The sequence below is a fragment of the Polistes fuscatus genome, unplaced genomic scaffold (assembly GCF_010416935.1).
Source record: "Polistes fuscatus isolate 324 unplaced genomic scaffold, CU_Pfus_HIC Scaffold7, whole genome shotgun sequence".
Lineage (NCBI taxonomy): Eukaryota > Metazoa > Arthropoda > Insecta > Hymenoptera > Vespidae > Polistes > Polistes fuscatus.
In genome coordinates this window covers 9,183,385-9,427,177 of record NW_025113151.1, presented here as the reverse complement: position 1 = coordinate 9,427,177, position 243,793 = coordinate 9,183,385, and the positions used below count along the sequence as shown (strand labels likewise).

At 30.3% G+C, this 243,793-nt stretch overlaps 35 protein-coding genes, 2 long non-coding RNA genes and 1 other non-coding gene across 55 annotated transcripts; 22 read left to right on the top strand and 16 right to left on the bottom strand.

Annotated features, from left to right (window-relative positions):
• Window positions 1-816: 816 nt before the first annotated feature.
• Window positions 817-4,210, top strand: LOC122523973 (folliculin). The gene is made up of 8 exons (XM_043645974.1): window positions 817-1,284; window positions 1,497-1,902; window positions 1,980-2,085; window positions 2,391-2,665; window positions 2,724-2,836; window positions 2,913-3,239; window positions 3,332-3,566; window positions 4,022-4,210. The coding sequence occupies exons 2-8, from the start codon at window positions 1,598-1,600 to the stop codon at window positions 4,161-4,163; spliced, it is 1,503 nt and encodes a 500-aa protein (XP_043501909.1). The 5' UTR covers window positions 817-1,284; window positions 1,497-1,597; the 3' UTR covers window positions 4,164-4,210.
• A 1,357-nt stretch (window positions 4,211-5,567) lies between these two features.
• LOC122523971 (eukaryotic translation initiation factor 3 subunit C) lies at window positions 5,568-10,305 on the top strand. Its single transcript, XM_043645972.1, has 15 exons — window positions 5,568-5,678; window positions 6,048-6,150; window positions 6,471-6,603; window positions 6,799-7,083; window positions 7,172-7,269; window positions 7,355-7,482; window positions 7,555-7,965; window positions 8,054-8,263; window positions 8,344-8,497; window positions 8,618-8,833; window positions 8,907-9,186; window positions 9,253-9,446; window positions 9,511-9,714; window positions 9,792-9,930; window positions 10,043-10,305. The coding sequence occupies exons 2-15, from the start codon at window positions 6,058-6,060 to the stop codon at window positions 10,174-10,176; spliced, it is 2,679 nt and encodes an 892-aa protein (XP_043501907.1). The 5' UTR covers window positions 5,568-5,678; window positions 6,048-6,057; the 3' UTR covers window positions 10,177-10,305.
• Window positions 10,306-10,371: 66 nt separating this feature from the next.
• Window positions 10,372-12,528, bottom strand: LOC122523972 (vacuolar protein sorting-associated protein 33B). The gene is given in 7 exon segments (XM_043645973.1): window positions 10,372-10,653; window positions 10,735-11,060; window positions 11,127-11,357; window positions 11,435-11,792; window positions 11,827-11,900; window positions 11,959-12,179; window positions 12,265-12,528. Coding segments are annotated over 7 exon segments (1,632 nt in total). The 5' UTR covers window positions 12,423-12,528; the 3' UTR covers window positions 10,372-10,389.
• Window positions 12,529-13,617: 1,089 nt separating this feature from the next.
• Window positions 13,618-18,040, top strand: LOC122524160. Of its 3 annotated transcripts, XM_043646258.1 has the most exons (11): window positions 13,703-13,791; window positions 14,094-14,163; window positions 14,284-14,402; window positions 14,493-14,738; window positions 14,821-14,942; window positions 15,006-16,406; window positions 16,486-16,692; window positions 16,754-16,863; window positions 16,937-17,151; window positions 17,226-17,455; window positions 17,524-18,040. In XM_043646258.1, exons 2-11 carry the CDS (start codon window positions 14,149-14,151, stop codon window positions 17,607-17,609), a joined length of 2,751 nt encoding a protein of 916 aa, XP_043502193.1. In that variant the 5' UTR covers window positions 13,703-13,791; window positions 14,094-14,148; the 3' UTR covers window positions 17,610-18,040. The 3 variants fall into 3 exon arrangements, with proteins under 3 accessions (XP_043502192.1, XP_043502194.1, XP_043502193.1); XM_043646257.1 differs by lacking the exon at window positions 14,094-14,163 and having other exon boundaries at window positions 13,618-13,791; XM_043646259.1 differs by lacking the exons at window positions 14,094-14,163; window positions 17,226-17,455; window positions 17,524-18,040 and having other exon boundaries at window positions 13,618-13,791; window positions 17,004-17,145.
• An 874-nt stretch (window positions 18,041-18,914) lies between these two features.
• On the bottom strand, window positions 18,915-21,562 carry LOC122523969 (sorting nexin-30-like). The gene is made up of 8 exons (XM_043645969.1): window positions 21,522-21,562; window positions 21,135-21,425; window positions 20,712-20,867; window positions 20,494-20,604; window positions 20,234-20,398; window positions 19,952-20,147; window positions 19,573-19,847; window positions 18,915-19,465 (listed from the first exon to the last, which is right to left on the bottom strand). The coding sequence occupies exons 2-8, from the start codon at window positions 21,297-21,299 to the stop codon at window positions 19,106-19,108; spliced, it is 1,428 nt and encodes a 475-aa protein (XP_043501904.1). The 5' UTR covers window positions 21,300-21,425; window positions 21,522-21,562; the 3' UTR covers window positions 18,915-19,105.
• A 161-nt stretch (window positions 21,563-21,723) lies between these two features.
• LOC122523967 (DNA-binding protein RFX2) lies at window positions 21,724-30,141 on the top strand. 4 transcript variants are annotated; one of them, XM_043645966.1, is made up of 17 exons: window positions 21,724-21,796; window positions 22,242-22,392; window positions 22,654-22,883; window positions 24,524-24,834; window positions 25,126-25,306; window positions 26,152-26,257; window positions 26,332-26,431; window positions 26,503-26,664; window positions 27,152-27,283; window positions 27,954-28,135; window positions 28,226-28,696; window positions 28,824-28,945; window positions 29,031-29,128; window positions 29,241-29,396; window positions 29,479-29,835; window positions 29,940-29,991; window positions 30,063-30,141. In XM_043645966.1, the coding sequence occupies exons 4-17, from the start codon at window positions 24,601-24,603 to the stop codon at window positions 30,104-30,106; spliced, it is 2,397 nt and encodes a 798-aa protein (XP_043501901.1). In that variant the 5' UTR covers window positions 21,724-21,796; window positions 22,242-22,392; window positions 22,654-22,883; window positions 24,524-24,600; the 3' UTR covers window positions 30,107-30,141. The 4 variants fall into 4 exon arrangements, with proteins under 4 accessions (XP_043501901.1, XP_043501900.1, XP_043501902.1 ...); XM_043645965.1 differs by having other exon boundaries at window positions 22,654-22,997; XM_043645967.1 differs by lacking the exon at window positions 22,242-22,392 and having other exon boundaries at window positions 22,654-22,997.
• Window positions 30,142-31,083: 942 nt separating this feature from the next.
• On the bottom strand, window positions 31,084-31,600 carry LOC122523966. The gene is made up of 2 exons (XR_006305420.1): window positions 31,337-31,600; window positions 31,084-31,256 (listed from the first exon to the last, which is right to left on the bottom strand). It is a non-coding gene; the product is annotated as an uncharacterized LOC122523966 (long non-coding RNA).
• A 3,281-nt stretch (window positions 31,601-34,881) lies between these two features.
• LOC122523963 (traB domain-containing protein) lies at window positions 34,882-37,995 on the top strand. 5 transcript variants are annotated; one of them, XM_043645959.1, is made up of 8 exons: window positions 34,882-34,984; window positions 35,618-35,966; window positions 36,426-36,631; window positions 36,702-36,816; window positions 36,895-37,031; window positions 37,114-37,523; window positions 37,622-37,757; window positions 37,906-37,995. In XM_043645959.1, exons 2-8 carry the CDS (start codon window positions 35,642-35,644, stop codon window positions 37,951-37,953), a joined length of 1,377 nt encoding a protein of 458 aa, XP_043501894.1. In that variant the 5' UTR covers window positions 34,882-34,984; window positions 35,618-35,641; the 3' UTR covers window positions 37,954-37,995. The 5 variants fall into 5 exon arrangements, with proteins under 5 accessions (XP_043501894.1, XP_043501897.1, XP_043501895.1 ...); XM_043645960.1 differs by lacking the exon at window positions 34,882-34,984 and adding an exon at window positions 35,084-35,164; XM_043645961.1 differs by lacking the exon at window positions 34,882-34,984 and adding an exon at window positions 35,505-35,539.
• LOC122523965 (histone-lysine N-methyltransferase SETMAR) lies at window positions 37,947-39,051 on the top strand. The gene has a single exon (XM_043645964.1). It carries the CDS (start codon window positions 37,947-37,949, stop codon window positions 38,715-38,717), a length of 771 nt encoding a protein of 256 aa, XP_043501899.1. The 3' UTR covers window positions 38,718-39,051.
• Window positions 39,052-40,432: 1,381 nt separating this feature from the next.
• On the bottom strand, window positions 40,433-42,325 carry LOC122523887 (holocytochrome c-type synthase). The gene is made up of 4 exons (XM_043645835.1): window positions 42,091-42,325; window positions 41,470-41,779; window positions 41,007-41,362; window positions 40,433-40,930 (listed from the first exon to the last, which is right to left on the bottom strand). The coding sequence occupies exons 2-4, from the start codon at window positions 41,704-41,706 to the stop codon at window positions 40,690-40,692; spliced, it is 834 nt and encodes a 277-aa protein (XP_043501770.1). The 5' UTR covers window positions 41,707-41,779; window positions 42,091-42,325; the 3' UTR covers window positions 40,433-40,689.
• Window positions 42,326-42,747: 422 nt separating this feature from the next.
• On the top strand, window positions 42,748-44,658 carry LOC122524466 (leucine-rich repeat-containing protein 34-like). The gene is made up of 8 exons (XM_043646763.1): window positions 42,748-42,838; window positions 42,942-43,060; window positions 43,151-43,283; window positions 43,343-43,477; window positions 43,557-43,790; window positions 43,870-44,099; window positions 44,221-44,386; window positions 44,452-44,658. The coding sequence occupies exons 1-8, from the start codon at window positions 42,815-42,817 to the stop codon at window positions 44,608-44,610; spliced, it is 1,200 nt and encodes a 399-aa protein (XP_043502698.1). The 5' UTR covers window positions 42,748-42,814; the 3' UTR covers window positions 44,611-44,658.
• A 58-nt stretch (window positions 44,659-44,716) lies between these two features.
• Window positions 44,717-49,737, bottom strand: LOC122524298 (uncharacterized protein PF11_0213). Its single transcript, XM_043646460.1, has 11 exons — window positions 49,239-49,737; window positions 48,892-49,174; window positions 48,548-48,689; window positions 47,472-48,439; window positions 46,854-47,391; window positions 46,292-46,703; window positions 46,035-46,208; window positions 45,667-45,934; window positions 45,393-45,545; window positions 45,148-45,290; window positions 44,717-45,039 (listed from the first exon to the last, which is right to left on the bottom strand). The coding sequence occupies exons 1-11, from the start codon at window positions 49,454-49,456 to the stop codon at window positions 44,817-44,819; spliced, it is 3,522 nt and encodes a 1,173-aa protein (XP_043502395.1). The 5' UTR covers window positions 49,457-49,737; the 3' UTR covers window positions 44,717-44,816.
• Window positions 49,738-49,815: 78 nt separating this feature from the next.
• Window positions 49,816-51,483, top strand: LOC122524465 (PCI domain-containing protein 2). 2 transcript variants are annotated; one of them, XM_043646760.1, is made up of 5 exons: window positions 49,816-49,955; window positions 50,034-50,075; window positions 50,151-50,272; window positions 50,349-50,830; window positions 50,908-51,483. In XM_043646760.1, the coding sequence occupies exons 1-5, from the start codon at window positions 49,935-49,937 to the stop codon at window positions 51,420-51,422; spliced, it is 1,182 nt and encodes a 393-aa protein (XP_043502695.1). In that variant the 5' UTR covers window positions 49,816-49,934; the 3' UTR covers window positions 51,423-51,483. The 2 variants fall into 2 exon arrangements, with proteins under 2 accessions (XP_043502695.1, XP_043502696.1); XM_043646761.1 differs by lacking the exons at window positions 49,816-49,955; window positions 50,034-50,075 and having other exon boundaries at window positions 50,151-50,219.
• An 809-nt stretch (window positions 51,484-52,292) lies between these two features.
• LOC122524464 (epidermal growth factor receptor substrate 15-like 1) lies at window positions 52,293-61,801 on the top strand. Of its 5 annotated transcripts, XM_043646758.1 has the most exons (16): window positions 52,293-52,383; window positions 52,450-52,610; window positions 53,135-53,179; window positions 53,291-53,524; window positions 53,601-53,873; window positions 54,141-54,356; window positions 54,440-54,603; window positions 54,714-54,873; window positions 57,363-57,608; window positions 57,988-58,050; window positions 58,755-59,098; window positions 59,221-59,410; window positions 59,526-59,648; window positions 59,904-60,230; window positions 61,055-61,309; window positions 61,396-61,451. In XM_043646758.1, the coding sequence occupies exons 2-16, from the start codon at window positions 52,584-52,586 to the stop codon at window positions 61,414-61,416; spliced, it is 2,688 nt and encodes an 895-aa protein (XP_043502693.1). In that variant the 5' UTR covers window positions 52,293-52,383; window positions 52,450-52,583; the 3' UTR covers window positions 61,417-61,451. The 5 variants fall into 5 exon arrangements, with proteins under 5 accessions (XP_043502693.1, XP_043502690.1, XP_043502691.1 ...); XM_043646755.1 differs by having other exon boundaries at window positions 61,055-61,801; XM_043646756.1 differs by lacking the exon at window positions 57,988-58,050 and having other exon boundaries at window positions 61,055-61,801.
• A 3,428-nt stretch (window positions 61,802-65,229) lies between these two features.
• On the top strand, window positions 65,230-66,035 carry LOC122524463 (glutamyl-tRNA(Gln) amidotransferase subunit C, mitochondrial). Its single transcript, XM_043646754.1, has one exon. It carries the CDS (start codon window positions 65,467-65,469, stop codon window positions 65,845-65,847), a length of 381 nt encoding a protein of 126 aa, XP_043502689.1. The 5' UTR covers window positions 65,230-65,466; the 3' UTR covers window positions 65,848-66,035.
• On the top strand, window positions 65,838-66,940 carry LOC122524460 (DNA polymerase subunit gamma-2, mitochondrial). Its single transcript, XM_043646750.1, has 2 exons — window positions 65,838-66,386; window positions 66,466-66,940. The coding sequence occupies exons 1-2, from the start codon at window positions 65,838-65,840 to the stop codon at window positions 66,907-66,909; spliced, it is 993 nt and encodes a 330-aa protein (XP_043502685.1). The 3' UTR covers window positions 66,910-66,940.
• Window positions 66,941-68,962, bottom strand: LOC122524462 (ER lumen protein-retaining receptor). Its single transcript, XM_043646753.1, has 3 exons — window positions 68,719-68,962; window positions 68,339-68,528; window positions 66,941-68,212 (listed from the first exon to the last, which is right to left on the bottom strand). Exons 1-3 carry the CDS (start codon window positions 68,807-68,809, stop codon window positions 67,855-67,857), a joined length of 639 nt encoding a protein of 212 aa, XP_043502688.1. The 5' UTR covers window positions 68,810-68,962; the 3' UTR covers window positions 66,941-67,854.
• A 560-nt stretch (window positions 68,963-69,522) lies between these two features.
• Window positions 69,523-70,719, top strand: LOC122524461. The gene is made up of 5 exons (XM_043646751.1): window positions 69,523-69,638; window positions 69,735-69,942; window positions 70,028-70,157; window positions 70,227-70,460; window positions 70,561-70,719. Exons 1-5 carry the CDS (start codon window positions 69,523-69,525, stop codon window positions 70,692-70,694), a joined length of 822 nt encoding a protein of 273 aa, XP_043502686.1. The 3' UTR covers window positions 70,695-70,719.
• Window positions 70,720-71,325: 606 nt separating this feature from the next.
• Window positions 71,326-71,419, top strand: Trnai-uau. The gene is made up of 2 exons: window positions 71,326-71,363; window positions 71,384-71,419. It is a non-coding gene; the product is annotated as a tRNA-Ile (tRNA).
• Window positions 71,420-71,865: 446 nt separating this feature from the next.
• LOC122524055 (probable 28S ribosomal protein S16, mitochondrial) lies at window positions 71,866-72,476 on the bottom strand. Its single transcript, XM_043646097.1, has 2 exons — window positions 72,321-72,476; window positions 71,866-72,146 (listed from the first exon to the last, which is right to left on the bottom strand). Exons 1-2 carry the CDS (start codon window positions 72,441-72,443, stop codon window positions 71,868-71,870), a joined length of 402 nt encoding a protein of 133 aa, XP_043502032.1. The 5' UTR covers window positions 72,444-72,476; the 3' UTR covers window positions 71,866-71,867.
• Window positions 72,477-72,632: 156 nt separating this feature from the next.
• Window positions 72,633-78,088, top strand: LOC122524054 (tetratricopeptide repeat protein 37). The gene is made up of 13 exons (XM_043646096.1): window positions 72,633-73,172; window positions 73,258-73,625; window positions 73,697-74,106; window positions 74,275-74,742; window positions 74,831-74,985; window positions 75,063-75,198; window positions 75,320-75,687; window positions 75,753-76,069; window positions 76,143-76,439; window positions 76,531-76,788; window positions 76,866-77,246; window positions 77,417-77,687; window positions 77,774-78,088. The coding sequence occupies exons 1-13, from the start codon at window positions 72,844-72,846 to the stop codon at window positions 77,910-77,912; spliced, it is 3,897 nt and encodes a 1,298-aa protein (XP_043502031.1). The 5' UTR covers window positions 72,633-72,843; the 3' UTR covers window positions 77,913-78,088.
• Window positions 78,089-78,909: 821 nt separating this feature from the next.
• On the top strand, window positions 78,910-84,548 carry LOC122524053 (tyrosine-protein kinase hopscotch-like). Of its 2 annotated transcripts, XM_043646093.1 has the most exons (13): window positions 78,910-79,497; window positions 79,580-79,878; window positions 80,371-80,730; window positions 80,850-81,053; window positions 81,156-81,430; window positions 81,517-81,862; window positions 81,956-82,115; window positions 82,203-82,324; window positions 82,417-82,570; window positions 82,660-82,987; window positions 83,061-83,509; window positions 83,617-83,954; window positions 84,083-84,548. In XM_043646093.1, the coding sequence occupies exons 1-13, from the start codon at window positions 79,402-79,404 to the stop codon at window positions 84,429-84,431; spliced, it is 3,480 nt and encodes a 1,159-aa protein (XP_043502028.1). In that variant the 5' UTR covers window positions 78,910-79,401; the 3' UTR covers window positions 84,432-84,548. The 2 variants fall into 2 exon arrangements, with proteins under 2 accessions (XP_043502028.1, XP_043502030.1); XM_043646095.1 differs by lacking the exon at window positions 78,910-79,497 and having other exon boundaries at window positions 79,773-79,861.
• Window positions 84,549-84,852: 304 nt separating this feature from the next.
• LOC122523890 (peptide-N(4)-(N-acetyl-beta-glucosaminyl)asparagine amidase) lies at window positions 84,853-87,617 on the bottom strand. Its single transcript, XM_043645839.1, has 7 exons — window positions 87,460-87,617; window positions 87,117-87,392; window positions 86,715-87,022; window positions 86,412-86,639; window positions 86,161-86,335; window positions 85,657-86,076; window positions 84,853-85,563 (listed from the first exon to the last, which is right to left on the bottom strand). The coding sequence occupies exons 2-7, from the start codon at window positions 87,336-87,338 to the stop codon at window positions 84,982-84,984; spliced, it is 1,935 nt and encodes a 644-aa protein (XP_043501774.1). The 5' UTR covers window positions 87,339-87,392; window positions 87,460-87,617; the 3' UTR covers window positions 84,853-84,981.
• Window positions 87,618-87,894: 277 nt separating this feature from the next.
• Window positions 87,895-89,020, top strand: LOC122523970 (nuclear nucleic acid-binding protein C1D-like). Its single transcript, XM_043645970.1, has 2 exons — window positions 87,895-88,293; window positions 88,665-89,020. The coding sequence occupies exons 1-2, from the start codon at window positions 88,080-88,082 to the stop codon at window positions 88,883-88,885; spliced, it is 435 nt and encodes a 144-aa protein (XP_043501905.1). The 5' UTR covers window positions 87,895-88,079; the 3' UTR covers window positions 88,886-89,020.
• Window positions 89,021-89,686: 666 nt separating this feature from the next.
• On the top strand, window positions 89,687-92,065 carry LOC122524459 (probable actin-related protein 2/3 complex subunit 2). The gene is made up of 7 exons (XM_043646749.1): window positions 89,687-89,908; window positions 90,375-90,468; window positions 90,669-90,768; window positions 90,884-91,085; window positions 91,203-91,423; window positions 91,506-91,707; window positions 91,795-92,065. The coding sequence occupies exons 1-7, from the start codon at window positions 89,835-89,837 to the stop codon at window positions 91,820-91,822; spliced, it is 921 nt and encodes a 306-aa protein (XP_043502684.1). The 5' UTR covers window positions 89,687-89,834; the 3' UTR covers window positions 91,823-92,065.
• A 1,159-nt stretch (window positions 92,066-93,224) lies between these two features.
• LOC122524457 lies at window positions 93,225-94,607 on the top strand. 2 transcript variants are annotated; one of them, XM_043646748.1, is made up of 3 exons: window positions 93,225-93,666; window positions 93,762-94,124; window positions 94,252-94,607. In XM_043646748.1, exons 1-3 carry the CDS (start codon window positions 93,510-93,512, stop codon window positions 94,401-94,403), a joined length of 672 nt encoding a protein of 223 aa, XP_043502683.1. In that variant the 5' UTR covers window positions 93,225-93,509; the 3' UTR covers window positions 94,404-94,607. The 2 variants fall into 2 exon arrangements, with proteins under 2 accessions (XP_043502683.1, XP_043502682.1); XM_043646747.1 differs by having other exon boundaries at window positions 94,249-94,607.
• A 2,041-nt stretch (window positions 94,608-96,648) lies between these two features.
• Window positions 96,649-98,325, bottom strand: LOC122524452. Its single transcript, XM_043646743.1, has one exon. The coding sequence runs from the start codon at window positions 98,323-98,325 to the stop codon at window positions 97,375-97,377; it is 951 nt and encodes a 316-aa protein (XP_043502678.1). The 3' UTR covers window positions 96,649-97,374.
• Window positions 98,161-111,343, bottom strand: LOC122524450 (S-adenosylmethionine decarboxylase proenzyme). The gene is made up of 6 exons (XM_043646741.1): window positions 110,911-111,343; window positions 103,827-103,913; window positions 99,826-99,952; window positions 99,255-99,357; window positions 98,875-99,158; window positions 98,161-98,634 (listed from the first exon to the last, which is right to left on the bottom strand). Exons 1-6 carry the CDS (start codon window positions 111,039-111,041, stop codon window positions 98,332-98,334), a joined length of 1,035 nt encoding a protein of 344 aa, XP_043502676.1. The 5' UTR covers window positions 111,042-111,343; the 3' UTR covers window positions 98,161-98,331.
• LOC122524456 lies at window positions 106,360-108,520 on the bottom strand. The gene is made up of 2 exons (XR_006305544.1): window positions 107,316-108,520; window positions 106,360-106,528 (listed from the first exon to the last, which is right to left on the bottom strand). It is a non-coding gene; the product is annotated as an uncharacterized LOC122524456 (long non-coding RNA).
• A 738-nt stretch (window positions 111,344-112,081) lies between the features above and the next one.
• On the bottom strand, window positions 112,082-113,923 carry LOC122524449 (DNA/RNA-binding protein KIN17). The gene has a single exon (XM_043646740.1). It carries the CDS (start codon window positions 113,623-113,625, stop codon window positions 112,471-112,473), a length of 1,155 nt encoding a protein of 384 aa, XP_043502675.1. The 5' UTR covers window positions 113,626-113,923; the 3' UTR covers window positions 112,082-112,470.
• Window positions 113,924-114,086: 163 nt separating this feature from the next.
• LOC122524455 lies at window positions 114,087-117,049 on the bottom strand. Its single transcript, XM_043646746.1, has 7 exons — window positions 116,961-117,049; window positions 116,505-116,794; window positions 115,193-115,918; window positions 114,990-115,093; window positions 114,618-114,716; window positions 114,404-114,523; window positions 114,087-114,336 (listed from the first exon to the last, which is right to left on the bottom strand). The coding sequence occupies exons 3-7, from the start codon at window positions 115,511-115,513 to the stop codon at window positions 114,222-114,224; spliced, it is 759 nt and encodes a 252-aa protein (XP_043502681.1). The 5' UTR covers window positions 115,514-115,918; window positions 116,505-116,794; window positions 116,961-117,049; the 3' UTR covers window positions 114,087-114,221.
• LOC122524297 (spermatogenesis-associated protein 17-like) lies at window positions 115,821-116,776 on the bottom strand. The gene is made up of 4 exons (XM_043646459.1): window positions 116,505-116,776; window positions 116,365-116,446; window positions 115,995-116,253; window positions 115,821-115,918 (listed from the first exon to the last, which is right to left on the bottom strand). Exons 1-4 carry the CDS (start codon window positions 116,774-116,776, stop codon window positions 115,821-115,823), a joined length of 711 nt encoding a protein of 236 aa, XP_043502394.1.
• Window positions 117,050-117,135: 86 nt separating the features above from the next.
• LOC122524453 (chromosome transmission fidelity protein 8 homolog) lies at window positions 117,136-117,786 on the top strand. The gene is made up of 3 exons (XM_043646744.1): window positions 117,136-117,224; window positions 117,338-117,366; window positions 117,443-117,786. Exons 2-3 carry the CDS (start codon window positions 117,347-117,349, stop codon window positions 117,768-117,770), a joined length of 348 nt encoding a protein of 115 aa, XP_043502679.1. The 5' UTR covers window positions 117,136-117,224; window positions 117,338-117,346; the 3' UTR covers window positions 117,771-117,786.
• Window positions 117,787-117,961: 175 nt separating this feature from the next.
• LOC122524454 (small nuclear ribonucleoprotein F) lies at window positions 117,962-118,584 on the bottom strand. Its single transcript, XM_043646745.1, has 2 exons — window positions 118,476-118,584; window positions 117,962-118,263 (listed from the first exon to the last, which is right to left on the bottom strand). Exon 2 carries the CDS (start codon window positions 118,242-118,244, stop codon window positions 117,978-117,980), a length of 267 nt encoding a protein of 88 aa, XP_043502680.1. The 5' UTR covers window positions 118,245-118,263; window positions 118,476-118,584; the 3' UTR covers window positions 117,962-117,977.
• Window positions 118,585-118,865: 281 nt separating this feature from the next.
• On the top strand, window positions 118,866-120,275 carry LOC122523832 (leukocyte receptor cluster member 1). Its single transcript, XM_043645735.1, has 3 exons — window positions 118,866-118,901; window positions 119,002-119,101; window positions 119,298-120,275. Exons 1-3 carry the CDS (start codon window positions 118,879-118,881, stop codon window positions 120,093-120,095), a joined length of 921 nt encoding a protein of 306 aa, XP_043501670.1. The 5' UTR covers window positions 118,866-118,878; the 3' UTR covers window positions 120,096-120,275.
• Window positions 120,276-120,582: 307 nt separating this feature from the next.
• On the top strand, window positions 120,583-124,419 carry LOC122524072 (zinc finger protein 510-like). 2 transcript variants are annotated; one of them, XM_043646141.1, is made up of 9 exons: window positions 120,583-120,910; window positions 121,450-121,624; window positions 121,694-122,064; window positions 122,184-122,291; window positions 122,361-122,560; window positions 122,662-122,837; window positions 122,937-123,389; window positions 123,483-123,689; window positions 123,836-124,419. In XM_043646141.1, exons 2-9 carry the CDS (start codon window positions 121,495-121,497, stop codon window positions 124,189-124,191), a joined length of 2,001 nt encoding a protein of 666 aa, XP_043502076.1. In that variant the 5' UTR covers window positions 120,583-120,910; window positions 121,450-121,494; the 3' UTR covers window positions 124,192-124,419. The 2 variants fall into 2 exon arrangements, with proteins under 2 accessions (XP_043502076.1, XP_043502075.1); XM_043646140.1 differs by having other exon boundaries at window positions 121,450-122,064.
• A 999-nt stretch (window positions 124,420-125,418) lies between these two features.
• On the bottom strand, window positions 125,419-130,927 carry LOC122524071 (trimethylguanosine synthase). The gene is made up of 8 exons (XM_043646139.1): window positions 130,673-130,927; window positions 129,978-130,113; window positions 127,992-129,814; window positions 127,667-127,913; window positions 126,916-127,489; window positions 126,665-126,796; window positions 126,299-126,597; window positions 125,419-126,218 (listed from the first exon to the last, which is right to left on the bottom strand). Exons 1-8 carry the CDS (start codon window positions 130,780-130,782, stop codon window positions 126,108-126,110), a joined length of 3,432 nt encoding a protein of 1,143 aa, XP_043502074.1. The 5' UTR covers window positions 130,783-130,927; the 3' UTR covers window positions 125,419-126,107.
• A 5,738-nt stretch (window positions 130,928-136,665) lies between these two features.
• On the top strand, window positions 136,666-141,584 carry LOC122523961 (zygotic gap protein knirps-like). The gene is given in 4 exon segments (XM_043645957.1): window positions 136,666-136,935; window positions 139,260-139,337; window positions 139,524-139,784; window positions 139,787-141,584. Coding segments are annotated over 4 exon segments (1,473 nt in total). The 5' UTR covers window positions 136,666-136,767; the 3' UTR covers window positions 140,753-141,584.
• Window positions 141,585-243,793: the final 102,209 nt, after the last annotated feature.

Here is a 243,793-nt window from a genome sequence, read left to right as displayed (position 1 = left end):
ACATAACGTAGTTTAAAAGTTTTTTTTCAGTAGCTTAATATTTTTACTTTTCCTGTTTCTTAATTAATTATATTTTTTAATGTAAAATCACGCGTTTTAATTTAATTTTATTTTACAAACGGTAAATAGAGATTTGATAAAAATAAATAAGGAATTCAAATAAAAAGTGCATCTGTAAATTGGACTACTTATATGTTAGGCTATTCTATCACTTGATTGTATGATTAATATAGTTTTCTTCTTGTTACAGGTGATCATCGTTGGATTTAACAACAAATCTTTGAGATTTATTTCTATTTGAACGCCTTAAATGACTACTTTTTAAAATAAATGCATTTCTGAAGGCACACACATATTTATACACTAAAAATTAATAAATAGAATTATTTAAAATTCTATTTAAATATAACTATATACTATCATATACTATCAAAGAATACCGTATTCTTTGTACCGTCATCGCGCTAAGTACATACTCTCGCCCACTGGTAGTCAGGGTACTATCTAAGATGATCTTGGTTACGCGAAAAGTGGACTTGTGAACTTCTTTGTACTTCTTTATTCTTTGTGGGTTCATATACATGATAATTATGCTTATCTACCATTTTAAATGAAAAATTAACTTATGGTTCCAAAGATAAATTTCATAAAAATTGTACAATTAAAACTTTGATATCATATTTATTACATATTAAACATTTAATTTATATAAAACAAAATTAATTATAAATAAAATACTCTTAACTTAAATCATTTGATACTGTATCGTATATTATTAAGTATTATGATACAAAAAACGTACAACGTTACTGCGCCATCTAAAATTTTACTAATATTAAATTAAGAAATTCATAACATTTTTTTATATATTTTTTTAAATCTGGCAACCAAACTAGTATTTGTGGACATAAATTGTTATGATTAAATCAATTTGCACAGTGCTATGTCTTATCCGTTGAGTTTGATAGATAATGTTTTTACATTTTTATAATATTAAAGTTATAGATGAATGAAATAGTTCGCTTAAAAACTTTTGTAATGTTTCTGAACTTGAATTTAATGATTTCAATTTTCATTGTTATGTAAAATAATGATATTAAAATTAAAAGTACGTTAAATTTATTCGCAATTTGAATAGAAAAATTCCAATTAAAAAAGGTACGAATGTAGTTGTGTTTAATATAATCACGTGTTCTGCTTTGGTATCAGTTTCGTTGTATCACGTGAAAGAGGTCAAAAAATAAATTTCATTTTAATCTTCTCTTATCAATGACAAAGAAATAGGTGTGTATGTTTATCAGTATATTTTCCTTACTTTCAGTATACCGCAATGGCTTTTTACTCTAAATAATATTATTGATAGTTATAAGTATTATGAATGATTTGTTTAATAAAATATAATATATTTCTATAATTTATCAAGTCTCAGTTAATTTGAAAACATTTTGGAGTTATTATCACATATATGCACCTACACTTTTGCATATCATTTATAGGTAATGCTAAACATTCAAAAGTCTCATAAAGAAATTATATTTATAACCTTGGTTATACTAAGTTATTTTGTAAATTCAATTATTTAAATTTTAATAAAGCAATGAATGCCGCTATTGCTTTATGTACATTTTGTGAAATACATGGACCTAAAGTAATCTTTACCACTCAAACTTATCGTAATTATGACAATCAAAGTACAGAGAAGTTAAAATTTTACGGACCAAAAGAAATACTAAAACAAGCACAGACTACGGTAGATGAAGGGCAACAAGAATGCGAAGGCTGTCAAAGTATTAACAATTTAAAATACTTGAGTAATGAGCACGATACTAAAACATCCTTTTTATCTGCTCAACAACCATTAACGCAAGACATTGAAATCTTATTAAAACATGCATGCATCAGGTAATTTATATTTTAAGTATTTTTATTATTATTTAAAAAGTATATGTATATTATATAAATATTATCCTCTATCTAAGGAGTCTCAGTTGTGAAGTACATCCAGGCAAAGAAGGTGTTTGCTATTTTGGAGATGAATACAGAGGGCATGTTTTAAGTCGTACTTTTACATTAAAAGATGCCCAGGTGAATTATACAACGAAAAAGCATGTTTGGTAGCTATTACAACAAATTATTCAAATCATCTTAATAATAGAGTTTCTTGTATTGTAATATTCTAAAAATCAAATTACATATATACATGCATACTTTAAAAATCATATTTTGTGTAAAGATTTTATAATCTTTATACTCTTATACCTTTATAATCTTTATCATCAATCTTAGATACTATAATTCTAAAATGTAAATAGAATGTGATATTGATATGAATATATTAATCTATTATATAAATATCCTTTAATTATATTCAGACTTAATTTTTTTTATAGGCAAGAGGCTTTCGCAGATGGTGCAGCTTCATTGTTTTCATGAGGGACAAACAATTTTTATTGAACATGTGGCCATTTTTAATTGATAATCTAAGAGAGGTCATTAGAGAATTGCAGGATTGTGCAGAAAGAAAATACAATATCGAAGAAGCTGAATGCCCACAGAGGACTATGCGCTTGACTACAGCAAATAGCGGCTCAGGCTCCTGTCATAATGCAACAAAACAAGTTAGAGCACTTAGCAGTATAACAAATGAGAAGCATGTTTATGTCAGGTATAAGCAATACTTTACATTGCACAAAGTACAGATATGTATTATTAGGTTTTTGCAGAATTCACATGTGGCTTGTATGGATCCTCAGTGCGGGCGCTAGACATTTTATAGAAATTCTACCAATGAGTTTATTAGATAAGGAACTTGATTACAATTTGGAACATCGTATAGGTCAATATGATGAATGGAAAAAAAATTTAAAAATATACATATATATTATAAAATTAAATAACATCATATTTTTTAGAAACTGAAGAAGGATTCACTTTGGTTAATACAAAATTACCTGTTAATTTGAACTTAAATACAGAAGAATCTCAAACATCAGAATTTTCTGAGATTTCAAATAATACTGCTATTCTTATTCTAAGAAATTTAAAAGAAATACTTGGCAAAGATCAATTTCGACAATTGTTATACTCCAGTTTAACTGGCATTCAAATTTTAGTGAGAGGTCCAAAAACTCAAAGAATTGAATCGTTACATGGGCTAAGTTCACTGATACCAAAAGCATGCAGAAGAGTACATACACAAGCAGTAGAATATTTGGATCTAAATAAATATAACTTCATTGGTAAATAAAACTTTGTAATTTAATTGTAATTTAAAACATTGTGGATTTCTTAATAGATAGTAAAATCAAATAAATATAACATAAATGTTCAGGAGTGGATACATCAGTAGCAGTACCTTTACCATCTGCAAATGTATGTAGATTGGATATTATAAGTGATGAACATAAAGCTGAAAATACTCCATCGCATATCGTCAAATGGACTGGTTTACTTCCATTAAAACTTCCTACATTGTTGTTAAAACTTGAAAAATCGCTGGAAGATAAAAAACTTGGAAATTCTGTTCTTAAGGCACATTTTATTGCTTTACAAAAAGAATGGGCAAAGTAAGAAAATATATAAATTATTAAATATATATACAGTATATATATATCCCTCTATTTAGACAGTCTCCTTTTAAGTAGGTTCACTTTAACACGTTTGAGCTACCAAAACCTAGATACGGTATATAACTACGGTATATTATATGAAAATACAAATTCAGTGATTCTCTAGCGTAAGCGTATTTTTTTATCTCAGTAAAAGCTAAATACATATTTGAGAATGTGAAATTTATCCTTATTTTAAATGGCTTTTTATGGTTCTATTTGCATGGTTTCGATTTACGTGCACTTTTTGTGGAATCAGTTATCCATGTTAATAGAGGGATTACTGTAAATATATTATCATTCTATTGTATACTTAAGTTAAATCGTGAAAATCCTAAGTCTTACACAAAATAACTAAGCGTTTTAAAGATAAGCTTAGCTCTTTCATATAAAGAAATGTGAATTTGTTACAGTATAGCAAGGGTTGTTCATGCGATGCGAGGCAGAGGTCATAGAGCAGATCTTTCTGGTCTCATGCTTAGCTTAGGAGCTGGTCCTCATGATAAAAAACTATTAGATGCATGGTCTATGGGTTTGCCATCAAATCCTGCATAATTTATTTTTTAAAATTGTATGGATTGTAGTATACCATTGGGTACAAACACATTGTGTCGTTTCTTACACAAATCCTTTCCTAATTTTTCATATTTTCATGGCGAATTAGAATATTAAATATTATCTTCCTTTGATTTTATATGATTTTAAAATATTGTTCAAGTAAAAATTTCATTGTCTTTCAAAATAAGAATCTTAAGAGCCACACTTTTCGTACAAAAAAGATAGTGATGTTGAGAAAAAAATGAGAAAGCCGTCATAAAACCATGCTGTTTGTTTTAAATATTATCATTGAAAAATAACATATACTATTGTATCGATATTTTATTCATTATATAATATTTACGTAATAACAAAAATAAATTTTTTATATGAAATAAAATCACTTTTTATTAACAAGTTGAGATTTAAATTGTTTGATGAATTACTCAGCGTACAAAACATTACGCTCTTGTACTCGTTTTTTGGAACAAATTTCAAGTCATGCATACATATTCACATTTTTTTACACATGATTTTTGTCCCTTTCCATTTTTTGAAGTGAAATTTCTTAGACGATTGTAACGATAAAATTTTGTGTGATGAGATTGTGTGTGAATGAGATATATGGATTAATAGCTATTGCGAGATACGTTTGTTTATGAAAGAATGAGCGGGGATGTGACGTACCTTGAGAGTGTTTGACATACTGTAAATGATTGTTAATTAATTAAAATAAATGTTTATTAGTCTTAATTTTAACTCGTCGGAATTTAGAGAAGACGATCGTGATAACTATCAAAGACAATCGAATTTCGTTTTTATTTATATCACTGGGCAACTCCAAATTCAAGGTTTACAATATTCTTTACGTTATTAAAACTACTTGTTTCATTTATAAAATATGCTTCAAATGATTTACGTTTGAAAATTTTCATGTAAGACATTTAATATATCCAATGAAAATTACTTTAAAAATAAGCATTTAAATGAATCTCCGATTATTGCTTTTTAATTATTGAAAACTTACACATAACAATATTATTTTTAAATAATTATTAGTAAACAATCGAGAAAAGAAATCAATTGGACATTCTATAGAATGAGGGAGTTGGACAAATGAATGCTCCGCGAATAGCATGGTAGCAAGTTAGTAATTACTTCCTGTGGCTGTCGTTACATGGCAATCGACTTAGTGCCGGGGTCTTCATACGCGTAACATTGATTAGTAAGTGAAACGGATTATATAATTTAATATATTCTATAACCGTATACAGATATATTTATTTTATAATACTAGGTTATTATAGTTGGCATATTTTATATTTTGTGTTAATAACTATATACTTACATCAAACACGAAATATATTTAAATTTCGCGGTTATATAGTTCATTTTGAAAGATTTGATGGCGCTGAAAATCTTACATGTAGTTAATACAGTCCTTATGGCTCCATACTCTTTGCACGCATATGTGTTGCGAGAAATTGTTCTTATTCTTGTATGATTTATATGAACGTTAATACATCACTATAGGTAAATTTAACAATTGAAACTAAATATAAATATATATATTATGCTTATATATTAATATTACAAATATCTTTTATATTCATTTTTACAAGCAACTTTTTAATAATTTTTCATAACCAGCATGGAACCATGCTTTTGTACTACAAGTAGGATTTATATTAGTTTTGACTTTTGTACCACATATATTTAAAATTATATTTAAACTTAAGTTTTTCTTTTTTATAGAAATTATTGATGTAAGTATTAAGAATATATTATAAATATATGCAATGTTATCAATAAAAAGTAAAAGTAAGATAATTCCAATGACAGAAAGAATGTTAGCATTTAATTTTATATTTAAAATACTTTGTATATTATTATTGATTATAGATCTTCCAAAATGAGTCGATTTTTTGCTAATGGCTCAGATTCTGATTCGGGTAGTACTTCTGAAGAAGAGCAAGTTCAGCGAGTACCAACTACAGCATTTACTGTACGTATAGATTTTTCTTTAATATTTTGCTATGCAAGCCAACTGTACACGTGTCAAACAACTAACATAACTTTTAGGCTTTTTTTTTAAATCTTCTTGTTAAAAAAAAACTTAATTAATATTTAATTTTTTATATTTAAAATAAACTTCCTTAATAATTAAGTTTAATACCGCTAAGTGACAACAATTGTTATGACTGTTAAATAACAAATAATATGACAATATATGTAACTTCATCAGTTTTCTTTACTTTTTGTTTTGTGAAGTTAATCAATTTGGCAAATGAAGAACTCGTATAATAATTATTTTCTAATACACAGTTCAGTGATGAAGAAGAAGAAACTAAACGTGTTGTACGCTCTACCAAGGAGAAAAGATATGAAGAAATTGCTAATCTTATTAAACTTATAAGAAACAATAAAAAAATTAAAGATATGAGCAGTATGCTCTCCAGTAAGTACTTCTTATTCTTATTGACTCTGTAAATGTAAGGAGTCTAAATTATTAATCCCTTCTGTTATGATTTAATTCGTGCTTCACAAAGTCTCAAACCTTATTATAATGCAAGATGCTATAGATATTATATTTATTTTATGTAGAACATAAAATACAATTTATATCATCTATATAATCATACTTTTTCTTTAGGTTTTGAAGATTTAATGCGAGCTTATCAAAAAGCTTTGCCGGTAATAGCGAAAGAAGAAAGTGGCCAGACACCACGCTTTTATATTAGATGTTTGGTAGAAATGGAAGATTTTATCAATGAAGTATGGGAAGATCGTGAAGGACGTAAAAATATGTCTAAAAACAATTCTAAGTCTTTAACTTCTTTACGTCAAAAGCTTCGGAAATACAATAAGGATTTTGAAGAAGACCTTTGCAAATTTAGAGAAAATCCAGACCAAGATGATGATGAAGATGATGATAAAGGTTCTTATTTTGTAATTTTTTTATAAGTTTATTAAGTTAAGTGTTCTTATAAATTTATTCAAAATATAATTATTATTTAAAATTATAGGTGAAGAAGCTTTGGAATCAGAAGAAGAAGAAGATAGTGCTCTTTTGTTCAAAAAAGGTAGTTCAGAAGCCAGTGAACCTGACATATCCAAATTTAAGGTAATTAATAATTTATACAACAAAGATATAAAATAACTTATTTAAAAATTTAATTAAGATACGACTTGTGTTTATAATATTATAGAAGAGTATGCCTGATACTGAAGATGGTAGCGAGAGTGAAACCGATTGGGGCAGTGATTCCGAGAGTGAAAGTACTAGTAGTGACGATGAGGGTCAATATCAGAATTATCGAGAACGCTTTATTAAAAAGTGAGCAGTAACAATTATATGCTCTTTAAATCAATAATTACGATAAAATCTAACGTTTTATTTCATTTTTAGAGCTGCAGATAAAGAAGAAGATGAAGATAAAGTTAAGCGAAAAGAACAGAGGAAAGAACGTAAAGAAAAAGAACGAAAGAAGAAGAAAGATGAAGATGATGGTGAAGGAGAATGGGAGACAGTCAAGGGTGGTGTAGCTATTCCTTCAGAAAAACCCAAGATGTTTGCTAAAGATGCAGAAATTAATATTTCTGCCGTTTTAAAGAAACTTTCTGAAGTAATTGCAGCTCGTGGAAAAAAGCGTACTGATCGACGTGAACAAATAGAATTATTACATGAGTTACAGTCTATTGCTGATGCGCATAATCTTGGGCCAGCTGTAGCAGTAAAAATTAAATTTTCCATTGTTTCATCTATCTTTGATTATAATCCTAAAGTATCTGATGCAATGAAACCAGAGTATTGGTCTAAGTAAGTACATTATTTATAAAAACATTTTGGAAGCATTTTTTATTATTTTATTAATATATTATTAATCTCTAAATTATTCTACATGTAGAATATTAGAACGTATAACAGAAATGCTGGACATGTTGTTGGGTACATCAGATATGATGATTTCTGAAACTGTCTCAGAAGATGCAGAGGAGTATGAAAATCCTCCATATAAATTACATGGTTGTGTTTTGACATTGGTAGAAAGACTTGATGAAGAATTTACTAAATTATTGAAAGAATGCGATCCACATAGCAATGAATATGTAGAGAGGTAAGTAATTGGTGTTGAGCTTAGTACGATAATAAACACTAATTTTTAGCTACCAATCGGTTCTAATTGTATTATTATAGATTAAAGGATGAAAAACAAGTTGCATCTATCATAGACAAAGTTCAAGAATATCTTGAAAGACAAGGAACCGTGTCGGAACTTTGCCGAGTTTATCTACGTAAAATTGAACATCTCTACTATAAATTTGATCCCAATGTTCTTAAGCAAATGGAAGTATGTTTTGAGCATTGTTAAAAAATCTTATTAAGAAACTTATGTCGATTCGTCATATAAATTCGAAGTGTTTCATATCTCATTGCTAAACATAAATATTTAATGAATCAATTTCACTAGGGAGAACTTGGACCGGAAGTAGTTACATCTGTACAAATGATGGAGAAACTTTGCAGATATATATACTCTCACGATAACACTGATAGGCTGAGGACACGAGCTATTCTTTCCCATATTTATCATCATGCGCATCATGATAATTGGTTCCGCGCTAGAGACCTTATGTTGATGTCACATTTACAAGAAACAATTCAACATTCCGATCCTGCTACTCAAGTAATTATAAATAGTTTCATATGAAATTTATTAATTAAAAATTATTCTTGCGATTAACAATTATTATTCACAGATATTACATAATCGTACAATGGCACACTTGGGATTGTGTGCTTTCCGTCACGCAAATATTAAAGATGCACATAATTGTCTTGTTGATCTTATGGTGACTGGAAAAGTAAAAGAGCTTTTAGCACAAGGTTTGCTTCCACAACGACAACATGAACGAAGCAGAGAACAAGAAAAAATAGAAAAGCAAAGACAAATGCCATTTCACATGCATATTAACTTAGAACTTTTAGAATGTGTTTATCTCGTCTCAGCTATGCTTATTGAAATCCCATACATGGCTGGTATGTTTAGACATATTATAAATATAAATATACAAATTTAATTAATGACTCATTTTATATATTTAGCACATGAATTTGATGCAAGAAGAAGAATGATATCAAAAACTTTTTATCAACAATTAAGATCAAGTGAACGTCAATCATTGGTTGGACCCCCAGAATCCATGAGAGAGCATGTTGTTGCAGCAGCTAAAGCAATGCGTAATGGAAATTGGTCAGCCTGTAATAACTTTATTATTAATGAAAAAATGAATGCAAAGGTAATTTTATTGCTATATATTTGACTATTATAGATTATGAATTATCTCATTCCTTTTTTTCTAGGTTTGGGATTTATTTTATCAAGCTGATAAAGTGCGCTCAATGCTTACAAGATTAATAAAGGAAGAATCATTGAGAACTTATTTATTTACATATTCACATGTTTATGATTCTATTTCAATGCCTAAACTCGCAGAAATGTTCAAATTAAAACGATCAGTTGTCCATTCCATCATTAGTAAGATGATTATAAATGAAGAATTAATGGTACATTACAAATGTTAATCTTTCATGTTTTATTAAATAATATGAAATATATATAACATTATAATTCATACTTTTAGGCTTCTTTAGATGATCCAACAGAAACTGTTGTGATGCATCGAAGTGAACCTAGTCGTTTACAATCACTCGCATTGCAACTAAGTGATAAAGTAAACAATTTTGTAGATTCCAATGAACGTATATTTGAAATGAAACAAGGTAATGTATTTTTGCATGGAATGTATATTTTCTATATGTAAACATATATAATAGTGTATTTGTTATCAATGTAAAATTTAATGTTATAACGTGTAAATATTTATTACTTTAGGAAACTTCTTTTCGAGAGGAAATCAAGGAAACTTCCGTGATCGTCAAAATTATAATCGACAAGGACAAGATTGGGGAAGACAGAGACGCGATCGTGATCGTGATCGTAATCGAGAAGAAAATCGAAATTATTGAAATAATTATAAAATTATTTACTTGAATGTTTGATGTGTAATATTATTATTACATTATCAGCATTCAATTATACATTGGTATGATACGTGAAATACGTCGTATATACGTAAAATAAAATTTTTAAAATCATTCATTCTCTACTTTAAAAAAATTCTCTCTTTGCATAAAATTAATAAATAATATTCAAAAAATATATAATTGTTCATTACCATCTCATATTTCTTGTATCATTTCAATAAGTTTATTACCAGTTATTATACTATCACTTACGAGGACAAGTTTAATACCCATTGATTTTTCTATGAGTCTACACGCAGCTATTTCTGCATTAGAGATGCCTCCAATAATACAAATTACAACTATTTTTGGCGAAAGTTTACCACGCTGACCATTGATAGCAGAGTCTGGCAACTTCAATATGTTATCAAAATTTTTACTTTCTTTATCCTGATTCACGATAACATTTAAAATTTGTGCCTGAACAAGAGAAATTAATCACTATCATTTGTTAAGTCTAATAACGAATTAAAATATTTTAGAAACAGACATGATACTAACGATAAGTGGTATATAAGCATTATGAAAAACGTAGCTGGGACATGTAGAATCTATTGATTCAGTATATTTTGAATTATTTGGTAAAAGTTTCAAACGTTGTACATTATTAATCCATTCATTATTTTGATCTGTTAATATATTAATACCACTTTCTGTTTTAATTTTTAACAAACCTATGGTCTGCAATTTATGAAATAATGGAATATGTTTGTAACCATGTGCATGAAGATGTAACTTCTGAATTGATTGTAAATCTGAAGGAGCAATACCATCATTAAAAATGGATAACAAACATAAAAGACGTAAACATTTTAATGGATTTTCATCTGGAAAAGAAAATATAGTATAATCATAATCTTTTAATAGAAAATTAAAATTCTTGTAATTATTACCTATATTTCTCTCTATATAATTTAAACACTCCTTTTTTCCTTTACGTTCAAGTATCAATTTTTCAATGCTTTGAAACGTTTGAAACTCAGATCCCAATGTGTCTGCAATTGTTTGACAAGCTGATATATGAAAAATTAATTGTTGTTTCATATCACTCGATTTTCGTAATTTTGTTGCTATATATTGCCCCATTTCAGCAAGTTTCATTGTTTCTATTGCTTCTTGTTCAGCTACCATCAAACAGACAATAAATGTTATTATTGATATTAAAATAATAGAATTAATAAATGTTAAGTGAAAAAAGTACATTTAAGCAATTTAGTCTTTTCATGTAATATCGGGAAAACATTACTGCAAGGTATGTCACGAACTTCTCCGTATATTTGGTCTTTATCAGGATCTAACTTTGTTCGTGTTTTACCAGAGGATATCACGCCCATATTTATGTCAAAAATTTCATTTAATAAGCCTGGAGATGTTACTGGCGTCAACAGTGTAGTAACTTTATCATAACTTCTATCCATTAAAATAAAAGCGCCAATTTCATTTTCTATTTTACAAGATTTTACAGACTGTTGTAACGATTCAATAAATTTTAAAATTTGTTGACTATATAAACTTAATGGATGTTATGTAATTAATCCGCTAAGTCCTGTGTACAAATACTAAATAAAATTATATAGATACTGATTTTTTAACTATAAAATACAATATAAATAAAACATTTCCTCTAATGTATTAATATAACTAATGGATACTAATAATGCTAAGTCCTGGTACAAATATTTTTATTGAATGATTTTTAACTATAAAATACAATATAAAACTGACCTTCTTCTTCTATTAATGTATGTAATACAGTAGAGATAAATGGTATAACTAATAAATGATGATGGACCTGTACATGGGACGTAACATGAGATAATTCTGATTGAATTTGGTCCAGTGCCCTTTTACATGAGATTAAATTATTAGACACCAGAAATATACGCTGACTATCTGATGGTTTTAATCCTTGTTCCAACTTATATATTTTGTCAACTTTATATCGTCTGTACACACATATATATAAAGTAATATAAGAATAATTTATTATTAATAAACAAATATGATAAGATTAATGTGTATAACACTTACTTAAATGTGGTGACTCCTATAAAGCTATCGAGTATTTTCATAAGTTTATGTTCAATTATTAAATCTTTAGTACCAGGAATCATATTTAATATTTCGATAAGCTTCCGTTGACTAATTTGGTGCAACACATTTAGTCTATCATGTATTGTTACATCCATGATGAAGAATACTTGTTTTAAGATATTATAAACACTTATTTCAATATATTTCAGAACTATTTTTTTTTTTAATTATTTATTTAAGTCCTCATATAAATGTATGGAGCTAAATATTTATAGATTTTTATATTTTAATCTAAAAATTATACCAACAACACACAGAAATATATATAGATATTCTAATATAAATATGTTATTTAGATAAATATTAAAGTGACATTATCTACTGACCATATTATATATGTATATATGTATGCATGTAAACATGTAGCAAATTCCAACAAACATTATGCATGTTGAACATATATAAACATAACTTTTAATCATATAAACTGTATATTAACATTGTCATACATACAAGTATATAACTACAAATAATATTATTAGTCCTATAATTAATATACATTAGTTTTGGACAATACGTAATTTCATTTATAATTGGAGATTATAATAGGAATACTTAATTATCAATTAAAACGAAATGAAAATAATTTAGATAGATTAATCGATTAGTTGGTCAACAATTCGCGAAATACTATGACATTATTCGGCAATGGCAAATTTTAATCATTGACTATTTTTTTCGTAGATACACCATGAATCATAGATTAACTACTTTACAGATACACTGTAATTATTGAATCATTTGATTTTATTTCTAATTATAAAACAGAATCATTGTTTAACCATCTCGTAGAATTATTTTCATCTCGCTTATCATCTTGGTCAATTTTTGAATAGTGATAAGGAAACAATTAAAAAAGAAAAAAAAATATATATATATATATATATATATATATATATATATATATATGTATATACTATGTATATAAAAGAACATTAATTTCACGATACTAGAACTTTAATAGTTAATCATTCATTTAATTGTACTATATGACTAACAGTAATGTGTAAGTAAAAATTTATAATTGCAATTGATAATTGAATATTTTAATTGTAATTCTTCATTGAATATTGGATTAAACATTCCCAATGCAGATATACGTTCCCTTATGTAAAATATAAATCATAGAAGTTAAATAATTCTATTAGTTATGCAATAAATCATAAAAGTTAAGTAATAATTTAAAAAAAGCATTCTCTTCCTCAGGACACAAGAAAGAATACAAATATTCAGACGGTGCATCGATACAAGCAAATTTATTTTTCGAAACTTGCGCACAACGTTGATAAAGGTTATTTAAAAATGGCGGACGCATGGTCTTCCGACACTACCTCAGATTGTTGTATTGAAAGTTTCTCTGATATTATGTCCGAAAAATCAGAATGCGTTATCGTTGGTCAAAAACCTCGTTTGTCTCATCGTCGAAGTAAAATACATTTCTTGCAAAAATTATTTATGAGAGAAGTAGGTATCTTAACCTTTAAATTTTTTGTGCATTGCTATGATTGACAGATATGAAAATTTTGTGATGCATTTTTACTTATAAAAATCTAACATCAAATAATGAGATATTGTTAAGCTGAAACATTAATGAGATATTAATTAATTTTAATTTGTACAATTTTTTGAATGACATTAAATATTGTATGTTTTTATTTGAAATTTCTTTTTCCAAACTATAAAATATTATATATATGATCTGTGTTATATTTCATTTCTTCTTGAAAAATATAGAAAAATAAATATCTCAATACATTTCTTTATAGATCAGAAGTTGTTTGCCATCGCATAACTATGCTCCTGAAGAAAAACTTTTTTTGAATGATATTAGACTTTGTATGTTTGTATTTGAATTTTCTTTTTCCAAATTATAAAGTATTATATACATGATCTGTGTGTAATATTTCTTTTTGAAGAATATATAAAAAACGAATGATTCAATACATTTTTTTACAGATCAGAGGTAGTTTGTCATTACACAGCTATGCTTCTGAAGAAAGACTGTTTGCAACTGTACCCTCTTGGAGACACTTGCCACTTTTGCATGTCATCCCAAAATCAGCTCTCGAGGCAGGGTATATATTCAATACAATGTTAATATAAGTTATGTTGTATAATTAAAATATAATATAAAGTATAAGTAATTAAGATTGATTTGATTAAAGGCACATCGTTATGGGATTGACACAATGTGGTCAATTTTTGCTAACATATACATATATGTTAGATGTTAGTGATAATACATCTTTGTATAAGTACTTGTTGCATTGGTGGGCATTCACACCAAATCGTTTGGCTCGTAAAGTGTCAGAAGTTACACTTTTTGGAAATTATTCTATCCATAGAGAACTTAACATAGTAATTTCGCAATGGCCAATGGAACGAAATAAATTAGTAATACATGGTCTTTGGTAAGTTTTAATTTATATTTTTTTGTTTATATTATTTTTCCTTTTTCTATGCAATTTATTGAGATTAATAATATATTTATAGTCATCATTGGTTACATCTACAACCAACGGACAGAGCATATTTAACAATAACTACAGTACCTTCTCTTGATAACTGTAGAGATTGTTTGAAAGTTGCTGCATCATACGAAGAAGAAGGAGAAGGTAAAAAATTATCTTTCATATTTTGTTGAATGTATGTAAAAAATGTGCTTTTATATTCTATAGACTTAGCTGAAAATTGGGATGGATGTGTACGCTGCAACTGTTTGCAACATGGACTTACTGTGCACACATCATATGAAGTTATGTCACCATACCCAAAATTTCGAGCTTCTGTGTGTTTAAATTATTGGAATTATGTAGTGGTTAATACAGGAAATTTTTTACATGTGCTTAGGGTAGATTTGGATATTCCAAAGCACAAAAATCAGAAGACATTCGATAAACAAGATACTGTAGTTCCAGATACTGTGCCACTAGAGATGAGTGATATTGAAGAGATAGATTATTCAAAGACAGAATCTTATGGAAATTCCCATGACAAAGTAGGTACATTAGAGTGTTCGATTAATAAGTCTCCTCGATTGGAGCCTCCTATTGATCATGACTTTATAGATGAGTTGAATAAGTTAGATGGTAGATTAGGACGTGAATTACCATTAAATACCTCAAGCAGTAATCAAAGCAACTGTGTCTGTGATATAAGTAAATCTACTGATGCTTTAAGTATTAAATTATGTGAGTGTTCAGATACCATTGAATGTAAGTGTCAAAGTCAAAGTCCTGTTTCTCGCATCGAACAACAAGCTATATCGGTTAGAGATAAAATCCTACAGGACTTCTGTGAAGACATGTCTCAAGAACTTAATATTGGTAGTGATCTAATAACTTTAGTGAAGCATCCATCGTGTTCGCCAAGATCAACACCCCAAAGGCTTCCTCCTGATCTCAGAGCTATGGCGTGGTCATCGCCTATTTTTACACCACCTTCAGATATTTTAAGGACGCGTAATTCGGAATCTAGTCATAAAAGTACAGGAGTATCAAAGAATATACGTAATCAGCGAGCTAATTCTCCACAACCTGGTGCTTCACAAGATAACAATGTAACTTCTATAAGTTCTCCGCTTCATTCCATTTCTATAAGTCCATCTTCATCACATTCTTCCCGTTTGATGTCACCTCCCACAACAAGATTTCTTCATCATCCTACTCCACGTAAACAAACAAACATGCACTCTCCTCCTCCAATTATTAACTCAACACAATCTAAGACTAGAGCTACGCATAAACTTATTCTTGAAGCAGAAAAAGCATATGAATTTACTGATGAAGCACAAGAAACTTGTGAAAAGTTAAGCTCATTCAGAAAACGCAGGCTCGCAGATAAAAAATATGAATTTTGTGATGAAATAGAAGACGCAGAAAATATAGTTCCTTTTAAACACATACGTGACCAATTCAAACATCGTGCCTGTTCCATTCATCAAATATCTTCCTCTCCAACAATGTCACCTGTATTGTCTAACGGTAAACGGCATTGGGTAGATTCTGATCAAAGTGAGACTGATGAATTCAATGCACCTCAAGATATTCTAACCAATGATCAATCACCTGTTGAAACAAGTAAATTGATGTATTATTACTTAATCGTTTTTAACTATCAATGTAATGTATTAATTATCCTTTACGTTTTGTACAATAGATGAAAAAAATGTATTACGTCCTCTGAATCAAAATCAATTATCAAATGGAAGTGTACAGCGAGATCGATTTGGGAAATTTGGTTCAAATTCACCATTGGTTCCTAAAATTAATTTACAATATCCTTATATAAAGTGTACCGCACATTTTAGAAGAAGTTATATAGAATTGGACGATGAAATGATATCTGTTATTACTGATGTTGAAGGTATGCTAAAATGAGCGATTGTATTGTATAAAGTAATTGTTTAATAATTTAATTTTTGTAGATGAAGAAACTGGAGGATACGTCAGTTATCAATGTGTGCTTCCAATGCATGTTCATGGCTCTGGATATGTACAAATGCAAATGATCAGCAACAGTAAAGCAGAAAAATTGGTAAAATTATATTTAAATAAAAAGTATTAAAGCATTACAACTGTCTACAATTATGAAAATAATAAATTTTCAGGCAGTACCTTACGTGTCTATAAACCAGTTAAGTTTTGATATTGAGACATTTTCTCATCACATTGCAGATTGGATTTGTACAAGATTCAATAAGAAATATTGGCATTGTAGTGATTATGACATTGAAATAATTGATATATGTGCTCTTAGTGGTGATATTATTTGTTTACTTATTATGAAAATTCAAGCTAGTGAATTATGTAATCAAACACAATGGTAGGTCTATTTATTTTTTATACCAATTTCTTTTTTCCATTTGTATTATTTTACTAAGATATAAACATTTCTAGCACTCAAGAAAGAAAACAATACGAAGTTGGATGTAAGTTTACATGGAATATAGATTCAAGTGAATATAGAATAACTGATGTATTGCCAATGGAAGAAGTGAAATTGGATTCCTTGAAAAACGGTTCATTGTGGAATCCGACGAGACGATTAGCACCACAATTGAGAGAGAAAATTCAGCAGCCATATGCTCATACTGTTCGCTTCCTCCATAATGAAATGACTTTAGCTGGTTAGTAATTTTATAGAAGTTAATGATTTATATGACTCATGAAAAAAAATGTATTAAATAAATTACAGGTGAATCTATATTAAGACTCAATGATTTAGATAATCTGGTGGAATTTTATCTTACTCCAATAACGAATTATCCATTAACAGAATGAGAAAATATCAAGTAACGACATGCTGCAAACAATAATTTATTTATTAACGTAAACTTGTGATTTCTATATTGATTAAGGGAACGTACATAATATTATGATTGTATGTAAACTTACAACATATAAATTACTATAAATATTCTTTCGAAAGAGGAATTATTTGTTATATAAACACGATTAATAATAGCAAGTATATTATTATAAATTGTATAGATATCTATTTACTTTGTGAGATTAGTACATAAATTTATGCTGTTGTGTGATTTATCCACAACTTAATTAGTATAAAGTAAGAATTTATGTAATAAGACAACGAAGTTTACAAACATTTGCACCAATTTGTAAATTGTATTTAAAATCCATGCTATAAATGACCTATGTTTCAGGTACACAATTTATTTCATTCTTAATAAATACATTGTATGTTATTTAAATTAACAGAGCAATGAAAAAGTAATTTTTAGATAATATTTGGTCCCAAAGTAATATTGCAATCAGAATTACTAGAATTGTATATTTTTATTACTAATAGTATGCAAACATTTGTCTTTCAGAATATTTTATGTTTTTTATTGTTTATAAGTTTACTCATAACAAAATTATTTCAATTCAGTTTATTTCAGTAACTTAATTTTGAAAGGTACAGCTTACTTGCAGCTTTTATTTTGTTATTTTTACTTTTTTTCGTTTCTCTTTCATTTTTTGTATATATGTTTATTGAAGTGAACTACACGTATGTACAAAAAAAGGTAATATGTACTAGCAATAAATACAATTATCACAATTAACAAGAAAACATTTCAAATGACTAACAAGATTTTTTATAATTTAAACATATATATATTAAGTATGTATTTTTTTGAAATATTTAAAAAGTGAAAATATAAAATATGTGCTTCCTTTTACTTTTTTAATTAAAGAAAATAAAAAATGAGTAAAGCCCGCCATTAAACATTATTTATTATTATACAAATATAATGTGATATATTTCATTTTACTTATATATAATTCAATAACATATTCAATATTACAATAAAATAATTAAAGAGTTATTCTCGAGGTTCGATTTTAATTACAATTAAGCAATTGTAAAAATACCGTTATGTAAAATTATTTTTTTAGAATTTCGTTTATATTATTAAGTCATATTTCTAGGTAGTATTCGAATCAATAATCTTTAAAGGCGGATTTCACAATTTTTCGTGTTCTTTTAAGACAGATATATAAGAAAATATATCTGCGCTCTGTAATTATACTTTTTTTATAATATACTTAAATTTAGTAAAGTCAATTAACGCATAAATATCATTTAGATTGCTATAAAAACTTGGACAATTAATTATTCCAGAACAATAACACTGATACTAATAAATATGGAAATGTAACTACAATAACATTATTTTTTTTTCCTTTCTTTTAAATTATGATAAATTCTTATTTTAATATTTATATAGACATTTTTTAATACTTCAAATGACAATATATGATTTATCATGAATCTATACAGGTATTTTAATAGGTACTCCTAAAGTAATATCAGAACCTATACCATCGAGCTTAAGAGCAACAAGAACTTCCTCCCATGCATTCATGCATTGTTGATAATGTTGTATTTGTTGATCTGCCATTGTGATTAACATACTTTTTAAATCTGCTTGTTTTTCGGTATTCCACCTTTGAATATCGCTACGTAAATTCTCATTAGCGCAACCAACACGATCTTGAAGCAACTCCACCTGTTTTTCTAAACGTGGTATCACTTGTCCTAATTTTTCTAATTTCTCATCGCGAGTTTCTGCTTTCCAAAGTGACCCACTCCAACTTTGTGTTGAGGATATGCCACTTGTAATATTCAGTAACTACGTCAATACAAAAAATAATAATAATGAAATTATTATAATATTGGAATTAACATGATTTCATGTTATTAGTTACATGAGTTAATATTTATAGTATTGATGCGTACCTGATCTTTTTCAATTCTTCTTTTTGCTAATTCGTCAATAATCATTTCATATTCAATTTGCATTGAATCTCTTCTGCTTAGGGCATTTTTTACTGCATCTATATATGTTACATATTCACGTTCTGCGTTCGGTACATTCTCTACAAGTTTTCTTTGAGCCATAGCAATGCATTCTATTGCTTTAGCAATTGCCAACAAAATAGGAGCTAATTCTGGTTCGGAAGTAGCCCACAAAGTAAATATTGGATGTAATTGACGCAATTCAAGCAGATAATCTGGAATATTAGTAACAATAAAAATTAATACGACATATATATATGAAATAAAAATCTATAATATTTAAAATGACGATATTACTAATCTACATTCTAGTTCATACCTTGCCTTTCCTTGTGTATACGATGATGAATTCTATCTATAGTAGATAATTTTTGACTTAGAGATGTACAGTAATCACGAACTTGTTCAAACTCAGGTAAATGTTGTTTCATGGTATTTATGGTAGTAATATTTTGTAAAGAATCTGTCATTTTAACAAGCATATTTCCTCGATTTTTACGATGAATAAGAAATTCCTGTATAAATATAGATAAAGCATGAAGCATTAGTATTGTATTAAAAAAATTTTTAGTAGATTAATATACTATATATGTCTACGTACAGCTGGTTTAGTAGTCAAAAAAATGTGTAAGTTCTTATCATAACTGAGAATAGGATGATTAATAACCCTATTAAGAAATATTTGTAGAAGTTTCATACGTGCTATAATAAATTCTTTAGAATATCGATCTAATTGAGCCAATAATGTATGTTTTCCTGGTAAAGGCTACAAAAAAGAAAAGGTAAATATATTAAGCTTTTTTTAGAATATAATTCAATAATTAAAAATATATTAATGTTATTCGTTTTATAAAAACTTACAGGAATAATATGCGTTGGATAAGAATCTACTAATTTTTGACGTAACCAAATAAAGTCATTATAACGTCTACAGACTACATATTCTCCATTTTCATATTCCGGACGTGTGACCTATAATATATAATAATATTATAATATATTTTACTGTATTATTCACTAAATTATAGAAAATTAAAATCGAATAAGAAACATACTTTTTTAAATACTATTTAACTTACTCTAGTTGTTATACGAAATGTAATGTAAGTTTCCAATGTTTCAACATGTTTTTGTGGATTATCTACTTTAACTTTTAAATCCTTTAAATCCATTTGAAAATCAGATATATCTTGTTCTGGTATCGTTGAAAAACTGTCAATAGATGGAGATGCAATCTGAAAAATCAAAATTCTAAATGAATTTTGACTTTTTTATTAAGATATCATGCAATTATTAGATACAATCCAAAAAGTTGTATTCATCGATATTATTATATTTATATGATTAAATATTATTCTTATTATATAAGTTATATTTTGAATTCTTTATGGTATAAAGAAAAATCAATGAGAAACTATTAATTCTTTTTTTAAAATAGTCTCTCTCTCTCTCTTTCTTTAAATTATAAGTTTCTTTTAATATTTACAATACTACGTATTTACCACAGAGTCATCCATCGAAGTACTGCAATTAGAGAAAAAATCGGCATCGCGACTTTCTTGCTTAACAATTCCACCCATTTTTACTGTACTTATTTCCAAGATAGCTGTATCTTCCTTAGCTTTTTCTTCTAACAGATTGTCCGTTTTTTCTTCTGATGTCATCATTGTGGATAATTGGAAAATAACAATGTTCGATATTAAACTTATTTTCTGTCTCACAAGATTTCTTTTCTTACTCTTACTAACTGTATCCTCTTGATGCTTCCCTCACTATCATAAGAATAACGCCATCTGTAAAATTTTCGTTATTGACATTTTATTCTACATTATTGTACATACATGCATAGTACGTCAATATATTTATTGTTGGTGCTAAAATTTACAAACCTTATTTAAATACATATATACATATATATGTACATATGCATAACGTGAGAGAGCTTATTAAATATGTTTTTAATTTATTGATTTCCCCTAGATTGCAAGTTTTCTTTGCATATTCGATGCAGCGCCTGAAAGTATGCAACACTGCAACCATTCAAGTATGACGTACACACACAACACATACACAGAATTACTAGTTATTATTCAAATACTTGGCGGCACCACTAGATAGCGCTCATAGTCTCGATAATGATCGATTACATCGAGTGTTAAGAATTGTACGTATATACTACGAAGATCTACAATAAAATCATTTATATTATTTGATATAATTCACAAATATTTATACTATTTTAAATAAAAATACATAAATTCATTATATTATTATATTGTAATGAAGAGATTTGAAAAGTTACTATACCTCCTTTTTATTGGAACAACATAATATTTAAAGAAATAAGCTAATATTAAATTTATCGTTAATATTTTTGTAGTTCCTCTACATGAAAAATCAATTATTGTTAAATGTATATATATATATATATATATATACATTGCTTCATACAAAAAAAGATTATTTTTGCAATGTGTAAGCATGTACGCATATATAGTTCGAAGTATTAAAAATTCGTAATGAAAGTTATCTTAATATCAAATTTCATTAATTGAAATAATAATGTGTGATATATATAAAAAATAATAGTGCACAAAGGCAGATTTTAGGTTGTAGGTTTGACGGGTTCAAGTAAAATCGAGCAACTCCTCGATCGACTAGCGCGATAAGAACTGAGCATGCGTGCAGTTATCTCACTATCGGCTTAAGAAAAATTAAGAACCCGATTTAAATGTTATCAAAATGAAGATTAAATACATGGTGAATAAAATAGTCGTTTATCTTTAAAAATTGAATACTAATATAATTATAATAGAAATGGAAAAAAACATATGTATTAAGATAAGTCGTATATTAGTCAATTAATTAATACGTTAATCGTTAGTTTATTTGTTGAATAATCAATTGATATAGTATCATACATAATAAAAAATTTGAAGATCGATCTATACTATATAATATAATAAGATTAATTAACTAAAAAATTGTTAACTTTCCTGATTATAATCTCTTTTGGATTAGGATGGTATTTAAAAAATATAAAAAAGATAAAGATGAAGGGATAAAAAAATGACAGTTACGCTCCTGGTCATGACGCGGTCAGTGATGCCGTAGCCAAGGCGACCGCAGCAGCAGACAACCGAAACTCCAACCATCAGACAACAAATATACAAATTTCGTCGGAGTGTAACACTCCGATTTTTTCACCTCTTTGGTGCCTTCACCGTCTGTGCAGTTCTGTGGAGCGACAGGTACAGTTCTCTTCCTCAAAAAAAAAGTCATCTCGAGCACGCAATAGAATACGTTCGGTCGCGCAAGTGCGTCCGGGCGTTGTGATTGAAAGTTTACGCCATTCATGAAGACAGGTGAGCTAAATGAGAGATAAAGTCGGTCCTCTATGCTTCCTGTTCTTCTAAGCACAATATTTTCAACTTGTCATTTAATATTTCGCGGTTACTCTAATTGCCGGCTAAACATGCTTTTACGGATTTACGTTCACGCTCGTTTTGTCAACTTTGCAAGACTTCAGTCTTAATATTATATGAAATTTTATTTATAATTCTACACAAATTTATTTACGGATAACAGTATAATTATTAAAAAGATTCAATATTAATAGTTTTTTATTTTTTATTTTCATGAATTGTACCTATAAAATTTATTTTAATTTTAAATGTCATTACCATATACAAAACTATTAATTTAAATATAAAACTAATATTTATCTATCTTCTTTTCGCTATTAATTTTAAAAATTATGATATTAATGTAGATAAACTCAAAGATAAATTATATTCCATTGCGTTCTCTTATTACTTGTATGTTAGCAAATTAATGGTATAATTCTGATTAATTTATAATAAATATAACAATCTTATACTTCTTTATGTAACATTGGTTAATAAAAAAATCCATGTTTCAATATTACTTAGTCAATAGAAACATTCATAATGTTTCATTGAAAAACTTATTGTATATATAAAAAGTACTTTTAATCTATTACTTTTAATCTATGTTGAAATAAGTGAAGAGTGAAATCTATCAGGATAATGCTCTCTAATTACTTCCATGATACAAACCTTTCCTCTGATAGATTCAATACTTTTAACGTAGATCGTCTGTTCAGTCACGCGTACAGTGCATTTTATTTCTACTCCCCCTATTTTCTTCCCCTTGATACTTTGTGTTTGGTACCTGCTCCCCCAACAGGTACGCGTTACCGATATATTTTACCGTGTGTACGTTATAATAGAAATGACGTGTCCTGTTCATATTGCAAGCTTTTCAGGGCTTCCTTTTGATGTTAGGATTATCTGGGATACACCTGTAAAAAAACGAAAGATATTAAGAATTATTGTTGTACCGCATAGGTTAGAATGACGAGTTCGTGTACAATTGTCTCTATTAAAGATCCTCTCTTTATATAAAAGGTATCTTTAATTATATATACATATAAGAATTACTTTATTATATTAATAATAAACAAGTATATAAGTTTTATATTTATATTTAATATATCATTTTACCATTTTCACCATTTCTGTACTCTTAATGAATTGATTAATTATAAATTCTTTTACAATTCATGTGAAACAAGTTTTCAAATGCAATAGTATACTTAAATATTTTGTTAATTATTCATGTAATCTATTTATTTCCTAATTTTGCATTAATCTTTAAATAATTTATATTATATTACACCATGAATGTGTGTAAACTAAAGTTTCAAATGGAATATTGCAAGTATATATATATATATATGTGTATATTGTTACCATATGATTAGAATTGCTGCAAAGGAGTAATAGATTATCTTAAGTGTCTTTATATCGAGTAAGTTAGATATTATTGATATTTAAAAGGAAGAATGTCATGTACATTGATGTCGTAGGCTCATCTCTTCGGAAATAGGGAAGCTGTGGTGGTGGTGATACGGTGGGTGCAGAGGGAGGTGTAGTATCAATTGCCATGACTACGACGGGAGCCCAGTATGCCCTCACAGCATCCACCGGAGCTAATGGCAGTGGGGGTAGCTCTACTACGGTGGGGGTGGAGCCTAAACCAAGTGTTGTTGTCGTGACTACTTCCAGTTCCAGTGGTGGTGCTAACGTAGCTCAAACTCAGTCTACCAGAGGACAACAGCTAATCACTGTTGTTACCAGTCCTGATCCGTCAAGCCCAAGTAATTTGCAACCCATTCAGGTACATAACATTACGCTCATTATTCTATATATATCAAATTTAAAATTTTTTTAAATTATAATTTTCTACTTTTAAAGAGTGAAAATTATTATGTTTGATAGAGAACATATTAGCAGAGTTAAATGTTGGTAATAATTATTTTAACATTAATTAATAACACTTTCTATGCTTAAATTGTATCATATATTAATGCTAATGTGCTATTTTCAATACTTTGATTTTTATATTTAAAAATACCAGTTGGTCTTGAGAACATGCATACTATAAATAATACTTTAGTTGTTGGTTCAGGATCCTCTCGAAACAGCTGCAGATTCTTCCAATGGCTCAACAGGTACCCCAGCACATGTTACAGCACAAGTAGTGGTAAATACTACTCATTCTGGTCAGCATACATTTGTTGATAGTGACGCTGCATCCACATCTACTGGCGCTATTGTTAGTGGTTCTCCTCACTACATAACTGTTACAGGTACTTATAGAATACGATATTTCTTATTTAGCATGTATTATTATGTAAAAGCACATTGACATTCCTTTTTTATATCCTTGATATATGATTTTATAAATTGATTTGGTATATTACTATAATTTAGTATTATCACGGAAAAATCCACAATGTGGATATAATTTAATTGTATCAAAGAGATTTAATGAATTTAAATGTATAACAAAGGATTGATCACAATAATGCATGCTATAAAGTAGATGGATTAATTTGAAAAGGTATAGAACTTGAGTAGATATTTGACCCTTTCCATGCTGCTGAAAAATATGCCTTCTGTTCTACTCTGACCACATTAGACACCAGTGATTCACCATCCTACGCATCCCTCACAGCAACAGTAGGTGAGGGCAGTTACGATCACCATGCCTTTTACCCTGGTTCAAAATATTTTTATACTAATAAATAATATATTATTAGATGTAGAAATTAATTTAGTGCCTTTTTTTCTTAACTTTGAGATTTTGTTACAAGTACTAGGCACAGGATTATATTTTCACCGTTATTTTCTAGTTTTGTACGATTTACTGAAGAATGCTCTTTTAGATGGCATCAAGGACAGTAAGAAATTTGAATTCAAACAAAAATAATTCGTTTTTAAAAAGGCACCGAATTAATTTTTATACTTAATATTTTATATGTTTGTGAAGTTATTGATCAATCATTTGTTTATTTCTTGTATTATAACAATTAGTATAAGTATAATTAGTGAATAATTCAAAATTATAATTAATAAAATATCTTACAAATCTATACAGAGACATTATTTTTAATAGATTGTTCTTAAAATATCAACATGTCGTTTGTTTCAGTATCTGGAGAAGCAGAAGCGGTGGGGTCCGAATCAGTGTCCCATCCAACCTATGTTCAATATGTTGAGGGGGATGGTTCTACGTACATACCGGCAAATAGTCAGATGTAATAATTGAGACATATTCTTATATTTGCTTTGTGTATGCACAAGTTTTGTTTTATATCTTATATTTTTATAGGACATATCCAGTATATGCTGTAGGAGAGGCTGGTGCAATGTATACGCCTGCCTCAAGTCAATATTATACTCCAGCCTCAACACCAGTAACATATGCACAGGTTTATACTTTATTATATTTATTTTTTTATAAATTTATTTATTAAGTATTAAGAATATAAAATGTACTTAGGTCACAGCACAAGGATCAAATACTACTACTGGACAATTATTATCTCAGGGCAATGGCACTTACCTAATCCAGCAAAGCGTTGTAGATGGTGATCCAACAACACATACACTCATATCTGCTGCAGCTGCTGCTGCTCGAGCTAGTCCACAAACTGAAAATGCGGTAAGGTTTTAATTAATGCATGTCAATATTACCTTTTCTGACTGCTTTTATTTTTTCTTGTAAATTAAGTAAAATTTTATGATATACTGAATGATTATTGCTACTTAACAAATTTCTGTATTATATTTCTAAAAGCATGCGGAGGGTATCATACATACTCTGCATGGTTGCAGGGTTTGAACAATATTTTTCAAAAATCAACAAGTATTTATTGATTAGACACACACACACACACACACAGTTCATATAAAATATATCTTCTTATAATTGAAATAAGTAATTTTTTTTATTTTGTAATCAAAATATTATATAACATTACAATATAAATATTATACTGTAAGCGATGTATAAAAAAAAACAAAATTCTTTTAAATATTATGTTTATGTATTTGATTTATGAAGTATAAGATTTTAGATAAAATTAATATTTCTGATGCCCTTAATTTGGGCATTTATCAAATAGTCAGAATATTGGGTTGTTTGATAGGAGGCTGTGGTTAGCGGGGGTGGCGGGGCATACTTGATCACTGGTAATTCAGGAAGTGCTGCTGTTACCGTGGAAGAAGCAGCAGCTGCAGCAGCAAATATGACGCATGCCACTAGGGTCTCCCAAGCCACAGTAAGCTCTATTGACTCCTTAAGTCTTAGCTTTCTTATGTATAATTATATTATATTAAGCATGTATTTGCTATTGCCATATAAAGGGTGCTTTTGCTTTATACTAATAATTTTATATTCTTTATTATATTATTGTAGTATTAAATGTAGCATAGGATATTATAATTATAATTAAGTATTACTCTTATTAAAGCAAAAAGGTAAATGTAACACTTGATCGACATTATGATTTGAAATAGATAAAAATGTAGAATGATAACAGTATTAAGAATCCCCAAACTACAAAAGCATATACAGTTTACTAAAGTACCAATGCATCAGACTGTGGTAGTTGAAAGTAACTGCACGTTAGTGTATTTTCTTATAATATAGCAGAGCACTATAACGCTGTTGTAACATTTTTCGATACGGAATGAAACAAGCGTTATCGTGCCACTTGATATTTTTTGATCGAATTTTCGCAAAGACCCTCTGCGACACTCAGACAGTTACAAAATCAAACAAATTTTAATATTTATATTATTTTCTTTTTTCTATTTGTATATAATGTATCATTTATTTCTATTATCTTATATATATATATATATATAGATTATCTAAATGTTTATCCTCAAATGTACTATAAATATATTCCTTATGCTTTGTATATACTAATAATTTACAAATAACAGGTACATTGGCTGGTGGGAAATTATGAAACTGCAGATGGTGTCTCTCTTCCAAGATCTACACTTTATAATCATTACTTACGCCATTGTTCAGAAAACAAACTAGATCCAGTAAATGCTGCGAGTTTTGGAAAACTAATAAGGTCTGTGTTCTTGGGCTTAAGAACAAGGCGGTTAGGTACTCGGTGAGATATCTTTTAAAAATATCTTTGTTTTATAAATAACATAAATATATGTATTGTAATATATGATATTTTTTTAATGAATATTCTTAGAGGGAATTCTAAATATCATTACTACGGAATCCGGGTTAAACCTAGTTCTCCTTTGGTTATGTTGAATGAAGATGGTACATCACGTCAGCAGCAAACTACAAATTCTCAAACTAAACGATTTAAATTTGTCAATCAGAAGCCAGATCAAGCATATGAAAGCAATACACATTCAAATACAAATATTTCTTCTAATACCTCTCCACCACAATATCATCAATATCTTGGCGAAGCAAGTGGTGCAATACCTGAATTTCCAGAAATACTTGTTGGACATGGTTCCTCTTTACCCGAAGACTGTACATTGGAAGATATAGATACCTTTCGTAGCATATATAGAGAACATTGTGAAGCATTTTTAGATGCTGTCCTAAATTTTGAATTTCCAACTGTTGAAAGTCTTTGGAGAGAATTTTGGCGTAGTCAAGATAATAATAATGGAGATGAATGCGAAGAAGAAAAATATTTATCAAAGTAAGTAGTTAACATTTGAAAGATAACACGAATTGATGGAAAATAATAGTAAAAAAAAAAGTAGTGTACAATATATCCATATAATTTGTTGAAATGATTTAATAATATACTCTTTCTTTACCTACAGGACCAAATTATATCAAATGTGTAAGTGCTCTGAAGTCCAAGATTTTATCAGGAAAGTAGATTATACATTTTATCAAAACTTAGTGGAAGTACTAATGCCAAATGTACTAAGACCAATACCAAGTATGTTATTAGAAACCTTTATCTTTTCATTCTATATTTAATTATATGTTATATATTGCATTAACAATTATTTCGTTTTGTTAAGGTGCTCTAACACAGTCTATTCGAAATTTTGCAAAAGGATTAGAATCATGGTTAATTTCTGCCATGGCTGATTGTCCCGAAGAAATGACTCAAATTAAGGTATTAAAAGAGATACTAATATTTATCTTTGATTTCTTTTTAAAATTCAAAATGATTCAATAAATAAAATTAATATATTAATTATAAATTATAAAAATAAATTATTTTTCAGTTAACAGCCGTTTCTGCTTTTGCTCAGACATTAAGGCGATATACATCATTAAACCATCTCGCTCAAGCTGCACGAGCAGTACTTCAAAATTCTAATCAAATAAATCAAATGTTAGCAGATCTTAATCGAGTTGATTTTCATAATGTACAAGAACAGGTAAATATTATATATTACGTAATATTTTAAAATATTTTTTATATCTTTATTGTATTAAGAATTGTTAATATCGTTTTATTAGGCATCTTGGGTATGTCAATGTGATTATGGTATGGTGCAACGTTTGGAGGCAGATTTTAAAGTAACATTACAGCAACAAAATTCATTAGAAGATTGGGCAATATGGTTAAAAAGTGTTGTAACGCAAGTACTCAAACCTTTTGAAGAAAAACCTACTTTTGCCAAAGCTGCGCGCCAATTTCTACTCAAATGGTCTTTCTATAGCTCAATGGTTATTCGTGATCTTACTCTTAGAAGTGCTGCCAGCTTTGGTTCTTTTCATCTTATTAGATTGTTATATGATGAATATATGTTTTATTTAATTGAACATCAAGTTGCTATAGCTACTGGAACAACACCTATTGCGGTAATGGGTGATGTAAGTGCTAAAAATAATTTAAAAAAAACAAATATATATATATATAAATGTATAAATATTAAAGATTATTTTTCTTGAAATAAATGCTATTAAATTTATTACAGAAAAGTCAAAATTGTCCAATAATTAATAATTTTGGTGCAACCTCTAATGGCGGTAAGTCTTTACTTAGAATTGTATAAATTTGTAATTATATAAACTTTTGGGTAATAAATGATTTCTTTCAGATACATCTAATACAGGTCAACCTAAACGTATTAAGTTGAGCTAACTGCGTGCCTACGCTCTTAAATTCGTGAGTAAAAAGATAGACGATAAAAAGAGATTATACTTTAAATTATGGCGTGCAATTTAATTTAGAATAGACGCCATAATCTCATAATCTCATTAAAGATGAAGATTTTGAAATATTTAGCACGAAAGCATGCAGGCCTATTAAGACATACTAGTCCCGCGAATTATTTTATATAAGAATAAATCATAATTTAACAGAATGTCAGAAAACTAAGATTTTTGCATAATATTCATATTGTATACAATTCAAGTAAATTTATTAACGATAAGTGATATAGAAATATGTAAAGAAATAAGAAACAAAATCTTGTCTTATATGATTATAGTGACAAGTTTAACTTATTATTTAAAAAAAATGTTTAGTTTGTTAATTTACAAAATCTAGTCGAAACACTAAATGAATGGGACCATGAATTTATCATGTCCTTTTAGCATATGTCAAACTTGCTCGATCCAGTTTTCTATAAAGAATATAAACTTACAATGAAGTATAAAAATACCTTATGATAGAAGCTATATAATATGTCGCTATTCATGAATATTTTAAGGCAAAAAGAATTAATCTTATTTATTAATAATATATAAAATTTTGTAAAAATGAATAATTTTTAAATAGCCGATATGATCTGCTATATTGAAACAAATATATCGAATATATTGAATGCATATTAAATAATTAATTAAAACAAGTTACTTTCAATTTATTTTTATTCAAAGAAAACTGAATCAATCAAGTTCAATCGAGTAACTTCAAGCTATGAAAAGAAAGTGCATGGAAATAAAAGATTATGGGAAGTAGATTATTATATGGATGAAAGTCCACTATGCACAGTTTTTTGAGTAATCATCTACGATTCACGAAATCCGCCCTATCGATGGTGTTGTCAAAATATTCCTACAGGAAGAGGAGTAAATTAGATAATTAAGATAGTATAAACATACATACATGTTTTAGATATGTCCTAATATGCATATTTTTTAATGCGATTTATTAATTGTACATCGAGCATCAAGATTTTGTTGAAAGATATCTATTAAAACCCATTCACATTCTCTTGGTATATTTAAACGAATAGTACAAAATGCCGATAAGTGTAGATGAAACAGAGCAACGTCGTTTTAATTTACTGAAAGAATAGAATGTGGTATCAAATGTATGTGTATATATATTTATATATACATATATATGTATATGTATATCAATTACTTGGCTTGTAAGAAAGTACGTGTCTGTTGGACTTGGTTTAACTACAAAACGCAATGAAAGGACACTGTTAGTGTCTACAAACATTTTATGCATTTAAATTATTTGAAATTATAGTTAAGATAAATGTCAGTAAATATATGTTTTGTATTTGTCGACACACAAGTGTCTTTTTGCTGTATGATAGAATAATAGCTATAAGCGAGTACAGTAATCTCTCCATTTACACGAATTGATTTGAACGCTCTTGAGCTATTAGAGCCCAGATTTCACTACAATACCTTATGTGAAAACACAAATTTGAAGATTTTTCAATCCAATTTATTTCATAATTGCGTAAACTTATTTGCAATTGTATAGTGAACATTTGTAATGTGATAAAAAAATCGTGAGATCAATAAATAATGGCATTAACAAGGAATACTATAAAATGATTAAGAAACGAGCAAAAATACTAATAATTTTAGAAGTCAAATTTAATATTGTCGAGACAATATTCTATAGTATATAGTTCTATTTATGTGGTTTTCATTTACACGCTGTTTTCGTGCAATCAATTACCCGCATAAATGGAGGGATTATAGTATTTTGAAATTGATGTTATATTTTGCTTGTTTACGTATTATTTTGAAGAGATAAATTAAGATAAACGAACAATTCCAAATATTTTCTCTATGTAGTATGATTTTTATTTTTATCAAATAACAGGTTTAATCTATACTGCTTTCATATATTGGAAAATAGATCATATTTGTTATTATAAATGATATATTGACTTAGCATACACATACAAGAGGGTATATAAGTACAAAAATAATGCTTACTATTTATTAAGTAATCAACATTATTATTGGTAAAGTGCTTGAAAATTTTTAATGTAATTTTTTTGTTAAACCAATGGGTCTTTGTTTTTATACAGCTTTGCATTAATAACTTTTCTTTTAATTTTCTTTTTATTATGGTATAATAAGAAATTATATGATTTTTCAATACTATGTTAATTATCTTGAAAAATTTCAAAATATAATATTAGTTAGTTAGAAACATTATTTTAAAATATAATGAACTTTTGTATATGCATTTTTGTTCTAAATTATTTCATGAGCATCGAAAATTATATAAAAGGAAAAAAAAATCATTATATATTATGTACATATAGGTATAATTGGTACTATTTAATGTTATAACAAAAAGTTAAAAGACTATTATTTTAATGATTTGTTTTATTGCATTCCTTTTTATTACGGTATTTTCTTATTTGGTTTCGCACAAAGTTCATAAAATTTTTTTAAAAATCCAGTGAAAATCATTGTCTGCAAATATTGTGCGACATATTAATGATAAAACTTTATATCCATCCATCTTTAGAATTATTTAATACATATATAGCTGGATGAGATAGACAATAATATTTCTATTAATTTAATTAACAATTCTTATGAAATTTTTATTACTTTTATTTAATTACTTAAAGAAAACATTTCAGTTACATATTTTCAGAAATTAATTTATGTAAATTACCTTTTTTTCATTGATTATTCTTTATTATCTTTTAGAGAAAAGAGATAAATAATTAAATTAAGTTTCCTGATTATTTATTTTCAACTATTCTAAGTCATTTCTTCTTTTTTTGTTTTTTTACTACACGAATATTAAAAAGGGCTGAAATTTTGAAAAATATTCTCTTACTGCAACATTCATGAAGAACATTACTATACACACTAAGTGCATTATAATGTATCCTGTATAATATTATGTATAAAATAATGGTGTTAATACTTGCCAAGTTTTATGAACATTTTCTTATAAGTATTGGTAGTTACTATTTTATATGTAAAGCGACTTTTTTCACCTATAATCAAATAATATGGGTTTATGCGTGGCTTATCATGCAATGAATGATACTTAGAAAATTTAATTTAATATGAGAGAAAACAAACTTTATTTTGATTAACTTTCAAGCACTGTTAACACGCAAAGATACATACTTTTAAAAACAAACTAGATGTTTGGCTGAACATGGTGCCTTTATTTTATAAAAGAAGAAACATATTTAAGCATTTTTTTACCATATCATAATTATATAAATAATTCTGCAATTTATGAAACCGATTAATCCAAAAACATAAAGGCATTTTTCTTTGAAATTTGTTTAAATTGCATGATAATCTTTTATTATAAATTAAAGTTAGAAAAACATGATTAAGCTTTTTTTTCTAATAATCATGGGAAAAATAATTGTTTCAATGAAAGCAGAAAATTATATTATTATAATGAACTAATATAAATAATTGCAGACTTTTCATACAAATATATCTTCCAAGTTCTAATTTATCATACTTATGTTGATAACTAAAAGGTACTAAATATGGAGTTTAACATTATATTGCAGTATTTGGATAGTAGTATAAATAAAAATAAGGTATATCTATTTATTGTATAGAATCAATACATAACTAGTCAAACTTCCTAGATATAAGCTATGAAACAGGGATTGAGTATTACATGCAGTACATCGATGATAGATTGTGCATAAAATATTTATGCAAGTGGAAAGAACAAATATTTCTATAATTATGAGCTTATAAATATAAAACTTATAGATACTTATACCATAGATACTTATATGTAACTATTGTGAGAACTGCTTTATCAAAAATTTCTATTTCCATTATTATAAACATGAAAGATGTAACATGTCTATGGAGATATAAAAAAGTGCATCAGTAAATATAATCTATTATACAAAATGGAAAAAGAATATATATCAATATACTATTTCATTTCACAGTATTCTGTTAAAAATATATCAAAGTATAAAATAGAAATACTAACATCTTATGCACTGTCATATATCTCTCTTAGGCTGTTTCAATATTGAAATGATTTTGCATTTTTATGTTTGAAGTTAAAAGATATTATTAAATATAGCCTTTTTGCGATTAAGCTAATACATGATCAAAATCAATACTGTTTCCTTCGTTGCGAAATAAGTAAAATGGCCTTAAAAACTTTTCCAATTTAAAAACGTGAAGGAATTTGCTGTATTGTTAAAAGAGGGCATTGAAAAGAAAGAAAATTACGGAATAAAAACTGAAAACAAGAAAAACAAGGAAACTGTTTTTCTCTTATGACATATAGAAAATATTTTGATACCTTCAAAGTTGCACAAAACAAGAATCATTCATTACTGCTTAAATAAGATTATTTTTACTGAATGTTGCTTGAAATGACAACTTATTATGTGTGAGATATAAAGAACTCTAAGAATTGTGTGAATGTGTGGATCACAAAAATTAAATAATAAATACATATATGTTTAAAACTTATATACAAATTAAATCCTGTTGAAGAATCTAATCCCTGTCGCTATAATTTCATATTTACTCCTATTTATTTAAAATTTAATTCATTGCATTATATGAATTTAACATATATTTTATATTTCATTTTTCCCTTTAATTGGATATAATTTGTTTGTTTAAACATCATTCTTTGTAATTATTTTATTTAATAAAAGTGATTTGCACTTAGTTAGGTATATAGATATAGCAAATGCATCTAAAATTTCGATGCGGTGGTTTTCTTTATTTATTGAAAGATTAAGGTTATGTATTGTCCTCATATACATATGTAGTGTACATTGAACAGGTATTTAGCTTTAGTCAAATTTGTCTAAGACAATAGAAAAAATTAATTATTTACGATTTAGTGGTATTAAATACATTTATTTATACGAGGACGTTTAATTATACATTTTGTAGTTATAAAATAATGAATACGTTCTTTCATTTATGAAAAATAATTAAACAGATGTCAGAAGATTTTTAGGTTAACATATTTTATAGCAGTATTGCAATATTTACATAGGACATTTAATGCTATAACTTTAACAATAGATTTTCAAAGATTATTTAAGAATGTTGCTTTTATGATTTTTTAAACATTTTAATTAGCTTCGTGTTCTTGCATTGTTTAATGAAGAAAAATTGTTAACATTCAACATAACAAAATATTGTGTTATATTACGTATACATTTAAAGCTCACTAAATATTTTACACTGTAAAATATTTGTGCATTAATAAACAATTTGATAAATTATACGTATCTATTTTGATTATTTTATATAATAAATAATAATATATATTTATTGATTTAATGACACAAATATTTTGTACAATTATATTCTACTTTATCCTTTTTACGTATGTATAAAAGAAAATTTATTTTAATGAAATCTTGTCAATAATAAGATTCAACAATTAGAACTATTTTTTAATTAGATTAACTTCAATTACCAGTACAAGATGACATCAGAAATTGGTAAGTTTGTTGAAACTCTGGCAAAAGATGAACAAAAAGATTTAGTATCATCTGTAGAAGATAAACATGTTGATATAAATAAAAAAGAAGAAATTGGAGTTCAGCCTTTGCCTAATGTTAAGAGTATTACCAAGGAGTTACTCTTAATTGAATCAGAAAAAGCTGATAAAACAAGCCAAGAATCTGCGATGAAATCTTCTACTTTGACAGACACTAGTGAACCAATGAATATTAATTCTATTCATAACAATAATAGAACAAATATTGAATGTTCAGATAGTGATGTAGTTGTTAACAGTGTTTCAAATGGTTAGTATGATTATTTTAATTAAAACTATATTGTAACATTGCATGAATAACATTATAAAAAATAACAATATTATATTATCTTTGGTTTTTAAATTTAATTTTATTATTTGTATACATTAAATATAGTAAAATATATTTAATGGTTATGTTGGCAAATTCTTTAAACAGTTATTTGAGATAAGTAGTATTTTAAGGTTTCAAAGGAACAAGGCTTCTTTAATTCAATTAATCATTCACATTCAAACTATTACTACTTTAGTTGATAGATGGAACCGTAATCATTAATATAATTGTAAATTAGTGAATTCAAGATGCCATCATATTATAGAAATAAGCGAAAAATAAAAAAGTATCAAGGTAATTTTGTTAGAGTATAATGGAGATTCATCTTCGGAAAAATTTAAAAATATGTAACAATTAGTTTTAATATTTTCTACATTCAATGTCAAACTATTTCAGAATGTAATACGTCCAATATAGATCCAGCTATTGAAAATAGCGACAATCAAAGAGGATCTGTCAATCCATCCGTAAAAGAGTATAACGAAGATATTGATAATGAATTACCAGAAACTGTAACATTACTTAGAACACCGAATGGTGGAAAACTATATTTAATAGGAACAGCACATTTTAGTATCGAAAGTCAAAATGATGTATCAAAGGTACAGAAACTCTATATATTTTATTTTATTTTCTAGAAATAGATATGTAAGATTTTATTTATAATTGCAGATAATACAAGCTGTACAGCCTCATATAGTTGTTGTTGAACTGTGTAGAGCCAGAATTGGTATGTTACAGCTCGATGAACAAGTTATGTACCGTTATACTAAATATCTGAGTTTTAGTAAGTCTTTTTTATGCTATTACACAATGAGACCTACTAGTATTTTATAAATTATCAATTATTTAAATATATTTATAGGAAGTATTCGGGGTACTCTTAAAGAGTATGGTTTATATAATGGATTACTAAATATCCTCCTACTAAAGATGGTTGCTCATATCACTAAAGAACTTGGAATGGCACCTGGTGGTGAGTTTCGCAGAGCTTTTGAGGAGGTATGTTGTCGAATACTTATATATTATTATATAGATAAAATCTCTAAGGTTAAATCTTAAATAAATACAATACTGGCTTTAGGCAAAAAAAGTTCCATATTGTATGTTTCACATGGGAGATCGTCCAATCAATATAACTATTCATCGTGCAGTCAGATTTTTATCTTGGTGGCAAACAATAAAATTAGTATGGCATTTAATAAAGATGAAGGATCCAATTACTAAAGAAGATGTAGAACTTTGTAAACAAAAAGCTTATTTGGATGAAATGGTTGCTAAAATGAGTGGAGAGTTTCCAGTAATAGGAGAAGTATTTGTTAAAGAACGGGATATCTACTTAACATATTCTCTTCAATTAGCTTGCATGCCTCAATGTATTCCCAAGGAAATCGGGCCAGCAAGAGTTGTAGGTGTTGTTGGCATGGGCCATATACCAGGCATCGTTGAAAATTGGTGTAAAGTTCAACCTTCTGATATACCACCTCTTATGAGGTATACATAATTATATAATAATTTAAAATCTTAACTTTATTTTATGGATGTAATATAAAGCTATAAGTTTAATTTATATTAAATCTCTTATTTTTCAGTATACCACCACTATCGTTATCAAGTAAAGTGCTAAAATTTACATTTAAAGCGTCTTTAGTAGGTGCTATCATTTATGTAGGATATAAAATTATACCATTAGCTTCTATCAAGTCATCGGTTCAGGGACTTTTAAAGGTTAGTGTAGAATAGTAAAATAATAATATATCATTTCTATATTTCTATACAGTAAAAAAAGATTTTTATTCAAAAATAATTTTCTTTTCTATTTTATGCTGCTTCTCTATCTCTCTCTTTCTCTTTCTTTTTTTTATCACTCTCGAAGAATTTATCGTCTTTCTTTGGATTTTATATTGATATAAACATATGGTAAGCATGGACCTTGATTTTTGTATAGATAAATATACTCATGATATATCTGGTGTCATGTATGTAACTAATAACATACCTGGTCCAGGTATAAATGTGGATGATTTTGAATCTGTATTTACGTCAGGTTGTTCATGTACATTAGAATGCTCAGAGTGTACTTGCACTCGTGGTTCAGCTAATTATATAAATGATTGTATTATTGAAGAAAAATTATCAGTACCAATTCTAGAATGTAATCCTTATTGTACATGCAGTCAGAATTGTGGTAACCGATTGGTACAGCGTGGTCCATTAAATAGTCTTCAAGTAATTAACGTTGATAAAAAAGGTTTAGGTCTTATAACAACGAAATTCATAAAAAAAGGACAATTCATTTGCGAATATGCTGGTGAAATAATAGGCATAGATGAAGCACGGCGCAGGATCGAAGCTAATAAAAATGACAATAGTATGAATTATGTTCTTGTAGTTTCTGAACATATAGGAGAACAAGTAATTGTAACGTGTGTAGATCCAAAATATTTTGGCAATATTGGAAGATATAGTAATCATAGCTGCCAGCCAAATGCTAATCTTGTACCTGTCAGAGTTGAAAGTGTTACGCCACGATTATGCTTATTTGCATGTAGAGATATAGAAAGTGGAGAAGAAATTACTTTTAACTATGCCAGTGGAGTGACAAATTCTATCCATGATTTAAGTGATACACCTTGCTTTTGTGGTTTCAGCAATTGTTTGGGTTTTTTACCACATAATCCTATTTAAAATATGCAAAACACTTTTAAAATATTAGGTATAACAGTTAATTCGGCGCCTTTTTGCTATTATTTTTCGAAATAGTCTCCATTATTTTCTATGACTTTGGTCTATCTTTTAGGCCTGTCAAATTCTTTGACGAGAAAAAGAAGACGATTTTGATGCAAAGAATTTAATGTTAAGGTACAGAATTAATTGTTATAGCTAATAATATATTACAAGTATCATTAAAAATACTTGTCACACAGATTTAATGATACTTTGTAGATCAACCATAATTAAACGAATACATAAAATCTGTTAACTAATTTCATGAAACTATTAAAATTTTTATTACAAGTTTCATATTTCTAAGTAAAAATTGTGTAGACCCTTTTTTCTATGCTATTTAAAAGATTTCTTATTTAAACGAAAAAACTTATTTAAAATATTTCAATAGAATTATTTTATATAATTGTAATTTTATATTATATTAATAATTTATAATTATTTAAAATTACAATTTTATATTTAGTACATAAATTAATTACAAACAATATTTCACTTTCCGAATTTTCTATTATAACAAGGTTATAAAATATTTATTTATGCATACCTTTCTATTAATATATATACGTTATTATAATATATATTAATTATTTTTGTTATAATTTATTAATATATATACATAGACATCATATGAGCTGTTTACATGCCAAACTACTACCACTACTTTTAAAGTGTTTTTAAATTTTAATATCAAAGTTCTTTATTGATTCTTAACTTTTTATATTTGAAATAAATGTCCTTAATAATTATGCTTAACACTATAAAATAACAAAATTTTGTATAGCTGTAAATAATGAATGATACAACAATGCATATTATTTTATCCATTTTTTCTATTTTTTGTTTTGTGAAGTTAATCGATTGACATATGAATGGCTCATATCCGAGATAAATTTTTTCCAAAATTCATTGTTATATGAAATTTTATATTTAAGTAACTATATAAGATAATTTGTATAAGTGGTTGTTATCAAAATATATTTTAATAGTAATGAGAACAATTTTATACAATAATGCAATATTACCAAAATTGACATCACAGTTTATTTTTATGATTGGTAATATGATAAAATATAATTTCTTTATAAAATTATATGATTATTTATGAAATAGAATTGCCATTAATTATTGAATATTCCTTAATAGTTATATTATTTAAAATTGATATATATAGTAAATTAATTATCTTTTTATTTTAATACTTTCACTTAATCATTTCTTGAATATGGAGGTTATTTTAATTTTACAAAAATCAATACATCTATTGATTTTTATTAATATTAATTAAAATTTAATATGTAATTATATACAAAACAGATTATTCCATGTCATTCACAGTGTTGCATTGGGGAAAACGTTTTTAAATATAATTTAAATTAAATTATTAATACATATTACTGTAAAATCTTTAAGATTGAACATTTGATTTTGCATATATGTTTCTAACTTTTAATATTGTTTTACATTTGGTAGTTTGATAGACGTTTCTTCATTTCTTCTATATTGTTAGCATAGTATATGCGTGCACATGCATTTTATAGGTGCTACTTACTGGTAAGTTAATGTCTAATTGATGGCAGTATATATCTGATAACTTTTTAAACATAATTAAAAGGATTCGTAAATTATATCTCATATTCATTAATTTTTTATGGTATCAATAAATAAATATAAAATTAAAAATATTACTATTTGCACTATATTATCATAATATGAACGCAATACATATTCATCACGCATTATCTTAAGTGTTATCTAAAAGCGTAGCCTTTGTTTAGGAATTTTCATACAATCAACAAAATAAAAGTAAACTTTCTATGGTTTAGCTGATTTTTTGCTTAACAATTGTTAAAGTTGGGAAATGCATTACAATCTTCTTTTAACTTCTCTAATGTAATTCATTTAAAACCTCTATCTAATTTTCAATGTCATTTTAATGGATTTGAATTGGAGATGAGTGTTCTTGTGCCTCATTACTAAATCTCCATCTCCACCAAGTAACTTTCATACGGTCCCAAATATTTTCCCACGAGTCCATGGCTGGTCTTACGTCAAGAAGAGCAAATTTATATTTTTCATCCACTGCTCCACCATCATAATAGTCAATGACATAACGTACATCTTTACCACATCTATCAACGATCCAATCATGACGATCAAATGGCAATTCATATCTGCAAAAATATGTCTGTGTTAAGTAAAATTATAATTTCTAAGATTTCTATTAATTCAAATAAGTGATATTCATACCCTAGCCAATATCGAATGCGTGCACGTGGTGAATACTGTTTAGCTTTTCCACCAAAACTACGTAACTTAGGACAATTGCATTCTCGAGCATGAAGTGCTTCCCATTTAAGAACTTCTTGCCATGCTTGCTCATTATTAGTGTTATGAATTTTAATAATATCGTCCATATCTTTAGGTTTTATGTCGTCATTTTTCCAACGCCATCCTTTTCTTAACATAGCATTCCAAAACATTTGTTGTGATGGATAAACCCAAAATTCACCATCACCAGTTGCTTTTGGTATCGATGACATTTGTCTGTCAGTTGGCAAAGGAAATGGTTGATCTGGTGCTGGATTTTGATTTTCAGCTGGCATCTGTAATATTAATTTCTTTTATTAATAATAATACAGGAAAATTTTAACTAATTTCTTTCAACTATTACTTAGATTAAATTTTATTATATACCAGACGTTAAACGTACCATGTTAAGAGGATTTATTTCATTTTCACTCATATGATCTATTGGGCATTCCGACTTAGATGTTTTAGGTGGCTGTTGATCTACTTTTGTATGCATGGGACATTCCGGTGGAGGTACATTTTGAAGTTTTTCTGATTCTTTTATTATAGACTTAGTCAGTTGTTCATTGTTACTATGCTGTATTGGCATAATTACATCAGCTGCTGATACAGATGCAGTAGTCAATGTATTGCCCATTATTTCAATTATATTTGTATCTTTATATATATATATATATATAATATACGTATAAATCTATATACGTATACAGCTATAATTAGTAAAATATATAAGTAACATTAGAATTAAGAAATAAAAGTAATATTTATATCTACTATATATGATTTTAATAATATAAAATATTTTCATGGAGATTAATATGTAAAAATGTATTTAGTTTTTATAGTAATATCAATTTTCGTAAATTAATTATGCAATTCTAACCTTAAATAATATTATATTCGTTTTAGTTTAAAAATTTACAGTAAACTCATATTTTAAATCAAGATATTACATATCAAATATCTTATTATTCTATATATTTTGAAATTTATAAATTTAAACTTGTAATTTCATATTTACCTGTAAAATTAAATTTTATTATTAACTTCGCGTTCAGATAACTTGAAATATCTCAAGTGCTGCATTCGTTATGACGAATAACGATGATCGATAGATGAATGAAAATTAATCGTACATATAATTGACAAAAACATTTGACATTTTGAAATTTTATATTTAAAAGTGTATTAATGGTTGAACACATTCATATCAAATCTAACGAATAGCTATTATCAAACTAAGTTATATGTAGTATATGGTTACATAATCACAGATGTTACCAAATTTTAGAAAGTTTTTATTTATCCTTTTAATTTATTGAATAATAATAGTTTTTTAATTAGTATGAATGACGTTGTTATAATTTTTGTAATTATATTTCAAATAAACATTATAATATGTGCACAAAAAATAATTACATAAATTAATATACGAGTCAAAGAGTAAATAAATGACCCGCGTAATTTAAATCGATATTTTGTTTGTAACTCGTTTTGGTCAACTAATTTCATATTTATTATATGCTATATAAAAACTTTATTATAATTCTTTATATATTCTTTGATTTTTCCTCTAATTCTATTTGTAACATTAATATTTAATTTACGTCTTGTCAAGGATGTTGCATATTTAACGATTTATAAAGTACAAGTAACACTTCAGAGTTTTTATATAATTTAAAATATTACATTATTTTTCAACGCAATAATAATTAATATGATTTATAATTAAACAAAAATTTTCAATGGTTGTACAAATTAACAACATGGTAATATTATTGTATTAATTTCTTACTTATGTGTATCATTTACAATTAACATATACTTGCAGTGAAATGTTTTCTTACATCAACAATTTTTATAATTTTTCAGTCTAAAATAAAGCAAAACTTAATAAACGACGAACAATATTTTACATGTTTTTGCAAAAAATATACAAATAACACAAGAAATTTGGTATTAAAAGGAAAAGATTTGATTACTAAAATAGGGTGAATCTATTTTTAAAAAGAGTACTCGTTAATATTTCTTAAAGAGATAATGTTTGATCATTTATGAATTTTATATATTTTGAATGATAGGAAACAACTAGAAGATTCGGATATAAAGATTTTGTTGATATTTCTCAAACAAAATCAAGACATTGTATCCCTTAACTTAGCGTACAATCAAATCACCTGTGTCGGCTTTAAAATGTTGATTACTTATTTTCTTGTAGGATAGAATAAAATTGGAGTATAATAATTTTTAATATTATAAGAATATTATTTTAGGTATATAAACATATATACAAGTTGAATATTCAAAATAACAATATAATGGAAGCAGGAATTAATTATATGTGTGAAATGGGAGAAAATTTACACATAAAGAGTCTTCAATTAAACGGGAATAAGTTTGGTGTTGAAGTGATTTTTACTATTGTTTCTATTTCTTTATAATTGTATTAAATGAATCTTAAATATAAGATAAATATACTTGTTGCAGTCTTCCAAACAAATAGCATTACTGTTACTGAAAAATCCATATCTAAAATATTTGGACGTAGCAGAAGTTGATCAAACTATTTCAAGTTTAATATATTTTACAACAGTTATGAGATTGGATCAGCCTATACATAATGAAACTTTAAACATTTTGGATATCAGTCGTCCAAATCCAGGATGTATGTATTATTTTAATGCAGAACAATTTGCAACTCTTATTGGACATATGTTAAGAGTAACTTTGTATATTTTATAACATTTATTTCTTCATATATTTTTCGCACTTTACTATGGTTATATTTTTTTGTGTACAGAATAATACTTGTTTGTTTGCATTGCATTTACAAAAATGTAGTTTTTATTGCCATGACATTGAATATATGATGCTAGATGCACAATATAATCATACATTACGTTTTCTTGATCTTGGTTGTAACAATATAGGAGATCATGGAATGCATCATCTTGCTAATTGGCTTACAAAAACTTCTGCTTTGCATGGACTTATTTTAAGTAAAAACATTATAACTGATCATGGTGCAAGGTAATATGATGATTTGCTAAAGTCTACAAGATTACGTTTACAAATTTTATAGTCTTATTATTTATTATTAATATTTATTATTGTATAAAATATTATTTACCACATTATTTCTTTCTTTAAGGATAATAAGTCATGCTATGCCATTTTCTAAGCTAAAATTTTTAGATATTTCATTTAATAAAATTACTGATGACGGTATGGTAAATATTCTTAACACTTTAAAAGAGATTGATCTTATAAGAAGCTTGCGAATATTTGGAAATTTTCTTGGTCATATGACTGCTAAGGTATATAACGTAATTTTACTCCTCTTATTTGATTATTTCATTATATATTTATCTTGAATTCGCAGACTCTAAAGAAAATATTATTATCAAAAGTCTTATATCAGATAAATCTTGATGTCAAACCTTGTAGAGTAGAAGATAAATGGTATTGTACTCGATATCCAATAGACTGTTCTAAAGAACATTTTTATGAAATAATAGAACCCTTTAAACCCTGTATGTAGTAAATTCAATGAAACAAATAAAATAAAAAAAGATTATAGAATAAAAAATTTATTATTAACTTTTTTTTTATAAAATATGTATTGGATACATTTATATACACACTTCTGTTAATAAAATCTTTATTTTTTTACAATGGACGTGATTGGTATATTTTACATTAATGTACGATAACTAAGCTTTTCAATAAGGCGAAACCATCGATTGTTTATCGTTCTATTAATAAATTTGATATTTTTTCACAATTTTTTACAAGATCAAAAGCACTTGAATAGGATAATATTATCTGTTTTAGATCTTTAAGTTGAATTATAGAATTTTTATGCTTTTTTAGATTTTTCTTTTTATATCTTACCATTGTTATCATTTTATCTAGGGTGTAATGCAACCATAAAACATTTGTGTGTGGCTCAAATTCTTGCCAATTATTTCTGGAAATAATAACATTATCATTATTTTTATCATCATCCTTATTATTATTATTATTATTATTATTATTTTTATATTATTACATAAGATGTTAATTTATATATACTTACAGTACTTTATCTTTCATAAGACGATAAATCTCAAATTGATATTCACCTTGAGCGGTAAATAATGTAGGATCTAATGCTAAATCATTGAATATGCAACATCCTTGATATGACATTCTTGAAAGAGTAAAATCTATAATGCATACCTTTAGGAAAATAAAAATACAATTTTTTTTTTGTATTCAATATAAATAAGTATAGAAATTATTGTAAATATATGATAAATTTATTCTAAAAAGAAAACATACTTTTATACCATTACTTGGAACTAAAATGTCTTTATTATCGAGTTTATAGTATATGTATTGTTCATCCGTTCGAGAAATTAGCATATTCCCCCAATGCAAGTCTCTATGTTCAAATTTAAGTGATCTTTCAGCAACCGCTAATGCTAATGTAGCCTATAAAAAAAAGATAAAAATATTTAATTAATAATAAAGATTAATGTATTACTAGTTATTATATTATATTCCATATAAAGTATCAGACTTTTCTTTATTTGTTTAAAGTTATTGATAATACCTGTATAAACAATGTATGTGCTTCTGCAGCTGTTTCAAATACGAAAGATTCAAGATCCTGACCACCATGACCAAGTTCAAGAGAAATATAAAGTTGCTTTTCACCAAATATTGATGGGCAATCATTATCAGATTTTTTTTCTTCATCATATTTCTTCCACAAGTCTATCATTTCTTCAGGATACTTTCCTTCAATGCATTTAATATTTTTCACTTCGACAAATCCATTTGTATTGTGAGTTTTATTGAATCTTAAATTATGTAACTCTCTGAAAATTATGAAATTAATATAAAATTGTCAGCGTGAACTTAAAATAAAGTATACTAATATAATGGTATAAAAATAATCAGTAAAGATTTGAACCATACTTTGCAATAACGATTTCTGAGAGTATTTCATTAAATTTTTTTTGCGGTTCACCATTAATTAATTGATCACCTTCTATAGGTATAATCTTTAAAACAGATTTTTGTCCGTCCTTTTCATAAAGAAATACTTCTCCGTATACACCTTCTCCTATTTTTTGACAATATTTCAAATACCTATTACCAAAAATATAAAAAATATTTTATTCATTAGTAAAATATTAATTTAAGTATAATAATATAATTTGAAATTTACTAACGACGCTGAACAAATTTTTCTAAATGGTAGATAATCTTTTTGAGAACATTTCTGTAAAATAACATCTTTTGCTGTTTTTGATAAACGAATTTCTACAAAATTACTTTCCATATCATTATATTGAGTACTGTATTCAGTGTCACGATTAATTTCTGATAATGTAAATCTATCTTGGATATTAGTTTTAATTCCATATACTTCAAGAAATGAAGTATCGCAAGCATTTTTGATAATTCTACTATCACGCACGACACGAATAGAAGTTCTTCTAATAATTCTTTTTGAATTGTCAGACTGATTTGTATCACATACATCAGTGGCTGCTAATTTTTTAGAAAATTTGATTTCTGTTTTATCAGATAATTGAGATTTATCCAAATATTCATCTATTTCTGTAAAGCTTGAATAAAAGTCTGTAAATAAATACATTACATTAATTGTAAATATTAAGCTAACAATATCTTATTTTTATGACTTTTCTTTAAAAAGTAATATTTTCTTGAAAAAGTATGTATACGTGTATACATATATATATATATATAAACATTTTAAACTAAAGTTACCTTTTTTCTGCATATCTAATATGTCCTTAACACTATCTCTCCATTTTTTACCTTTTTCAATAGATATTCTATTTAAATTTAATCCATTTTGAAAGTTATATAAAATGGATAAAGAACGTGCCCAAGATTTTCCTGGTTTTAAAAATATTTCTTTGTTGATTAATGAATTTCGTTCATCACGACATGTAATAATATTTACAGAAGTATTAGCCGAGTTCTTTATAGTATTTTCACTTAAAATGTCTTCATTTAATTTCTCATTAGATTGTGATTTTTCGCTTAATACTGTTTTCATTTCACATTGTGAGTATCGATTAATATTACTTTCATTTTCATAAATATTACTTAGATTGTATTTTTTTTTTCTTTCATGTCGTTGTCTTCTTTCAGTAATTTGTACGGAATTTTTCAATTGAGTGAATACATGATTTTCATCCATTAATTTGTTAGAACTTATTTCTTCAATATCTTCATCTTCATTTTTAATATATTCCTTAATGGATGTTTCTTTTGTAATCGTTATAGGTGGTTCTTCTTCCTAAAATTAAAATATAAAAACTATGTAATATAAACTATCTAATATTCATTACTAAAAATTAAATAACTTTCTCTTTCTACCTTTAATACTTCTGGTTTTATTATTTTTTCGATATTATCCTTATCTAAAGTAATAGGTTTATACTCTAGTTCAGTATTGGCATTACTTTCACATACATTCGTATTTATAAATGATTTTTTTGTTATAGCACTCATTCTGTTGTCATTTTCCGAAGTATGTAATTTACTTTCATAATCATCAAATAAAGAAAGTGACCTACTATGTGTTTCCGTGGAAAAATTTATATGATTTAGTAATGGTTTATTTTCCTGGTTTGTTTTATTATTCTTTTGTTTTAATGCAATATCAATGCTATCATCTATAAATGTTGTAGCATATGCTTCTCTATTATTGATAAAATTTGAACATTGTTTAGAATCTCCTAAATGTAATATTTCTTGTTTTTGTTCATCAATCTTAATACCATCACTACTTGAGAAATTATCATTCGATGTTGATTTCCATGTTTTTTTATCTTTCATATATGAAATCTTATCCTTTGTATCTGATTTAACATTGATGAAAGCATTTGTATTTGTCTGATCTAATACATGCAAACTGTTTGGCTGTGATGGATCAAGCGATGCAGGAATATGAGAAATAGAAACTGTTTTATCTTCGTCGCTATGACTAATATTTTTTGTTAAAGACTCAATTTTAATTGGTGAATAACAAAGAGAATATGCAGTTTCTCTTTTATGTATATTAATAGGTGTGCTACTTATTGGGTTTATTTCAGAATTAAAATACTTATTTAACTTGTTCAAATTTTCACAGTGATTTTTTAAGTCATTCATAGATGATTTGTATTCTCTATCTAAAGAAGTATTGCTGGATATTTTGTTTAAACTTACATAACATTCCTTTACTTTGTAATTGTGTTTATTAATAATAAACTTATATTTTTCTATATCATCTTTGTGCAGTACTACGGAACTAGGTTTAATTTTAAACTTGCTCTTCATTGAATCAGGGATATCATGCGATCCTGATAATGTTAAAGAAAGGTTTTCATTGTTTTCATGGCTTATCTTTTGCTTTTTTTTAATAGACTTTAAATGATATATTTCCTTTCTATTATTAATTTTTGTATTACCAGTAATCTCTCTTAAAGGACTAAGTGGTTTATTGCATAAATCAATATCATTTTTTTGACTACTGTTGTAAGAGACAACACTATTGTTAATAATATTCTCATTATTAGTCTGGTTATTAACGTCAGTATTAAGAATATCCGACTTACATAGTTGAGGATTAGAATTTTTAAATACAAAATACGAATTTCCTGTATTGTTGGATTCGTTTTGTTTTTTATTCTTTGTTTCTTGAATATTTTTTACTTTTTTACTTTTGTAAGCCTAAAAAGAAATAAGAGTAAACATTCAACAATTTTGTAAATGATTATCAACCATATTAATCAATATAATTGTTTAAAAGTACCTTAGTCTGATTTTTTTTCTTAATTTTTCTTATACTTCTGCTATGCTGTGATTTATTTAAAGTTCCTGTTACAGATGTTTTTTTATTTTTGGATTGGACTTTTTTTTGATACGTGTGCACTTTTAAAGATCTTTTACGTTTCACATTTAAACTAATATCAATATTAGGATTACCAAATGAAATATGAAATAAAGATTGACGATTTTCCTCGTCGCTATTCATATCAGAACTACTACCACTCCACGAGTCATTGTTAATACAATCAGGTGGTATTGCTGGTACTCTATATTAAGAAACAATATATGTAAAATTCCATATAAAAAACAAATAGTGATTTAAGAACTTACACTGCATCCTTAGCAATTCTATCAAATGTTGTTTCAAAAGGATCATAATCCAATGAGTCTTCACTTTTTCTATTTTCCTTAAAATGATCAATTTCATGTTGTTCTTTAATAATATTGTCAGTTTTTGATGTTAAATCCGATTTAACAATGGCATTAATTTTTATTAACGAATTTGTAGTATTTTTCTTTTGATATGTACGTATAGGTTTTCGTATCATTATGATTTATATTTAAGAAGTATCGTATTAACTATTATTTACTATCGTATTAATATATAAATACAAGTCACAAATTACATACATGTACAACATAAGTCCACATGATACTTTTCTTTATCCTAATTCAAATTTTGAAATGTATTTATATCATAGATTATAGTAAAGCAAGATTTATTCAACATCTACTTAAATAATTGAGGTTATATTAAGATATTTTCGGAAATACATATGCTACAATCAGAGGGCGCATCAGTACAACTGACCAATCACATTTCTGTAAAATTACCAATAGAAATGCGTAGCAAAAAACATATCGACGTTGTGTACATGCTTAATAAATCAAGGTAGTATTCAATAACAAATGACAAGTGTTATATCGTGCGTTTAATAATCTCAATATGCATTGTGATCTATTATATCTTTTTAAATATTGATTATAAAAATAAATATATAAATAACTGTATCATAAATAATAACGATGGATTCATATATTATGCAGGTAATTTAACACGCAAATATTAAAAAATATTAAACATAAAAATCATAACACATTAAGGTTATATTTATATTATTTTAGTTACGCCGAATGTGGCTAAATCAGGATGGAGATGTATTAGCAGTGAGTAATTTCTCATTCGTTTTGAAAAAAATATAATAGTATATCTCATAATTAATAATAATAATTTTTTTAAAGGATCTACTTTCTCTCAGACATAATCATATTTTAATACCTAATATCGGATCAGAAGCAGCTATGACAAAGGCAATGGAAAATTTATCTGCTCCTTTCGATGATCTAGTACTTTACCATTTAAAGTATTAACAGTATTTTTCTATTATGATTACATAAAAATAAAATAAAATAACAAATAATTAACATTTTTATTGACAGGACTATAGCAGCAATAAATAAAGATGATCCTTTTACAATGTATACTCAACAAAGTTTGGCAGTTCAATCTCTAACTAAAATTCTTCAAATGCAGAAGGAAGAGAATTGGATGCTAAGAGTTATGAATGTAATGTGTTTAGAGTTAAGATTATTAGCAGTTCGTACGGAAAGTTCAACAACAAATAGAAATATGAAACCTGGTGAGGTTCTTGAAAAATGTGCCGAATGTTTAATGGGTTGTTTTAGAGTATGTGCTGCTGATAATCGCAGTTCAGAATATGATACAAAAAGATGGGGGATGTTGGCATTAGTTAACCAGCTTCTAAAAGTTTACTTCAGAATTAATAAATTACATTTATGTAGACCTCTAATAAGAGCAATAGAATCATCTCCATATAAAGATCATTTTGCATTAGCCCAACAAATTACGTATAAGTTTTTTGTTGGTCGTAAAGCTATGTTTGATAGCGATTACAAAACTGGTAAGAATTTTGTTTTATTATAATTACTATTGTATCAATTTATCTTGTTTTATTTTAAGTTCTTTATTTTATTTTAGCTGATGCATATTTGACATATGCATTTGAACACTGCCATAAGCATTCTCTAAAAAATAAAACATTAATTTTAACTTACCTTGTACCAGTTAAAATGTTGCTTGGATATATGCCAAAAAAATCTCTATTAGAAAAATACAACCTCATGGAATTTTGGGAACTAGTGGAATCTGTAAAGAAAGGAGATTTACGTAGTTTAGAAAGAGTAATGACGAAGCACGAAACATTTTTTATTGGTGCTGGAATATACTTGATTGTTGAAAAATTAAAATTAATTGCTTATAGAAATCTATTTAAAAAAGTTTATCTTGTATTAAACACGCATCAGATACCAGTGCAAAGTTTACTTTCAGCATTGGAAATGCATGGCATTGAAGATGTAGACATGGATGAAACAGAATGTATTGTTTCAAACTTAATATACGAAGGAAAAATAAAAGGATATATATCTCATCAACATAAAAAATTAGTTATATCGAAACAAAATCCATTTCCTATATTGTCTACGATACTGTAAAGATTGTTAGTATTATTGTGTTATCAATATATACTAGCACAATAAAGATGTATAAAGTATATTTATCTGAAAAATCTATATGAATGTTTTTTTAAATCCATTTTTATAGAAAAATAATTTGTAAATATTTAAAATAGTATCAAGATAATATTTAATTTTAATTTAACATTTAATTTTTAAGCTACACTCTTAATCAGGATAATTATTACAATAAGAATCAATGTTATTTTTTAATAAATATTCATGTATCTAAAAATAACATTAGCTGATATCGATATACATTCAAAGAAATTGATACATTGTTATGTAAAGGTGTTTTTATGTCTAGATCATTTCTAAAGTACAAAGGGTTAGCAATTATCATTGAAGTTTGCTTCAAACAAAAAATCGTTTTCCTTTAACCTCTTAATAACTGTACACCACTATATTGGCTCATTTGTTCATTTTCTATTTAAAACCTTGTATATATATGTGTATATATATCATGAAAATGTTTTTATACATGAAGATTAATAATAGAACGTAATTTAATTAAAATTCATTGCTTGTATAAAGTCACGTGCATGTCTGTTTTAATTTTCCAAAATTATCGTATCGGTTTCATGCGTTTTAAATTTGCTTATTACTTGTGGAGTCGGTTAAATTCAAAAGATCAATTATGTAAATTATATGTAGTTCCCTATTTTCAAATGTGTCCCACAATAATAGTTGTATTATTAACTATTAAAATATATTTATTTGTATTATATTATTGAAATATATTAAATATAAATATACATATAAAAAATATTAAAAGTAACTCGATTATAAGATTTATTTAAGCGTAAGTGTGAAACAATATATCAATAGTGAAAAAAGGATGAAAGACCGATTTCGATACTAATGTCGTTAATGCGCAGTCAGCGACAGAGCTCAGAGCACAGAGATGCCGCTCCGCATTTAGTCTCGCCGTAGTTAAGAGGTTAAAACGTAACGAACATTGTATAGTATTAATTTTTCTTCAACGCGTGATTCATTTTGTTTGTAGGAAAGGAAGTGTGATTACGAGTTTGTCGACATATCCGGCGATAAAAATTCGTTTACAAAATGCCAATTTAAGTGGTGAAAACGACATGCTATCGATTGAAAGCCTGATTGGTTAAGCAAGTGTTCGATGCAAGTATGGCCGCCCTGCCATCACCCACGCAGGTAAATCTTCATTTTTATATATCTATCGCGGTATAATATTACTTTTATTATCCCTATAATATAGAAAATAATTCTTTATAAAATATCTTATCTATTAACAAAATATATCATTTAATAATATGAGATATCTTGGAATACTTCTGATTGATTTCCTTGGCCTGTTTGACAGGACTGATGATACTTTAACGTTCGAGAATAAATTTACTAGATTTTCTCTCTCTTTCTTTTTTTCTCTATATGTACCAAACTTTCTTTTTGTCTAACTATTTTGATTATAAAAAAAATACATATAATTTAGTATACATAAGTTAAATTAATTCAATCTTTTTTAAGGAGATACGAATTTCGATCGATTGTTAAAACTTTCTTTTTCAAATTCTTAATGCATCCGGCAAATAATGTTTATTATGTTCGTAACTATTTACGAATAATTGTTTTTACTTGGCAAATGAATTGTTTTTTATATTTTTTTTTCTGATAAAATTTATTACCTTTAATCATTATAAAATATTTCATTTTTATAGGTGGCTGGAAGCCATACTGCCATATATGAAGCATATTATAATCAGGTATATTTAGAAAAGTTTAAATGATTAAAATTTTCAATATATATATATTCTATTTTTTTTAATTATTAATATAAAAATATTTAATATTTATGTAATAATATGTATGTAAAGGTTGATCCCAATGGATATGGACGAATTGGTTCGATGGAGGCAGCAAGATTTTTGAAAAAATCTCAACTGAGCGATGTTATTCTCAGTAAAATATGGGATATGGCAGATCCACAATCTCGTGGATCATTGGATAAGTCTGGTCTTTTCGTGGCTCTTAAACTTTGTGCATTAGTACAAGCTGGACATGAACTAAGCATGAACAATTTAAATTTAGAATTACCTCCTCCAAAGATGGTAAGAGTATTATTTAAAATTGAAGATATTTCATATTATTTCTTTTTTATATTTTATTTACTTATTTATATTGTAGGGAGATATCTCTATCGTACCACAAAAAAATGTTTCTAATACATTACCAATAATAACATCCATTAACAATGGAGACTGGTCCATCAAACCTAACGAAAGAGCAAAATATGATCAGTTGTTTGACAGTCTTCAACCTTCAAATGGCTATATACCTGGAAATAAAGTTAAAGGCGTTCTTATGGACAGTAAACTTCCTTTAGATACGCTTGGAAAAATTTGGGATTTAGCAGATATGGATAAAGATGGTATGCTGGATAGACACGAATTTATAGTTGTGAGTATGCTCAATTTTACTACAAAATATTAACTTGCCAAGTATATATGCATTTTTATCAAATATATATACACACATATAGCTTTTCGATATTAATATCTTAATATACAGAGTGTCTTATAATTGTTGATACAAGCATGCAGGAAGAAAAACAAGAGCATCTTTTTTTTAAATATAATTTTTTTTACAACCCTTATAGTTCTATTGAAGATTAATAATCATATCTCAAGAGGATCATCCTATGTAATTTTAGTTATTGTTACACAGGCTATGCATCTTGTGTATAAAGCATTAGAAAAGTATGCTATACCGAGTGTACTACCTCCTGAATTAATGCCACCTGGTAAAAGAAAGGACATTTCTATGCTGGTATCTAAATCACCTGTACCTATGACTGTACCAACGATGACACCACCACCAATTCCACCGTTACCAAACATATCAACAGGCAAAAATTTATCTGGTCAAATTGATACGATGAAGGTATTTATCATTTATTTTTGGTATAATAATTCTATAGAACTTTACATTCTTTGGAATATGATACGATGTATTTTCATCTACAGCCTAGTGCACAACAACCTTGGGTAGTTTCAGCCGAAGATCAAATAGCAGCAGATAAACTGTTTTTGCAAGCAGACATGGATATGGATGGATTTGTTTCTGGCTTAGAAATTAAAGATGTCTTCCTTCAAAGTGGACTTCCACAACCTGTATTAGCTCATATATGGTATGTGAGATAAATTTATAAAATATATTAGCTAATTTTTTATTTATTATAATATTATATTTTTGTTTCTTTTAATAACATTTATAACATCATTCATAATATAATTTAAGGGGTTTATGTGATACATGTCAAAGTGGAAAATTAAATAAAGAACAATTTGCTTTGGCAATGTGGTTGATAAAGCAAAAACTTAGAAATATTGATCCACCAACGACTCTAAAACCTGAAATGGTACCTCCGTCTTTGCGAAAAGGTGGAGATCTTATTATGGTAAGTGCTTTGAAACATCTTTCTTTACCATTCAAATATAATTTGATAATATTTACAATAACTTGGTGTTTTAAATCTTGGTAATGTCATTTAGTGCTTAGTAAATCGTGTCTTGCCCTTTAACGCTCTCCAAATTACAATAGTAAATACAGAAACAATAGCAATAGTACCAAACATCATATACTGATAATTAAATTCTAATTCTATTTCGCCAGTCACTATTAATTTTACTGTTCCTGCAAGTTGATTATTTTGCCAGCAACTAAAAAATTACATAAACATATAAATATAAAAATTTTTTATGTTCTCATCTATTATGTGAGTAAATACCTATATATATTACTGTCTGCAAATTTTAATTTTTCAAAAACTATACGCATTCGTGAATCAATAAACATTTTCAAATTTGAACGATATTTTAAAAATGGTAATACTTTAGTTCCAACTTTCCAAATTATTGGTGTTTCTGTATTTAGATTTCTAAAATATTACAAATATCTTATTCGAGTTCCATTATTTAGAATACAAACTTAAATAATAAGATTAAAAGGAATATTATTTTACCCAGGACATTTGATTTCTATTTTCTTATTAATTGCTTCATAAAGAATTGTTCTTGTAACTTCTGGCACTAAAGAAGGTATTTTTTGAATCATAGAATATATATTACCACTATTATTTGCACTTTCAATTAATTTGCCAGCTTTATTATATACTTCAAATACTACATCATTTGAGCAGTTTTTCTACAATGATATAATAACATTATTTTATTAACTGCTTTATTGTTAAAGAATAATGCAATTATAAAAGGCAATACCTTGCAATATTTAATCATCATTTCAATTTTTCTTTGTTTAATAATTATATGTTTTCGAATATGGTTTGGTATATATCTAAATTTACATGGCAATTTATTTTGAAATAGATAAAGTAATGTTTCCATTCTATATTTTATATTTTCATTTAATTTGTTTTTATCTTAATGTTATATGTTATTATTAAATTAATGAAATTTTATATATATATATATAAAATTAAAATTATATATACAGAGTATCTTGTAATTGGTGGTACAAGCGAGCATTTGATTCAGTTTCAGTTCGATAAATTTTAGTATTTTACTTTCAGAGAGCATTTTTGTGCTTCTTAATATTTGTACAAACATCATCAATATGATGATATCTTTTATATCGATTCTATTCTCATACTTATCGAACAAGGTTTTTAATTTCTATAAATTCAAGTTCAGTCAAATGTATACATACAAAACAAATTGTACCATCAGTTATAGATCACTCTGTATGTATATATACCTACCAGAGCCAGCATGATATAGAGGATTTTCTAATAAAGAAAGAGTACAATAACCATAACGAATTTTTATACCAACATTATCACATTTGGAACATGGAGACCAATTCATCCATGTAGTATACACCTTTAAGTTATATTCTGTTATTATTTCTGATGATGCAGCATGCTTTACTTTTGGTACTGCATCAGGATATACAATGTCTATGCCTTCATAACCATTATCAACGTGTAAATAGTAAAGTGACCCTATTGTATCTTTCATTCGACACCAATACTTGCCATCTTGTTTTAACTAAATAAATCAATATTAGATTATATATAAAATAACATTTATCATATATAGATATCTAATTAATTTCTGAACAGATAAATTAAAGGTTTTATGATATATATAGGAAATTATATTACTTTATATTTTATTATTTTCAAAATATTTTACCTGAATGTTGTAGATTTGTAAGTTTTTATTGTTTTGAGAAATTAATATGTTTTGAGTGGATCGAATCAATTCATTAGTAACATTATTATTACTACTACTATTAAAATACCATTCTATGATATTAACTTCATATACTATTAACGGAGAGATACATATTTTACACTTCAAACTATAAATTATTTATAAGTTTTTATCAAGATTCGAGCTTTTTAATATTTATTTTTTATTCATACATTACTGATGTTCCTTCCAATACTATAAGGGCAACAGGATGTAACATTTTTTGTGATTTAATTTGGGTATATTGTTTAATTAAACATACATAATATTTTAACCATTGCTCTTTGTGTATTTCTCTAAGACTATTATTGCTTTTTGGATATTCTAAATTTGTATCTATGATTCTGCTTGTACCTAAATATTAAATACGTATGTTTTTATAACATTTAAAGCATAAACATTTACATATAATATTGATCTCTTACTGTATTTATTATTGTATCTTTCTCCTAATTTTGGAATTCTAAGATCAGAACTTAAATTTATTGTAGTTAATAACATACAAATCACAAATACGTTATACATTGTCATTATATTATATTATATTATAATTTTATAATTTATCAACATACGTTATTTGTTATTTTATTGGCAATTGTTTTCGTACAATTCCATACAATAAAGCTAATAAAATTCCATTACATTTATTTAGATTATTATTTTTCTATTGCAGGAAAATAATAATATCTCGGGATATTCTAATCCAGAATTAGATATGATAAGTAAGGATATAGCAGAGCTTACACGAGAAAGACATAGCATGGAACAAGATATAGCTCAAAAAGAAGCTGATATTAAGATTAAAAATGGGGAAATAAAAAGTCTTCAAAGTGAGTTGGACACATTAGCTGCTACCTTAAAACAATTAGAAAATCAGAAGGGTGAGGCACAGAAGAGATTAAATGACTTAAAAACACAGGTAAGTGAACAAGAGAGACAATTTTTAGCTTGGCTGTAAAATGTTGAGCTTGGCTTCTTAAAAATTATGACCTTTATAGAAAACTAAATTATACTGATTTTTAAATTTCATTATATTTTATGATTATATATTATTACTCTGTACCATATGTTTATATATAAGTTATATTATTTGTTTAATTATTAATAATCACACGTAATCGGTTACATTAGGAATAAACGATACGAAAGATAATCGACTCGTATTGTCACTCATTTCATATTAATGTGTATAGTGATTATAATTTATATTTTATTACTTTTCTTTCTTTTTTCTTTATTTTTTTTCTTTTTTTATCTCATTATGATTTGTTTTTGTTATATTTTTGTTTGGCTTGTAGACAGCTGATGTAGATAGAGATTTGAATGAAGTGGAAAGCAAGATTTGCAAGGAACAGAAGAAGGTACATCAAAAATTTTCGTTTCTGATCAGGGACAGGTACTAATTCGATCAGTTTTAGACACGACAATGTTTAAAAGATAAACTTTGTTATCGTCTTTTGATAAATTATAAACATTACTTCTAATTATGTTACAGTACGAGTTATTCATTTGATTATTTTTTGATTTCATTTTTGATTTCTACTTTTCTAATCATTAATAAAATAAAAAAGTAAGAATATTTTATTCCTATTTTAATATTTTGTTTAATGTATATAATACTCATAACATACACACAATAACAAACAATATTTTAGATTTATACTAATGATTATAGGTCACAATTTTGTCAGAATTCATCTCTTGCTTCTTTCTCTCTTTTTAAAACTGTACAACTACAACGTGAATGAAATGCATTAATGTTGGGGTTGCGTTTTTTGTTGCCTATTGTCTTTTTACTCACAATTAATAAAATATATAAACGTATATTATATTACTTTATAAATTCTTAAATAATACAGTAGGAATATTATAGAGTAGATAAATAGAAACTAAATTAATTTTTAAATTAAAGTCTACTACTAATATCTTGGATATATTAGTAAAGAATAAAAATTTCAACAATTATTCTATATTCCACGTCTATGTATATATAGTACAAAAGTGGATTGAAGTAAGAATTAAAATTTAAAAAAAGAAATTAATTTTCATTTATTCTGAACTTTAGGTTGACAAATTACGGCAACAAGCTGAAGAACAAGAGTCAGTCTTACGTGCTCAGGAGGAAGAACTCAATTCCAAACGCCAAGAACTTGAGGGATTGAGACAAGAAGAACAACAGTTAGAGCAACAACAACATAAAAGCAGGGACCAATTAAATGAGCTTACGAAAAATTTGCAAGATACACAATTACAAATTAGTCAAGCAAAAGCTAAAATTACACATTTGCAAGAACAACAGCGGCAAATGAGTGATGCTATTGCACTTTATGATTCTGCGCTTGCTACAGCAGATGCCACTCTTGTACCTGATACTAGTCTACAATTTAATCCAGAGATCGAAGATATAGAGTAAGTATAATATATTTTACACATATCTTATTTTATACTTTCTATCAAATCCTATATAAAAAAAAAAAGAAGAAATTGAAATTGTTTGAAATTAATATATCTCTAAATTTTAAATAATACAGGTACGATGAAAAAGAAACTAAAAATGTGAATGAAGAAAATAAAGTAGATACATTTACAAATGCAAATGGACCTGGCGTCTTTGATGGATTTGATAGTCAAGATGCTTTTTCATCAAAGAAAGCTCAAGAAGCATTTTCTTCGTCTACTCCTGATCCATTTGGAAATACATTCCCATCACAATCGGCAACGGTAATTTTTCTAATTAAATTACATTAATTTATTTTCCTATATATTTATATAAAGTATTAAATTTTGGTGATAAATATTTCTTTATTATTTTTTATAAACGCACTTTATTTTTTAGGGTGATTTTACTAATGATCCGTTTACTGCATTCGATAACACTAACACTATCAAGCCAGATCCATTTGATCCTTTCGGAGATAGTAAAAGAAATGACCAGAAAACTGGTGTAACTGCACCAGCGGTAAATTTAAATATTAATACAGTGGGATTTGACTATTATAATCAAACTTTGTCAATTGGGATAATTACACTTTAGAACAAACGATAAGAATTTTTATCTTTTATATGAGTGCATAACAAAAATTCCTATCAATGGATTATTTTTATAAAAAATTACTAATCTCGAAATGAGATCACAATAAGCGGATCCCACTGTACATTATTTTATAAAAAAGAAAAGTTCTAATTTTTATTAAACTTAATTTTTTTCATATAGGTAACAAAGGATCCATTTGGAGATGACCCATTTGCAAATCTTCATGCTCCACCGCGACCAGAAAGCCCTAGCCCTGCTCTTCCACCAAAAAAAGCTAAACAACCACCGCCAAGGCCTGCACCTCCACGACCGTCGCAAGGTCCTACAGGATCTTTGAGAGCAGCCCCAGTTCCAGCTCCTCCTACCCCATCTCCCACTCCTGATCCATTTGCAAACGCGAATTCAGATCCTTTTGCCGTGCAACAACCAGTTGGAGACAACAATAATATCAGTAATTTCACAGGATCATCTACAGGATTCGCAGATTTTGCAAATTTTGATTCAAAGGTATGTATTATAATAACTTATAATTATAATATACAAAATCTTTTTTATTGCATATCATAATTGTATTAATTTTTCAACATCATAATTGTCATTTATTTGAAATTTTCCAATATTTCTTTAAATATTCCCGTATATCTTTTTATTCATATCCAAAAGCACGATCTATCTTCTATCTAAATCAATTGTTCCTAGTATGTCGTATAATGATTTTATTTTTATGAAAAGCTTGTTTTGTAGAATAAGGTTGTTATGAACATTGAAATAATTTTAATAATTATTATTTATTACATATACATTTTATAAATCAACATTTGATTTTATTTTTCGAATTATAAAATATAGCTGAACTTATTGTTTCAATGTTTTAAGCGATATATTCTTCATAAGAAATGTATCATTGTTAAAAAGAATTAATTATTTAATTTGTTTTACATTTAGGTAGAAGCTGCACAATTTTCAGTTTACCCACCGACTTGCCTTGTGAGGCATATTATCAACAAATTTATTTATTTACAATATGTTTTCTTACACGTAACATTTTCTTATAATTTGCTTATATAAAAAATTATGCTTTAAATATGCTTTTACTTAAGATGTTTGGGTTATATTAAGGAACCATGTTAATTTAATAAAAAGTTTGATATATACGTAAAATTAAAAATAATTGTAACTCAAACATTTTAAGGTCATTGTTTCAAAAAATATTTCTATTTTTATAATAGTGGGATCTTGGACCAGCAGATAAAAAATAACCTGCGGTATTTGCGTTATTTCTTCTAACTTTCCAGTAAAACAAAACTGACCAGTGACAAAACCTGCTTTAGCCGGAATCATCGCTCAATCGAACAGCGCCACCCAGACCAGTGAGTCGACCACATGCTCCAGTGACACTAATAACGAAGCTGCCGGACTTTACGGAAGATCCCTTCAGAAATTACCGATACGAAGATCCATTTAATATAACAGACCCTTTTTCTGATGAGGCAGAAGATTCTAACGCAAACAAAAATACTACAACGAGCACAGTGGACCCATTTGGATTTGGATCTACATCGTTATCAAATACTACAAATTCCTTGGTAAAAGGGTTCGATGCTGATTTTGGTAAAGCGTTTTTTGATCGAAATAGGAATATAAAATCATCTAAAATTGATACTTTCTCTAGCAACACGACCAAAACAATTGATATCGATGAAGCATTTTCAAATAAATGTGACAAAAGTGGAAAGTGGCAGGCACAGGAAATAGCGCATAATTTAAATGTTAAACTAAATCTTAATGATAAAAAAACTAAAAATGACATTGATAACATTTGGAATGGTACTGCATCTCTTGCATTAACAGAAGATGAACAACTTGCTTGGGCAGCTAAGCAAAGTCTAAAAACTGAAGAGGAAAGACGTAGGCTCAAGGAACAAGAAGAAGCTGAATTAGCTCTTGTTCTTGAATTAAGTAAACGAGACAAATCTGGAAAATAAGATTTATTTTATTTTTCATTGCGATAATTTATGCTATAATTTACCGATTAGTATGTCTTTAAATTCAATGACTTATTGACTTTTCATTAAAAATTAAGGATAAAAAAGTACATATATATCATTTCCAATTACCAACAATGTATTTGGATAAATTGAAGAATTTTTATTCGTAAAAAAGAAATTACATATTAAAATATGTGTAACTAATATTTAATTTACAATTATTATTACTATTATTATTTTTATTATTATTATTACTATTATTATTATTATTATTATTATTATTATTATTATTGTTGTTGTTATTGTGGGATCACATATTTTCGTGAATATGACTTATACTGTAACCAACTTTAAAAAGAAGAAAATTCTCGTGATTTCTGTTGAAACCAAAGGCTTGTATAATAATGCTTTTTCACTGAATTTTTAAATCATGGTAAATATTTGAGAATGTTTCTCCTCTTTCCTCCTATTCATTGTATTTTATCAGCTTATATATTAAATTAACATCTTATGAAATTAATTGCAAGTCTGCAATGATAAATTCTAAAATAATATCAATAATATTGTCCTAATAAATCATTAGCCACATATATATACACGACTCAACAAGGCAATTAAATTTAATTATATAAAAAGAATAGAACGGCATATTATTGGATCGACAATAAGATGATGTATGAATATTGAAAGAATTCATATACGTATCAGTATATAAACTAAACAAATTTTTAAGCCTGTTGAAAATTCTCTTTATGTACACTGTTATTATAAATTAATGAATAACGTCAAGATAATACTTCGAAATCTTTTTGATCACAGTCATTTACAATGTGTACTGTATACATAGTTTACCTTCTAAAACAATAATAACTTAAAAAATTCTTATATTGTTGTAACCTTTCCTGTTATTAAAAAAAATGAAAATTACATATAAGGAAAAAGTTAACAAGCAATTCATTAGTAAAGAAACACGGCACTGAAATGTTGATAAAGTTTTTGCTATTTTAAAAATTATACTAGTATTAGGTTGAACTGATGTTACAAATCTATGATCGTTTAAAACTTCTAACCATTTAAGAAGTTTTTGTAATTAGCTTTAAACACACTGTTAACGGAGTCAATATCTTGTAGTTTGCTCAAGATACATTTGATAAATAAATGCAATTATATTAGTTGCATGTAAACTCTTAGGACAACGATGATATGAGAATGCCATTTAATTCAATTTTTGGTCTCTAAATATATCCCAAAGAGAGAGAGAGAGAGAGAGAGAGAGAAAGAGAGAAAGAATAAGGTGTTCAAATTATATCGCTGCGTTTGATTTAAGATATTAACTATCTAAATATACAGGAACGTGTTTATCCTGATCACATCATTAGTTGTTAATTTCACAGTGACGATGAATTATATCCAATGTATATATATATAATTGTTGTCTATATCATTTCATTATATTAATATAATTATCGAAGTTATGATTGTATGGATAAACTATTGTTGCTATAATATCTATGATAAAAAGGATGTCTCCTAAAAACTTTTATCAATATAAAGTAAACTAACAATACAGTAAATTTAAAAAGTACTTGTGATTTTTCAACAAGCCGAGGAAAATAATAATAATAATTTTAATTTGCGTATTATTAACGCAAATTTATTACAAGTCTATTAAGATATATTTGCGCTCGTGTACATCCATTGAGTACCGAAACTATAATATCTATATTTTAAGTTCAAAAACACCTTGTAATGCTCACTATGAAAACAAACAAACAAATGATTATCAGTTTTATTTAGTAGTTTTAATAAAAATCGATATATTGTAAACGAAGTTTAAAGAAGAACTGAAATTGACTGACAAATAATGAATATAAATTATTTATGTTGTAAAATGAAACAAAAGATAGATGTGTTATAGAATTAATTGTAGCAATCATAAATTTCTGAATGAAGCTTCTACATTACTTATATAAAACTACCGAGATGCGATGAAAATTCTCTTTTTTACGCACACATGAGTTCATGTGCCGTACGCGGAGAAAAAAAAGAAGAATGAATGAATGAGACGAATAAATGCGCAAGGAAGAAAGAAAGAAAGAAAGAATCCAGGAATGAAGAATAAAATCGTATTAGAAAATTCGATATTATTATAGATATATATATGTTATAAAAGTGCATAGTGTGTGAGAACCCAGTATTTATCTTAATGTATACTGCTTCGTGCCATGCGAGAAAGTATAAAATCCTATTGAGATCTTAACGCTCAGCAATATTGCTATTATTAGAAATTTGAATCATTAGTTTATCTTATGTTACTGCTTTCACATCGATATTATCATTTGAAACATTGATATATTTCATATAAATGCAACGTTATTAATATTTTATACAAAAATACAAAAAGTTTCATTTTCGGATAATTATTTATATGTGAATGTATGAAAAAGTATATGATATATGGTAATACGTAGAGAGATTCAGTGAACAATAATAAATTGCCGCATAATCATACATATGAAATAAAAAAAAAAAAAAAAAAAAAGGAAAGAAAAATACGAACGCTTGTAATATTAACGGTAAACTATTAACGATTCGAATAAAGAAGTGCACTAGAAAGAAAAAAAAGAAACGACGTGCGTTACTTGCATAATAATATACAAGCATTTTGTTGAATATATCAATTAACAACATTTGCATTATATATAACTCCCCCAAAGCGTTTTCATAGTCAGTTTAAATGAAAAAAAAAAAAAAGGAAATGTCCATCACGTATAAATCTCATAAATCTTCCAAAAGCCTGAACAAAAAAGAACCAAATAAACATGGAAATAATGTAATAACAAATTCCAATGAAAATTTATAATTTATAATTTTAATTGCATTATCCTCTATCTATCTTGATTCAAACTTGAATGACCTATTGCATATATTTGTAACAAAAAAAAAAAAAGAATTATTAATTATTACATATTGATAATATTATGAATTTCTTTTTAAATCCTGTTCAAAGTAGATGTTTGATATGTTGTACAAATAATAATGTTAAATGTTGAATGTTATAAATATAATGTTCGTTGAAATTGGAAATTTGTAAATAACTACAATATTTAGCGGGCCGCACCGGACGTGCGCGGACGGAAGATTGGTGATGTCAGAGTATCCAGTAAAAGATGTGAAGAAAACAATAACTGTTTATTGTGATAGCAGAATATAGAGTTGACTGAAGACAGGAGATGCGTTGCTGTTCCCTTTGAGCACGAGTGAAAAAGGCATATGAAAGAGAGAAAGATAAATTGTCCATTGTAAAATGGACAAGTCTTCCTGCAAAGCGTAAAATCTTCCACAACTTTCAGTTTTCGTTTTTCTCAGCTGTGTCAGAGTGGCGCTCGTGTTGAATTTTTAATGCTGATATAATATTCGAATTGTTAGTTCTCTTTCTTTTGGCAACTTAAAACTATATATAGACATTATAATTATAAAAATAAAATTGTTTCAATTATTCGTGATATTATATATTCGGATTAAATATATATATTATTATTTTCTTTTTTTTTCCGAAAAAATTCAAGATTATTAGATAATTGTTATCGATGATAGATGGCATGGTAGACGCATATTGTATTACGTATAACAACAATGCATGTCCAATCTTTTGAAATACGAGTTGGTTGTTATTATTTGCATTGTTAAAATAAGTAGTAATACAATTGCATATTTGAATATTTTTTTTTGATATTAATAATAAGTGATTATAAATGAGAATGTTATTGCAACTTTATCGATGCAAATGTAATTCATTTTTAAGATCTAAAATTGCATCATCATTTTGCACATCTGTTATTAACGAAGAATCGATAAATAAACTTGAAAAATTATCCTTAGTTGGATATAATAACAATCATGGTATTGCGATCTTAAAAGCAGCTGTGAATTTTTCTGAACGTTTACGAAATATTGATATACCTGAAGAAATTCAACCACTGTACAACCCTTTAGAGGAACAGAATTTATATTTACGAGAAGATAAAGTGAAGGAAATTAATAATCGTCAAGAAATTCTGAAAAATGCACAAGTTTTAGAAGAAGAATATTTTATAACTCCATTGCAAAGTCATAAAAACAAATCATGTGTATAGATAATGTATTAAAAAATATAGGTACAACGTTTATGAACTTTTCTAAAAATGGATTCATTTATGGATCGCAAGGTAATATGCTTCTTAGAAATTTGGAGGCACATTGGTTCTTACATTGCGTTACTATGTCACCTTACAATGTTTTTCTAACTACTAACGATATGATTAAACATAATCTCCAAGTATTAGATAATATGAATATAAATGATTTACCTTATGGACTTGGTATAATAGAAGATACAAAAACTTCTTGGAATCAATCAATTTTGCCAAAAGAATGTAAGGTGGCGTCTCATAAAATTGCTAAAACTATTACATTTGTACATAATTCTCAATCCAAAGACTTGTTTTATAAAAAACAAAGAGAACGAAAAATGTGGTGGCGTAAGCTCACTCAAAATCCTTCAAGATTTCTACTTACAGAATCAAGAAAGTCCAAAAATCGTGAGATCATTGACATAGAAGTATCATTTCCTTTTGGTAACATTATTGTAGAATCAATTATTTATCAACACGATGTTCAGAAACTATTCTTAGAGGTATTATCTTATTAATATAACATTTATGACAAATTCATATAACTTAGAAAAAATTGTTACTTTATTTATCTATTTGCAGACTAAAAATTCTAATTATGATATTGGTGATGTGCAAATGATTGAACATATTGCTTCCTTAGATTGGGGTTGTTTAGCATTACTTTCTGATAGTTATGAAGATGGTAAATCTAATCAAATATTATTACATCCAAAGATTTCACCGTATAAAGTTGCTTTTTCCATTGAAAAAGAAAATAATGATACGGATTTGGATACAGAAAAGTTAAATCGTTTTATTATTTATTTAAATAATATACTGAGAACAAAAGGTTTTGAAACAATATTAGCAAATACAAAAGAAGTTATTGAAATGTGCTTGATTCCTTTTGTTGTGACCGTAACTCAGACTAGTCTCAAAAATGGCATAATACGTATTACGAGTAGATCAACGACCCTTGCAGAAGCAATTCATTTTACAGATTTGGCAAAATATATTAGTTTGCGATGTGGTCGCTCAACGTGACAAAGAATCAATAAAGTAAATCTAATCATTATTTTCATTTTATATTTTATTTTTCTAAGATTATATTACCAATCTTGATGCATCTTTTTTTTCTTTTTACAATTTTTCATTCAATAAGATACTATTTATAGTAAATTATCTTTATAAATGGCATTTTTGACAAATAAAAAATAAATAGAGTTATTTTTAATGTTATTCTGTTTTAATATCTGCTCATTTAAATTGCGCGTATTACTAATCTTTTTAATTTTATTACGTATTATTAATCTTTTAATTTTACAATGCAAGATATTGTTTTCCATTGTTCACAACATTTCTCTGCTGCAATTTAAAAAATACCTGTATATCATTTATAGTTTATTTAAATTAATAAAGTAAATTATTTTATAATATAATAATAATAATATTCATATTTAATTAACAAAAATTAAACAATTTCAATATTACAGTTCTAGTTTTCTGACTGGCTTATCCAATATTCAACTTCATTTCTTGTTCATCTTTATATGGAGCTAAACATTGTCACAGAAGTATTACTTCTTTTTAATAAAAAATTGTCTCACGCAGATTTTATGCTTGAGAATATATTTTTATGCAAGATTTCTCATGTCTTATAAAATTTAATAACAATGTAGAAAACATGAATACTACAAAGAACAATCATAGATCATGCGTGATAATGAATAATGAATAATGAATAACTCAGAGTTTCAGAAAATTTGGAGAGACATACTCGTGTGCGTGTGCATACTTCTGTTCTGTCAAATATAACCAACCTTTAATTACAATTCAAATGACTATTATGCTTCGATTGACAGTTAGTTTGATGTACTTTCAAGGAAGTATGTTAGGATTAAGTTACACCAGTAAAATTAGCTATGTAAGATAATTTGAAAATCAAATCACCATCCTAACATACTTTCTAAGAAGTATATTAAGATACAGTTAAGCAGGTAATTGTAACTTTTTGCCTTTCAGTACTTTGGTAATATAGAGGTAGAAAAAATCACAATAAAGAACTGTTTGAATCAAACCGGCGACAATTGCGATCAAGTCATAATGATCTTCTGCGTAATAACGATAAACCCAATTTAATAAATATAAGCCTCTGTATGATCCCAAAGCAAAGAGATAGTGACTGGTAATACTCTCTGCTTCGCTTGTTTTGGAAACAAGAAATAATTGTGGCAATATTGCAAAGGATTCCAAATAAATGCTAAAGGTCCATAAAACTTCTACAACCGTTAGTTCATGGTTTATCAATAAAGCTAGTACAAAGGTAGGTATAATCAAAAATTCAATTCTGAAACATAGAAGTTACATATGTTATTTGTTATAATAAAAAATGATGAGAGCAATATAGAAGTTATTAATAGTAAAATATCAAAGATAAAATATATAATATATAAATATACACATATATATATACCTGAAAGTGTCATGATTATGATCATATGTAGCCTTGAATTTGATATACATTAGATAAACCGTAGCAAATGATGCCGAGAGAAAAATAATCTTCATTAAAGTATTGTAGATAGAAATGTATGTGTTTATCAGATCTAGATATCGTGTCGTATAAACTATCGCAAATAATATTTGCGTTTTTCCGCTTATACCTAAATATCAATTTGGTATTAAATAAATTACACACACACACATATATATATACATATACATATATGTAATTAAAATATTTAAAATATTTAAAATATTTAAAATATATAGATAAAGTTAAACAAATTAATAAAGTAAGTATTAAAAATATTAATAATATCATGAATATTACTGAATGAAGTGAATACAAACCGGCACAACTTCGCGTTTTCCATATTTTTAATAGCAATATAATAATGGCTAAAAGGTGCGATAAGTCACCTAAAAGGCGAAAAATGTTCATATCTTCGTTTACTAATCACTAATTCTTTCACACAGAGGATAAAAACGCACAGTGCACCAATCTCTTAATGCATCTAAATATGACGTGGCTTTAGACGCTGCATCGGCAGATGGCCGAACGATTAGTACCATTTCAGCCGGAAGTGTATACGTATTTATGTATGTAGTTTATCTTCTTTCGTTACTTTATTTTTTTTTTGGATAAATCTGTTTAAATAAAATAGACGTATTCCTCTTTGACAATATTTATTACTATTTTCGTCTACGAAATATTTTTCTGAAATTCTTTAAAGTAAAGAAAAAGAGAGAGAAAAAATAGGAAATTTCTTGTAATTTGATTCGCTCCCGTATATTCTTTCGTAAAATGTTTGCCAATAATATCTTTAGAAACGTGTCGGGTTAATATACTTTTATGCTAATTTTTAGATAATGTATTTTGTCTGTGTTAATATTTTTGTATACGTATATATAACTGTATAGAAATTTTTGGTTTAAGTATAATTTGATTTGGTAGAAATATAATGTAATTATTGACATGATTCTTTATATAGAGATTATGATTTTTAAAAGTTGGCAACAATTAATATAGATCAATTGTTAACCTTCCCGATAGATGGCTACTCTGTAACGTAAATAATAATTTAAATAGGTAAAAGTTACACACATTTAAAATTTGTTTTTGTTATTTATTAGTTATTCATATTTTAATGAGAAATGGAAGATCAATTAGAACAAATAAAACAAGATGTTTTACAACAAGTATCTTTATTGAAAAAGAAAATATACGAAGAAGAAACTGTCAAATTTCGACAATTGACACCGTCTACTCGGTGCTATTATATTTTATTTTACATTTATTTTATTTATTTATTAAGTATATAATAGTTTTTAATAATATAAATTGTATAATATATTTATCTTTACAGAAAGCCAAGCTCTACAGAAGAAGATTTTTTGGATAAGGAATATTCATGGCATGAAATGCGTAAAATATGTAAAATATCACAACGTATAACTGGAATTAGATTTAAGAATTCCACAAAAAATTGGATTAATGATAAGATTTATAAATATACAACTAGTGTAGATTCCAAAACTATTAACTTTTATTTAGAGTTAACCGTAGATTTAAAAGTATTGATTTATAGCAAATTTATAAAATGTTATATATGTAATAGTATACATTTATTTAATTTATTATTATTTATTTTTTATTTAGAATAATCCTGATTTTGAAATAGTTGATATAACTTGTCATTTTTTAAATCTTCAATCTTGTTATTTGTCAGAAATAACACCATGGGTTCAATCTTTTTCGAAGTTAAAAAATTTATCTTTTCTTATGTCTGGTAATTTAACAATCAAATTACTTTAAGGTTTTAAATTAAGTATTTCAAATGACTGTTTATATATTTCAGGAATATCCGAATATAGTTATTGCAATCGTTTTCGTCAGAAAATTATGACATCCTTAAAAGAAAATAATTATGCTAATATTTATGAACGCGAATATGAAGGTGGTGGAATTTTGTTAGATATAAAATCACCAAAGAATCCAAACCATATATATCTAAAATATTTATGGATATTGAATTATGTTGAAAGAACCTGTCGTATAGATCACCATTTTATAATAACTGCTACAGATTTTGGTACTAGTATAACAGTTCATTAATTTTGTTACATTGTTAATAGCATATATATGTATACATATATAGATATATAAGTTTCCTTTATTTATGAATATTTTAGGCGTGGAATTTGTTGAAGAAAATACTCCATTAATTAAGAAATTTTGCAAGCTGAATCTCAAGAAGCAAGATTTGATTGAACTATGGGCACAATTATGTACTGCTATTGATACTTACGAAGATCAGAATATGTAAAATATATAATATTTAACCCTTTTAATGGAAATTTTATTATCTATAAAGCATCTTTACCATCCTCTAATATCCCTCATTCACATTTATTCATTGTATAATCCTATGTAATAAAAATAAATGATAAGAACGTGTTAAATATATATATAAAATAAGATAACAATATAAAAAAAAATCTGAATCGGAGAAATATAAAAAAGTTGAGATGTTTATTAAAATATTTTACAATATTCAATTACGATGTACTGATAATTAGATGCATTAATTTTTATAAGAATAAAATCGATTCTAAAATTAAATATAAATATCGTATTAAAATTTGAGTAAAGATTTTGATACTTTACACATACTAGTTTTATTTTATATTAATTAATTTAATATTATTATTTATATTTACAATTAAATTTGATGATGAACAGAAAGATTTGCATATACTACCAAATGCAGTTTTTCCTGAAATTAATTTAGTAATAATTATCATTTTACTACTAGTCTGTAATTAAGTACGTAACGTCTATTAATATGGATAGCAATATAAATTGTTACAAAAGTTTATAGTATTTTTAATAATAAATAATTAATAATTTTAATATACAACATAATATAAAATACAATAAGGACCTCAAACCACAGATCCCCAGTGGCGCAATTGGTTAGCGCACGGTACTTATAAGACAGTAACTTTGTGAGCAATGCCGGGGTTGTGAGTTCGAGCCTCACCTGGGGAATATTTTTTTTTTCTTTTTTCTTTATTTTATCCTTAGAAAAACTTTAGTACAATAAAAATTATCAAATTATATTAACTTAATTGATGTATAAAATATTTAAATTTAATATTTATTATAACTGAGAGAGAGAGAGGCTACGCGTAAAAGAATCTCGAAATTTACTTATTGTAAATTACATTTGTATGTATCCATGCATTTAATGATGAAAGAAAAATTGATTCAGTATTAAGATTTTAATCATTTCTTTAAAATTATTATATATATATTAAATATTTTTTTAATAATAAAAGCTTCAACACATTATAATATAGTATTCTAAATAAAATCGTTTTTATGTGATTTCCTTATTTAATTCTTTAAAATATTAAACATTTTTGTCTACTTATTTTTATTTATTTATTTACTTATTATTTACATAAATCAATAAATACAAAAAATAATAAAGAATCTAATTAGTAACTGTTTGTTTCTCTTCTTCTTTATTTACTTCAGAGTTTTCTCTAGCTTTTCTTTTTCTCCATGCTGTCATGTAGGTTCTTGGATGAATAGGGAAGAAACCTGCTAAGCCTAATAACTCAGCGACTGGTTTAGAAATAGCTACTCGTTGCCCAAGCCAATATTGTATTCTTTCAAAATTAAGTGAAACTAATTTCTCATTGTACTTGTTTGGTATTGGATCATAAGAACCTAATTGTTCAATAGGAGGCCTATGTTCTGCTAATTTTGTCTGAAAAAATATATTTTATTATATTTTAAAGTAAGAGAAGTACATATAAAATACTTATATACGTCTAATTGTTTAAAATAATATTATAATAGAAAATCTTATAGAAACTCATATGGATATTTCTTATACTTAAAAAATTATTAAAATATAAATATTAATTGATTGCTAACTTACATCCATAACAACAATATGATAGAACGGTCTGTTTGCACAACCATATCGGGCAAATCTAATAGATTTTCCATATTTAGTCACTATCCCTGTACCCGAGGAAGGATGTAGTGGTAAACGAGGCATTTTGTAAAAATCCGAAATAATTTAATTAAGGTTATGTCCTTTTGTGTATATTTTTTTATATAAATATCTTTCTCCTCTCTTTCTAGATAGGTAAATATATATAACTATCAAAAATTACTAGAGAATCAAAACTCCCTACGCGTTTACTTAAAAAACTCTTAAAATATATTTGAATCAAAATATTTCTGCTTCAAGACTGTATCCACTCATAGAATGCTTCGGACCCCAATTAATATAACCTTAACCTAACCTAATGCTGATTAGTTCTAATTTTAACCATTAAGTTTACTACTTTTTAAAGATATTATTATTTTGGAGTCGGTTACTTAAGTGAAATCAATTGTGTACATAGTGATATGTGATTTTTATTATTTATATATTTTTTGGTATAGATATAAAAATGTCGAAAGATGATAAAGCAGTATTAAAAGAAGTGCGAGAATTACTTAAACAAAATGAACATTTAGAAGCAATGATGAAATGCAAAAAAATAATAAAAAAAGATAAGAAAAATTATATGGCACATATCTTATTAGGTGCTGCTATGCTTGAATTAAAAGAATTTAAATTTCGCACTCCAATAATCTTCCAGAAAGCAATTGAGATACAACCACAAAATATTTTAGCTTGGCAAGGATTAGTAACTTATTATGAAAAAGAATCACAGAATAAATATGATGCGTTAAATCAATTGATAGCAAGTTACTGTAAACTTTTAGAACTTGATAAGTAAGCATAGATAGTTCATTAACTTATATTATTATAGTGATTATTAATTTTAGTTTTATATTAATACAATAAATTTTACTTTCAGTGATATGTCAAAAGCTTTCATGATTTTGGAAAAAATATCTAATCTTCTCTTATGTAAGAAAAACAATTTAAACTTTAATGAAGCCATTGAAAAATTAAATTGTGTACGTGAAAAGGTCAATGAAGAAAAACGACTTTTAATCAGCAAATCTTTGGCATATATTTTAACAGAACAATCTGATATGTTTCAATTTAATAACATTTTAGAAAATGTTCTATCAATTGTCATAAAAGATCCTAATGTCTTTAACAGACAAAATTATTATAAAAAATATTTAAGACTTTTAAATAAATCTAATAAAATAAGTACATTAATAGATGAAGCTGATAAAATGCACAAGCAATTCCCGATGGACATTTATCCTCTTGGTATGTAATTAACTACAAAATTTTAATAATATATATTCTAAATTCAATAATCTTTTACTTCATTATTTCAGAATTGGTATGCAGAGTTTATAATGACGACAGAATAAACAATAAAGGAGAAGTAGATATTGATATTGTCCCTTTTTATAAATCACTTAGAAAACTTAATCATGAATCCGAATTGAGATTTATAACTGAGGCAATACATCTACAAGAAAGTGGCGATTTAATCAGATCACGTGAAATTCTAAATCAAGTAGTTTTGATTAAACCAAAATCATTTTATGGATATATACTGTTGGCCAGAATAAACAAGAAATTATATTGTTGGGAAAATGTGGAAAATGCCGCATCCGAAGCATTACATCTTTCAACTCATAAATCTTATTTGTGGAATGAAATTAATGTATTATATATTGAGTCACTTAGCAAAAGCAACGATATAGAGAAATGGAAATTAGCTAAAAAGTTTTGTGAAGAAGTAAGTCTTATTGTTAATGTCAAATTATATGAGTAGTAATATTCTTTAGTAACACACATTATGATATAAAATTATTCATATTTATTTTATTACTTTTTGCTTATAAATCATATATATTAAATCTATAAGATTTCTTTTTCATTATTTATTATGTATATTAACAAATAGATTTTAGAAAAAAAATCTTCACTGCAAGTAAGATTAATTCTTGCACGGGTCAATGTATTATTAAATAATGATGGAATTCTTAATGAATTAAGTGATATGGAATCAATACCCGAGACAAGAGTTGAAGCTGGAGTTTTACAAGCATTACATTATAAAATTCATAATGGCTTGGAACAAGCTGTAGATGTTCTTGGATCTTCTTTAGCAACTTCAGAAAGTTGGTCATTACTTGGTGAAATATATTGGGAAATGACGGATTATAATCACAGCCAATTAGCTTTTTTAAATAGCGTACAAACAGATCGTTATAACTGGGAATCTTTTGTTTATCTTGGACATTATTATCTCGAACATGATAAAGATATAGAACGGTCAAAAAAGTGTTACCAAGCAGCATTACAGATTAATCCTTATTCAGAAAAAGCTGGTATTGGTTTAAGTACAACGTTAAGATTACTTAACGATAGTGTATGTACAATATTTATGTTTAATAAGGAAGAAGCTACATTGATTATAATAATAGTAACTTATTAATGAAAATTTTTCTTATTTATAGAAAGCTAATATAGAATTGTTGCAAAAATTAACTGCTTATAGTAATGGTCCTAAATGGGCATGGTTACAATTGGGTTTGTATTATTTAGATAGAGGAAATGCAAACGAAGCTATTAAAGCATTGCAACATGTCATAAGAGCTGATCCCACTGACAAGTATAGTTTTAATAATTAAATAATATGTTTCTTTTTATTTTCATTAAATACTTAATTTCAATGTATTCTTTATTTAGTCATGGTTGGGAATCTTTAGCAGATGCATACTTGGCAAGAGGTGCTTATAGATCAGCTATAAAATCTTATCAACGAGCACTACATTTATGCCCTGGATCTTTATATTCTAGTATACAAGTTGCAAATATTAAATTAGTAAGTTTGACATATTATTGATTATGATAACATGTGTTTTTCTTACTCCAAACAGTTTATTATTATTATATAAATATATATTGTATTATATAATTATTTATAAGAAATTTTCTTACTGTAGATAATAGGCGAACTTGAAGAAGCTAAGGAAGAATTTAAAAATATTTTGAACAATGAATCACATTATTTACCTGCCCTGAAAGGTCTTGCCGAGGCAGGCTTAGGTTTAGCAACAAGAAATATATCTAACCAATTTTTAGGACGCGCTAGAGAAAATCTTCAGCAGTCAATAGAATGTTTGGCAGATGCTGTATTGATTAACTCTAAAATAATTTGTATTTGGAAGTTATTGGGAGATGTATGTCATAAAAGTGCAATATTGTCTGAGAAATATTGTCACTTTAAAGTTAGACCCTTTTTGATGAATCTTGAAAGTACTGAAGAATATATTGTTATTGGAAGAGAAGATTTATTTCTACTATCAAAAAGGTATGAAATTTATTAATATTTGATTAGGTCCCTAAATTTGAATAATATTAATTTAAAATATTTAGATCTTATTATCGTGCGCTGGATCTTTCAAAAAATTCTGCATTATTATGGCATGATCTAGCTTGCTGTTACCTTTCACAATTGCGTTTAAATTCCTTAAATAACCGCCAAGAAATTGCAAATGAAGCTCTTACAGCTGCTAAATATGCTGTAAAGTTATGCCCAACATCATGGTCGCATTGGAATATCCTAGGGATAATCTGTATGATACCAGAAGTAAAAAATTATGCTTTGGCACAGCATTGTTTCATTATGTCAATCAGTAGAGAAAATAATGCTATAGTATGGACTAATTTAGGAATTTTATATGCACTTCTTGGTAATTATAAATAAATATATATATACATACACATACATGCATGTATATATAATAATTTATTGGTCTATTATAGGAGCCGTGTACAAAGCAAATGAAGCATTTTCACGTGCCCAACAAGTAGATCATGATTATATGAACAGTTGGGCTGGACAAGGCATAATTGCTGAAAGATTTGATTTAACGGAATCATTGAATTTGTATAGACATGCAACAACATTAGGATATAATAATGAAGCATGCTTAGGATTTTCTCATGTGGTATTAACATTATTGTTAAACGATAATGCAAAAAACGATCCTTTATATACTTATAATATTGAAAATATGCATTCTATACCAGCAGCAACAGATATGCTTACTTGGTACATAGGTTGGTAGTTATTATATTTGTAGCCATTAGAACTCTATCATAAAATTATTTATTTTGTTTCATGCAAATAACATTTAATAATAATTTACAGAACACAATTCAAATAATGCACATGCACTCAACACTTGTGGATTATTGTTGGAAAGGCAAAAATTATATTCACCAGCAAAAGAGCAGTTTACTAAAGCATTATGTCAAGGTAACGAAGAAGAGAAAGATTTCATTCGTATAAATCTGGCACGAATTTTATTACATTTTAATCAATATGAAGAAGCTATAATGTTATGTAAAAGTGTACAAAATGTTACTTTCAATTCACAATGTCATTTAGCTTTATGTTTCTTTAAAGGTAAGTTTTAATTTTAATCTCTTTGTAAAGTGATGTATCCTATATATTTACAGATTTATTTATTTATAAAATTACAGCAAAACAATTTGAAGACTCATATGATACTTATGAAATGGCTCTTGAAAATTCTGTAACAGAAAATCAAAAAGCTAACGTATTGTGTGCTATGGCAGCTATGACTCATATCTTTCAAAGAGTAGATGATGTTAAAACTTTACTCTTTCAATGTGTAATGATGAAGCCTCCTTTGGCACATGGTTTTCTAGCAGCTGCCGCATTGGGTATATTACATGGAGATCTGAATTTAACCAAAGCGGCATTAAAAGAATTAAAATCATGTGAAAATAATGTTGAGACCGAATATCACATTACTACTTTGACTGCTTATTCAAGCCTTGTCCAGAATAAAGTACATGATGCCATTAAAATTTTATCAAAGATAACTTATAAATTTCCAAGTGAGTATTGTTTTTACATTTTATTTCTAGAATTTTAAGGAATGAAGATTCTAAAATCCATAATAAAACAACATAAAATAACATCATAACTAACTACATATAAATATGACCTTAAATATATTTCATAATGATTATTACACATATATATACGATAATGTATAAAATTTTAGATGATCCCAATTGCTGGATAAATCTTGCTAGAATTTTATTTGATCTAAATTCAGAGACATTCCATAGATGTGTACAAAAAGCATTATATTTACATAAAATTTCATCTTCTACAATTATCATACATTTAGCTTGTGCATCTATATTAAATAATTTAATTACTGAAAATTTCACTGATGTATTGAGGAATATACAAAAGATAATATTTCAATTTCCTAATCAAATTGAAAGTTGGGGAACTTTTATTGCTGTCCTTATAATACGATATGAAAAGTAAGTAATAAATAAATGAAATTTATATTTTAGTATGTAATAGTAATGTGTGTGTGTAGATAATTGGAATATTGATATTTTTTCAGACATATTAATACCAAGGTTAAATTCGATGCAAAATGGATATCTAGATTAATAACTATAGTGCAACAACAATTTCCTATACAAAATCAAATATATAATTGGTTAGAAAGAAAAAAAAATATCATTAATACCGAAGTATAAAATAAAGACAATGAAATATATTTGTTTATGTAAATTTATATTGCATGTAAAACTAATATAGTAATACTTCTATTTATGTACGTAATTGGTTCCACGAAAACAGCACGTAAATGGAAACTGTGTAAATGGAACCATGAAGAACCATTTAAAATAAGGATCTGTTTCACATTCTCAAATAAGTATTTTGTTGTTATTGGAATAAAGAAGTAAGACTCCAGTAACTTAAGCAAGTTAAAGTGAATGTATGTAAATGGAAACCACGTAAATAGAGGGATTACTATATATAAAGTATGAATTAACAATTTTACAAAAGTTAATTACAATCTATATTTATAATTTATTTATTACATGTACAAATATATTTCAAGATGGAGTGTCGAAAATTATACATATATTTGTAAAAAAATTATTAAACACTTAATCATCAAAATATTTTCCGTTCTTATTTATTATATGATCATTTTAAGCATTTTCTATAAGAAGTTAAACTATTATAGATTATTGAAATATAAAAATAGCTATAACTTTAAAACAAGGTTTAATAGGATACGTGTTTATATTAATTTTTTTCATTGTTTTATTATGTCTTGTTCATTCCTGAAATAGGTCCCACATATTATAAAACACTTTATATTATAAATTAAATGTATACAATAACAATGCATTCCCTGTATGACGTGAAGTTTATCTCAAAGGAGGCGTATTTTAAATATTTACTTAGTTGGTAGGTTCACCGCTAGATGATGCTGAAACATTTTAACCACTTGAAATTATATCTATGAGAATCTGTGTATGCAGTACATAATATGAAGTTTTGTTTTCTGGAGTGATTGAATTTAAATAAAATTAGTGAAATTGTTATAAGTGGTATTACAATTGCAATCATTTTTAGTGTGCACCATCTTAATAATAAATATTACAAATATTTTAATTATTCTCTTATATATATATATATATATATATATATATATCTAAGTTAATATATATTACAATACAGAAGTTAACTTATTGTCAATCACGGCGTTGTCCACTTCAATCAAAACTTCTTTCAATATTTTCAATAAATAACATTTTTACTTTTTATTTTATTCATTGATATGAATATAAATAATATATATTAAATACGCTCGTGTATATAAAATAATATAAAAAAGAAAAAAAAAAGACAAAACAAACAAAAAGTACAGTCACGTACATAATGTAAACAAAGTGCAAAATTGTTTATTATGAACAGTTTTTAATTGAGTCATTTTACAAGGACTAATAATGTTCCTTGAAAATAATAACACCTTCTTTAATTATATATTTAAGGTTACTTTGATTTACTTAATTACATGAAGCTTATACAAAAATTTTTAATCTGTTAACTTATATCACTGTTGAGGTTTAATTTTATCTAAAGAAACAATTATAAATAAAGATATATGTAAAAATGATTAGTTAGAAAATGATATAATTGTAAAATAAAATTGTAAATATAAATAACATAATGGATAGAATTGCAATAATTAATGTGGTAACAGATGAGAAAGAACTGAATGTTTCATATATCGTAGGATGGTCAATTGAAGATCTTTGCATACAGGTATAGTGTCATTTAAAAATAATTTATATTACATTTTTAACAATTATTGACTATGCACTACTTCTAACATATAAACTTTTAGATTTGCAAAATATTTGGGATAGGTCCTGTAGCGAGGCATCTTTTTGCATTAAGGAATCACTCTAACAAACTTTGGTATCCAGCTAATCACAAATTAGAAAACAGAGAGAAGAAAAAGTTTGATTTTCGTTTAAGATTCAAACCAGCCAGTTTACAGACATTGAAGCGCATAGATGAAAGAGCTTATGATTATTATTTTCTACAAGCTCGTTGCGATGTTATGGAAAACAAAGTGCCAGATATTGTTTATGAAAGGCACAAACGTGAATTGATTGGATTAGGTGTTAGTGATATGTATAGGTATATCTAATTATAAGTTTTAGATTTACATTTATATATACACGATGTTTTAAAATATGTGGGCATAACTTTAGGGATGATTTCAGTACTCTAAAATAAGAAAAGAAGTTCATGTAATCATATGCCCGATATGACCTTCTTCCAAAGTTATAGCTGTTCGAATTCTAAATACAGTAATCCCTCCATTTATGCAGTTTCTATTTGTGCAGAATCACTTTAACGTTCTTGAACTATCAAAGCTCAAATGTTACTACGATATATTATGTGAAAACAAATTCGGGGATTGCCCAGTGTAATCTGTTTTGTAATTGTGTAAACTTATCTGCAGTTGTGTAGTGAACATTTATAGTGTGATAAAAAAGAGAGATTAATCTATTTATATGTTGTTTTTGTGGAATAAATTACTTGTGTCAATAGAAGGATTACTGTATATATAAATATTAATTTTTATAAATAAATAAAAATTACATTATTGATTATAATTAATTGTAGAGTAATGCTTGAAAAACGTATACCAAGAGAAACAGTAGAATCAGAGTACAAGAAATATATTCCAAAGGAATGTATTAAACGTCATGCTTTTTTTATAAAGAAACCTATACATAATGCGCTTGGACGTATTTCTGGACATGATGCATCTTATGTAAAAGAACAGTACCTGAAACAATTTGAATGTATGGCACCAAATTATCCATATGAGGAATATAAAGCTTTAATGGATAAAGGTATTCCAAGCCCTCCAGCTAAAATAGTACTTAGGGTAAATTTTGAGGAAGTAAAATATTGCGAAACGGAATCTGGCGTTTGGAATCAACTTTGTGCAATAGAAGATCTTTGTTTTATTTCTATAAGGTAAAAATAATTCATTATTAATTCAATAGTACCCCTACTATTTTTCTATTGGATTATTGATTTATAGAAAAACACATTATTCTGGATTATATATAATGTTATGTACTGTTTTATTACAGACAAGACAATACTGTAGAAGTATCTAGAAAAAATGGAATACCATCATATTTAAAATTTGGAGCAAGCAATCTTCTTATGTCATTTGTCTCTGCTTTGGATGGTTACTATCGTTTAGCTATTAAATGGACTTTTAATCTGTGTAGAGATGTCACTACACCAAGTTTAGAGAGATTGCATAAGCTGAAATGTCATGGACCAGTTGGGTAAGATCATTATTACAAAAATTATCTTTCAAAATCATATATTTTCTTGAAATAAATTATAATTTAGAAGAAAAGGAAAAAGTAGTAAAATTATTCTGGTAGAAAGGAATTTGCATATGGAAAAATTGAAGAAAAGCGTGCCAATCGTCCAGGATCTTACATAATCCGTGAAAGTGAAACGGAGTATAATGTTTATTATTTCGATTACTGTGGCAAAGATGGAAATATAATGTCACAAAGGATAGAAGATAGAGTTGATACATTTGCAATACCAAACAGTATACAAACATTTAAATCCTTAGGACATTTTATCTCTTCATGTCAAGATTCCGAAAGTCTACCACATCTTTTAGAATGTTTACCACCCTCTGAATATGGTGTGTTAAATGATATTCTCTTTCTTTTTTTTTTTTATATTAACTATCATCAGGATCAAAGATTTTTCGTTTCCTTTTTTTTGCAGACAAATCACCATTATTAATTTGCGCACTAGAAAAAATAGGAGGTGAAGTTGCTGCCGATGAAGAAATCATTGCATCTCTTTTCGAACATGGACCTCGTTGTGTTCCTCGTAATCAACTGCAAATTTATAAAACTTTACACTACTCAAAAAGCAACGATTCTTTAAATATACCATTTTTAAATAAACCATCACCCACGATATTACATTTGGCAATGTGGCATGTTACAAAAGGCAAAAAGTTGGAAGTTGCAATTAAAATGCTCAAAGATGAGGAATCACGTTCCACTAAAGAATTTTTAGAATTAGCTGGCAAATGGAGTCAATTAAGATCAGGCGCTTTAGTAAGGTAGCTATATAAATTTTTATTACAAGTTATTTTTATATTGGATGAAATCAATGATTATAAAAATAAACAATTATTTCTTTGTTTGGTTTACAGACTATATGGTTTAACTGTAACACCTACAATCGGAATGTTATTAGAATTAGTAGGAACTGGACCATTAGATGCATACTTAAGTAACACTTCTTCACCATCTGTAAAAACAGTTGATATGGTTGAAGCTGCTGCATGTTTAGCAACAGCATTATGGCATTTGGTACTTATATTTCATCTTCTATTTTAAATATAATCTTAGTTAATTCTTTTTAGTTCTTTATATTAAATTTTTAAAATACACTTGCAGGAGGAGAATGGTGTTGTTCATGGAAACATTAGATGTAAAAAACTTCTTGTTCATGCACACACAGCTAATAGTTTTATAGTTAAATTAACCGATCCTGGTCTCTTTACTTATACAGATAAGGAGTATGTTTTTTATATATACATATTTATATTTACAATGTGTAGTTGTGTGATTAATATTTTAATATACTATATTTTTATTATATTGTTAATAGTATACATTGGTTACCACCCGAACTTTATTCAAATCCAGAAATTGCAAAATGTAGTTTCCAGACAGATATATGGGCTGTAGGTACTACAATTTGGCAAATTTTTTCAAGAGGAGCAGATCCTTCCAAAAATCAAAAAGTGAATGCCGTTAAAAAGGTTTATTATAAGAAATCATTATTAATTATAATTAAAGAGTAAATATATATCCTATATTAATACTTAATTATCCAACAACAAATTTTCAGGATTATGAAAGTGGTAAACGTTTACCTGCGCCAGTAACCTGTCCACCAGAAGTTTATAAATTGATGTTAGAATGTTGGGGTGAACCTAATAGCATAAGAAAACAACCTCAAGCAATAATGCGTGATATCAATCAAATTCTCTATCAATCATACAATTCAAGAAGAAAGCACACATATGCAACTGCGTTTCCTAAGTTATTTCATGATTCAGATCATGTACATGAAGAAGATTCTTCTGATACACCAGACGATAAATCAATAAATTCTGGATCACATGCGAGTAGTCTTATTACTGATAAAACTAGTTTACCTTGGGATGACGATGACAGTGAGCACAAGAGACAATATTTTTTATTATTACACGTAAATTAAATCGCTTAGTTGTTTCTTTTTGTTTGTAGATATAAAAGAATTAATTAACATTAATGAAAGTTGCACCAGTAGTGCTGAAAAACTTACAAATTATTTAAGCTTTGGAAATGATAAAGCTAGAGATACAAACAGCTGTAATGATCAAACGATGGCAGGTGTTATTAATTGTTCAGATCACACAACACATGCTTTTCATGATATTAGTCATGGCAGTAGTATTGGTGATGTTAGTATAGTTAATAATAATTGTAGTAGTGTAAGCGATCTTTCTGGAATGCCACCTGCTTTGGAATTGAATGAGAATACTGTTGTTGTCATACAAGGCCGAGTAGGTCAAGGATTTTATGGTGAAGTTTATAAAGGTATGCTGGATAGAAAAAAAGATACAGAACCAGAAATAGTGGCTGTAAAAAGGTTAAAAAGTCATACTTTAGAAGATAATGTGCATGATTTTCAAAGGGAGATATCTATTATGAAGGTAAATTAAATGGTATCGCGTTATTTTTTTTCTTTTTCTTATAATATTGCTTTTATTCACAACTTATTTATTCTTCTTTTTCTCATATATTAATCTCTATTGTGCAGACTTTAAAACATCCAAATGTCGTAGCAATTTTGGGTGTTATAACAGAACCTGAATTATATTTAATAATGGAATATGTAAAACATGGATCACTTCAAAGTTATTTGACTTTACAAGGAGAAAAGCTTACTCATGGAAAATTACTTGGTTTTGCCTTAGATATTGCCACTGGTATGGATTATCTAGGGCAAAAAAAAATTGTTCATAGAGATCTTGCCGCAAGAAATATCTTAGTTGCAGATGAGAGTAGAGTAAAAATTAGTGATTTCGGTTTGGCACAAGTAACCGGAAATAATGATTACTACATACTTCAAACTATTAGAGATCTTCCAATAAAATGGTTAATATATATTATCTTTTCTTCTTATATTTATAGTCTTTATACTATTTGTAGTCTATTATTAAATTTTGTTGTTGTATTACTGATTGTTCTTTTAAGTGAAACAAATCGTTTTTATTATATTACAGGTATGCACCAGAAAGTTTAAGAGATGGCAAATTTTCAGCACGTTCAGATGTTTGGTCCTTCGGAGTAACAATGTATGAAATATTTGGTTTAGGCGAAGATCCAAAGTTACCAGCTATTGGATTGGATAAAAGTGTAAATGAAATTAATGGTATAAAGGCAGTTTTAGAAGATGGAGCTGCTGAATTATTAGCAGCTCTTGAAAGAGGTAGTAGGCTTCCTTGTCCGCCAACTTGTCCACAGCATATTTATGTTAAACTTATATATCCATGTTGGCATTTGCAAAGTCACAAGAGACCGAATTTTGCATCTCTTTGTAGAAATATAAGAGAATTGCTTAACCATTATTAAAGTATTTAAGGAAATAGTTTTAAATAATAATGTTCCTTAAGGAATAAATATCTAGTCGACGATTTTTTTCGCGACGTGTTATGTATTACAAATATATTCAATATTTTGTTTTAAAAATGTTTCAATGTCCTCGTTATATATCCTTCCCCAATTTCCTATAAGTCATAAGTATATCTATCTATAATGGGTGATCAGTTAATAAACAGATTGGACAACGAACAAGATTTTGATAATTTTACACAAAACCTTTTTATGTTTATCAACTGACCACCTACTGTATTATTTACATTATTTTTTGCTTTTACATTGAATAGTCAAAAGAAGAAAATTAATTTTTTTTCATTTATAAGCCAAGATAAATTTCTAGGTAATTTTATTTATGTATAATAAATTTATTTTTAAGTTAAAAAAAATGTAATTATTATTTCTATAAAAAGAATCAAATTCTCTATTGCACGATACAACGCATAGGAACTCTCACCTATTACATGTATAAAATCATAAATATTTATATTATAATTAATATATTTATATTAACTTTAAATAAACACTAATTAATGTGATCACAAAGTTTAATAGCAATGATCATAGATGGTTCTTCAGCATTATTTAAACTTTCTCTAAATAATTGAGCATGTTGCCAAGCAATATCACCCTTCCCACCAGAAAGTTTTACCGTAATATTTAACTGTTTTGCTCCTTTTAGCTTTTCCGTAGTAAAATCATTGGACGTAGAAATAGGAATAATTACAGAAGTATTTTCTTTCTTTATAGAAGGAAAAATACCTTCCACTTCCCAAATAATTTTTGCATTTTGAAAAACTGTTGTTTTGGCTTGTAAATTGAATGTATTTACATATAAGTTTGGATTACGAACTTCAAACGACCATTTTAGGCATCCATATTCAGCACCCGCTGAACGAGTTAAATATGCCATCTTCCAATCATTTTCTACTTTATGAAAAATTCCACCTTCAACAGAACTTACTCCCTCTCGCCAATCATATTTCTGTTCTAGGATATGGCCATCGGAATGTATGACTTTGTATACATTTTTAACAATAAAATATTGAAGAATGAATGATTTGCCATTTTTGGAAATATCCCACGTATAACTTTTGTCTACATTGTGCTTGAATGAAACCAAAAATGGAAAAGAAAGTTGAAAAAAAGTAAATGATGATAATTAATATGAATTCAAATGTGATAAAATATTTCTCTATACCTGGCTTGCTTCTCCTCGAGCCATTCTCCATGCATAAGAACCTGTTGTTCTTTCGTTATAAATATTATTATCGTATTCATTTGGAATGTTTGGATAATTGAGCATTCCTACAAGCTCTCGGAGGCGTCTTTTAATAACGTATTGTTTACGTGCCATACTGTAGCCTACAGAATTTTGACGTTTTTCATTTAAAGATTGAATTAAATTTAATAAATTTTCTTCCGAACACTTTCTTCTCTTTGCCATTACATTATTTTGTTTTCGCGTATAACGCCAAGTAACATCTTGAACTTCGTCTCGTGAATAAGCTATTATGTAACTTAATTTTTTATTCCAGCCACGTTCATACATTAATGGCTGATCTATTACATTTTCACATGGATCTACATGTATCCATCTATTTTCAGTAACAGACCATATCTACGAAAGAATGAGAAATTACTGAGGATAGTAATAGAATTGCGTAAATTTTACATCTATACATATATATATTTTTGTACATACTTCTGTCCACAGATGATCTGTCACATCATATACAAGTCTTGCATCATAATTTAGTGTACGACATAGAAGTGTGAATACATTTGCCCACTCTCCGCAACGCCCAGATCTAGTAGTTAACAATATTTCTGGATCGCTATATCGTGGAAATTTCACTACTGTTTTGCAAATATTACATCTAAGCATAATAAATGTCAATTAATACACAATAGGATATATTTTCAAATATACATAATAATTATTTGAATAAATACCTATGAGCTTCTATACGGGAACATTTTGGATCTGAAGAAGGTATTATATATTCAAACGAACATTCTGTAGAACAAGTAGTGCATAATGGACTATCAACCCATTGAAAAAAATCATATTTGAACCAGTGCAGAAGTTCCATTAAAAATAAATCTATTGAATTTACTAAATCTTCTTTTAAAGCAGAATCTGACTTCATTTCTTTATCAAGTATAGCATGTTTTATGTTCCTGTGAAAAAATTATATATATATATGTAGAAATAATTATGAATAGAGGAATAAAGAAAAACAATAATATCTCTACTTTTGGAATTTCCTTAATCGTTCCATCGTCTTGATTTCCAATTGCGCGATTGGTATTACTTTTCTTGCTTTCTCTTGTAAATTACAATCTTCGTATCGCATAACATTATGAAACTGTTCGGTAATTGTATTAAAAAACTTTTCTTCATCAGACAATCTTACAGATGATTTTGTTGATTCTTCAATTGTATGCTTCTGATTTAAATTTGAAGTATTTGATTTCGATAAAACAATTGAAGATAGTAACTTTTGTAAAGTTTTCAGTTTCGTGAGCGATGCAGTCTTTGGAAGACTAAGACGATCACCATCCTGTTTTTTTCATTTATAATAAAATATATAAGTTAGTTCTAAACTTTTATGTTTATTTATATCTTTCTGTATTTCTCATTACGTCTTTCTATACCTCTGTAAAACCTATTTCGAATAAGCATTCCATGGCACCGCTTGCTGGAAGTAACTTTTCTGTGATGTTCGAATCACTGAGATTAATTATACGATAAGTTTCTTCATCAGGAAAATGTAAAATCTTTTCACAGAGTCTTGAAAGTACACATCCAGCATTATTCCGAATAGTGATTTCATTTTCATTTAACATATTTACATAACGATGTAAATGTTCATCCATTATTTATATGAAATGTATAAACAATTCCACAAAAAATAATATATTAAAGCTTATCTGCAAAAATTTAAATAAATGATATTATTTCTTTTTCTCATTAAAACAAAATTTAAATCTTTCCTACCTTATCATTTATTTATCGCTATGTTTATTTAAAGAAAGCTATTATGTGTTTTATCAATTATTTAAATAAAAAATTAACGTCAAGTCTTAGAAAGTTATCTCAAATATGTGATATTAATTGTTTATATGCGCAAGTGATTAAGTAAAAAGATATATATATATTTTTAAAAATCCATGGTAAAAAACTTGACAATTGAACTAGTTAAGTCATTCTGTTGCTAAGGTTATTTAAACATAGATTATATTTTATCAAGATTGTCCTTTGACTGAATATATATTTCTTGCAAAGTTTTAATATTATATATTATTGTGACATTCTTCTAAAATTTTTATATCAAATAATTATAATATAAAATATTTTTCTATCAAATTAGCAAGGTGTAAAAATATTATCAAATCTTTGTATTCATAGAAATAAGGCTTTATGTTTACAAATTCAGTTTTCAATATGGCGCTATTAAAAACAAAGCAGAACAGTGATTTTATTTGTTACGATTACAAATTGACGGAAGAAATCATATATTAAATTTCGATAAACGTGAAATAAATATTTTTTATGTCTTAGCTTGATAATTAAAGTGAAATATTGTTTTTGAAATCTAGTAATATTTAAGAACAAGAATGGATGTTGATTATGAGGATTTATCACACGATGAGGAGCTCATTTGGAGGTTAAAACAATTTCATGAAGCAACCTTAAAATTCGAAGAGAAACTTGATCTTATTAATGATCCTGATATATATGATAAACTTTCTAATAGTGACAAAATAAAATACAATTTATTAATGTCTTATAGTCTTAATAGCATGTTCTGGATGTATTTACGTACAAAAGGTAAATGTGTTTAACTTTCAGATTTTTAATATAATTATATAAGTTATAATTATACAAAGGATGATTTTACATGTAAATAAAAAATGGTAATGTAATACATTTATCGACATTATTAACATTAATAACATTATATTAATGAAGAAATTGTTTAAAGTAATATCTCTGTTGAAATATACATATATATCAGTGAATCATAAACTGATTCAACATTTCAATGCATTGTTTATTTGAAAATATTTATTGTATTTTTACTTTACTAGCAGAGGATTCTCTATTAAACGATATTGTATCATTCATTTAGATATTCCTTGTATAATAACATTTTTTTATTCTATTCTATATATTATATAAAATTTCTTTCTTGTTTATAGGTATTGATCCATCGAAACATCGAATTAAGAATGAAAATGATAGATTAAAAAGGTCGATGTTACGTGCTAAACAAATCGAAGATAAGAAGACACTTATGCCACGTATAAATAAAAATGCAGCACAAAGATTTATAAGGAATAGTTTATGGGAATCAAAAGTAAATGATAAAGATAATAATACCTCAATACAGACTAATGTGGGAAATTCATCGAATTTATAATTGACAAGTTTACTTTAGTAATGTACTTTACAATTTATCACTATGTATGATGTATTACTTCTCCTAATATTTCGTACATTTTTTTTAAATTAACGATTGTAAATAATAATAAAGCTATTTACATCTTGTTTATAATTAAAACTAGAATTCAATATAAATATAACAATATAAAGACCATTCCTATATAAAATTGCTTCTGAATGCATGAAAATATTTCTCAAGATAACTTAAATTATTTCAATGGACATAAGAGTAAAAATAGTTTTCTTTTCATAGTTATTTTTTTAACAAAATTTCGAAGGATCATCAGTTTTCATTTCAAATAAAACTTTATATTTATCTGGTTCATTCTGTATGTACAAGTATTTACTGTCCGTTTGTGAGCAAAAAATTCCTGCCTGGAAAGTGAGTGATGCATATTAATGCATTCTAGGTAAAAATATTTTTATCATAGACATTGGACAATACTTGGATAATTTTCTTACACTTTTACAAAGAAGAAAGGGTTACCATATATCTAGAGGTAAAACTTGACACAAAATTGATAAAGAAATACCAGCGCCCCTAGTGCTAAAGATGAATCGAGGGAACAAGTTTTACATTTTAATTATTAAATAGTAAGATACTATATTAACATTATTTTGAAAATGTACAATTACCGAATAGAAATAGTAGATTGATGATTTAAATAAAGTTTCTTTTTTTAAATTCTTTTCAAATGTCAAAATGGCGATGAACATGCAATCCGATTTCCAATGTTGCAATAATCGTTTACTTACCATATAACAGAGACGACATACCAATCTATTATGTGTAATCTGTGGTCAAAGTGGAGATTAGAATTAGGCAGAGCCGTATATATGAATCGGTATACATGGTTAAATCAGTCAGTAGATAATTGTTAATTATTGTACTATAATATTGTAATTATTTAGAATAAAATACTATAATGATTTTGCTTGAGATACATAACAGGATACTAGAAGAAACATTAACAAATAAAATAAAAAATGCCTTATCAGGGTAAGTACAATGTTTTGTTCATTTAACTTTAAGTATTTTGTAGTACAATTGTAAGAGCTTTGTGAAAGATTATGAATTAGGGCGGTGTCCACGTTACTGTTCATCACATTTATTTGATTATTATTTACAAATATTGAAATAGTGGAATATCCATTAAATATCTGATTACACCGAATTAACTAATTTTGAATTAAAGGTAATAGTAATATAACTTTATGTTTTGACATTTATTGGTTTATTACACGTTAATTTATACGTAAATGTGTTTTAATATTAATCAATTACTTTCAAATATCTAATATACAGAAGATTATAATATTATAAAAAATATAACAAAAAATCATAAAGAAAATCATTATTTTTCTTCAATTATAAGTCTATATATCAGTTATTTCATTGTTTTTTTCAATATAATAATGTTAAATTATAATAAGTAATAAGATATTATGTTATTATTTTATTGCAGACATAAACCAGAATCAACGGATGTGGTTATAGCAGATTTTGATGGTGTTTTATTCCATATTTCAAATTTAAGTGGTGACAAGTCAAAAATTAGAGTAAGTTAATGTTAGATTTGATCTATGAGAATTAAAGTTTATTATTTATATATTAGATAAATGTGTATGTATTAAATATTTATATTTTAAAACTTCAAGCTATATTTCTTTTAACGTATATTACATACATATATGTGTGCATATGCGTAAATTTACGATAAATCTAACATTAATCAATTTATGAACAAATTTTTTTACAGATTAGTATTTTACTTAAATTTTATAAACAACTACAAGAACATGGAGCGGATGAATTACTGAAACGTGAATACGGTCCTCATCTTATTGCTCCAGAAAGTGGTAACATTTTTTTATATTATATCTTTCACTTTGTATGGAAGAAAGAAAGCGAAAAATGAGATTGAAAATATCGACAATTATATTTTAATCCTTCATACTTTCTATATGCTTTTAGGTTATAATGTGTCAGTTTTGATAGATTTGGAAAATTTACCAGAAGATTGGGAAGCTTTAGTGAAGAAAGTTGGTCTGTTAAAAAGGCATTGCTTTGCAAGCGTATTTGAAAAATATTTTGATTTTCAGGAAGAATACTATGATTCTCCTGGTACGCAAGTTCAAAAGAGAGCAGTTATTCAATATAGAGATCAGGAAACTATGTGAGTTTTTTATTAATTTTATTCTTCAATTTTAATTTAATTAAAACGCTCAGAGTGCAAAGAATTAAAGTAAGATAAATATAACTTTTTCTTTGGCAATGTCTTCCTTGATTCAAGGTATGTGGAAGCTAAAAGCGATAGAGTTACTGTAGTATTCAGTACTATATTTAAGGACGAAGATGACATGGTTATTGGGAAATTATTTCTACAAGAGTTAAAAGAAGGTAGACGTGCTAGCCATACGGCACCACAAGTTTTATTTAATCATCGAGAACCACCATTAGAACTACAAGATTCAGAAGCAGCAGTAGGAGATTGCATTGGATATATTACATTTGGTAAATATAATACTTTTTAAACGAAACATGATTTGAAATTATTATAACATATCTTACATTTTTATAATTTATTTGTTTTCAGTATTATTTCCCCGACATACGAACAGAGAAGCACGTAACAATACTATTGATTTAATACACATGTTCAGAAATTACTTACATTATCACATTAAGTGTAGTAAAGTTTATATTCATTCACGTATGCGTACTAAAACTACAGATTTTCTAAAAGTACTCAATCGCGCAAGATCTCAAACAAAAAGTACCGAAAAGAAAACAATTACGTGAGTATTCAATATAATTGTGTTTATATATTATATTATATTATATTTTTAAAGTTATAAGATATTTATGTTTTACGTATTTTACAGTGGTCGGACATTTATAAGGAAAGAATGAGTTCGTATAAAAGTTAACAGTACTGAAACAGTTCTAAGCGCGAGATAAACGAAATGTTTCATTTATCTCATAATTTCGCTGACAATTCTTCATTTTTTTGGTAAACATCACATGGTTTATTAACAAAAACTTGATTACTGTCTTATGAAATTAGTAAACCAAAAGTTCTTCATGTGTAATATCAATTGTAATTTTTTTAAAACAGTGAAAGATATTTTAAGTATATGTTTATAATTCTGAAAATATATTGATAAATTATTTCACATTTTTTATTAAATTTATATATATACACTTTACTTATAATTTTTTTTAAACAAATTTTTTATAAATATTTTTATTAAGTTGAAAAATCTATAAAAGATAAACTGCTTATGTAACGCTATTTATTGCAATATTTTCATAGTTGATAAAATATTGCGCAGAACATTATTAGTCAGGAAATTAATCAATGAAATTTAGAATGATTGATTTAAAACAAATTTATGCGGCTTTTCAAATATGTCGTCTTGTCTAAATTAAAAGTTCATTTATAGTATATGTTACTATAATTATTTAAAACAAAATTAATTTATCTAACAATTTGACTGCACTTTATAAAAGACATTGAAAAAAATCGAATGGAATGATAAGATTACTTTACTTACAATTAATAAATATTGTTAAATAATACGAGCAGATGCCATTATTATTAAAATTGCAATATTGTTTTTTAATAAATAATTATTTTTATTGTCTAGCTTTAGTTATTATTTCATAACAAATTATTATTTAATAAAAAAAAAGTGTTGTATATATATACATATTAATTTCGAATATAATTTTAAATGCATTTCTGAACCTTCTTATATGTTTCTATTAATTTTTTTAAATAGACTTCTTTCTTTAGTATTGATTTCTAAAAGAGTATAAGGTAAAAAAAAAACAATACATAGGGTGTAAAATAGGGAGTGCCAAATAAAGGTATTCATTAATAACCACACCCCTTCATCTAACACTAATATAAAGTAACATTGTATTGCTCTTAATGCTTCAGTCATAAGCATTCTTTCAAAGTGAATACATCATATAGCATGTGTACAAAAATACCCTATAGAAAATTACAAAAATAATTATTTATAAATGAAGTGTGTACACACACACACACATTACAACACATATTTTAATAATATTTTTTAAAATTCCAATTTACACTTGCTTGAACATCGTGTTTACTCTTCCTCGCTCACGTTAAAATTGCGTGAATCACCGGACAAATGCATACATAAAACTTGTCAAAGATGCAACTCGAAAAATCGATATACAAGTCAATAACGAGCAATCTCGCTTATCAATGAAAACAAACCGCGTGGCCGTTAGATCATTCTATTTTGATACATGCACGTGCGAATAAAGTTTTCTCATACGGTCATTCAAGTTCGTAAACATTCAGTTTTTTCCAGCTGTCATTCAACTTAATCTTTACTTATCTTAATAACCAATTCATTCGTATTACTCAAAGAACGATCTTATCATACACTTGTGTTCCGTGAGTTCCTTACGCGCAGTTACCGCGAGTATTTTAGCTTACTTGACAAAGTTACGATCATCGTATTTTTCAATTCACCCGGTATATACACACCGGTGTCTTTTAAAGCCCGACGGCTCTTACAAACGCGAATGTAAACATCATTTAACTTCGCTAATTTCTATGTGTAAACACTCCTGTCGATACACACATATAGTCACACATATACATATACATAGCACCTTACAAAACCACCGATACTCTTGTACAGGATCGTCCAAAATAAACTTGCATATAAAAATCAAACAAATATCTATTAAAGATTATAGTTCTATTAAAGGTATATATGTCAAATAATTCAAATATCTGACTTAAATATTTTCAAATAATAACTGCAATTAATATGACTTACATATTTTAATTCTAAACTTATAGAATTTATGAAAATGGAGATTAATCAAACCACTGTAGAATCAGTTTTATTATCATCGTCCAGTATTTCACCATGCTCTGCAAATGAAATTGCTATAAGACCAGGTGATTGCGTCGAAAGAGGTGTCGAAGGATGGCTTGAGGATGAAACTTTAGCAGGATTTCGCGTTTGGCATTTAGCAGGAATAATTTTATCTATTTTACTTAGCATAATTATTGGATTATGCTGTTGTATTCGATTCAGAGTACCAAGAACAAAACAGGAAATAGAAGAGGATTATATTAGAAGAAAAATAACAAGAACTTTTAGAGAGGAGTTATCCAAACTAAATTTTTCAGAAATAGATGAGATGCATTTACGATTAGGTGAAATAGATTTATATCCTGTACAAGATTTCATAGAAAATTAAAAAAGAAGTAAACATATAAATTATCACTTACTTCTTTCTCAATCAATTTTAATGTATAAACATTATTTTTATGTTATTAGCAGTAGACGTAATACGTAATGAAGTTAATGCACTAGTATGTGGATTGCAAAAGGAGAATGAAAAAAATGCAAATGGCAAACCCGAAGAAAGTGTACAAACACGGTTTAATACTTTGTTTACTGGTAACCGTGACCATCTTGGTAATAGGTGGTAAATGGAAGCACACTGATAGTAGTAACAATTTAGAATTTTAAAAATAAGTGACATTTATAATTTAGCGACACTTCTTTTCATTACTTTACTGGATAAAAATATAAGCTTATTTTTATGAAGAAATATCAATTGTAATATATTAAATAAATATTCAAAAAGTGCAATATATTTTTGGGAGTGAACAAGCCAACTCCAGTAAAAATAAGTTGACTAAATATAAGCTTTATTTTATAGATATAGTACACAAATTATATTACCTTGCATGCAACAGTAATTTATAGTCATAGATTATGTAATTCAGAGCATTCAATGATACTATGATGTATATTATCTACAATAGTATGTCTATGTGTGTGTATATATTTAACATTATTATATTATTAATCGGTTGCTTTCATTACAAAATTAAATCTATTTAAATTTTTTAAAGTAAACTCAATTTATATACGTGCTATATTATGCATAGTCATAAATAAATTTTATCTAAAAGGCGAAGTGATCACAGTAAGTATTATAAGTCATATATATATATATACATATTATATATATGTATTTATATATATATATATATATTTCCGTTACGATTGTTAATACATTTACTTTGTCCAATTCTGCATGTAATTTTCGAAAGTGTTTATAATTTCTACTTCATTATTTCATAACAAATTTCATATTTCTGTGCATTGAGAGAGAAAAACTTGAAATAAGATTGAATTTTATAATATAGGATGATTTAACAGGGGCATCTACAAATTCACAAGCATATGTGCATCACAATTAAGAAAAAAGTTCTAAATTAGTAATGACTACGGAAAAGTATAGGTCACGTATGTTCTATAATAGACTTAAAAATTAACTATTAGTAATGATTCGGTATATTAATTTTGAACTTTTAGAATTTTCATTAGGACTTTTGTCTTAGTTTTGATGTGTTGAATGCGCCAGTAAATTTTTTAACAACCCTTTAAAATTAATCTGTATAATTTTATTAAGAATATCCAGACTTTATCATAATTATTGTTATTATTACTATTATTATTATTATTATTATTACTATTATTATTATTATTATTATTATTATTAACGGTATTTTTATAAAGCTTCCTTGTGAAAAAATACATAAAAATATACGCTAATATTTCATTTAAATAAAAAATACAATAAAATTACAAACTCATAAATTATTTTATTAATTACAATTTATAAAACAAACAGTTTAAAAAGCGAATTTGATAGAAATCTCTTTCGTATTTGCACATTTACACTAACTGCAAAAATATTATAGAAGAATTAGGTAAAAAGGAAATTAACTCGCTAATTGATATTGTACTCTATTAAATAGAGTACTAATATTTTGCAATTATATCAAAGTAATAAGCAAATCACGATTTTACATTTCCTTTTTTTTTGTTTTCATACATACGTTCGATATATTTTTTCGAAATAAAAGATCACATACTGTAAATCGGACATAGGAATTATAATCATATACACAGGAATAACTATCGTAAAATTTGAACTATTTTTAACTAGCTAAATTTAATAACTGATTCAGTTTTAGTTCTTAAATCAGTAGAATATATATGCCAGGAATGACCAAGTTTTGCGAAGACAATATAGCAATAGTTGCTCACACATGTCCGTTTTTAATTAAATAAGTAAGCATGTATACACATTTTTTTTTTCTTAATCACACAATTAATTCTTTTTTTTTAATTAAATTATTAAAATTTAAAAAAAATTAATTACAAAAATTGTAATTAATCAATAAATTTTATATAAACAACTATTTACAAAAATATATATTGTAACAAAATTTATAAAATAAATCACGTCACTTATTATACGTATCACAAATCGAGCATTCCTGGTATATCAGAATCGTCACAAAGCACGTTAGAGATATAATCGATGTAATTCTTAAATTTGTACACTATCATACTGCTTGTTCTTTTGTTATCTTTGCTAATATGATGTTTTTTCCTTAGATATTATCTCTTCGAGACATATTTGTTTAGAAATATAACTATCGTAATATTCTTATTAAAAAATTGATTACGAACAATGGGTGATACGTAAGATGATCTATTGATTACAACACATATTTGTAAAAGAAAGAAAAGAAAAAATTATGCCAAAAATTTACTTACGGTATTATTCGTACTTATTTGATTAATAAATACAACGAAAAGGGCATCAGGGAAAAATAATTTCATGAAGATCATTGCAACAAATCTCACTTTCGATTTCTATCTTATACTGGTATTATGTACCTCTATCTTCTTTATTTTTAAAATAAATCATAAACGAAATAAGCTGCAAATAGTGTGTTGTACAAGAAAAAAATTTTGTTTGTATTGGTTTATCAGTAAAAAAAATATTAAAGAACGAATCACTGCTATATATGTTGATGCAATCTAAAAGAAAAGAATACTTCTTGGACTAGAAGATTCAACATCATAGATAATGTAGCGCAATCATGCAAAATAATACAACAGATTCTACTCAGCGAAAAACTGAAAATATGCACTGTGAATAATCTTTCTTTCTCTCACATACACACAAACACGCGTGCGTACATATACATACGTCACACTCATTTCCGCATATACTCATTCTCTGTTCATTCATTCTTTCTGTTCATTTTTCCTTTCTTTCTTGATAGCATGATTAAATAACTACGTCTTATGATGCTCGTTAATTTCTAACTGCATGCGCTTTCCTCTATGACCCTATTTATCATCATGTTAAACGGTTTAAGGGCGATAGATTTGGTGACGTGCGAGTGTAACGTTAACAGGATTCCTCTAATTGATGATGAAGAAGAAGAAGAGTTGGGGAACTCGCTACGAGGTAAGAGAGGTTTTCTTTTTGTAGTCGTCCTGCTATTTCGACCGATCGGCATCAAACCGTACTTGCCGCTCTATTTTTTTTAAGCGGCCATCGCGCCAAACGATCGTTTAAGCGTGTCTTCACGATATCTTATTACGCCACCAAGAGAACTTCATTTTTGGGCTCAAATACTGAAAGCTGATAACTGTTTGGGGAATTAATGAGAGGATTGGTAAGAAACTTCCGCAACTACGACTCTTTGGTTCCTCGTCTTGCGTTTCTGTTACTGTTCCACTTGCTGTCTTTTGACAAGGCGTTGAATATGGGTATGGTGTTGATAATGGATTACATGTTATATGAACATCTTTGATATTCCATTTGTTTTTTGAATTTGCAATACTGCTATCATTTTCCTTGGACTTTTCACTACATGTTTCAGCTTGGATAGGACATTTTTCGGGTGTCTTTCTATACTTATTTGCTTTCGACAGGATACATTTGCTGTTGTTAGTGGTATTCATTGATTGTATATTAGAGACAACATTAAAGTTGTCTATTGTAAATGTAGAGAGATCAGATTGTAAACTTGATTTATTTGTGGAAGATTTTAAAGATGCTTTCCGATATACCTTAGAACGTGTTAGGGGTTTAAAAGTTAACTGCGGTGATGAGACAGAACGAAAACACTGAGCATTATTAACCTTTTTAAGATTGATACAATGGTTATCATCTGATTTCATACTTGAATTTGTCATGATAGATGTCATTTGAGATTTCTGATTTTTGTTGCCAATCAGCATAGAGTGACAAGCAAATGTGGAGGAGGATATGGTATTTTTCTGAGTAATCTCACAATTTTTAATGGTGCTCTTACTATTCTTTCTTTCATTATTTTCTGTCATATATGAAACTGATACAGCAATGCCTTTTGAGTTGAAATTTGATAATTTTGGTATTAAGTTTATAGATTCATTATCCAAATTATTTAAAGAATGTGGTGGTACAGGTGAAGAATTAATAGGTGAAAGAATATAGGAATGAGTTTGCGCTTCATTTGTGCCTGTCACTGCAGGGACTAATGAAGCGTCCATGAACCCTCAGCTTGGGAATCTTGAATAAAATGCACAGGTCAAATCATAATTTTTGAAACGACAATACTGTGCGTTGGTACGTAACCAATCTTCAGTGGAATTCAAATAATCATTCTGCTCCAATTTACGTGGATAGCTAGCAGCGATAGATTCCTTGTTGGCAAAGATAGTTACTACAAATTTTCCAGGGTTAAATGTGTTAAGTACACGCCGTATTATTTCTTCATAAGAAGCCTCAGGAATGTTACTTTCAAATGAAACATAAGAAAACTCTGGTTCTGGTGTGATGTGAATGGTCATATAATTTCCCTAGAAAAAACAAATCAGTTATTGTAATAAAATATATGTAATAAAGTATATATATATAATCTATATCAGCGTTTCTCAACCCTTTTATCATGAGAATTAACAAATTAGTTTAAACCGCGGCTTAAATTTTGCAAGCATATTTAATGATAATCCTTCCGAAATTTTGTACAGATTAATTTTTCATGAAAAATATTAAGCAGGCTAAATAGGTTGAGAAACATGTTATATTTAGATTCTTACATTTTTGGAAATGCCATTCATGGAATAACCACAGGGTTCAAATAAAAAATCATCTATAGTCATATTAGGAATGAGTTTATCGATTCCTGACTTTTGAGTAGCTTCAGCAGCAGAAGAACACACATCTTGTGTAAAAATGGTCATTACATCAGGATCTAAATGAGTCATAAGAATCTCTAGTGTTTGATCTGGTTCTACTTTTTCTTGTAAGGACTTTTCTCTGTCTAGAGTGTATAAATACCAACAGTCTGTGTCGGTAGATCCTAAACAATAGGCTTCTCCATCTAAAATAATATAAATTATATATATTTCTTTTTCTTTTTTAAATCTAATTTATAGAGGGATGTATAATATATTGATTAAAGTATATATTTTATTACCAGGAAAATAAGTATTGAGTAAGGTAACTTCGTCTGCAAATGCTTGATGTGGTGAAATTTGTAACTCTGGCCGTTTATAATTTTTCCGTGAATAAAAGAGGTCCTGAAACAGACGAGAAATAGGAAAAAACTAATGTGGCAGTCATAATGAATATAAATGCTATAGTATATTTAATTTCTTTCAAAATTCTTGCATTGTTAGTAACTGTTATAATATAGGAATGTCAATTAATTTTTACGCATATTATATCATGGCTTAGAGAGATCAATAAACTAGGAGGTGAAGATGTATTTTGTATGTCAGAGGTTTTCTATATATAGACACATCACTTAACTATGCACTAGGTCAAGTTATATAGTCAAGTACTTTCATCTTCTACATTCTTGCAAAAAATTATGCATTTCTTTGATGATAGTATACTATACATATTTATTTTCAATCAGAAAGTAGTGTATATATGGATCAGTAAGGGTAACAAGTTCCTTCGCAATCATTTTTTAATCTACCTATGTAATAAATCTATAGAATCATTTTTACAGATAAATGACATTTGCAGAAATCAAAACATACCTCTACTTCATCAAAACCGGTATATTGATCAACAAGTTTAAGGAGAGGATCCAAACATTGTAAAGGTGTTGTCGTACCACATGTCTTCAGGATAAGTCTGCGCTTTGATAGGAACATACTACTTTCACTGAAAAATGTTAAATTTCATTTCTTTTAGATATATATATATGTATTTATTTAATTAAATATATTATAAATTATATTAAATATCTCATTTGCTTACTTATACATAAGTAAAATAAAATTAAATAAATATAAATCTTTTGATGCATTAAAATCACATATAATAATAATCAAAATGATGCAGAAAGCAATAACGCACAATGCATTTTAATAAAACAATTATCTTCTTTTTTTATGCATATTAGATTTTTTTTTTAGAAAAAAGATGATATAATGCGAATAATTAATAAGCAACAAAGTTGTGATATATATAAACAAGATTAACGAAAAAATAATAATAACGTGCAGTGGATAACGGTAGACTAATTACTATAATTACTATTATGGAATTCTCAAAATAATAATTAATAAAATGTAAGAAAATAAATAAATGTACTTTTTCTTTTTTGATCATCTATACAATTCATTGCACTGTAAATAATCTATATAAAATTTGTGAATATACCAATTGCATAACACGAGAAAGAGATTGCGGGTTACAGCGTGATTTGAATTTTCGCGCGGGAAAGAATATTTTTATAATGAAATAAAAGAAAATGAAGGAAAAAGAAAAAAAGACATTACCAAGTAATCAGTAAAGTTCGATGAATGGTAAAACGGATATATCAAGGGTTAATTGATAAATAATAATTTATCGCAACCGGTTGAAATTATTTCTCGAAATATTTCTTAAAAGAAGAATTACTATCATCGCCTTTTAAATACTAATTGTAAACGCGGGAATGACGAAGGTCACCAAAGAATGAAAGTTATTAAAAGATATTTAGTTGGCGTCCACTGGTCCGTTATATTTTTAGATTTAAGTTAAACTGCTTTTAGCAAGCTACGGATAAAGATATTTCATGATAAAATATCTTTTTTCCAAATGTATTTCTCGAATTATTGTGCATAACGTAGTGGCTAAAAGGAATTACTGGCCTACGATACGAAACTGCTACTGACGTTTTCAAATTGTAGTGCTGAAAAAAATTATTGGCACAGATTAAATTTTCCTATAGCATTCTCTATTAATTTATAAAAAATATGATTTCAAAAAAAAATATATATATACACAACAATATAATAGTTTGACCAATAAGTAATGTCGGAATTTGGTATTAATTTATATTTAAATAAATAGCACATTTTATATCTAAATACAAAAAGAATATATTTAAATAAAAATAATTATTATTATATCTTTGTATATTGTTTTAACGACAAAATATTCTGTATATAATTAATCTGTTTTTATATTTAAAATATCTATATTATAATTTTGCCAATCCAATATTTAAACTTTAGACTTGAGATATTGGAAAAAAATAAATAAAAAATATCATAATCTCGCTTTTTACAAATTTATAGAGAATGTTATAGGAAAATTTAGCTGCATCAATATATTTGCTCGGTACCTTTGTACGTATATGTTACGAACAGTAAATATAATGAGCAGGTATTTCACAAATTCTACTTTGGACATTCTATTTGAATTTTTTTCCTACAAAGAAAATGATATATTTATCAAAAAATAATGAGCATTTAGAGAAAAATAAAAAACAACGTCGTTTAAAGGGTTATCGATGATTCACACTTCTACAAATGAAGCCGTTGACTCCAAGATTTTCAGCGATAAGCGGAATGCGATAACATTAATTAATGAATAATAATATAATAATGTTATCTAAATGTATATTATTAAAAATAAATACGATAAGGAAAAAATAAATCATTGAATTATGTCTCAGTATTACGTCATTAAAGATTAATAATACAATTTGATTAAATATCAAAGGAATATTCTTCGTCCTATCATATATAAGTTTAATAACTCTTCATTATTATCGCATACTATTGTAAATTAGTATCTCTAATTAAAAGACAACACTAATCTGTAGCAATACTGTTAACCTTATCGAGACAACATGCTCGAGTTATACTTGATTAAATATCTCTTTTACTATTAAGATTGATAAAAGATTTAGCGTTATTTCTTCTTCTATGGGATAAAATTCTTACAAGAAATATCTCTTTTGTCGAATAAACTAATAGAGACTTTATAAATCTATACGAATCGATAAAAGTTTTGCTATCTTTGCAAGTTTATCAGGTCGACCTTTGCTTCTTAGGAAACATCGTCCCAACATTTAATTTAGGAAAACTTATCTTTTTATTTTTTATAGGAAAAAAAATATTTATTAAAAAAAAAAAAGAAAAATGGAAATTACGAAAAGAAGGGAGGAAGAAGAAAGGACAAAATCATCGAAATATTCTAGCCGTATACGCGTCTCGTTTTATTGCCTATATATACAATATAAAATGCAAACGTACATAATAATAATAATAATAATAATAATAATAATAATGATAAAACCAATAAAATGTGCATCGAAAATAAAAAAGAAATCGATTTTTGAAAAGAAACATAGCATTTGGCATTACAATATAAAACATCAGCAAATTAATTACTTCGACTACTTTAGCGAGGGTACTCTTACGATCCTACTAACTATTATTGCTATCATTATAAAATATAAACTTTGGTTTATTAAGAAAAAAATATAGGCGTTAAAAGCAATAAAAGCATATTGTATATTTGCAAAGCATTGCATTTTGTCATTCAAAATCTATATACTTGTTATTAAAATTAATTCCTAATGAATATACAACCTCGCTGTAATAGCCATTTACATTGTGCTATTAAAATAATTGCGTTGTTATTAGTTAAATCCATATTATTTCTTACATTATTAGTTTAATCGAAAAATTAATTATGTATGATTTTATTTATGATCGATATAAAAATAGATGAATAATTATAGATAAATGTTTAATTTCGTTATTCCAAGTATAGTATATTATAATTACGGCCAATTAAAAATTTATTCAAATGTAAGATCATAAATTTGAATAATTTGTAAATAGAATTTTCTAATCCAGTTATTTTCAATAATCAGTACCTCCTGTTAGAGTTAATAATCGTTAGAAAGAATTTTATTGATTATTCTGAAAGTTTTATACGGAACAAGATGTTTACTTTAATATTGGAGAAAGAAAATTAAATTAAAAAAGAAAAAAAAAAATGATTTCAGTCGCACGAGGCTATAGAAGATTAAAAAGCACCAAATTTGTAACAAGAAAAAATGTACATAGGTGTATGTATACGTACTACAGTTTAAATACCAGAAAGGAGACAGATAAAAGATAAATGTTAGAATTTATCACGTGTATCACATCTTAAATAAATAATGTTTTACTCGAATATATCTCAATTGTATTATTTACAAGCTCCTTTGCAATTTGAAATGAAATAGAAACACAGATTAGATTATATCATTCCTGGTGGTAAAGATTATAAAACCGTTAATGGAATGTGCAAGAGTAAACTATTCGCAAATACTTAACTGAAATTCAAGTTATCTTAGGTTTTAAATTCAGCTTGATATTAGATTTTTTTTTCTCACGGATATGCTTTCAAAAATTTTATTTATCTTTCTAGCAACATAAAGATCTAACAGAACCGGAATGGATAATTTTGCAACACGCAATTCGATAAGATTATAAAAATACGTATAATAATAATAATAATAAAAGATAAACTAAATAATAATTAATTATTATTAATAATACAAATTATTTATATTCGACAGAAAATTTAATCTCGTGTCATGCGAACGAATCTTTCTTTTTTTTTTTTATCTTTTATACTTATTCGAATAAATAATTTCTAATCAAAATGAAACAACCACACGAGAACGATTACCACACAATTATTTTCCCTAATTAATTTATACGTGCATCACATATTTTTAATGTTATTAATATCAAATTATAATTACCTGAGCACATAGGCATCTATTTGATCATTTCGGCAAAAGCTGATTATTTCGCATCGAACGATCTTCAGCAGTGATTCCCATTTTTGCCTAAAAATCAAAATATTTTTAATTTTCCCTTTGGCAAGATGTTTTTAATTCATTTCTACGACAAGGCGGGACTTTTTAATGTATGTTATTTTTTTTAAATATCATATAACAATTTGAGTATCGGGTAAACAAAATCACTAATGTAAGAAAAAAAAAAGAAAAAAAAAAAATGTTATGTAGTAACATAAATTTGTAATGGTAAAAAAGGATGCACAGTCAGTGCAATAATGCGTGCAGTGGGTTATTGCACAACAGCAATAGTTTGTAATAATTATCGAAACAAAACCAACTTTTATTATTCTCACTAACGAAAGACGATAGAATACAACGAAATGATTCTTATTTCAAAATCAATTAAAAATCCAGACTGCTGCACACTCGTCTAAAATTCCCCAAAAACGCGTGTGAGATTTAAGAAAGTTTTCTTGGGGGTTTGTGAAATATGTTTAGTGAACTCTTATCGTCTTTATCAACTATTTGTTATGGGATAACTGCTTATGCAAAATCGTATAAATTATCAGTTGAAAGGAACATCGACGAGTGCATCGTATTTTTCTCTTTTCCTCCATTAAATACAAACTTTTGAAAGTATTTTATCAATTTTTAATAAAAAAAAAAGTCCGCTATTAATATTAATTATTTTTATATACATTAATTTTATCTTTCTCTCTCTCTAATCGTATAATATTTTTAAGAGGAAATTATTTTAAAAACAAAGAAATAGAAAATATTTTTGAGGAGATTAACAAAAATGAACTGCACTTAAACCATTAATATTATTACTAATATAATCACAATTATACTTTTTGTTTTTTATATAAGGAAGAAATAATCAGCATGCAAATCGATGATGAATCGTTCGTTCATGTGCATATCACAGTTGCACTTCTCTCTCTCTCTCTCTTTCTCTTTTTCTCTCTTTGAACTTGGAGTCTCCTTCAAGCCTTTCACGTGTCATTGATATACAAATGACTTATTAATATGTTTTTATCGGATTATATAATACTATAATAGGATAAAAGAAATACGATGAATCTTGATAAAATTCCATTCATTAAAAGTCGAGTAATGTTTAACTACCGTGAATCTTCCTTTTGAAGATTGATGATTCCACGATTATGTTATCATGATTATGAAATGAAATAAATCTTTAAGATATTTTTTTGCCAAGTAGCTATTCTATCCGTTAGCGTATTTCTAAAGAAGAAATATATATAATAATAAACAGATAAGATAAAATAAAATAAAATAAAATAAAATAAAATAAAATAAAATAAAATAAAATGAACGAGTTTGTATTGAAAATTGAAAGAGAAATAATCGATAATAAATTTTACAAATTTTTCCTTTATTTTCAAGGCTAACGAATAATTACCACCACCGATTATAACATTTGATTATCGTTTTTTTTCAATAGAAGTTACTATAAAAAGTTACTATAAAAAGTAACTATAAATAAATGTATATATATATATATAAAAAAAAAACTTAGGATATATTTTTAAATTATCGTTCAATGATAGGATAACGATTGAATTAATAATTAACAACTATTTTGATTTTGCTTTAAAATTATGCATTTATGCATATACAAGAAGACAAAATTTGTCTTCTTATTTTTCCTTACGAAACTCTCAAATTTGTGATACGATATGAAAAACAACATCAACGTGTATCAAACCGTTCATCGAGCGTGTAATAAGCTTCCGAGGTTTTTTAAACATATTTATAATATAAATAGAAGGGAATATCCTCGAGAGTTTTTCCAATGGTCTCGAGAGAACGTTTAAGAGGTGTTTTATTTTATTCTTTATAATCGATTAACGCTCTTACGTTAACAACACGCCGCTTGCCCTTTTATATAAACGTTGAATACTTTTATAAAAAAAAGAACTTTTGAATCGAATTTATATTAAAGTACTAACTAACAATAAGAATGTTTCGAAAATAAATAACATATACAAAATAAAATACATTATACTTTTTCTCTCCATTTAAATTTGCAAGATTCAACAATGATATTACGTGACACGAGAAGAAGAGTTAAGTGAAACAATTTGATAAGACGGAAGTGTTACATATATATATATATATATGATATACCACTTTGTGTGTGTATATGTGTATCTCCTTGCAAAATATATATAGGGTGTCCAAGAATAAATGGGAAGTATTTTACCACTGCTTCCCGCCAATTAATATTAAAAAAAAGAAAAAGATCATAAAATAAACCTATGTCCTATTTTTGATTTTGTTTTAGAGTTATAATCATATTTCTTTTTCAACAAATACTTTCTGCTCTTGCTTTCATGAGAAATGGCCTCCTCCTTGCATCTGAATAAAAGAAGACTGCAAATGGATGTTTTACCCTAATGACACCGTCTTATTCTCTTCAATATGTCCAGATGTTGTTCGGATGTGCGCCGTAAACTTTATTCAATTTTTCTTTCACGAAGAGACAACACTCCTCCACCATCCATCTAACGAATGAATTATTGTGACAAAAAAGTTCACTGTAAGCTCGAATATAAAGTCAAATAGGACATATGTTTAGAGAAATCTTGTTTTTTTTTGTTTTCTTTTTTTTACATTGTTTCGATGTGCTCAAAATGCTCCTGAAATATATTTCATATTTATTTGTTATATATAAAGTATCAAATAAAATTACTGTCGCAGACAATACACATATTTTTATAAGTCTGTAGAAATGGATTAATCATTTTTCAAGAATTTACAAATTTAATTTTTTTAGATTTCGAACACCTCGTGGGAATCTAAATAAACTTTTTGGAAATATCTATAGGAGTCAAACAAGATTCGAAAAGTATCAGCAAGATAAGACTCCAAAAAATTCAACAGGGCAAAGGACAGAACTCGATACGACTAAATATACAAGCCGTGCAATGCAAGTACATAAAATTTGATTTTTTTTAAATTCTCGAGTATAAAATTTAAATATTCAATTGGTCAATAATTAATGTCGGAATTATTACTATAAAAAAAAAAAAAAATAGTATTCTTTTATTCGTATATAAAATAGTAAAAACGAGAAACACATGTAGTGTTATTTATTTAGACACAAAATACATAGTATTTTTCTTTTTTCAATAAAAAAAAATATTATTATTATACAAATATAAACTTTTATACAAAATTTCCAACATTATTCATTTGGCAAATCTAATTACACTTTTCTGTATAAACCAAGTATCAATCTATTCAAATGAAAGATTTGAAAAAAAAAAAGGATTTGTCAAATTTATCAAAATGATATAGCAATCATATTAAAGTTGATGTATACTTGCGTATACGCGGATCGTGATAACATGAACATTGATTCTAACATCACGTAATATCTTTCTTAACTTGATTAATACTAGACAACACAATATAAGTAAGTACTTCGTTTCACGAGGACAAACCATGGCCAACAAACAAAATCTATCTTGCTAAAAGGTCGAACTGGAACGAAGAACGGGAAAAAGGCAACGGGGCGCTGCTGTTCTATGTTTTGCGATCGATGCAAGTTAAAAGGGTAAGAACAGGATGAAAATACGTTATTTATTATCTATCTATCTATCTTTCCTCTTTTCCACCTGGAATATTGACATTTTCTATCACAAATATATATAATATATTAGGTTGCTCAAATAATTCGTGCCGATTTATAGATATTATATAAATTAAGTGAAAATATATCATAAAATATGGACTTTCGTGTTTAAAAATAATAAGTAACTATTATTTCACCTGAAAATGAAAATGTATTAATATCTGGGTTAAGTAGGGTCCGTTATTAAATGTTCAAACGTTCGTATTAGGTTCTAAAAAGTTTCTTACTTTTTCTCAGTAAGTTTTACATGCACAATTTTATATATTTTTTGTTACGTTATTTTATTTAAATATATACGATCTCCATTCTGTTCAATTATAGTTTTCTATACGGTATACTGTTTACGATTAGTAAAATAATATCAACTAAAAAAAAATATTGATTAACCAGCGAGATCGGGAAATAAATAATGCGGATGAATCTCAAGGTTTAACGAGATTAATCGAAATTGCGGTGAAACTTTTTAAAGAACAACATTATATAGAATGCAACTTATTTATATAAATTAAAAATTGTTCTGATCTGTTTTTACTGTTCGCGTGTAAGAATAATTGATAGACAATAAAAAATGACCGTTATCAATAAATAATAATATACGAATGAAATGCAACGGAATGCGATTCGGATTTACCATTTAAAATTGCATAACACTAATATACGATACGATAAAAGCACATTGAACAAATAAATGAGATGCACGTGTGCTTGTGTATGTGCACACTTACCGAAGAGCTTTCGTTGAAACGATAATACATACATATATATATATACATGATAAGATCTGTTGGAATTCAAAATAAGATATGTGAAGTTCGATATTCTTTGCAAATTTCGTAATGAAAAAACACGTGAATTTATTTTAAAAATTTAATTATTACTCTCGAAGGTGGTCGTTGTTCTGCGGATTTAAATAGGAAATAATAAATTGAAGCAAGCATAATTATATACGTTTATTAATAAGCTACAACGATCTATGTAGTTTCACCGATGTACGTTAAGATCTTTGAATAAATGACAATTATTCTATTAAGGTATAAAATATTTGTTAGGCTTAATTTTATTATTTTACCGAGTAATATACAATATAGAAAACAAAACTAACAGAATAGAAAATGGATAATATATCATTCAATAAAATAACATAAAGTAAAAAATATCGTGCTAGTTCAACTCGTTAAAAAAATAAGCAAGGAACTTTCGGGACGAGTTAAAAAAGTAAACCAACATTATAATTACCCAAGTAAATATGCATAAACAAAGATATTGAAAAAAAAAAGAAAATAAAAACATAAATCAATAATGATTTCGATCTAATCTCACCAATCAGTTTACTATTTATGTGCACGTGTAGTGTGCGTCCGTCTTGTTTTTAACTGAAGAAATAAAAAGACCACGAGCTTCAAATTAGCACAAAACGGTTTCTCAGAAAACACGCGCCCACATATACATTAACATATATATATACACATATACATACATATAACAGCAAAAACGAGTTCTATTCTTCTATATGTCGCATTCGTCTTCCCAGAATCGAATAAGATCTTACTTTAACAACGCCAACTTAAATACAAGCCACTACACGACGCACTCAACCGGCGACTTATGTTTTCATTATGTAATGTCATCCGAAATCCTTCGGCACAAAAAGAGAAAAAAAAATCCAACCAAAGTAAGAGTCGTATAAGTAAGGTACGAAAAAATTGTTTAAATCGATGAGGAATGCAAAAAAGATCGACGAGTATAATGATAATCATATCGAATCGAAGTTAGATTTATCGAAACAAAGACCGACATTTTTAACCGGCAACGTGACCGACAATCCTGATTGGTCGGCTAATAAAATTTCTATTTTCTTCCAAGATATATATCAATAAAATGTCACCCAATGACTAGTATACAATGTCCATTTAAGACATTTGACCTTCCTACCTGAAAATAATCAAAAAACCCATTGTACCTAAAAGTGAAAATATCTTTCACCCGAAATTCCTAAGTAAAGCTCCTCAATTATTAAATAATCAAACTTTTGTTTTTATTATTATTATTATTTTTGTTTATATTAAATTATCCCTAAAAGTTTATCTCTTTTCTTGTGTTATTTTACTCAATTGTGTAAAATTCAATAAAACGAAGAAAGAAATTCTTGGAGTGACCCAATGTATTATCTTTCTTCATGGTAGATACGAACGACCATTGTATTTGAAAATATTGAATACTGACCATTATACTTGAAAGTGAAAATACATTCTACCTGGGTCCTTAAGTAGGATCCCTCTAGTAAATTATCGTAAGTTTATACAATGAATTTCTCCAGGGTCGGGTATTACTAGAACGAGAAAGTGGCCGCATCGATCTTTTCCGAAAAGTACGGCGTACATGAGAGACACGGGAAGAGAGAAAGAATGTGTGTGAGAGAGAGAGAGAGAGAAAGAGAATAATGTGAGCATGGGTCATCATTTTCGCGATGTTGTACGCTTCAAAAGAGAAATGTTTGATCATGATCTATTGCAAGAAAGAACAATATGTATGTACGTTTATATTATTCATTATTTCAGAGGAATAAAAGGAAACAAAATCGGGTTTTAATCGTTCGTCACTTTCCTTATAAAATTACATGTCAACAAAAATAAATACGAATAAATAGAGAAAGAGAGAGAGAGAGAGAAAGAAAGAGAGAAACATGCAATGGATCAAAGATTCTTTAAATGCAGTATTGCTACCATGACGAGTAAATGCGTGCGTTAATCTTAAAACGAATGTAACGAACAGACTTCAAAGAGCATCGAACGATCTTGTGGTTTTGTAGCTCGTCAGATTAAAGTGCGATAAACTGCGACCAATATCACGAAATGCCGGTCGTGTTCAACTCGCGATCATCGCTACTTATGAGAAGCCGGTTGTCGCAATCGTCGTGTCCGTTATTGTACTCGTGTAGAAACGATAATGAAACGATGAAATATTTTAGTTCTAACCCATGAACAAACGTACGTTTCTATTCGAACAAGAATTGCAACCCTTTTCTATTACTAACGCTTATCTCAGGATCGTACTTTCAGTCATCGATTTGTCGTCGAAAGTATAATAATAAAAAATAAACAAAAAATCGCAAAGTAATCATCAAGTAATTTTCATTTGAACGAACGGTTTGTTGAGAAAAAGCAAATAGAGTCGTTGTCTGATTGCTGATCGAAGGGATGTAAGTATTAAATAGGAGTATATAGGTACTTGAACGAAATAATGGATGTGATGATAAAATAAAAAAGACAATAAAGGGGAAGGAGGGGGAAGAATATGTGTGACGAAATTTTAAAAAAGAAAAAAGAGGAGAATGAGAAAAAAGGGGCGAGGCAAGGATGAAAAAGTAAACGAATGCCGACTTACCGAGGAATTTGTCGAAGATCACCGAGTTGTCTGTTTTTAGCGTTATTACTGGTGAACCATATCTCGAGTAGCTTCTCTACGCCTTCGAAGAATTGCACGCTTTCTGCATTGTCGTTCTTTGACGATGCCATGATTCGTCGGCTCGTTATTCGATGGGACGAACACCACGATTCTTATGCATGTACGTTTATTTAAATCGATGAATATTCCCTTTACTTAATTCAATTCTATCTCCTTCCTTCGAAGTGGCGGTTTTTATTGGTCTCTTCTTCTAGCGAGAGAGAGAGAAAGAGTGAGAGAATACGTCTTACGAAACGAACACCCTCCAGCACGAACTTTACTTAACTGAATAGTTGGAAGAGACCGAACAGTCGAGCAACGAGTTTAAAACTGTGTTGGTGCTTATCCTCTAGTTCTGTCTCACTTTAACTAACAGCAGGATTCATCTTCTTTCTTTAACCAATACACGTATATATAGCTATATACATACCTGCCATCTATCTTTGGCACAAGAAACTATATTCGGCCAATAATAAGGTACTTGACAAGCATGCGCACTCAAAGCGATGGTTATGCTTTTAATTGTAATAATTGTTTATAAATTATCTTTACAATAGTCTTATTCATATTTAGCATTTTACAAAAAAGCTACGTACATATATGTCTAATATAAGTTTATATGATTTAAGGGATTAAATTAGATTTCATAGTTGAAAACTATGAAAACAAAAATAAAATAAATGAGAACTATTAATGCTCGTAGTACTCTTATCTTTTTATACCCTTTGAAACAAATATTTTGTTAATGCATTATGTTTTCGACGTATGTCCATGTTTAAAATCGATAGAACAACAGAATTAACTTTATCCGATAATTAATTTTAAAGGAATTCATTTATATTCTACTTATTCACATTAATCTTTCAAAATATCTTTTTATTTAGAAAAACATTATGTTTGTTTCACATGTAAATTATCGATTATTAGATTCTTTTCCACGTTTTTCTCGATACATTATTAAAGAAATGCATATAAATTTACCGCGCAATAATATAATATAAAGCGCATGCGTTCATATTCTAACGCCACTAATTGCAAATCATACAGATAATATTCATACTATTTAAGACTAGTTTTTGTTACAGAAATATAAAACATATTAACAATAGTATTTATTGTTATCACTGTTGTATTGGTAAAAAAATAATACAGAATTATGATTTATTAATCTATGATTTAGATATCGTACAATAAAATTGATAAATTATTTCATATATGTGTATACTTTAAAATACTATATACAATTATTTATTTAAATTTATAATTAATTAAATTAGTAGTAAAGTTCTTTCCTGTTAAACAAGTGGTTTAAGAGGAAAGACAAATAAGCGTATTTGATTTCACAAATATGAAACATCTGTATAAATGTACAAAAATTGATTGAATATATACAGAAAGTATAAATCGTTGTAATGTGTGTATCCATTTATCTCCAAACGAGTCAACAATGGCAATATTTTGTCAATGAAGAAGCACTTTGATTTTTAATGTAGTAGACGATCAATCTATATATTTACATACTTGTTCATATGGAAGCGTTCTAACGAGTTTTCTTTCCAATTGAACATCTATAGTATATTCTTCTATGTGTAACTTTTTCACTATTCCTTTTTCTCCTTTGTACTTTCCATAAAGTATTAAAACTTCTTTACCTATAGCAGGTATTACTGTTTCTAAATATTCTTGATCTAATTTTATTACATGTCCTTCAACTTCTTCCGGTGTAGTAAGTCTTACTTTGCCAACAAATCCAGAATTTTCTACTGATTTAACAAAACCTTTAGCTTTATAATATTTATCACCAAGACTTTTGGTAATTACTTTAACTACCAATTTTTCCCTGAGCCAACCTACTTCGCTTTTAATGGGTTTTTCTAAACTATAATCACTATCATTTTTCTTTGATTCTACCTTGATCTTTTGCGTTTCTTCATTTCCTTTAAAAAAATTACATTCAGTAGAAATCTCATTTTGTTTTGATGTAGATGGGTTAATTAGAGGAACTTTAGGTTTCGCTTTCAATTTTATATCTAAAACTAAAGGTGCATTATCATTTGGTCGTAAAAATTCTTTAGTTGTTTCTTCTGTTTCTTCCTTAATTGGTCTTTCTAGTTGACCCTTTTCTATTTGTTTTTCTATAAAATCCATTAATTTTTCTTGATCATCTTTATCCATTTTCTGTTTCTTAGCTTTCTTTTCTTGAGCAGCTAATGTTTCTGGATCTCTATCAATATAAGTTATGTACCAACCTTTTTCAGTTTCATCAACAACACATTTGCCTGTTCGACCTAACCACTTAACAAATCCTGTCAACGTGATCCACATAGTTGCATTCATGTGTACATGACCTCTATCTGAAATATATTCTTGATAAACTCGATTTGCTGGAACTCGTCTAGTACCAAACTGTCTTTTCAACAAATTCAAATATCCTTCAGAAAATTCACGTGAAAATTGATCCATGTAACGACTAGCATTATCAGCAAAAAGTAATAACTGCCGATGATGTGATTCAGATAACGTATGACATTTAAATCCATTTTCATCTCGACATTGTTTCTGACACATTTGGCAATACCATCGTAATTTTTGTAAACCTTTAGCTTTGATTTTATTTGCAATATATTTTGGTGTTCCCACTTCGTGTTTACCCATCTTCTCGACCAGTTACCAAATTGAATTATACACAATTATATTCTACTTTCACTTTTCAGAATTTTATAAACTCTAAATAATATTTTGACTAAACACTATTTTCGTTTGTAGATTATAAATTGTCTAATATGCAGACAAGAAAGGAAGCATATTCCATAAAATTAATTTTGGTTAGACGGGTTGATAAAAATATTCCTAGATCAGCGATAGATGTGACATCTAGTGACTTTACAACGAAGTTTATCGCCATATTGTTCTCTTCAATTTACTTTATAAACAAATATATATAGAATGTTCTATGCAATTGAAACGAATTTATCTTCTAAATGGTTGAAATAGAAAAAAATGTTATAAGTCGAAAATAAATGGTATCAGGCAGTATATGAGATACAAATAATTTACATATGTTAGAAAAATGTAGAAAAAATACAAAAATAATTATTAAAGTACTTTTCTACATCTAAGTGATATAATTTAATAATGTAATTATACAATTTACATAAAAACAAGTATACGAGTAAATACATGTATGTATATAAATTGAATAAATAAAAATTAATATACCCATAGGAAAACAGCATACTTGAATTTATATTTTAACATCCGAATTCTACTTTAAGTTTAACATTTGCCTGATAGTTTTTCGAAGGTAATTCAAATTTAATCATTTCGTCCATACTTCTACAATCACGTAATTTTCCTGCTTCGTTTCTATAATCATATTATATAAATATTATATCAATAATATTTAAATTAATTAAATTAATTCTATAAAAACCTGCAAAGTATTGTAACCAAATTAGGATTTTGATGATCATCTTGACACCATTGCTGCCAATATTGATACAATTCTAATGGGTTTATCTCATTCAAATATTCATTACAATTATCTCTCAAACTAAAAATTATTTAATTAGAATTATTATATATATATATAAATGCGCGCACACCATAGACATAAAACTTATATTTATATTGATAAAAATATTTACTGTGTTTCCCATAAACCATCTCCAGAAGATGTTACTAATGTGGAGCCAGGAACATAATCACAAATAAATCTTTTCCCATTAATTTCTCGCAAACTATAGCTATATATACAATACATATTCATACAGTATATACATATAAAATATATATGCAGGATGTTTCGTAAAATGTAGAACCCACTTCAGAAGTGGACAGGATACAAAAACAATGAAAAAAATGTATATAAATATTTGACTTTATTGCAAAATTATAGCCACATTTGTGTTCCAATGATCCCACATATTATGAAATATACTATATTTTAAAGTATTAGAAAAAATATAAAAATAATTATAAGATTGGTCCAATATGTATTCTCTTTTAATTATACGTACTGTTTGAAAGAAAAATTACAAATATTCCTCAAAAGAATAATAGCTTCTGTATCATTTAACCAAGTATCCATAGATTCATGTATTTCTAATAATGTATCATTTATCTAAAAAATCGGATAACAATATGTCAATAATATATTCATGGTTATTGACAAATTCTATGTACATTAGATAAAAATTATAAAATGCATATTTGTCCTAACTTGATTTGCTATAGCAAGACACATTCCACATTTCACACAAGCAGAAGAGAAATGAACTGTTAAACTATTTTCAGGAGATTCTTGAATATATGGGATTTTTTGTACTATTCCTACTGAATCACATTTGCAATAAGGGTCTATAAATGTTGCATTAGAATTTATAAAAAGTTCGTGTAATACTGTTTTTTCACAAGTATCTTCATCTTTCTTTGATTTATGGACACGACGTTTGCCAAAACTTGATACTTGAGACAGTAATAATAATAAAATTATTATCAAAATCATTTTGTTATTTGTAGGCTTTACAATATCAAAATTCATAAAAATATAATATATTATTAATAATTGTTAATCATTGATAAAAAAATTCAAGATTCCAGAGCTCATTTAACAAGAACATGATGTAAATAGCTACGTCTAGTTATCTGTACATTTCATTGGTTGTTTTCATATTACATGTATAATTTATAAATAGTTTATTTTGTAAGTCCATATCAATATAAACAATTGCTTATCTATTATTTCTTTACTTGTCTGAAGTTATTAATGAAACGATAAAGATAAAAAATAAAATAATTTATTAAACAGTGTATTACTTGTTTCCATCATTAATTTACTAAACTGTTATTTACTTTCTACATTTTTCTTTTTTAAATTTTTGTAAAAGTTCATGCCGTGGACTTTGTACTATATTTCTCAAATTTTCCTCTTCGGCATATGAATGATCTATGGAAAATAATTGTAAGAGTGAATTTATATAAATATTTAAGTAAACTGTTTTAATTTTTCAATATAAGTATACTTCTGTGTATTGGTATGTTTCCAGTTTTTAATTTGAACTCAAAATCTTTAATTTCTTGTTCACATTTTCGAAGTGAAATACCGCAGAGAATTGATGAAAATTTCTTTTCCGACTTATAATGTTCACAAACGTTTACCTTTTTTGGTTTGTAAAATTGATATTTCAGGCATTTTAACATCTTTTCGATTAAAGTTAAATTAATTTGATCAATGTGTGTTATTACACCTGGCCTAATTTTTGTTCTCAGCAAATGATGTGACTAAATACATAATACTCGAAATAAAAATCATTGATAATTGTACCGTAACATAAATATTATTAAAATAATAAATTACTATGTAACAATATTGAATCTAATATTAAATAATACCTTAAAAAGTATAAATAAAACCCATAATAATGATTCATGTTCTACAATATCTCTGCAATAATTAATCTCGCTTTCTTTGAATCTGTGAATACAATAATGAATGAAATGCTAATATGATTTATAAAAATATTGTTACAAACTTTTGCATGATTTCTACGATCTCTTCATTCTTTGTATATATATTATTTAACCATCTCCATCTTTCTTGCAAATTTAAAGTAGTTTTTCTAATCAAATAACCACGCCATACTGCTTGGATTCTAATTGCCATACAATTATAATAATCTTCCCACATTTGATGTTCTTTATAAATTAAAATTGTGTTTAAATTATTTCTTACACAGTAACCACGCCAATTAGATTGAATAATTATTGCTTCTTTATGAAGTATAGATAAATGTTTTCTTGTCATAATGCCACGAAACCATGCCTGTTACATGATAAAATACGCCAGTAATTATGACAGTGGTTTACGTCAAAAAATTTGTTTAAAAATTTATATAAAAATTTATTTTATGATTTATTTTATATAACAATTATTTATATTATAAAAAAAATCTAAAAATTAATATATATAGAGCGATTTTTGTGACAACCTTAAATACATATATATAGTTATATTTTCTATTCGACAACCTGAATTTTACGGGCAGCTATAAAGTGTTCACGTTTAAACAATTCAGCAATATCACCTCTTTTATTGATTTCTTCTCGAAGCTCACTAATTTTCTTGTAAAATCTCAGCCCGGACGCCATTTTATCTAACTATAGAGAAAATGTATATAGTGACATCTAGAAAGTATTTTATACAGAATAAAAATATTGTAACTTCGAAATCAAAGCAATAATTTTTGACGAAGGTATATATATAAATTTATTTTGTTATATCGTTATTAATACAATCAAAGTTAAGTGAATAAATAATATATATCATACTTCATATATTTATATATCTGGTGTACCTAACGTGAAGATAATTACAATGATAATACCTATTAAACGGTAACAATTATATTTATGTTTATATATACATCTATAACTATAAGAATAAAAAGTGACAAGTTTTATGTTCTTTTAGTGATCAAGATGTACAAGAGTGGGCTATTGTAGAATTGAAAGGTGAATTATCATTCGGTACTAAAGACATTACAAATAGTCATTACATAGGTGATTTTCATTTTACTAAATCTGGAATACCAATGCTTATAATTGGAATTCATGTAATGCATGGAAAAGAGATGGCTCTTACAAAGCCTATCGCAGTTCTAAAAAAAAAATCAGTCTCTTCGACCAATCAATTAGGGGAAGAAGATTGCAAGACCGAGTATACCATTCAAGCAATAGTAAATAAGAAAATTGTTTTTAAATTTCGACCTAAGCCTATTATAAATAATATAGAAGTATGAAGAAATATATTTTGAAAATTACCATGCGTAAAAGAAATGTTAATGATATTAAATTATTATGTATTTACATAGTTTATAAAAATAGTTTTCACGTAGTCTATTAAGTCAATATACTTGATGTTGTTCCATAAAGTTGTACAGACATAGATTTATTTATCTATAACTTAAATAAGTAATTAAAAATACAAAAGTCTTATACGCATCAATTTAATCTTTCATTTCTCCTTCCTCGTCTTCCTCTTCTACACCACGTATATACATGACATTATTACATCGTATCAGTACTTCTCCAAGATTACCAGTACAGGTTCCTTCTATGTGTTCCTCTGTATTAGCAAGTTGTAAATTCATATAACCATCTACTGACACAAGATATCCTTTATATTCATGACCCCACTTAAGTTTTACCATTACAGGTTTTCCAGTTAAACCATTTAAAAATGGTTTTGGATTTATTGGCATTGTTGCAGCCATGGTGATTACTGAATATTTTCTAAATAAGAAAAAATATTATATTAATTAATATTTGACTCAATTTAGTTTGATTTAATCGAATGTCTGTTTCTTATTCTCATTTATGGAAAGTTAGGTTATATTTCTATATACATAAACACATTTAGATTATATTTTGCTAATAAATATAATATTTAAAAACTTATAATTTTAGTAGAATTTTATATTTATATAAAATATATATAGACGAACCTTGGAAAAAATAATATAAAAGAAAAATTTTAATTTCACAGTAGAAACTACACGCTTTGATCACGCTATTACCGACACAGCATTCAATGTTGCCAACAGAAAAAAAAGAACTTTCGTTTTGCTAATTTTAGAATAAGCAGAAAGTATCTCATAGATATATCTTAATTTTTATTTATCAATAAAGTGTATTAATAACAACAATTTATATTATTTCTGTTTTATACATTTGTAAGATGTTCTGTGACAATTTAAACAATATAGCCTAAAAAGATGACATTGGTTATTACTTAATTATTAATTAGTAAAATAATAACCATTACTATTTGAAGTATTTGTATAATATTATCTTATAGAATTAAATTGTGTTTATTTATTTCTTGGAAGAAACAAGTTCTTAAAAAAAATGAATATTTTACCTAAAAAAAGGTAAGATTCTTTCTATTTTGTTTTTTGTTAAGTGAAAAGAACATTTAAAAAAATTCTATATATTTTGCCAACAATATTAGAAGTTCTATTTCCATTTCAGATGGCATGTTCGGACAAAAGAAAATATAGCTCGTGTAAGACGAGATGAAGCAAAAGCTGCTGAAGAAGAACGAGTTAAAAAAGAACGTATACAAAAAGCTGTAAGTACAATAAAAGTCTAGATGAGTCATTAACAGGCCAAAGCGATTAACTTTATTTTTAGAATTATTTTAAGTTTTAGTGTCAAAGCACTTAATTAATACTTAACTTTTTAGATTTGAAACAAATCTCATATTATGAAATAAGCAAATTTGTTTATCGTATATGTCATATTTATCATATTATTATCTTTTTTAGGAAACTGAAGCACGCATTGATTTTTTAAGACAACAAGCAAGAACTAAATATGATGGACGAGCTGATACATCGAACATTAAAGCAGAAGTATCTACTGAAACATTAGAACATGTTAATTTCTTTTCCGATCTTGAGAAAGGTAAAATAGATTATAATAAACCTAACAAAGAGCACGAGAAGGAGAAGAAAGAGGAAAAAGAAAAATATGAAAAACAAATTGGCTATCTTACATATCTTGGACAAGATACAAATGAAGCATTGAAAAGAAAGAACTGGTATGAAGAATTGCCTAAAAGATTAAACGATAAGGATAAGGATATCGAAGTAGAAATAACAAAAAAGGTTTTGCACGACCCTATACAAGATATAAAGAAGTACTTAAACATAATGGGTAGTGCTCATTCAGAAAAACATGTAAAGACTGAAAAAACTAGTATTAAAAAGCGGCATCATGATTCAGACGATTCAGATAGTGATATGGAGAAGAGGCATTCTGAAAAGAAACATAAAAAACATAAGAAATATAAAAAACAAAAGAAAGAAAAAAGTGATATTTCCAATGAATCTTTAGAAAAATCTAAAACTTCAACAAACTTAGAAAAATTAAGAGCGGAAAGATTATTAAGAGAGCGAAAGGAGAAATTAAGAGTGGAAGCACTGTTTGCTAAGTTACGTGGAGATCCCTTGCCTGCTGCCCAATCTGAAGAAATATCTAAACCTTCTATTAAACAAAAATATCATTCGCAATTTTTCCCAGAAATTGCTAGACAAAATGCAGAAAGAACGCCTCGTAATTAATTTCATAAATGTATGTTATATGTATATAGGGTGAAGAGCCTAACATAATCACCTCGAATAACTTCTAAATTATGCATTGTACAGAAAATTATTCCTATAAAAGTTATATGGTATCAAGAGGGACATCATGTGGTATATACAACTTTTTTGTATTTATTAAAAAGAATTTAATTCACATAAGATCGCATTAAAAGATTAATAAAGATTAATATCCTTCTCACATTAGTGTAGATTAGAGTATTAGGTTAGTAGGTTGAATTTACACTATTCAGTCTCTCATTGTGAGTTAGACAGGATGCAGGACATCCTGAATAATAATTAATATAAAAATTTGTAATAAAAAAAAACAAGAGTTCTTGTCAATGATAGTACCTTAATAAAAAGTAATATTGTTTGTTTTTACAATAAAAATAATAACTTTCATTTATTATTTTCATATTAGATCTTTAAAATAAAAATTGTATTAATACTTTTTTGCATCATACGACAAAAAAAAATGTACCCATGCCATCATATTTTTTTTTCATTAGATTTAAATACAATAATATTTCAATAAGTGACTTAACCACTATTCATTGGCAATATGAATGTGTGCATGTATGCGTTAAGGATGTAAATAGATCAAAAAATGAAAATAAAGATTAAATTTAAGTCTAACATGTTGTCAGTTTAATTCTGCCTGGGAAGTTAGGTAAAGTCACGTGATTGTAATATGGCGGGCTATCAGGAAACTCATAGATAATGTTCTCGTATTTGACGTTTATGTACTTTTTTCCGTTAATCTTGAATATTATTTATATTGAACATTATTTTCGGTAAGCAAAGTGAATTATTTTATAATATAATAATTAAGATTTAAGGTTATTTAATAACTCTTCTTACAATGTTAATCTCGAAGCAGACGCTTAGAGTGCGCGGACTAACTGACGATATGTGCTTTTCGAATTTGAACATTCGCATTCCCGGTTTGTTTCAATCTGATAAAATAAAATCATGTATTTATGTTTATTGAAAGAAAATAAATATGACTTTTGTATTAAATTTTTTGTTTGTAAGCCTAGTAAACCGTATTGTTACTTAATAAGATAACCTCATTCCAATCAATTGAAGTACTCTTTATTTGTGTTAGATTTTATTTTTTATTCTGACATTGTATGCACTTTAATTTATGATGTATCTTTCGGTAAATACTCCCTGCAATGTGATAAAAATATGATTCTTATCTTTATAATGTTTAAATATGTTTTTAATTAATAATTTAATTAATAATCTTATTATTTTTGTATACATGTTAATTATACATTAATACATTATTTATAGTATCTAATATATTACTTATTTTTTTTTATTATAGCTAAAATGAAGTTATGCTTTTAAATATTTAATTTATATCTCCATTATGAATGAGAATATGAATGCTGAAAACTTGTATTTAAGTTATGAGATAAATGGTAATAGATTTATTATACAAACTGTATCTAATTCAACGGATATAACAAAAAGTGAAGAAATTATTAATGATGAACAAGGTACAGCAAATATAAATGATGAAACATCATTTGGCAAAGAGGAAGAACCTATTTCTTTGATTTCTGTAGATGGCCAAATTTATGCATTTCAAAAAGAAGACGTTCAAGAGCTTAATCTCAGTCATGTCGACGGTCAGATTGAATTGTCAGACAAAACAGTTTTGTTATCAAGAGATATAGAAAATGAAGAAACACAATTTATTACCAACGGAGCTATAATAATAGAAAATGTTGACAATGACAATCAGGAACATTATGAAATAGTTAGCGAACAAAATGATAAAAATTTGCTTATGCAGAAGGATGATGTAAATGCCAATGATTTTGTAGAAGTTGTAACAGCATTTAAGTGTAAGATATGTACTTACACAACCCAAGATAGAGAAGAATTAATAGAGCATTTTGAAAAAACACACATTAATCCGACAGTAGATGTAGAGGTGAACCATCGATTAATCTCAATTTAGATTTATCAAAATTAATTTATCAAATATATTTGATGTTACAATAAATAAATGAATATTATTATTATTTTATGGTTTTTCTCATCTTTTTATAGGAAAAAGAAGAATCTACAAATATTGATGAAGTAAAATTAGTTTATATGTGCGGAGAGTGCTCCAATTGTTTTCCATCTTTAGAAGATTGTAAAGAACACATGATAAATGTAAGTATTTGAAAGATAATATCTTAAAATGTTTAATTGGTGTAATATTTGAAAGATTTATTTTATCAGGATCATCAATTAATAAATACAGCACCTGAAAAAGCGGTTAAGGAGTATACGACTAATGAATTGAGATATACTAATGTTGAGGAGATAGGAAATAATTGTACAAATAATCCATTAAAACAACAAACAAAAAATAATAAATCTTTAAATTCTAAGCGCACATTTAATAAAAAAACTATTGAATTGGCTGAAACAAATGTAAGGTATGTGTAAGATTTTTAATATTTTAATTATATAAACAAGGATGTTTTTTCTTATATTAACATATATTGAACACAATGCCTTTATTTTATTTTTTTCTTAGATGTACATATCGCGGATGTCCATATAAGTTTGCTACAGAAGAGATAATGCAGCAACATGTTGCTTTTCATACAGAATCCCAAAGCGCGTCTGCATTCAAATGCAATATTTGTAGAGATTTAAAATTTACTAAATGGAGACAATGTAGTTTACATTTGTGGAAGAAACATGGAATTGGTTAGTTTACAGTGAGAATTCATCATTACAAAAAATTACATTAAGAATCATTTATTGTTAGTTTTACATGTTATTAAATTTTAATCATTTTGATTCTAGATGTAGGTCTTTTTACATGTAATATATGTAAGGCGTACAAAAGCGCTACAATGGTGAAATTGTTGACTCATATGAAGGTTCATAGTGAAACTCGGGAATATGAATGTTCAGAGTGTGGTAGATGTTTTAAACAAGCAAGTCAACTACGTAATCATCGAGTAATGCATTTAGATCGAAAAACTTTAGAAGTTAAACGTTGGTATACATCCAAAAAATGTGATATGTGTGGAAAAACTTATGCAAATTCTAAATGTTTGAAAAATCATATACAAGCGGTTCATTCAAAACTGCGTCCTTATGTGTGCAATGTTTGTGGCCATTCTAGCGCTAGAAAAGCTATGCTACAGATGCATTTGCGACAGCATACAGGCGATAAACCGTTTAGCTGCGAACTCTGTGAATATAAAACTGGTGATCACAATACGTTAAGACGTCACATTATGCAACACACAGGTATCTCTTTGAAAAATTAATATGTATTAACTTAAAACATAGCATTATTTTTGAATTTTAACTAATATTATTTTATATGAAATTATTTCATAGGATTTAGACCATATAAGTGTCCTCACTGCTCATATGCAGCAATTCAAAGTAGCAGTTATAAAAATCATTTGAAATCAAGACACCCTCTGTTATCTGGTTTATTCACATGTGATTCCTGTTCTTTTAAAACAGTTAAAAAAGAAAGTTATATACAGCATATTCATAATCATGAAAAGGGTTTAATTAAATCAAATATACAAAAGAAAGGTACTTATTCTTTATCTTTTCTAAATATACAAAAGATGTTTTAAAATATGTGGGCATAATTTCAGGGATGGTTTTAGTATGCTGAAATAAGAAAAAAAGTTCATATATATTATTACAATCAATTATTAAATTTTTTCAATTTGTAGATGATGAAAATGTGGAAGTATTTCCTGGTAATATTGCAGCAGCACAACTAATCTATAGTTGTTTAGGTGCCTTTTCGAAAGTTGGTGATACATTAGAAGCTAATTTAATGTCTTCCTCGACATCTGCTGATGGTACATCACAAACAATTACTATTCAAATTCCATCGAAACATCTTGAAGGGTCCTTGTCATCGAGAGAAAATATTAAAAATAGTTCTGCAATAGAACAAGAGGACGAAGAAACGATGCACTGTTTTTTAAAACTACCAAGAGAAGAAGAAGAAAATATTGATACTGGTGGTATAACGATACCAGCTGAGCCGGAAATCTCTACTTCTACTACAATTGATATTTAGTAAGAAAGTGTGCGCGCGTGAGTGTGTGTAGTAATAAAAAAGTATAAAATCTTATTATATTATAAGCTATACAGAAGCTATAATAGTGAACGAACGAATGAATACTAGTCATATGTTACTTAGTAATAATTATACTTGTTTGTATCTAATTGATAGAATAGTTAATTAATTATAGAAAGTAACCTAATGTGATACTATTTTTGGAAACATATATTTGTTTAGAATTCACAGCATGCGATAGTACTTGTGTTATATCTACAATTCTGTATGAGTTATTTTTAAATATTCATTACCTTATATCATCACAATTATCACAATTATAATTTATTAATCATTAATTTATATTACATGAAAATTAATTTTTTTTTTTATTTTAATGAAATTATTAATGAATAACTTTAGCGTATACAATATAATTTTTTTTTAGATGTTTATGCAATATGAAGATTAAATAAGTAAACGGTTTTTCTTTTTTTTAGTGTTGCTTTAAGTTAGGATTTACTTTTGCTTTAAAAAAAATATGATCGATATTAAATATTTTAGTAGTACCAAGTTATATATATACACCTTTTTTAAGAGTTAATTTATTATTTTAAGCTGTAACACGTATGTAATTTGTATCAGGGTTTTTTAAACTTTTCTACTTGATCGACTTCCCTCAATCCTCTACATGGGGTAGTGACTCACATTTTGAAAAGCCCTGATTTATACAAATTTTAATGTGACATTTTTAAATGTTTAAGATTTTATTTTTGTTTCGATTGAAGAAATTTTTATGTAAATTTTTCTTATAAAAATTGTTAAATAATATGATTATTAGAATGTGTAAGCAATTAGTAATAATGTATAAAAGAAATTGTAAAATAATAATTTGAAAATTGTTATAAATAGAATGAAATTAAAAATACAGTACATATACGTCCAAAGAAAAATATTTGATTTTACTTAATTGCTAACTTACACTTTTTGATTATATCAAATATTAATATAAATTAACAATTAATCATAGGAATGCCCAGAATGCCTACAAGGTTTCGGTCAATTTATAAAATATGCTTCAATAGGGTGTGTTTAGACCATGGGGGGTGGGGAGAAAATTTCAAGCTATTATGTAAATTTTAACGATTTTTATTAATCGGATGTTATATTTGTTTCTGTATTAGAAACAATAGAATATTATCTTAAAATTGTAAGGCTTTGTTTGTTTTAACTGAGCAAATATTCACGTATGATCTAAATATGTTTATTACTTGATAACAAAATGAGTAGAGTGTACATAAAAATTGTAAAACAATAGTTTGGAAATTATTGTAAATTATATATTATAATGCATTAACACGTTCACACAGAACAGACACGTGCGACCCACCTGTGGGTCACCCCGGCGTGAACGTGTTAATGTGTTTATGCCACGAGTTAAAATTAACATAATATACAAATGAATATCGATTTCATTTAAATTTGAGTAAAATAATGAACACTTACAATTAATAATATGGAAGAATCAATCGACAAATTGTTAAACGTTGTTCACAAATTGTTAAACGTTGTTCACAAACGTTATTTTCAATCAGACGGAGATGATATTACAAACTGAGTTGTTTGTGTATCAATTCGCTTAAATGGAGATAATATAATAGCAATAAAGTAGTAAGTTAAATTAAAAAATACATATACATATACATATACATAAAATTAAAAATATTGATACATTTAATAAAAGTAATTTACTAATAACTCATTAATAATATAGTGAAATATATATATATATAAAAGATAAATGATATGATTTAAGCAAATTGATACATAAATGTAAATATTTACAAATAATAATTTCAGATAATTGTGACACCTTTATTTGTTCACGGTAGTTAACTTAAAGATCTTCCTCTCTCATATTCCACGTGATATCACAATTAACAGTCTCTGGGCAATTCTCCATAGTAAGCCGTTAAAGCTATTAATTTTCTGTCAAGGAAGTTTTGTTCCACTTCCACGCCAGAACCTTCTCCGGCAAGCATAGCGATCTATAATTATAATATAATTACATATATTGCAATTGTATTATATTACTTTTGTAATATGTATAGATATTATAAAATACCACCTGCATGGTATCTACATTTCTGGGTAAAAAGTAGGCCACGTGATCTGTGATTTTTCTTGCTATTTTAAATAATTGTATTCCACCGATTGGTTGCATAATACTGTCAAGATCATAAGTTTCGTTTTTCGTGTAACCAGGTCCTCCCCAAGGTGGACTTAGAAATACAACATCAGCTATTAATTTTGGTGCTATGTCAAAGAAATTAGCAATAATAAATTCAATTCTATCCTCAACACCATAAATACGAGCATTATTCCGGGCAAGCTCTATCTTCGTTGGATCAATATCGATAGCTATCACTGTAAACAGAAGTTCAGATTGGTGTATCTGTCCTGTGTATATTGTTTATTCGAATTTTATACTAACCCCTTTCGCATGTAAATGCAAATTGTATAGCATTTCCTCCAGCACCGCAGAATGCATCAATAATTGTGTCACATTTGCATCTTTCCGCTATATGCTCTGCTACCTTTTCTGGAGTTACAGAAAACCAGCTTTCTGCCAAAATTATTTATTCGGATAGTATTAATACATTAGAATTTGAATTTTTAACAATTCAATTATGATAATACTTGTTTTCTTCTTGTAAAACAGTAATATTTCCAAACAATGCTTACCTCGATCTAATTTTATTCCTTGATCGAATTTACTAAAAAGGTGATATCTTTTAATCCAATATTTCATTAAGCTTTTATCATTATTTATTTCTGCTGGAAAACTTATAATACTACTTTTTGATTGTTTCCTTCTCTTTTTCTTTAACGTCTTTTTGATGCTACTTTTTTCATCAACATCCATATTAATATTTAAAGTAGACAATTTTTCTTCGTTTGTAGGAACAAGTCTTTCATTAACTAATGCTTTCACTTTATCTACTGTTTCACTGCATTCACCTTGTACAATGCTGCCATCAATTTCTGTATTTTTTAAATTTTGATCATCTGTTTCATTGGAATCTTTTAAAGTATTAAATATACTTTCATTTTGTTTATCTTCTTTAAATTCTGATGAACTCGTACTTGGTTTATTGAACACTAATTTCTTAGCCTGTAATTTTATTTTAGGACTATGATCGCATTCTTCGTCAGAACTTGATGAAAATTGTGTTATAATATAGGAACCTTTTTCGTTAGATTGTGTTTCGGTTTCTGCAGATTGTAATGTTGGACAATATGATAAATAACGTTTAACCTATTAAAGAAACACACGAAAACAAATTTTATTATTTCGTATTATTTGTAGACAATTTTAAAATATCATTAAAAATTATTATTATTATATCATTATTAAATTATAAATATCATTATAAGTTAATTAAAATAAAAAGAAAAGAAAGGAAAAAAATTTTTTGTCTATGGGTATCTTTACCTTATCTATGGTGTCTGTGATTTCACTACCACAGTCATCAAAATAAATGTGTTTGTTAATAGATTTAGAACGACTAAACTTCATTTTTAATTGTCTATTTTGCAATCTAATATTTTTTTTTCTATAGACAACTTCACCTTGTAACTTAGTTTGTTCTTGACTTTCATTAAAAGTGTAACCCATTAATGAAAAAGCTTTTTTTACTGTTTCTAAACCTTCTCCTACATCGTCGCAATCAGCTTCATGACTAAAAGTTGAATAAATACATATGTATTTACAAATATATCTGAATTATTTCAGATAGTTTAATTATTATATGAATTACCTTCGTTTTAATGTAAAGGGTCTGTCCTCGTTTGATTTATCTTTCTCATATCCACTAGACAATGTTTGTGTTAATCCGCCATTATTAGATGATATAGCAGTATTTTTTCTGTTTAGTGTATATGCTGCGTCAGGGTGTGGTGAATTTTCTGTATAATTTGTTTTGTTTTGATCAATCATAACCTCTTCTTCAGAGTTCATTGTTAGACTTTGCATAAGCATACCAACTGAATCTATGATCAATCGTTTTTTATTTCTTAAATCTTTACTTTCTGGTATATTTGTTATTACTTCTTTATCATTTACATTAACAATTTGGTTCAATTGTTTAATATTATTCTTTGCAGATTTGTCTTCACCTGCTTGATTATTACTATTCTTCCATGTACTTTCTCCATTAACCTTAAAAGCAGAAGATACATGATCGATTTTTAAAGATTCTATTTGTTTGTATTTTGCTATAAATAGTTCATATTGCTTTTGATATTCCAATTGAAAATTTTCTTTCCACAAATGTTGCCAATATTTATCATTGTCCTCAGATACGTATTCATTTTCTTGATCAGAACTACTAAATGTTATGTTACTTTCAATAGAACTAGTTACAGAACTAATAAGACTAGATGAATGAATAGAATTGGAATCACAGCTAGAACTGGTCAATGTCATTTTGGTGACATTTGTCATAGAGTCAGATGTTGCATTAGTCTTCGCTGTGGATCCATTGATAGAGTCACATCTGGTTAATAGCCTTTCGTCTTCCGCATTAGAATGTTGATTATAACTTTCTTCAGCGCTAAATGGACTTAGTGGATTCCAACCTTCACCTGCTTCCGGTGATAATTCATAATTAGTCAATTTTTTTCTATTATCTTCCGCATCTTTGTCATTAACATTTTGTTTATTTGGTTCGTCAAATGAAAAATTGGAACTTTTATTTTTGGATTCATTTTCATTGACACTACTTTTACTGAAGATCCCTTCAAAATCTGAACGACCAATTTCACAATTTTTGTGCGCTTGATTAGGGAAACAGGTATTTTGTTCAGAAAATTTGTCTATACTTGCTTGTTTACTTTCACTTAGTTTTCCCTCTTCCTTTAGATTTAAATTCTCTTGAAGGTAATCAGGATTAATGTATTCGGCATACTTTTCGATCCAAGACGACCATATTAATTGTTCCCCATTTTTGTACCAATACTTCTCCCAAGCTATATCCATCTTACTTTTACTATTTTGGAAGTATTCTGTATAGGAAAAATCATCGGAAATTTCTTTATAATTGTGCATAGAATGTTCTGTTTTGTTTTCATTTTTGCTGGAATCTTGTATATCATCTAATGCCGTTAAATTTAAGGATAAAGGTTGTTGTGCTATTGAATCTTTTTCTCCTAAAATAAACGAGGAGGATTTGGTATGATACTTGTTTTTTGTGCGATTAGAGGTATTACAGCTTAAGGCTGACGTGTCTTCGATACAAGAATTTTCAGAATCAACATTTAATGTTTCAGACTTGATTTCTAAATCTCTGCTTTCGCGATACCTCGTAAATGCTTCCGCATTATCAAAATCATGTTCAACTTCGTTTTCAGATGAATGAAATGTTTTTCCGTAAGATGCTAAAAGATTTTTTATGCTCTTAGCTTCATGCTGATCATGATATTCTGACAAATCTGCACCAGAATCTGATTGGTGTAGACCTAATTTTTGCGTAAGGCTATGAGCTGTCACACGATGGGTTGAGTCACGAATGGAATCATGTTCATCGGTAGAATAATTGTTGTCTGTGTGTGATGCACTGCAATAACAACTAACAGGTTCTTCCTAATAAAAAAAAAGAAACAAAGGAGAAACAAAAAAAATAAAATAAAAAAAAAGGAAATAACAAAAATATGTCTTCAATAAAGATTCGTACAGATGCATTTCCAATTAAAGATATACTTTGTTGTATTGCGATTATAAAATTTAATAATATTAATTATCTTACGTCGTGTTTCTCTACGGATTGTATTTCTGTGTTTGTTCTTTTATTGATATCTAACATTTCTCCCACATAATCTCTTTCAACATCTTCACATTCACTTCCATCTTCGGTTGCTTGGATTAAATAAACATCTGGGTTTCTGAAGTAAAGAATGATAACATGAAATTTATCATAGATAAATCATTTGATTGTTTCTTTCATAAATAGAGGGACGAGGGGGGAGGAGAAAAAGATTCTAATAGAAATAATAATAGAACTAAAGGAAAAAAATTCACGCAACATTTCACAATAATTGTTGACTTAAGAAAATGACATTTCAATTGTCAAAATGATCATATATTCATGCAACATTTCACAATAGTTTTTGACTTAAGAAAGAGACATTTCAATTGTCAAATTGATCATATATTATTCTTTAAATGCAAATTATTAAATATTTCAATTAAAAATAAGTATTTCTGTTATAATTTAGATTATATATTATATATAAGTAAGTAGATGTCAAGGTTAAGTCATGTGTCATGTGTCACATCATAAATCAATAGAAAAGTAGAAGTGAGGGATACTACTAATATAAAAAAAATGAAAAATTTTAATTAAAGAAAAAAAAAAGGAAATACAAAAATTAAATAAAAAAAGGAAAGATAGATAAATAATATTAAAAAGAAAATGTAATATAAAATAAGATTTACATTTACCTGACAAACACTCTACTACAAAGACAATAAATGTAACTGTTAGAGTCGAGGGACTCCGCCTGTTCTGCTATATAAACTTCAGCTAAAGGTTCCCAAAAATATTCGCACATACCGAAAATGTATAACGATCCGTTACCCGATAATAATTTATCACAACATCCATATGTTTCTAAATTAAATCTTCATGACTTATCTCTTTGAAAAAACAATCCGCCATTCATTCGGCAACGCTCCGTTACAAACTTCGCGAGTTAGTGTTCTACTCTAAGATCGATTATCGATTTGTATCGAATTCAAATTTATTTCAAGTTTATACGTTTCGGTATTTTAATAATTATAAGTTATTTTTCATTTGAATGTGATATTATACATTTCATATTATAAATATTAATTAAGATATTTTTTTCATCTATTTTATTTCACTGAGAAATTTCTAACGGTACCTTTTTTTTATACTTAGGGCGTTTTCTTCACAATTTTTTCATTAAAATTAATTTAATTTAATATAAATTGTTATAAACTTTTTCATTTTATGCAAACATTTATTTAAGAAGTAACGTGTATTAATATAAGTAGACTAATTATGTATATATATTTGTTTTATTCAAGTATATTTATACTTTTTCTTCTCATATCATATGTAATAATTAAATATAATAATAATATATAATAAAATATTTATCATATATTTTAAATAAAAGTGTTTATAACAATAAAAAATTAATTTGTGTATATGGAATATAAATGTTACCGACGCGTTGCATTGTAATACCGTAATGTGGTGCCCTCTGCAGTTCTTTATGAAAACACCTTTTGATACGTCGATAACTTATTGACGATATAAAAATTATTTTTTATTTATTTAAATTTATTATTTTAATTGCATTATATAAATATTTCTAGATAAAGATTTCATTTAGATACATTCATGTTTAAATAATTCTTTTTTTAATTAAAAAATGAGTCCGTTCGAAAGCCCATAAAATTGACAATTTTTGATTTTTAGGAATTTAAAAAAATTCCATTTAAATTCTGAAATTATTTAAAGTAAACAAAACTCATTGATAATTTTTATAATTATTATTGTTAGAATTCTAAATAAAAATTTATAGATATTATAAAGTAAACTTCTAATTACGTTTGTACAATATTTGCATTTCTCGTTTATTAATATAATTGAAAATGATTTCTTTACCCGACAGGTGTCGCCATCTGGAGGAATTATCGAGATTCTGCGAAAGACGAAAGGAGCAATGGCGTAGGCGGCGATCCACGTGATAAATTAATTTTTATTGCTTCGTGGGTGGCGGCTCTTTCTATTGGTCGATGATCGGGCACCTCCTACTCTACACGACGAACTCTTATTTGTTTTTATTCTACTCCACACGACGAACTCTTCTTTGTTTTTATACTACTCCGTTATTATACCGACGCGCACAAATTGAGGAATAAAGAGTGACTCGAAAAAAAAAGAATCAATTTTCTGTACATGTTTTTAGTTAAAACCTTGTACGCATAAATAAAATTGAATTGTGTGGTCTAAATGTTATTCTATAATAATATAATAATTTAGTTAAATTTTAAAAGATATTATATACAATTTCGGTAATACGTGAGGGTTCAAAGTAATCAAAATAAGGAAGATAAATAAAAAACATATAAATATGAAAAAATAATTAAATGTTAAGAACAAATTGAACCAAAGAAAAAGAAGAAATTATGGATGAACATCTTGATGTGATATAATTATCGTATATAATGATTTTTAAATATTTCTGAAACCATTCTCCTAATATACTCGATATAAAATTTTATTCAGATTACCAAAAAGACAAATTTCGGGTCTAATTCCTTGCCTTATTGTTTTCAATTTATCCTTAATATTATTTTTCATTATAAAAATTGTATAATGCATGCGTAATCGTGTCTTGCATTAATTCCCATGCTTTATTAAACATTGTTGAAATATCATTCCCAGCATCGAAATCTCCGAAGAAAAGGGACCAGGAGTTGGAACATTTAAAACCACGTACAAGATTATAGATTTTACGCGCTATTTAATATTACCTATGACAAATTATATTCCAATAATGAGGAAATAAGATTGCTTTAACGTTTCCGCGAATAAAAATTTATCGTTTTTTATTTATTCTTTCTTTTTTTTAATTTTTTTTACGTAATCTTAATAGAAACGACCGATCAAAGTTCTCTTCAAGTATTTATATAAACGTTAAGTTTCTCGTTCCGTGAATTTCGAATTTGTAGCGTCGATTCCGTGTGGGAAATGCCGAGTACGTAAATTCACGCGTCAAAGAATTATCGATCAATAAATGAAACAAACAAAAGGAAGGAACAAGAAAAAGAAAAAGAAAAAGAAAAAAAAAAGAACGAAAGAAAAAAGAGAAAAAGGAATATAAGAACGATTGATTTAACGATTGATTATATCCTTCTAGCGAATAATCTATTATAAATCCATACTTAATACGTATGCACATTGGTCTACGTATGGGATGAATATGGAGATCGTAGGTGAGTTTGCGTGTATGAATGTATGTAAGAGGTCGCGGTTGGTGAATCCGCGAGGAAAAAGAGGAGGATGAGGGAGGGATATAGCAGGATACGTGTGATATCGTCTCCTTTGCTTGGTTAGGCTTGGCTTGGCTTGGCTTGGCTTCGTTCGTTCGGTTTGCTTCAGTTCGCGCTCCTCCCGCGCTTACAGAAAAGAGCACCTTGTATTCGAGTTGGCAGAGAAGGAGGAGGAAGAGGAGAAGGAGAGGAGGAGGAGGAGGAGGAGGAGGAGGAGGAGGAGGAGAGAAAGAGGTGGAGAAGATAGGTTGTTAAGAGGGATAAAGACAGAAAGGATTCGTTGTTGGTGTAGAGACTGGTCGATAGAGAAAGATAGAGAAAGTGAGCGAGTAAATATATATATATATATATACGTTTGCGTGAGAAAGAGAGGGAGGGAAGAGAATCGAAGAGATGCCAGGATTCGCGGCTCCTACGCAGGTGGAGATGGATGCTGCACGGGGATATCTATACTGTATATATAAATACCTGTGAGAGAGGGAGCAAGAAAGAAAGAAAGAAAGATACATATATATATATATATATATCGAAAGAGAGAGAGAGAAAATGTGTATGTGTATATGAGAAGGGGGACGTGATCTTCGGATCCTCGTTGAGTGTTGGAATGGAAAGAGAATGAAGGAAGAGAGGAGGAAGGGAGAAAGGCAGGGAGAATGAAGGAAGGAAAGAAAGAAAGAAGAGAATAAAGGAAGAAGGAGTAAGCGAGCGAACGAGAGAAAGATAGAGAGAAAGAGAGAGAGAGAGAGAGTGGGCAGAGGTAGTCTTTCTCGGTCGAGTAGGTAAGATAAGGATGAGGCGGACAAACGGACTGACGAAGAGTATCCAAGGTAGGGATATTCAGTCTCTCGGCCCCGTGCTACACGAGCGCACGCCCCGAGCCGGCCGGTGGTCCAGACACGACAATTCCTTCATCCTTTCTTCTTCTTCGCCCTCGTTCTGTCCCATGTTTGTTTTCTTTTTCTTTTCTTTTCTTTTTTCTCTCTCCTCTGCTCTGCTTTATTCTTTTTTCTTCCCCTCGTCGTACCTTCCCTCCCTTTCAATCCCCACTCCCTTCGAATCTCACTTTTTATTTACCCTTCCCAACTTTGTCTCCTTCCGTTCTCCTTAATCCTAATGTTAATCGCTCCCATTATTAATTCTTCTCTTTGATTTTCTTATCAATGAGTGATTCTTCGACGTTATATTAATTTATCGTCTACGACATTGTGTTTAAGGGATTAAGAATTAATTCCACGTCCTGTTTAGTGACATTGGAAGACTCGATAATCGTGTCAACGTAACCGTCTATGTTAGTGTTAACGAGGATTTAGGAATTCATTTCTTGTCATGTTGTTCAGGAGATTCTGTTAATGTTGATGGTACGTAATCGAATAGGAGGAGCAGGAGGAGGAGGAGGAGGAGGAGGAGAAGAGGATCGTATCAATCAATGAGAAATCCTTTTGACGACAGTGAGAAAGGAGTGAGGTAGCGGTAGAGGCGGATGAGAACGGGTGGGGAAGGGAAGGGGTGGGTTTGGGTGTAGTTTGAGCGAAACTTGCGGGTAATAAGATAAACGTAGGAACGTAGAAAAAAAACAAACGTCGTCCTCGGATGTTCGTAGACGGCGTCGACGATTAATTTGTCACGTCGTTCCTGGCACAAACGATTTAAATTGTCAGTCGGCAGGATGATACCCGAGTGACGTGCCGTTCGCAACCGGTTCATTAAAAGATGCAGTCGACTAACTGATCGTTCGTTCGTTCGTTCGTTCGTTCGATCGATCGATCGATCGATCGGCTGTTATTCATTTGTCGGCAGGGATTGGTAGCGCGAAAAGGGAAAGATCTTGATATAACAAAAAACAAAGGAAAAAAAAGAAATAAAAGACAAAAAAAGGAACACCTTAGAAACACCTCAGGGCGATACTTTTGATGCCAGTGGATTTCACCGATCAGTCATTATCGCCGTCGCGAAGCTCATCGTTTCATCTTTCCAAGGATAGAAAACGCGCGCGCGTATCTGTGTGTATATGTTTGCGTGGAAGAGAGAGAGAGAGAGAGAGAGATCGTTAAGAATCTTCGATCGTTAATAACAGAACGATTATTTCGTTCTTAGTGAGAGATTATTGAGCGAAGGAATTACGAAAAAGAGATGTATTGTTATGCGGGATTTTGTTCTTCTAATAAATTCTCGCTCGAAAGATTGAATTGAATTTTAATTGATATATGGTTGATTGGATTAACAAGATATATCGATTATAGTTGTGATAATTTAATTATTATTACAGATTTATCGAATTATTTGATTCGACTGGTAAAATAAATAAATGTTCGTTTATTGTAAAACACGATTTTGTTGCGCTCGGTTAAAAATAATGAATTGTCAAAGCTTATAAGATGCAGTCGATTAAATAAACAAATAATACGGTTCAAAGTGTGAGACAGAAAATATATAATTATATATTAGTATTTTGTAAATGGTAATCATCGTCGTAGAGACGTAATAGGTATTTAATTTCGCGAAAGAAAAATGTTATAGAAGAAGAATTAAGAACGTATCGTGTGTGGTTGTTAAGGTGTATTTAAATAATTCATTTAAAAGTGATATAACTCGGTGAACGTAAACTGATCATGAGCGAGGATCGAGGAGTGTTAGATAAAAATCGCATTTAAAAGATCGCGCCTGAGGATTTTCTTGTCTAACGCGTAGGTAATATCGTTCCATCGTCCCGATCGTCGATTAAATCGGCACGTTATGTTTGCGACATAGCACGAGCGAATTAATCCGTAGAACTATAAGGATTTAGTAGTCCTCTGGCAAGGCGACGGTGTACACCTAGCGAACCGGTCTTCCACGGATTGGAAGATACGACTTCTAATTAGTCGTTAGTTTAAATGCAAACCGATGTTAATCGTCGCGTTAACGATCTTCGAAAATTTCGAAACCCGAGAGAGATTCTTCTTCTTCTTCTTATTCTTCTTATTCTTCTTTATCGTGTCTTTTATTTATTCTTTATTTTTTTTTCTATTTTGGTGATAAGGAAAAAAGTCGAATTTTTATCAGCGCACGATCAAAAAGATATTATATCCTGGAAATGGGAGAAAATCAAATTCGAAATGTTAGAATGGAACGCGCGAATTTACGCGTACGATTATCTTCGACAATTTCAAACGACGAATTTTTTCTTTTCCTCCCCTATATATTCTAATTTCTATCAATCGTATAATTTATTTTTTTTTTAGTTCGGCCCACGTGCCAAGGGAGAAACAAAAGAGATAAATCTCGGTGATAGATACTATATTAGCAATCTCTGAGAATAATCGTGAAAGAAAAAGAGGTAGCGTTGACAAAAGGTGAAGAAGAAATAAAAGAAGAAGAAGAAGAAGAAAAAGAAGAAGAAGAATAAAAGGTGAAGGAAAAAGAAAAAGAAATATACAAAATGTTGAGACGAAATCTCCAAGGAAGAACGGAGGACGAATCTTGTGATCTGCAAACGAAAGGATACGCATCGAAGGATTAAAGGATATCGAATGGACGTGGGTGATATATCGAGCTCAATAGGATTACCTCCAGGGAGTGGATCCAATCCCGGAAATACGAGTGTTGGTGTTATCGCGAATACAACATCCAGTAGCCATACCGTAGGGTGGTGGACGCCTACGTCGAGCATCGCTTCGGCACCGGCCACCACCGACGTGGTGAGTTTTATTTATTTATATTTATTTTTCTATCGATATTTAATCTATTCGCATTATTTCATAATGATTAAGAATTAATGGGTGTATTGATAGTTTTCTAAAATCAATAATAAATTGGTTCCATTTCGTGTACGTATACCTAACACTATCACCCAATAATATTTTATAATTATATAATTTATAATTACTTTTATATTTTTAATTTTTTAATTTTGCTGAAAGTATAAATCGGTTTAGAAGATATATATCATAAATACAATATATATTCGATATATATATATATTTTATTTATATTAAAATATAATAGTATTTAATATTAAATATTAATTAAAAATCGATACGAATTTTTTGAGCATTTAATATTTATACCATTGGATTGCTGGAAAAGTCAATGCAGATTTATAAATATATTAGATATATATACATATATATAGTTTTAAGTATCAAACGATATATGGAAATGAAATAGTATTATTTAGAAATTGTAATTAAAACTAGGCACGAGTTTTCCTATCAACCCGATACGTATGATCTTCAATGGAAAGAAACGTAAGATAGAGATAGAATGAGTAGACGGGAAAGGCCACCAAGAAGACAGGAGACACGAGAACATTTATTTAGTTCCGTTGGGTCGTGGTGCGTCAGGCTGCAGGGATTAGATCGGAGGTGACACAGCCGCGTCATCTGTTGGACGTTGAACCTTTTTTACTTTTCTCTTCGTCTTCTATGCCTCGTGCTTCACTGTCGTTTCCATCAGGTGTCATCAAGCACCTCCCTTCTTATTCTACAAGTTCGGTTACGTGGTATGTGTGAAAGTGTAGATATATATGTATACATGCACCGTTCCTTCGAACATCCGTATACTCGATAATAATACCAATAACAACAACACAACAACAACAATAATAGGTAACTGTGTGTCCCTATATAAATAATATCTTCGGTTATATAGATAGAACCAGGAGTTACAATAGAATTTCAATTTCGTTAGCAAATTGTTCACGGTAGCCATACGTTCGAGAATTTTAATAGGTAACAAGTCGTGGAAACTAATTTTGCCGTTAGAGTCTTGTAAATTTGTTACCGTTAATGTCATGTGGGATAATTGTTAGAGAGGTGATCTTTGAAAGAACTTTCGCAAGTACGATATTTGTTAAACGATCTATCGATTATAGATATAGGCATATTAGGGTGGTCGTCATTTGTGCTCGTAATTATGGCATTGGATCGAGTCGAATTGTTGACAAAATTTCTTTTATAAAATAAATCATTTGAATATAAAGTAAATGATGAAAATATCAATAATATGAAAGTTTTAACTTACAATTTAGTCAACTGTCACAATTGGTTTTATTGAAATATTTTAAGTGCAAACTCGGTTCAATTAAAAATCAATATGACCAATGAGATCAATTTGAAAATCATATTTGATCAATTCTATGTTATAAAACTTCTTCTTCGAATTACGAAACGTTCGAATAGCATGCTTCAGCTGACCCCAAGGGTCATTCAGTTTTCGTACGAGGATCGAGCTTCTTCTTCTATTGATATTCTCTCTCTCTTTCTCTTCCTTTTTTTCTCCTTTTTTCTTTTTGTTATAACACGTTTATTGCTCGCGAGGTCTCTTCTCGTTTGTTCATCTTTTCTCGTTTCATCGGCACGATGCTATCCTCGTAGAAGCCGCAACCTCTGGTTCATCGTCGGTAATCACTGACTAACTAGATTTTAATAGGAACATAGTTTCGCAAACTGAAATCTATGCGTTTCTTGCTGCTTTCTTGTTTTTTTCTCTTACTTTTTTCTCGATTTGTATTTACGAATTCATTCAGCTGTTCGATTATTCAAAGAAAATCTAAATATTACTATTAAATCCTTATTATTGTGTTTGTAATTATAGCAATGGATTAAATAAAAACAATTCATAATATTATTTTAATTAGAAAATAAATGTATTATAAATGTATATGAAAATAAAATTAATATAATATTATGAAAAAAATTTAATGTTTTAATTTTTTCGTTGACTTGGTAATTGGTTCACTGTTATAATTATCGGCACGTAAAATAGATATTGAGCTGCATGAATAGTTCATGTTGATTTGAAAACAAAAATTTATGTATTATATTAAAAATATGAATCAAATATATACAGTCAATCCTCCAAAAAACTTAGAAGTTGAAAGTGGAAACCGTTTTATAGGAAGGTTGACTGTATTTATGAATTAACATGAATTTTTTTGGACAATTCAATTATTTTGCCTATAATACACAATTATAATATAACGTTTCTATCTAATTGTTGTTCCTTTTTTGATTTGTTATAGATGAATCAACTTTGTAGAGTTTGCGGAGAGCCGGCCGCGGGTTTTCATTTTGGAGCCTTCACTTGCGAAGGATGTAAGGTTAGTTTAATTTAAAATACAAAAGTTAATAAGTCGATTAGTTTGAATACTTATTCGAATAAATATTTCTTACTACCTTCTATCCGATCTTTGCCTTACTTTTCACTCTTTAATTTTTCTCTATTTCGTTGAGAAATATTAATAAAAAAACTGGTACCTTTATCTGTTCTTTTTTTTTTCACACAGTCGTTCTTCGGGCGTACCTACAATAATTTGGGGAGTATATCCGAATGCAAGAACGGTGGTATTTGTGTGATCAACAAGAAAAATCGAACAGCCTGCAAAGCTTGCCGATTACGGAAGTGTCTGATGGTTGGTATGTCAAAATCAGGTTCGAGATACGGACGTCGTTCTAATTGGTTCAAGATTCATTGTCTACTTCAAGAACAGACGCATCAGGCGCATACGCGTCTCATAAAGGACCCAAAGTTGGCATACGAAAAAGCAAAAAAGCATTTGGTTCGTTGGACGCGGCTAACAACAATAATACCAATAATAACGAAGACGCTAGTACACCCATTTCGAGTGGTATCATAGGAATGATCACAACAGCGACAACTACAGCTAATAGTTACCATCATCACCATCACCATCATCATCAACAGCAACAGCAGCAGCAGCAGCAGCAGCAACAACAACAGCAGCAGCATCAGCAACAACAACAACAACAGCAGCAGCAGCAACACCATCAGGATAGAATTGGGAAACGCGAGGATACGGCATTGAGGTCGCAGGACATTTCGAGTACGTTGAGATCGCAAGAATTATCATCAAGATCGAGCCAAGAACAAATTGGTATGAGGGTTGCCGAATTAGCAAGAGCCCCTCAGGAACTTCTCAGGCCGGAAGTTTCAAGAAGTACTTTTCCAATGTGGAGGGGTCCAGCATTTTTACATCCGGCATTAACGCAAATGCAATTTTTAAATACACCGTTCTTTCCCTTTCAACAACGTTTCATCGTACCGTACGTTAATCAAATCGGAGCTCCGCCAATGCTAGAGAGTCTTTCGAGTTCCTCGAGCGAAAGCATAAGTCCTCGATCAACACCATCGCCGACGAGAACGAGAGTAGAGGACGATAGTCGAGTTTTGAGAGTACGATCAAGTCTATGCGAGGAAGTTGATCGATCGTCATCTAGGCCAAAATCGGCAGACGAGTCGGTTATTTACGACAAAAGTATTGCATTTTTTCGATCGCTCGGTCCGGAACAAGAAGAACCGATTGATCTCAGCATCAAAGCTGCCGTGGCTGCGGCGGAAGCTATTGCTGCTGCCACGGCTACCGGGACAACAGCAAAGTTAGAAACGAGAGAGACGGATCCAGGTAGCACGGAAGAAGAAAGATCGACGGATAACGAGGACAACGAGCTCCTTCATGACACGGTACCACCATTGGATCTCACGAGGAAAACATGACCTTGGACCAGACCCGAAGATCCTTGATAGGAACTTCGAGACTACATCGTCAAGATTGTTCTTTTATGTGTTCTACATAAAAGAATTAGTATTTCTTTCATTGTTCAGTGATTCGATGTGTTTTCGAAATTATTCGAAAATGAAAGATGTTTTTCCTCTTGACTTCTCTATCGGTGAATTTAGACCAAAAGTGTAGTTTACATTAAACGTTCGTGCCCTTATGATAGTGCCTTTAAGCTCTCTTTTTATAAGTTGTTTTGTTTTTTCGGCTAACGGTTTAACTAAGAGAGTTAAAATGTGCCTTGTAAATGAAACTTTTATTAATATTAAACGTTCCCGATATAATCATGCACGGTTTTACGAGTGTTAACAAGTTTGTTTTTATGTGTTGACGTAATCGAGGAATGACAAATGTTTTTTTTTTTAATAATCTCTATTTATCGATAACGAAAGAATGATTTTCTTTCTATCGCGACGGAACGTGCACGGGACATACCATACTTGCATATACAAGTTTTATTTAATCCGAGCTAGTAGTTGCATTAAACTCGGTTTAAAAGAAAAAAAAGAAACAAGATATGACGAAACGTAGAATGATTCTTTCTCTTAGGATGTACGTGTTTTTTCGACGAAATCAACGTTTTAACAAAAAGTGCCTTTAAACGAATAGTATAATTAAATACATGATCAATTGTATAAAAAAAAAAAAAACGAATTTTAATCGTTGCGCTTTTGATTAAGAGCGTTCAGCTTTATCTTTGTGTTTTTAAAAGCGGTCTTCATTATAAATGATATTAAAGATTAATCTCGATTGAGATCGAATTTTAACATGTTGTACGAATAATTAAATAAAATCATATTTTGTATATATATATATATATATATATATATATATATATATCAAACGAAATGATTTAAACTGTAAAATTGAAATCTTGTCCTGTCATTAAAACACGATTCGTGTATTACGTTTATAAATTACAAACTTATTCCCGAAAGTCATTCTCGAGATTATTGGAAAGTATTGATTCGTAGGAAGAGACCTCGTTGCACCTTTTAGAGTTCTCTTTGTTAAGTACGCAACTTCGCGAAATCGTGCGATGTTTGCCCCGTTCGGTCGAAGACGAGCTCTTTGTAAATATCCTTGGAAAGCGGACGGACGGCCATCTGGAACGCGAACTCTTCAAACACGCGAGTTCATACATATTACAAGGACTTTCTTACGTACACCAAAGAGGTTAGGGGAAGGTGGGGGGGGGGGGGAGGGAAAGGAAGGTAGGTAAAAATAAATTGAAATAAAAATAAAAAAGAAGAAGAAGATGAAGAAGAAGAGACAGGTACGAAGTTACGATCGAGCTCACATCACACATGTTGAGGATCTTTTGACGGGTGCGAAATGTAGAACTTAGTACGCTGACATAGGAACGATCTTTTGAGGTTTAACCGATAGGAAAAGAATGTGATAGCTCACTTATGATACTTTACGAGCAGGAGAGTCGTCTTATTTGATTCTGAACGTACGTTAGAAACTCTCACTTGACATAACTGTCACAGGAAATGGTATTGAAGTTTTCTCTACCCCTTTTCTTTTAAACTTACAGCATAAATATAACTAGTATGTACTATACACTCAATACACTCACGAGTAAATCAAATCTAGTATATACTTTGATCTCGAGGATTTCGAGGAGAAGTAAGCGCGTTACGTGTGTTATATGCCAGGTGGAGATTGGATTTATCGATTATTAGAAGATTTGCGACGCTTTCTCGTTTAGATGAAGAGAATTTAAAAGAAGATTTTCGATATCTTATGATGACGGACACGATAGAAATATTAAAAGAAAGAGATAGATAGATCGATAGATCTCAAGATGATTTCTCGATCGTTTCAACGAGTTACAGGGAGGAGAGAAGAGACGAGAGGGGTGCTCTCTCTCTCTCTCTCTCTGATGGTTGTAGCGATGGCGATGGTTGTTACGGTGTTCCTCTCAATTCCTTATTTTATACGTGTGCACCTGTGTGTATGTTCACGCGAGTAGGTACCTGTAAACGCGCGACGGTTAAAATATCTCAGAGTCCACTTGTTGTTGACTTAGGTGGGACGAATAAGAGGAGACCACTCGACGTCCACCCAACAAGCTCTTATGATTTCCTGCCTGATTCAACTTTCCGAGGGTCAGCTCGTTCTCGTTCTCGCTCTTGCTCTTGCTCTTGCTTTTGCTGTATTGGTTTTAAGAAAAGAAAATAAAAAAGTAAGAAAGACAAGAATTAAAAGGGAAAAAAGAAGAAGAAATAAAAAAAAAGAAAAAAAGGAAAAAAGATAAAAGAGAAGAGAAAAAAATATCGTGGTGTAGAACGACGGGCACGTAACTCCTTTTGAGGTACTTCTGATACGGAATGCGTTGTACAATGACTCTCGAGAATCGTCAAAGACGTGATATTGCTAATCACGTAACAAGATTCCTCGGTGCCAGGTATCACGTATTCTGTTCATTCGTGATGTATTTATGTGAAAAAATTTACCAGAGAAAAATGATGAAACATGAAAGCTGTAATATCGATAACACGAGTGTATGATTTATTATGTTAGGTTTTATCGAAAGTTTCTTGCTACTTTTTTTTCTTCTCCTTCTTCTTTTTTCAGTAAGTCTTAGTTGGATAAAATTTTGCTTCTTTTTCTTTTTTGACTATGTCATTATCTTGCTCAGTGAAATAATATGAAATAAAATGATAGTGCGAGTATGTAAGAATTAATAAAAAAAATTAGATAAAAAACTTTTGGGACGTTTTAATATAATAAATTGACGGATGGAGAACAAAACTTTTCCAAAATCGTTTAACGAACCTATAGATCATCGAGTATATTTCCTTCTAACCGTTAATGAATTATGTTCGGATCGGTTAATCATTTCGACACTATTGAGATCCTCGGGATAACATGATTTTTTGGTATCCCGACGATTATTCTTTTCCGACCTGTCTGCTGACATGTCAGGTGTTTTTTAACCTCTTAACGAACTGGTTAACCTCTTCTCGCGTTAATTCGCATATGAAAGTAAACGATTTTAAACGTATTTTTTTGTCTTTTTCTTTCGTCACGTATCAATTATTTTCTTTTCTTTTTTGTTTTTTGCTTCTTCGTATTCTCTATTGAAAATTAAGAGAAATCATCAGAGCGAGTTCAGATCGTATGTAGGACTATGAAAAAATAAGTCTTGTCTGGAGGTCATTCGATGTCGTATTCGATTTCCAAATAGTTAAACTCGAAGCTATGAGAAAGACCGACTTCTTTCTTTCTTTCTTTCTTTTTTGCCTTAAGCCGAGAGAAAACCGTTCGATCTTATGCGGTCATGAATCCCTAAGATATTTATTCGTTTGAGGAGTGTATTTCGCTATCTCCCACCAGTAACCATCTTGATCGTATAGCGGACCTACTATTCTTCTCATCTTCCTTTCTCTTTCTCTCTCTCTCTTTCCCTCTCTTGTTCTTTCTCTATCTTTCTATCTACCTCACTCATGTCATCTTTTTAGTGCGTTACGTAAATCTCGGAGACACCGTACAACGGATCGTCAAAGTCACCGTCTCGTCGTAAATTAATAAAGTCCCTCCTTCGAAACAGAAGACCGACTGTCCGTTTGTAAGAAGAGAGGAAGAGAGACAGAGAGAGATAGAGAAAAAAATAAAAGAAGAATAAAAAAAGAAAGAAAGAAGAGAGAGAGAGAGAGAGAGAGAGCCCGGAAGAGAAGGAAGACCGGTTAGTTGTTCATTGACGGGGCGAAGGCCCCCGTACGTGAATGGTGGTCGTCCCAGCCAAGAATAAGCCAATATATTAAAGAAAGAGTTGATTTTTATATCGTATTCGTGACTACGAGACTCGCCGAATTCGAGTCATAAATTGGCTAATAAATCGAGACTGCGATTAATCTACTGTACCGTGTATCGCGTCTTCTGACGATTCGCGACCGAGAATTTCAAACGAATTTTGTCTTCCTCTCTATTATTTTTTTGTTTCCTCGAACGTATATTACGAAGTTGTTCGTTCGTTATTATAATAGTCATTAGACTTGAAATTCAAAGTAATTAATTCGTTTAGAGATTGTTCAATTAGATCATTAAAAACGAATATTTCATTTCACTGTTATTTGATTATTGTTCGTTAAGAAGAAATTTGAAATATTTCATCGATCTAATAAATAATTGTCGATTATTTCTTAAGAATAAGTTAAAACAGGAAAAAAATATGTCTTTGTATTTGTCTATTTAAAGTCTGTTCAACAAAAACAAGTTCGGTTAAATTTTGTTCTGGAAATTATTAAAAGACAAGACACGAGAAAAAGAAATGAGTTTTAAATCGCAATCGGAGTAACGTTTACCGATGAAACGATTGGAATTTGTACGTACTAAAAAGATCAACAAGTACTATTGAGTTTCATTTTATTGTGCATTAAACTTTGACAAGAATATCTAATAAACCCTTATCCAAGGTTTCCATTCGATCCTATATCTAGGTTATTTATTCAATGTTTTCGACGATGCCAAATTTGTTCTCGACGAATGTCGACAATGCCAAGTAGAATGCGGCATTTTACGTGGGTAGTCAAGATAAAAGAGATGAAGGTAAAGAAGTTAAAGATAAAGAACGGGGGTTTTAGAGGGGGTTTAAGAATAGAAAGGAAGAGAAGGGGGGAAGGGTAAAATACTCTACGAAGAAGAAGAAGAAGAAGAAGAAGAAGAAGTAAGAGAAGAAAGGAGAGGACGAGGAGAATGAGGATGAGAAAAAGAAGAAGAATAAGAATAAGAAGAAGAAGAAGAAGAAGAAAAGCTTGGCAGATGCGCGGCACGGGCGTAAGAGCGGGGCCATTACGCGCGAGTGCGTGAGGTAAAGAGGTTTACTACACCTGTGGCCTGTGGGCTTGGCTAGCAGCCGAGGTGAGCAGTCGAGGCAAGCAGCAGAGAGAGCACCGTGAGACCGAAGGAGAGAAGGGAGGTCAGTCCGGGTTGACAGTCCGGGGTCAGACAGCGAGCAAGCGTCCGTTCGGTTGCCTCCGATTGGCCGCCGGGAAATTCATAATACGTTTTTCATAGATGCGCGAGTGTATCCTCCTTCTCTCTCTCTTTCTTTCCATTTCTTTTTCTTTATTTATTTATTTCTTTCTTTCTTTCTCTCTCTTCCTTGGTTGCGCCTCTATACTCGGCCTCGAGTCGAACGTCTCTCGCGTGACGTTTACGAGCGCTTGACCCTGCGCTCACGTATATATACGGTGTGCGAGCTCGGGACACAGGCGGTACCTTCCTGTTAGCTTGGATGGGGAACGAGATGAAGAAAGGGACGAGTCTCTCTTTCTCTTTCTTTCTTTCTTTCTTTCTTTCTTTTTTTCTTTCTTTTCTTCTCTTCTCGTCTCTTCTCGTCTCGTCTCGTCTGCATCGACTACTACGCTAATTGGCTACGTCGAAGAAACGATCATACCAACGATGAGGACAAGACTTTGGTAATGTCTCACAAAAGCTATGCTTCCCTTACACCTAGATTATCATTTTCCGATGACTCTACATATTCTTCTTTATTTTCTCTACGTTTTAGCGTTCTTTTTATTATTTTTTTTATTTTTATGGATACCTCGCAAAACAAAGGTTTCTTTTTTATGGTATCGGAAAGTTTCTAAAGAGGGGATCGTGTTTTTTTTTTCCAAGTTCAATTTTACAAAGATTATCTTTTATTTTGTAAAGTATGTTAGCAAGGAAGGTTTAATCGATTTGCATTGACAATTAAGTCAATTTTCAAGACAAAAAGAGAAAGAGGTAAGTGCAAACGAAAGGTCGTTCGTGAATTATTTGTTTATCTACGCAGTCTCCTGAGTTACTTGCTTTTTGATACAATATTTATGTAGGCGTGAACTAATGAAATCTGATCGTACGTTGAATTTCGTATAAAATTGCTATCGATCTTTTTCGATCGACCGATTGAGTGTCAGAACGTAGGAAAAGAGAGAGAGAGAGAGAGAGAGAGAAATTAAGAATGAATTATAATACTTTCAAATCAATTTTAAAGTCAATGACGTTGTTAAGAAAAAAATGGAAAACTGGTTTCGTCGTAATACTTTGAAACCTATTATTCATCGTCGAAAAGAACCCAATTATATCGCTGATACTCGTGCGATTTGCTAAATTTTATAGACGATATTTGCATGTGCCGTATAAAATATATGGCCATGATTATATCGTAAGATAAAAATAGAAATGTTCGTGTACGAGAGAAGTAATCGAGATTTTAAAATAAAAAAAAAACAAGATGGATCATTGCAATGCCTCTTTATATTAGCTTTGTTTTGATATTAAAATGATCCAGACAAGTTAAAAATTAGTTGTTCATTTACGATTAATGGGTTTAGGGGATATAACATGTTCAGTTTAGACTATCTGATTTTTTTTATTTTAATTGCTACGCAATGTTCAGAAAAAACATATTTTTTAATTTAATAATTATTATTTCAATAATTAATTATATTCATGTTAAACAGTTATAATTTGTTACATTTAATAATCATTTTTTTTTTTTATTAAAATCATTAAATATAATAACTATATGATAAATTTAACGAATATAATTAAATTTATTATGAATATAAATTAGGTCGACAATTATAAATATTAAAAGAAAACATATGTAAGAATATATTTATTTTCACATTTATGATTTTTGATCGTTGATGACATTTTCATAAATGTGAAAATAAATATCTTTTTTTTTTTTTATTTGAAAAATTCGTTAAATCTAGCTAAACATAGATCTAACGTACATCTTGTACCTCTTAACTATAAATACTTAAGTAAATATCTTGTTAATAAGGAAAAAAAAAATAGGTTACAGCTTTATATATAAACAATGTCGATTAATGAAAGAGTTTAATAAGTTTTATCGATTCTACGAATATGCAAGAATATTAGTGATTTAAGAATATAACAAGATTCCTGTGTCACCGATAATACTAAGGAGAAATAGGAGAATGAAAATAAGAAATAAGATGAAGAATAATAAGAAGAAGAAGTAGAAGAAGAAGAAGAAGAATAAGAAGAAGTAGAAGAAGAAGAAGAAGAAGAAGAGGAAGTGGAAGAAAGGTAGAAAGAGGATGAGAATGCAAAGGTAAGGCGCGTCTTTTCGTCTAAGGTAACTTATTCTCTGTCTTTGTAGACGCCCTTTTTTGCTTACGGACTCTCGCGGCCAGGAGATGGGGTTAAGTGGGTGCGACCCCGGGACGCTAAATAATATCGAGCTGTGCCATCTACCGCGAGTACTTACCGCGCCCGCCATCTTGAAATATTACGCCGCTCGCTTTATTATTCGCGCTAGCTAGCTATGTATATATATAGATATATACATAGAACACATCTATATATATATGTATATATAATTATATATGTATATACATTTATTTATATATGTAACTATAGGCACGAGCTATACCTATAATACTTATACATACAACGAGAAGTTTCTCTCGAAGGAATTTACTTTATGCGTTACTTTCTTTACCGATCACGATTATTCCACACTTTAGTAAGTTAAGTACTTGTATTTTGTAAAGGGTTACCCTTCGTGTTCGAACAAAATTTCATGCCAGCTGATATTTGGAAAGGTAGTTATTGGAACATGACTTTTTGAATCATTGATACACAGATACGTGTGCAAGATTTTCCGTTTATTTGAAATGTTTCGCGAAATATGAAATGTGAATATAATCAATATTTGACAATACAATGTTTATTGTGTGTATAGTCGGATTATATATAAGACTATTGAAGAAATTATTGTAATGCCCGGGAAAGGACAATTTTATGGTTTACAGATTTATTATTATTGATCAATAGTCTAGTCTAAATTGGTTTAATCTAATTTTGTGTCAATTTAGTAATAGAGAGATTATAAAAGATATATTTATGTGTGAGATGAAATAATGGTTTTAAGAAGATCACAAGGAATAGCATCGTGATTAATTAAACATATAGAAATTTTTTCTATTAATAAAAAGAAAATATATATTTATAGTAATAGTTACATTGTAAAAAATCAGAATATAAAATTAGCTTCATCTCAATTGAAATTTGTTGAAAATGATTATATAACATTTCATGAATTTCGCGAATTTTAATAATAGTAGTACAATATTTTTACAGCACAAAAATATAATAGACATAAATTAACAAAAATTTAGTTTCCCGTGAGCTTTTTAGTATTTAATCCCTATCCTTCTCCATAGATGTTCTTAAAGCCATAGGTGAAAGTTAGCATTTTCTTATAACACAATTCTGCATTTAAATGTTCCTCGAAAATTTCTTCGAGCTGTTCCAATTTTTTTTCAATGTTTTCACATATTTTCTTGAGATCAATATCTTTGATTTCATCATTTATACCTTCGTTGTCATCAGATATTTCTTCAATTTCATCAAATGTTTCATCCTCTTGATCAAATTGTTCATCGGATTCCTCTGAAGATTCATAATTTTGATAATCAGTTGGAGTATTTGATAGTTTTTTCCTTTTATATTTGGATTCGTTCAACTCAAGAACTTTCACTTGAAGAACTTTTAAATCTTTTTGTGCTTTCTTACATACTCTCTTCAGTCTTAAAATTTCCGTTGATAAATTACCATATTCTGTATTAAACTTAAACATGAGATATTTTTGTTGTTTCTCAACATTTTCGATATCTTTGTTCTAAAGAAAAAAAAAGCGCGTGGATCCCACGCGCGATTGATGTTATAAGTTAATCAATTTATTGAATTATTAGATTATTCATTATCGACACAATAAATGAAAGAAAACATTAAAAGTTGCAAGTCTAGTGTTCCATGAAAATGTATAAAACGGATTTTAATATTGTATGAGCGTTATATTCAATGAACAATGACTGAATGACTTTTCATTTATTGTGTCGCTTGAAAATTTTCGGTACCCTTCCAAAAGAAATTTTAATTCAAAAAAGTATATATATAGATATGTCAATAACACTATTTTCGAATTAATTAATGTATTTATCTTATATAAATGTACCTACATTTTTATTTTCCATTTTGCGTATATTAAGATAATCGAGACAGTAAAGTTCGTACGTGTTGGCTGTTTGATGAATATTTCAATATAGAGACAAAGCTCTAAATCTAAGCTCGAGTTTAAAATGAAAAAAGAAAACATTTTTAAAATTAACAATAAGATTAAACTCTGAGATTCTGAGATTTACTTTTATATCCAATATATAGAAATAAAAATAATTCTTACTTTGATTAATTGTTTCGTTGACGAGCACTTGATAGATGTCTTAACTACTGATCAATTTTACACGTTATGAATTAATATGATCACAGTAGTACCTCCTTCTCTGATAGTAATACGTTCGTCGACGAACACTTGGTTTATGTTTCAGGTAATGATCAAGTTAACATATTATGCGATAAATAGAATCAAAGTAATACATTTTTTTCTAGTAGTAATATGTTCGCAGTTTATATTAAACATTGGTTGTAAACAAAATCTCTGAGCTTCCTATTTATAGTCGATCTATTACCTTTAATTACCCCCGAAACTTCGAAAGAGTAGGAAATGATCTACTGTCATTGGTCGTAGGCGTTTCTTATTTTTGTCACTAAATTTTTCCTATACCAATTCTAAACTAACTTCGAAAGAGTAGGGAATGATTTCTTATTGGTCGGATCTATGTTTCGTTATTTTTAAAAATTTCAACCAAAATCACTATGCTTAATGCTTACCCGATAGTGAACAATAATTTTTATAAATAAAAACAGATATTTGAAAGATAGGATCATTAGAACATTTTTTCGTGTAATGATTTATGTATCATATAATGAGTTATCGATCATTATCTATCTTCTAATGAGTTATTTATCGTATATCGTTTCTCGGAAATGATCGAACATTATTTTTTTGAATTTATTTAAAATGCTATTAACGAATACTGAAAGGATAATTACGAAAGTCTGTAATATCTGTAGTTATTAAAAATAAATTAATATAATAAATATAAATGTACTTTATAAAATCCTCAATTAATAATACAATTTAGAGTAAAAAATTTGAACGCAAATGAAAACCTATTTCAAATAGAGTTATAGGCAAAAAAAAAAGAATTATAGAAAAGATGTAACGAGTTAATGAAATATGAAGATTTTTATTATCGAGATAAGATTATTCGAACGGTTATTTCATTTTCTTCCTTTTAGTTCATCCCCGCGGCGGTGCACGGGGATCCCCGCGAGTAAAATAGCGATATCGTAAATTCCAGCAATTATCCTTAATTAATAAGTATCCAGTTAACCGGAGGGGGTGAGCCTTCTTGTGGGAGGCCAGGGTCTTATGGGCTTTCTCGCTCGTGTTTACCCTAAGACCGCCGGCACGTCACGAATTTAATGCTACCCGTTGGAAATTTAGGTGAGGAGTCTCAGTCTCCGACTTCGCGTAACCGTAAAGCATCAACTTTATCGGCGAACCGGCAAAACTGCGCGATTCGACTGGCACTTTCATTACCTTCTTTCTAATTGCCCGCCATTTAGGTAAATGTATATACATATACATATATATTATATATACGCATATATATACGCACTGTAATCCGTGTATTTGTCGTTCTTCCTTCCTTTCTTTCTTTCGTTTCGTTCATTTGTTCCTTCTTGCTCGCACACGTGATTTCGTGTCATTGTGACAAAAAGAAAAAGAAGCAGGAGAGTGTAGAGAAAGAACGAGAGAACGAGAGAAAGAGAGAGAGAGAGAGAAAGAGAATGATCCTATCGAACATCGAACGGTCGTGATCGCAAGAATTCAAAGTAAAGAAAATAAATTTCAATGTGTAAAAGACGATGGAAACGATGATCTTTCGTTACGAGTTTCGTTTCCCTTATAGTAAATATTATACTCGTTCAACAATTTTTTTTTATTTAAATCATCTCTTTTCCATGATAATTATATGTTTTACGAAGATATTATGAAGATAAAAAGAAGAATGTTTTATTAATTGTTAAATAATTAATAATTTAATTTATGTATTAGAAAATAAATAAAAAGAAAATTATATAGATATATTGAATTACCTACTTTAAAAAATTTTATCCATACAGTTACACATGTGATTCACTTTTATCTTTGCCCTCTTACCCTCATTCGACTTTTTTTCCAAGAGTATCGTTAGTTAATCGAATCAGTTAAGCTCGAATATTTAAGAATCGAAGTAAGCTTAATAAATTTTCTTTTTTTTTTGTTTTTCTCTATAGAATATTTTATATATAAATTTTATAGAAAATAAAATTAAAAAAAAGAGCGCATTTTCACAAATATTTAGAGCTATATTTGTTATGGAATTTCAAATAAAAATGTATATGTCATATTTAGTTTTTGTGTGTGCCTTCAGAAATGCTTGTATACATATATATTTAAAAAAATAGTCATTATAAAAGCACAAGTAGTAGAAAATCAGAACGAGCAGAAGATAAATCCAACGATGATCACCTGTAACAAAAAGAAAAATGTATTAATCATACAATCAAGTGATACAATAGCCTGACATATAAATCGTCCAATTCGCAGATGCATTTTTCAATTGAATTCTTTATTTATTTGTATCAAGTCTCTACTTTCCGTTGCAATAAAATTAAATTTAAACGCGTGATTTTACATTTACATAAAATATATATATAAAAAAAATTATATCTAATAATTATTTTGAAATACTTATGGAAAAGAAAAATTGCAAATTCAAAAAAAAAAAAAGGAAAAGATCTTAAAGACGAAACAAGAAAAGAGAAATAATTGTAATATTTACCGAACATTATTTAAGCTTAAAAATTGAATAATACGAAAATTGTAATATTTTTGACTCTAACTAAGCATTTATGCATCTTTTCGACGATTAAGACACGACTTTGGTGTCTCAAGGAGATTGAATGATCCATCATCTCCAATTACAACTACAAATTAATGACGAGCAAAAAAGCTCTTTTCGAAAAGTTCGAACTTGCTGTTGAACCTTTGAAAATAACCCAATAGTCTATGTAGTTGCCCTCTTCATTTAAGCCTCTTCTTTCTTCTGCCCTAAACGCTGTTGTGCGGCTTTTTCTAAACGCATTTTACAATACAAGTCGTATAGTATTTACTCGAATGCCTCAACAGATATTTGATCTAATCGATGAACCTATTATTAACACTTTGCATTTAAAAAATTCAATAACATCAAACAAAATTAGAAACTTGTCATACATTTTATGGTCTTACTTTTTTACTCGACCATTTTTATCTTTTTTTTTACTCTACTTTGTAATTATTATACATATATAACAAATGAAGTACTCAGTAGAAATTACTAAAGAGCAAAGCGTTAATATACTTAATATTAAGTAAATATCCAACGTATTCAGCAATCTTCACTTTTTCGAAAAAAATTAATTTTTAAGAAAACGCAAAGACTTTTGAATCGTTCGATACTGATTTATATCTCGTGGTACAGAGTATCAGCATATATGGAAAAAATAAAAGAATATAAATGATAAATGCATTTAAAGGTTGCTGAAACTTTGTATAATATCCGGAGAAGAAATTTGTTTCCCACTCCTGAGTGAAAATTACAATCGCGCGACTTCTCCGGTCTCTACCTACTTACAAATTAAATAAACATTCACACCTAAGAATGCTACCTGCCTGTAATGTTGGCAATATTAAAAGATCAAACATACGTACATACCCACCACTCACTCCACGATTCTCTCACATACCACCAGGGTGCAAAAGCCTAAACTAGAGAGCATGCCCCGGGGCACCTCCGACACCCTAGTTCAAACGCGTGTTTTCTAAACTTATGGGAGTACGTACCAATGCTGTAATCGTCTATCAAGGCTAGTAATTATTGCAAAAATGACTAATGCAAAAATACAAGTATACACTAGTATATATTGCATACTAGTTATATACGAGTATATCATAGTTTCCACAAATAAATGTGGTAACTCTACTATTCAAAACGATTATTATTACAAAAAAAAACTTTCAAAACGAAACAAAAAAAAGTAGAAAAATTTAATATAAATATAAAAATATAGAAACACTCGTATTTGTCATATCATACGTGATATGTAGAAGTAGTGTTCTCAGTATTAAATGATGTATTAATTAAAAAATGTCGCGAAACGATGTACAAAACACTTTACCTAATACGCACACACAGGTGTAAAGTACATCGTGCAATCACTAGCACAATGACAGCCGCCAATAGGGAAAAAACTTAAAACTAAACCTATACTAACCGTTTCTCACCCATACGAGTAGCACCTGGGCACACGCATAGATGAGAACGCAGAAAGTACAGGGGGGAGAAACGGGAGATTAGTATATTAGAAGCTGAAAATCCTGATCTAAAAAACATAATTAACATATATATATGAACACATAAAAACATTTTATTTTATAACATATATCAAAACATTTTATTTCATCTAACGGACTAAGACTTTACAAATCATTTGGATTTGACTTTTTGGCTATGCAAGAATTGTTAAATTTAATTTTTTAATATTTAAGAATTTTAAAAAAGTAAAAAAAATACATATAACCAACCTCGGACGACTCCTTTCATTAAGTTGGCTGTTCTAATAAAAGAACTGGGCTTTGAGCCACCACTTAACTGCTAGAATCTATCCGTCGCGAATGAGTTTGTCTTCTTGCTCATTTATTTATACTATCGAAGTATCGATATATCAAAATTAATCGCGATTAGATAAACTAAGAACGAAGCAATGCATATAAGACATTTATTACATGCTTTTCTGGACGAAAACGAGTAAATTAATGCTCGGTTTCACCACTACTAACCACGAACAAAACGCGTAATAAAAAAGAAAGTGCATTAATTAATTGCACTGATAATTAAATGATTTAACCGGTGAGACAAGAAAACCTATCCTGAACTAATAAAAATACAATAAATACAATACAATATAGAATTTTCATGAGTAACTCCTAGAAAGGAATTACTCATGTGCTCGTCACTAATTTATTTAAATAATTACAACCAGTAACTCGTGCCGATTAGGACCTTTCATCCTCGACATGATTGAGCACCGGAGGGACTTTAAATTTTAACTCACTGCATAAGAAGTTCTACGATGGCTCCAAAACACTCCTACTTCGCAGCAAGTATTGTAGAATGCGAGTATCGAAGATCCATCGAAGATCCATCGAAGATCCATCAAAGATCCATCGAAGATCCATCGAAGAATTCATTCCACATCTTTGATAAGGTAGAAAGTCCGTCGTCATATCTGTAAAATAAAATAGAACAAAACGATAAGTTATTTGCAATATAATCCAAAATCGTATAAAAAAAATCGAATAAAATGTAAATAAAATGAATACTTACAATGCATTCCAATGGGATGAAACTCAGTTGGCACCATGGTGATGCACCTCGTGAATCTAAAAACGCGGTATAACGAAAATAAGAAACTATAGATGAGTTTCTTATCGCGAAACCGAAATATTATACGGCGAACAACACTGGCTCTAATTCGCGTTTGATTTTAATTTGTTTTACGCCCGATCACTGATTCTACACAACTAATTCAAAGACTGCTTTGCACACAGTCAATGCAAGTAGAAAAATCTTCATTGATGCACTGATTCTAATACGCGAACAGTCTGTGCGACTGTTTAAAGATAAAAATACAACTTTACTCGAACAAACTCTAATGCAATTACTGCATTGGTCGCAGTTAATTTAATATATAAATTTCAAAAATAGTTCGCGAACGCGACGGAATTGAAAAGAAACGAACGAACGTGCTTCTAATCCGTGATTTTAATTATATTTAACGATACAACACTCCCGTATATTGCTTCGCGCACGATAGCAATGCACGAACACTTGCAACACTTCACAAACACAATTCACAAACACTTCCAACACTGATATATTCCCATGATGATCTGAAACAGAAATAAAAACAAAATTATAAATATCATTGTTGTAAGTAAAAAATTATTATAATTATTGAGAAAGTGTTTAAAATAAAAATTGACTTACGTTTATTCTTCATTGATGAATGCACGATGGGTATCCTACCCTTAGGATGACGATGAGCACACGTTTAAACCGAATAAAAGAAACTTACGGAGTTTCTTAACCGAGCAAACGAAACTTTAACATGCGACGATCAACACTGACTTTACTTTCCGATTCTTTTGTATTTTATTTTTACGATGCAACACACGAGTACCTCATTGCCTACGCGCTCGATTGCAATGATGTTCTGAAACAGAAAAAGAAAAAGAACAATTAATATCATCGTTATAATAAAAAACCATTAAAGTTATCATAGAAACGTTTAATAGGAAAATATACTTACTTTTAGTCTTCATTGATGACTGCAGGATGGGTATCCTACCCTTAGGATGACGATGAATAAAATAAAATTAAATAAAACTCTGAAAAGCTGAAACATACTAAAAAGATTATAGAACAATGTATCCTGTGAATCATTCCTGAAGGCATTGCACACTTTTAAAGATATTTTATCATAAAGAATCAATATAAATTCAAGCAATATTAATTGCTTTATCTCACTACTTGTATAAAATTACATATAAAGTATTTAATATCAGTAAAAATTGTTAATAAAAATCGATAACGTTATATATATATATATATAGTTTAATACGTCACGTTCGTTAGATCTTAGCTCGTTGAAGGACTGATCAGGAATAAACGTAACCGCGTCCTTCATGTCGAACGTTCGGCTGTCTTCGTTTTGTTTTCGGCTGTCTTCGTTTTTCTGTTCTCACTTCGAGAAATTCCTGAAATATACGTACATATTCGTTATTGCCTGTAGATAGAATATTTTGTTTTCTTATTTTCTCTCTCTCTCTCTCTCTCTCTCTCTCTCACTTTCGTTCTCACTCTTTGTATACATTTCTGTATGGTTTAAAAAAAAGAATAACGCTTACCTCGATGAATATGAAGATAAAAAAGAGTAAACACAATTGTTAGACTGAGTATATGTATTCCTGCTGACTCTCCTAATGCTCGGTACCTAAAAAAGGAAAAAAAACAGATTACATTAGTATAACATAAAGAAAATCAAATATATGAGTGTGTGTGTACGAGCTACCTATACTTATGCATATATGCCTGTATGTGTGTGTATGTGACAGGAATCGAATTTAATACGAAATACGATCTTTGAATACATAATTATGAAAAATAATTAATTAGAGCATTATTAGAGATGGTAGTAAGTATCGATACCATGAAAAAAGCTGGAAATTAGAAGAAATATTGTTAAGTAACATTGATGAGATTTGGCGGCACGTCGAGATATATCGATGTTACATTCTCACAGATATCTATCGAACTTTTCAATATTTCGTTTTGAAAACACTCACGTATAAAAATCTTGCTTATAGCTATCGTTTGATATATAATAGAAAAGTGTACAATACTTTTCAATTACCTGAGTTAAACGAGATGAAAGGTATAAAAAATGGTGGTCGCGCTCTGCGCGACATCTGCTGCGACCAATGGCTACTTGAGATTTTGCATTCTTTCCATCTATTATAGAAAAATATCGAATAGTTAAAAATAGGATTTAGGAACATAACAATTGTCGAAATATATACTTTATTAATCCTAACAATCAAAATTGATCATTATAAGTCGATATCTATAGAAATTATGCTGTAAAACAAGATATATATATATGATTGCGTAGAAAAATGCATACCAATATACATGGAATTTTTTTCTACGCAATTATATATATATATATATGTATATATTTATCTTGTTTAACGGCATAATTTCTATAGATATCGACTTATAATGATCAATTTTGATTGTTAGGATTAATAAAGTATATATTTCGACAATTGTTATGTTCCTAAATCCTATTTGTAACTATTTGTAACTATGTACACATACATTCATGTATTTGATTTTTTTTATATTGTACTAATGTAATTTTATTTTTTACTTCTCTTAGATTTCCGAGCATGGAGAGTCCAGAACGAATACATATACTCGGTCTAATAATTGTGTTTACTCTTTTTTATCTTCATATTCATCGAGGTAAGCTTTCTTCTTTTTTTAAACTATGTGACATATAAAAATGTATAGAAAGAGTGAGAACGTGTTGGAGAGAGGGAGAAAGAGAGAGAGAAAGAAAGAAAACAAAACATTCACCTACAGAGAATTATGAATGTGTATGTATATTTGTAGGAGTTTCTCGAGGTGAAAACAGAAGAAAGACAGCCGAAAACAAAACGTAAACAGCTGAGCACCGAACGTTAGACACTCTCAAGGATAAACAGTATGAGATCATCATTCCTCTTCCGTCCTTCTACGAGTAAAGATCTAACGAACGTGACGTATTATATATATATATATAAACAATTTAATTATTTTATTTCTAATCTCATCATTATTGAATTAATCGTATAAAAAGTTTATTATAGCATTGGACAGCATAATAATTAATACACTTGTTAGGTTATTCTTTATTGAGTTTACTACTACAGTTATTGTCTTCTTTAGACTTCTTTAAAGATTTTTATTAATAATTATTAATAATATTTTATATTTTATATGCAATTTTATACAAGTAATGAGATTTAGGCAACTGATATTGCTTTCGTTTGTATATTGAAATACAAAGCAAGCACTATCAAACAAATAGTTGCATACTTTGATAAATTCCATAAATATTGTTTAACTTTTACTTTTAATAATTTTAATTCTTCATGATAGAATATTTTTTAAAGTGTGCAATGCCTTCAGGAATGATTTCAGGAAATATTGTAATATTTAATTGTATGTAATATAATCTTTTTAGTATGTTTCAGCTTTTCAGAGTTTTATTTAATTTTATTTTATTCATCGTCATCCTAAGGGTAGGATACCCATCCTGCAGTCATCAATGAAGACTAAAAGTAAGTATATTTTCCTATTAAACGTTTCTATAATAACTTTAATGGTTTTTATTATAACGATGATATTAATTGTTCTTTTTCTTTTTCTGTTTCAGAACATCATTGCAATCGAGCGCGTAGGCAATGAGGTACTCGTGTGTTGCATCGTAAAAATAAAATACAAATGAATCGGAAAGTAAAGTCAGTGTTGATCGTCGCATGTTAAAGTTTCGTTTGCTCGGTTAAGAAACTCCGTAAGTTTCTTTTATTCGGTTTAAACGTGTGCTCATCGTCATCCTAAGGGTAGGATACCCATCATACATTCATCGCTGGAGAATAAACGTAAGTCAATTTTTATATAAAACATTTTCTCTATAATTATAATAATGTTTTTATATGAATGGTCTATATAATTTTGTTTTTATTTTTGTTTCAGATCATCGTTGGAATAGTGTCACAATTTATTAAATTAAATTCATTTGGAAATTCGTTTAACACTAGATTTTTTCATTATTGTTTCATTTACTATTTTTTAAAAACTTGCGAAAATTGTTTGCATGAAGAAATGGGTAGAGGGGAGGAATTACTATTTACATATATTTCATTATGGTATTAAAAATCAACATATATTTTAAAAAAATAATATTAAAATTTTATATATATGTAGCATATGTAACAAAGAAATTTGATATGAGTCAAATTGGTTTATTGTTAGTCCATTAATCTAGTGTTAATTGAATTAACTGCATGTAATGCAGTTGTAGAATCAGTGTTGGTGCATTGTCATCGTCATCGTCATCCTAGGGGTAGGAGACCCATCGTGCATTCATCGATGGAGATACAAAGTGAGTATATTTTTGTATTTAATAATTCAACAAACATTTTAATTGTTTTTAGTAATAGTAATGATATTAATAGTATTGTTTTTTATTTCTGTTTCAGATTGCAATCGTGCGCGAAGCAATATACGGGAGTGTTGTATCGATTAAATATAATTAAAATCACGGATTAGAAGCACGTTCGTTCGCTCATTTCAATTCGTTCGTGTTACGCGATGGTATTAGAAATTTTTCATATTAAATTAACTGCGACCAAAGCAGTAATTGCATTAGACTTTGTTCGAGAAAAGTTGTATTTTTATTTTAAAACAGTCGCACAGACTGTTCGCGTATTAGAGTCAGTGCATCAATGAAGATTTTTTTACTTGCATTGGCTGTGTGCAAAGCAGTCTTTGGAAGCAGTTGTAGAATCAGTGATCGGGCGCATAATAAATTTAAATCTTATGCGAATTAGAGCCAGTGTTGTTCGCCGTATAATAAAATTTCGGTTTCGCGATAAGAAACTCATCTATAGTTTCTTATTTTCGTTTATACCGCGTTTTTAGATTCACGCAAGGTGCATCACCATGGTGCCACTGAGTTTCATCCCATTGGAATGCATTGTAAGTATTCATTTTAATTTACATTTTATTCGATTTCTTTTTTATACGATTTTGGATTGTATTGCAGATAACTTATCGTTATGTTCTATTTTATGTTACAGATAAGACGATGGATCTTCGATGGATCTTCGATGGATCTTCGATGGATCTTTGGTGGATCTTCGATGGATTTTTGGTGGATCTTCTTTAATACCAAATGGAGGAATTCTTCCACCGTCAGACTACAATACTTGCTGCGAAGTAGGAGTGTTTTGGAGCCATCGTCGAACTTCTCACGCAGTGAGTAAAAATTTAAAGTCCCTCCGGTGCTCAATCATGTCGAGGATGAAAGGTCCTAATCGGCACGAGTTACTGGTTGTAATTATTTAAATAAATTAGTGACGAGCACATGAGTAATTCCTTTCTAGGAGTTACTCATGAAAATTGTATATTGTATTGTATTTTATTGTATGTTTTATTAGTTCAGGATAGGTTTTCTTGTCTCACCGGTTAAAATCATTTAATTAATCATGCAATTAATAAATGCAATTAATAAATGCACTTTCTTTTTTATTACGTGTTTTGTTCGTGGTTAGTAGTGGTGAAACCGAGCATTAATTTACTCGTTTTCGTCCAGAAAAGCATGTAATAAATGTCTTACATGCATTGCTTCGTTCTTAGTTTATCTAATCGCAATTAATTTTGATATATCGATACTTCGATAGTATAAATAAATGAGCAAGAAGAAAAACTCATTCGCGACGGATAGATTCTAGCAGTTAAGTGGTGGCTCAAAGCCCAGTTCTTTTATTAGAACAGCCAACTTAATGAAAGGAGTCGTCCGAGGTTGGTTATATGTATTTTTTTTTACTTTTTTAAAATTCTTAAATATTAAAAAATTAAATTTAACAATTCTTGCATAGCCAAAAAGTCAAATCCAAATGATTTGTAAAGTCTTAGTCCGTTTAGATGAAATAAAATGTTTTGATATATGTTATAAAATAAAATGTTTTTATGTGTTCATATATATATGTTAATTATGTTTTTTAGATCAGGATTTTCAGCTTCTAATATACTAATCTCCCGTTTCTCCCCCCTGTACTTCCTGCGTTCTCATGTATGCGTGTGCCCAGGTGCTACTCGTATAGGTGAGAAACGGTTAGTATAGGTTTTGTTTTAAGTTTTTCCCCTATTGGCGGCTGTCATTGTGCTAGTGATTGCACGATGTACTTTACACCTGTGTGTGCGTATTAGGTAAAGTGTTTTGTACATCGTTTCGCGACATTTTTAATTAATACATCATTTAATACTGAGAACACTACTTCTACATATCACGTGTGATATGATAAATACGAGTGTTTCTATATTTTATATTTATATTAAATTTTTCTACTTTTTTTTTGTAATAAAATCGTTTTGAATAGTAGAGTTACCGCATTTATTTGTGGAAACTATGATATACTCGTATATAACTAGTATGCAATATATACTAGTGTATACTTGTATTTTTGCATTAGTCATTTTTGCAATAATTACTAGCCTTGATAGACGATTACAGCATTGGTACGTACTCCCATAAGTTTAGAAAACACGCGTTTGAACTAGGGTGTCGGAGGTGCCCCGGGGCATGCTCTCTAGTTTAGGCTTTTGCACCCTGGTGGTATGTGAGAGAATCGTGGAGTGAGTGGGTGGGTATGTACGTATGTTTGATCTTTTTAGATATTGCCAACATACAGGCAGGTAGCATTCTTAGGTGTGAATGTTTATTTAATTTGTAAGTAGGTAGAGACCGGAGAAGTCGTGCGATTGTAATTTTCACTCAGGAGTGGAAAACAAATTTCTTCTCCGGATATTATACAAAGTTTCAGCAACCTTTAGGTTCATTTATTCATTTAAATATTTCTTTTATTTTTTCCATATATTGCTGATACTCTGTATCACGAGATATAAATCAGTATCGAACGATTCAAAAGTCTTTGCGTTTTCTTAAAAATTAATTTTTTTTTGAAAAGGTGAAGATAGCTGAATACGTTGGATATTTACTTAATATTAAGTATATTAACGCTTTGCTCTTTAGTAATTTCTACTGAGTACTTCATTTGTTATATATGTATAATAATTACAAAGTAGAGTAAAAATAAAAGATAAAAATGGTCGAGTAAAAAAGTAAGACCATAAAATGTATGACAGGTTTCTAATTTTGTTTGATATTATTGAATTTTTTAAATGTAAAGTGTTAATAATAGGTTCATCGATTAGATCAAATATCTGTTGAGGCATTCGAGTAAATATAACTATACGACTTGTATTGTAAAATGCGTTTAGAAAAAGCCTCACAGCAGAGTTTAGGGCATGAAGAAAGAAGAGGCTAAATGCCGAAGAGGCTAATGCCGAAGAGGCCCCCACTTAAATGTGGCTGAAGAGGGCAACTACATAAACTATTGGGTTATTTTCAAAGGTTCAACAGCAAGTTCGAACTTTTCGAAAAGAACTCTTTAGTCTCATATTTTATATTTTATTATATTACTTTTTTGCTCGTCATTAATTTGTAGTTGTAATTGGAGATGATGGATCATTCCATCTCCTTGAGACACCAAATTCGTGTCTTAATCGTCAAAGAGATGCATATATGCTTAGTTAGAGTCAAAAATATTACAATTTTTGTATTATTCAATTTTTAAGTTTAAATAATGTTCTGTAAATATTACAATAATTTCTCTTTTCTTGTTTCGTCTTTAAGATCTTTTCCTTTTTTTTTTTTTGAATTTGCAATTTTTCTTTTCCATAAGTATTTCAAAATAATTATTAGATATAATTTTTTTTATAACTTAATATTTGTATACTTTTCCCTTTTTTTTATATATATATATATTTTATGTAAATGTAAAATCACGCGTTTAAATTTAATTTTATTGCAACGGAAAGTAGAGACTTGACACAAATAAATAAAGAATTCAATTGAAAAATGCATCTGCGAATTGGACGATTTATATGTCAGGCTATTGTATCACTTGATTGTATGATTAATACATTTTTCTTTTTGTTACAGGTGATCATCGTTGGATTTATCATCTGCTCGTTCTGATTTTCTACTAATTGTGCTTTTATAATGACTATTTTTTTAAATATATTTGTATACAAGCATTTCTGAAGGCACACACAAAAACTAAATATGACATATACATTTTTATTTGAAATTCCATAACAAATATAGCTTTAAGTCACTTTAAATAAAATTCAGGATTATTATCATGTACGGGTGCGTACGTATTTTTTTTTATTGCGTTCCAAAGGTTACAAGGCTCCTGTTTCCACTTCTCTTTAGATTATTTTTTACTCTAATAAATACATATTATTCCTTATCGTATATACATTCCTTAGCACCATTACATTTACATCTCCTCACCCTTACGCACACCTCCCTTACTTTCGTCTCCCTTCCCTTCTTTATTTCTCACCAACATACGCATCCGCCTTTTTCACGCGCTTGCTCATTCGTACACAGTATGATTGTCATGTATTAGAGCTACAATGCAAATGGTTACCTTTTGTGAAAGACTTTCTTTCTTTTCTTTTTTTTTTTGCATTTGCGGTACGTATACTTACTATGAGATAGAGAGAGAAAGAGAGGGAGAGAGAGAAAATCTAAAGAAACGATGATTAGATTTACGAGACGAGAAATAGTTCCTGGAACATAGAATCTTTACTATTTGCGTAAACACGTTGGTGCAACGATTTACATGTTAATTAGGAAAAATTTAAAGTAGTTTAGCGGTACCCTTTTATACTTTATGTATTTAAGGTAATTTTTTCTCCTAAATGTTGATAAAAGATCTTTCCTTTTTGCAGCTACAATACATCTAAGAAGTGTCACCCGGTATAAAGAATAAGTTGTAAAATATAATATTTATAAAAGCTTGATAAAAAAGATATAAAAATCACAAAGACAATCGGCTAATTATTCGGTTTTTTCTTCATGTTTAATAATTCTTTATACTTCGTTATTAGAATACTATTATTTTGATGTTTTTTAGAATCAGAATCAGCTTGATATTTATTAAAGGAAGAATAATACAAAGTACATTTGTTAAAAAAAATTACATATAATTAATATTAAACAATGAAAATTTTCAACTCAGTAGTCATCATTGATCTGAAACATTAAAAAAAATATATTTTAGTTTAAACGATCTAAAGTATTAGTAGAATACAGTATTGTGTTCGATTTATCTTAATTGATTGTTAATTAATCAAAGGAAATGTATATTGTTGTTTAAAAGCACCGTGTATACGTTGCAAGCACTGCCTTGTTCGAAATTCACCGTTAGATTGGTTCATTATCCTCTATGAAAGTTCTTTTATTCAATGTTATTTATATGACTTTTTATATAAGGAAATTCTATTTATTACGAATATTATTTTTCTTACACGTATATACAACATATACACACACATACTAATACTAAATTTTTCTATAATTTCTGTGTCATTCTCTCTCTCCCTCTCTTTTCATGACATTTCATAACATTTTATCGTTCATTTCAAACGAAATCAATTATCGATTAAATAGATCATCCAGTTTATTATTTTACGGAAAAGAGTATAATAAAATACACGTTCTCTCTTTCTATATATCTTTTCTCGAAATATCTAAGATGAAAATATAACAAATTCCCGTGAGGAGTATTATAAATTAAGGTCACCATAGTGCAGCCAGTCGTATATTGCTGGGACGTTATTGTGGACCGTTCTTACAGTATATGCGTGTATACGTATATACATTCATATGTGCATGTATGCGGGAGAGAAAAGATATACTCGCTGGTTTATCAGGTTTAGATCACTCGTAATGTTCCGGTATGACGTATGCGGCTCATTAATTTGCATTTGCGACAGAGACGCGGCCAACCGTACACAAAACGTGTGCATAATCCTTATTGTCGCTTTTGAGGTCTTACTCTCAGATCTTCATGCAGATCTAATAACTCGTTTCTTCTTGTATGCTCGCGCTTTACCTAGACTTGACCTAAACTACGGATGATTTATAAAAGATAGTACCGGACAGATAGTTCATCCAGTAGTAAGGAATTTTTTTCAAGACAATATAGCGTGTGAATCATTGTTTATTTTATTTCCATTTAGGTATACGTTTATTTTCTTTATTCATTTAACCTTTTTTACTGATGAATGATACGTATATGCGTTTAACATGAGTTATAAGGGTTGTTGATTAACGAGTATATGCTATCTATGTATATTAATTTATTGTGAGTTGCATTAAATAGATATTGAATTAATATTAATAATATTCATCAGTTTTGCTTCAAATTGACATGAATTTTAATAATAAGAGTTGATAATTCTGTTATAGTCATATAACAACTGCAATAGTTACTTTTTAAAATAATAATTATAATACAAAACTTGCAATAAATTTTCTATTTATCTATAATGAAGGGAATGATTGAATAGTTACAAGTATTCATCCAAGTATAATAATATCATTGCTTATTTCGAATTTTAAAATTTTTCATAGCAATTACGTTATAACAATTTAAATCTCCTCGTGGCATTTCCTCCTTATCGAATTTCGACGAACTTATTTAAACATAGTATAACCAGCTAGCACGCATAAAGAAAATAATTGAGTTTGTAAATTAGAAAGAAATAGGGAGGATGCGTTACGGTCACACGGAGCGTTCACCCGTGAATCTCTTGACTCGAAGCACGTAGAAACGTATTGCATAGGTACACGTAATACAGGCGCTAATCTAACGGTCTCTACCCCATGAACCGTGCTCGTGGAAATCTTAATTCTCAGAGAAGGAAGGGAAAGGAAGGGAAGGGAATGGAAAGGAAAGGAAAGGAAAGGGAAGGAAAGGGAAGGGAAGGGGAGAGAAGGGAAGGGAAGGTGGGTGGGAGAAAAAGATACAAGCATAAGATTCGGATTGGATTCGTTCGTTTATAAACGTGTTCGTTGTATGAATATAATACAGATAAATCGTAATCCCAGAGATGGCACGGAAGGCGCGCCGATTAATTTCGAGATGAGCCCCGTCAAAATACAACCAAGTCACACGAGTTCCCCCACCTTTTCTTCTATCCTATGCTAAGGCTATAATCCTGACTAATAACTGTCGCAAACTACACGTGCAAACTTTATGCGGTGTAAAGTATTTACCTATGTTAGAGAGAATAATCTCATCGAAGACACGCTCGTTCCCTCGTACGACGTACAACAGGTGCGTCCTATACTTATATATATATATATAAGACGAAGGATACCTTCGTAGATCGGTGAGTGATTACGGTAAACGATACCGAACACTTTTTGTTCATTGTGGGAGAGAAAAAGAGAGATTAGAGTTAGACACTTGGATCGTAACGTTTTTACCTTCTCCTTCTCTAACGTTGGAAAAGTTAGGCGAGTCACGTTGCAAAGGAAAGAAAAGCTTCGGGAGGGAAAGAGACAGAGAGAGGGGGGGCGAGGGGGAGGGGAAGAGGGAGATATGGTAAGGATCGTGCGAATTGCGCTGCGAGAGAACGTAGAGTCTGAGTGATTTCAACGCCGAACCTAGAATCATGGTGCCGTTCTAAATCCAAGATGGGCTACTTAGCGGGAGCAAGAGGTGTCGGCCCAGCTACGGCGAGTCGCTCGTTCGCCGAGCTATTTTCCTTGGCTACGTGACCGATCGTGCTAGTAGTTCGAATCGTCGTTGGAACGACATTATATGTTCATCTTCGCGAGAGTACAGTCAGTGTATAAAAGAAAACTCAATGCATTCGCGTACAATCGCGTGTTACATCTTTCTTAGACGTTATACTTAGACTTGTTTTATTATACGATGAAATATATTCAACTTAGGCTTTACGAGTTAAATGAGAAATATGTCAAAGGAGAAGAAGAATAAAGAAAAAAAAGAATATGATGATGATATTGATAACGATAAAAAAGTAGATAGAAGAGATGAAAATGAATGCTCAGAACAACATAGAACGTGTCATGTCGATGAAATGTAGATTCACTTGTGGATAGATAGATAGATAGATAGGTAGATAGATAGATAAGTAGATGGATGGATTGCGTAAATCTCGGTTTGTTTAGAAGGTAAAGTCTGTTAATGAGAGTTACCGCAGAAACGGTGGCGTAAGAAATACCGTGACCATCGTTAAAAGGATTGTCTATGTAGTTGTCTTCAACTCGATTACACAGAGAACTTGAAGTTCTTGTCAAGTCCGTGTTACCATAGCACGAGATGCACGTAATCGAAAGTATTATATCTATAATAGCATTTTAAACGCTGCTAACGTTCTTTATCTTTGGGACCTTCAAAACTTGTAAGAGAATCTTTTTCCTTCTTTTTTTTTTTTCCAATCTTACTCTACCTCTTTCTCTTTCCTTCCTTTTTTATCGATCATTGGAACAGAAGAAGAAAAATAAAAAGAAAAAGAAAATAAGGAAACAAGAATAACAATTCGAAACGAGTGGCTGTTGACTCGAACGGAGTGTACGAAGAAGAAGGTGTCGGATAAGAGATGATCCTCGCTAACTGGCGTGATTCCTCTCGAGAAAAGCATGACGCCATCTTGTTACGTGATCGTCGTTTGTCTCTGACGTATGATCGAGCCAACCTGCCGATCACCTTTCTATATACACGTAGACACGTAACGTAATGATATCGATGTGTATGCCAGACCAGGAAAGAACGAGTCTTGAAGAATAACGTGAAGGATCTAGATCAGCATCTGGAAGATGAGAACTTGACCGAAACAAATCGATTTTGATCGTGATTCTATCCGAGCTGGAAGATCCTGAACGATCCTGCAATTTGTCGAGAGTGGTATCGATCTCAAGATATGTTTCGATGGTAGGAGGTAGTAGGTATTACATACATATATATATACCGTGAATGATTTTACAATCGAATCTTTCTTCCGGAGATTATTACTCGGAGATGATAACTGGAACATTTCTAACGACTCGTAAGATTTCTTAATAAAAGAATTATCTTATTAATTATGAATTTATCGCAAGATGCAAGATTAATTGCTTATACCAAAATAAAAAGGAACAACAATTGTGAATAAAATTTAGCTAACTATCTTTACGTGGTATTCAAACGAAACTATTAACAATTAAGATAACAACAAAAATCTAATCTTCCAAATTTGATATCAAACTGTAGACGAAAAAGACCGATACAATGTACGAATGCATAAATTCACATATACAAGTAGTAAAAAAGAGAAGCTGTAGAAAAAGGAGGAGCATCGTGTAAAGGAGTCGGTAGGGTGGGATGGGATGTTGTGGGGGGATAAAGGTGAGAGGAGAAGAGAAGTAGTAGTAGTAGTAGTAGTAGAAGAAGAAGAAGAAGAAGAAGAAGAGAGAGAGATGGGGAGAAGGTGGCTGGTAAGGAAGAGGACAACGACGAGTCGGAGACTCTCATGGGCCACTTCCCATGTTAATATCCGGTTATGCGTAAGGTATGGAGGCGTACGGCCAGTTTGCATGGAAACTAAGGCATTACCGTCGTGGACCACCGGAGTCGAACCACTCGTCGAACAGCCCTGTTTGCCGACACCTTGGAGGACGACTCGGTGAATCTCTACTATCGTCTGTTTTTTCTCTCTCTTTTCTTCTCTCTTTCTTTCCTCCTCGTTCCTTCCTTCTCTCATTTATATATATATACGTACCATTCCAGATCTACCTCTCGTTTTCTCGAATTTCTCGATTCTGATTCCAGACGTTCTCTCATCCGGCGCGGATCTTCGGATTACGCCGAAGTATCAACTCGGCGAATCGGCCCGTTTCTTAGACGCAACAGGGTCGGCGGCAACGTTCAAAAGATCATGCGTCATTAGAGATTAGATATTGCAGGGAAAGAAAGAGAGAGAGAGAGAGAGAGAGAGAGAAAGAGGGAGAGAGTCAGTTTTATTCTGGTCCTTCATTTTCTCTTTTTTTTTCTCTCTCTCTTCCCTTTCATTGCAATTTCAGGAAAAAACTTACGACTTCTCTTTTCTCGCTATTCTCCCCTTCTTCTTCGAAGGATTAAAAAGGAAGAGAAGAAGCTTCTTGTATATAAGTGCGTCCGCACAAATGGCGAAATGCTCTTCGATACTTTTCATTCTTTCTTTCTTTCTTTATTTTTTTCTTTAGACGGCTTTTAGGAAAGATATAGAGGCTTTAACGAGGAACGTTAAGAAAATTTCTCGCGATCGAATATCGAACGATATGCCGCGTTTCGAATATTTTCCAAGGATTTTAATTGGTGATAACTGTAATTGTGGTACCAGTACTTTTGTACACACTCTAACATTATTTCTTTCTTTCGTAATGGCAATTTAATGGAAGGAAAGATCGACTATTGATTTTATGCTACTCTAAACTATATATTATTTTCTTCTCGATTTGGAAATAATCAAGTTTTTTGGCTTTTTTATTTTATTGATTCGTGAATTATTGAGAACCAATTCGATTGATTTCGAAACGAGAAACGATACAAAATAATACACGCGATCTAACAAAATCGAATTGTAACCAAAATCTCATGGCTTATGTTAGATTGGCGTGAAAACAAAGTATTGAAAAAAAGAAGAAACACTTTTATATATGTATATATATATATTTTTTTTTCTATTTCTTTTTTTCTTTGACAACGACAACGGAATCAATAATATAATCGATAGAACATTGTCGTAAGATATCTATGCGTTCCCGCATGTGTCTCGTTGTATCTAAAACACGACAGCGCCCACACTCCAGGTTCCTAGGCTTAAAGAGGTTCAAAGTTCCCTTCCACGCCGTTTACGCCTTATTTATTCTCGTAATTTACTCCTACGCGGCTTTTGCGCGCCGGTAATTTACTTTACGACGATCATATCTGAAAGTGTTCGAAGCGCGGTACCTCTGCCCTGCTCTCTCTCTCTCTCTCCCTTTTTTTTCTCTTTTTTTCTTTATTTATTTTTCTCTCCTTTTCAATCTTTTTTTATCTTTCTCATTCTTTCGATATTTTTTCATGGGATTAACCCTTCGTGAGGGTTCATGCTCCATTCTGGGACCGAACGCGTTATTGTACTTTTGGAAAAAAAAAGGAGAAAGTTTTTCTTTTTCAGGGTTACGAACACGTTTATTGACTGTCAAAGTGCGATATAAAAGTATACAAAATTTTGTCGATTTTAATTCAACGCCATCAACAAACGATTCACATATTATCTTTATTATTTTCAAATTTATCTTCAATGTTTTATCGACGATCATTTTGATCCACGTTTGGTTATTTCACAGATTAACGGATTTTATATTTCAATTGTAACATATATAAAAAGATATATATTCAAAACGTTGACCGTGGGAACAAATCGAAATCAGTTAATTGAAATCAACGAACACATTGGAATCCGTTAATCCTTTCTCAAAAAGAAAATATTTTTATTTTATCTTTTTTTATCGAAAGGAATGACGCGAGTAAGCGTTAACACGTTCAAAACGAATAATATCTTTTCTATATTTAAATAATATACATATTACCGTACTCGTATGTACTAGGTATGTATTTACGTGGGCGTCGTGCAAATTTGCGAGTGGACGTTGTCGCGTTTGGTTCTTACGTAGCATGCCAAGCCCCACTTTGCACCTCGATGCCGATATAAACGGCGTCCACTGTCGGCTAACGTCCACCTTGCTTATTTATTCCAATACGCGAAACGGTGCCTTTATGGTGGAAAATTAGCGAGGGTTACCGCGTGAACACCTTACTCACTTAGAAAGACTGTATATCTCGTATTTCTTTATTGGCCTAACAGACACGCCCTCCTTAGCACCCTTTAACACCTCTCGATCTCTTTTAAAGAGCGCTTTTCAAATCTACTCTCCGACTCGCGTCCCTTTTCGACGTACATTACGTATACTTGTATAAGTACGATGAGAAAATGAGAGAGAAAAAAATAAAAAAGAAAAAAATAAACACGGAAGGGAGAATTTACTTACTTATTTTTTTTTTTTAATTTTTTAACTTAACGACATTCACTTGTTTCTTTTCGTTACCTTTTCGATAGTCATAGTTAATCATTCCGCTTTATATTTATTTGAATTTTTGTTCTTTCCCTTTACCGTTGTGTTACGAAGTACCTTAAGACGCGTTAAAAGTATACGCTTAACACGCAGCTTTAGACAATGTTGGAATTTAAACGAGCCTTGACAATTAATTCCACGATCGCGAGGAATGCTCAGTGGATCGCTTCGAGTGCCTCTTTAAAGCGGTTTCCATTTAAATTATGCCTCCTTTATGGTCACAATCCTCCAAGATTTATCAGTTTTCTTCCTACTTATTCTTCTTTATATACCTGTCCCTTGACGTTTCGCAAATCGTTGGAATCCTTGCGTCTTAATTATCGAATCCGTGTGTTTAGATCGATGATTCCTTTTTCTTACCTTCTTTTTTTTTTTCTCTCTTTTTACTATACCGGAAGCTTCTGTAGTTACCTTGAAAATTTGTGAATAATTTTCTATCGAAGATTAACGAGACTCGCTAACTCTGTGCTCTCAGTGTACTTATGTAAATATGTATTAGTGTATGTATATATTATACAAGACGTCTCAAAGCTTTATTAGGAATAGAAAAATATATATATATAGAAAAATATATCAATATATTGCTTTATTAATAGAATTACAATATTTGGTTTATTTGTTCTTTTTAAAGCACGAATCTCATTTAATATTGACCCACATTGGCAACATTTCTGATACCTGTAAACAAGAAAATTTCTTATTTTACAATTTAGTAAAAGGATATTTGGAACACCCTGTATGTACTACCTATGTGTATAGCACGTATCCCCGTTAAGTTACAGCGACTGGTGCTTAACCTTTGACACGGTGTACAATGCCTGGACGGTATTCCGTAATTGTTATTTTAATAAGCTAATTTTCGCGCGGTGTGAAGAAATGGGGGGTTTTCAGGGTGGGGAAGGGGAGGAGGGTGAACAGCAGCGACCTCGTCGACGGTCACGTCAGAGATTACTTTCGTCGAGAGTCAAGTCGACGATTTAGCTCGTAATAAAACGGCTACGGTTGTATCGTAAGTATACTTTTGCATTAGGATTTTTTATAAATTCGAATCAGAGAGAGTGTGAGAGAGAGAGAGAGAGAGAAAGAGAAATAGAAATAGAAACTCTCGTTTCGAATTGTTCGAGCAAAATGTCATAGGATTCTATCGTAGTTTAACAAGAATTTCAATCGTTTGTTATAACCCCATAAAAGGATCTTATTGTCACTTGCTTTTGAGAAGGTTAAAGAATGGTCGTACCTTTATATGGTTTCATGACGTACGTCATTTTGTTTTTATTTATCTCGAGAGGAACAACTCGAACTGGAATGATTTTACGAACGGGGTAAGACCGTATTTGGTAATTACGATTATGGAAAGTTTATGTATACACGTTAGGATCGTTCCATCGATCACCTTACCGTTCTAAGCTAAGACGTGAAAAAAAAATAAGAAAATAAAGAATCGAACGGTGAACGATACGATTGTTTTATCGTTTACAACGATCCCATAGAAAGAGAGGAGAGAGAGAGAGAGAAAGAGAGAGAGAGAGAAATATACTGTCAGATAGAATAATGTCACGTAGTATACTTATTTACTTACTGGTAGGAGTTTCAACGGGACGTTCACTCGCATCACATACGGCTTATGGGATTTTCCAGCGCAACTTATTTATGATGACAAAAAAATTGCTTCTTCTTTATTTCTCTTTCTTTCTGTTTATACCATAGAATATACACACACACATATATATATATAGTTACTATGAAATCCGCTATTCTTCAATTACTAGTGCCTTCCCAGCGCGCCTTCGTTTCTTCTATTCGTATGCGTATGTATTTGTGTGTATATATATATGGGTGTGTGTGTGTAAATGTGTGCTCATAGCTTGGTTGTGCGGGCGCAGTGAGCCGAGGTTACAACCGAGGGTCAAAGGTCCGGTACTGCGGAAGAAAGAAAGAAAGAGAGAGAAAGGGAGAAGAAAAAGGGCTAGAGGAGAATAGGCGTGGTTCGTATTTGAAGTAGAATCGACCCTCACAACTTCCATCTCTATCTTTCTCACTCCCTCTCCCCCTCGCTTTCTCTTTCATCTTTTTCCCTAGAAAAAGATTCTCAAGGATAGATGTACGTCTCTCGGAATCTCGACAATTGAAAAGAAATTTTCTCTCTCTCTCTCTTTCTTTCCGTCTCTCTCTTTCCTTTTGATCGTACACGCCATTCTCGTGTCGATAGGGTTGCTCATTCCTTCCCTTTGGTCATCCTTATTTTCATTACACAGGATTTTTCATGAATGAATTTCTATATTCCAGAAGGATTATTCTATATGTTGAAATAAGCTTAAAAGTGTCATACAATATTGTATGTATTTGTTTTTAGTGACTACCAGTTGGTTCCAACAATTCATAGAAATGGATGGAAATACTATTCGTAATATTAAAAAAAAAAATTAATCGACATGAATTTTTTCGCAATCGAATACATAAAGTGTAGAGTAGTTCGCGTTGAAGCAAGAGACGGGTACTTCAAAATCTTTAATTATTCGTAAATAGAAAACTAATATAAATATTTAATAAAATACTAATGTAAATTGAAAAAATATTGAACATGCATTTATGAAACATCCTGTATATACCTACTTACTATAATACAAGTATGTCTATACCTCTAATTTCCAACTAATTTACTAAGGATGTTACTAACCGAATGATTCGTAATTAATCGTAATTCGCCAATTAATAATCTCACTCGAGGATACGTTTAAACGTGTACAAAAGGAGATCGGTTAATGAGCGATACTTATCGAGAATGAAAGACTACGTTCCTTAAAGGGGAGTTGTTTTCTGGAAAAGAAAAGAAAATCGTTAACCCTAAGGGTGAGACTATTAAACCGTAAATGACCGATTACGCTCGTACTTGTAATTACCGTGATTAATCGTACGTAAGTGCCTTACGCAACGTACACTTCAATTTTCGATATTACAACTCGAACTTGTTGCCAGAGTTAAAAAGAGAGAGATTAAAGGGATATTTATGATAATAATCTTTAAAAAGTCGATCATTCTTATTTATGTTTCCTTAAATAAGTATAAAATAAATCCTATCGAGAATATGGATCACTTATATGATATATCACGAGTTTTACATAGAAACGATTGTTTCACAATATACTTATTTAATCGAAACCCTACATTAACGGTTAGAATAAATAAAAACCAAACCTTAATAATGAAATCTATATACCGATGTTTCATTATTTATAATATATAATATATTATTCGACACAAAAGTCTGTTCTTTGGGGTGTCATTCGATTTTATTTTTAAATAACAAGATTTCTCTTTTTTCTAACTTCGAACTTTCTTTATCTATTAAAATCAATAATATTTTCTATATCTAAAACATATTATAAACGATTGATTACTTTATCATGGATAGTTAGTTGTAGATAGGAAGAAAACTCGATAGATAATAATTTATGAATGATTGTTTTTCCTAATAAGAAGGGAAAGAGAGATAGATACAGAGAAAGAATGAGAGAGAGAGAGAGAGAATATGGAGGATGTACGTTGGACGAGAAGAAATTGCAGTCTTACGAGAAGTAGTTGCTTGTCGAACGAGAGTCGTAAAACAGGGACCGATTGACGCCTCGATGCGTTTGGAATTTCGTAAGAGAGTGTTATCGCGCGTCGACACTTTGAACGAACGATGTATCGAAGTTAATCGACCTCTCCGACACGAAAACGACGATGCTACGACGATTCTACGACGACGATGCTTTCACGTTTCTCACATCTCCAAGAGACGTTTTCTCGAGCGTATACGCATATCTACAGGATGTCCCAAATTTAGACAGCCAAAGCTGTTTAAACATAACGATTAAAAAGAAAGATACAAATGTTGTGTCCAGTTTGTCGAGAAAACCTTTTCCTACGGAATTACTGTGTACACATTTTTTTTTAATACGAATACGCAATCCTAAAAGCAACCCTTACGTTTCTTCATTTTTATTTATGGGAAAGTTTTCAATTAGAGATTATTTCTTTAATGGAAAATACGTAGTTGTGTTTTGTTTTACGTGTATCAATTTACTTGACAAATTTGATATAATATTTTTTGTTTTTTATACATAGATTAATTTCTCGTAGTTTAATTGTTTAAGTTTGGGACAACCTGTATATAATAAGTAAGTACTATATATGTAGTGTATAAGTATGTGTGTATTAATACGCGCATCGGTATTATTATTAACGTTTACGCGATTTTAACGTGTATTCCTGATCATCTATAATATGAAAGATTCGAAAAGGATCGATTTGACTAACGCGCGAACTTTGATTTCACGTTCGCTTTTCTTGGCGACAACCGATTGACGGGCATCGCTAATTTGATAGAAATGATCAATAAAAAAGAAAGTCGGCGTCTTCTAATCGAGAATCGATTGAATTCTTTCATCGTTTATAGATATTCAATACTTATTCTTATTATTTCTATTTTTGTTAAAAGATTTGTATAAGTATACACATACAATTGCGTTTCTAACATTAGGAATATTATTTTTATTTTCTTTTTATAAAGTGAGAGCCAGCTGTACTAGAACGTATAATAGTATCTTTTTTTCTGAAACTAATGAAGCGCGAGGAATGGGTGGATCAAAAAATTGGAACGGATTGCACGCGGAGTTGTTTACATTCGATAGAATAATTGTCAAAAAATTTCACGTTACGTTTGATTATTTCGTATTAGTCGCAATGGTAATTTCCATCTGACAGAAAATATATCTACCGTTTACCGTTCGACGCGTTCAACGTGGCAAGCGACAAACGAATTAGCGTTGCTCGCATTGTGGATGGGGTAATAGACGTTACGTGCAGCTGACATTTAAGTCAGGACAAACGCTAACTCTGCTGCAGCACTGTTGTAATCCTTCGATACGACTCGCTTGTTCAAAGTCTCGTTGGATCGGACGATCCTCGCGCTTATTTCGCACCAAGATGAGAAAAGAAAGAGAGAGAGAAAGAGAGAAAGAGAGAAAGAGAAAAAGAAAGAGAGATCGAGCGTGTCTCATTAATGTCCTAGCTTTTTGTTTTACACGCTCGCAAGAGTAGAGTTACTCGTATTGCTATTGCAAAAATAATCCTACGTTACGTCCTTAATCCTCGATCGTGCATAGCACACGTCGACCTCGATGTCTCGATTATGAGACATAGACGAGAAAAAGAAAAAGAGAGACGACACTAGCAGCAGCATACAGGGAGAGAGAAAGAGGGAGAGAGAGAGAGAGAAAGAAAGATGACGGTGCTTTCACGCAGAACGTTTTGTTTTACGCGTTCGAATCTTATGAAAGGCAGATTCGATCTTGGAATAATAGTAACGGGATTAAATCGCTACCACCATGAACTTTTCTAAAAGGTCGCACGAGTCGCGAGAGTCTCTATATATCGAGGATGAAAAAACAATGTGAGTCGAGTTAGAAAAGTATCTTTCATTCCTCCTTATTACGAGGAGCAATGCGCTTATATACGCTACTTTGCATATATACATACATACGTCTGTTAGACGCGTGTCGCAAGAAAATAATACGATCTCGGTTTGCGAAATAGTGGCGAACGAACGAACGAACGAACTAACACGACCTCGGTATTCTGATCTTTATGAAATTGCTGATTATATTTCCAAGATCGTGTAAACGGTCACTGCATTAGCCGCCAGTTGTTTTTACATTTTGTATAATATGATGCTAATTTAATGCAGACTTTTCAACATCAACCTTCGAATCATCATACCAAAGTTTAGAACTTATTTTTTTTTTTTGCTATGTTTATTTTTTTAATCAAATGTTGAACGATTTCGTGGATCGATTAATGTTTAACCCTTCCCCATCTACTAATAAGAATATCTTGCATAATAACATAAAACCAAAGCTATCGTTGAACCACATTGAAAAAAAAGTTATACGAGACTAGCGATATCAATTTATACGTTTTTGAGATAATAGACAGCTTTTTCATGGGCGTCGTCGTCGTCGTCTTCGTCGTCGTCGTCGTTCGATACATTGGCGAGTTCAAAGTACGAAGAGGAGGACGAGTAGGACGAAGACGGTGGTGGCAGCGGCAGCATCGAGTATGACCTTCGACCCTGGTTCGAGGCAGGTGAGGCTGAATTTTTTCAAACGATCTTCCCCCCTGATGTACACACACGCGCCAAGATATCCGCGACAGGAGGCTCCGAGGACAAGGGGAAGTGAGGCTAGAGGTAAAAGAGGTTTGCCGATTGGTCGGCGCCGTCCTCATCTTAGCCAGTGACGAGAATGGAGGCCATCCGGACTTACTCCCACCGCGCCTAGTTTTATTCCATACCATACCTTTCCTATCCTATCCTATTCCTATCCTATCCTATCCTATTCTATCCTTTCCTGTCCTTACCCACGTTCCTATCCTGTATACACTCGATCCCTCCAATGCATTCTTCCGGAGAAGCAAGCAAGAACGGTGAAGAAGCATGCAACCCTTTCCTTTGCAGCTCCACCTCCACTTGCACATTCGCATCTTTCTCCTCCTCCTATTCCTCCTTCTCCTCCTTCTCCTTCTCCTTCTTCATCTTCTTCTTCTTCTTCTTCTTCTTCTAATGTCGCTCTGAAAAATATCGCCAGGTGTTATTCGACGACGTGTACGCATGAATGCTTTTGTATCCCTCGATCGGAACTCCTCGAGAACGAGAATGGATAATAATAACGACAGGAGGGATTAGCTTTAGAATACAACAGGAACATACATATCTCTCTCGAATGGATGGAACAGGAATTTGCTGATGACTCTCTGAGATCTTTACATACACGCATAAATATTATACTTACTTGTAGGTATATCTACGTATATATATATATATATATTATACTTACCTATGTATCATACTTGTACATCTGGCGCATTGGCGATCAACGATATTCGGTACCCCGATATTAGCGCATTATCTATCCGTGCTCGATGGGATTACCGGCGTGTAGAAAATTTCAAGTTAGCGTCATGTGTGGTCCAGGCAGAAACAGATTAGCACGATCAATCTAAGCCGTCGGTCGATCCCGACCTCCTTCCTTCCCCGTTTCTCTCCCTTCTTCTTCTTCTTCTTCTTCTTCTTCTTCTTCCCACCTTTCTCATCCTAACTTCAATAGCGTCACGGCATCCTCCACCTTCTTATACTCTAATGCCTTCTCTTTTAACCCTTTGACGATCCATCGAGTCTTCTTATCCATCCTGAAACTATCCATCGACTCGATCGAAACTCGTGTTTAAGTGTACAAGTTACCGAGTGAGAGAGTGAGAGAGAGAGATAGAAAACTACGCACGTTTTCTCTCCTAGGACGTTACGATGTCGTAATACCCAAGTGTAGGGAGTAATATCTCTATTAATAATGTAATTGCCGGGCGCCCGCAGGATCGTGAACGCTCGTAGGTACCTACAACCATTAGTTCTCTCTCTCTCTTTCTCTCTCTCTTTCTCTTTCTCTCTCCTTTATTCTTCCTCTTTCTGTTACGAACAAGATACTTTCAAGGATGCGAACGAACATTTTCACCATACACGTGAACACTTCCTCGTTCGAGAAATAGGAAACCAAATGAACTGTTTTTTCATTTGTAACTGATATAAATTCGATTTTGGAAACAATATGTTGAGATAAGTATCAGTTAAGCATGCAATTCGTATTATTAATTATTAATTGAGCGAAAATACAATAGAATATTTAATGAATATTATTTCACATCGAAAATGTATAGAAAATAGATTCGTTTCCGTAATTTTTTGTCGACGAAACCGTTTTGTTTTTTTGGGGGGGACACGTTCTTCCGTCGTTAATTTCTGATACGTCCGCATTTTATTTATACGTAATTGGCAAGTTAAAATAGATTTTGATTTAGAAATACGTTGCATTTGAAAGGATGATTTAATTATAAGTATAAATATGTAGATATCGGTTTGCAAGGTTTTGTACAGGTTATTTCTTTTAATATAAGAATGAATTTTGAACGAGGACTCGTACGTTCCAATTCATAGAAGGGGTTTACTATTTAGTTCTTTGCATTTTCGGTACGTTGCACTTTTCGTTCTCTGCTAATTGAAAGAACGTTTTTAGCGCGGCGGTATATATAAAAGCTCCTCTTATTTGCGGCTCGACCACAAAGCGTAACTGAACACACGGTCTGATAATAATTACATTTGCACGCTAATGGGGACGAGCTTTACTACGTGTCCTACGTCCGTTTATCTTTTTTGTAGTGATCGTTGGTAGGGGAACGAACGATGCAAGAGGATAAAGATGTTTTACATTTTACAAAATTGTCTCTTCAAACGTGACTACGTCATTTAAGATCTTTTCAAAAATATTTCATTCGTTTATCTTTACGAACAATATATACCGATGATATATAAATCATTATATATATTATATAAAAGTAATCAAATGAATAAAAATTGTTCATTACCATTGTGCCGATATTTTATGATACCAGCACTCTCAGTCATATTTTAATTTTTATTTAATTGCTCGAAAGAATAGATATTATTTGTTTTCATTTGAAATAGTGATGGAAAGATCAATATCTTCGTTTCTTGCAGGCTCACATCCTTTAAGGTATAGGGTGACAGGTCGAAGATCGTTGCACCTGGCTGTTAAGGTCGCGACACGTCGCAGGTATTTCGATCGACGACGATGACGAAGACGACGACGACAAAGATGACGATGACGATGACGACGACGACGACGACGACGACGACGAAGATGACGGTGGCCGCGTGCGTGAACGCATCCCGTATGCCCATTAGGAGGGTATTTCACGGCACGTCACGTTTTATGCCGGCCACGTGACTCCGCGTGACACTCCGAGTTGAGCTGGTGCCAGGTCAAGGGTCATGATTCGCATCGAACCATTCGGTCCTTCGCTCTTCGGTCGAATTGATTTTTTCTCTTTCACTCTCACTCTCTCTCTCTTTTTCTCAGAAGTCGAAGGTATATTTATATATATATGTGTGTGTATATATGTAAGTACAAACCTTTTATTTTTTTTCCTTTGACCACGCTCGCATTTTTATTTCTCTCGACGTCGCGTAACGGATTAGGATAACGGACGTATGTTCCTTTACGATCGTTCGCTAAAAAATACATTTGAAAATAAATCATTCATTTGATTCGAGTTTATAGAAAATATAATATATTTAACATTAGATTTATGGGTGTTTTTCGTTAACTATTTTTTAAAGACTCGCAAACGTTTCTTGAATGAAGGTAGAAGAGAGGAATTAATATTTACGCATATTTAAAAAGTTTACGATTTTATTATTTATATATTTGATCGCTTTCGTGTCAGTGTTGTGTCAGTTGCTGCGCCCTGCAGGTCAGAGGATTGGACAGCTCTGCATTAGATTTTTGTTTTCATTTAATAAAAATTTTACTAATTGTAAGTGGAATAACGAGAGGGGAAAAAGAAAAAGATGAAAGAAGAAAAATAAGAATAAGAATAAGAAGGAGGTATCCATGTCGCAGCAGGAGTGTATTCCGGCCTTTTAACGACTCATTTGCGTCGTGCCGGAACTTTACGAGCGGTCTGATCGATTATTTTATTTTATTTTATTTTCAACTCCCTTGTCCTCTCTTCTTTCTTCTTCGCGTTATATGTTCATTCTCTTTTTCTATCTCTCCTTTTTCCGTTTCTTCCTCGTTGCTTGCTTTCTTCTATCCTTACCCACCTCTATTCTGTTCCTTTTCAAAAGTTGAGGTTTCTCACGACGGTTAGCCGACGCGTCAGGGTTTTATCGGCGTATCGCGTTTCTTCTACTGCAATACCTCGAAATCTTAAGATCTATCGGGGGCTTCCCGCTCGGATTACGGGAAATCTCTTCCACGGGAGCGGACAAAAGTTAAGAATCGTTGGGTTAACGAGATCTCAAGCGTGGGTAGATCTCAATGAGGGAGGCAAACATTTCTTTGAATGTTTTCAGATAAAAAAAAAAGGAAAAAGAACGAACAGGGAGAAAGAAGATCATTTATTAACTGGTTCGAAAAGTAATTTCGTTCATTCGAATGATCGTTCATTGTCAAATTAAATATATATTCAATTTTTTAGCTATTTCTTGCATTGTTTTACGACAATTAGCATCGACGAGTGAGTACTTTGATCTCATCTTCTTAAACCGAACAATTTAAACGTGGTGCATTTTTCAAATTTATATTCTAAAACTAATTTTGATTCTCATATTTACATAACATTATTCTATTTATGGGGATTCCACCAACATAGAGTCCATCGGCAAAGGGCTCAAATGCAACAAATGCAACCCATGCGATGACAAAGAGAAACACAGTAACATTTGTAATGGCTGGTATTTATTTAATGTAACGTAAAGCAAGGGAAAGAAACCATCGATAATGATGCTCATGGTCGTCGTCCAGTTGGTCGCTTATCTTTACAGCGTGCGTTGCTGAGACCATCGACGAGTTTCTAGCCTCCGCCATTCGTGTTCAGCCTCGGCCGACAATTTTACAATTCTGCTGCTTAACTAGCTGGCGCGGGAGTATGCGCTACAGGTTTATAGTTGATTGCTTTTAGTATTATACGCTTTTTCCTCATCTTATTTTTCTTCTACGAACTTTATTACCACTCCGTTGCTCGGTCAACGGTATTCTTTGCTTTTCTTTATTACCAATTTTTCTTTTTCTAACTTTTCTTTTTCTTACGCCAATCTTTGACGAGATTTCAATCGCCGAAATTTGACTTATCTTTCGGGAATAATTGTAAAGTGTATTTGCGTATGAATATAGAATTTGTTACTTTATCGATGATCCGTTTAGTTATGCGAATTGGCAATATATATAGATAGATTCTTTCATTATAAATTAATTAAGCTTTGATTTTATTTTTTAATAGATCTTTAGAAAGAGAAAAAATCAAAGAAAGAGAGAAAGAGAGAGAGAGAGAGTATAGCGTTGCGTGAAAGCACATGCTTTAATTGCCACGGAATCAATGGAGTCTAATTTAATTATCGACGATCGTAGGAGCCCCGATTGACTTCGGTAGAGATTAATGTAATAACAACTCCGACGGAGAAACGATCGATCACTTATCGTATACCAACGACTATCTATCGAGCGTTCCCGTGAAAATTTTTCACTGGAATGCCACGAGTCACCTCGTACGTATCTAGCCGTTGGGATTATACGCGGATAGCGAACGCGAATGAAGCATGGCTCTTCTTGGTGGATACTTGTCCTGAAAACTGGCGAGTATTCGTGACTCATTGGCGTAGATAGTCAATTTATTTTTCCTATCCAACAAGATCCTTTCCCCTATGAATCATTATATTATATTACAATTTCTCAATCCATTGTTTTAATATAAAAATCTTATCTTTTATAAATGTTTCTAATAATACTTATTAATTATACGATTAGAGATAAATTTTAATGGAAGAGAAAATGAAAAAATAATAAAAAGATAACTGAGATCGTTTTAAAAAAAGGATTTAAAGAGACACGCATAGAGAATCAGTAGTAACTCTCTCATACGGTCAGCCAAAGTAGCGAAACAGTAACAGATAAAGAAAGTGTTCTTCAAGAACAAGTGTTTGTGTTTGTGTGTGTGTGTGTGGAGTAAGAGAAAGAAAGATATATTATATGAGTTCACGAAGTATACGCCAGTGGCCGTGCGCGCTAGTTGTATGCAAATAAGATGGGATAAAAATTGATCAATGTCAATCACCCGATGAATCTCTCGGAGCCAATCAGCGTGTCTCATTAACCCCCGCCCCCGTGGACACAGTGCCTGTCAGTCGTTAAGCTCAGGATCTAAGCTCTTTCTTCTTGAATCCTTGGTTGGTTCTGTCGCGAGCGTGAGAATCACTGCATCCCAATTGATCCTAGGGTCAATGAAGCTGTTGAATGATGACCACTGACAGGTGCATTCATGGGGTTGCGCATAATGCGCTTGCGGAGGCGCATGGCGCAGCAACACACTGTGCCTTTACCAGTGAAAACTCGGATTCTTCTTACCTTTTTCTTCTTCTTTTTCTTCTTCTTCTTCTTATGCTTCATTCTCTTTCTTCCTTCTTTTTTTTCTTTCGTTTTTTATTTATTTATTCGTTGCAAACGAGTGAAGCGAGCGCTTGGTTGGTTGGTTGGTTGGTTGGTTGGCTGCTTACTCGCTCGTTCGCGCTAATTGTCCATAGAAATCGAAACTCGACACCTGCTTTCTTTGTACTCGCGCCCTTTTCCCGCCTTGGAAGATCTTTTTAAATGGCGTAAAAGAGTTTGCGTAATTACATAAGCGAGGCTGGTGTTTGTTCCTTTCTTCCCGTTCTCTTCCTTCTGAATCTTTCTTCTCTTATTCTTTATCTTTCTTTCTGTCTCTTCATATACAGGGTGAGTCAATAAGAATTACTATCATCTGAAATAATAACTTCTTACTTATTGCTTTTATCGTTAAATTTGTATATAAATTATATAGGATTTAAAGGAACGCATTGGTTGAATAAAATTTGATTTTTTTCCTATATATTATTTTTCTATCAAAAGTTACTCGTTATTTTATTATAAATCGTTTTAATTAATTCTGTAGTTTTTAAAGGGTGCAAAAATAAATTTATCGAAATATGATTTAATTATCTTGAATTGATTTAATAAGATGTACGAGTGTTCTTTAAAGTGTTATATAATTAATAGAAACGTATTGTTTCCTTTTCCTTTAGTAAAATTATCGCGTAAGGAGTTATTTTAGATGATGTTTCTTATCGTTTCACCCTGTATATAAATATATATCTCGTAGTACGTCACAGATTCTTCTTCCCTCCTTATTAAATACCACTCCGCGAATATAATAAGATGGATGGAGGTTTAACGAGTCATCGGGTGGACGGTTTTTTGAAGAAGAAGAAGAAGAAGAAGAACGTTGCAAGAAGAAAATACGAACAACGTCTGATAGACGAGTAAACGAGCGATTCATTTTTATAGAGTAACCATTATCTACAAGTTTATTTTATCACACATACTACTTATACGTATACATAAGTGCCAGTAATTAGATCCAAAAATTGAAATAATTCAATCTATGATATATTTTGCATCGAAATTATTTCATAAAATTTTTTTAGGTTCTCTTTTTTTTTGGGTAATTTTTTAACTTAGATCACTTAGACAGAAAGAACAAAATGAATAAAGTAAAAATTCGTATACCGTTTAAACTGATAAAATAGAAAAATTAACGAGACTAGTTATCGATCGTGGTAGTTAATAATTCATTCTCTTTCTTTCTTTCCGAGCATCTCAGAAGAGAATTCGAATATAAATTCGTGTCTTTCTTTCCTTCCTTCTTTCTTTCTTTCTTTCTTTCTTTCTCTCGTCGTATTTTCCGTATATGAGGCTACGTTCACACCCGGCAGGCGTTCGCGTACCGGTAAATGCAACCGATTCATCATGAAATCATTCGCGCCAGGAGGATTCATTTATATTAATGAATGACTTATTAATCACGTTGAGGACGAGTCCGGGGTCATAGTTGGCCCCGTTGGCCTAGCCGTATGTTTCTATCTTTCTTTTGTAAATTTTAAATTTCCTCTTCTTCTTCTTCTTATTCATTTTTATTTTATTCCACTTCTTCTTTTTCTATTTATTTTTAAATTTTATTTTCGAAGCTGTTCGCGACTCGGGTGTCCTTTCGAAGAAGGAAAATTGCTTTTCCTCGTTGTGGAATGTCGCGACATAGGCTTTACGCAACTTAGGCTTTACGTTTATTCGACGATATCGTTTGCACGTTTAAAACACCAGCCTCTTAGACGTATGAGAAATGGAAGCTCTTATGATTTACGTGCGACGCGCGAGAAAGTTGCGATAATTTTACTCGTCCGCGCCTCTTATATCTACTTACATTTATTGCTTTTGTAACGATGGCCAATGGGTGATGCCATACTCGCTTATAGAAAATACGAGACAATTTTTTTTTGTCTTCTTATCCTCTCTCTTCTTCCTATAATATTTCTTTGAATAAATTAAATACTAGTTTTTTGTTTATCTAACATAAATATAATGCATAAAGTCTGGTATTGTTAGAAATAAAATGACCAGTGTTAATTCGTACATTGCCCGACCGATAAAAGTCAATTCTAGATTTTTTTAAATGATTTATTCAATATGCTATTGTGAAAGTTTTCTTTTTAATTACTACAAAATTATTAAACAATCTTTACTTTAAGAATTACGTAGAAAGAATTTCGGGTTATCCCATATATCATTTATACGACTGAAGAGAAAAAAAAAAAACCACAATAAATAAAGAAATTAATAATAAAAAGAACAAAAATATAATTGCGATGAAAAATCGGTAGGTCATTTGACAACCCTTAACAATCGCTTACTATTATATAAACTGTCAGGTAATTAAAGTATTAAACAATTTTCTTGAATATAAATCTGTTGATGTTACAGTATAATTGAACTTACTATTAGGTTGATTATGAAAAGGGTCGAAATGAATTGCTCGAGCAAACGGGGGTTGATCGCTTTATATATATAAGTTGGTAGTGGCGAGCTGATAATAAACGGTGCTTCGGGACACTAACGATCTCGCATTACCGAGATATAAATGATGATATTAACAATCTTATAAACCGCATCGTGGGAGTCGGTCGAAGGTGAAACGCTTCTATACCAGGTAGGAGTAATTAAGATCTTAATTAGGTATTCACTCGAGGCCCTGGTATACGCGCTCTTTCTATCCTTTTCTCTATCTCTCTCTCTCTCTCTCTCTCTTTCTTTCTTTCTCTTTTTCTCTTGATTTCTATTTCTCTCTTTTTAGCTTAACCGCAACCTTTCTAGTTCGCTTTACATGCTCATGTAAGGGGAGTCGATGACACGTTGAAAGTTTCACGGATCTTTCGTGTTTCAATAACGAGTCCATCGGATATCTTTTAAATTGTGCGGGGTCAAAGTTCAAACGTCTGAGCGTCTGTTCAATATGCGTGCCTTACGAAATAGATATTTTTTTTGTTATTAACAATTTTTTTTTTTATTTTTCGAAAGAGAGAGGGAAAGTTACGTACCTGGTTAACGATCAGTTTCGTCAGGATTATCTTTTTAGTCGTTGTGTAAGTGGTAAATGTTGACAAGAACATCTCATTCTTATCGAAACATATATATGTATAAGATATCTTGTATGTATTGTATTATATATTTTTTTTGTTTTCATAGAAATTCGAAATTGTTTAAAATCTGTTGGAAGGAACGAGTTTACCAAATGATTCACATTTTTGTTTCGTAGATAAAGATAGAGAGATTATTGTAGAGAATTGTTCAGATAAGAAATTCCGATGTCTCGTCAGATTGGTCATCTGATCGTTGTTAGAGACTGAACTACGTAATTTTGGACTGCTGTGGCGCCATACAGATCGACGTAATTAAAATACTTAGTTAGACACAGACTAAGATTAGTTAAAGCTAGCGAACGAGATGTGATACTATATCTAATTATTTTTATTTTTTTTTATTGTTGTTGGTTTGTTTTCTGACCGGATTCATAAACGACAGGACTATAAACTTTTAGTTGGAATGCAGTTCGATGGTATCGCACAGTGATTTTTATGCTTTCTTCTTATGTTGACCACGTTGCTAGCAGTTCGAGGATACCGTTCTTGAATCTTTTCTTTTATTATTTATTGACTTAAACTTTTGATAAAGTAAACTTATTTGAATATTAAAATGAAAATACTTACGATTAGTAATTTATTAATATGCTTATCGCTAAATGTTTATTTTATATCGTATAATAATTTTTTTTATTTTTATAACGAAAATGGAAAATAGATGGTCAGGTATGATATTAAGGAATTGTATCTGATTAACAACGATATATTATATTTTATTTAAATAATTTTTAAATATTTCTTATAATAATATATTTTAAATGAAATAACGTTTGATTTTTTAAAGGTTTTATTCGTTAATATGCAAATACTTCAAAATTTTCACAACTTTGGTAAATTATTATTATTCAGAATTCGCAGATTTAATATTTTTACTTTTACAGTAGTAATGTATACGAACATTATTAAGCCCTGCGTCATCGACTGCGTTTCAATATTCATGAAATACACTTATCATAATTGCATGTAAAAGTAATACCAGTTTCGATATACCGTCAACTTTGTAATTTTTCATAAATACCTTTGAAAACCTCTTCTCTCGGGTAAATCAATTCGAAGTATAGTTGCGAGGAATTTAATTGGGTCAAGGATAGCAATTAACTCTATTGGGTATTCTCGTAAATACATACGTGCAAGAATGATAATTCTCGTTCCATGGTGGTATGAAATAAAAAAAAGAAAAAAAAAACATGAAAAAAAAAAGAAAAAAGGGGAAAAAAAGGAAAAAGGGGGAGAAAAAATGGAGAAAAGAGAAAATGAAAGGAAATAATAAAAGGAAAAAGAGTGAGATTCGAGAAACGAAGTTACAATGTGATTCGTGATTCGCAGGTAGCGATTATCGGGTAACGCCAGGCGTCGTTAATTATCGTCGAGTTGTCTTCTCTCTCTCTCTCTCTCTCTTTCTCATTCTCTTGTTGCACATACACGCTCATATACACGTACACACAAACACAGATAAATACGTACGTACAAATACCGAGGTGTGGATCTCTCTTTTAATTGCGTCACGACCCATTTCACCGACAGGTGTTTAGTCTTCTAATAGACGATCCAACGATGATCTTTACGGACAGAGAAGAAGACCTAACCGGAAGTAGTAGCAAATATATGAGGAGGATAAAGAACAGGGAGAGAGGGAGAGAGGGAGAGGGAGGAGAGTCAAGAATCCAGTTTCTAAAGCGACTACTAAAGTGTTGTTCGATAGATGCAAGAACTCGTAATGAGATATAACTGTTTCGAAGTCGTGAAATTTGTTATTGTTTATTAAGAACTGCTTTTTGCAAGAGAACTGGTAACGTTACTCTTAGCACGTATATAGTATATAGGAGTTATATGAGTTTTAATATATACATATATATAGGAAAAGTTCAAAAAAAGGATTGACCTTTTTCTATGAATAAATTTATTTTATTTTTATTATTTAAATTTGGTCGATGGTTAATAGTACATTTGTAAAAATAATTGAATTATCTTCAATCGTATAATTAAATATCAAACGAATCGTGCAACTGATTCAACCCTGAACGATCTTATTTAACACTTTGATTAGAGTTTGGATCGGGTAGTGTCAAAATATCTGGACGAGTAAAAAAAATAAAGAGAAAATAATACGAATGGAAAAAGAACAAAGAAAGATTAGGGTGCGGGGTAGAGGTAGAGGTAGGGGTAGGGGTAGGGGGAAGGGGAGTTTGATCTCCGGCGCACGAGAAAGATCATAATGGAGCGATGGGTGGGTTATGGCGTTTCTTCTTCCAACGGCAGGAAGATATCAGCTTGATTCTTGGCGCGAGCGTATCTCGGGACGAGATCTCAAGGATCGTGCTTGATACGGGCGAAATAATGCGAGATAATCTTCGGCATGGCCGTAGCTCCTTCGAATGATCCTTTACACCCACTCGGTTTGCCCCCATTGGACGAAGATCGATAATCGCGCGGGGTCCTCTCTCCATTCTACGATGAAAAACTACGCGGTAGTCCGTGCTGAGAGATTTCGAATCGTCCAACAAGATCAAAGCACCGCCATTCAAATGGACGAATATACTATGACGATGCGTTTTCATTATTATATCCCGCGTATTTTTCTTTTTCTTTGGTTTATTTATTTTTTTTTTCTTTTTTTTTCATTTCCGTTAAAAATCAAACAAATACCGTCAGACGAGTACGAGAATTGTATTAATTTGTTAGACTTATTTAATACTCTTTAATAAATCTAATCCTATAGTAGTATATGGACCGTTTATTTTGAAAGTGGTGTAAGTCCATTTTTGAAAAAAAATGAGATATCACGTAATTCATCCTTAATTTAATGTAAATTTTGTATGTATAATTAGTCTGTGTTTAATTTTTTTTAAAATTTCCATGTTTTGTACAATTTAAAATTGGTCGGTAAATGAAATTAACAGACAACAGATATATTAATCTTTAATTTTCTCGAAAGAAGAGAAAATGGACTTACACCACTTTCAAAATAAACGGTCCATATATATATAGTGAAACAAAGTGATATATTCGACAGCAAGTAAAAGTATACGATAAACAGCTAACAACGATCGTGGTAGTCCAGCGTTCCTGCCAGGAAGAAGATCGATCTGGCAATGCGGTTAGGGTTGCGTCAGGGTAGTTTTCCCAGTTCGAGATCGAGGTAGTTCTCTCGACTAAGTTTTATTCGGTGGCCGCCATGATACATCGAGTGTATCAGCGCGTCGTCGGGTCCCGAGATATCGGTTTGCCGATCTCAGGGCGATTTGTCAGCGCTCGACCGGCCGTGTACCACCTTATCAAATATATATCGAACACCGCTCCCATCTTGTATTTACTGCGGGGACCGGTGAGCTTACGTGTACCTGTGTGTGCGTGTCCGATCCGATATCCACTTCAAGTCTTTCTATGCGCTATGTCAGAATCGCTAAATCTCTTATCCTCGTTGCACTATGCACAGAAGAATTCAAATACGGTAGTATTGTAAATATATACGCAATTTGACTACCAAAAATATTCGTACACACCATAGTATGTTCAATTTTATGGCTTTATATTTCGATCGAAAAACCAATCATTTTAAGGTATTGTTTTTAGATTTTATTTAATCGTAAGTTCAATTTTATGGCTTTATATTTCGATCGAAAAACCAATCATTTTGGGGGATATTGTTTTTAGATTTTATTTAATCGTAAGTGATATTGGAATATTTTTTTATAAGTTACTCTACCACTAATCTTCGATTCTTTATCTTTCTTTACGTACACCAAGAATTTTGCTATTTGACGAATAACGCCGAGTTCAATGCGATAACGATATCATAGTTAACGACGACACGTTAACATGCAGATAAGAATTTAGAGAAATTGGAACAAGAATATCGATCTGCTTAATTATCACCAACGTGTACTTTTATATGTATATATGTATGTATGTATGTTTATTAATAGGCGTATTTTCGCATTAAGATATCGCAAGAATGTTTTACGATCTTTATCGTTTTATCGTAATTAGAGACGCGGTAGTAGTTCCTCTTCGATCTTCCACGTCGACTGTTAGCTTTCACTCGATTATCATAACTTATTTATCCAAAGATATATTTATAAGCAACTAAATACACACATATAATAACTATAATATAAAATAATATATAGAGTATATATATTTAATAAACAGTATGAGATATCTTATCTTCATTATCTTAAATTACTTTTAAATTAAATCTAACAATAAAAATCATTTATATAATTACGATTACATGCTATCAAAAGATACATAACGTGATACATTATACATGATTTTTCCTATAAGTAGAAAGGTTTAGTAGAATCGATGTGATCAAATTTTGAGATTTTTATAAATGTAATTAATATTTGTTAAAATAATTATTTGATGAAATGTGTGTGTGTGTGTGTGCAAAGTATAGGAATAATTATTAAAAAGAAATAATTCGTTTTAATATAAAATATCTTTATCCTCGTTTCGATTTCTTTCGTATTCCAAAGATTCGAGTCGAATCGTGCCTTAATCGAGTATTGTTTCGTTCTCACGAGTAATTACGTTCGATTCCCTTAAGGGAACTCGGGCGCCTAATCTTCGTTTATCGGGTGCTGCGTGGTTGCGAGTCGAGCCACGTTTCGCGCCCTGCGATCTCGATAAGACGCAAACTTTGCCACGTACAGGCCTTTGCCGCCTTCTAAATACTGGTAATGGCGCTTAATATATCGCCTTTAGATAACAATCGTCGGAGAAACGTGGCGATACGCGGCTCGCACACTTTTACCATACCTCATTCCTCTCTATCTATCCATCTATCTATCTTTTTGTAAGTAAATTTAAAACAAAAAGGAAAAAGAAAAAAAACAAGAGAAAAGAAAGGTTTGTTTTCTTTAACGATTTATTACCGATCACTTAAACGATTCATGGCTTTATTTTACGACACACGAAAAAGATCTCCTATTTTCTAAAAGTTCGTCGCACGTAATGAGAAACTCGCGTTAAAATATTCAAATATACGATTTATTATCGATATAGCGTAGAATATTAAAAGTATATTTATTTCAAAATATATATGTTAAGTTAAATATTTTCAGGTTGAATCCCTTCGAGCTGACGTCATCGGTTACCAGTTACTCTCCTCCCTTATGTGAGAATATTAGAAAAAATGTAAATAAAAAATGTGTAATAAATTATGACGATATAATATGTCAACTTTGTTAGATTGAATATAATTAATTATAAGTAGTTGCGATATGGTATCAAAGAGTAGTGTCTTTAGATAGTTGTTGATTCGACGTACCGTTTAGCGATGACGCGATCATTTCTTGGAAAACGAATCGTTATTGCTAGCGTTATTGCTTTGGAGATCGAAGAAAGAGGAAGGTCGATATCGCGGAAGGCGCAAAATGTCCGGTTCGACTGGAAAAAGAAGAGACAGGTTCAGAAATAGAAAGAGAGAAAAAGATGGAGATGAAAGTTCCAAGAGTCATCGGTAAAAGATTTCGAAGCCGACAACATGGCACCAGATTACGCATACGTGAGGTTTTTAACGAGGAAGCTTGGGGGAATCGGCGCGATTGATGTTTATTTAAAAACCCTATCGAGTTGTTTACCCTTCTCAGATATAGAGGGTGTAAGAAAAAAAAATTCTTTTGACGATATTGACAAGCTGCCGAGTTGCATTCGTACGAACGAATATCAAGAAGAAGAAGAAGAAGAAGAAGCTGATGTTGTTGAAAAAAAAAAGAAAAAATGAAAGAAACGTTCGGTCATAATAGTAAAGCATAGTAAATTGTCGCGCAGAGACGTCTTTCGCGCGTCTTTCTCGCGTTAGTTGGACCCTTTCGAGGTTAACTTTAGGAACAGATGAGCAAAGAAAGAGAGAAAGATTGCAAGTAGGGTCTTGACGTCCAGCAATTTTCGACGCAATAAACTATCGCGTATATGGAGATTCCATTACTGTGCTCAGTTGTTTCAGGGTCGAGTGGTATTAAACAAATTTATACGGCAGCCGAGTGTGTCATAAAAGACACGTATCATATATACATATACGAGTTGGTGTATACACTAACATATATAAATACCTATATAGATATGCGGAACACCTAAGAAGGAGAAGAATAATATGGCGGTCGTCGAGCAACAACGTCAGCTCGAGGCCTGGGACAACTTTTAAAAGTTTTTTTAACAATTTTTCGTTGATAATAAAAAAAAGGAGGAGGAGGAGGAGGAGGATGAAGAAAGATAGATAAGATAAAAAATCTAGATAAGGATTGAAGCTTATTCATCGATCGGTGAAAACGGATTATCGTATGGTCGGTTATGGTATCGCGTGTAAGACATACGCGAAGAAGAGAGAAATGGCAAAGGGGCTGAAGAAAGGGCTGGGGGAGGTCAAGAGGCTGCCGGAGAGTCGGCTTGACGGATAAATATAATGATTTAATGACCATTTCGTACGGCAACGACACGAAATTCTATGATCTCCACCTCCTCGATCGCTAATGACACACACAGAGAGCCACTCGCAACGAGGCTGCAATTATTTCGCGGCGCGTTCGACTGTAGAGTGTGACGTCATCGCGAGTACCTTCTCACGCCCTATGACCGAGCACCACACTCAAAGGAGAAAGTACACTCCGCCCTAGAATCTTCTTTACTGCTTAGATACTTAGATGATAGTATATATATATATATATGTACATATATATGTAAGTACGTACATAGCTTGGAGGAATTAGATCGAGAATTGTCGCCAATACGCTTTTACTATTACTACTACTACCACTAACACTATTATTCCACTAATACTATTACATCGTTGACTGTAACTATCCCCGTTCGATGTTGAGATCAGTTTTTGCTGTAGCAAGATCGAGATTCACCTAAGTAACTTACTTCGAGTGAGTGCAAGAAACTTTTGTGATCTTTCAGGTAGGTTGGTCTTTGTTCGAGATTCTTTAAGAACATGTTGAATCAATGTTATTTGTTGAAGCATCCTGTTCGTGATTTTGATCTTACAATACTTAACGATATACGAGAGATTCGAGGATTATATTATATATTATATTCACGTAATAGGATTTTTGTCAACGATATTATCCTATAAGGTTATCCTACGTGTTAATTAACATGTTTGAGATAGACGATGGTCAGAATAAAATATTTACTCCAGTATCTTTTGGAATCAGTCTTAAGTTAGAGAAGTATATAATGAAACGTTTTCGTATCCTTCTAATGTATCCCGATGTCGTAATGGTATGTGATGTCGTACGTTGAATAACCATGGATTTAAATAAAATATCAATTAACTCTGGTATCCTTACCCTATCGTAGATTGCGGAGGCCTTTAAAAGCTCTACCTAGTGTGTACCCAGGTCGTGTCCAATATAAATCAGATTGTATCACTCGGAGTGCTTTAGTTATCTTTGAATGGATCTAACGGACTCCTGTGTTGGGCAATTATCGCCGATATATCGATGCAAGGAAAATGTCACCGAGTCGCGAGTAAACCTCTGATCGTCTTTGCTATCCTCATCGTCCACGTCGTCGTCGTCGTCGTCGTCGTAGTCGTCGTCGTCGTAGTCATCGTCGTTGTCGTTGTCCTCATCGTTGTTCGTCGCATCGATCGTTTTGCCTTTGTAGATAATTACACTTCCATGCTTCGTTAGATTCGATTCGTCTCGATCGTCCAACCGATTATTCCCGAGACTCGACATCATTCTATGTACCTACATAGGTAGGTATTCTAAAGAAAGATAGAATGAGAAAGAGAGAATGAGGGAGGGAGGGAGGGAGAGAGAGGATCCGTGAATCGTCCAGCGATTCTCTGTAGAATCGTAAATTGTACAACGCGAATACACTTCAGCGACAATAATGTATTGTGTTCGATTTATTCATATACGTATATTATGTTCTATACTGGAAGAATAATCCTCCTCCTCCTCCTTCTCCTCCTCCTCCTACTTCTCCTCCTCCTCCTCCTCCTTCTTCTTCAAAAGAAGGAAATCTCGATAACGAGAAAATAAGTGTCGCCTTCGGCTAACTTTAGTGTCACGTGTGGTTGCAAATAAATGTCCTCTGTTTCATCTCTGCTCCTGCAGTTTCCTTATCATTCTTTACCTTCATTTCGTTATTTTTTGTCTTGAAAAAAAAAAAGTTAAGATGATTACTTTCCTACTTATCTATTTACCTTCTGGGTGTTTCCAAAAACACGGATCGACGTGAAAGTTAGAGATCCACGTTGGTGGTAAACGATTGGTCATCGGTACGTGTCCGTTGATTCGTGGAGTCATCGTGACCTCGCGAGATCTTGCGGATTAACTTCATTTACGATTTGACGTCTTGGTTTAGAGATCGATCGGTTTTAACGGAGTATACAGCGAGCCGGCAGGTTCACAAATTCACCGTTTAAATTCTTTAGAAACTCACATTCGGGCTGGATGTTACAAAACTGTTTATATCGGATGTATATATCTGTTTAAATTAAATGGTGAATTAATCGATAATAGGAAGAGAATGATTAGTTGTGACTTTCGGATTAGAAGATATTCGAATAAAACGTATTTTTTATATTTAGATACCCGATAGAATGTAGTTGGGGATCAACGTTTGAATATAACATGGGCGTTCCAGAAGCGAGAAATTACGACTCTAGGATGATGACTTTTCTATATTTCGTATAAGAAAGAGAAATATATTCGAGAACTCGGCAGGTTGAATCTAAACGATAAATATAAATTCTTTCATTTCTTTGAATTCAGAAGCTTAGCCCGAAGCACGAGCAGCAGAATATGCTACAACAAAAATGGATATACATACTCTAATTCCAGTTTTAACGAATTATCATAACAGCTTAGGAAATCTAACTAAGTTCCATCTAGCTAGCTAGCTAGCTAGCTAGCTAAGTTCCAAAGCCTTATTATGGAGGTCGATTTCTAATTCCTTTTATGCGTTCTCTTCGTCGTCTCCATAAATTCATCCATTTATGACCGTTCTCGTAGTATTTATTTCTATTTCTTCTTAGTTTTTATACAAATACAGCCGCACCAGGTTTCCAACTAGTTTCTGATTTCTTCCCCCTTCCCCCCTCACCGCTACCCCAATCGAGATATCGCCGGAAGCGATAATTTGGAAGAAAAATTTAACGATCACAGATTTTTGATAAACGACGACGACTACGACGACTCGTGAATTAATTCCCAATGGTGGATTTAGTTTTTTCTTTTTTTTAACGATTTTGATCCTTAAGAAAGATCAAAATTTAGAAGAAGAGGATAAAGGATAGATCATTGGGAAGGTGTAAACGACAAGATGAACCAAGTCGGTCATTTCAAGCGGAAGTTGAACAACGACGGAGGGTGGTGCCGCTTAGCTTAGTTGCAAGAGACAACTCTTCTCTCATCTCTCTCTCTTCTTCTTTTTCTCTCTTTCTCTTCTGTGAGTGCCTTTAATTACGACTTCGTTCTCGTGTTATTCAGCATGGTGTTATCTTAATTGCGGTAAGATATCGCGTATCGCCGCGCACCTCGACTTCGGCAATCAAGGAAGAAGACAGATAGATTAAGAGAGAGAAAGAGAGAGTTTTTTCTTTTTTTTAACGATTTTGATCCTTAAGAAAGATCAAAATTTAGAAGAAGAGGATAAAGGATAGATCATTGGGAAGGTGTAAACGACAAGATGAACAAGTGCGGTCATTTCAAGCGGAAGTTGAAACAACGACGGAGGTTGGTGCCGCTTAGCTTCGTTGCCAAGAGACAACTCTCTCTCTCTCTCTCTCTCTCTCTTTTTCTCTCTTTCTCTTCTGTGAGTGCCTTTAATTACGACTTCGTTCTCGTGTTATTCAGCATGGGTTATCTTAATTGCGGTAGAATATCGCGTTATCGCCGCGACCTCGACTTCGGCAATCAAGGAAGAAGACAGATAGAGTAAGAGAGAGAAAGAGAGAGAGAGAGAGAGAGAGAAGACGAATGAAACAGCAAGGTGGATACGTGGCCATTTTATTGCACGGCTTTCCGTTTCTTCGAGTTTTCTTAATAATACGAGCTGACACGTGACGTTAAAATATAATTACACGGATTTATCCTCGAAACTATGACGAGTTTGAAAAGTTTGATTGTTAAGCGAACATTCGAATTAAATGAAAGAAATTTTCTCATATTATCGTAACGATTTGGAAAATACTGTTTGGATAGTAAAGTTTAATTGTAATTTTGATATGATGTTTTAGTTCAAACGAGAAGCTTGACTCTTAACGAAAATTAGATTAGTTTTTCTTAATAATACGAGCTGACACGTGACGTTAAAATATAATTACACGGATTTATCCTCGAAACTATGACGAGTTTGAAAAGTTTGATTGTTAAGCGAACATTCGAATTAAATGAAAGAAAATTTTCTCATATTATCGTAACAATTTGGAAAATACTGTTTGAGTAGTAAAGTTTAATCGTCAATGTAATTCTGATGGGATGTTTTAGTTCAAACGAGAAGCTTGACTCTTAACGAAAATTTAGTTAGTTTTTGTTAAGCGACATGAATTAAAATAAAAGAATTTTCTGATAGTATCGTACGATTTGGAAAATTTGATTGTTAAGTAAAGTTTAATCGATGTAATCTGATGGGATGTTTCAGTTTAAACGAGAAGCTTGACTCTTAACGAAAATTTAGATTAGTTTTTCCTAATAATACGAGCTGACACGTGACGTTAAAATATAATTACACGGATTTATCCTCGAAACTATGACGAGTTTGAAAAGTTTGATTGTTAAGCGAACATTCGAATTAAATGAAAGAAAATTTTCTCATATTATCGTAACGATTTGGAAAATACTATTTGAGTAGTAAAGTTTAATCGTCAATGTAATTCTGATGGGATGTTTTAGTTCAAACGAGAAGCTTGACTCTTAACGAAAATTTAGATTAGTTTTTCTTAATAATACGAGCTGACACGTGACGTTAAAATATAATTACACGAATTTATCCTCGAAACTATGACGAGTTTGAAAAGTTTGATTGTTAAGCGAACATTCGAATTAAATGAAAGAAAATTTTCTCATATTATCGTAACGATTTGGAAAATATTGTTTGAATAGTAAAGTTTAATTGTAATTCTGATAGGATGTTTTAGTTTAAACGAAGCTTGACTCTTAATTTTAGATTAGTTTTAGGATATTATTGGAGATATAGAGTGATATCATTTATGTAAAGTGTTTGATTATAAATACAAGTTTTGGGATTGATTTTGAAAGTCTCGTTGTTTTTTTTTTCCTTCTTTTTTTTTTAAGGAATTACCTGATCGAAGGATATTGTTTTTCTAAAGGTTAGATCTTGAGGAAAAGATTAGGGAATTATATTGTGAGAATTATGTTTATGGAAAATACAGGATTAGGGAATATTCGTTAGGTAACTGTTGAATTGAGGAAAAAAAAAGAAAAAGAAGAAAAAGAAGAAAAAGAAGAAAAAGAAAAATGTCGAGTTGGCTTCTTAGCGAGTAATTTGAAATACTAACGTTATTATAACGTTGCTTCTTCAGCCCCATCGTGGATGATTATGCGGTTAGAGCGTGGCGAGGGCCATAGAGCGCGACCGGCTACAAAGCACCTGACTTGTAAAGGATGTAGAGCCGTACCAACGTGTCCAACGTTAATAGCTGACATCGTGAATGGCAGGAATTTCATGCCTTTCCCGCCGCGACAGGTCCCTATCCACCTCTTGCTTTTCTTTCGCTCGTTTCGTGTCATAATGAACGAGACATCTGTATCCTAAGATCGTCTACGATTCACGCATGTCTCGCAGAAACCAGAAAAACGATTTTATTCCATTCCATTTCGTTTCATTTCATTTCATTTCATTTCATTTCAATTCATTTCATCTCATTTTTCGATTCCGCGTGAATCCTTCCTTCGTGAGTTCGATGATCTAGGAACGATCGAACGAACGAGACCTTCCCGGTCATCGTATGAGAAATCTACAAATATTATTGGAAGAAATGTTTAACTATCGGTCAAATGATCGGTTTTCAATCGTCAATTTTGAATTCTCTATCTCTTCATTTCTGTTTTATTATTATAAGTATCAACGTATTCTTTTTTTTCTTTATCTAAATTTTTATGAGAATTTAAATGAGAAATATTTCTTACTTTTTGTTATCTAAATATTGTTTTATTTATTATTTACATTTTTCACGTTAATTCGATTAGATATATTGTCTTTTTCTTTTTTTTTTTTTTTTAATTTTAATCGAAGATTATCTAATACTTTTTATTAGCGAATTATTCTCAAATGTAAACGTGAAAGAAGATAATGCGTAACCATTAGTTTATCGCGTTGATAGATTAGTAAGAATAAAAGTCATTTTTACTCATACATCTAAACGTTTATTTATTTCTCTTTGATATTAGAAGTTTTATATTAGTATAATCGAGTAATTAATTATCATGCGCATTAGTAGTCGTCAGCTTAATAATCTATGAGTAATTAAGAAGATGTGATTAATTTCTAGTTTTTGTCATCGATTATATTAAATATTTCTTTTTGATTCAAATGTTAAGATATTTTTTTCGTAATATTATCAGGTAAAAACATAGAAAAAAAAAAGATTACAGATCATCGTTAGTTTGTTTTGTTTGTAGATAAATTAGATTGCAAAATAGAACCCCCGATTACTTTTTTTTGTATATTCTACTATTGATCATAGCGTTTTACTCTTTCACAGATTCAAAGTTTCTGCATAATTAATTATCGTGTATAATTTTAAGCATTAGCTGTTACCTATCAATTAGTAATTGAGAATATCTAATTAATTTCGAATTTTTGTTTCATTCGTTTTGAGTAAAAATGTAAAAAAAAATTACAGATGTCCGTTTGCTTATTCCGTTAATAGATTAGGTTAAAACAGGAAACAGTAACGTGTGTCTTTTATAGTATGTTATAGATCGTGGCATTTAACTCTTTCTTGAATTAAAAGCTATTGAATAATTAATTATCATGTATATGTTTAGGTAATCATTAACAAATTGTCAAATAGTAATTAATAAGACGTAATTAATTTCTGTGTTTGTTTGATCAATGATCAATACTAAATATTATATATACGTTTATTTGTTTTTTCATTCAAATGTTCTTCCATAATTTATTCCGACACATTTTCGAATACAAAATGACGATTTAAATTTAATTTATAGATTTATTTGTAAAAAAAAAGAAAAACAACAATCTTTTCTTAAATATAATTATTATTTATTTTCAGATTAAAACTTTGCAAATCACGCATATTTTGAGTCATATATTATAACATCTTAATTAATAATTAAACGATAAGTTTATAATTTTGTTTGATTGACGAATATCAAACATCCATATTTCTATTTCGCATATACCAAACTTAATACCGAAATATTTTCTAAAGAAATTTTTAGAAGTTTAGATATTTACAGAAGTCGACTCGACCAAAAGAAAACTTTATTAAAATCTGTTAAAAACGTGAAGAAAATCGAAAGGAAATTTAACTAAAATTTCATTAAATTAAAAATTAAAAATTACAATTTAAAATTTAATTAAAATTTATTTAGAAAAAAGCCCTGACAAAAAAGAAAAAATTAAATTAAATTAAAAATTAAAAATAAAAATTTAATTAAAATTTATTTAGAAAAAAGCCCTGACCAAAAAGAAAAACAACCCCGAAAACAAACCCTGAGAAAAAAAATCCTAGAAAAAAACCGCCACGTTTAAAAAAAAAATTCCTAACGCATTGTATACATTGTATACATTACCATGTAACATATATACATATATACATATATACATACACACATACACACAGACATTATATATATTTATGCATGAACAGAATACACATGCGGAACATACTTGTTCTATCCTTACGGTTTGCCCGTAAATACAGCCAAGGGGGTTTTCCGTTTAGCCGATGATTTACGGCGCGAACGTGTCTCAGAAGGTGTCGATCGCATAATGGCGAGTCCTGTCGCCGTCGATCGCCCGCCGATACGGTAATCACGGGGTGGCATCTACCTGGCCGCGATCATAACGATAATGGTCGCTCTTCGCGGGGAAGACTTCATCCTACACGCTGTCTACGTTGGATTATGTGCCATTGTGTGTCTACCTTCTAACTCTTACGACATATACCTACGTACGTATTTTTTTTCTTTCTTTTTTCTTTTTTTTTTCATCAATAAGTATACCGAACAAAACATCTATACCGTCTATTTGTTTCTCCTATTATTTATGATTTCGTTCGAATTTATTCGAAAAAGTAACGATCGGACGCAAACTCGATATATTTCTTTCGTTCTCCCTTTCGAGAAATATCGAATAACTTCTTTGAGAGTAATATTGGTTGACACGTACTAAAGAAACAACGATTGACGGATCGTGTATTATGAATGTGTTAAAAGTATTTGGCACGTATTTGGTACAGGTATTTATTGATTTTTATAACGTAAAATAGGGAAATAGGATGATTTATTATATACAAATAAGAAGAACGAAAAAATGATTTTATACTCGATTTTTTTTCTTCTCTGAAACAAAGATTATCGGATAAAATAAGCTATTTATTATTTCATTTTTGTTCTTATTTTTTGTTTTTCATAAGAAATTTGAATTTCCCCGTTGTATTCGTTATACGGTCAGATATCGTACGATCCTAAAACAAACATTTTTATATCTCTATCTATTAAACTTATTATTCATGGTTTCGTCGAACATCTTTGAGAGTAACGATCAATACAAACAGAAGATTATTCTACGAAGAAAGATCGAATGTCAATCACGTAAATATACATAGTTAACTACACGTAACACGCTCATTGCAATTCCTTCTTGATTAATGAGCCGATAAGCGTCACTTTCCAATCTTTCTTATTTCTAGGAAAAAACAAAAATTCAACAACGTATATTTCGCAACGGACCAATATACTTATATAAATATAAATATAATTTATGTAGCAGATATGCACACAAATGTATGTTTATCGTAGAAACGGACTAATTATCGAATTTGTAAAAGCAGCGCGTTCGAAACGTTGAATAGGACTATTACGTTACCAACATTTCTCTCTTTTTTTTTTCTCTCTCTCTCTCGAATTACGATCCAGCACGTGTTAGGTCGTCATTATTTACCAGCCAATGATTGGTGAGCATCGTTTTATAACGTCAGAAGAGGAGATGAGACGAGACGTTCTATCTAAAAATCTCCAAAATTGACAGCAATTTGCAACGGTCGTAATCTTTAGTCCTCTTCATTCACACCATAACCAAGCAAAAGAAAGATAGAAAGAGATAGCGAGTTCCGTGTATACAGGGTGTTTCATTAATATAAGTCAATACTTCGAAAGGGTATATCTAACAAACTAAAATTACATCGAATCATAAATGATTCAAACAAATCTTCAAAGTGTCCACAATTACTTATGAATGGGTACCAGTTCTACGTGCTACTAGTTCATTTCTTTTATACATTCATATATCTAATGCATGTCAGTTATTTCAGTATAATATTAACGAGAATTATATAGAACACGGACTGCAAATAAGTTGTACCATTTTGGGTTTCATTATATCAACTATATAATGGAACTTATGTTTCTTTCAAAAATCGGTTCGCGAATCTTACAGTAATCGAATGTATAAGGCAAACAGTAAAACTTGTATTAAGTTAAGTGGACACGAATCATTTTAGAAATCTTGAATAATCTATAAATCGGAAAACTAAAGTATAACAAGACACATATATATTCATATAAGATTATTTATCCAATGCGTAAATATATTTAGTGAATTATTGATATGAACATTTATGAAACACCTTGTACAGTTTATATACACAATATATATACCTACATATACGTTAACTTTACATAGATGGATATAGGTATTGTATATAACCGTCATCATCATCGAACGAATTCTCTCTCTCGCACGAGCGAGTCTGTACGCCACGGTGCTACGTGATCGGTATGGTGTTACAGCAATTTCTATAATATTGCGCACCTTTCTGTCCTCTCATGGTTGTCTGTCGTCTTTGTTGTTGTCCTCGTCGTCATCGTCATCGTAGTAGTCGTTGTTGTTGTTGTTGTTGTTGGGGTTGTTGGTGATAGTGGTGGTGGTGGTGTTGGTGGTGGTGATGGTGGTTGTTGGCGTACGTGAGCAACGTTGTGTTCTGAGTTCTTCTTCTCGACTAACAATAAGGAATCTTTAAGGGCCCTGTATAATTTAGCCGCTGTCGTGGCAAGCTTTAAAAGACGAGTCGTGTATCCACCTTCGCGCCTAGCCTGGCAAGAGCGCGTGCTCGTACCAGCCGCAATTATTATACGTGTCTCGTACTCGCGAGTGTAAACCAATTAAGGCGCCCGTGCAAACCTTAGAAGCTACATTTTCTTCTTATTATTCTTCTTCTTCTTCTTATTTTGTTTCTTCTTATTCTGTTTCTTCTTATTCTTCTTCTTCTTCGTGTTTTTCACCTTTTTCTTATCTTATTCTACTCGGATATTGTTCTACCGAGTCTTGTTATGCATGTATTATATTTACGGTTATTCACATTTATTAATTCTTTTAATTGTATTACATTCAGAGAGAGATTCTCTCATTTTTTCGGGATATATTTTATTTTTGAATATGTTTTTTGAGAGGAGAATAATTGGTGGTGATTGTATGAGTGCGTGTTTATATTGGATTCTAATTTTTATATTTTGTATTAATTGATAGTATAGTTTATTTTTTCTTTTTTTTAATTTGATATAATTGTAAGGTAAGGAATAAAAGATTAATTAAGGCCAATTAAGGCGCCCGTGCAAACCTTAGAAGCTACATTTTCTTCTTCTTCTTCTTCTTCTTCTTCGTGTTTTTCACCTTTTTCTTATCTTATTCTACTCGGATATTGTTCTACCGAGTCTTGTTATGCATGTATTATATTTACGGTTATTCACATTTATTAATTCTTTTAATTGTATTACATTCAGAGAGAGATTCTCTCATTTTTTCGGGATATATTTTATTTTTAAATATGTTTTTAGAGACGTGATTGTACGAGTGCGTGTTTATATTGGATTCTAATTTTTATATTTTGTATTAATTGATAGTATAGTTTATTTTTTTTTAATTTGATATAATTGTAAGGTAAGGAATAAAAGATATTGTAACAGGTATAGATGATTAGTTCAACGTACTTAATTATACGATTTTATTTCGGTATTATCTTTTTTCTTACCGATTTTCGTAATCATTTTAATCGAAGATTAAATAAATTCTAAGAACAGACTTATATTTTAATATTCCAAGAATAGGAAGATTATAGAAAATGTTAAATGTATGCGTATGTGTCTGTGTGTTGGTATTAAACTGGTCGCTTTTCACTATTCCGTATTTAACTACGTACATAATAACTTATATTACATTTTTTTCAAACTAAAAATTCAACAACGTAATTAAATTATAATAGAAGATTAGGAACGATGAAAGTTCCAACACACAGACGCGTATATTATTTATTATTTCGAAGTATTTTAAAAAGATTTTCTATATTTCAGCGTACATTTATTTTCTTTCTTTCTTTATTTATTTAAGAGTATTTTATTCTTTCTCGTATAAAATCCGACGATCAGATTTAATTTCATAGAACGATTTCGGTTAGGGTTATTTCAAAATTTCTTTCACGGAGGATGGATAAGTTCGGTTTCACAGATTTCAACGCGAACGCATGTCGTGTTGTTGGTTACGCATCATACGAGATCTTGCGAGAAATCACATGGCTATTAATGCTATATGGAGAAGACATTTTCATATTTAAAGACACAAGTAACTATAAGTCATTGAGTAATCGACAGCCAGTTGGTCGGTCATTGAGTGTTAGTGCGGGAGTGACGGTTCGTTCTGTCGTCATCACGTGGGAAACTGCTGCTAGTGAAAGTTTTTAAATGTTAGCCGCTTATATTTCATCCGATTTTACCATTGGCCGTATTACGATCGCCACCGATTTATATTTTTTCTACTCAATATTTATTCATTCATTTTGTTTGTTTGTTTGTGGTATCTATTCGAATGGATTATCATTTAAATTATCTGATTTTTGTCTTAATTCGACTTTTTTTTAAAAAGTTCTTCCATGAACAAAAAAAAGAAACACGTATAAAATGAAATATTACTTGATTATTAAATTGGTGGTTTGTGCAATGAGAGAAAAGAACTGACATAATTGCGACTATGTTGGTAATAGAAAGGTAAAAGGCTAAAGGAGTATTGATAAATGTAGAATATTTCAAAACGATCGACTATCGATTGCAACGTTTCTTGAGGACAGAAATAAAACGAAGAGAAAAGAAAAAGATTGCTAGAGCAAGTCATAAATTATTTGAACCGTTGCATCTACAATATAATTTACGATTTACCTAAACGCGATCACTGTTCCATTCCGTTCAGTTTATGTCAACGTATTTACAGCAATAATAATAATAATAATTATAATATTTATTACACGTTCACAGCATCCTTTGATAATATTCAATAGAAATTTAAAAAAATAACGAAGATTAAGAGAAAATGTAAATGTAATAAAAAGAAAAAAACAAAACAGGACCACATTGTGTAGTAAATTAACGAGTTATCCGAAAAGGAGTTAAATAACAAGCAAAGAGAGGGAGAAAAAAAGAAACCAAAAAACCAAAATATGTTCATAAGTCTCGAAACACGATTTTCCCCGCCCTTCCTCCTCCTCACCACCATCCCTTGATTTAGGTTACGATAAGAACTATTTTTCTCACGATCAGGATTAAATTATCGTCAGGATGTGATCTTGGAAAATAAAGAAGGCACATATAAGGGAATAAATAAGGGAACAAAAAGAATGAAGAAAAAAGAAAAAAAGAGAAAGGAAAAGAAATGAAAAATAAAGAAGCGTTATCGTTTTGTGGTTAGGAGGGGGGGGCCATAACGAGGAAGAACGTAACGAAAAGAAGACGAGCCAATGGTAAAGGGGATAAGAGGGGGAGGGGGAAGAATATGGACTACCCTTTCTTCCTTCCTCTCTCTCTCTCTTTCTATTCGTGAGTGTGTGTGTGTGTGTTGTTTTTTTTTTTCTTTTTCTTCCCAAGTCAGGGACCAGAATTATTTATGCTCACAGCTGGAAAGAGGGGCTGCCGGGGCTGCCGGTTCTGGTCCATCGTCGTCGTAACTCAAGTTAGAAAACAACGAGACCGTGTAAGCGGTTATGTATCCAGGTAGCGGTAAATTAGTGGCACGGCCCACGAATTTCGTTCGCGGAGGAAAGAAGAGAGGAAGATAGAGAGTGAGAGAGTGAGAGAGAGAGAGAGGGAAAGGTAAAGGGTCTTTCCCTTCGAGAAGAAGATGGTCGAAGCTCGCGAGGACGTCCCGTGGCGAGGCCAAAGGCAGCACCAATCCTGATTAAAATTACTCTACCCCGAGATCCGCCGAGATTTCCGCGGCGAAATTTATGAAATTGTCCCGGTTTATTGTTTTAAATGAGCCTACGTTCTCCAAAAGATCACGTTTGGATAACGAAAGGAATAACCTGTAAATCCCAAAAGGGTGGAGAAGTAGTATGGGGGTAGGGGAGGGGAGGGAAGTAGCCGGGGGTGGGTAGACCCCCTAGAGAGTCGACCCCTTGTCGTATTCTTCCCTTCTTTCCCTCCCCCTCCCCCCTATTCCTACCCCCCCTTCTAGGCTCTTCTTTCTTTCTTACTTTTTTCTTCTTCTTCCTTTCTTTTTTTCTTTTTTTATTTTATTTTCTCGTATTATTTTGTGAAAATTCATTTCGTCATAGGACGATTTTTTTCTCGAAAAAGCCGAATAACCGATAGCGAGCGAGATTGATGATCGATATTTACGAGAGAACAAGGATAAACTGCTGCCGAGGTAACAACCTTCGAACAACTTCTACGGATTTTAATTTCGCGATTCTTGTAATTGAACCAGCTCGCAATTAATCTCGAGATTAACCTTTGTAAATTATGAGGTGCGTACGGCTTGTTTCGTGTTTGTCTGTATGTAATGTACACATACGTATACGTATTGAAAAAGAAAGAGAAAGAGAGAGAGAGAAGGGTAGGATAGGTGTTAGAGTAGTAAACCCATACGGACTGTTAGAAGTTGCGGATAAGTTGGTTGGCTAGTTTGCGATGGTTCGCGTATGTATCGTGAGAAAATGATAGAATCCAATCGAATATGAATTCCAGGGTGTGTTGGTGGGGTGAAAAGGTAAAGAGGGGAAAAGTGAGAGAGAGAGAGGGGGGGGACGGCAGGTGTCGATCGAGGGTGCCAATCATTCGACGGACGAACACGTTCGATGATGTCGATGATGACTATCATCGTTTTCTTCTGTTTTTCATTTCCATCTGTCTTTATCTATTTTGTTTTCTCGTTTTTTGTTTTTGTCGATATCCAGTTTGCGCTCGAGTTTGACTCAATATCAATCTAATTTATCCTCGTAGCTTGGGTTTAGAGTTAGGTTGAGATCTAACGGTCCCATAGACGCGCTTGCCATGGGAATCGTGCCAAGATCGGCACCAACGTTAGCTCACAGACAGACGGAACGAGGCGTAAACCTTAGCCTCAGTTATGTGCGAGCTAGCAAGCTAGCTAGCATGCTAGCTAGCTAGCTCGCTCGCTTTACGATTCGCAACGCTCAACGTCCAACGAGAGATGGAAGATAGAGGTTCTCAATAACGGTTCGATCAACTATCATCGTAGGTAGAGACGTTTAGAAAATTGCAAGCACGAGTTATAGGAAAAACGGGATTGATGGGTAATAGGATGTTTTATATATATATATATATATATACATATAAAGAGAAAAGTATAACCGCGAATTTGTAGAATTTATTATATGTTAGATGTTATTTAGAAGAACAGTATCTATCTATCTATCTATCTATAGATACGTTTTATACTTTTGCATACATTCTTCGTTAGGATTTTTGTTTGTTTCGTATTTCATTTTGATTATTTCTCTCTCTCTCTCTCTCGTTGCGCGTCTATATTCTCGCTAAGAATAATAAACTTAGTGTAGCTTGGTCATTCGACATCTCTCGAGGAAAGATCTTTTCTGAGGAGGAGGAGGAGGAGGAGGAAGAAGAGACTCGCTAGCTGGCTAGTTTGTTCACTTGCTCAGGGCCCAAGTCACGAGGATCGTGTTCCCTGCGGCTTTTTCTTCTAACGACGCCGACGAGAAGAAAGAGGGTGAGAGAGGAGTGAAGAGGAAAAAGAGTCGAGGAGAGAGAAAGACAGAGAAAAGGGGCGGGGTGGGGGATAGGAGACAGGGGAGGGGGACCCGATTAATAAATTCGCAACGTCCACTTCCGGTAACCGTAGCGCGTGTCCCATTAGTTTCTTAAGCTTCGGACTAAAGAGAAATTAAATACAGCGTCACAAAGATGGGTGTCGGCTTCGTGGGGACCCCATGCCGAGTACCGTGCTCATAATGAACGTAGCCAACATCGTTCTTAAGCGTAATCGTTCCTTTGCCGTTGCGTACGAAGACGCGTGTAGAAGGGTGCCGTACACCCGTGTACACGCGTGCGAGTACTGCGATAAGCAAGGACCTTTCGAACCTTAACGTTCCCCAACGACCGACTCTATTAATTAACGCCTTGCTATCTTATTCATTTTCATATAGGTATCAACATATGTATATATATATGTATATGTATATGTATATGATTATGTGATTATATATGTTGGATGTAGATAGGGTGTCTCCAGGAACTGGGTCGGTTTATAACTTTGATCTTTTTGGGGTCGTGCACAGCTTGAGATAACTTGATTACCTCGAATATATTTGAAATTGTAATTATACAATTATAATAAAATATTATTTCTACAGAGGTTTTATAATATGGTGGGTATCTAGAGCCCCCGGGGGCATGATATGGTTTATAAGTGAATCATTGATTTTATTTTTATGAACGGTCAATTCAAAGTATATCGAATTAATTCATTCGAATGATTGGTAATTGAGTTTATTTGTGGTGTAAGTATTAATATACGATAAGTTGTATAATATTGTGAAATTTGATAGGAGAAACGTTTTTCTCAAATTTTATATACGTTTGCCAGAACGAAAGGGTTAACGATCTTCAAATGGCGATAGGTTTTCAAACGAAAGAAATAAAATAAACGAATGGAAAAGGTTCCTCAACGAGATCGTATCGATCGTCGTTCGCGAGAACATCCTAACGAACATCATAATTTTTTTATTTATTTTTCTCCTCCATTTTTTCGTTTGCTTCTACTCTCCCTCCCCCTTATAATATTTATTTGACTACTAGCTTATAGTTTATAGTATTGAATTTTACAACTACGGCAATTAAACTGTCTTTCATTCTCCCTTCACCATGGTCACTCGTCTTCCATCTTTCTCCCTCGTTCTATTCCGTAATGTTAAAAAAAAAAGAAAAAAAAAAGTCAACAGAAAAAAAATTGTTCCCCGGCATTAACAATAACTCAAGACATTTATTTACTCGGTTGTCATCGAGTAATTAATGATACTTTGATAATTCAACGTGATTTAGGATAGGCCTGATTGTTGGAATAGCACGCGCGCGCGCGCGCGTTGTAAAGTTCCGACTCCGAGCGAATATAAAAGTAAAAACGAAACAAAAAATATAATCAAGAGAATAAAAAGAGAAGGGAAGGGTGGGGGGGAGGGGGTCGTAGAGGTAGGTGAGCAAAATACGTTCTTCTTTGGGATAGGTCAGTTGGAAAATACGAAGTTGAATATATTTATTTATATCTTGCGGATAAATAACGAACAGCTGTGTGCCTAGTTGTTGACTCTCCCTCCTCCCCCTCCTCCTCCTCCTCTTCCTCCTCCTCCTCTTCTTCCACCTGAAGAGCAGTCGTCTTTTCATTTTATTGTCATCGTTGGAAATTTAATTCTTATCGTACGTAATATCGAATTTTACGGCTTTCCAGACTAAATTCGATGTTACGCGGCAACATGATAAAGGATAGGGAATAGAATATAAAGAGAGACAGAGAGAGATGGAGAAGGAGTTGTGTAATTATCGTATAATTAATTACCGTCCTTCGCTCCTGTTTCTTCGTTTGATAGTAATAGTTGATAGAAAATAGGGGCATAAATAAAACATCTCGTGGAAAATAAACGGACGACATTAAAACGCGTTCGTTATTATATCATTCTATGTTTATTTTCGAACAAAATTATAATAGGATCGTATATATCTCTCATTAATTATTTTTCTCTCGCTTTGCGTTACTTTTTCGAAGATTTAAAACTCTGTTTTTGGTCGTCGATCAAAGTGAATGATGAAAAACAGCCTTAAACAAATGTAATTAAATTTAGAAGGAAAAAGAAATAAAGAAAAACAAAAAGATAAGAAGGGAATAGAAGGAAAAGGTGATTTTCCTTAGGTATATGTAATATTTGCAGGGTCAGTCATTTACGCCAGAGGGGGGTAGGCGTCTTCTTTCCTCTCCTCTCCTCTCCTCTCTCGTTGGTTCCAACGTGTAAATCAGTCTCGGGTGGAAGAAACGGGCCGCGTGGCTCATCCGAGATTTTCCATTGCCAGCAGGACACCGAGACTTGGAGTTAGGGGGGCCTCGTCGGCCCCCATGGCGGTGCAAATGTATAAATACCAGCCACAAATCTGCCAGTTGGCTAATTTATAAATTTCACGCCGATCTCGTAAATGCATTTCTGATTTAGGGCGTTTAAATTATCGCTAAACCACTTCTAACTGGCCGTACGTGTAATCTTTCTCGCTTTTGCATCCTTCCTTCGTACGTACGTTCGATCCTTCTCTCTCTCTCTCTCACTCTCTCATCTTTTTTTCTATCTTTCTCTCGACCTCCTTGAGCATGTTGGTATATGGCTTTCGATAAATGGCGTGCGCATAATCGCGAACGATACTTCTGTAAACGACGAGCACGCGCAAAAGAAGGAGGCGGTGGAGGAGGAGGAGGAGGAAAAGGAGGGAGTGAGGGGCGGTGGGAGGACGATGACGACGAAGACTTTGCAAGAAAATATGGAGATACGAAGATACCGCGCCGATATCGCCATTTTCTAACACTATTTACATCCTAAGACCGATCAATTCCACATATTATCGTATTTATAATACTTCGTCTTTATATATCACTTCTCGTAATACCACATCTATACTTTCATTCTAAATCTTATCGAGATTATTTTTTGTATCAATAATATATAGATAGAAACGCAAGCAAGAAATGTAAGCAAGCAAGCAAGCAATGTAAGCGAATACGATTTTCTTCTCTGTGTAGGTCAACTCGTCGCAAATGTTAAACCTATCGAAATCTTAGAAGTATAATAAATATCTGTTTAATAATTAACAACGATTAACTCTTTGCTCGGAGTAGATAATTTATTTTTCTTTTATCTTTTACGATAAGAAAAGAAGAAAAAAAAAAGAATCCTGGATAAGCGATACGATTCGAAGGAATATCGATAAAATATTATACATATGTGTATATGTATATACACATACGTACTCGTAAGTCGATTTATAGAGGATAATTGAAAATTATTTGGTAACACGGTTGATCGATAGCGAGCCGTTAACTCGTTCATACATCACCAGTGCCCAGGGCCTCGGCACCTTCTCTTTCTTTTTATCTTACTATCTTTCTCTCTCTTTCTTTCTTTCTTTCTTTCTTTCTTTCTTTCTTTCCACCCACCGAAGGAGTCTTAGCTGGTCGTCTTAGCGAGGTCAGGTCGACCAATAAATCCAATACGCCACGGTTCGTCCCGCGAGAGCGAGAGCATCGGTTTTACAATTCATGAATTTATTATGGGCAAACCAGCAACGAGAAGGATACCGCGGAGCCCCAGCATCCGACTATTGATTTATCGTTGCGTACGTCTTTCGACCATAGAGAAGAAGGGAGCACGGATCTTTTTTTTCGAACTTACGTTTATGCCGTCAAATATTTTCTGCTCTATACCCTATACCTACTCTCGTTCGAACAAACGAACGAACGGACACAAAAAAATACAATATGCTTGAATATCAAACTATCGATGGATGAATAATATTCTATATTGCATAGTCTTTTTTGTTTTTTTTTTTGTTGGTTTGTTGGTTTGTTTGTCAGAGAAATATGATCTTTAAATATCGATACTATTAATATTATTAATGTATATTTATTTTGATCCGATATCAGTCAATATTATTAGTCGTAATTGTTGGGGATAAGTACGTGGGTGTATTTGATAAAAGAAAATAAAGTAAATGGGTTAAGACAAATTGATGAATTTGATTTCATTGATGTATACAATCGTGGGACATTTATTCAATTCGAGGCCATAAATTTTGGTTAATTTTTAAAAATAGAATTATAAAAAGAAACCAGTTGTATCGACTGGTTTCGGTAGTTTCGAGTGTTAAAATTATGTTAGAGTTAAACGAAAGTGAGAAGAATGAAATTAAGAAATTATATAATTAAATGAATCGATAAATTTATATTATTTAGATATCTCGAAATATAAGTCGTTGAAAATTTCTTCAATGTATAATTCGTTAATTTGAGTAATTTTTACTAAATACATATTAAATTAAAATAAGTCATATCGATTAGTTTTGATAATACGAGAGTTCAAATTTTTCTGTTAAATAAAATGAAAATGGAAAGAATACAAATGTAAAGAAGTTATATTATAAAAGTCATAGAAAATATCTTAAATTGAATCATAAATTTGAACAAAACTGTTTGTTTCAAAATAAAATTATCAAAATCAATCGATATGACTGATTTTGTTTGTTTCAGCGTTATAATTATATCAAAACGAAACGTAAATAAGAAGAATGAAATTTCGAAATAAGATAAAAACATCTTAAAATTATAATCAAATAATACAATACAATAAAATAACATCTTATAAAAATATAAAACAATTTCGTTAATATCGTCATAAAAGTCATGGGGGAGGGGGGAGAAAAAAAAGGATCAATAGTATCGAACTGCCCCAAACGTTTCTATCGTCAGAAAAAAAAGAAAGAAATATAATCGAAGAATAAAATTCGTTCGAAGATAAAATGGGAATGAAATGAATAAATGAACATCAGTCTTACGAATGAATAAATTACGATATAATGGTATTTATAATAATGAGATTACATTAGTATAAAACGGTAGCGCCGGGATGAATAAAAATTAACGAAATATAAATAATAATAAAATATATAATATTAAAGAGAAAAAAAAAAGGAGGAGGAGACATTTATTCGAGTGGTAAATCTATGAAAGTGCGCGCGCGCGCGAGCGCACGTACGTACGTACGTTTGTGCGTGTTATACACAAAGATACAAGTAGATGTAAAACCGAGGTCGATCGGCGTATATATGCGCGGACTTACCGTAGAAATCCCGTAGTTCATTAATCAAGAAACGACCGGAGTCGGAATGCCTTCGTATTTCGAGAGTTGCAGTCCATTTATCACGGTGGAAACGTATTTGTAGGCAGTGGCTGTGGCCGCTTCGCTAACAAGTGGATACGCTGTCCTCGCGGATGATGTAGCACCGGCTAGGCTCGAGGCCCCCTACGGCGTCCGACACCTCCAACCTTACAACCTCCGACCAAAACTTTCTCAACCCCGTGTTACAGCACCCTTCAAAGAAAGAGTTTTACGAATTTTAATCCACTTAAAAAAAGTTTTGGAAGGAAGTACTACCACGTTTCCGTTTAACCCCCCCCTCCTATTCTTCCCTCCCCCTACATTTCTAGAAAATTCGATCGAAATGGTGTAACGTGTTATTCGTATTTTAATGCATAAGTGAAAGTAGGTTAATTTTGTATATTTTAGTTTTTTTAATATCAAGATCATCTATTGTGATTACTTAATTTATATACTTATTGAGAAAATATGAAAGAAGTATGTAGAAATATTTTAATAATGAATAATAATTACCCCACAGAGCAACCCTTCGTGAAGGAGTTTAGTGAACTAACTTTTTCAAAATTGTTCAGCAAGGAGACAACTAGAAAACCGTGTTTCTCGTATTTCGTAATTGTTAAATATTTTGTTTCAAATAACTGCAACGTTTAATTTGTTGTTTCGTTTCGTGGTAGAGGCACGAAGGATTTATTTGAGATCGTTGAGAATTAGAATTCCGAGTATTCGTCAAATGTTTCGTCCCAAACACTTTTCGATTATTAACGATTCTAACACTTTTGTTAAATATAATTTTACATTATTAATACTATTAACATAAATGTAATTTACGACTGACTTGCTGGTTCGTTTGGCGCTTTTATTCGCTCTTCTTTGATTAATTTTGGAAGGGGGAGGGGGACTTTAAGTGATCATGTAGTTCAATTTGTTGCGACAAGGCTCAGATGCAAGTCAAGAATATTTTACAAAAAAAGAAAAAAAAAGAAAAAAGTTCTTCGCTTGCACTTTTCATAATTTCTTCCGTGTTGCGCAGATTTTTGCCTGTCATCAAATTTATTGCGGTTAACGTTATTGAAGACGGAATGTAGTATTGGGAAATGTCGCTTAAAAATATTCATGATATCATTTTAAAGCCTCTCGTGGATTATTACAAATTTTACAAATCTATAATAATTACGAACGCAAGCGTTCAAGTTTCGTTTAACACGTAATATATCTAAAATATTAATTATATTTCTAATCAACGATCAACGAGATTTTCTCTATTTTTTTACTTCGATAATTATTCGTATAATCGACAACAATGTTTAATTATTATTCTCAACAAATTATCTTGACTTTTTTATTTTTCTTTTTGCTTCGATAATGAAATTGATTTTTATTAATTCCAAAAAAAAAAAAAGAAATAAAAAAGCAATAGAATTTAATCGTATAATAAGCCGATCATTCTTCCGATCGACATTATTAAACTAATCGTTTATGAAGTAGATATTTCATGTATAAATATGTGTGCGTGTGACGTGAACGTGTTAAACGGAGGAGGATCTTATGATTTACCGAAGACGAAAGCGAAACAAAAATGAAGAGCGTGCCACGATATGGTTTGTTGGTGTGCGAGTTATATAAGATAAAACGTGCTTGCTTCGACGATATTTTTTGACTTGGTTTGAACGCTGAGAAAGATTGTAAATTAAATATTGAAATATCATGGGTACGAAGTCATTAAGATACCGATCGCTAAGATTTACACGTTAAAGGCGATGCTTCGCATTTGATTTTACACACAATGAAATTATCGATTATAGTGGGGGATGAGGAGGGGTTTTTGGGGGGGGGCAGAAGATTGGAAAGAAAATGATAACCGTGATCCAGTAATAATAATCGAATCTTTCGTTTTATTTCGTTGCGTGTTGTAGTAAAAGTAAACATTTTTATTCGAATTTAAATTCACGAGTATGGTAAGTAAAATAATCAGCAATATTATATGATATTTCAAACGATTATTCATTTTTTGTTTGTTTCTCTTTCAACTATTCATTCCAAGTAAGACGCATATCGCGTACAACTTGTTCTACGATAATGATAAATAATGTTTTATATTTATATTATCGATCGCGAATAGAAAATGAATAGTCATATTACAATCTATCGCCTTAAGGCAAAGTCTAGTCCGGTTTAACGATGTCAAGAGTATAAAAAGAAGAAGAAAAAAGAAAAAAGAAAAAGAAAAGAAATAATCGAACTTTGAATTTTTTGTTGCAGTCATTTTAAGTAGCTGTTTACTTTCCATTCGCATAGGATACAAATAATAAAATCGTTAAAATATCGTCGTAGTAGAGACGTGTTCTTTTCACTTCGCGCATCGATTTTTATATTTATCCATTTATTAGTATTCTTATTTTTCCCAAGTATCACGTCATCGGTAGCTAACAAGAAGAAATAATCTGAATCGTAATGGGAAAAGAAAATCGCGAGAGACACGCCATCGGACATTTTTCATTTTCGCGTGAAAACAAACAAGAAGAAAAAAACAACTTTAATTAATAATATTTTGTCCGTACAATTATTATTATTATTTTCGTCTGATCTATTCTACGTCGGGAAAATGTTTCTATATAAAAACGCATGGGTAAAGTAGACGAAAGTAGCAACGAAGTGTAAATACGTTAGTCTTCAAACGAAGAAGAAGAAGAAGAAGAATAAGAAGAAGAAGAATAAGATAAGAAAGGGTTCGTAGCGTAATGAAGACGGTAGTGGTAGTCGACGTGTCTATGATCTACGATGAAAGGGACGCTCGAGGCTTGCAATAATTTTGCGAGGGACTGTATATAGGAGTGTTAGCAGCTAAGGGAGCAGAAAGAGAGAGAGAGAGAGAGAGAGAGAGAGATAGAGCACCGAGTGTATAGTTGTGCGCGCGCGCGCGCGCGCGTGCACCGAGGTGAGGGCGTAAATGCTTCTTCGCCCCCTTCATCGAGAACGATCCACGTAATGCTAAGGTGTCCGATACATAACGCGCCGTACGTGTCTTCTTCCCCCCCCCATCCCATCCCATCCCACCCCCCAGGTCTCTCTCATCATACACCTCAACCCAAGTTCTCTCATCATCCCGTAAACTCTTCCATCTTTCTCTCACAGCCACGTGAACGAAGTTGAAGTTTAACATTCAACCCTGTTCTCTTTTCTTTCAAGGAGCCAACCTTTCTTTATCTCTTACGAAAAATAAATAAAAGTTGAGGGGCTTTATTGAAATCTGCCCCCTCAACGAGGGCTGCTCCCTCCTCCCACCCTTCAATCCTCATTTTTCATTTTCTCTTTCTCTCCTCGTTTCTTTTTCTTTATTTTCTTTTTATTTGTATTACGTGTTAGAGTTGGTGGTAGAGAGGAGCGAGCCCTCGTTGAACGCTTTGACGGAGGCTGGAACGTTTCTCTGCGTACGAGACGTTCACAGCGCGCGAACTCGACATCTCGACCCCTCCCACACCGTGTCGTCCTTACTTTGCCCCGTTGTTCTTTCCCTTTTGAACCTGGTTGCTTTGGTGTGTATTGGTGATCTCGAGGAAGAAATGATAATGATGATGGTGATGGCGATGATCATGATTATGATGATTATGATCGTGATGGTAATAGTTGTGCCGGTGGTACTGCTATTGTTGAGTATTAAAATGCTTATACCTTTCGAAAATTTATTTTATAACTCGTCCTGGTGTATTTATTTTTCTTTTTTTAAGTGCGAATTTCTTTAGAATCTTTGTGATTTGAAACTTAATGAAACGGAAATTAGGAGCCTAACAGAAGGTAGCCGACTAGTTTAAGGTAGCCGAATTTTCGTTGAAATTGAAAATTTGGTTGAGTTAGTATAAAATGTAAACATTTGTCTCATTTTCTCGAAGTTTAGTTTTTTAAACATTTTACTTTTACCGCGTGTGAACTGCACGCATGTACTTTTTGTTTTAATTTTGTAAATAATTGAATAGATATCTAGAATAAGGTACGTTATATATTATATTTTATTAAATTTATAGGATTTCGTATAAGATGATTTTAATGCTCAATCTTGCGATTTAATTATTTGTGTTTTTATTAATTTTTTTTTTATATATCTTTTTTTATTTTATTATTATTTATATATTTTATATTTATATTTTAATATCGTAAAATTCTTATACTATTAAAATAACACTAATCCAAAAATAGAAATAAATTGAAATTTGTAAGCACACGTTTATCAAAGTAATTCATCATTTTATTTTCCATCATAACACGATTATACTAAAACATAATTATTTTCTTATCGTCTAATATAAATTCTTATCACTCGTATATCCGAAAAGATTGTTCGTCGTGTTCGATTAGATCAAATCTATCTTTTATATTTCTTTCTTAAAAAAAACAAAAACAAAAGAAAAAACAAACAGAAAGAAACCAGCAGAAAAAGAAAATATTACGACGGTCATTAATGGACTATTCGTTGGTTGGTTGGTTGGTTGGTTCTATCTGTCGTTCCCACAAGATCGTAGTTAGGTAAATGTTAAATATGGAAAGCGGAGGCTGTTGACGGCTTCGGATAACGGAGTATCGCGTTGAGATAAGAAGAGGTAAAGGCGCACGCGTGCACTTGCGTTGCACTTATGCACGCCGCCGTGTGCATTGAAAATCCTAGCAAAATCCAGGAGGGATAGATTGAATTAAACGCGACGTTAGTATGCGCTGTTTCGTCGTATTCACGATAATTCTCTAACTTCGAGAATCGAGAGCTTCTCGAATGATTCTTTTTTTTTTCTTTCATCATTTTTTTTTTGTAGTACTTGAAATTCCTCAGTAATGCTTGTCTCCATCTTTAACCTATTCTCTCTCTCTCTCTCTTTTCCTCTTTTCTTTTCAGTATTCTCTAACTTTTCTCTTCCTTATTCTCCTTTTTCGTAGAACGACGATATCGAACGTAAGCAAAGGAAGAAATAGATGCCGCGCGGTTCTACCAATGGGGGAGGGGGACAAGGGGGGGGGAGGATCTACTGTTTCTTGACGAATAGGACAAGCGAGAAATTCGTTTAGATAAGAGGAAGGAACTACGATCTATTCATCTAATAGAGATTTGTATTCGTTTTTCTTTTTTCTTAGCAATTAACTGGCCATATTCGTTTTTCTCGAATGTTACTCGGTAAAACTTGGCTAAAAATATAAAAAGAGGTAAAGATTTGTGTTCAAAGATATCACACTTGTGTATTTCATGTAATAAGTTTCATCGGGAAATTCGAATTATTTACATCAGCGCTTCTTAATCATTATTAGATATATTTCAAAGTATTCTTTACGTAAATGAATAAATAAATAATTATATTGAAATGTAACGAATTGTTTTTTTGATAATAAAGGGTTGAGAAGCACTGATCTGGACTAATCTATAATATCTTCTAATATATACTTTAATCGTTTATTTTCATATCGAATAATAATAATAATTATAATATACAGCATAGGATATAACGTGTCAATGATATTTATGATGCGAATAAAAAGATTTCTCTCGGTGATACATTAAGAGAAATTATCGCGTAAATTTCTTATCGACGTTAAAAACTTTGTTCTTTCGCGGTAATTTTTGTTGTTTCTTTTTTTTTTTTTTTTTTTTTTTTTAAAAAGGATAAAACTGGCAAATGGAAGGAAGAAGACGGGTGAAGACGCGTTGTTACAACGGGAACGAGTCCGTGAAAAATGAGTGTTAATTTAATCGACCGATTCGACATTACGAGAGAAGAAAAGAGACGGGAAGATAGTGTCGTCTCATTTATACCTGGGTAAGCCTTTAAAAGGTGAGAAATGTTGGTCGTACTTTGACCGATGTCTACACACCAACGCTGTCACGCACTGACATATCGCTCTGATAAAAGCACGACCCGGGGCAACGGTTTTCTACCAAGAAGAAGAATATAAGCTAACACCACGACATTTAAGTATTTCTTACACGTTGCAACGATTCGATGGCTAATATTCTCAGACGTTCCAACTTCACGAACGAACGAATGAAAGAACGAACGAACGAATGAAAGCAACAAACTAAAGAGAGAAACGTAGAAACGTTTATTTGCCGATGCTGTCGTTCGAAATCCGTCCTCCACCTCGTTCTACCACCTTGTTTTTTTTTCCTCCCCCCCCTCAACAATAATACAAAAAAATCCTATAACCCGCACCGTTCGACCGACTCGAGATAAGCGAGATTAACCTATGACCTTGTCGCGAGAACGATTAATCGTGGAATTCTTATCTCTTTTTCATAACTCTTCCGAGACGTTTTAAGAATTCCATTTGCTCTTGAGTAGAGAGACTTTTATTAAACATTTCATTTTTATTTTTTATTTTTTATGTGTAGTCACGTGTTACTGTAATATAACGAATATACTTATATAGTTATTTTTTTTGTTTTTCCCCTAGAAATTTTACCAACTTTTTGATTTGTTATCCAACTCTCTTAGTTGGGCAAAAGGAATATAGGGTTAAGAACGTGTTTGCTCCTCTACATTACATGGAATTTATTTTTTTTTTTATTTTTTATGTATAGTCACGTGTTACTGTAATATAATGAGTATACTTACATAGTTATTTTTTTTGTTTCTCCCTAGAGATTTTACACAACTTTTTGATTTGTTATCCAACTCTCTTAGTTGGACAAAAGGAATATGGGGTTAAGAATATGTTTGCTCCTCTATATTACATGGAATTTATTTTTATTTTTATTTTTTATGTACAATCACGTGTTACTGTAATATAATGAATATACTTATATAGTATTTTTTTTGTTTTTCCCTAGAGATTTACCAACTTTTTTGATTTGTTATCCAACTCTCTTAGTTGGACAAAAGGAATATGGGGTTAAGAACGTGTTTGCTCCTCTATATTACATGGAATTTATTTTTCTTTTTATTTTTTATGTACAATCACGTGTTACTGTAATATAATGAATATACTTATAGTATTTTTTTGTTTTTCCCTAGAGATTTTACCAACTTTTTTGATTTGTTATCCAACTCTCTTAGTTGGACAAAAGGAATATAGGGTTAAGAACGTGTTTGCTCCTCTACATTACATGGAATTTATTTATTTCTTTTATTTTTTATGTTTAGTCACGTGTTACTGTAATATAATGAATATACTTATATAGTTATTTTTTTTTCCCTAGAGATTTTACCAACTTTTTTGATTTGTTATCCAACTCTCTTAGTTGGACAAAAGGAATATAGGGTTAAGAACGTGTTTGCTCTTCTATATTACATGGAATTTATTTTTATTTTTATTTTTTATGTATAGTCACGTGTTACTGTAATATAATGAATATACTTATATAGTTATTTTTTTTGTTTGTCTTTAGAGATTTTACCAACTTTTTGATTTGTTATCCAACTCTCTTAGTTGGACAAAAGGAATATGGGGTTAAGAACGTGTTTGCTCTTCTATATTACATGGAATTTATTTTTTCTTTTATTTTTTATGTATAGTCACGTGTTACTGTAATATAATGAATATACTTATATAGTATTTTTTTTGTTTTTCCCTAGAGATTTTACACAACTTTTTGATTTGTTATCCAACTCTCTTAGTTGGACAAAAGGAATATGAGGTTAAGAACGTGTTTGCTCCTCTATATTACATGGAATTCCGTCCGCGGTCAATAACATTTCCGCTCACGATCCCGTTTGAAACACTAGACGGGTCGGCGGCTTAGCATTGAGTAATGCGGTGTGGAGTGGCAGTAATGAGGTACATTAATATGCAATGAAAATGTCCCTACGCGGCCCGTGTTATTCGAGTGCGTGGGGAGTGTGAAACGTAAGATAGCACCGAGATAGTGAGCTAATATTAATAGCGGCCTCTCATTGTTCTACGATACAAACGGAAAGGGTTGGAGTCAACTTTCTTTCTCTCTCTCTCTCTCTCTTTCTTTCTTTCTTTTTTTTTTCTTTCTATCTTTCTTTAACATCGGAGAAGAACGAGAGAAGAAGACGATTCCATACGAAGATATTTTACAAATCTAATCGGTAAATTAAATGTTTTACATTTACCGCATTCGAACGTTCCCTTTCGTTTTCTTCTTCTTCTTCTTCTTCTACCTTTTTTATTTTTCATTTCATTTCTACGTGATTTGTTTGCTTTTTTTCATTTTAACTCTAAACTTACCGATACTTTATTTCATAGTCATTTATATAACGATCGGGGTGGTGTTCTATGACCAAAGTTTATTACATTTATCATCCCTGTCGGTTGCGTCAAACGGATCGTCGTAATTTCTTTTTTATGTCATCCTCGGTATGAAAAACTTTCCCCTCTTTCGGATAATTATTTATAACATCAAATTATTCGGAAAAGAATTTCTTTGCTTAATCCATACGAAACCGTATAAATTATATTTTCCCCCGACACGTTGTTGTTAGTCGCCTTTATTTCGAAGAACAAAATAAAATAAAAGAAAAGGGATAGCGGTGGGGGGAGGGGGGGTACATAAAGTCGAGCGAAAGAATGCGCTCGATGCGAAATCTCGCGTCTCGCGTCATAGAAGACAGAGGTGCAATTACCTGCGCACGTTTAGCCCGAGAATCTCTGTTGAATCTTATTCTCCGTAGGCTACCAAGAGTTCTTTTGAAGAAAAGCGTGCTTGAGAAAGAGAGAGGACGACCTACTCTCTCTCTCTCTCTCTTTCTCTTTCGATTTTCCTCTTTTACTCTTTCTCTTTCTCTTTCTCTACCCGTCTGTCTGTCCGTCTGTCTGTCCGTTCGTTCGTCTGTCCATCTACTTTTCTCTCCCACTCGAATAAGGTGGACGAGGATGAGGATGAGGATGAGGAGAGGGCGTCAAGCCTTGAGCATGAGAGAGGAACCGGAGAAAGGTACCATGGTGTGTACCGTGGATCGTTGAAATAATATGAGAAGAAGGAGGGCGGGTGGCTAAGCGGTGCTCGGTGAGGGATTTGGCACGACTCGGTCTCGCCTCTAAATTAGTAATTGCAGCCTCCGTGACGTAGCGCCCCGATAAAAAGCGGCTGTAATGCTCGCCGATACGAGGTCACGAACCTGGGCTAAAGTGAATACTTTACTCGTGTTGGAGAGCACGCTCACATACACGGGGAGAGAACTCTTCTATCTATCCCTTTCTTTCTTTCTTTATTTCTTTTGATCTTTCTCTGTCTGGTCTTCTTGGACCAAGCAAGCAACCTAGCTAGCTGAACTGGCTGACTAGCTAGCTGGCTGGCTGGCTGGCTGACTAGCTGGCTAGTAAAACGAAGAGGGGGCGTAATCCGCGGCGACGTGTATTCCCACGTCGTGCTTTCTCCGTTAACGTTTGCGCGCGAGTTCAGTCGACTTCGAGAAACTGTGTGTGTGTGTGAGAGAGAGAGAGAGAGAGAGTACAATCGATCCATGGTCCAATACACCGAAGTAATAATCGAGCCTGCTTCCGCGAGTCCTTACCATTCCTTCTCTTCTCTTCTCTTCTCTTCTCTTCTTTTATATCTTTTTCTCATCTATCTATAGGTATATTGATGGATCCTTTGATCGATCGATCGATACGAATATTCTAGGATCAACGCATTTACGTTTTTAACAAGTAGACATTTGTTTAAATCGATTGATGTCATTGTTATTGGTTACTTGGAATCTTTTTGTTCGTTAAGTTGATTCGATTGATCGATATTTAATATTTGGTCAATAAAAATATTGTGGTTGAGAGATGTTCTTTTTCATCCGTGTGATCGAAAGATTTAGATAATTCAGTATTTGTATTAATTGTAATATATGTCACGTGTATAGAATTGATGCTCGAACACTTTACATTATTTTCATGAACAAAATGAAACTATCGTTTAAAGGGTAGAAAGTATTTAACAATTAGAAAAAAATAGGGAAAATCTAAATTTCTTCGGGACGTTTGTTAATTTCATTTAACTAAAATTCAATTACGTTTTATCTACGGTGTTATGTTTAGTGGAATAAAATATATTGCCATGTATATTAAATTTTGTTTCGTTTTGAAATATCATTGGAAATTTAAAAGTAACACTCAGTATCTTATTACTATTCTGACATTAACGATTCGTAGAAAATAAGTTACGCATCATTAGAAGAATCTGATTCTAATGAACATCCGAAGGAAGGGGCACGCTAATTTTCAAGCTGTCGTCAAGGAAAGAATGCGGAAATTTTGCGCAGGACTGACTTAACCATAACCATCCAATTCGAAAAAGGATACTTTAATCCATGAACGTTAGCGTAGTGTGCTTTAATGCTACGCGTAAAAGTCGCATGCCGTCCGATTAGCTAATTAAATTTTCGCGATCGTTAACTTAGCTGGATTAACAAAAAAATGACATTTTTACGGTAATATTCTGAGTCATTTATAGGATTGAATTTATGTTTCAGCAATGATAAAACATAGTATCGAACGAATAATAAATTTCTAATGAAGAAAATGCGAATATTACTTAGGCCGTCATTTAAACTCGTTAAGTGAAGCATTCATTTAATCTAATTTAAGCGATTAACAAAGTGTTAAGATACCTGTACACAAGCATTGGTATGCGCAAAAAGTTTGTATTTAACGAAAGGGCTAAGAAATATTTTCTCTCTCTTTCTCTCTGTCTTTTACTTTTCTTGTTTCTTACTTGTATTTCTTACTCGTAGGTAAGATCTGGCATATATAGAGAAAGAAGGGCCTCCGTGTGTACTGTGTAGTGTACCTACATATATACCAAAGTACTTCTTCCCCCTTTGACTCGCGTCGTAGTCAGTGCCGCGCTGAGATCGAGATGCAAAGGAGACCCGCGTTGCTTTTAAACTCGCCGCCACGAAGCGGATAAATTCGCCCAGGTCCCTCGATCTATTAATTCGAGCCGCCGTTGCATTCCTATGGGGTCTCGACCGCGGTGCTCCTCGACTCCACGACCTTCCTGCTTTCTCGCGATCGCTTGCACCTCTGCGTAGATATGCCTTCGAACCTACCTTGCCAGCTTCTTTTACTTTCTTTCTTTCTTTCTTTCTTTCTTTCTTTCTTTCTCTCTTTATTTCCATCTATCTATATTTCTATCTCCCTTCTTACCGATTTTTAATTCATATCATCTTTTATCTATCTCTCTTCTTGCCGATTTTTAATTCATATCTCATTTTTCTTTTTACAGATTTTTAATTCACATCATCTTTCATCTATTTCTTAATTTTTAATTCATATGTGCTCATAATTATGAAAGTAGTCTAAGTCAAAATTACAAAATAAAATAAGTTTATTAGTTATTTCACGCCACATTATTTTAGCTAAATTAATTCAATGTAATTCAATGTAATTTTCACGATGTTGTAAAAAATGATTCGTTAGATAGTCTTTGTTATTTCAATATTATATAGAATTTATTTAATGTTCAAATGTAATTTTTAAATATCTCGAAACAAGAAATATATGACTTAGACTACTTTCATAATCATTTCTTTCATACTCTCTTTCTTTCTTTCTCTCTTTATTTCCATCTATCTATATTTCTATCTCCCTTCTTACCGATTTTTAATTCATATCATCTTTTATCTATCTCTCTTCTTGCCGATTTTTAATTCATATCTCATTTCTCTTTTTACAGATTTTTAATTCACATCATCTTTCATCTATCTCTGTTCTTGCCAATTTTTAATTCATATGTGCTCATAATTATGAAAGTGGTCTAAATCAAAATTACAAAAATAAAATAAGTTTATTAGTTATTTCACGCCACATTATTTTAGCTAAATTAATTCAATGTAATTCAATGTAATTTTCACGATATTGTAAAAAATGAACCGTTAGATAGTCTTTGTTATTTCAATATTATATAGAATTCATTTAATGTTGAAATGTAATCCTTTAAATATCTCGAAACAAGAAATATATGACTTAGACTACTTTCATAATCATTTCTTTCATACTCTCTTTCTTTCTTTCTCTCTTTATTTCCATCTATCTATATTTCTATCTCCCTTCTTACCGATTTTTAATTCATATCATCTTTTATCTATCTCTCTTCTTGCCGATTTTTAATTCATATCTCATTTCTCTTTTTACAGATTTTTAATTCACATCATCTTTCATCTATTTCTTAATTTTTAATTCATATGTGCCCATAATTATGAAAGTGGTCTAAGTCAAAATTACAAAAATAAAATAAGTTTATTAGTTATTTCACGCCACATTATTTTAGCTAAATTAATTCAATGTAATTCAATGTAATTTTCACGATATTGTAAAAAATGAACCGTTAGATAGTGTTTGTTATTTCAATATTATATGGAATTCATTTAATGTTCAAATGTAATCCTTTAAATATCTCGAAACAAGAAATATATGACTTAGACTACTTTCATAATCATTTCTTTCATACTCTCTTTCTTTCTTTCTCTCTTTATTTCCATCTATCTATATTTCTATCTCTCTTCTTGCCGATTTTTAATTCATATCTCATTTCTCTTTTTACAGATTTTTAATTCACATCATCTTTCATCTATCTCTGTTCTTGCCAATTTTTAATTCATATGTGTCCATAATTATGAAAGTGGTCTAAGTCAAAATTACAAAAATAAAATAAGTTTATTAGTTATTTCACGCCACATTATTTTAGCTAAATTAATTCAATGTAATTCAATGTAATTTTCACGATATTGTAAAAAATGAACCGTTAGATAGTCTTTGTTATTTCAATATTATATGGAATTCATTAAATGTAATCTTTTAAATATCTCGAAACAAGAAATATATGACTTAGACCACTTTCTTTTTACTCTCATTTCTTTCATACTCTCTTTCTATCACCCTTTCAAACGATTTTTTTTATTCTTACTATTTCTTCATTTCTTTTACTATTTTTTTCTTCTATTTATACACGCGTTCTACGTTTCTTCTCATTATTTCTATCCCACGAAAAGAACTTCATTCCTTGTATCGATTATGCTCGAGGGGGTAAGGCGGGTTTCGTTTTGACGTGAAGTTAAAACGCGGAGAAGTGAAGGAGAAAAGATTATGTATCGTCCGACGTATCATCGGTGTCGCGTTCTATCTAGTGATTTATTAAATATCTACTAACGTTAATGATCGATTATCTATCATACTAATCTAATCAATCTCATTTTATATTCTCACGTTTCTTTGTTGTACAATGGTTATATTATCTCTCATGGATAAACATCGATGTAAATTTTTACGTAAGAAATGATTTCTCGAGTTCTTTTCCCTTTAATTTTTTCATTCCTCCTTCTATTTTCAATCTACATCTAGATAAGTTAACTAATACATTGATACAAACGCAATGATCGATCTTTTCATATTGAAGAGAAGAAAAGGAACAAACGTTTAAATGAAAATCGATAAGAATGGAGACAGGTAATTATACCGATACATAGATACACACACACACATATAAATAACTTAAATCATATATCATCTATGTGATTTTTTTTTTTTTTACGAATCAGATCTATTAAAAATCTATTAAAAAGATCTATTTAAAAATTAAAAATTAAATTAAAAATTAATTAAAAATTATTATAAAGTATTATATTATCTATCATTTATATATTATCTATTAATTATATAATATTAATTATATATTATCTATTTAAAAATTGGTATAAAAGTGTACGAATACATAGAAATATAATACATAGAAATGTATATCAGAAATGATACATCACGTATATCGTCTATCGGATTTTCTTTATTTTCTCACAATTTCTAACGATCATATAGAAAAAAAAAAAACAAACAAACTAACCAATAGGTTATCTATCGAGCTTTTTCGTAACGGTGAATTTCAACGAATCGAACGTATCGACACGGTGTGTCCAGCCTCCGCTTTTAAATACAAAGGAGAAGAGAAACAAAATCGCGAATGAGAAAAAGAGAAGTACTGAAAAAAAAAAGAAAAAGAAGAAGAAGAAGGTTCTGATAAGGGCCAGCAACGCGTGGCGATATAAAATACAATGTTGTAAGTTTCGCGCTATCGCATAATTACTACGCTTTACGGCGGCCTTTACACTTGTTTCTGCACCACCATATCTTCCGCTCATCTGTGTAACCGGAGATCGTAGAAGAGAATTCGCTACGAACGTATATATGTATCTATCTGTATACATATTTACGTATTTACGTATTTACGTATGTAAGTACAACGATTATAAATCCCTATGTAAGATAGGAAATATATATATTGAATTTTTTCATCTGCTACACCTCCTCCTCCTCCTCCACATCATCCTTCTGCTCATTCCGGTCTTTTCTTCACATTCGTTTGTGTTTCCGAGAACAAATCCTTAAGCTTCCTCTTTAACACTAGATTTACCAGACCAATCAAAATGACTGGTCTCGCAATTTCAATTGACACGTAACATTTTCTTTCCGTAATGATATCATGACTTTTGTAACTATAACTAAAGAATCACTTTTATGAACTTTATATTATCTTATATAACATTTTATTTATTTATTTATTTAATAATATTTTATTGACCCTAGAGCTTAGGCTCCCTAAAGGCCATTAATTACAGTATAGTATAATGTAATGTATAGATAAAACAAAACAAAAATTAAAATTATGTAATTATTATTAAACTTATCATTATATTAGTAGTAAAGCACAGTAAGTAGATAAATGTAAAAAGAAAATAGTAAATAATAAATAAAAGTGTAATAGTTCTATAATAGTAGTAATTTTATATTTGTAACAAATATATATTTTGCTATTGCTATTTTTACCTCACTAATTGTAAGCACTATTTTTAAATACTAGTCATTTTGATTGGTTTTGATATAAATAGGTATATCAAAATAGTTGGTAAATCTATTGTTAACTTATCCCTTTTTTATCATTTCCTCAGACTTTTTAATTTGTCCTATCCCATTTGTTTTTTTCTTTTATTTTCTTGACTTTCCTTCATTCTGTCATTCTTGTATTTCTTTTTTTTCTCTTGATTCTTTCTGTAAATTTGTTTTTTTTTTTAGTTACCGGTGGGTTAGATAAAGGCCTATCGGCAATATAGTATCGGGTCTGGTGTAAATACGGATAATTTATATTATCTTATATAACAATTTATATTTGTAACAAATATATATTTTGCTATTGCTATTTTTACCTCACTAATTATAAGCACTATTTTTAAATACTAGTCATTTTGATTGGTTTTGGTAGAAATAGGTATATCAAAATAGTAAATCTAGCGTTAACTTACCCCTTTTTTTATCATTTCTTCAGACTTTTTAATTTGTCCTCTCCCATTTGTTTTTTTCTTTTCTTTTCTTGACTTTCCTTCATTCTGTCATTCTTGTATTTCTTTTTTGTCTCTTTATTCTTTCTGTAAATTTGTTTTTTTTTTAGTTACCGGTGGGTTAGATAAAGACCTATCGGCAATATAGTATCGGGTCTGGTGTAAATACGGATAATGTGGCGTAGGAAGGGATATTTCCTCCTCCGTGAGGAGGCGTGTAGGTGTATCAGTATCCGTGGTAGATTAGATCGGCTTTACTAGAGAGTAAGAGACCGAACGTTTCGTGCTAGGCGAAAGGTAATAACAATAGCAAGCGGAGAGAACGGTACCATCTCTTCGAGGAATCGAATATCGCTATCTCGTTCCTGTCATCGCACTACGCGAATATCCCTCTTGACTGACCGTACCACCGAATCTCTCACGAGTATGTAAGAACGGATAACTAAGCAATTGCTTTTTCGATCTATCGACGATTAAACAACCTCTTCTTATTCTTATTATTTTTCTTATTCTATTTGTTTCATCAAAGAATAACAAAAACTCATTACATTTTTCAAAAGAATTACGAATTTCGTCATTTAAACGAAAGAAATCATTCCTAAAGTATGATAATTAAAAAAAGTGTCTCTCAATAATGTTTATTATAAACAATTCTCATATTTGAAATAATATATAAATGTAGATAATATTTGTTTGATCGTATTAAAGAAAAAACATTGTAAGCAACTAGTTTGACCAGTAGGTACCTTAGATATCTTTAAATGTTAAATGTCCTTTATAACCAATAGAATTTCTAATATGGTTAGGAAGAGAAAAACATTCTTTGCGTGTATTTTTAAATCCTTAAATGGTAAACCGGAAGAGATGAAGCAACGATATAGTCCGCCTCTTTTCTCAGACATCCCGGTAGATCACGTTTAAGGATGACTTTGTAAAAGATCACGAGAACGAGAGACAGAAAGAAAGAAAGAAAGAAAGAAAGAAAGGTAGAAAGAAAGAGTTAGCCAGACAGTAAGACAGTCGGAGAATGGAAAGGACATAAGGTAAAGAGGTAGATCTTTAACCGATCTCGTTCGAGATCCGACGGAAAACGAGCTTTTTCATACGTCAAAGTGCCTTATGTTAGTACAGTATAGGCATACGAATAGTAGGCACGTGACAACGACGATGGAACCTTCTTTACTCTTCTTTCTACGATTGTTTCGAATAAAAAGAGAGACAGAGAGAGAGAGAAAGAAATAGAGAGAGGACCGGAAGAGTTATAAATCTTGCCAGAACAAATCGTCGATCTAGAAGTATACAGGGTGTCTCGGTTGATACTCGGTTAATATTGAAAATTAACAAATTATATTATATATTTTATATATTATTTTATAAATTATATTATATATAATATATAAAATATATATTTATTTTATTATATATTATTATTTATTATATATTATATATTTTTAATTATATATTTCGATAGAAATATTTTTCTTTTACATGTCATTCATTTTCAGGCAAAAGTTTTTTAATTGGAACAAAATTAATAAATAAATAAATAAAACGATGAAGTATCTAATGTTGAATATTATTATTAACTCGGGTTCCAGGGATCAAAAATTATCAAGGTTAATGATAAATCTAAAGTTTAATTTATTTCAAATATTTAACACGAGATAAAAGAATAAACATTATTATTTAGGACACCGCGTATATTTACTTATCGATTTAATCGTTTGAAAATATTTTCGCGTCTCTAGATGCCATTTCCTTCCACTTTCCTTCCACTTCTTGTATTCGTTTAACTATTTAGTAGGTACATACGTAGCGTTGATAAACGTTTCCTCGATTAATCGATTATTCGCCATCTCGTTCAGATCGACCACTTTATGTTGCGGTTTACTACTACTATTATAAAATATATATATGTGTGTATATACTATACTATCGCACCAATGTCCGACGTCGTCGATTATTCTGTCGTTTCTCTTATTACGTTCCTTCCTTTCGTCCTTGATACGTTCCACTGTGAATCTCGGCAAATGCGTTCTCCTGTTACACCGGGATATTTATGTAACTTGCGAGAGGATGGCTCTCTCTCTCTCTCTCTTTCTCTTTCTTTCTCTCTCTCATTTCGTCTCCTTTTAACTTCTGTCGCAAATTCGATGCATCGTCGGCGTCATTGTATTTAAACGGAAACTCGCTAAGTTCAATCTTGATAATTATATGATATTATTTTTGTTGATTTATTGAAATATACTTTTGATTTTTATTCCTACTTTTTTTTTTTTTCCTTATTTATTATTTTTTTTTTCTTTAACGCAACACGTCGGGATCGTTTTGCTGCGTGGAATCGGTCAACGCTAAATTATTAAGTTAGTCATTTTTAGCGAAGATTTTGTTAACACATTTCGATGTAATTTCTTTTATTCCTAAACGTCATCCATTTGTCAATGTCCATTGATTATGTAAGTTATGGTAAGTGAGAATGACGGGAAATAATCGTTGATATATGTAAGCTGATAGCATCAACGATAAAATAACTTGGTAGTATCATAAAAGATTCATGTGTAATATCTACATTTTATTATTCTTCTCATCTCGACTTTGATCATTCCATTAGGCGTTACAAGCACGATTTCTAGATTTTTTGATGCTGCGCGATCGAATAATAATTAATAATATATATTTCGTTGTAAAATAAATTATTCGCTAAAGGGTATAAGTAATACGGTAGATCCAATCTTTTTTTCCTTTTTTTTATTTTTTTGTAATAAAATAGATGAAGAATATATCTTGTTTGTCTAGTTTAGTAAAATGAAATTCTAGAAGTAGTGCTTTGTATTTTCGACGAATCGTGATAAACTAAAATGACTCGAGAAAGCGATTGTAATACTAGCTGCGGGGCAACAATGCAACAGGTAGCATTCAACAGGAGTCGATTCGTTGGGATACAGAGAAAGAAAGAGAAAAGAAAGAAAGATGTGTCATTTGAAATTTACAGTTACTTCTTACATAGCTACTATAATATACGGTGTCTAATAAATTTATCAACATAACCCAATATAAATTATTAAGTAGTATTGATCACGGATTAATAATACTCCTAATCACAAAAATGAAACATTTTGATGCAATCAAATTTTTACTCCCACGTATTTTTCCAATGCGTGAGAAACAATTTATTTTCCAATTTTTTTGCCACATATTTTCTATCAAAAGAAAGAAAAAAAAGAAGAAGAAGAAGAAGAGAAAAGGTAGAAAAATGTTAAACGTATGCTCATAATTCTGATTTAATTTACCCGATAAAAAGACATTTTACTTATTTTCTGGGATATAAATTATTAATGTTAAATACAAATAAAAAAAATTAGAAAAGAAATGAAAGAAAACGTTTATTATAGGGAAAGTGACGTTATCTAGGAAACAATCAAGAGTATTACTCAATGTTAAATATCTTATCTAAAATCTCTCTTACGACGACAACTATCGAAAGACTACTGCTGCTACTTGAAATAGGCACGCGTTAGAGAGAAAAAGAAAGAGAGAGAAAGAAAGAGAGAGAGAGAGAGAGAGAGGAGAGAGACCACTCCTGTTTGGTATTATGCCATCGGCCATTGGCCATTGGTTCTCTTCTTCTCTTCTATTTTATTTATTTTTTTTTCTTTTTTCTGATTTTTTTCTGTTCTCTCTCTCTCTCTCACTCTTTCTTTTTTTCTTTTACTCGCCCGCAAAGATACAGGTATGTATACCAAAGAGACGACGAACGTGCGAAGTAGCCAAGAGAGAAATCACACGATTTCCGTTTCCATTATAATATGCAGTTTCTGCGATGGAAACTTTCTCGAGTACTGTAAACTCCTATCGTCGTTGGTATTATACGATATGTCGAATTGCAGGTCGCGAACCTAAGGTTCTCGCAGGTGCGCTTAACGTTTTCGAGAAAGTCGACACACGGGAATAAGACGACCGAAAAGATCGCTTTTATGAATGTTTACGTTACAATAAAAATCCATCTTGGTCTTCTTACGTAGCTGGTAGTCGTCCTCCTCCTCCTCCTCCTCCTCCTCGTTTATATTTATTTATACATATATATATATATATATATATATATTTATGTGTGGTGTGTATATGTGTATGCAATTGTATGAGTGTGTACATTTTTTTCTCTCTTCATTCTATTCAATTATTTACAATTCCAAAGTGTGTAAATAGCTAATGGATAGAGTCGACATTCTCGGATGGATTTTCACGATTCGACCTACTGATCGTTGAACCGAACGATCATTTTACGTGTTTTAGGTGCGAGTAAATAAATAAATTTATTTTATATAACTTTACAGTAGATGCTACCAGAAATAGATTTCTTTTAACTTTCGCGTAGTTTGAACTCGAATTCGAAGTAGTTTTATTATAAATAATCTTTTATTAATATGTTGAAGTAGTAAGGACGAGATGAATATCGGATAAAAATCATTGACGAAATGTACGATCTAAATAAGTTCAGAAAAATAAAGTATAAGTCGAAGTGAATCGGACGTTTCATAGTTAAAAATTTGTTTACCGTATATATATATATAACTTAAATATTATTTTTTAAAAACATATGTGTTGGTTTTTAGTTAATTAAATATACGTAAATATTAATTCGTCCCCTTTACTCAATTCTCCATTCACACAATGTTTGTAAGTCAGAAAAATAATGAACAAAATATCTGTAAATCTAGTGTTAAATGATCTAACAGAAAAATAGAATTTATTTAAATCGAAAGTTTAATGTTTCCTTTTAAAATGATTTCTTCTGATATAATTTATTTGTTTCAATCAATTGCGATAGAAAAAGTAAAACCAATATGATAATTGAGATGTAGAGTAGAAAGATAAATAAGAAATTATTTGATCACAGCGATTAAGTTTATCCGAATGTGGAATTTATTCAGATTGAGAATGGTTAATTCCTCGAACGATTATACTTCTTTTATTTACATTTTTGTATTTTATCGTGGTATAAAAAGTTAGTTAAAAGTAAGTGAGGAGGTTGAGAGAAGTTGAGAAGAGAAGAGAAGAGAATGAACTAACGTAGGAACGAGTACGTGTCCGCGAGTCCTTCCAAGAAGGGTTCTGGCAAATCAGTCGGCACACTGGGCACTTCACAGTCTTGTCGTCCTCACGAAGTCGGCCCCTTTACCCTCGTCGCCCTTCTGGACGTTCGTCCGGAAAGTCAAACAATGCGACGTGCAGATTCCGCCTTATTTACTCCCGCCAGATACCAGTTGAGAAGACAAAAAGAGAGAATGAGAGAGAGAGAGAAGGAAGAAAAGGACTCGACATGCAAAGCACGCCTTGTCATTTGCTTCCATCTCTTGGGGATCGGTTTACATCCGCGCGTGCACTGTGCTCGCACGCGTGCACTGCGAAACCCTTCTTCGGGTTAAAAAGAAAAAGTTATAAGTCTGATTCGTCATCGAGGTTATAAAGAAATAAACTTCCCGTTTTCTTCTATATTCTATTTTCCGTGATATATTTGATTCAATTTTGATACGTAAGATTTTTGATAAACATATTTCGTTTTACAATAAATTCGTTGCATCTATCGAAAAAATAGTAGATTAGTTGTTCCAAGTTCTAAGAAATTAGGAATAATAATAATACAATAAACCACATGAGTTTTCAGATGGTGTTATTACACCATCACTCAACATCATTCACACTACACACTTTTCATAATAATAATTAATGAATATATAGTGGACTAGAATATGATTTAAATTTTCTTTCATATGTTCTAACTTTAAATCATTTCTTTTCAAATAAACGAATGTTCTTTTTCCATTTGTTTTTATCTTTATTCTATTCTCAAGAACCACGAGAGAATTCTGATAGCCGAATCTGGAGTGCAGTTGAATTCTAGATCGTGGTGCTTTAAAAGGGAATACACTCTTGTACACGTAACGACACAGGGCTGTCTGAGATTCTCTCTTTCTCTTCCTTCTTCTCTTTTTCGATGTCCACAGACGTTTCTTCTTTACAGTCCGATCACGAATGCTGTTTCTCTTTCTTTCTTTGATGCACCCTCTCGGAATGTGTGTTTCAATTACTATGGATTTTCCTAATACTATAAAGGACTAGTATAAAAGGATACTTTTTCCTCTCTCTCTCTCTCTCTCTCTCTCTTGTTTTTTTATATTATTATAGTACACCTATACCTTGATTTACGAATCTTTTGGAAAATAAAATTTTGTAGAATATCGTGTCAATTTTAAATTTAGAAAATAATTATGTAAAATATTAATTCACTTTAAAATATTAATTCACTAATTTACATTGACCGTAAAAATATTAATTCAAATATTAATTCAATAGGCGAGTAGTTCTTGTGAAAAAGTTAAAATATATAATTCTATTGATCGGTATAGTTATATCATGTAATAATTAATTATTTCACATATTATAATACCAATGTTATCAATTGAATGGAATGTGAAAAATTGACCGTAAAAATGTTTACACACACATTTTGCAGTTGTTTTTATTTTAGAAAAAGCGTGTAAATAAAGTATCATGTAAATCGGTACATTACTTATCGTGTTATCGATAGAAAGCATCGAGTTACAAAACGAATGAAAACGAGGTCAATACAAAAGTCAGAAAAGGGTCTCATGAAGAACGCTATTAATTTTGATTTAAGGTTCCGTTAGACGCTTTGTGTGGTCCCCATATATTATCAAGGAGTACTATTGCACGCGCTGCAAAGAGACACCTTTACGCGTACTACCCGACTCCTGTTCCTGTTCCTCCTGTATTGTAGGTATCACGCAGGTGGGGGAGGCTAAGGGGGGAAGGACGCCTACCGGATGAATAATTTCGTTACAATCTTAATCCAATGACGCATGGGTCTCGGCTTACTTTCTTGCTCTCTTCTAACATTCTTTTATACACACACATACACACACACACATACTTGTATCTCTCTCGTTTTATTTATTTCTTTTTCTAATTTTTATAGGAACCGTGGAACATTATCGAATCATTTACGAAAAGTATAACGACATTTATTTTATTTTATAATAATTTTTTCTTATCAATCGGTACATTATTTTCAAAAATTCGTTTTATTGCTGTAGTTTTTTAATAGTTTAAAATTATCGAAACGGTACAGAAGACTTTGTACATTTGATAACAACGAATAATGAATAATAAATTGTCACTAAACAATCATCTACGTATCTTTCGAGTAAAGTTAACATTTTATTGAGTGATGATTTCGTTAGGAATTGAATCTGGACAAGATTTGGACAAGTTTTTTTTTTTCTCCGAATCGTAAGATACGTTCGTCCTCGTGGAATTTTCTTTCCTCCTCCTCCCCCCACTCCTCCCGCCCCCTTTTCTCAAGAAAGGCTTAGGGTATAATCGTGAACGGAATTCGCAGTATAAATCAGATGCCATGGAAGGAAGAAATGCGGTACGAAGTCTTTGGTAGGTAACCGTGGCCACTGTGCAATGTTTCCAGATTCATCCTGTTCGCAGTATTTTCTGACTCTTTCTTTCCCTTTACGTGTATCACCCTTTTACCTTTACCTTTTCTCCTTTCCGTTACGTCGTTGGTCGCAAAGCGTAACGTTCGCTCGAATCGAAGCCGAGGGACCACCTCGACTTGGCTACAAATTGCATTGTTCGCCGATGTTAGTGCCGAAGTGAGCTTAATAATGGCCGAATCGTATACGAGAGTTAGCATAGGACCAGTCGCGACATTTTCTTATTTTCACCATTTTTGTTCGAGTCCTCGATATTCTCTTTAAAAAAAAAAGAAAATAAAAAAAAGGTTCCCCGAGAGACTACAAGAGTCGCTCGACTAATTTATAAGTCGGTGTTCTCTTTTTTTTTTCTTCTTATACCCATGGAACCCGGAATATAGGGGAAAAATTTATTTCAGAAAAGGATCACGCTTTCGTGTCGTTCGGGATTCTTTTTTCGATATCTTTTTTTTTTTTTTTGTTTGTAACTCCTTCAGGTTACAAAAGGGTTTTCACGAATTTAATCGTGATTGTTGTTGTAAGAGATGTTGATCGTAGATAGTGGGATCGGCTAGAAGATCTCAATCGTTCGAGGATTTCGTTGCTGCTCGGACATGTGCGAGATCTTTAACTTATCGTATAAATCATAGAAATCTACATTGTAACATCGACACTTACATGACACTTACAACAACATTTCGTATGTATAGTAATGGATCGTAGATTATATAAAATCTAATATATATATATATCATTCTATAATTATGATCAATTTCAATTTTGAATCATTTATTCTTATTTAAATCATTGTAATTATTCACAAATATTCCAACTGTATAACTCGTATTGCCTCAATTTTTATAATAATACGCACAAATATTATTATTAATAAAAAGATAAAAGATAAAACGTTTCAACGATTCAACCTGGTTGCTCAAAGTTTAGTTTAGTTAATATAATATTTACAGATGCTGTATAATTCTAACAGAGTTATTCTTTATATCAGTTAAAAAAATGAAAGAAAAGAAACAAGAAAATTTCTCACGCTTTCGTTCTTTTTGCCTAATCGTTCAACTCTAATCTGACTGAAATATATAATAGTTGTAATGTGTTTAGGGTGAAGAAGAGTAGCATGGAGGTCGAGCAATAAGGAACAGAACGGTTTTGCGGTTCAGTCTCGTGGTTCTTCTCTTCGAGGAACTTGGCTATGTTCTTTTTCTCTCTCTTTCTCTTTCTATTTCTCTCTCTCTCTCTCTCTTTCATTCTTTCATTCTCTCTGTCCCCGAGTGCATATACACGTATATAAGCGCGCGTAGGAACGCACCGTTCGAGCCCCAGCCATCGTCAAGAAATATGATGATTGCAGGCTGCTACCATTTACAGTAGTGCGGTTTTGTCTCGTATCCTGACGGTCTCAAGGGCAAATACCTATATTCTTTCTCGTACCAATACCGGCAGCCTTTTTTCCCCCACTCTACTCTCTACACTAAACTTCACATCTCCTTGCCGAACTTTCTTAATGACTTTTTCTACTCCTACTTCGTTAATTAACACATTGTTGAGATCGGTTGTTATACAGAACAAAATCTAAAAAATAGTTTCGTATTAATCATTCTAATGAATATATTTAAAATTATATACAAAATTGATAATACGAATTTATGAAAAATTCAGAAATATTAGTAATAACAAAATTTCAAATGTTATAAATAAATATTAATTATGAGACACGTATATATATATATATAATACGACGACTACGATGACAATTTAGCAAACGCATAGAGGATGCTAAATTTAAATAAAAAATTTAAGCCCCCTGATCATTTGTAAATATATATATATATATATGTGTGTGTGTGTATGTATAAGAACAAGATAATAAATATGTTTGACGAAAGTATCTACATATTTAACTGTATATATCTGGTAAAGGTGGTAAAAACTTTGGATATTTGACAATTCCGATTTGCTATCATTGTCTTTTGAAAGTAAAGAAGTCGCCCTATGCGTTTTCGTATGCCATAAATCATCGCGTGCCTCCACGCTGCTCGCACAATGCCATACTAATCTACCATCACGCACGGACGATATAACTACGCCCGCATGGCGTCTTGTGATTTACCATCCTGCGGCTAACCTCCATTATGTATGGCGCACGGTGGAAACTGTTGAGAATACCGTGCACCTTGCACTCGGATATACTTGCGTACAGTGCATGCTAAAAGTATATATATATATATGTGTGTGTGATTTTTGTCATCGTTGATATCTACTTTTAATCGATTGATCGATATACATCTTTGCTTTTATTTATTATATTTATTCTTCATTTAATCCGTGTTATTTTTTTATCGCGTTAAATGATCTCAGTAATCAATGAAATATGCTTATCTAAATTGATCTCTCTTACAACAACTTGTTAATAGATTAATAACGATCCCCGATTGGGAATTTTGATGTGAACGTAAAATATGCGATAATTATATGTAATATATTACGCTTGGAAAATATATATCTGTATGAATATATTTATTTCTTTACATTATACAATTATTTATATTGTTTTCAACATTACCGACACATATTTTCGTACGTTTTTCGATCGAAATATGTAACACATATATGGTATTAAAAAACAAAAACAATAATTATTACATATCAAAATACAGAGTTTAAATCGTGCGTTATAATTATGAAGATATTATTTAAAAAAAAAAAGATATTATTTAAAAAAAAAAAACTCACGAACTTTTATTTCACCCTAATAAAATATTTGATCGAATATAATGAAATAAAAATTAGTCACAGAATCCACATATAATTTTAAAATGAATTTTAACGTACTACACAAAACGTTAAAAGAGAGATATCAGTAAGTAAAATAAAATCATGAAATATCAAGATAAGTTGATAAGCATTATTTAATAAATAATAAGAGTAAGGAATATTATAAAGGATGGTATAATAGGATTGTAAAAGGGAGTAGAAGAGGATTATTCGGTATCCTTACGCACATAACTCGGAGCCGATAGGAATAGGTCGCGGTCGTTAGTAGGTTGGCAGGGTTCGAAGAATGGAGCAATAAAGGAGCCCGACATATACGCTTACGAGTATCCTGACCCGGTCTTTACGACCGATTTTCACGGAGTAACGGTCGTACGATCGAGAATTATGCCGCGGTGCGAGATCGGAGATCCGCTTGCGCTAATAGCGTACAAATCGGGCGGTCAGTATTATTCACCGGTTCTTCTTCTTCTTCTTCTTCTGCTTCTTCTACTATTTCTTTCTATTGCTGATGGTGAACCGTATATGTATCTTAGAACTTCTCTTCTTTCTCTCTTTCTCGACACCGGATGCGTAGTAGTGCTATCTTACATCGATAGATTTGCGACGTTTATTCCCCTGCCAATCGGGACACCTTACTGCCTCTTATGGCAATTTAAACATTGAGTACGATGACCGATATAATCTATTATCTCTTTCTTTCATTATTTAAACTTTTACAAATTGTTGGATAATATGTGTATTAATGTATATTAATACATTTTAACGATTATATATTAATTATAATTTAATATATTATTATATATATAAATATATTATTATATTAATTATATATATTATTATATATATATATATTAATATATTATTATATATATTATTATTTTTTATATTATTTATATTATATTATATTATATATAATTATATATTATTATTATTATATATTAATTTTTTATTAATATACATTAACGTGTATTATATACATAATACAAAATTATTATATATACAATATATATTAAAACACATTTTAGTGTTTTTTTATATTTAAAACACATGAGTTTGTTTTTTAAATAATATCTCCATAATTATAACGCACGATTTAAACTCTGACGTATTTTGATATGTAATAATTATTTTCTTTTTTTTTCTTTTTAATACCATATGTGTGTTAATAAACGTATCAATGATTTTATAATCAAAAGTTTGCTTTCTCATTCATTTTATAATAATCTTACGATATTAATTCATTAACGAAATTCTTCGAAGAATTCTACGAGAATATTATTCTCTCAATGCTATGCTTGCTTCTAATGGAAATTCCGGTAAAATAGAAGAAAAAAAAAAAAAATAAGAAAAAAAATAAGGAAAAATTACGTAGGAACGAAAACAAACGAAAATTCACGTTAATATTAACTCTGATACTCTCGCGTTTTCATTCCGCACGCGTAATGAATTCACCCGGCATAATTTATGACTAACGAAGCGGCGATATCCTTCCAGGTGTATAATTTATATCCGCGATAGTCCTCTCGGACTGTTGCTCGTGGCTGTTATTACTCGCATTAACAGCACCTTCTACATATATATACCCACATATACGTATACATATATATATATAGCAAACTCTTCCCGCATTTGGAAGCTTAGGAAAAAAGAACTATATTATATCTTTCTTCTTTCTTCTTGAACGAAAACCTTTACTCACGAGAAACACACAAAACCTATAGGTATACATATCGCATAGAGACATAAAGGATGAAATAATGGGCTGACATAACCGGTCGGTCGTTCGTTCGTTCGGTGAACACTCGAGTCGGCGTATCGTTTCTGTTAGTTTGGATCCATACACGAGAAGATCTTATATGCTGGACCAAAATCAGAAAAGTATTCGGGTGGGGGAAAATGTGAGGGATGAGAAGGAGGAAGAAGAAGAAGAGGAGTAGAGGAGTAGGGGATTGGGGTGAGGGAAAAGAGGACCGGTTGGATGATCCCACGGTTGCTCGATCGAGACTCTAGCTGACGTAATCATTCGAAAGCTTCCTTCTTCTCTCTCTTTCTTGCTCGTTTGGTTTCGTTTTGATTTCATTAATGGATCGGGTCCGTACTAATGCGACTCTGTTTGCCGAGCACTCGGTTCGCATTAAGAGGAAAGAAGAAGAATAAGAAGCCGAGTTTCGTGCCACGAGCACGCGTATTTTCGCGCTCGAGGACGACACCGATATTCCTCTCCCCTCATCCATCTATCCCTCCACCTGTTCATCCAACAGCTTCTATTTCCTTTTCTTCTTCTTCTTCTTCTTCTTCTTTCTCTGTTCGACCTTTCCTTTGGAATTGTCGGTACGACCTAGCGAGGAATTAACACTTCTAGCTTTAGCACGGAGACTCACTCAGTCGTGGAATCGAACCGAGTTTGCTTATGCTAATAACATACGTGAGCATAGTCGACTAGCTTCTATTACTACGTCGTCGTCGTCGTCGTCGTTGTCGTATTCGTTGTCGTCGTCCAACGCTTCAAATATATTAATTAACATCGTCATTAAGTCTCACAGTCGTCGTCTTCTTCTTCTTCGTCGTCAACCGTTCTCCAATCCGAGAGAATAGTTATCGGATTGTCTATCTTTTTCTTTCTATATCCACTACTACTATTACTATTACTACTACTACTACTACTATGTTTTATTGTTTTTTTATTTTTCCTATTAGGATCCTCCTATCCTCTTTCTCATTCCTCTGTCTCTTTGCATAAGTTTTGCCGCGCGACCAGTTGCGAATTTCTCGTACCTGGTGAGATTATTTTACATCTTTTGCGATACTTGTTCTATCCGTCGGCACGGAGAACTAATCAAAGCGCGAGATATTATTATTCTAGGAATATTTTTTTTTTCTTTTTTTTCTACAACGAATAAAAACCTTCGTACGTGTTAATAGGATTAAATGTTAAACATTCATTCGCGATGAAGGTTTTTTTTCAGATCGGTTAATATAATAATTGGATAAATAGTTTTTATTGTAATTTTATTATTGGTTTTTTTGTGTCATCCTTTTAGGTTTTCGTGTGTGTGAGACTTGGTTCTGATTCCAACGGTAGAATTTTATTTTTATCTTTTAATTAGAGTAGTAATGTCAAAAGTATTCCACAACTTCCTTTTTTATTTTTATATTTAAATATACACGTTGTGTGAGATATTTTTGATATAATTACAAAATAATTATAATATTGATTTCGTTTATCAGGAGGATCGATTATTTGTGACACTTTTCGTATAAAATTGACAGATAAAACGTTGAAACAAATAGCGTCATTTGCACAGGAGCTACGGTATTGGTTCAGTTCGGTTCAAGAAAGAAGAAGATTGAAGATATTCTTAACTGAAGAACAAATGATCGACACAAGAACAAATGAGACTTATATTTCATTCCTGGGCATGTATCTCATATGCGGATCTCGGTACACAACTTGCAATATGCACGTATCTTGATACGTGTATCTCATATGCGTATTTCCGTGTGAAACCGGCGTTACTCGTTGCAATATACAGGGTGTCTCAAAATAAGAAAGGACATCGAAAAAATACCAAAAAAATAACGATACTACGATACGATCTATTTGACATATTAGTTTTAGATATTTGCTCGTGAGATTATTTTATAATCAATTATATTTTGCGTTTATTTACAGAACAGTTCTTTGACAGCGCTGAAATTTGTCTCGAAAGAATTGTAAAAAATCGATAACGAAATCATAGGATTTTTTTTGTAGAAGAAATGCTTGCACGAACATTGTTCGTTGTTTCGTTGCAATTAAATTAGTTGAATAATATTTCTTGCTTAATTTGAAACATCCTGTATGTATAGGAGAAGAAATATCAGGTTCTTAAATTATACTCTGCAAAGTGATATCAGAATTATAATAATAGAAATGTATTTAATTAATTTCAACTTATACCTACGGCACTAATCATCTCGCGACTCTTTGAAATATCCTAATTATTGTATACAACACTGATTGCTATTAATCAACATTGACTATTCTAATGACACTGATTATTCTAACGACACTGATAACCCTGATCGAATCTACAATACAAATGACTTTACACTGAACAAAATTCCGTCTAATGCTAACGTATATTTCACACACGTCACTATCATCACTGATGAAATAGAAATAGCTTAATACTTATTTTGACTTTTCAAAAAAGAAAAAAAACATATCTCATTATCTATTACACAGAACCCACACAACCCAGACAAACACTCACACGTACAACATATAAGTGTACAATTTTTTATATATAAATACATAATACACACACACACACACGTCTATGAATGATCGGTACGAGGTTAAAGGATGCAAAAGAAGAAAAAAAAAGAAATCGTGGAATAGTATCACAGCATGTTAAGGTAATTAACGGTTACGATCAAATCGAGCTTCTCCTTTGTTGTTGCGTTGTTTAATCATTTTCCAGCATGTATCGAAAGTCGTTCGCGGAAAGGAAATATGGCCTATCTCTCGTTGGAAAGCAACAGCAGGGCTTAACTCGTTGTTCGATGCAATCGCCAGGAACGATACACGATCGTCCTAATTAGGCGGTAATTAGATTCTGTTTGGTGATCCGAGCTCATGCAACCTGGATTATTCGAACGACTAAGAAGATTGCGCTACATGCTGAACAAACTCGAATTCGAACTTCACGGAAGTACTTCTAACCCCCTTTTCCCTCTAGATTTTTGATCGATATTATCAATCCATATCATTTCCGAATTTTTCTTATTATAATAATGATATATATATGTATAAGTCATGTTAAAGTAAACCTAAAACATTTACAAATGTTTCTGAGCAAAATCAGAATTACAAAAACCCAATGAAACATGACTGATTCAATTCAAATCAATTTCCATTACTTTGATTCTGTTCAAATTATTATTCGTGCTTAGTACAAATATTATATACGTTTATTCACTTATTCATCATAAAAATATACATATATAATATATTTCTTTTCCGATATAAACAAAACATTAAATGAAATCAATAATAATCAATAATTTTGATTGATACGTTAGAAATAGTTATACATTCATTTGTCTAGTAGTTTTAACGTTTAGTGATAATGGTGTTGGAATCCTTTCGAGGAAGGGTTAAAGGGACGTAATAAAATATCATACGGGTTAAGTTAGACCCGTGTTACCGATTTCTCGTCGAGCTAACTTTGAATTCCATTGGACTTCTTCTTCTTCTTCTTCTTCCTCTTCATCTTCTACTTCTTCTTCTTCTTCTTCTTCTTCTTCTTCCAACTCTGGCGCTTTATCCGGCCATTATTTACTGCGCGCAAGCTCGGCCGCGTAAATTATGGCGAAGTCGGCTTTCATAAATTCCAAGACGAGATACGGAGCGACAAATTCACCTCGTTCGGGCTCACATACGTCGTGTGCGCGCGCGCGCGCGCGCGAGCTCACTTACGAGCGCACGCGGCTGGCTTGGTTACACGTGCCAGATACATCACATC

What these genes read in the sequence shown, in the direction of transcription:
- LOC122523973 (XM_043645974.1), top strand. Translation starts at nt 1,598, where the DNA reads ATGAATGCCGCTATTGCTTTATGTACATTTTGTGAAATACATGGACCT. An exon ending in CAATTTGGAACATCGTATAG is followed by an intron (nt 2,837 to 2,912) that starts GTCAATATGATG and finishes CATATTTTTTAG; the next exon opens with AAACTGAAGAAGGATTCACT. An exon ending in TTACAAAAAGAATGGGCAAA is followed by an intron (nt 3,567 to 4,021) that starts GTAAGAAAATAT and finishes AATTTGTTACAG; the next exon opens with TATAGCAAGGGTTGTTCATG.
- LOC122523971 (XM_043645972.1), top strand. Translation starts at nt 6,058, where the DNA reads ATGAGTCGATTTTTTGCTAATGGCTCAGATTCTGATTCGGGTAGTACT. An exon ending in AGCAATGAATATGTAGAGAG is followed by an intron (nt 8,264 to 8,343) that starts GTAAGTAATTGG and finishes GTATTATTATAG; the next exon opens with ATTAAAGGATGAAAAACAAG. An exon ending in ATGTTCTTAAGCAAATGGAA is followed by an intron (nt 8,498 to 8,617) that starts GTATGTTTTGAG and finishes CAATTTCACTAG; the next exon opens with GGAGAACTTGGACCGGAAGT.
- LOC122524160 (XM_043646257.1), top strand. Translation starts at nt 13,630, where the DNA reads ATGGCGGACGCATGGTCTTCCGACACTACCTCAGATTGTTGTATTGAA. An exon ending in TTAGTAATACATGGTCTTTG is followed by an intron (nt 14,739 to 14,820) that starts GTAAGTTTTAAT and finishes ATATATTTATAG; the next exon opens with TCATCATTGGTTACATCTAC. An exon ending in TTATGTAATCAAACACAATG is followed by an intron (nt 17,152 to 17,225) that starts GTAGGTCTATTT and finishes AAACATTTCTAG; the next exon opens with CACTCAAGAAAGAAAACAAT.
- LOC122523969 (XM_043645969.1), bottom strand. Translation starts at nt 21,299, where the DNA reads ATGATGACATCAGAAGAAAAAACGGACAATCTGTTAGAAGAAAAAGCT. An exon ending in CTTCGATGGATGACTCTGTG is followed by an intron (nt 20,868 to 21,134) that starts GTAAATACGTAG and finishes TTGATTTTTCAG; the next exon opens with ATTGCATCTCCATCTATTGA. An exon ending in ATCCAACGCATATTATTCCT is followed by an intron (nt 20,399 to 20,493) that starts GTAAGTTTTTAT and finishes TCTTTTTTGTAG; the next exon opens with CCTTTACCAGGAAAACATAC.
- LOC122523967 (XM_043645967.1), top strand. Translation starts at nt 24,601, where the DNA reads ATGACTACGACGGGAGCCCAGTATGCCCTCACAGCATCCACCGGAGCT. An exon ending in GTCCACAAACTGAAAATGCG is followed by an intron (nt 26,665 to 27,151) that starts GTAAGGTTTTAA and finishes GTTGTTTGATAG; the next exon opens with GAGGCTGTGGTTAGCGGGGG. An exon ending in CTATTGCGGTAATGGGTGAT is followed by an intron (nt 29,836 to 29,939) that starts GTAAGTGCTAAA and finishes AATTTATTACAG; the next exon opens with AAAAGTCAAAATTGTCCAAT.
- LOC122523963 (XM_043645959.1), top strand. Translation starts at nt 35,642, where the DNA reads ATGACATCAGAAATTGGTAAGTTTGTTGAAACTCTGGCAAAAGATGAA. An exon ending in GTCAAAATGATGTATCAAAG is followed by an intron (nt 36,632 to 36,701) that starts GTACAGAAACTC and finishes TTATAATTGCAG; the next exon opens with ATAATACAAGCTGTACAGCC. An exon ending in TACTAAATATCTGAGTTTTA is followed by an intron (nt 36,817 to 36,894) that starts GTAAGTCTTTTT and finishes ATATATTTATAG; the next exon opens with GAAGTATTCGGGGTACTCTT.
- LOC122523965 (XM_043645964.1), top strand. Translation starts at nt 37,947, where the DNA reads ATGGTAAGCATGGACCTTGATTTTTGTATAGATAAATATACTCATGAT.
- LOC122523887 (XM_043645835.1), bottom strand. Translation starts at nt 41,706, where the DNA reads ATGGGCAATACATTGACTACTGCATCTGTATCAGCAGCTGATGTAATT. An exon ending in AAATAAATCCTCTTAACATG is followed by an intron (nt 41,363 to 41,469) that starts GTACGTTTAACG and finishes TTAATATTACAG; the next exon opens with ATGCCAGCTGAAAATCAAAA. An exon ending in CGCATTCGATATTGGCTAGG is followed by an intron (nt 40,931 to 41,006) that starts GTATGAATATCA and finishes ATATTTTTGCAG; the next exon opens with ATATGAATTGCCATTTGATC.
- LOC122524466 (XM_043646763.1), top strand. Translation starts at nt 42,815, where the DNA reads ATGGTTGTACAAATTAACAACATG. An exon ending in TGTTGATTACTTATTTTCTT is followed by an intron (nt 43,284 to 43,342) that starts GTAGGATAGAAT and finishes ATATTATTTTAG; the next exon opens with GTATATAAACATATATACAA. An exon ending in GGAATAAGTTTGGTGTTGAA is followed by an intron (nt 43,478 to 43,556) that starts GTGATTTTTACT and finishes TACTTGTTGCAG; the next exon opens with TCTTCCAAACAAATAGCATT.
- LOC122524298 (XM_043646460.1), bottom strand. Translation starts at nt 49,456, where the DNA reads ATGATACGAAAACCTATACGTACATATCAAAAGAAAAATACTACAAAT. An exon ending in AGAATTGCTAAGGATGCAGT is followed by an intron (nt 49,175 to 49,238) that starts GTAAGTTCTTAA and finishes TTCTTAATATAG; the next exon opens with AGTACCAGCAATACCACCTG. An exon ending in TCAGAAATCGTTATTGCAAA is followed by an intron (nt 45,935 to 46,034) that starts GTATGGTTCAAA and finishes CATAATTTTCAG; the next exon opens with AGAGTTACATAATTTAAGAT.
- LOC122524465 (XM_043646760.1), top strand. Translation starts at nt 49,935, where the DNA reads ATGGATTCATATATTATGCAG. An exon ending in CTAGTACTTTACCATTTAAA is followed by an intron (nt 50,273 to 50,348) that starts GTATTAACAGTA and finishes TTTTATTGACAG; the next exon opens with GACTATAGCAGCAATAAATA. An exon ending in TGATAGCGATTACAAAACTG is followed by an intron (nt 50,831 to 50,907) that starts GTAAGAATTTTG and finishes ATTTTATTTTAG; the next exon opens with CTGATGCATATTTGACATAT.
- LOC122524464 (XM_043646755.1), top strand. Translation starts at nt 52,584, where the DNA reads ATGGCCGCCCTGCCATCACCCACGCAG. An exon ending in CCTGTATTAGCTCATATATG is followed by an intron (nt 54,604 to 54,713) that starts GTATGTGAGATA and finishes ATATAATTTAAG; the next exon opens with GGGTTTATGTGATACATGTC. An exon ending in TTGCAAATTTTGATTCAAAG is followed by an intron (nt 60,231 to 61,054) that starts GTATGTATTATA and finishes AACCTGCTTTAG; the next exon opens with CCGGAATCATCGCTCAATCG.
- LOC122524463 (XM_043646754.1), top strand. Translation starts at nt 65,467, where the DNA reads ATGAGAATGTTATTGCAACTTTATCGATGCAAATGTAATTCATTTTTA.
- LOC122524460 (XM_043646750.1), top strand. Translation starts at nt 65,838, where the DNA reads ATGTGTATAGATAATGTATTAAAAAATATAGGTACAACGTTTATGAAC. An exon ending in TTCAGAAACTATTCTTAGAG is followed by an intron (nt 66,387 to 66,465) that starts GTATTATCTTAT and finishes ATCTATTTGCAG; the next exon opens with ACTAAAAATTCTAATTATGA.
- LOC122524462 (XM_043646753.1), bottom strand. Translation starts at nt 68,809, where the DNA reads ATGAACATTTTTCGCCTTTTAGGTGACTTATCGCACCTTTTAGCCATT. An exon ending in GAAAACGCGAAGTTGTGCCG is followed by an intron (nt 68,529 to 68,718) that starts GTTTGTATTCAC and finishes ATTGATATTTAG; the next exon opens with GTATAAGCGGAAAAACGCAA. An exon ending in CATAATCATGACACTTTCAG is followed by an intron (nt 68,213 to 68,338) that starts GTATATATATAT and finishes TCTATGTTTCAG; the next exon opens with AATTGAATTTTTGATTATAC.
- LOC122524461 (XM_043646751.1), top strand. Translation starts at nt 69,523, where the DNA reads ATGGAAGATCAATTAGAACAAATAAAACAAGATGTTTTACAACAAGTA. An exon ending in TTTATCTTTTCTTATGTCTG is followed by an intron (nt 70,158 to 70,226) that starts GTAATTTAACAA and finishes TATATATTTCAG; the next exon opens with GAATATCCGAATATAGTTAT. An exon ending in AATAACTGCTACAGATTTTG is followed by an intron (nt 70,461 to 70,560) that starts GTACTAGTATAA and finishes TGAATATTTTAG; the next exon opens with GCGTGGAATTTGTTGAAGAA.
- LOC122524055 (XM_043646097.1), bottom strand. Translation starts at nt 72,443, where the DNA reads ATGCCTCGTTTACCACTACATCCTTCCTCGGGTACAGGGATAGTGACT. An exon ending in ATCATATTGTTGTTATGGAT is followed by an intron (nt 72,147 to 72,320) that starts GTAAGTTAGCAA and finishes ATATTTTTTCAG; the next exon opens with ACAAAATTAGCAGAACATAG.
- LOC122524054 (XM_043646096.1), top strand. Translation starts at nt 72,844, where the DNA reads ATGTCGAAAGATGATAAAGCAGTATTAAAAGAAGTGCGAGAATTACTT. An exon ending in CTAAAAAGTTTTGTGAAGAA is followed by an intron (nt 74,107 to 74,274) that starts GTAAGTCTTATT and finishes ATTAACAAATAG; the next exon opens with ATTTTAGAAAAAAAATCTTC. An exon ending in TAAGATTACTTAACGATAGT is followed by an intron (nt 74,743 to 74,830) that starts GTATGTACAATA and finishes TCTTATTTATAG; the next exon opens with AAAGCTAATATAGAATTGTT.
- LOC122524053 (XM_043646093.1), top strand. Translation starts at nt 79,402, where the DNA reads ATGGATAGAATTGCAATAATTAATGTGGTAACAGATGAGAAAGAACTG. An exon ending in GGTGTTAGTGATATGTATAG is followed by an intron (nt 79,879 to 80,370) that starts GTATATCTAATT and finishes AATTAATTGTAG; the next exon opens with AGTAATGCTTGAAAAACGTA. An exon ending in GGGAGATATCTATTATGAAG is followed by an intron (nt 83,510 to 83,616) that starts GTAAATTAAATG and finishes TCTATTGTGCAG; the next exon opens with ACTTTAAAACATCCAAATGT.
- LOC122523890 (XM_043645839.1), bottom strand. Translation starts at nt 87,338, where the DNA reads ATGGATGAACATTTACATCGTTATGTAAATATGTTAAATGAAAATGAA. An exon ending in TCGAAATAGGTTTTACAGAG is followed by an intron (nt 87,023 to 87,116) that starts GTATAGAAAGAC and finishes TGAAAAAAACAG; the next exon opens with GATGGTGATCGTCTTAGTCT. An exon ending in TCCCGTATAGAAGCTCATAG is followed by an intron (nt 86,336 to 86,411) that starts GTATTTATTCAA and finishes TATTATGCTTAG; the next exon opens with ATGTAATATTTGCAAAACAG.
- LOC122523970 (XM_043645970.1), top strand. Translation starts at nt 88,080, where the DNA reads ATGGATGTTGATTATGAGGATTTATCACACGATGAGGAGCTCATTTGG. An exon ending in GATGTATTTACGTACAAAAG is followed by an intron (nt 88,294 to 88,664) that starts GTAAATGTGTTT and finishes TCTTGTTTATAG; the next exon opens with GTATTGATCCATCGAAACAT.
- LOC122524459 (XM_043646749.1), top strand. Translation starts at nt 89,835, where the DNA reads ATGATTTTGCTTGAGATACATAACAGGATACTAGAAGAAACATTAACA. An exon ending in GTGACAAGTCAAAAATTAGA is followed by an intron (nt 90,469 to 90,668) that starts GTAAGTTAATGT and finishes ATTTTTTTACAG; the next exon opens with ATTAGTATTTTACTTAAATT. An exon ending in CATTGGATATATTACATTTG is followed by an intron (nt 91,424 to 91,505) that starts GTAAATATAATA and finishes ATTTGTTTTCAG; the next exon opens with TATTATTTCCCCGACATACG.
- LOC122524457 (XM_043646747.1), top strand. Translation starts at nt 93,510, where the DNA reads ATGTGTAAACACTCCTGTCGATACACACATATAGTCACACATATACAT. An exon ending in AGATTATAGTTCTATTAAAG is followed by an intron (nt 93,667 to 93,761) that starts GTATATATGTCA and finishes CTAAACTTATAG; the next exon opens with AATTTATGAAAATGGAGATT. An exon ending in TGAGATGCATTTACGATTAG is followed by an intron (nt 94,125 to 94,248) that starts GTGAAATAGATT and finishes TTATGTTATTAG; the next exon opens with CAGTAGACGTAATACGTAAT.
- LOC122524452 (XM_043646743.1), bottom strand. Translation starts at nt 98,325, where the DNA reads ATGGACGCTTCATTAGTCCCTGCAGTGACAGGCACAAATGAAGCGCAA.
- LOC122524450 (XM_043646741.1), bottom strand. Translation starts at nt 111,041, where the DNA reads ATGGCATCGTCAAAGAACGACAATGCAGAAAGCGTGCAATTCTTCGAA. An exon ending in ATAGATGCCTATGTGCTCAG is followed by an intron (nt 99,953 to 103,826) that starts GTAATTATAATT and finishes AACATTTTTCAG; the next exon opens with TGAAAGTAGTATGTTCCTAT. An exon ending in CCGGTTTTGATGAAGTAGAG is followed by an intron (nt 99,358 to 99,825) that starts GTATGTTTTGAT and finishes CGTCTGTTTCAG; the next exon opens with GACCTCTTTTATTCACGGAA.
- LOC122524449 (XM_043646740.1), bottom strand. Translation starts at nt 113,625, where the DNA reads ATGGGTAAACACGAAGTGGGAACACCAAAATATATTGCAAATAAAATC.
- LOC122524455 (XM_043646746.1), bottom strand. Translation starts at nt 115,513, where the DNA reads ATGAATTTTGATATTGTAAAGCCTACAAATAACAAAATGATTTTGATA. An exon ending in GTCTTGCTATAGCAAATCAA is followed by an intron (nt 115,094 to 115,192) that starts GTTAGGACAAAT and finishes CCGATTTTTTAG; the next exon opens with ATAAATGATACATTATTAGA. An exon ending in GATGGTTTATGGGAAACACA is followed by an intron (nt 114,524 to 114,617) that starts GTAAATATTTTT and finishes AATAATTTTTAG; the next exon opens with TTTGAGAGATAATTGTAATG.
- LOC122524297 (XM_043646459.1), bottom strand. Translation starts at nt 116,776, where the DNA reads ATGACAAGAAAACATTTATCTATACTTCATAAAGAAGCAATAATTATT. An exon ending in TTTTATTTATACTTTTTAAG is followed by an intron (nt 116,254 to 116,364) that starts GTATTATTTAAT and finishes TTATGTATTTAG; the next exon opens with TCACATCATTTGCTGAGAAC. An exon ending in AAACATACCAATACACAGAA is followed by an intron (nt 115,919 to 115,994) that starts GTATACTTATAT and finishes TATTTTCCATAG; the next exon opens with ATCATTCATATGCCGAAGAG.
- LOC122524453 (XM_043646744.1), top strand. Translation starts at nt 117,347, where the DNA reads ATGATAATACCTATTAAACG. An exon ending in ATGATAATACCTATTAAACG is followed by an intron (nt 117,367 to 117,442) that starts GTAACAATTATA and finishes ATGTTCTTTTAG; the next exon opens with TGATCAAGATGTACAAGAGT.
- LOC122524454 (XM_043646745.1), bottom strand. Translation starts at nt 118,244, where the DNA reads ATGGCTGCAACAATGCCAATAAATCCAAAACCATTTTTAAATGGTTTA.
- LOC122523832 (XM_043645735.1), top strand. Translation starts at nt 118,879, where the DNA reads ATGAATATTTTACCTAAAAAAAG. An exon ending in AATATTTTACCTAAAAAAAG is followed by an intron (nt 118,902 to 119,001) that starts GTAAGATTCTTT and finishes TTTCCATTTCAG; the next exon opens with ATGGCATGTTCGGACAAAAG. An exon ending in AAGAACGTATACAAAAAGCT is followed by an intron (nt 119,102 to 119,297) that starts GTAAGTACAATA and finishes TATCTTTTTTAG; the next exon opens with GAAACTGAAGCACGCATTGA.
- LOC122524072 (XM_043646140.1), top strand. Translation starts at nt 121,495, where the DNA reads ATGAATGAGAATATGAATGCTGAAAACTTGTATTTAAGTTATGAGATA. An exon ending in GTAAAGAACACATGATAAAT is followed by an intron (nt 122,292 to 122,360) that starts GTAAGTATTTGA and finishes TTATTTTATCAG; the next exon opens with GATCATCAATTAATAAATAC. An exon ending in ATCAAATATACAAAAGAAAG is followed by an intron (nt 123,690 to 123,835) that starts GTACTTATTCTT and finishes TTCAATTTGTAG; the next exon opens with ATGATGAAAATGTGGAAGTA.
- LOC122524071 (XM_043646139.1), bottom strand. Translation starts at nt 130,782, where the DNA reads ATGTGCGAATATTTTTGGGAACCTTTAGCTGAAGTTTATATAGCAGAA. An exon ending in CCCTTTACATTAAAACGAAG is followed by an intron (nt 127,914 to 127,991) that starts GTAATTCATATA and finishes TTCAACTTTTAG; the next exon opens with TCATGAAGCTGATTGCGACG. An exon ending in GAAATGTAGATACCATGCAG is followed by an intron (nt 126,219 to 126,298) that starts GTGGTATTTTAT and finishes TTATAATTATAG; the next exon opens with ATCGCTATGCTTGCCGGAGA.